We start from the raw sequence: 288,358 nt of genomic DNA, 5'->3' as shown, positions 1-288,358 counted from the left end.
ATGTTATATATCAATGATCAGTCTTTCACAGTACTTTATTCACACAGTTGTTTGATAAATGTTTTCTGTAATAAGATATTTGGATTTTTATTTAGTATATAATAAAAATGGTCTGTGCTAGAGTAAAAAAGATAATATTTAGGAGAGATAATTGTAATATCTTACAATGATTCAAAAAATCAACTTCAAAAATACAGGTTGGCAGAGGCATGGTTACATAGCAATTTGGCTGAAAAGATCTGGAGTGCATTTCCAGAGTGGGTGTAAATCAGCAATATGATGTGGCAATTAAGAAACCAATGCCATTTTGGGCTGTATTGAGAAACATAGCTTCTAAGCAGAAGCAGGGCATAGTCCCTCAGTATTCTGTTCTGCAATATTATCTGCAATATTATTTTCAATTTAGGGCACTATAGTTAAAGGATATAGAGAAGCTAACAATCAGTCAGAGAATGGCCATCAGTGTGAGGGAAACCCTTGCATCTGTGTCATATGAGAATCATTTGGAAAAATTGGGAGTATTTCATCTGGATAAGAGAATACTGAGGGATATTATCTTCAGGTATATGAATAACTGACAGGTGGAAGATAGTTTAGACTTGTTCTATTTGGAACAGAAGATAGAATCAAGAATAATGAGATTGAAATAAAAAAAAAAGAAAATAGTGATTTGATATCAGAAAAAGCTTCCAAATGAAAGTTATCCAAGGAATGGCCTCTCTTCCAGAGAGGCAGATGTCTCTCATTGGAAATTTTCAATCATCGACTGGGTAATCTCTAGTTACAATGTCCTTTTGGTTATGGTTGGACTACTGCAGTGCCTTACAATTTAAACCCTATAGTTCTATCAAGGGTTCTGTGACCACTAAGTGCAAGTATTCCAAAATCTCTGACCCAAGCACACCCATGAGAAGCAGGAAGGGCTTAAGCTTGTCAAGATGCAGCTGTTGCTTACCTTGTAATGTAGAGTCATCAATGCTCAGTCCTTTGAGGGTACTATATGTCTGAAACCTCAAGAAGATTGCAGCACAGCCCAATTTATGAGACTTTCCTCAGGGACACATACAATACAAGGGAATACATACAAAGACACATGGAAAGTCATTGAGGCAACCAGACTCACCTGAGTAACACTGATTTTCCATTAAAAAGGTCTCACCTGGAATGTTTGCCCTCCTTCTTGTCAACACATTCAGCTCTATAGCCACAATATAAGAGCCCATTTAAGGGACACCAACTTGGAGCTTTGGTTATTTTTGCTTTTACAAATTACAAGGCAATGTCAAAGAGGGGAAGAAATTGCTGTCTTCCTTGGGTTTAGTAGTTATTCTCACAAGTCACTTGCCCTGTTTTCCTGATTGTTATGTCATGTAATAAACATTTTAGTATCAATTATGTGCCAGAAAACCTCCTAATCTCTAGGGATGGAAAAAAAGACAAAAACAATCAGTCCTTGTCTTCAAGGAGCTCATAATCTAATGGAAGAAATAAGATGCAAACAACTAGATACAAACAAGCTACATACAATATAAATAGGAAATAATAAGATGAGAGAAAACTCTAACCTTCCATAACAGAATGATCTGGTTTCAAAAATCATCCTATTCTATAGTTCATACATTCATAGATACTTCAGGTTTCTTCCTTCAAACTGAGATTCCAAAGTACACAGAATATGGATTATGGAACGTCAGAATTGTAAGGGATCCTTGAAATTATCTAGTCCAATTTTTCTTTTACAGATTAAAAAACAGATTCTTAGAGGGAGAGTGATTTATACAAAGTCTCTCAGATAGTAAAAGAGAGGGAGACAGGCAGAACATTTATTGATAATTTAGTAGAGTAAATTAATAATTTATTAATAACTTAGTATTGTCATAGATACAAATACAAGTTAGCAAGACCATGCCTGCCTCCAAGAAGATAATGAAAAGGGGAGTGAAGAAAATGTGCCCTTTGTAGGGGTAATATGGTAGGTCCTCACCTTTTACTCAGAACAAGAATAGCAGAAAGAGTCCACATGTAAGCAAGGTGAAACTTTGCTGGGTGAGCAGATGGAATTTTGACCTTCCTAAACTGGTGGTCTTAGAGAGACTCACCAATAAGGAGAGAAGGATGGAGAATTTTCAGTATGATAATGCACCAGACATGGAGAGAGAAGATTCCAGAGAAAGTTCATATATGAGGGAGCTGGGATTCAAATTATAGCCTCTTGCTATATGGACTCAACACCTTATTTATTACTCCATGTGCTGTATGAGAAAGTGAAAATACTACTTAAAGTGAGAAAATTTTAGGTCACATGACCTGTGAAAACCTGAGCTATCTATAAGGTAGAAGCAGACTAGGACAAAGAACTTTAAGATATAAAATATACTATTCTCAACCAAATTGATATGTGCCTATATATCTTATAACATACCCATATCCCATGTATTCTCACAGAAAATCAATGGCAAGACTTCAGATGACATTTAATCCAATCCATCTGGGGTAGGAGAGAAGGGAAGCCAGTTCATTTTTTAAATTTTTATGAGAAATTAATTTGAGGTAGAAGCATTCCTTTCACTGGTATAACTCACCAAAAAGATGAAGTCAGAAAAATTGATTGGAATCTTAACAAAATTGTTAAAAGAAATCTATAATATGATACTTTCATAACACTTGAGAATTTTTTTCAAGATGTCTTAAAGACAATAATATTCTAAAAGATTAAAAATGATTATACTTGGTATTATTATGCCAGATGGAAATCATCCCTTTGTCAATTTGTAACCATGTTACCACTTTTTCACCTCTGTAATAATCTTTGTGGATATAGTCTATTCAAAACTATCCTTTGTCAAAATATGAGAAATGGATAGATGGACCTTTTTGGTTACTTCTTATATTAGTGCATCTTCACAGTCATACATTGGCTGATAGTTGTACAAGAGACCATTTTATCATTTGACAATTGTAAGAAGGGACCATCTTATATAGTTGATAAAGAACCAGTCTTAGTCAGTAATACTTAGTCTAAGAGAATTCCCAGAGAGGTTAAATAACTTAGTGAGAGTCACAATTCAGCATCTGTTAAGAGTCAGGATTGGAAACCAAGTCTTCTTATTCCGAGCCAAATTCTCTGTTCCCTATGTCATACAGCTACAAGATTTTCCAGATATTCCTATTTTAGATGACTTTCTCCTAGTATTGTTGAGTCTTTAAATACTTATACAACTTCTATAATAAAACCATAATCCCTCAATAAAGATCAGTCAAGCAATTCATACAAGAACTACATGTATAAAAATGCATAATGTCTTGATAATTATGTGCAATTGGGTAATCATTCCATTAAATTAAACATCAGTACAAATATCTTGGAAAGACACAAGTGGATGATTTAAGTGGTTTTGAATTGAATAGTAATACGAGAATTATCTGGATTATGTAGAAAAATTGTGCCATGCTTATTATGATTACAGATTGCCCAGAGTCACAAAATTCATCTTTTGAATGTAAATATTTTACTAGTAAAGCTAAATGTCTATTAATCCTGAATCATAATAATTTCAGGAGATGCAAAACTTCAGGTGACCCAAAAAGCAAGGGAAAAATATATAGTGGGCATAAGTAAGCTATGGCATATGTTTAAAAGTGATTTGAATGTGAGAAGTCTATGGCCAGAAAAGCAATTGGGCTGATCATACAGAGAGAGCAAGAGATAAAACCAAGCAACCTGAATGCTTTACTGCTATCCAGTTCTCCTTCCAGGGCATCAACTCAGTATATGGCCAACCCCCCAAAGTCACATACAGATCAGTAAAATCCCATAAAAAAAACCTATTGTAGACAAATTAAGAAAGAATTTGGTAATAGATTGGATTGGGGAATGAGGGAGCAGAGTCTAGGACAATTTTGAAGTTATGAACCTTTTTGACTGAGGATAGTGGCCCTCTCAACAAGAACAGAGTAGGGTGTGGTGGAAAGATAATGAGTTCATTTTGAGAAGTGATGAGTTTGAGATGTGTCAGAACTGCTATCTCACCTAAGGAGCAAACAGCTCTGTTGTGAGAAAATTTTGATTCTAACATCCAGGTGTTGAAGTGAATGTAATCAGCACCATGGCCAGAGCTCTCCCTAGAGTTTTGAATATTGGTTTTCTCTTTCTCTGTCTCTGTCTCTCCTTCATTTTCTTTCTCTTTCCTTTAGTCTTTCTCTTCCATCTCTTTCCCCCTCATTCCATTTTTCCATTTCCTCTCCTTTCCCACTCCATCTCTATCTTGTCATCCTCTTTTTTTGAGACTCTGGGTTTCATTCTTCATCTCTATCTGTAAGGGTTTGTCACTATGTTCAGAGGAATCATACTTTATTCCATCTAATATTTTTAAGGTTGATTTTTTGAACCCAAATGTAAAACTTTTTGTCTAAACATGAGTTATTTGATGTAAGAAACGTCTTGTGAGAAATGTAAATTACCACTGAAAATTAGCAGCTGGTGGAGGATAAAACATACCTATAGAATTCTTCTGATCTGAAAGTCTTTTAACTCTATCAAAATAAGAAAATTAAGTTAGTCTAGTGTGACTTGTTCTTCATGATGTGGTATCTTTGTAATCACTCTTCCTTTTTCTAGACATCTATTAATTATCCTTTTTTTAAAATAACTTTTTATTGACAGAACCCATGCCAGGGTAATTTTTTACAACATTATCCCTTGCATTCACTTCTGTTCCAATTTTTCCCCTCCTTCCCTCCATCCCATTCCCCAGATGGCAAGCATATTAACTATCCTTTTAATGATGTATTTAGATTCTCCCCAGAAATGTCGATCTTTTTGTTCTATAGACTAATAAAGTTCTCTGGAACATTGACTTGTCCATTATGGAGCAAAGACTGAAGTTCTCCTCTGAACTTCTCTATTGCTATGAAAGACATCACCAATCTCTAAGCCATCTAGACTCAAAAACTTAGTATTATCTTAAACTCCTTATTCTCACTTGCCCACTATATTCAATCCATTGCCAGTTTCTCATTTCTATCTTCATGACATTCCCTACAAACATCCCTTCTCTTCACTTACATAGCAACCAACTTAGTTTAGATCTTCATGATTTGGGCTACTACAATAACCTCTTGATTGATTTCCTGCCTCATGTGCCCTCATTCCAAAGCATTTTCTGTTCATCTGATAAAGTGGCTTTCCTCAAGTATAGGTCTACTCATATAATTCTGTCTCCTTTACTGCCCTCTATTCTATGAACTCCAATGGTTTCCAATTACCTCCAAGAAAAATAGAAAATTATCTGATATTTAAAGTTATTCATAACCAAGTTCCTTGCCACCTTTCCAGTATCTTTAGTTTACCTCCTCCTGTACACTCTACATTCTAACTTCACTGTCTCACTTGTTTCTTACCCCAAAATACTCAATCTTCTGTCTCTGCATTGTTTGCCATAATTGTAGCTATTTTCTACCTCACCCTTTTCTTTTAGTTCTCTGGCTTCCTTCAAGACTAAGCTCAAATCTTATCTTCTACAGCAAAGCTTCTTAAACTGTGGGTCATTATCCCATATGGAATCATATAACTGAATGTGGGGATCCTGAAAAATTTGGCAACAGTAAAAGTTATCAAATATTCTACCAAGATTTAATTTTTTATGTAAAATAAACAAGAACATCCATTTCATTAGTATGCAAATTTGCTTTTGTCTTTAACAAATGGTAAAATTATATATATATATATATATATATATATATATATATATATATATATATACATATACACATATATACACACACACACACACACACACACACACACACACACAACACACACATATATATATATATATATATATAGGGGTAGCTAGATAGTACAGTGGATAGAGCACCAGCCTTGAAGTCAGGAAGACCTTAGTTCAAATCCGGCCTCAAAAAATTTAAAACTTACTAGCAGTATGATTCTGGGCAAGTTACTTAACCCCATTGTCTCACCAAAAAGCAAACAAAAAACTTTTTTTAAAAATATGTGTATATCAAAGAATTGTTTTAAAATAAATTTCCTTATGATTTCTTATCAGCAAATGTTTGATTTGTATACCAATTTTATATACTTATATATCTATGGTTGTGTAAATTTTTCTTGGGTGAAAAAGGAATCATAAGTGGAAAAAATTTAAGAAGCCCTATTTTATAGTAGATTTTCTCTGAGTCCTCGCCAACACTTTCTCCTCCCTCGAGTTCTAATGTTCTGAGATTACCTTTCATATATTTAGTTATTTATGTATTGCCTGCTCCATTTAGAAAGTGAGTTCCTTGAAGACAAGGACTGTTTTTGTTCCTATCCCCATCACTTATCACAGGATCTGTCACTTAATAAATGTTTGTTGACTTACTAACTCAAGTGTTCTTGTATTTGAGGTTGGCTTTGTGAATGATATGCCAAGTTGCTTCTCAAAATTTTATATCTATTCGTATTAGATTTTATCTTATTAGATTTGCCTAAATATTCTTTTTGTATCCTCATTCTCACTGAATGTGTTAGCTATTTCTCTTAGCTCTATGTTACCTGAGAATTTTGTAAGCATATCATGTACGTCAACATTTAAGTCATTGTTAAAACTTTAACAACATAGGGCCAAATACAGGTTTATATTATACTTTTAAATTAAAATAAAACCATTGATCATTTATTTAGGTTTGTATTCAACTCTGAATTTAGCTAACTCTTGTATTATTGTTTAACCCATGTCTCCATCTTATTCACATGGATATCATGAGACACTTTATCTCTGCATTACTGAAACTCAGTATTCTATGTGTTATAGGTTAGAACTTGTAACTCTCTGAACCTCAGGGGAGATGCAAATGACTGACCTGCCAAAAGCAAGGAGTAAGAAAATAATGAATTTCTTTACCTCTCAGGATAAAGTTGTAACATACATACATATTGATAGTCTGGTTTAGGTTTGGGTCCTATTTATTTGAATTTTAATTTTTATGCCAAAACTTTCCTATATTTCCTTTTATCTATAAGGAAATTACTCCAATAGCAGCAAATGTGGCCCTTATAGAGTGAAAAATCTTTCAAGTCTGAAAAAGGGGAAAGCTGCCTTAGCAAATAATTTTATATGCTAACATAATTACCAGGTACCATGTCACTAATGCAAAGCCTTCTATTATTTGTGAAAAAAAAGAAACCTGAGTTCTCTAATTACCTATGTAGCAGATGCCACTGTCCATGAGCATCCCCCAATTTCCATGTGGCTTGTAATCCTAATTAGCTTAAAGCCTAGATCATTTGCTATTGAAATTCTCTCTATATCCATGGCATCCTGTTGATCTCTACATTTTGGCATTTAGCAGTTTTCGAGTTCCATTCTCTTACTCCTTTTGAAAACTGGGACATTTGCCTTCTTTATCCTTTATCACCTTTTCTGTTCTTCATAATCTTTCAAATATCATCGACTATGGCTCACCTATGGCACTCTTTACTCTGGAATGTACCTCTACAATGACATTCTTTAGATTGGGAGATAGCTCAACTGGACTGGTGATTTGAATTAATTAAAAGAGTTTTCTTAATATCTTCATACTTAACTTAGGTTTCAACTTCCTATTTTTAAATTATTTTGTGGTGTCCTCTTTAGTCCAAGGTTTATTATCTTTGGCAGATAAAATAGGGGGAAATAAAAATTTAAAATTCTTCCCCCCACCCCACATCATCAGTTATTAACATCCTGTTCACTCTGAGCAATAGTTCTTTCCTTTCTTCACTCCAAAGTAATTCCCTTCCCCTTTGTTGTCATTAGCATTCCTTTCTAATTTCAGTCCTTTTAGTTCTTCTGGCACTATATCTACTATACTGTACCATTCATTTGTATTAATCTGATTTCTGCCCTTGATAATATTATAAATTAATAATAAATATTAAGTTTTATTTATTAAGTACCTACTGTACTTTGCTAAGTACACAAATACAAATAAAAGCTAAGATAGTTCCTGTCTTTAAGAAACTTACAATCTATTGCAAGAAGATAATATGTGAAAGGAAGCTAGAAAATGGACTCAGGAGCAGAGAAGGTACCTGGCATAGGGATGTGATTTTGAATTTCAAGAAGTCCAAAAAGAGATGCAGAGGGTGGAAAATGAGGAGGAAAACTGTGCTAGTCCCCTTTTAAATGGAAGCTTTGGAGTCCATAACCCTGTCCTCCAGTCAGAGGATGCAGAGAGACGCAAAAGGTATTGAAAATATATATCAGGCAGAATAAATCTTTAGGGTAATGAAATTTCATGGGACAGCACAATGGATAGAGTTCTGGGACTGAAATCAGGAAAACTCATCTTCCTTTGTTCAAATTTGGCCAGAGACAATTACTAACTATGTGACCTTGGGCAAAACATTTAATGCTGTTTGTCTCAGTTTCCTCATCTGTAAAATGAGCTGGAAAAGGAAATGGTAACTCCTAGTGTCTTTGCCAAGAAAATGCCAAAAGGGATCATTATGAGTTAACACAGCAGAAACAATAGAACTGGGGAAGAAATGCATGATGGAAAGTCCCAAAGAAGTCCAAAATCCATGTAGTTGATAGAAAGTAAGGGGAGGAATTATACTTATCCCCTTCCCCAAATAAACAAACATCCTTGTATAGAGACAACTTTTTTCTTCTAATGAGAATCGTTTCTCTTTGTGTCTGTGGAAGTTTCATTTAACAAACTTTTATGCGCTTTTTTTCTGTCTTATAAAACAATCATTTCCCATTTTCCACAAGTAGCTCAGTATGGGACAGAAATTATAGGATGAGCTATCCCTTTGCCCTGGCTAATAAAAGGAAAACAACAGACTACTATTGTCTGTTCACATTTCAAAACAGCTGAAAGAGATCCTCCCCAAGGGACCATTAATAGCTTCCTTGAGTATAGGGTACATAGGGACCATATGTTCAACCATATAGGATGCGGACAGGTTAAGCCACGTGAACAAATTCCTCGGAGATAGCAGTTTCTTGATCTAAGAGACAGCAGTAGTCAGAGCAGTAATAGAATATCAAGTGTCTGGATCCAAGACTAGAGAGAAGATAGAAAAAGCATGACTCAATCATGTAATGGCTAGGAAGAGAAATGCATAGCCTTAATATTAAAATTTTTTTGAAACCCAAATTATTGAGTGTAATAAGAGTTCCTCCTCAAGTGCTACATCTTTGTCAATTTCCAAATTAGAAAATCCAAAAATTCAGCCTGTCAGGGAAGGCAGAAATCTTGGTAATTCCTGGTTATATCTAATCCTGTAATTTAGACTTCTTTCAGAGGAAAGTGATTTTGTGGTTAATGCTACCTCAGGAGTTGCTTCTTTAGCAACCCCAAGTTTGATAGTCGAGAAATTTATCTTCTATTAAAAAAATAGCTACTGGATACATTATTTTTGGAAAAGAAGGTGATTGCACACATAATCAGTCCAGTTTCGGAAAAGGAGTAATAAAGAACTAAAACCAAGAAATGGGATTTGGACTTTGTATTCTGACACTACTGTGAGTTATTTAGATGGAGTAGGTCTAATGGGGAAGGAATATGTTGGCAGCTTAACAGCTTTAGGTATATTTTAATTCCAGAGGACTCTGAGTTGATTACATATTGGATTACTTCAAATGTCTCTGAATGGCAAAAATGAGGCTCACTAAGTATTAGCAATCTAGATATCCCAAATTCCATTTCCTTTCTAGTGTAGTCCAACCACAAAGTAACACTGTGATTCTAGAATGCTTTAGAATTCTCTAGGAAGTGGGACTCATCAGATAAAGTGATTTGTGTTGATTATGGGTTATATAAGCCCTTTGAATGTCTAATTGCATTGTTGTAACTTATTATGAATCCTTATGTATTTTGCATTTGCTATGGGGATAGAATAAAAGCTGTGCTGCACTCAATATAGTTACCTAGAATCTTTGTCTGAAGTCAGGAAATAGTTTCCTGGTTTTCACATTTATCAACACCCAACTGAGCTCTATAGACAGCTCCAGTGAATAGATGCTGGACCTGGAATCAGGAAAACTCATCTTCCTGAGTTCAAATCTGACCTTAGACACTTACTAGCTATGTGACTCTGGGCAAGTCACTTAACCCTGTTTGTCTCTGTTTCCTTATCTACAGATAAATGATCTGGAAAGGGAAATGGCAAACCACTTCTGTATCTTTGCCAAGATAACCCTAACTGGGTCCACGAAGAGTCAGATATGACTGAAAAATAACTGAACAAGAATAGATAAGCTATATATGAAGATTTTCTCAAAACAAAAATTTCTTCTTCTGAAAGAAGAAATTTCAAGCCAAAGAGAGAATAATATTTTTGAGATTATCTCAAGGGCTGAACCTGGCATATGTAAGTAAGCTCAAAGCTCAGTGTTGGGTTAAGAATTACTCATGTTTCTCTGAATTCCTCATATTTTTCCTTTCATCCTTTGCAATTATTTCATCATTAAAATACTGTGATTCATTCATATCCTATTACTCTAGCTTACAAACCCCCTCCAGTGTCTTTTTCACTAATAATCAATCAATAAGCAAAATTAGCTCTTAGTAAATTTATGAGGATGGTATAGTAAGAATAGCTACAAAACATCTCCCTATGCCTTAAAACTTGAAGAATATTCTTTTTTTAATAACTTTTTATTGACAGTTGAAGAATATTCTCTCAAGAATACACACAGTCTCTTTAGGTAGAATAGACATAAACTTAGGGTATGATGGTGGTGAGGTATATATGAGAAGAGAACAAATGACAAAGTAGCTCATAACTCCACAATTTCAGGGCCTGAAAGTCCCTTTTCTCTTCCTAGAATCACTTCTGAAGCACAACTGTTCAGGGACAACTTTCTCCTGAGTCTATAGTTTACTCTCTTCTCTATTGCCAGGGTATCAAGCTCCTTAAAACAACTTCATTCATGAGTGATGGTTTTTCCCGTATCTTTGACTGAATCTGTGTGATTCCCTTTCAATGAGTGGCTCTCCACTCTTGGCTAGAACTAATGAGCTCTTGAACAGCAATTTGCCAATGTGGCAAAGTGAGGAAAGAGGAATCTTGTTCTCTTCTTCCTAATCTTCAGTTTTTTCTGCAAACTGCTTCTAAACCTTCACTCCTATGTACTCACACACTGTCTGTCTTTTAAAGGCCACCTAGAGGCCTGTCCAATGAAATTAGTAGCCTTTTGATTCACTCAGAGAAAGGCATTTTTATCTTATAAAAAGACCAGAGCATAGAGAAATTTTATAGTTAAGCATCTTGTTAACATCTTATTATTGCATTTTGAGTTTTCTGGGTCAGGAGCTTGGTCAAAGATCAAATACTACCACAAAAGTGATGCTATGAATGATTTGGTCTGTATGACATTTTTCTCCTCAATTCTTCAGGTTGTTAGGGGGGATTATTCCATTTTTGAGATTTTCTCAATACTGGTAAGCTTTTGTCCCATGAAAATATTAAACATGAGTTCTCACCTATTCTTTCTTTGGGGCCTTTTGAAATCTATTTCCCCCTAAAATTTAGGGAACATATCACACTATTTCTAGTTTTCTGTTTCTTAATCTTAAAATAGAAAGTTTTCTTCCCTCCAATGCATATTACTATCATTCTATTTCAGCCACCAGTTCCCATTTATAGGTAAGAATTGGATCCAAAATAACAGTCTCCCCTTCATTGGTTACTCCACTTTATGAAGGATAACAATATTATTAAGACAAGTCAAGAAAGACTTTCAAAGAATGGGAGAGATTTCTAGCAGCTGTAATATATAAGCTTCTTGAGGTTAAGGATTGTTTGACTTTTTACCTTTATATTCTCAGCTCAGTGTTTTTGCAGAGATTAAGTACTTAATGATTATTTGTTTAATTAAATTTTATTGACAAGGATACACACAACAAAGTTCTCCCCCATCCACAGAATTTCAAATCTGATTTCCCAGATACCAAAGGGGCAGTTTCCCTCAACTGCTTGACTCCCATCAATGTCTTCTCATAATCAGCTCATGTAGAAGAATATAGATAGATGCCCAAATACCTTTCTTTCTATGCTTACTTCAGGTGAGCATTACTTAGAAAAGTTAATGAGGAGGAAGAAGTTCTATTCTGAGACTTGAGGGAGGTTTTCAATAGGTAGAGATAAGATGGAATACATTAAAACAAAGGATAAAACTTTAAAAATTCAGGGAAATGAAATGGAATCAAAAAAGATTGAGTAACAACATAAGAGTCTGGGAAGATGAGTATAAAATAAAGCTGGCAATGTAAATGGGATTCAGATCATTGAGGGCTTTAAATATTCAATGTTTATACTTATGCTATTGGCAACAAGAGAGTGGAGAGTGACATGTTCAGATGTATGCTTTAGAAAGATCATTTTGGCAACTAAATGTGAGAGATAGATTGAAGGTGGAGTATCTTACCCCAAAATATGACTTTACTTTCCCTTATCTAACCTGATATACACTTTTCCTTTGTTAATGCATCTCATCAATTAATCAACAAAAATTTATTAAGCATACACTATGGCATCAGTCATTGTGAGAAGTTGATGGAGAGGCAAATACAAAGAGCTGAATAATTACTATCTGAATAATTACAGTCTAGAAAAATAGAAACTGAACCCAAATGATGAGTTGACTGAAGAGCAAATGGAAAGAGGGGATGAAGTGTCAAGCTAAGGCACCCTAGCAAATGAAACAATGACAATTGTAAGGACAGTAGTTGGAAACCAGGATGGTTAGAAATTGAAGTGTAGCAGGTCTTCAGTGTCATAGAGCCCAGTTAGTTCAGTGACCTGGCAGGTCTGAAGCTCCAATATTGTGGAAGCTTCAGAAGAGAAGACTAGGGATGGAGTAGGGCATGTGATCTTTGCCTAAAATGCATCTTGTTGCAATAAATTGGTACCATGGATAGCGCATAGGACTTGGAGTTAAAATCACCTAGATTCAAATTCCACTTCTGGTAACCTAATATCTGTGTGACTGCAAGGCAAGTCACTTAGTCTCTCTGAAATTTGTTTTCTTTATCCTTAAAATGGAAATAATATCTGTAGCACCTACTTCATAGGACACTGTACTAATCATTGGAGAGAAGCAAAACAAAGCAAAGTGGATCAACTCCCAAAATCCAGTCCCTGCTCTTAAGAAACTCACAATCCAAGTGGGAAACCAATAAGCTGTGTACAAGTATGTACATATAAATATAATATAAAATATGCATATATATGCATATGTGTATAAGACATGCACATCTAAACCCATATATCTATACTATATGCATGTGCATACATATATCCATATATCATGAGTATGCTTATATAAATGATATATTTGGAAATAATTTTAGAGGGATGGTACTAGCCTTAAAAGGAAATTAGAGTATCTTCTTGCAGTAAATGAGATTTTAGATAGAACTTAAAGAAGCCAGAGATAACAGGAGAGGAAGATGAGAGGGAGAGGATTCTAGTGATAGCCAGCTGTCATTGAATGGTAGAGTATGTGGAAAGGAATAAGATAAAAAAGACGGGAAAGATAGAAGATCACTGGGTTATGAAGTGTTTTTAAATAATCAATATTTGATACTGAAGGTTTCAGGAAGCTACTAGAGTTTATTAGAATAGGGATGTAAAATAGCTAGACCTTTGCTTTAGAAAGATTGATTTTAGAAAGATTAATTTGACAGCTGAGTAGAGAATGAACTGGAGTGGGGAGAGACTCTTGCATCATTGGATTTCTGGGTCATGTTATCCTCTGCAAAGATCTGTTCTACAACTTATATTCCTGGTTTTGAAAAAGCCACACCAAGAACCCTGGGCCACCTCAAGTAAAAATTAATTTCTCTTCCACTTGTGGTCCATAAACATATGGGAGGAAACATTCAATTGTTCTTTGGAGCTGGATCTTAGCTCCCATTTTACTACTCATTTATTCATTTTCTTTTATATTCTATAATGACTGTGTTCAGAGTTTTGAAGGTTACAGCATAATCAAATAATGCTTTGAGGCAGAAGCTGAATGAAGGAGTCATAAGATGAAGAATGAAGCAACACAAAAATGACCTGAAGAAAGAAACTGGCAACACAGACTGCTCCTTGCCACTTGAAGGAAGTAGAACAGAGAATTCAAAAACAAAAGAAGCTGTTTTGTGCTCAAGTTTTCTGTGGCACTCTCTATCTTACCTTCTCATCTAATGATCTTGCCTCACATACTTTGTTATGGGCCACAACTCTGAACTTGAAAGAAGGAGCTAAATCAGTGGAATTGATAGAGACAATAGTTATCTAATTTAGCATGGTTCAGTGTGATTGATTTAATCCTACAACAAATAATAGTTTCCTAGTGATATAATGATTGGTGTATACTCAGTGTGGAGCATATAAGCTAGGATCCTCAGCCAGGATTCAGTCGGGGAGATTCAAAAGCCAGAGAAGGTAGGTGGGAGCTCAAGCTCTCGGAACCAAGGAAAGGGATAGACCTCCAGAAAAACTAGCCAAGTCCCAAGTGAAGGAGACAATAAAGGATTTGGACTTTAATCCCTGGCTACTTGTGTGGTGATTACTGAACTGAAATGAAGGCTGCTCCCAGAGACCCTAAGAAAACCTCAACAGAGAACATTACATTTCAGAGAGAATATTACAATATTTCACCAAATAAAATTCACTGAGAGATTCTTTTCTCCTTTATCTTCTCTCATCACTAAAATGTCTTCCTTCACCATCTCTTCCATCCTTCTTTTATTTTAGCAAAGAAATCACTTTTCCCCCTAAAAGCTTTTTCGTATCCATATTGTCTTTCAACATATTGATCTCTCTGTCATCCCCCACACTCTACTAATTTTTAATCTCTCTTTCTCATTGACTGCTTTCCTGTTACCCACAAACACTTCACTCTTCCCACTCTCACTTAATCTAATTATTTTTGATAAGTACCATTTTATATTTCTTCTTTTTCTGGACAAACTGCTGAGAAAGCCATCTACAATTGGACCTTTACATTCTATCTTCTCACTCCTTGATAGTGTGGCTTCTGAATTTATCATTCAACTAAACTTATCTCCAAAGTTACCAATAATCTCTTAATTAACAAATCTAATAATGTTTTATCAGTCATTATTCTTCTAGTCCTCTTTACACCTTTAACACTTTCTTCTAGATACTTTCTTCTCTTGGATTTTGTGACACTTCTCCTAGATCTCCTCCTGTCTGACTACTTGTCATCCTTCTTGGCTAGCTTTTCCTCCAAGTTAAGTTCATTAACTAGGAGATATCCTCCAAGACTCTCCTAAATCCTCTTCTCTTTTTCCTCTATATCTCTTCATTTGATGATCTCATTGACTCCCAAAGGTTCAATTATCATCTCTGGTTAGATGATTTTCAGATTTGTTTAACTTGAACTAATCTCTTTCTTGACCTGTAGCCTCACATCATCAACTACCCAGTAGACATCTTGAACTAGTCTCATAGTTCTCTCAAACTCAAAATATCTAAAACAGAATTCTTTAACTTTCCTCTATCCCCAACCAAAACTTCTCATATTTGGAACTTTTCTAATTCTATTAAGTGCATCACCGTGTTTTCAGATGTGCAAGCTCCCAATCCTGATGTCATCTTTGCCTCTACATCCTAACTTACCACCACTATTTCTAAGTCCTGTGAATATTACCTTTGAAATATCTTTTGTATATCTTCCCTTCTCTCTACTTACACAGCCAACAGACTGTCTTATCCTAGTGCCTAGACTATTATTCAGGGAGGTCTAACACATCTGGTATGAGGGCTTGCTGTTCAGGGCTGTTCATTATCCTTTGTTATTTACCTCTCATTCAACTTTCACCTGTGGAACCAAGAAGCTGGAATATGCACAGGTGCCACAGCTAATATAACTCTCTTGACAGATGGACTTCTTATTACCAATATAGTAGGTTGAGGGGTTCTATCAGGTCTCAAAACCATTGGTGAGTTAGGAGGATGTCTACCTTAAATAAATGAAGACTTCCTTGGAGATGAGAAATGACAAATGAGAAAATGATGAGAAAAACTTGTTCCAATGACCATGCAGTCTATGGAATCAGGCACTGTGGAGCTTTGCCAGACCTCAAAGATGCCAGTTATCCCCTGTATCCTGGTACATCACCATGACTTTTGTCTTGCCACTAGATTTTGGTGACTAGAGGAGAAAGTAAGGTTGATGACTTTGCAAAACCCTGCTTCCCTTAAATCTAAGTCAGGCACAAATTAAGACATTGTTGATCATCCATTTTACCCCAAAATTGTGGTGTTATTAGTCCTTTTCAGAAATGAAAGATGAACAACAATCTGCTGGTTAGTTTCCCTGTTCTGAAATTCTCTCCACTGTGGTCCATTCGTCATTCAGGTACCAGGGTTATTTTCTTAAAGGACAGGTCAAATCATGTCATTCCTCTATTCAATAAACTCCAGTGGCTCCCTATTATCCTCAGGGTGAAATAAAAAAAAATCCTCTCTTGGTATTTAATGCCTTCACATTCTGACCTTTTATACCATTCCATTTTCTCATACTTTATCCCCCTCCACATACTCTACAATTCAGTGATATTGACCTTCTTATTGGTTCTCACATATGACACTCAATCTCTGGATGTGCCTTTTCACTGGCTATCTCCCCTGTTTGTCTATGCCTTATAAATCCCTTGTCATCCTTAAGGACTCAACTTAAACCCAGCCTTCTGCAAGAGGCTTTTCTAATTACTGTCTCTTCTCCTTCCCCACTGTTTTTAAGATTACCAATAATTTATACTGTATATATTCTATATGTATATAGCTATTTTCATATTTGTCTCCCCCATTAGACTGCGAGCTCCTTGGGGGCAGGCATATTTTTGCCTTTCTTTGTGTCTCCAATACTTATTACAATGACTTACATATAGGGAATATTTAATAAATATGTGTTCACTGACTGACTCTAGCTACTGTTCTTATTGGAGCAAAGGTAGCTAATTGGAGGAAAGTAAGATCCTCCTCCTCTGTGAAGAGCTGACTAGACTTATTTTGAGGGAAAATACCTCAGAGGCTTGCCTATGTTGCCCTTTATTGCCTCTTTGGCTTGAAAGGGAAAAAGGGGAATGAAGGAACATACTTTGCATCTGTTTTGATGTATGCATAGTCTTTACCACCAATTCACCAAGTCCTGTCATAGTTTTAAAGATATTTTACTGAAATGTCTCTCAAAAAGATCTGCAAAGTGATGGCAACTTGAAACCCACTATCTGGGACACTATTGTTCTCATCTTTGCCATTATTTCTACATGAGGATCTATGTGTCTAAATGGAGTAGGAATTTATGGTGAAATTAATGTGACTATTGGCCTGAATATGGAGTCCAGTACTTAGTATAGTAGTGCTTAGTAAATACTAGTTGACTAACTAGGGAAGACCTGAGGCTCCTCCCTTTCCACAAAGCCCACAGCAACTCTTGCCTCTACTGTCACCAGGAAAGAGAGAGGTCAGTTTGGCCAGTACAGAGTGCCCTTCACACTGACTTCTGTCTCAGCTGCCATTTCAAAGGCTTTCCTTCCTCATGCATTAAGTGAACAGGAAGCCTTCATAAAATATCAACATGTTCTGAGTTGGCCAGCTGAGTCCCTCCACCCTGAATCCTCACAAACTCCTAGAAGCAGCCTCACCAAACATCTCTGAGGATGCTGCCTATGTTCTCAGGTCTGGACCGTCATTGGTTGGTTCCTCTCCATGCTAGTCACATGTCAATCACTCTCTTTCTTTACTCTGTGGCATTGGTATTTTTGTGAAACCGAATAGATCTTGGGAAATTAGAAATGATGACATTGTCTCAAAGCTGGGAAGATAACAACAGCGCCAAAACAGCCACGTTCACAAACTTGAAAACATCCTTAAGCTCCCCTTAGCTCACTGATTCTTGTAATTACCAACTGTTGTCATATCAATATTTCTATGATATCCTTTATCTACTCACAGTCACCACCACCACAGCCCTTACTACCTCCCACTTAAAAGCCAGCTCTTAGATTATGTTAATAGTTTCTTAATTGGTATCCCTGCCTCAAGCCTTTCTCCTCTACAATCAATCCTATTCATATCTGCCAAAATAATACTCCCAAAGCACAAGTGTGGCCATATTACTCCAATGGCTCCCTATTGCCTCTAAGATCAAGCAAAAAACCCCATTGTTTGCCATTTAAAGGCTTATAGTCTGGCTCCTGACTCCTTTTTCAAGCATTTTTGTATATATTTTCCTTCATATATTCTATATTCCAGCCAAACTGACATATTTGCTGTTTCTTATAAACCTCATTCAATTTCCTTTCTTTGTTTCTTTCCACAAATTATTCTTTATACCAGAAATGCACTCTTTTTTACCTTTCAGAATCTTCTCTCAAAACTCAGTTAAATGAACTCCTTTAGACTTTTCCTCATGCCCTTTCTCCCCAACCCCCAATTAGCTATTCTTCACATAGAAATTAAGTTATATTTACTTTCTTTATATTTCAGATATATTTATATGTATACATTTCATTTCCTCTGAAAGAATATTAGCTCCTTTAGAACAAAGACTATTTCACTTTTGTTATTATTTGTGTCTCTTCATCCCCAGTGCATAGCATATTGCCTGCACATTCTTAATAATTGTTAAATAATTATTAAATAATTAAATGTTCTTCAAAAATGTTTTTAATTGATGAATTAAGGAAGTGGTCTAGGTTTCAGAATCTAACATCCTGATGTCAAGATTCTAGGTAACTCATTCACTAATCAAGAAAGAATAATAATTTGGTACCATCCTCGGAACTAAGTCTTCATTAGCTACCATTTAATTGTGACAGAGAGTTCCAATAATATGTTAACATGAGAAGTAAGAACAGTTTTTCCCATAAAGTATAGAAGTGAGACTTCTCAGTGGAACTTTTGTACCCAAGGATGCAAATGCACAACCTTATACTTTTCAAGAGTATTTGTGGCCACTTATTGGGAAGATGTGGATCAGACTATCACAATAGCTGAGGGAGGGATGTCAAAAAGCCATGTTAGAGTAGCAAAGCCAAGATGGTGGAGGAGGCACGCTCTTCTTTCTGGTTTCCCATGATCCTCAACTAATTAGCAAATCCAGCCTTTGAATTAACTCTGGACTGGCAGAACCCACAAATATTGGGAGTGCAGCAAATTACCAGCAGAAGATAACTTCAAAGATCGCCAGAAAAAATGGGGAAAGGAAAGGAAAACTTTGCAAGAGGATTTGGAAAAGGTGTATAACTCGTTACAAGATAGATTTGACAAAATGGAAAAAGAAAACAACTCCCTGGAAAACAGAATTTGTAAAATGGAAAAGGAAAATAACTCCTTAAAAAAACAGAATTTGTGAAATGGGAAAAAAATTCCATAGAACAAAACAACTCATTTAAAAACTCAGTTGAACAAATACAAAAAGAAGTAAAAAAAAAAAAAAAAAAGTAAATGAAGAAAATAATTCACTAAAAATCAGAACAGAACAAATGGAAATGAATGACTTGAAACATCAAGAATCAGTCAAGCAAAACCAAAAAGATGAAACAATAGAAAAAAATGCATAATACCTACTTGAGAAAACAACTGACTGGGAAAATAGATCAAGGAGAGACAATCTAAGGATTAATGGATTCCCTGAAAACCATGATGGAAAAAAAGAGCCTAGACACTATTTTTCAGGAAATCATCAAAGAGAACTGCCCTTATGCCCTAGAATCAGAAGGTAAAATAGCCATTGAAAGGATTCACCAAACACCTCCTGAAAGAGACCTCAAAATTAAAACTCCAAAGAATATTGTGGCTAAATTTCAGAACTATTGGACCAAGGAAAAAATATTACAAGCAGTCAGAAAAAAAAACAATTCAAATACCAAGGAGCCACAATAAGGATTACCCAGGATCTAGCAGCTTCCACTTTAAAGGATGGAAAGGCCTGGAATCTGATATTCCAAAAGGCAAAGGAACTTGGAATGTAGCCAAGAATAAACTAACCCGATAAATTGAGCATTTTCTTTCAGGGAAGAAGGTGGGCATTCAATGAAACAGGTAAATTCCATTTATTTCTGATGAAAACACCAGATCTAAACAAAAAATTTAACCTTCAAATATAGGACTCAAGAGAAGCATAAAGTAAAAAGAACTCTTGAGAACTATATTTCTGTTATGGGTATACATAGAGGATGCATGTATAATTCAATTTTACTGTTATAATATAAAAAAGGAGCTAGGTGGAATTACCAGAAAAAGGAAAAGTGGAGATAAAATGAGGAAAATTACATCTCACAAAGAGGTAATGGAAACCTATTATATTTGAGGGAAAGAAGAGAGGGGGTGAAGATTGTATGAATCTTACTCTCATTAGATTTGGTTCAAAGAGAAAATATTAGACATATTTAGTTTACATTGAAACTCCTCTCACCTTATTGAAAAGTGGGAGGGGAAAGGCAAAAAGGGAAGGAATAGGCTAAATAGAAGGGAAAACAGAAATAGTAAGGAAAAAGTATAAGAAAGGGGGAGGTTCTCTAAAAGGGAAAGGATTCTAAAGAGGGGACTGCTTGGGGCAAGTGGGGCTCATAAATTAAATAAGAGAGAGGAAGGAAATGGGAAAAGGAAAGAGAAAAACAAAATTTGGGTATAATAAGATGGCAGAAAATACAGAATTAGTAGTTTTAACCACAAATGTGAATGGGGTGAACTCTCCCATAAAGCAGAAGCAGGTAGCAGACTGAATCAAAAGTCAGAATCCTACAATATATTGTTTACAAGAAACATTGAAAGCAGAGTGATAGTTATAGAGTAAAGGCAAAAGGCTGAAGCAGAATCTATTATGCTTCAGGTGAAGTAAAAAAAAAAATAGGGGTAGCCTTCCTGATCTCAGATCAAGCAAAAGCAAAAATTAATCTAATTAAAAGAGATAAGAAAGAAAATTATATCTTGCTAAAGGATAGCATAGACAATGAAACAATATCAATACTAAACATATATTCACCAAGTGGTATAGCATGGAAATTCCTAAAGGAGAAGTTAAGAGAGCTGCAAGAAGAAATAGACACCAAAACTATAATAGTGAGAGATCTCAATGTTGCACTCTCAGAATTAGATAAACCAAATCACAAAACAAATAAGAAAAAAGTTAAAGAGGTAAATAGAATACTAGAAAAGTTAGGTATGATAGATCTTTGGAGAAAACTAAATGGAGACAGAAAGGAGTGCACTTTCTTCTCGGCAATTCATGGAACCTATAGAAAAATTGACTATATATTAGGACACAGAGACCTCAAAATTAAATGCAGAAAGGCAGAGATACTAAATGCATTTTTTTCAGATCACTATGCAATCAAAATTGCATTCAATAAAAAGCCAGGGGAAAATAGACCAAAAAGTTATTGGAAACTAAATAATTTCATCCTAAAGAATGAATGGGTAAAACAGCAAATCATAGACACAATTAATAATTTCATCCAAGAGAATGACAATAATGAAACAACATACCAAAATTTGTAGGATGAAACCAAAGTGATAATAAGGAGAAATTTTATATTTCTAGAAGCTTACTTGCATAAAATAGAAAAAGAGAAGATCAATGAATTGACCTTGCAACTAACAAAGCTATAAAAAGAGCAAATTAACCCCCCCAATCAAATACCAAACTTGAAATCCTAAAAATAAAAAGAGAGATTAATAAAATTGAAAGTAAAAAAAATTATTGAATTAATAAATAAAACTAAGAGTTGGCTTTATGAAAAAAACTGCAAAATAGATAAACCTTTAATAAATTTGATTTAAAAAAGGAAAGAGAAAAATCAAATTGCTAGTCTTATAAATGAAAAGAAAGAACTTTTACCAATGAAGAGGAAATTAGAGCAATAATTAAGTGTTACTTTGCCCAACTTTATGCCAATAAATTTGATAAACTAAGTGAAATGGAGGAATACCTACAAAAATATAGATTACCCAGATTAACAGAGGAGGAAATAAATTGCTTAAATAGTCCCATTTTAGAAAAGAAATAGAACAGGCTATTAATCAACTCCCTAAGAAAAAAATCCCCAGGACCAGATGGATTTACATGTGAATTCTACCAAACATTTAAAGAACAATTAACTCCAAAACTATATAAACTATTTGAAAAAATAGTGAATGAAGGACTCCTACCAAATTCCTTTTATGACAGACATGGTACTGCTATCTAAACCAGATAGGATAAAAACAGAGAAAGAAAATCATAAGCCAATCTCCCTAATGAATATTGATGCAAAAACATTAAATAAAACATTAGCAAAGAGATTACAGAAAATCATCCCTAGGATAATATACCATGACCAAGTAGGATTTATATCAGAAATGAGGGGCTGGTTCAATATTAGGAAAGCTATTAGCATAATTGACTATATCAGTAACCAAATTAACAAAACCATATGATTATCTCAATAGATGCAGAAAAAGCATTTGATAAACTCCAACACCCATTCCTATGAAAAACACTAGAGAGTATAGGAATAAATGGACTTTTCCTTAAAATAGTCAGTAGCATCTATTTAAAACCATTAGTAAGTATCATTTGTAATGGGGATAAACTGGAACCATTCCCAATAAGATCAGGGGTGAAACAGTGTTGCACACTATCATGATTACTATTCAATATTGTATTAGAAATGCTAGCTTTGACAATAAGGGATGAAAAAGAGATTAAAGGAATCAGAGTAGGTAATGAGGAAACTAAATTATCACCCTTTGCAGATTATATGATGGTATACATAGAGAACCCTAAAGAATGAACTAAAAGGCTATTAGAAATAATCCACAACTTTAGCAAAGTTGCAGGATATAAAATAAATCCACATAACTCATCAGCATTTTTATACATCACTAACAAAATCCAACAGCAAGAGATACAAAGAGCAATTACATTTAAAATAATTGTCAAAAGTATAAAATATTTGGGAATCTATCTGACAAGGGAAAGTCAGGAACTATATGAGCAAAACTACAAAACACTTTCCTCACAAATAAAGTCAGAGCTAAACAATTGGAAAAATATCAAGTGCTCTTGGATAGGTCGAGCAAATATAATAAAGATAACAATACTCCCTAAACTAATCTATTTATTTAGTGCTATGCCAATCAGACTCCCAAGAAACTATTTTAATGACCTAGAAAAAATAACAACAAAATTCTTCTGGAAGAACAAAAAGCCAAGAATTTCAAAGGAACTGATAAAAAAAAATCAAATGAAGGTGGCCTATCTGTACCAGATCTAAAACTATATTATAAAGCAGCAATCACCAAAACCATTTGGTATTGACTAATAAGTAGACTAGTTGATCAATGGAATAGGTTAGGTTCACAGAACAAAATAGTCAATAACTATCTCAATCTAGTGTTTGACAAACCCAAAGATCTCAACTTTTGGGATAAGAATTCAAAACTGCTGGGAAAATTGGAAATTAGTATGGCAGAAACTAGACATTGATCCACACTTAATACTAAACACCAAGATAAGATCAAAATGAGTTCATGATTTAGGCATAAAGAATGAGATTATTAAAAAATTAGGAGAACATAGGATAGTTTACCTCTCACACCTGTGGAAGAGGAAGGAATTTGTGACCATTATTGATCACAAAATAGAAAATTTTGATTATACTAAATTAAAAAGTTTTTGTATAAACAAAACTAATGCAGACAAGATTAGAAGGGAAGCAACAAACTGGGAAAACATTTTTACAGCTAAAGTTTCTGATAAAGGCCTCATTTCCAAAATATATAGAGAATTGACTCTAATTTATAAGAAATCAAGCCATTCTCCACTTGATAAATGGTCAAAAGATGTGAACAGGCAATTTTCAGATGATGAAATTGAAACTATTTCTACTCATATGAAAAGGTGTTCCAAATCATTATTGATCAGAGAAATGCAAATTAAGACAACTATGAGATACCACTATACACCTGTCAAATTGGCTAAGATGACAGGGAAGATAATGCGAAATGTTGGAGGGCATGTGGGAAAACTGGGACACTGATACGTTGTTTGTGGAGTTGTGAATGAATCCAACCATTCGGGAGAGCAATTTGGAACTATGCTCAAAAAGTTATCAAACTGTGCATACCCTTTGACCCAGCAGTGTTTCTACTGGGCTCATACCTCAAAGAGGTAAGATCTCAAAGAGATCTTAAAGAAGGGAAAGGGACCCACATGTGCAAAAATGTTTGTGGCAGCCCTTTTTGTAGTGGCAAGAAACTGGAAATTGAATGAATGCCCATCAATTGGAGAATGACTGAGTAAATTATGGTATATGAATGTTATGGAATATTATTGTTCTGTGAGAAATGACCAGCAGAATGAATACAGAGAGGCCTGGAGAGACTTACATGAACTGATGCTGAGTGAAATGAGCAGATCAGGAAATTATTATACACGGCAACAACAAGATCATATGATCAATTCTGATGGACATGGGTCTTTTCAACAGCGAGATGATAAGGACTAGTTCCAATGCTCTTGTGACAGAGAGAGCCATCTGCACCCAGAGAGAGGACTGTGGGAATTGAGTGTGGACCACAACATAGCATTTCCACTCTTTCTGTTTTTGTTTGCTTGCATTTTTGTTTTCCTTCTCAGGTTTTTTTTTCATTCTATATCTGATTTTTTTTAATGCAGTGAAATAACTATAAATATATATACATATATTGGATTTAACATATATCTTAACATATTTAACATGTATTGGACTATCTGCCATTTATGGAGGGAAGGAGGGGAAAAGTTGCAACAGAAATTTTTGCGAGGGTCAATTGTTGAAAAAATTACCTATGCATATGTTTTGTAAATAAAAAGCTATAATAATAATAAAAAAGCCATGTTACCCAAACTAGGCCATACTTTAAAACATCAAGGATCTGCACCAGTAATGTTCTAGAGCTAAGCCCATTGTTATTTATTTATTTTTGCTAAAGCAATTGGGATTTAGTGACTTGCTCAGGATCTCACTTAACTCAGTGTTAAGTGTCTGAGGCCAGATTTGAACCCAGGTCCTCCTGACTTTAGGGCTGGTGCTTTATCCACTGTACCACCTAGCTGCATCCCCCTCCATTGTTGAATTTTAAGTGTGACCATTTGTACCTTAGAAATCAGCAAAGGCTACGAGTCAGAAATTTATTTATTGTTTTGTTTATTGTCTAGGATAAAGAAAGTGAGAAAATGTTAATAATGCAGATTAAATTTAAAAGTTATCATGTATATGTCCCCACTCACCCTTATCCAATTGTTAAACATTTATCAGCACAACTCTCTCTGTGACTCAGGGACTGGATCCAGAGGTCTTGATTCAAGCCCTAGGTTTGATTTCTACTATTGATGTTTCTTTATGCAGGGAGTTTTTTCTTGGGTCTCAGTTTCCTCATCTGTAAAATGAAGTTAATAAGCCTTATACTACCAACTTCACTGACCTAGGGTAAGAAAAATGATTTATAAACATTAAAATAATTTAGAAGTAGGTTTGAAAATTATTATATACTTTAACACTTCAAAGATTATTGTGGTATATGAACGTTATGGAATATTATTGTTCTGTAAGGAATGACCAGCAGGATGAATACAGAGAGGACTGGCGAGACTTACATGAACTGATGCTAAGTGAAATGAGCAGGACTAGGAGATCATTATATACCTCAACAATGATACTGTTTGAGGATGTATTCTGATGGAAGTGGATCTCTTTGATAAAGAGAGCTAATTCAGTTTCAATTGATCAAAGATGGGCAGAAGCAGCTACACCCAAAGAAAGAACACTGGGAGATGAATATAAACTGCCTGCATTTTTGTTTTTCTTCCCAGATTATTTATACCTTCTGAATTCAATTCTCCCTGTGCAACAAGAAAACTGTTCGGTTCTGCACACATATATTGTATCCAGGATATACTGTAACCTATTCAACATGTAAAGGACTGCTTGCCATCTGGGGGAGGGGCTGGAGGGAGGGAGGGGAAAAATCGGAACAGAAGTGAATGCAAGGGATAATGCTGTAAAAAATTACTCTGGCATGGGTTCTATCAATAAAAAGTTATTATATATATAACACTTCAAAGATTGTGATTTCAATGGTGTAACTATTGTCTTCACCGATGATGATCACAGTGTCTCATGACATCATCTTAAATAGTCCCATGAAAAAACCCTCCTGCTCCATTGCCAGACCTGTATCCAAAATGCTATACTTAGTAGAATCTAGAAGACCTTGTGTTCCATTAATAAAATCTCAGAGATTCTTCTGTAATCAAAGTAAAATGTCATAGAATTTAGTGAAAAAAATTATACAAATTAAAATGAATAATAATTATTATATTAATTACAAATAATAACAATAATACAATTCATCTCAAACTGTATTATAAAGCAGTATTCATCAGAACTATCTGTTGCTAGTTCAGAAATAGGATGTCAGCAGAATAGATTAGGTACACAAGACTCAGTAGTGAATGACCATATATTCTAGTGTTTGATAAATCCAAAGAGCCCAGGTTTTGGAAAAAGAATTCACTAGTTGACAAAAACTTCGGGGAAAATGAAAACAGTGTGGCAGAAACTAGGTATTGACCAATATTTTAAACCATAAACCAAAATAAGATCAAAATAAGTGTATGATTTAATTATAAAGGATGATACCATAAGTAAATTAGAAGAGCAAGGAATAGTTTATTATCAGATCTATGGAAAAGGGAACAATTTATGACTAAACAAGAGATAAAGAACGTCATGAGATGCAAAATGGAGAATTTTGATTACATTAAATTTTTAAAAGGTTTTACACACATAAAATCAATGCAACAAAGATTAGAAAGGAAGCAGAAATCTGGAAAACAATTTTTACAGCAAGTATTTCCAATAAAACTCTCATTTCTCAAATATATAGAGAACTGAGTTAAATTTATAAGAATACAAGTCACTTGACAATTGCTAAATGGTCAAAAGATATGAACAGGCATTTTTTAGATGAAGAAATCTAAATTCTCTATAATTATATGAAAAATTGCTCTAAATAGTGATTGATTAGAGAAATGCTAATTAAAACCATTCTAAGGTACCACTTCATGCCTAACAGATTGGATCATGTGACAGAAAAGGAAAACAATAAATTTTGGAGGGAATGTGGAAAAATTGTGATACTAATATACTGTTGGTAGAGTTGTAAACAGATGCAATCATTCTGAAAAGCAATTTGGAACTGTGCTCAAAGAGCTATAAAACTGTGCATACCCTTTGATCCAGCAGTACCACTCCTAGATCTCTGTCACAAAGAGATTTTTTACAAGTGGAGGGAAGAACCCACTTGCACAAAAATATTAATAGCAGCTCTTTTTGTGGTGGCAAAGAACTGGAAATTGAAGAGTAATGTCCATCAACTGGGTAATGGCTAAACAATTTGTGATATATGATTGTACTGGAATATTACTGTCCTATAAGAAATGATGACCAGGCAGATTTCAGACTGGAAAGACATATACTGATGCAAAGTGAAGTGAGCAGAAACAGGAGACATTGTACATAGTAATAGCAATACTGTACAATGATTAATTGTGAATGATTTGGCTACTCTCAGCAAAACAATGATTTAATACAGTTCCAAAGGATTTATGATGAAAAATGCTGTCCATCTCCAGAGAAAGAACTGATGTAGTCTGAATGCAGATCAAGTATGCAATTTTTCATTTTCTGTATTTTTACCTGTTTTTTTTTCCTTTGAATCTGTGTCTTCTTTCACAACATGACTAATAGGGTAATATGTTTTGCATGATTGAATATGTATAACCTATATCAAGTTGCTTACTATCTCAGGGAATAAGGAAGTGAGGGAGAGGGAGAAGAAAATTTGGAACTCAATTTTTAAAAATGAATGTTAAAAATTATCTCTATATGTAACTGGAAAAAAGAAAATACTAAAAATAATAAAATTCTTTGAACATATTCTGAGACCCATGTTCATAAGCTCCAAAGCTTTTCCCCTTACAACTGACTCTTTTCCCTCAAATACAAGAAGAAACAATCAATGAACTCAAGACAGATTTCTCGGTACCTGGAAATGGGAAAATCAAGACTGCACCATGTCTATCATGATGCCTGTCTTTTTATACGTTTGGGCCACAGAAGTTCAGAGGAAGGACAGACACATCTTTGTCTTTTGGTCTGAGAACATTTTAGGAAAAAAGTAGATTGTGTCTAAAAGAGAGAAAGTAGCATGATGAAAGCTGGAGAACATGTCATAGAGATATCAACTGAAGAAACTGGGGATATTAGCATTGGGGAGCATTTTTTTGGAGGGAGGAAAATAATAAAGTGCCTTTAAGCTTTTGGATATATTCAGCTTGGCTCAAAAGGAAATTAATGAGGGAAACTTGCAAAAAGGAAAATTTACAATTAATCTAAGGAAAAACTTCTTAAGTGAGAGGGGTTAGGCTATAAACAGTTGGATTCTCTCTCTTTATAGGACTTCAAGAAAAGACTGAACTTGTTTGTGGTGGTGGTTGTTGAATAGGTAATATAATCCTTATTTTAGGGTTGACCTTAGAAATCTCTTCATGTGTATGACATTATGTGTATGTTTATTTTGTAGTGTGTAAGGCTATGTAATAAAGATTAAACTTCACTGGACACAGGCAGGTACTAGAGAACATTCAGAGTAAGAATGGAGGCTTTCTAAAAACCTTGATTGGGCTGTGACCTTCATGATGATTACAGTCATTGTCAAGAAAAAAATTGTCTCCAGTTATACTCAGTTCCCAAGCAGCTGATGGAGGATTTTTTGAATTATAAAAGATATCAGTCACTTTGCTACAGGTTGTACTGGATCAGCTTCCAACCTGTGTGTCAAGGTTTGGGGGGAGGGGGATGAGAAGTGCCTAATTCCCAGAGTTTAGTTTTCAGGTAGCATGGTCATGTACTCCTAACTCCAGACAGTGGAAGAGAACTCATTTACCATTCATCCTGTACTCTTTCTTGTCTCCAAAGGAGCTTCATCTCCCTTTCTCTCCTGTCCTTCCCTGAGGATAGGAATGAATGAACAAATGAAATAACAAGTATAAATAGGAAATTACAAGGGAAGAGACTTCCTTTTTCTGGGGGATCTTAGGAGACACAGTGAGGTCAAAAAGGCTGAGGAGCTGAAGGGCAGAGAGGCTGAGGGGGCCCGAGAGGGTGAAGAGGATCTGAGGAGCTGAAGAAGGCGAGGGGCTGACGTTGGGGAGGCTAAGGATTATGAGTAGCTGAGGGTCCTATTAAATGACTCAAAGCCAGAGGACAGTCCTCTGGGTCACAGCAGGCCAGAACTAATCTCTCCTAAGAAAGCCGAAGGAGAGATTGTCTGGCTAACTCTTCCTCTACCCAATCCTCTCATACACTCCCTGAAAAAGTCCTAGAACTTCTCAGTTTTTCACTTCTTCAGCTCCTTGCCCTAGCCTTAGCATCAGTCCCAGCCCTAATTCAAGCAGAACCTCAGCTCAGAGGGGGAAAATGAGAGATAGCCCTTCCATCCCCCACTTCCCCAAGTAGTCTTTCATTGGGAGGGTGAGTTTGGCAGGGTTCTTGTCCCGCCACCTGGGCTGCTTGTCAACTTGATGGGGGATGGAGATGGGAAGGGGGCAGCTGGAGCTCAGCCATTGTCACTGAGACAATAAGAAGGCCTGGGGTGGGAGCTTGGCCCCTCTGGGGGAGAGTTGCTCAGTCAGCCCAGATAAAAGGCTGCAGCTGATGATGTGGTACTGGGGGGCTGACCAGGCTGCAGGTGGCTCCTTATCTTATCTGAGGACAGGGAGTGTGGCTGGGCAGTGGCTTAATTGAGAGTCTGGCTGGTGTGTCAGGGAGGGGAAGGTCTGGAGATGGTTCTGGCTGTCATTCATTTCCTTCCCCTCCCCCCCACCCAGGTCTTCTGGGAGGCAGGGAAGGACCAGATCCCTGAGGTGGTGGATAGCGCCCGGCTGGGAGACAGCATACAAACTTAGACCACTGGAACAAATAAGAGAATTAGATAAATTATAGAGGGAGGAATTCAGGTAAGATGGGAAAAAAAATTCCTGACTCTGTGTGACACTGGAACAAGAGACAGAAAAGTAAGTAGTCATTCAATAAATGTGCCAGTAAGTGCTGGGAAAAACAGGGCACTCCAGAAAGTAGCATTGGGCAACAGAAAGGGCACTGGACTTGGATCGTAGAACCTGGGGTGGACTCCCAGCTCTGTCACCTGGGGGAACATCAGCAAATCACTGACCCTGCTGGGGCATGGTTTCCTTTATAAAATGAACATGTTGATCTACAAGGCTACTAAGTTCCCTTCTAACTCTAAAACTTGTGATTATGGAAGATTTGATTTTGTCAGGAGTGCCAAACATTCTATCAAAACAATATAAACTATTTTAATTTTTTTAATTAATTTTGTTGATAGTGTGCTAGTCCCAAAGTCAGGAAGGCTCATTTTCCTGAGTTCTAATTTTACTTCCTAGCTGTGTGACACTCCTGAGCAAATCACATAACCTTGTCTGCCTTATTTTTCTCATCTCTAAAATGAGATGGAGAAAGAAATTTCAAATCACTCCAATATCTTTGACCAAAAAAAACACCAAAAGGGGTCACAAAATCAGACATGATTGAAAACAACTAAACAGATCTCAGTGTTTGTAACTTTAAATTATAATTTCACATATGATCTTATTTGTTGCTCATAACTAGCTTACCACTTTTTATTAAAAAAAAAAAAAGTAAACTCCTTGACAGGATATTCAAGGCCTCCCAACATCCAGCAACACTCTGTTTTCCAGACTTATTGTTAACAGTTCAGTTGTTTCAGTCATGTCTGACTCTGTGTGACCCCTTTTGGGATTTTCTTGGCAAAGATATTAGAGTGGTTTGCAATTTCCTTCTCCAGCTCATTTTAGAGATGAGGAAACTGAGGCAGACAAGGTTAAATGACTTGCTCAGGGTCACACAGCTAGAAAGTGTCTGAGGTCAGATTTGAATTCAAGAAGATGAATCTTTCTGACATCATGCTCAGCCTTCTATCCACTGTGCCATCTAGCTGTCCTGTTCCTCCCAATTTTTTAAAGATCAATTCAAAAACATTTCCAGAAAGCCTTCCCTGATATGCTTAGTCAATATCTTTCTCCTTGGACCTGACCTTACCTTTGTCTGAATCCTTCTTGTGAATTTTCATGTAATATTGTGTATAACCTGGGTATTTGGCTTACGTTGCCACTATAATATTAAGTCCATGAGGGCAAAGAGCATGTGTGATATAAATTGAATACTATGCTTCACACATAGGACTTTTTTTATGTTTTCTTCATTTGATTTTAAAAAATAAAACAAAAACAGGCTTGAGACTCCCTGGGCACCACAAATTTGGGCTGGGGATAAGAGTATCTTATTTTTTTGTAACTGTCTTGGTTCCTCTACCAGTGACCAGAAGCTCAATTCTTAACAGCTGGATGACTTTATAGAAAAAGGCATATTCTTCAGAGATAGATTTAGGATCACATGGACTGGGTTTGTATTCTACTCTGTAATTCACTACCTGTGCATCTCTCAGGAAGTCATCTAACCTCCATGAACCTCACTTTTATCATCTGAAAAATGTTCAGAATGGGATCAAGTGATCCCTAAAGTCCCTTCCAGGACTAACTTTCTATGTTCTAAGGTCCTTCTGATTCTAATATTCTATGTTTTAAGATCCTTTCTTTCCCTGAAGCCACCACATTCTAGGTTCCAAAGTTCCTTTTGAATAGCTCACATTCTATGTTCTGATTTCCTTTATACTTCTAAGATTCTAGGTTCTAAGATTCCTTCTGGCTCTACTGCATTCTCTATTCTGATTCCCTTATATCTCTAACATTGTAAGTTGTAAGTTTCCTTCTAGCTTGCGCATTCTATGTTCTAAGGTCCTTTCTAGTTCTCACATTCTATGGTCCTTCTGGCTAACCACATTCTGTGTTCCGTTTTTGATTGTGGATTCTGAGTGGGTGGATGTTTCATCTGGGTTTGGGTGAGCCATTTAGGATCAACATTATTCAGGACTTTGTGCCATTCCTAACAGAATTGGATGAGAGTGGGGTGGCCCAGAGTGGGGAAGCTTGGTTTGCCCCTTCATCCTAGCAGCAGGGAAAATGTAGGGCGTTTTACTCCCTCTCCTATTAGATATTGATGGTTTGCCTATAAAAAGAAAAGTCACAATGATAAGATAGAAAAGTTTTTACAGGGTAACAAAAACACATATAAAATTTTATAGTGCAAATCAAGAGCAAGGAAGTATTGAGTTCCGCCAACACCTTTAAATTTTAAACAGTCCCCACTGCAAGGTCCCTGGAGTCAAACTTAAATAATGAATCAGAAAAAGGATAAATCTCATTGTCACTCCCCAGAGTGTGTGACATGATGGCTGGGGGGAGGACTGATCGACATAGCCCCTGTCCTGTTCTGCCCTACCCTGCCCTGTCCTGAATAGAGGGGGCAGGAAACAGAGAGGGAAGCCCAGGGTTGAGGCTGGGAGGGGTGCACTCAGAGAATGAGAGTGGGAAAGCAGGGGGGAAATGAAGGGGGAAGGTATGGAGGGAGAAAGGAAGGGGAGCAGAATGGGGAAATGGGGTTGGGGGGGCAAACAAACATTTACGAGGCAGCCACAGACTTGTCTTTATTGTGCTTATAAAATATACATGGCTTTTTATTGAATTGCCTGCTGTCGAAATCTGCAAGAACCTTATTGCTTTTTACTGTCCTGGAGAGGAGCGGAGGGAGCCGAACAGCAACATCTGGGTAATTTCATAAGATGCAGGAGCAATAAATCTAATTGTGCTGGATATGAGATCGATCGTAAAAATCCTGCATGAAAGGGGAATCAGTGATCATGGGACAGCCCTGGGGCAATGGCTGGGTCAGGCATCCCCCTCCTTCCTATCTTCCCCCCCCCTTACCCGCATCCCTTACCCTAGAGCAGGGGCCAGCCATGATGGGGGACAGGGGCAGGGGAGGATGAGGGACCTCTCTACCTCATGGAGATACTCAGTGGGATGAAGGGACCTCTAAACTGAAGACCTCCCTGCAAGGTCAGCACCTCTGTGTAGGTCAGGGTCTCTCCATGGTCCTTTCTCTGAAATCAAAAAATCTCAGAGCTCAGAATTTTTTGGTTCCTAGAAGGCATCTAATTCAACTCATATCTGTGGGCATCCAGCCTTTATTGAAGACTTCCAGTGAAAGAGAGGACACTATCTTCAGAGGAAACCCATTTCATTTGGGGTTAGCTCTTAATTGTTTAGTAAGTTTCCTTTTCATAATTGAGTCAAAATCTGTTCCTCTAAATTCCATTCCTTGATTCTAGTTCTGCTTTTGAGGGGATCGAGAAGACCTAATCCTGCTCCCATTTGACAAGTGATCACCTCTCTTCAGTCTTTTCTTCATTGGGCTAACCAGTCCTGGTTCCTTTATACATAATCTTCCTATAACGCGGTTCTTGTCTTTCTACCATTCTGGTTTTCCTTCTTTCTACCTTGTCAATGTCCTCCCTAAAATTTGGTATTTCAAACTAAACACAATATTCCAAGTGTGATCTAACCAGAGAACAGTGATTGCCACTTTATTCTAGATACTGTCTCTCTCTAATTCAGCTTAAGATTTTAGGGACTTTCTGTGGGGCAAGAATTCTCTCTTGGGGATCAAAGTTTCTCTTGTAGAAGAGGAGAGGAGATGGAGATAGAAAGAGATGGGCAAAGAGAGTGCCATTGGATAGAAGGCAAGATGGTGATGCTGAAAGGGGTACAGTGACCCACAAAGGGAGAGATATAGACTTCCCTCACACACATATATAGGAAAACAAACTGAATTTGGGAGGGGAGAGTTTGCTTGTCCATCCCAGACAGAAGGAGTGGCTCATGACCAGTCTCTTCCTTCCCCCTCTGGCCTGAGGCCCTCATTCTGTCATCGGGTGCCTCCTTCCCCCTCCTCTGACCTAAGCCTGGGGTACTGAGCCTCTTAGGCTCTCAATTCCACGTCTGATTCCTCAAGGCATTTGGGGGTGGGGTGGAAGGGCTGAAAAACCCTTCTGTTGGGCAACTGGGTGGGGAGCCCTGGGCGGGCCAGGGTCAGGTTAGTCTTATCTGGGGCCTCCAGTGCTGACAGACAGGCAGGGAAATGACAGAAAATTGGCCGTTTTGTCAATGTGTTCTCGGCAGCTTTGCAGCAGCGCGGGGTCCAGTTTCAGGCAGTTAAGGGGGCTCAGAGAGCCCCACAGTGACTGACAGACCTGCTATTATCGCCCATATTTTAGAGCATTGCCCCGAGCTGGTGCTAAATGATGGGGGCAGTGGCTGTGACATGTGAGATAATTCTAGCAAAGTTTCCCTTCTCTCCACCCCAAAGAAGCAGAAAGGACCAGCTGCAATTCCACTGTTCTCCCTCCCCCTCCTCGCCACCATTCTTACTCCCCAACTCCACCTCTCTCCCTGGCCCCCAACTCCCTTCCTCCTAACTTCCTCATCTTTCCCCTCTCCTTTTTCCACTCATTAATATTCTCTCTACCCTTTTTTGATGACCCAAAACTCTCTTCCCAACTCTTACCCTGCTTCAGGACACTGGGATATATTGTTTCTTCAAATTGAACTTATTGAGTCATCTTCCCTCTCTCTTTAACCCTCTAGGAGGTTTAGGAAAGGTTAGGAATGGGTAGTATAAAGTAGTGTGGAGTAGTGCAGAAATCTGATTCTGAAATCAGAGTTTGGGGGTTCACATTACTTGTGTGAACTTGGGTATGAAAGTTAACCTCCTCAGAATTGTTTCTTTCTTTTTTAAAAATAGCCTTTTATTTTTCCAAATACATGCAAAGATAGTTTTCAATATTCACTTTTGCAAAATTTTGTGTTCCAAATTTTTCTCTCTCCCTCTTCCCCCACCCTCTAGACAGCAAGCAATTTGATATAGGTTAAACATATTCCCTTCTTCTAAACATATTTCAATACTCATCATGCTATGCAAAAAAAAATCAGGTCAAAAGGAAAAAAACCCACGAGGAAGAAAAAAGACAAGTAAACAACAACAACAACAGAAAGATGAAAATATTATGCTTTGATCCGCATTCAATCCCACAGTTCTTTCTCTGGATGTGGATGGCTCTCTCTATCACAAGTCTATTGGAATTAACTTGAATCATCTCATAATTGAAAAGAGCCACATCCATCACATCTGGTTATCACATAATCTTGCTGTTACTGTGCACAATGTTTTCCTAGTTTTGCTCACTCAGAATCAGTTCATGTGAGTCTTTCCAGGCTTTTCTGAAATTATCCTGCTGGTCGTTTCTTTCAGAGCAATAATATTCCATTACATTCATATGTAATTGTGTAACCACAATTTATTCAGCCATTTTCCAACTGATGAGCATCCACTCAGTTTCCAGTTTCTAGCCACTACAAAGAGGGCTGCCACAAACATTTTTGCATATGTGGGTCCTTTTTCCTCTTTTATGATCTCTTTGAGATACAAACCCAATAGAGACACTGTTGAATAAAAGGATATGAACAGTTTGATAGCTTTGGGACATAAGAACTCAGTTTCTTTATCCATAAAGTGAAGGGTGAGATTACATGGCCTCTGAAGTCCATACAAGTTCTAGGTCTATGATCCTATGAAATCCGGGTTTGAATCCTGTAACTCACCAGATATACAGACTTCAGGAATGTCATTTAACTGGGTCTCAGCTTCCATATGTGTTAAATGAAGGGATTGGATTAGATGATCTCTAAGTGTCCAAGATCTCCAATTTTAACACTCTCAGACCCTGTGCATGGCTTTGCTCTGTGGGCCCTGAAGTGGGGACTTGTCCTTTCCCTACAGCTTTGGGGAATATGGGATTTGGAAGACTATTTTGTGTAATTAAGAGGGATGAGGGAAGGCTTCCTGTAGAAAGTAGGATTTTAGCTGGACCTTAAAAGAAGCTAGAGATATCAGTAGGTGGTAGATAGCCAGAGAAAATTCCCAAAGCCAAAAGGAAGTATTTTGTTTGTGGAATAGTCAGAAGACAAGAGCAGAAGTGGACAGGTTGTAGGGGGAGGTATCAGAAGTCTGGAAAGGTTGGAGAGGACTAAGTATGAAGGCCTTTGAATACCAAACCGAGAATTTTGTATTTGCTCCTAGTGGCAATTAGCTTCCTAGAACACCAGGGCTCCTCTGAGAGCCACTCAGGTTCTTTCTTCTTATCCTCCAGTCTAAAGTTCTTTTATCTCTATCTCACAATACAAAGTCCTAAGCTCTCGTGGGCTCCTTGTCCTTGAGATTACTTGTCTGGCTGAACTCCGATACTCAGTCCCTGATTACCCTTTTTCTGATATTATCACCATTTCTAAGAGTCTTTTCCTAGCCCTCTCTCCTTCCCCCTCCTTTCCCCAACTGCCTCTTCTGTTAGAGATTGGGGAACAATCACATTTCATTAGATGTTCTCTGAGACATTCACTTGCTAAACATCCAGTTTCCTTAAAGTGTTCTTTTCATTGATATTGTATTATGCATATGGTCCTATTGGATTTTTTCTGCAATTCAACCTTTTGTCAATTGATGGACACTTGTTCTCTGTCTAGTTCTTCACTACCACTAATAGGACTGCTTCAAATATTTTGATATGTTCTATCTTTGCCTATGTCCCTGTCTTTCCTAAGGCATGTGCCCAGTAGAGAGATTTCTCAGACAGCCTGATATTAAAAAGTTACAGATGGACTGCATTGGCAGAGGAAATTTCCACACCAGGAGTTTATTATGTGAAAGAATTCACAACCACAAGGAAATGGAAGTTGAGGAGAAGGATTGATGATATCCATGCTTATGGCCCAGGGAATGCTTATCCGGGCTAATACTTATGAAAGGGCTTAATACCATCTATTAGAGCCCACTGATCTTTTATACCCCCTCAGAAATGACCTCTCCTTAGGCTGTGTGACTTGGCCCATGGGGACCAGAAAAGCTAGAACTTGCCTCTGGACTGGTCTCATTGCTGTTCCCCATATCTTAGTTTCTCTCATTTCCATTTCCACATCCTACGAGGCAGAACCTAGAGATTGCTGTAGAAAAAAAAATACAAGTTTAGTACCCGAGTCCCTAACTTTTGCAAAATATTGCCAGCAGCATAGTGTGGTACCATCATCATCATCATCATCAACATCATTACTACTGTCATATATATATATAGAAGAATTGCATATGTTTAACATATATTGGATTACTTGCTGTCTAAGGGAAGGGATGGGGGAAAAGAGGGAGAAAAAATTTGGAGCACAATGTTTTGCAAGCGTGAATGTTGAAAACTATCTTTGCATGTATTGTGAAAATAAAAACATATTATTTTAAATAAAATAAAAACCAAAAAAAATAATTCCATCAAACTGTTCAACATAATAAAAGTTTTAGTACTTAAAAAACAACAAATCATAAAAACTATAACTTTAAAGTTTACAAATGCTTTCTTCACAATGCCCTATGTGAAGGTGGCACTGTTTTATATTGTTCATTTCATGGAAGAGAAAACTTGAGTTGAGGTACCTTGCTGAAGGTCACATAGACTTGAACTTGTCCAAAATGATGAAAAGTCTTTAATATGTTCTTTACATATTACTCTTTACTCTTTCTTTACTATATGTTCAGGGTAGTATAGGAGGCCCAGAAAACTGGCTTCTACTTCCTGATTCCTGAGATTCTAGGCCCCCCTTTGCCACTATGTTGCTGGAAGGCCTTGGATAAATCACATTCCATCTCTGGCCCACAATTTCCTCACCTTTAAATATGAAGGATTTGGATTAAATGATCCCTAAGAATCCTTCCAGCTCTGAAATTTCATTTTACTAACATTCTAGGTTCTAAGATCCCTTTTAACTTTAACATCACAGGTTCTAGGGTTTGGAATGAGAACTTTAGTTAATTAACTAACTGATATTTATAAAATATCTACTATATATCGTCCTGTGTTGGTCTCAATAGAGGTAAATAGGTGTCAGGACAAAGAGGTCCACAATCCTAGTGGGTGAGAAAAGCCCTATATATAAAACAGAAAAATAGGTAACAGTACAAGCAATGGCTAAGTGGTAAAGTGCAAACATAAATCTGTAGCAATGGAAGAAGGGAGAGATCGAGGTAGCTTAGCCAAGGAAGTCTTCCTAGAAGATGTGAGCCTTGAGATGGGCTTCAAGAATTTGGTAGACAGGAGAGGGATTTTATCTAGTTCTTTCTTGTTCTACAAGAATTCTTTTATAGTGTATGTTTGTACATTGATTGTATTCGCCCTGTTAGACCTAATGAAGCAATTATAATCTAGGATCTTTGAAATATCAGACTCTGAAGCCCTTTCCTACTTTTCCCAGGGTTAGTGTGTCTGTTTTGAGTAATCAATTATGCAAATTACAGGCTCAGTCCTGATCGAATTCAGCTTTATTACTAGACTATATAAGACTTATAAATTAATAACAAGCAGTTAATTGACCTAAGAAGATAACTAAAAGAAAATGTAATAATGGATTTATTTAGACTTGGGATGAAAAATGTCATCTGCATCTAGAGAAAGAATTATGAAGATTGGGTATGGATCAAAGCATAGTATTTTCACCTTTTTTATCGTTTGCTTTTTCTTTCTCATATTTGTTCCCCTTTGGCCTGATTTTTCTTGTACAATGTTACAAATATGAAAATAAGTTTAAAAATATTTAACATGTATAACCTATATCAGATTTGTTGTCTTGAGGAAGGGGAAGGAAAGGAGCAAAGGGAGAAAAAAAATTGGAACACAAAATCTTATAAAAATGAATATTGAAAACAATGTTTTATATGTATTTGAAAAATAAAATACTATTGTGGAAAGAAATAATTGATTTATTATCTATCCCAAAGAATCTCCTATACTTCTCCTGGTCATAGATGAGACAGAAACATAAGGGAAAAACATATGTGGAGACAAAGGAAAATGCTCCTCACTCAATAATTGCACAATTTGTCACCCATCCCTCTAAGCACACTCTCATTGACCAGCATGGAGATCTATAAACCTTTTTGGGGCAATCTAGCATCTTCTTCTTGGTGCTGGGGTCATCAGGATTCCACTCTGTCCTTCCCCTGCCCATGACTGTAGCCCTCAGTTTCCCTCTATTGCTTTGTCTTCTCTTGCAGGTCCCTTCATCATCCCCATCCTAATTTAGAGAGCCCAGACTCCCAGGAACTAGAATTAACGTAGGTTTCAGAATCTTATTACTGGAAGGGGCTTCAAAAGTTACCAAATCTAATCCCTGCATAGAAAACCCCTGGAAAATCCAATCTAGACTCTATTTGAGGACTTTCAAAGATGAGGAACTCATTACCACTGAAGGCAGCCAATTCCACTTTTGGACAGTTCCATGAGATAGAAAGTCTTTCTTTTCATTAAGACAAATGTGTTTTGACAGTTTCCCCCAATTGTCCTTAGTTCTGCCCTCTGGGACCAAATCTGACCTCTGTTGCACATGACAATCCTTCAAATATTTGAATACAGTGACTATTTCCCTCTTTTTCAAACCCTTTCTGGGACTTGTTTTCTCTAGGTCATCATTCTCAAACTTTTTGGTCTCAAAATCCCTTCACAGTCTTAAAACTTACTAAGGATACCAAAAACCTTTTATTTACATTGTTAAATCTATTGATATTTACCATATTCAAAATTAAAACTGTTTTTAAAATATTCACTAATTCATTTAAAAATAGCTAATAAATTCATTACATGTTAAAATAAATGACATAGTTTTAATGAAAAACAATTACATTTTCCAAAACAGAAAAAAATTAGTGAGAAAAGTGGCATTGTTTCACATTTTTGCCACTCTTCTTTAATGTCTAGCTTAATAGAAGACAGCTGGATTCTCATATCTGCTTCTGCATTCAATCTGTTGTGATATGTTGTTTTGGTTGAAGTATATGAAGAAAATCTGGCCTCAAAGTGATATGTAGTTGGAAAAGGGAAGAGTATTTTGATAGCATTTTCAGATAATTGTGGATATTCTTCTTTGATACTACACCAAAACTCGACAAGTGTTAATTTTTTAAAGGTTAGCTGCAATGTGAAAGCTGAAATCATATCAATGAACTCGTTGTTACATTAAAATCCATTAGTCTATTTTGTATTTTGAATGGATCTTTTACCCATGAATGATTTTTATAACATTATGCATTGGTCACTTGGAAAATATTGGTCCACTTATGCAGATCTTCCAAATGTTAACACATTTCATTATATAATATAAAAAACTCATTAACATCACCCCTGATCTCATCAGAAAAATCTTTTTTGGGGAACTGTCAAGCTCATAGTAGCAGATACATGTTTTCCTAAATTCCAATTTTCACTTGAAAGCTCAAATTTCTTTCATTGGCAACAAATACTGTCAGTTGTTCATGGAATGAAGAGACAGCCTCACTTGGTTCATTTTGGAGAAAATGCCTGCCAGATACCTTAGTCTAAGTAGCCATAGTTTGTCAGTTACAATGTTTTACGAAAAAAAAATGGCTAGTTAGTTCACAACTCAATTGTCCAAATGCTTTCCTTAAAGATGGCTAAAAACATTTTAGTATGAAATAGAAGTGATTTATGCATTCTTCCCAATTTGTTCCACAGAATATCAAAAAGTCATGTACTAGAGCATTAGAATTTAATAAAATTAATAATTTGTATCATTTCATCAAGGACATTCATAAATAAAACTGGAACTTTTCTTTTTTTAAACTGAAAATTAATGGCAGTGAAGACTATAATGACTAAAGTTACAGTTAGTACCACTAGCCTTGATCTGTGCTAGAGCATTAAGTTGTTTATCCATCATTGCTTTTGCATTATTAGAGTAGCTGTCGACACAGTTGTTCCAGCATAAGTGACAAGATTCCAAAAAAAATTATTCTTCACTTTATTTCAGCACTACTTGCCTTTGTTGCCAAGCATTCGCTTAAAAGATATTCAGTGATTTAGCTAGGGCTGATACTGGAGGAATTCAAGCAAAACATCAAGTCTAACCATGGCTGTCAATTCATCCATTCATAAAGTAAAAGCATAATTTTCCAGACAAGATATTAACTCAGTCTTCATTTTTTTTCAGCCAAATCTTTAATTTGAAAGTTATGTAGTTTCTGGAAAGTGCCATTGTATACTCATAAAAGAAGGGGAGTGAAAAAGATAAATAACATCTTAATATTATTACAAAAAATAGTTTTAACCTTGCAGCCTTTGGAGGGGTCTTGGGGACCTTCAAGAGTCTGAGGAACATACTTTGCAAACCACTGCTCTAGTCTAAACAGTGTTTAATACTTCAATGAGAGATGATGTATTGGATAGAATGCTGCACTTGGAGTTAGGAAGACCTGGCATAGAATCTCACATCAGATTTTTATAAACTGTGTCACTCAGAAAATCACTTCACCTCTCTGGATTTCAGTTTCTTCATCTGTAAAATGGGAATAATCCCATTACTGTTACTGTTATTGTGAGAATCAAATGTGATAGTGCATAGCAAGTTCTGTGAAAACTTTAAAGTGCTATATAAATTAAATGGGTACTAATTAGGTAGCTAGATAAATAGTTAGGCATATAATAAGTGTATAATAGAATGGAATAGAAGTTCCTGAGAGACTAGATTGATCAAAAGCATGGAAGAGTTTTCAATTCATGAAGGGTTTCTGAAACCAGCAGAATTTACACTTGACATAGTAGACAATGTGATCAGAATTATATTTGGGGGACCTGCTGTGGCAAGTGTGTACAGAATGGATTGGATGGAGCGATTTGATATAAAAGAATATTGCAATAGTTTAAGTACAGCTGAAAGACTGAAGCCAAATATGGACATTTGGGAGTTACTGACCTAGAAAAGTTACTAACTTAGAAAAGGGCATGGTTGACACTATGAGAATAAATGAGTTCTTGGCTATAGTGAGTATTACACCCTCCCCAAATTATTGTAGATTGTGCTATCATCCTCTGTTTGCTGTATATAAAAGTATTTCAAGGCTTCAGTGTATTTTTCCATTTGCTTTATTTATTTTTATTCTTAAATACTTTTTATTATTCCATATACATACAAAAATAGTTTTTTACATTCTCCCTTGCAAAACTTGGGTTCTAAAATTTTCTTCATCTACCCCTCTCCCCTTCCTTAGACACCAAATAATCCAATAAAGGTTTAAAATGTACAATTCTTCTAAACATATTTCCATATTTGTCATGCAGCACAAGAAAAATCAGGTTAAAAGAAGAAAAAACACAAGAAAGAAAAAAGTGAACCATAAGATCAAAAAAGTGAAAATACTATGCTTAGGTCCATATTTTGTCTCCATAGTTCTCTCCCTGGAGGTTCATAGATCTTTCCATCACAAGTCTATTAGAATTAAGACTTCAGAAAAAAATTAAAACAAAACAAAACAAACAAAAATAAAAAAGGAATGAAGACTTTAGCAAGGTAGTTGGCAAGCACCAGGGGAATCACAACCCTCTTATCTAATGTGACTCTCACCCATGAATAGCTTCTTGTTAATCTTGGTTGGGGGGTGATTTGGGCATCCATCCAACTTGTTATTAGCCTTCCTCTGGATCTCTTGACCAACAGAGTAACAATTTACCTGTTACCCCTCATACTATACACCATGATTGTCCGACCTATCCAACTCTACATGTTTCACAGTTTTAGAGATAAAGGGACTTTGAAGGTCATTTAGTCCAAATACCCATTTTTATTTTACTTTTTGCATCAGAGGAAATATATGTCCAAGCAGATTAAGTGATTTGCCTAAGGTCACACAGAAGCAGAGCTGTTATTTGAACCCAGGTCTTCTGACTCCAAGCCCAGTAATCTTGTCACTTCACCAGATGACCACTATGCAGCTACTATCGCTTTTCTTCTTTTTTTTCCAAGTCCAGGATTGCATTTTCTCAAATAATGTCTTTTATGGCATTTCTCCTATATGCTCTTTTGTTGGTAACTTGCTGCAATTGACTCACATCCACCATGTGTCTTCCTATTGCCTTTTGGGTGACCTGCAATTTTAATTCAATGGATACTGTGACATTCCATGTTTTGCAGCAACTGGAAGAAAACTAGTGTGAAAAAAGATGGGCCTTTGTTTCAGGGAGAAGCTTGGGGTCATTGAAAGTGCCGCACAATTTCCCAAATATGATCCAATCCATTTGTTTTCTCCTATTCAATTCTGGACCCAGATATATGTGCTAAAGAATCAGTCCTGTGGGCTGTCCATAAAACTGCATAGTATAGTTTGAACAATAGACTTGCTTTATCCACTGTTTTTTTTTTCTATGTGGATTAGTAGAGCAAGGATTTAGAAACGAAAGCTACAAACTAGTCCCATTCCTTCATTTTCTAGGTAAAGAAATTGTAACCTAAAGTCAGAAAAAGAAAGTAAACCAGAGATAAATTTGAATCCAGATTGTCTTACTCTTAATCCGTTGCTCTTTTTTAACTGTGTTATGCTAATTATGCCAACTTTTTTTGAGTGATGAGGGATGCCATTCAGGAGACTTTGTAATATTGGCAGGCTCAATGCAACCAGCACAATGTTATTAGTGAAAGGGGACATCTGACTCTTCTCCATCTAGAAGAAATCCCTCTTCCATTTAGACTCTGTTAGAATCCTTTATGATAATGCAAATAGCCTTATCAAACATTTATTGCCCTACTTAAACAGTGATAATCAGAAGGCTTCTAAAGAGTTACTTTTGCTATCACATCTTTTGAGGGATATTGTATGATCTTAACATATACATAGGAAACACTTCATTGGAGGAAAGTCTTTAAGAAAGTGTTTTACTCTACTAAATCAATTTTTAAAAACAATCAATGTGTGCTCGCTTCGGCAGCACATATACTAAAATTGGAACGATACAGAGAAGATTAGCATGGCCCCTGCGCAAGGATGACACGCAAATTCGTGAAGCGTTCCATATTTTTGAACTTAAGTGATTGCAAGGGATAATGTTGTGTAAAAATTATCCTGGCATGGATTCTGTCAATACAAAGTTATTATTAAATAAAATTAAATTTAATAAAAAAAAATAAAAACAATCAATGTGGCAGGACCAATATTTGTTTTACTCAATTTTTGCCATTCCTGTATTGACTTCTTTCATTGACCCCACTGGAAATGTGGGCTGTAGTGGGGACACTGAGGCAGCTTTTAGAAAGGATAAATAGCCTTCTATGCTTTAGGAAAGCATACTTACTACACTCCAGTGACCAGAGTCACTGTTGCTTTAAATCTTCATTCCCCATCATTCACTTTTTCCCTTACATGATATTAAATTTCCTTAGGAAACAGCAATAGTCTGTGTCAATAGTTTGAGTTTTTTTTTTTTGTCATTTCCTAATTTTCTGATTTCTATACCTCACTGAAATATGGAGTTTGGAGATGTTTTAATTACACCTTCCACATCAGAAAATATTGAAGATGACCTGGTGAAGGGATATGGGAAACTGGAAAGAGATTATTGAAGCTGGTTTTCCACCCTTCTACCACTACACTCCAACAGCTCAGGAAGCCACATAAGAATTTAAAATGTACTGACGTGGCCAGAAAGGGAGTAAATCAAATGATAATAGCAAGTTGGAAGGACAGCCACTTAGGAGGATTCACCCAAGCAGAGAGAAAGGAATCTATATTTGATTATATAACTCCTGAGTTGAAATTGAGTACACTGGAAGTGAGCCATTTTGGTGGGGAGTCAAAGACAGGACCCAGAAAGGAAGCTTTATTGTAATGGGCTGAGGCTTGAGTTGATGCACTGAGGTCCCCAGCACATGAGGCTAAATAGTAATTGGACCATACTCTATTAATATATAAGCTTGGAGAAAGAATGGCCCCCGCCCACTCTTTGTGCAAGTCCTGATGTGTTGTATAGGAAATGACGTTTTTGGTGGGTGGAGGCAGGGGAGTGGAAAAGGAAGGGGAAGGAGAGACTGCTTGCATTGCCATTGCAATGGATTTTCAGCTCAGGTCTCTCTCTGCTAGCTGGCTTCCTGTCGCAGCTGCCCATATTGCTATAGCAATCTTTCTTGCCCATATTGCTATCGCAATCCTTATTCACCTCTTCACTTCAATAAAGATTGAAGATTTTCCCTTAAACCTGAATTCCTAACTCAGGCTGATTTTAAATACACAGTCATTACACTCTATCTTTTTTTAATGGAAGCATTGGGGGAAAGGAATGCTCAATGAATACATAGGACAAAGTAGGCAGCCACCCAAGTGATTTATTTGGCTTGAGAATAATGGCAAGAATATTGTACTATGATCAAATGTGAATTACTTAGCTATTTTCAACAATATAAAGATCCAAGATAATTCTAAAAGACTAATGATAAAGTCTGAATGCAGATTGAAGCATACTCTTTTTATTTTATTTTTTCATGTGGTTTTTTGGATCCATGTTTTCTTTCATAACATGATTAATATAGAGATATATTTTGCATGACTATATATGTATAATCTATATTATATAACTTGCCATCTCAAGAGAAGGCGGGAGGAGTGAGAGAATTTAGAAAACAAAATTAAAAATTGTTTTTACTTGCAATTGGAAAAATGTTACACTTTTTTAAAAAAAATAATTAGCTTTTTATTTTCAAAGTATATGCAAATATAGTTTTCAACATTCATGCTTGCAAAACCTTGTGGTCGAAATTTTTCTCCTTTCCTTCCAGCCTCCTTCCCTAGATATCAAGTAATACAATATATGTTAAACATGTGCAATTCTTCTATACATATTTCCACAATTATGTTGGACAAGAAAAAATCAGATCAAAAAGGAAAAAATGAGAAAGAGGAAAAAAGAAAGCAAAAAACAACAAAAAATGTGAAAATACTATGTTATATTCCATATTCAATCCCCATAGTCCTTTTTCTGGATGTAAATGGCTTTCTCCATCACAAGTCTATTGACCTGAGTCATCTCAATGTTGAAGAGAGCCATATCCATCAGAACTGATCATTGCATAGTCTTCTTGTTGCCATGTATAATGATCTCCTGGCTCTATTCACTTCACTCAGCATCAGTTCATATAAGTCTTCCTGGGCCTCTCTGAAATCATCCTGTTGGTTGTTTCTTACAGAACACTAATATTCCATAACATTCATATACCATAACTTATTCAGCCATTCTCCAACTGATGGGCATCCACTCAGTTTCCAGTTACTTGCCACTATAAAAAAGCTGCTACAAAACATAAAATATTATTTTTAAAGAGAATAATAATGCCTTCTACTTAATGGTGTCTGAAAAATGTCAAAAATTCCTACCATTAGATTCACAAACATAACCTCACAGTATAATGCCTTTAATATTTTATCCATAACACAAATGAACTAGTTTGACTGAAATTGACAGATCTCTGAGATTTTTAACTTGGAGGGACAAAAATACCCTGTCCAGACAAATCTTGTCCATCAGTAAGCCCCTGAAGACCTATGTCCTTTGTAACTCAATAAGGTACAGGGCTACTTCTGAAACTTCTTGAATTTATACAGCTACCAAAATAATCTTCCTAATGCAGAACTCTGATGATAACACTCCCCTGCTCAACAAAATGCAGGAGATCATCATTGTCTATAACATAAAGAAGGAACTTCTTAAACTGGCATTCAAAGTTCTCCATAATTGGGATGCAATTTATCTTTCCAGGCCTGTCTCACTTTACTCATTTTCAGTCTATATTCTGTCCTAAAGGGAACATTAGCCTTATCCTGATCTTGTCTTATATGTCTGATGTGCTTTTAAGCTCGTAGATTCAGGACTGGAAAAGACCTTGGAGACTATTGAGTCTAACTCTCTCACTTTGCAGGTAAAGAAAAAGATACAGAGAAGTTAAGTGACCTGCCAAGGAACATGTCACCAGTACATGTGTAAGGTGGGACTTGAACTTAGGTCCTCCTGACCACCAGCATTCCATCAACTATTCCAGTAACTGTATTTTAACACACAAGCCCATATTCCTGGAATTTCCTCCCTCTTTGTCTTTCTCTGGAAAAAATTTCTTTCTTCAAGATCTATATCAACTTCTCCCTTCTGTACAAAGTCTTCCCAGATTCCCTCGACACTCATCCTTATTCCCTATCTGAAATTATTTCTTTCCTTCTCAAGTTCTTTGCCTTGATTTCTCCTTTGGGCATCCCTCCCATCATATTCCCATCATTCAGTTATTTTTCAGTCATGTCCAATTCTTTTTGAACTCATTTGGGGTTTTCTTGGCAAAATTACTGGAGTGATTTGCCATTTCCTTCTCCAGTTCATTTTTATAGATGAAGAAACTGGGGCAAACAGTGTTAAGTGACCTGTCCAGAGTCACATAGATAGTAAATATCTTCAACTTTATGTTGTAATACTGTACTTAATGCTATACAAATTTGTATATATCCCTAATTTCTCTATTACATTGAAAGCTCTTTGAGTTAAGATTAATTTTAATTTTAAATCCTCACTTTTGGTTACAAGGCTTTGCCTAGAATAGATATTTAATATTGCTATTTTTTATTTGATTTGGAGGGGTTTTTTGAGCGGCAATTGTGTTTGCCTAGGGTCACACAGTTAGTAAATGTTAATTGTCTGAGACCAGATTTGAACTCAGGTCGTTCTGATTCCAGGGCTAGTACTCTATCCACTTTGCCATCTAACTGCCCCTAATATCACTATTTTTGACATCATTTTTATTTACAAGTATACTCTCTTCCCTATCCACTACTCATAAAACCATCTCATATAACAAAAGGATAGAAGAGAATCCCCAAAAAAAAAACATTTTATTTTTTATTTTTTGGGGTTGGTCAGCTTTATATCTTGGTCAAAGAATATAGACATTTAAGTCTCTTAGCATAATTCTAAAAACTGCTTTCTAAAACAGTTGGGCCAATTCACAACTTTATAAACTGTATTTTGCTATACCTATATCTCTGCAGCTCTTCCCAGTCTTTGTCATCCTTGTCAATTTAGTTTGAAGTGAAACCTTAGAATTATTTTAATGTGCATTTCTCTTATTATTAATGATTTGGAACAATCTTTCATATGATGTTTGTCATTCTTTTGCACATTTTGGGGCCACCTAATTAGCACAATGAATAGAATGCCAGGCCCGAAGTTAGGAATACTCATTTTCTGAAGTTCAGATCTGGCCTCAGATACTTAATAAGCTGTATGAACCCAGGCAAATCACTTAATCCTGTTTTCCTCAGTTTCCGTATCTGTAGAAATGAGCTGAAGTGGGAAATGGCAAACCTTCAGCATCTTTACCAAGAAAATCCCCAAATAGGGCCACAAAGAATCAGACTTGAATGAAATGACTGAGTAACAAAAGATCACATCCTTGGACAACTTTCCCAATGGAGAAATGACTTTTGGCCTTATGCAGCTGTGTTAATTCCCCATATATCTTGAATATCACACTTTCATAAGAAATATTTGATGCAAAGATTTTTCCCTGGTAGATGCTTTCCCGGCTCATTTTAGCTGCACTGATTCCATGCATACAAAAATTTCCAATTTCATGTAAACAAAATTATATATTTTCTTCTGAATTTCCTCTCTTTGCTTTTTAGATAAGAATTCTCATCTCTTTCCCCTAACTGTAGCTGTGAAAGATACCTGATCTTGTTCTCAGGTAATTTTTTTCCAAGAGTGATCATTTATGTTCAGGTCACATATACTGTCTGAGTGTTTGTTGAATTTAATAAAATTGAAGTAGTGGTCCAGAATTTCTAGCTCAGATTACTAAGCTTTATTTTGGAAGAATTTGCCAGCCGGGCTCTATTCTTAAATAAAATTTGTAAAAAGGATTTCCCATTCTTGCAACCATGGAGCTAGATAGATTATCCCTGGAGAGTCCATCCTAGGGAAACACTGGCCCAGACATCACTGTCTAGTTCTGAGCCATCAGAAATAGTTTATAAACTAAGGATCCCTTAGGATTTCTATTTCTTCTCTTGACCTTCATCTTTCCTCTCTTCTATTTGTTACTTCTTCTCTCCTTCTTCACTTCCTTCTCTCCTCTTCTCCATTCACAGACTTCCAGAATCTATAAGGAGGAAAAAACCTCAGCAGGAATATTGTGCAACTGTACCTTACCAGGGATCTCCTCTAAAACCTCTATGACAATATCTAACTTCTGCTTGCAGACATCCAGGCAGAGAATACTTATTTCTTCTCTTTTCTCCTTGTTTCCCTTCCCATTTTTCCTTCCTATATTTTTTTCTGCTTGTCTTAGAGACAGTGAGGTAGCTCAATGGATAGAACACTGAGTCTGAAATCAGGAAGACCTGAGTTCAAATGTGTCCTTAGACACTTCTGCTATGTGTGACTCTGGCAAATCACTTACTTTCTCTCTGTCTTCATTTCCTCAACTGTAAAAATTGGGATCATAATAGCACTCATCTCCTAGGGTTGTGATGGTGATCAAATATGTGTGCTTAACAGAGTGCCTCGGATAGTAGTCACTTAAATGCTCTTTCCTTTCATCCTGTTTTCTATCTCATTCTCCCTCCCATTTCATTCACTTCCCAATCCCATGTTTGCCTCCACTCTTTCTCTCACCTTTCACACTTTGGACAACCACTTGTCAGGGATGTCATGAAAAGGATTTCTGGGGGAAAGCGTACTTTGAGGGATGGTTGTTTCTTCAGCCTAACTATTGGATGCTTTCATGTGCTCAACCTTTGGTGTTAATTGGCAACTAGAAAAAGGAAAAAGCAGTGAAGGAAGAGTGGGAGGTGAGGTGGGAAAGTGAAACATTTTTCCAGTGTAGTTTCCTAACAATCAGATCTACCTCTATTTATGGAGGTTTTTCCCGTAGTCTTTCCAGCATCTGTACCTTCCCATTTCTGTCAACTTTGTTGATCTGAGATCTGTGAGGAGGAATTTCAGAGTTGTTTTAATTTATACTTATCTAATTATTAATGTGGCTATGTGATTTGAGATTTTGGGTGGATTTGGGGTCTGTGACTGAAATAATTGATGACATAGACACTACTTGAATTCAATTAAGTATATTTTTAAACTGATAAACTTTTAAAATACTGTGTTGTTATTTGTTTCTTTATCTTCTGGCAATAGATTTTTATGGGAATTCAGAGACCCTGAAACTTCTATATTCTAACCTGATTTTCCCAGAGACTAGTTGGAGGGAAAAGAAAGACAGATAATAATATGTGCCATCATGGTAGAGTTGAAAGAGAAAGACCCTCAGAGGATCTGGGTTCAAATTCTGACTCTGTTATTTATTCTACATGTGATCTTGAATGACACATCTTTCTAACCTTAGCCCATTTCTCTCCTCCACAAAATGAGGAGATTGGGCTGAATGCTATAGCTAAGGTCTCTCTTAGATTCAAAGCTTCAAAGATCTTCCCTCAAGAAAGGATAGAATAACTCATAAGTTTGGGAATGATTGAATAAATTTTGAATATGATAGAACTCTAGTATGTTGTAAGAAATAAGGAAGTAGTTTCAAGATACTAGGAAAGACTTGTGTGAACTGATGCAGAATGAAATAAGCACAACCAGGAGTAGAATCTATACTAGAACATCAATATTATAAAAACAATTTTGAAGATTTTGGTAAACCAATGAAAAATTAATACACAGAACCAGTAGGATAATTTGTACAACAGTGACAATGTTGCAAAGACATACAACTTGGAAAGCTATAGGAATTTTGATTAGTGCAATGACCATCTATTTAGTCTTGAAAAGTGATGATGACATATGCTAGCCACCTATTGATGGAAAGGAGATGGATTGAAGATGTGGGATGAGACATATATTTCTGGACACATCAAATGATAAAATGTTTTGCTTGACTATGCATATTTGTTCTTTTCTTCCCAGGAGGGAGAGAAAATAGATTTATCTTCATTTAAAATAAAGTTAAAAGAAAATTGAAGCCTGAAATAGGTAAAGAAATAGAGATCCCTTAGTGATTTAAATGAATAATTGTTTCCTAGACTATATAATTTACACCTAAGGATGTGGACAGAAATGGTGAATGTGTTTGCTACTGTCACTAGGTATCTTTGAAATATTATAGAAAATGGGAGAAGTGTCAAAATAGGATAAAGATAAATATTCCTGTCTTTTGTTTTTTTAAGGGGAAAGGAAGATTCTTTAACTATAGGCCAGTGACTTTAATTCATGAAAAAATTCAAGAAAGTATTATTAAGGAGATGGTTTGTGAACATTTATAAATGGAAGAAATGGTGATCACTAAGAGCCATAATGGCTTCATAAAATGGCTTTGTGTGGCAATATTACCTAAATTAATCTACACATTTAACATGAATCCAATTAAAATAGCAATGGGATACTTCACAGAATTCATTTGAATAATAGCAATCTATATGGAAGAATAAATAAGCAAAAATATCAGGAAAAATAATTCCAGATCTTAAATTATATTATAAAGCAGTAATTATCAAACTATCTAGTGTACAATAAAAAACAGAAAAAATAGCTCAATAGAACAGATAGATAATCCAGAATTGGAACCAAGGGCATGTAATAAACAAGTGTTTGATAAATTTAATAGTACAGTAATATATTATCTAATAAAAGTTATTGGGAAAATTGGATAGTAGCATGATCAACTAAGAGTTAAAGCCATAGCTCATATCATACATTAAAATAAATTCTAAATAGATCATTGATTTAAATACTTTCATTTCCATAACAAATTATTAAAATGAAATGAATATGGAATGCTTCATGTATCACAGGGAGAACTGTCAGATTTTTAGTTATCTAGGGAAAAAAGAAATCATAGTAGACAAAATAGATAAATATCATTATATAAAGAGGAAAGAAAGAAGCTGTTTTTGCATAACAAAAATAATCTGCCTAAAATAAAAAGGAAATAAATAGATTGGAGAAAAATCTTTCAGATAAGTAATTTTGTTAAAAGTCTGATAACCAAAATCTATTAGAAATTGATGCTGTATTTTGAGAGTAAAACTCATGCCCCCCTAGGCAAGAGGTCAAAGGATAAGAGCAGGCAGTTTTCAAAAGCAAGAAATTATATTTACAAGTAACTGCATGAGAAAATATTTGAAGTCTTTTATAATTACATAAATACAAATCAAAACAACTCTGAAACATATCAGACTCAGGAAACTGACAAAAATATTTTTAAAAACCTACTGTTGGTTTGCTATGAGAAAACAGGCATGCAAATGCATAGTTGTTGTTTGGGAAAGTATATAATGTTATAGTTCTGAGTTACATAATTTTTTCATATGTTTTAGTCTAAGTACCCATTATTGAGAGTCAAATTATTGGCCAAAAAATATTCCTGTCACTCAGAATTGTAATAGAAAATAAATTGGTAGTAATCCATTTATTCAGTGGTTAAATAAACTATCATAAATGAATATAATTAAATATTACTGCACCCTGAGAAATAAATACAAAGACTATATGGAAACAGAATAACAGATGAAGTCATACAGATTGAAGAAATCAGAATAAAAATAATAATGTACATAGTGTTTATTTATGTGTGTGTGTATGCATAACAACAAAACTGGGAAAATATACTGAAAAAAGGAGGAAAAGAGAGCTGTGAAAATAAGATGAGTTTAATAATAGTCGAGGAAAGCTATCTTACATACTTTTTGTAGCATCTGAAGGCCTCCTTGCATACATACACACACACACACACACACACACACACACACACACACACACACACACACACCCTATGTTCCAGGTACTCTGTTGATAAGCATATATGTCATAATAGCTCAGAAACTGACATGTGAACTTTTACCATTCAAGAAAAAAATGCAATCGTTCAGAAGGAAGGAAAAATCAAGTATCAGCGAAAAGGTCATGAGAAAGGATTCCCTGGGGGATCTTTGGGACTTCCCATACATTCCAACACTGCTCTCGCCATTATGCGCAGAGAACGCACAGGGGGTTCCCATGGAGAGAACGTTTGTGACCAGAAACATGAGTGCATGCGCTGGCAAGGCCTGCAGCAGGGCCCCAGATGGAAAGCCGACATGTGGGGATGGGTGTGGTGCTGAGAACACATGTGGCCAGAAGACACGTGTGAAGAGCATGCACAGGAATGCATAAATCCCCTCTAGGACCCACGTGGCAGGACATGTTGTGGAAGATAGACCTCCCTGATTCGTGCTCGCAATGCACACAGGCCCGGAGCGGCCCTGGATTCCGGCCCTGCAGGATGCCCACGGCACCTGCTGATTTCTGCAAGGATCTGGGATCACCCTTCACCTTGTCACTGACTAGCCTTTCTATCTCCGTTGTTCTCTTCTGGGCCATAGCTGTTTAGCTTCTTTAAGTCTATGTAGTCTCGTCTCTGCTATTTCCTATGCTGTATGGGGACTAGAAGGTCTTGGTAGTTGAGTGAACAGACATGATCACTCACTTCAAGTGTGTGAAGCATTTTTGTGTCTGAGAAAAAATAAACTTATTTTGCTTAGCTCTAAGGGCAGAAGCAGTAGTAGGTGGAAGGTGGATTTTGAATGGATGCATGGGAATCCTTCCTAACAATTAGAGCTTTGCAAAACTGAAATAGGCTCCTCCTTAAGAGAGTCAGTGCCCCATTACTAGGAGTCTTCACCTGAAGGTCTATTTGTAAGATTGAGCATATTTTAGAGAAGATTCCCATTCAGAGATAACTTGGACTAGATAGATGAATACCTTTCAATTCTGAGATTCTTGGTTCTGACAGGTTCTGACAGGTGGGGGGGATGGATTAAATTACAATGAAATGGATTCTGGGTATGTAAGGACCTGAAGTCTCTTCAAGTTCAAAATCCTTTCATCCCATGGCTCCTAATGTATAGATTAATAGATTAATAGTGAGATTAACAGTGGTGTCCAGTGGTGTGACAAAAGATATATTAAAATATATTACCATTTTGTTAAACAGGAAAGAGCCTGTTTAACAAAATGGTAATATATTTTTCTATGCATTTATCATAAATGAAACTGCTGAATAGATGTGATTGAAGCTTTTTAATATGGCAACTTCTTTAAGATATCTAAGGACAAGAGCTATTGTAGCCAAAAAGAGACTAGGTCTACTTTACCTTGCTTCAAAGGTCAGCCTGGGGAGAGGGGGAAGTTCACACTAAGTAATAGAATGGGGTGGGCATGAGATCTGGAAGCAAAAGCCTCACTGGGTGGTCAGAGAGTTTGGGGCTATGTGGGAAATATGAAGCATCTGGGATGGGAATGAAAGAAATCATGAGAGGAAATCACTTCAGTGACTAAGGAAACTTAGAAAGAGGACCTAGATAGAGAGAAGAAGGAATAGCTGAGAAGTCCTTCATCTCACTGATGACAAGGACCCCTCCCACCCTCACAGGTGGTACCAGCCCCTTCCCTAAGAGGACACAGGGCTCTTTTCCCTCATGGGTGACTCAGACACTTCCTTCTCCCACAGGTGACAGGACCCACTTTCCCATAGAAGAGACAAATCACCCCTTAGAAGGGACACAGGCCAAATTCAGCATTTCATACGTTAGATACTGCATCTAACCCATATAACCTTCTCACAGGTTATATCTAGTGCTATGTCAGAAGGTCCCTTTTCTTCACAGGTGCCACAGCCCCTCTATTACAAGTGAAATTCATTTTATTCCCATGGGTGATACAGACACCTCCCCTTACAAGGGACAGAAGTTATTCCTTAAAAGTCATCTTTCCAATGTCTCCTTTGCATAAGGAAGGGCCTCTTCCTCCCTCCTCTTCATCCCAACCTTCCTCTCACCTTCTGAGAGACTTTCCTGCACATTGAACTAAGTAGAAAATCAAACAGGGATAATTTTTGGTGCAAATATTTCTCTTTCAAAGGAGCCCCTTTAATGAATTCTAAACAGGCTTGCTAACCCCCAGCTTGCTCTCCAGATTATTAATTTTTTTATTACAGATCTTGTTATTTTCAGAGCTCCCAGGGGACCCATTAGCAGGGAGTTTTATGAGGAAGACCAAGACTAGAGTGGTGGGAATCCCTACACCAAGCAAGTCTTCTGCCTGTAATAGAGACTGCAAAAAGCATTCAGCCTTGTTTTAATTTCTAAGCCACAGTTCAGACAGTTCATTGCATTTTATTCCTTTTTTCAAATTTGCTCAGCGTAAATTCAGGTGCCAGCAATATATAAATGCTAACCACTCCTCAGTCACCGCGTCTGGATGAAGGTCTCTGCTCCAGGAGAAAGTGGTGGCCATCACTGTCTGTCTATTTGCCTACTGCTTTGGTTCAACCTATTTCCCATCTTAAGATCTTATCTCATCCCTTACCCCTGTGTCTTTCTCAGAACACCCAATTACTTACTTTGTTTCTTTCCTTCCTCTACAAAAATGAGAATCACAAAATGTCTTTAGCAGGAAGAGACCTGGAAACACTCCTTAGAAAGGCTCCTTAGAAAATATTCGGTTAGAACTAGAAGATATTTTAAAGCGTAAAGGATGAGCTGAAAGGGCCCTTAAAATATAGAAAGCTAAAACATGGAGTATTAGAGCTAAGGAAACCTGAGAACAGAGAACACAGAATGTGGGGCAATGGAAAAAGAGCTGGAGCATCTGGCTTCAGCTACTAATTCTTAGTTACTAGTCATTCACCACCGTAGGCTTATTTTAGTGATCTGTGAAATGAAGCTTGGGTTATTTGGCCTCTGAGGACCTTTATAGTTCTTTATCTAAGATCCAGTGAACTTGGAATGTTAGAATGTAGCAACACATAAGGGCTTCAGGATCTAGAATTTTAGAGCTAGGAAAAAATCTTCCAGAGATGGAAGAATATAGAATTCTAGAAGATGTTAGAGTTAGAAAGGATCTCATGGCATAGAATTTTGTAGTTGGAACTGGAGGCGACCCCAGAACAGCATCTCAGAGCTAGAGGGAACTTTAAGGCATAGCATCTTAGAACCAGCAGGGAGACTAGAACAGAGAACATTAGAAGATGATACAACTGAAGAGGACTTTAAGAATCAACTAGTTCAACCCACTTATATCACAGAGTAGAAAGCCAAGTTCCAGAGAAGCTCTGGGATGTATCCGGAAGTGACACAGCTAATAATTAGAGTTTACTTTTGAAACCCATGCTTTGGACTTGAAATCCGGGGCTTTTTCCCCACATAGCACAACAAACCACTGCCTCTATTGGCTACTCCTTCTTCCTTTGTCTTTCCCATTCTAATCTAATCTTTACCTAGAATTTCCCAAGACCAAGGGCAAAAGATACCCAACTCTCCGAGAACACAGGATCAAGTGAGGAATGTTCTTTGGTAAAATTCTAGAGGGCCTGAAGACCAAGAATGGAATCTCTCAAAAGATAGTGGGGTCAGCATCCTGATGCTGTCCAGGCAAGAGAGAGCTCTATGGGGAAGCCTGAGGAGAAACCTGTTAACAAAACCTGTCCTGTCAGAACTATGTCCAAAGGGCTACAAAACTGTCCATAAGCTTTGATCCAGAAATATCACTGCTACATCTGTATCCAAAAAAAAAAATTGTTTTAAAAAGAAGTGGGAAGGAAAGGATCTATTTGTACAAAAATATTTATAGCAGCTCTTTTTGTGGTGTCTAAGAATTGGAAATCAAAAGAATGCTCATCACCCAGGGAATGGCTAAATAAACTGTAGTATATGGTTGTAATGGAATATTATTGTGCTACAAGAAATGATAAGTAGGATGATTTCAGGAAAAAATCTGGAAAGACTTCTATGAACTGGTGTAAAGTGGAGTGACTAAGTCATTCACAGTTCTTCATCAAATAATATTGTTGTTACTGTGTACAATGTTTTCCTGATTCTAATCACTTCACTTTGCATCAAGAAAGTGAGGTCTAGAGAGTAGAAGTGTCCCCTTCCCAGATCTTCCAAGCTTCTGCTACAGGAGCTGGAGAGGAGAGTGTTGAGTCCAGCCAAGGTTTATTTCCCACCTATTTCTCTCCTTTTGAAAACTGAAAAATCTCAGTATTGGAAAGAATATCAGAGCTTAAATAATCCAACACACACCTCAATGAGATTCCTCTCTATAACATTTCTGGTAAATAGCCTCCGGCCTTTGCCTGAAGATTTGCAGTGAGGAGAACTCCACTACACTCTAAGATAACAATTCCCACCTTTGGTTAGCTCTAATTTTTGGCAGTCTTTTCTTTACATTATCCCTAATCTGCTTCTCCATTAAGTTTTACCACTGGTTTTAGCTCTGACCTCTGGGACAAAGCAGAACAGATGTTCAACATGAAGGTCCTTCAAATATATAAAGTCAATGACCATAATGCCCTCAAGTCACTACTATCATAGTGCCTAGAGGCCTCAAGGTAGTAGAGAAACTAGAGCCCTGCCCCTGGAATCAGGAAGAACCATATTCTTGAGTTCAAATCTAGCCTCAGACATTCACTAGCTATGTGACTTAGGGCAAGTCAGTTAACGTCTGTTTGCCTCAGTTTCCTCAGCTGTAAAATAAGGGTAATAGCCCCTCCCTCCCAGGGTTGATTGGACAAAATGAGATACTATTTGGAAAATTCTTTGAAAATCTTAAAGCCTTATATTAGTAAAGCCCTGTATATTAAAGCTGGCTATTTAATCAATCTATTGTCCAGACTACACATGACTAATTCTTTCACTCTACCATCTTATTTGCTTTTCTTTGAATTCCTTTTAAGCTTATCAGTGTCCCCATAGTTTAAGACAGATGCTTAAGCTAGAGAGTGTCCAGATGGGGCAACTAAGATGGTAGGTGGTCTTGAGGCTATGCCATAGGATAATTGGTTGAAAGAACTAGGCATGAATGTTACTACTGGTCTTATATCCCAAAGAAAGCTTAAAGGAGGGAAAGAGGTGTGTATGCAAGAATGTTTGTAGCAGCCCTCTTTGTAGTGGCAAGAAACAGAAACTGAGTGGATGCCCATCAATTGGAGAATGGCTGGGTAAATTGTGATATATGAATGTTATGGAATATTATTGTTCTGTAAGAAATGACCAGCAGGGTGAACACAGAGAGGTTTGGAGAGACTTACATGAACTGATGCTGAGTGAAATGAACAGAACCAGGAGATCATTGTACACTTCAACAACAAGACTATACAATGATTAATTCTGATGGACGTGGCTCTCTTCAACAATGAAATGATTCAAACCATTTCTACTTGTTCAGTGATGAAGAGAGCTATCTACACCCAGAGAAAGGTCCGTGGGAAATGAGTGTGGACCACAACATAACATTTCCACTCTTTCTGTTATTGTTTGCTTGCATTTTTGTTTTCCTTCTCAGGTTTTTTTCTTTCTTTCTAGATCAGATTTTTTCCTGTACATCAAGGTAACTGTATAAATACATATACATATATTGGATTTAACATATAATTTAACATATTTAACATGTATTGGACTACCTGCCATCTAGGGGAGGGGGTGGGGGGAAGGAAAGGAAAATTTGGAAGAGAAGGTTTTGCAAGGGTCAGTGTTGAAAAATTATCCATGCATATGTTTTGTAAATAAAAAGCTATAATAATAAAACAAACAAAGAAAGAAAGAACTAGACATGGATAGCTTAAGAAGAACAGATTCAGGTGCAATGGTAACTTCTCTATAACTAATTGAAGAGCTGCTCATTTTTACAGGTGGAGAAACTGAGGCAAACAGGTTTCAAGCGATTTGCCCAGGATCACACAGCTAATAATATTTGAACTCAAGTCCTTCTGACTCCAGGGCTAGTGCTGCACCTACTGCACCACCTAGAAAATAGAGGGAGAAAAAGAGTGTCATCAGTTCAGATTAGTGAAATTTCTATATAGCTTTAATCCCACCATCGGATGAGTCCACATCTCCTCCACTATTTCTCAGGGCCCAAGATGCTGGACAGGCTCTCTGCAAACCAGCCATGGACTCTGCCCCCAGGCATCCTGATGGCTTACTCTCCAGCCCTTTTGAAACAAAAGGCCATTGCCACCTCTAATTTCCTTTACTTAAACTAGAAAAAGAATGCCAAGACAAAGACCCGAGGAGGCCCATGTTCAAGGGGCACCTGCTGGTCTTGGATGGGGAAGGCACAAGCTTTGTCTCCTTCCAACATTGTCTCTCTTCTCTCATCGAAATGCAGCTAAGAAGGACGCTGACAGAGGAAGGTGACTGACCCAAAAGAGTGGCTCTGGTGGATTAGTGCCTTTTGAAGGCTCCCCAGTTCAGGCTCTGAAGCCAAGTACAAAGGCTCTTCTTCAGCATGAAGTCTGGAACCAGTTTCAGAATATCTGCCCAAGCTCCTCATCCCTCCCAGGCATTTCTATGACACTTCATCATGTCTCTGCAGACTCCACAGCCTCTTCCATGTGGGGGAATTGCATCAGCCAAGCATGCTTGCTCACTAGTCCCTCATTGCACATATGAAACCACTATAATACAGTCTAATAGTTTACTTAACATGCTATAATACAACATATCAACATTATATTAAATGACATATTGGTATAATATGATATATAATCATTCATCAGGTCCCTGCAATGTCCTGTTTATCTGTATTTCCTTTGGAATGAAGTTGGTTCTTTGGCTCAGACACTCTTGCCTTAGACTACATGAACTGAGACTCATCTTCCAATCAATGAAAAGAACTCTGGCCACAGGATCAGAAATCTTGGGTCTATTACTCAAGAAGTACCACTGATAAGAGAACTATAAGTGAACAGGTGCTGCCCTAAAGAAATTTACATTCTAATGGTGGGGGGGAGACACAGTATGTGCATGAGAAGTATAAAATACCTAAGTTTGTAATATAATTACTATTATATAATTATGTATTATAATTATTAGATATAATATACACAAAATAAATTCAATGGCAACTAGGGAGAAGGGGAAAGCAATAAGGAAAGATTTCATGTTGGAAGGTGGTATAGGAGCTTTGTCTTGAAGAAAATCAAGAATTCTAAGACCAATGTGAGGAAGGAGTGAATTGCAGACTTGAAATAAACCAGAGTAATAATTCCAGACCAAAAGGAAACGTGTAGTTCTGTCTCTCTGAACTTGTAGAACTTCCCAGCTGGCTGATAATGTCTGGATACAACAACGGTCTACTGGAACTTCCAACCAGGGGCAAGTCAACAGGAATGTTACATGGACCCAAAACCAGTTCAGGAACTTGCAAAACTCAGACCAGCAGTGCAGTGTTCAAACTTTCCCCTGGATCAGACTACTCTGGGAACGTTGAAAGCTTATAAGTCTCTAACATGAGCTGTCCTTGTGATCCTGCAATATTCAACATCTTAAGAAAGAAGGACCCAAAAAGAAAAAAGTAGAGCCAAGAAAACAATATTTACAATAATAATAATGTAAGTGGAAAGAACAACCACATACCAAAAAAGAAAATCAAGTGAATATAATAACTTCATTATGGGGCTTATACCTCAAGGAAATTATCAGTAAAAAATCCCTCATATGTACTAAAATGTTTATAGCAGCAAAGATAGCAAAAAAAAAAAAAATTGTGAGAGGAAAGAATAAGAAACCAAGTAGATTCCCATTAAGTGAGGAATGGTTAAAGAGATAGTACTATGTGAATGTATTGAAATATTGATGTGCTGTAAGAATTGATAGTGTGATGAATACAGAGAAGTATGGAAAGATCGATATGAACTGATTTAGAGTAAAGTAAGTAGAACCAACTAAACAATGTCAATAACTACAACAATGTAAAGAACATTCAGGATATCAGAGACAATTCTGATGGTGTAAGAATGGAAGACATCAATAAAAACTTATAAAAATAAAAGCTATCAATAAAATTTCAAAAATAATGAGTGAAGACTGGAAAAGTGTACTTATACAGGTAAAAGAAGAACCAGGAGAGGGCAGTCTCATGAAAACCCAGAAAGGAGTTATTTAATAATAGCTCACATTTATATAGTTAAAGTTCACAAAGTGCCTTACTTGTATATTCTGTCAGTCACCATTTTGTTGACAGCATTATTACAATATATTATCTCATTTGAGCCTCACAATTCTGTGAAATAGGTACTATGGGTATTATGTCCATAAAGTTTTCCAGGGGAGTGGGGATGGGGAACGGGACAGAAGATAGCTAGCCAGCTGCTCACAGGGCCACTCATCTCCATTTTTCAGATGAGGAAATTGAGGCTTGGAGAACTCACATAACTAGAAAGGTTCCGAGGTGGGACTTGAGCCCTAGTGTTCTTGACTCCCTTCATGACACCATCTCGCCTCCCCTAGCTATGTAACGGGGGCAAATCATTCCTTCTCCTGAAGCCTCCTTTCTCACCAGTTCCCGAAGGCGTGCATGGATTGGTGATCTCTTTTCCAGGTGCGGCATTCATTCTATGTGCTGAATTCTCTCTCTTAAGGTCTTTTTTGAGCTCTAACATCCTATGTTGTGACGTTCCATGTTACAAAGTCTAGTGTTCCATATTAGAAAGTCTCTTAGAGCTCTGGTATTCTGTGAGCTAATATTTTATTATCTAAGGCCCTTCTAGTTCTAACACTGTTTTCTAAGGGCCCTTCTAGCTCTGTCACTGTATGGCTCTGGGAGGCCCGCGCTTCATGAAGCTTATGACCTCAGAACACTTGGGAGGCCATATATCCCACCATCAATCAGTGGGGGTGGCTCGGAGCTCAGAGCGGATATCATAGCATCACCCCAGCGCCCTGATCTTATCCTCTTCATTTCCTCCCCTTCCCAGAGATGTGCCTGCTCCCTGATGACTCCATCCATCATCCCTGCGCCGCCTGGAGCGGGGTGAGGGAGAGAGAACGGACAGTGGGGGAGGGGCCGTCTTCCTTCTCGGAGGGATATGGAGGTCCGGGGGGGAGAGCGGCTGTGGGGCTCCCGGGTCCTGAAAGTGCCTTAGAAGGGAGAGAAGGGCAGAAAGGGTGATTCCGGGGTTTCCCACTTGCCTTTGGGAGGATAGGTCAGGTTTCAGCTACTGGGCAATAACTGGGGGGCGGTGGGGAAGGAAGGCCGGATCTTCGCGTTCTGAGCTCTCTGCCTTCCCCCGGTGGGACTCGGGCTGTGGCCGGGGAGGTGCGCGGGAGTGGGGAGGAGGGCGGTGCCCAGAGGGGAAGCCTTATATCATTTCTCTGCAATGCTAGTTTGCTCTGGGAAGTTTCTCTTGCACGTCTTTAAATTTTACTGCCCTTGGCCGGCGGCCTGCGCCCGCCTCCTCCGCCAGGAAGCCGGCGGGCAGGCTGGGCTGAAAAGGGCTGCTGGGGTAGGGGAGGGAGGGAGAGACTACTGCTCTCAGAACCTTCTGGCGGGAGGCCTCGGTCCCTGGTCTGTCTGTTCCCCGGGGAGCACTGCCTTTAGGGGTCACTGGAAGGTGGGAGACGGCCGGCCCTCTGCCGTCTGTGCCTCCGGGTCCAGTGCCGGGCTGCGGGCTGGGATGGAAGGCAGTTGGCAGCGGTTAATTCTCACTGAGGTCCGAATTGTAGCCTCCTTAGCCAGGTCACATCCTTCTCTCTTCCCAGGCCTCCTCCGGACCCTCAGGCCTCCTCCGGGCCCTCAGGCCTCCTGCCCGGCCCTCAGGCCTCCTGCCGGGCCCTCAGGCCTCCTCCGGACCCTCAGGCCTCCTCCGGACCCTCAGGCCTCCTCCGGGCCCTCAGGCCTCCTGCCGGGCCCTCAGGCCTCCTCCGGGCCCTCAGGCCTCCTCCGGGCCCTCAGGCCTCCTCCGGGCCCTCAGGCCTCCTGCCGGACCCTCAGGCCTCCTGCCGGGCCCTCAGGCCTCCTGCCGGGCCCTCAGGCCTCCTCCGGGCCCTCAGGCCTCCTCCGGGCCCTCAGGCCTCCTCCCGGACCCTCAGGCCTCCTCCGGGCCCTCAGGCCTCCTCCCGGACCCTCAGGCCTCCTGCCCTCAGGCCTCCTCCCTTCTTTTACCCACTGGCCGCTCACCGCTTTCCGATCCCCACACGTATACACGGGTGCGTCGGCATGTGTGAGTGTGCTTCGCCCAAACCCCACTTTGTTGCTGTCCCAGGTCACTGGCCCTCCACGGGGTAACTCTCCCGGCCTTGGCCCACACCTTTCACCTTCCCCCGTTTAGTAGTGATTAATGGATTGGTGTCAGCCTGGATAAGGGGGTCTATTGGAGTGCCCCTAGTTGTCCTTGACCCTGACTGTTATTAGTCAATATTTACTTGTTCCGTTTGGCTGTTGAGGGCATTCCCAGGAGCAATGGACAAAAGTTACAGAAGCAGACTTCCTATCCTGAGGGTGAGGTCTCCAAACAGTCATGGGTGACATAAATGAGTTTCTTGTTCAGGTAAAGGGGGTTCCCAATAACTTTGCCTTGAAAAGAGCACAGAACTATTAAGTGTGTATTCCAAAAAAGTCAAAGACAGAGGGGGAAAAACCCACATGTACAAAAATATTTTGCAGCATTTCCTATTGTAGCAAAGGGTTGAAAACAAAATGAATGACCAACAATTGGGAAATGGATGACCAAACTGGTGTGAGCCAAATAAATAATATTGTGTCCTAGGCACACTAGAAGCAACTAGTGGGGGGAAAAATAAAGAGACAGAATTCTGAGCCTGGAGTCAGGAAAATCAATGTTCCAATCTTACCTCAGACATTAGCTGTGGCCCTAAAAGCCTAGTTAGTCACTAGCTCCCAAATTCTTTCGTTCCCACAGCAATTAGGTACCAATGTCATTTGCTTACTCAGCACTTAATTCAAACATTAGCTCACAACCTCTCCCAGTTTCTATGTCATTACCTAATATAATGATTCCCACATTCCCATTACCCCACCAAGAAAAGACTAGATATGTATGAACAGAAACCAGGGACACCCAAATCTCAGCTTTACTCTATCTCCCCAAGGAACCACAGAATTACAGAATCCAGACAGTGAAAGGGACCTTGGAGACCCTATAGTCCAAACTGTACTTGACTTAGAATATATTTTATAACATTTCTAAGAATCAGTGGACCAATCTAGCCCTAATCTCAACCCTACTTTACAGATTTTGTGCACATGTTCACACAACTATTAATTGTCACAGCCAATATTCTTACCAAGTTCTCCCAATTGAATTTAGTTCTGTCCCTAAATCACCTAGCCTCTGGCTAGAAAAACTTTATAATCTATGACCTAGAGTCATAGGATCTTAGAACTGAAAGGCACTTGGAGGATATCCAACCTGCCAACCAATGAAGAAATCTTCTTTTTTAAATCACCAATAGCCAGCCAGTCCTGGTTTAAACACCACCAATGATGGGTTACAGTTCTAATTTGTAGGAAATTCTTACTACCTGCGTAAAAATCAGTGTCCCTGTAATCCCACCCTGCTTCTACCCTGTCCCTGCTAGGCCTATGGCCCAACAAAATCCTCAAATATTTTTCAGAAAAACCATTGATCTTTGCCTCTAATATCTTTATCCTGAGTTTTCTATTTTTATCTGTTACATTTGATTTATTTAAATGCATCATATTGTTCTAATCTGCTGAGATCTACTTGGATTTAAATTCTGACATCTTGCATAATAAATTTCCTTCCCAGGTCAATGTCACATGTAAATTTGATAAATCTTCTATAGTGTGACAGGCCTCCTGCACAATTTTTGTTACTTCATGTGATAGAACAGGTCAGGAAACTGAAATTCAAATCCCAACTTAGACACTGAGTGTTTGAGTCAGAGAAACTTTCTCTTCCTGAGTCTCAGTTTCTTCATCTGTAAAATGTTAATGATAATACTTGCACTATTCACTCTCGCAGGATCACTGTGAGAAAAGTAGAAAGATAGTTTCTATTATATTATATATTATAAAAGCATTATAAAATGCTTTTATTATTCTATTTTACAGATGAACAAACTGAGACAAACAGAACTTAAGTGACTTGTCCAGGATCATACAGCTAGTCAGCATCTGAAGCTAGATTTAAACTTAGGATTTCATGATTCTGAGCCTATACTATCCACTATCCACATCTAGGTTGCTCAAGGTTTCAAGGGTAAAATCAGCATAGATGGAATTTGATACCGAGTTTCCTGGACAATTCTTTCTACCTTACCATGATTCCTCTGAAATGAGTAGGTGAGGATTGCCTTTATTCTAGTTCCTTCTTTGCTCCCCAATAATTTCATAGGAACTTCTTTGGGGGTATAGAGTAGGGAGGAGTCTAGATCAGTGACTTGACTAGTGTAAAAACCCCTGGTGATGAAATTTTTTCTATTGATACAGATTAGCACCTGCCTCTCAGGGCCCTAAAAGGCTAAGTGACTGAAGCCAAAGGGATTAGTCAGAGGCATTATTTGAATCAAGATCTGCTGGACTCCATCCATCCCCTATTTCCTGTGCCTCAAAGGGAGGCAAAATGTCAACATCCTAACTGAAAGAGCTTTGACCTCAAGAACACAAGAGGCTAGTCTGTCCTCTGACATTCCCTTTTGACCTTGGTTCATCCTCTATAAAAGGAGAATGTTTCAGCTCTGACATTCTGTGAGCCTAGGACATTCAGTAAGAGTTGAGTGAGTCTTGGGCTCCATCTCAGTTCAGTTTTAGCTTCAGTAAGATTTCCTGAACCTTCCTTTGTGACCTATAGGGGTCCCTCAGTTTCCTCCTTTGTAAAATCATGGAACTGGAATATATGGTTCCTAGTATCCCTTCCAGTTCTAACATGTTATCTTGAGCCTCAAAGCTCCTTTTCATCCCCAATAAAGGGTAAAATAAAGGGGTAAAGTGAGACCTAGTCCCAGACATCACAAGGAACTCTATTATTAAAAAGAATATGACATGTAAATAAATAATTATAAGATGAAACATAATATGGTGACTGCAAAAAAAAATTGAAAAAAGAAAGATATCTTTCATATTGGAGTGAGGATGGAGGAGTTTTGTGAGGGAGATTGTGTGCCAAAAAAAGTTTCCTGAAGAAGGTAGCACACAAGCCAAGGCTTAAAGAAAGGGAAAGACTTAGGGAAATAGTAATGATGGAACACAGGTCTGGAGATTAGAAATGACTTTCTGAGGGAGGAAATCACTTGATTTAGGCTTTGAAAGAAGAGAAGGAATTCCATTATTAATTTGTGCTTGGTTCTCAGCACTGGGACTTCGAAGAGAAGTCACACTGATAGTATGAGGAAATTATTAGACCAAATCAAAATACTTTGCTCAAATTCTGCTGTGGATAAGTCAATTCCTTGGCCAAAAGAAGCTCATCAGAGAAGATAAGCCTTCACAAGTTATGAGAAAAATGACCCCAAGCTCCTCCCCAACATAACAAATTTTAAAATAAAAATTATATTTTACCATAAACATTTTAAACAAATGTTTCCATAGTTCCTTCTCATTTCTCTATTTGTCTTTCATCTGCATTCGTGTAAAGTTGTGTTGTCATTGTTTGTTATTGTAATGACCAATGAACACGCTTTTCTAATTCTGTCTTCCTTTTTCATTGTTTTGTTTCCTTTTTTAAAAAGTCATTGAATTTAGCAATTAAAACATCATTGGTAACCTTGGTGAGAGCAATTTCAATCAGCTTATTGGTTGGGAAGCAAGATTGCAAAGAGTTGAAAAATAAGGTGAAGAGACAGAGGCAATGCCTTTTAAATGCTTGATAACTGGAATTTCTCAGTGAGTAGAAAAGAATTTCAGAGTATGATATTGTAGGTATTATTACCCCATTGTAGAGATAAAGGAGTACACCAAAATGGGAAATGGAGTGGAACAAGCATTTAAGTGCCTGGTATGTTCCAGGTACTATACTAAACTCTCCACAAATATTATCTCATTTGAGCCTCATAACAATCCTGTGAGGTAGGTGATATTATGGTAACAGGCTCAGAGAGAAGTGGTTTGGCCGTGGTCACCATGCTAGTTAAACTGGATTCAAATTCAATTAATTGTCTCTTGGCTCCAAGTCCGGTTCTCTTTCCATTGTACCATACTGTCTCTTGTAAAAGGTGTAGTGATGAGGGTTATGGTGATGATGATGATGATGGTGAGGACAATGGTGATGGTGGTTATGGTGATAATAATTACTCTGTTGTTTTATGTGCCTTGGAGGAGGACCTTTCATTCCCAAAGATTATACCCCCAGAGTCCAAACTTTGGTAAGTAATACCAGGCTGGAAACTGGCAAAGGAAATGGCAAACCACTCCAGTGTCTTTGCCAAGAAACCCCATGGCCAGTATTGGCGTGCTATGGTCCATTGAAGAGCTGGATGTGACTAATAGCTGGAAGGGCTTAGAGCAGAGGTTCTCAGAACTCCTGGGGATCCTGGAGACCTTTCAGGAGGTCTATAAGGTCAAAAGAATTTTCAAGTTCACATTAAAAGTACCACAAACACCAAAGCATGAAGGTAATGAGGGTGATTAGCAATACATTTACCTATTAAAGCATTCTCCCCATTTCCGAATGCATATCTGTATGAAGAGAGGTTTTCTTCATTAATTTTAACCAAAACAACTTGTCTCAATGAACTGAATACCCAAGCAGGTAAGAAAATCTAGTTGTCTTCTATTAAGTCATGTTAAAGAGATTTGCAAAAATATATTGAACATTGTCACATTTGCTAATTTTTTATTTTGAAAAATATATTTTTATTAAAACATTATTTAGTATGTAATGGCTTTGTTTTTAGTTTTAGTGAATTAGTAAATATATTTTAAGCTGTTTTAATTAATAATATGGTAAATATCAGTAGAAAGAGCCAATATAATCAAAAACTCTTTGGAATTCCTCAAAAATTTTTAAATATAAAGAGATCCTGAGACCATGTGAACGCTCCTGGCTCAAGATAAAACTCTGTATCTACTATCTGAGAATGAGCCTACCTAAAGAAAGATAGCTCCATTTTTATTTTGCTACAGCAACTTTTGGAGAAACATCTATAAGGCACTAAGCAGCTACAAGCTGCATTTGTTTAATATTGAGTTAAATGTACAGGACAAAGAAGAGAGAGTCCTTTTGTCCTCTGCTGTAGCCTGACCACATCTGGAAAAAAAAAAGTCCAGCTCTGTCTGCTACGTTTTAATAGGAGCTGACATTTATGCAGCACTTTAAATTTTGCAAAGTGCTTTATGTTCATGACTTACTTGATCCTTCCACCACAACTATGGTTATTAGCCCCATTTTATGAGTGAGGGAACTGAGGATGGACCTCAGATCCCATAGATGGGATTCCACTCCAACTCCTGCTGACTCCAAGCCCTACGTTTCTGTCACTTCCTCTCTTTAAGAGGGTTACTGACAAACTATAGACCCAAACAGGGCAGTTTGGGGGTACAGTGGATAGAGGGCTGGGCCTGGAGTCAGGAAGACTCATCCTCCTAAACTCAGATCTGATCTCAGATACTTCCTAGCGATGGCACGTTGGGCAAGTCCTCCTCCTGTTTGCTTCAGTTTTCTCATCTATAAAATGAGCTGGAGAAGAAAATGGTCAAACATTTTAGGATCTTTTACAAGAAAACCCCAAATGGGGTCATAAAAAGTTAGACATGACTGAAAAACAACTGAACAATAAAATAACTGACAAACTCTAGAAAGTACAGAGGAAGGGGGCCAGGATGCTTAGTCTGGAGTAGACAAAAGTCAAAGGTAACAAGGTTATTTACCTTTAAGCATCTGAAAAACTGTTATTATGCTGGGTCTCATGGGGAGAAGTAGAAACAAATTTCAGGCTCACATAGAAAAGGGTATTCCTAAATCGGGGCACAGTGGATAGAACACTGGCTGGGAATCAGAAAGACTCCTCTTCCTGAGTTCAAATCTGTCCTCAGACACTTCTTAGCTGTGTGATCCTGGGCTAGTCACTTAGTTTTGTTTGGTTCAGCTTCCTCCTCTGCAAAAATGAGCTGGAGAAGGAAATGGCAGCCACCCTAGTTCCTTTGCCCAAAAAAACCCCAAAACAACCAAAGAGGCTCATGAAGAGTTGAACTTCACTACCAGCAACAACAAAATGGCCATTTCAAAGTGGAAGGGGCTGCTTTGGGAAGAGTTGATGACCCTCCTTCAAAGGTCTTCAAGAAAAAGCAAGTTGACCATTTGTCAGGGTGTTATAGGAAAGATTCCTACTCAGGGAGGGAGGGTCCCATATTCTGGGCTTCTATGATTCTGAGACATACATTCTCCCAGGGATAAAACACCCTTCCCAGTGCTGGGCCCCTGCTGTGTCAGAATTTGGGTTATTCAGGACCAGGAGGACAGAGCTAAGGAAGAAAACTCTCTGCCCTGACCACAGACTAGGACCCAGGAATTTCTGCCCTCTCCACTAGTCTCTTCTTCTTATACTTTCCCTCCAGCATTCCCCCCCCACCTTAGCAATCACATATTCCAAGCAATGGAGATGATTTATATGTGGAATGAGAATTTAAGGTGCTGAAAATTATTCAAAGACACAGAATAAAAATTCAGGAACATTTGACTTAGCTCCTTCCTGTGACCTGAGGTTTGATCTGTTGTCATGGAAACCAGCCTGCTTGAAATAGTGACAGTACAAAGAAGCCAGGTTTATTTATTTATTTATTTTTGCACTTACAGATTTCTCTATATTTGGATTAGAATCTGTTCACAGGTTTTCTCATAAAACCAGACACACTTTTTGGAACTATGATTTTAATGGAGCATACAGAGACCCTGTAGCTTGCCTTGCTTCTTCCCTCCTTCCCTATAGCCATTTATGTCTTCCTCTTTGGGACCATTCTGTCCGTATGTTATGGGAAGCTGCAGAACAATGGAAAGAGTACTGACTTGGAGTCTGAAGACCCATGATGGAGCATTTTGCAAGCTGTGAAACACTGACCTATTCTAGAGGTTTCCTCTTGCTTCTCGGGTAAAATATGAATCCTTCAGTTTAGCTTTTAAAATTTGTTTTAAATTTTTTTCTCAATTATTTATAAACAAAAAATTACCTTTACAAAAAAACTTTTCCATATTCTCTCCCTTCTTGACTCTCCTGTCCGTTCCTTGAAAAAGCAAAGCAATTTGATATAGATTTAATATGTACAGTCATTCAAAACATTGTCATATTAGCCATGTTACAAAATAAAATTCAGGTTAAAAAAAACAAAATTACCAAAGAAAAATTTTAAAAGTATGTCTCAATCTATATTCAGATTTTATCAGTTCTTTCTATGGAGATGTACAACCTCAGTTTAGCTTTTGAAGCCCTACATAACACTGATCCAAGTTCTCTTTTCAGCTATATGATACAATGCAGTGCTCCCTTTCTTACTCTAGCTGTCCAACCAAACTGGCCTTTGCACTATTTCATTCCTCATATCTTGAATGTACTTCTACCTTTCTTCAATCAAAGAGGGATTCCCTCTTTTCCTTTAATATACATTAACAATCTTCTGCAGGAAGTCTTTCCTCATCCCCCAACAGCTGTCACCATCCCTTCAGACCTACCTTGTGTTTTGACTGCCTTTTATTTATTAACTTTATATTTATGTTGTATATGTGTGTATGACATATATAACATAAATATTATTTGCACTTGCTGTCTCTGTAATATAAGTTTATTTATCTAAATTGTCTTCCTATAATATAAGAATATAAGGAGGGATTGTTTCATTCTTTGTACTTATATCTTCAATGCCTAGAACAGTGCATGACACATAGTAGACACTAAATAAATACTTATTGATTGATTGTTGACTGAATAATTAGATCACATATTCAAATCTGGAAAGGGACCTTAGAGATTATTTTTGTCTAACCTCATTAATTTTTTTTGGGAATTTGATTTTTTTATTCCAAACATCACATAAATTAAATATGCATTTCCAATAAATATTACAAATATACATGAAGAGAATATTGCAGCATTTCAGTTTGTCTTTACTTATTCAACAAGAATGCCAAACACTGTTATAACAACATTAGCCTTATTTTTAAAGACATAAGTTCATAGATTTAGGACTAGAAGGATTCTTAAAATCACCTAATCCAACTTCTAATTTTACACTTGAGGAAACCAAAGTTAAAAATAACTTGTCATTTTAAAGGGAGGACACTGGGTCCCATTGACCAAGGTTGGATAGGTAGTGAATATTTAAGCCTGAGTCTGTTCTCTTTTTGCTACAGCATAGTGCCTCCCAGGGACTTTTCCAAGGTGATCTAGCTGTAAGGGTGGAGGGACCAAAGGCCTCTGGCTCCAAATTCTGAGCTCTTCCTCCTTCATCAAACTGCCTCCCGTGGCCCCCATTATTTATCTATAAAACAGACATACTGATAATTCCACCATGTACCTCATGTGGTTATTGGAAGGAAAATGTGTCATAAACACTACAGCACAAGGGTATTGGGGGTGAGGGATTACTACTACTGTTTGTTTGGCCAAAGCTCTTGCCAACCCTGATTCCCCCAGAGGTTAGGGCTATTGTTTGAGTTAGAGTTACAGGAAACTCCTTCAAGTTCTTTGGCATTGGGGATCAGCAACCACATCCCAGTTCCTGGCTCTTCTTCGTAGAGCACTGACAGTTTAACAAAATTCTATCGAGTAATTTAGCTTATCCAGGAACATTCCTTGGAGCCCCAACTTGGAACAGTTGTCCTTTTTCTAGGGAACCTAGTATTTTTCTCATATTAGCAGATGGGGCAAAGCTGCCATGGAAAATTAACATGTTGGATAATGAAACTGGGATGCAAAAAGATCTGGTCAGAATAGGATGATAAACGGAATTTAATAAACTGAAATTTAATTTAAGATAAATGTAAAGTCCTACCCTTGAATTCAAAATATTAGCATACAAGTAAAGGATGACAATGATTATGGTTGGACAAAAGAAATCTGTATGATTTAAAGGTGGCAGTAGTTAATGGACTCAAGTCAATATGATTTAACAGTGAAACATGACTGTCAAAAAGCTAATTATAACTTATACTTCATTAATAGAGAAATAGTATGCAGTATGTTATGGGTAACTGGAGGTGCAGTGGATAGAGAACAGAAACTAAAGTCAGCAAGATCTGATTTCAAATATGGCCTTAGGTACTTAATAGCTATGTGATCCTGGGCAAGTCACTTATCCCTGTTTGCCTCAGTTTCTGCATTTGTAAAATGAACTACAGAAGAAAATCACAAACTAAGAAAACTCCAAATGTGGTCAGGAAGAATAGGACACAATTGAACAACTGAACAACAACAAAAATACAAAATTTGGAAAGTTATCATCATGTGGTTCTCTGCCTTGATCAGACCATATTTTGGGTCATTGTTTTTATTTCTAGGTACCATGTCTAAGTAAAAACATTGGCAAACTGGAATCCAAAAACAATGAAAATGAATCTGTAAAAAGATTGGTTGGTGGGATTGTTCATCTACTTGTTCATTACGATTCAGTCAAACTGACTGCTTCTCATGAACAGCCAGTTAACTCTCCTTTGCCTATCTCTGTAATTTTGCACTCTTCCTCTGTTAAGTCCTCCTCATTTCCACTGACTAGAATCTGTAGGTTTTTTCCAAGACAGCTCAAATACCACCTTCAAGATGAATCTTTTCCTTACCAAACTATTAGTGCCTCTCCCTCCAAATCACCCTGTTATCTATTTTAAATATTCTTGGGGGAAGGGGTTAATCTCTTTTTAGCGATTAAAAAGCAGGTCCAGTTTCAATTCTTGTCTGTGTATCTGAAGCACCTAGCCCAGACCTTGGCACATAAGGTACTTAATAAAAATACTTGCCCATTGCCAGCTTGCATGGTTAGTTGGTTAGTTGAAGAGAAGACCTGGGAGGGAACGTGATTGTTTCAGCTTTAGAGATATTCCATTCCTCCTCTCCTTGTTGCCCTAGTTTCATCTCTTTATCTCAGATTATCAAAGCCTCATAAGGCAGAATCTGCAGTAGTTATTGAGTGTCCTTCACCAAAAAACTGGATCTGGAGAGAGTCTTTTTCACTAGTCCCTACCAGGTACATACAGCTCTGCCACTTGCAAAAATAGCAAAAAAGATTAGAGACAAAAGAAAACTTTGACTCCAAGTTGAAAAAGCCCAAAGGAAAATGAATAGTAAGTAATCAATTTCTCAGCCACATGGTGTAAATTATGCATGATAGAGCCTTTCCTTTTTTTATTTTGTGAAGAAGGCCCAGATATGATCTTCATAGTGGATGCTGATTCACAGTATGGAGTGAGATGTGTGCCAAAATTTCAGTTCTGTAAGATGGAAAAAGGTGGGTGAATTTTCTACAGCCAATATGGAAACGCATGAATCTACCATTAATGACTTGCAGTTATTCTGGGTCCTGTGAACAGTGTGAACAACTGTCAGCTGTCAAAAGGAGAGTTTCTAAGTTTTTCTATTTCCCTCCAAAGATCAAGTGTAATAAGAGTATGTATCCAAATAACATTTGACTGTAAGTGGCAATAAAATGTAAATTCTATCCTTTTGGGGAAAAAAACACAGTTTAGAGCTCTCCAAAAGTTAAATGGGTTGCCTCATGAGATAGTATATGTCTACTCACTTTAAGTGCTCACGCTGACTCGGAAGAGGATGCTGTAAGAGGGGATTTCTATTTAGTTAATTTGTTGGGATTGATCCCCAATTTCCCTTCTACTGCTAATATTCTCTGCTGCTATGACCCTGGCCCCAACTTGGGAGCCAAACTGGGGGAAACTGGAGAGATTAGTTCACATTATATAATGTGAGAGCCTATTTTTCTTGTTTTGAAGTCTAGAGTACTAAAAACATTATCATCTCTCTAACCAACTCTCACGGCTAAGGAAGGGTATTTTCCCCCCAAGGAGCCACAGCAGAAGCACAAGGATGATTCTAGGTTCCATGAGGAAAAAGTGGAGGATAAATCTGGAGAAGGGGTGGAAAGGGGCATAGGAAGGGGGTTCCTGCCAAGTCTTGGGGTTCTCACATCCAGGGCTAAGGTTTGGGGGCAATGTATTTTAAAAGGCTAAGAAAACTCCAGATTTTTGTTGACCAAACTCAGGATTGGGTCTAAGCTCTAGGTCCAGATGGAGTTTATTTAACTTACTCTATGGGCAAGACTATATAGAAGTAGGGCATTGGATATATTAAAAGAAGAGGAATATGAAAACCAAGATAAATATTGGATAGAGATCCAGACTTGGGAGTCAGGAGCATCAAGTTTGAAATCATGAAACACATATTCTACCTGTGTGCTTCTGCAACCTTATAGTATCCCCAAGAAAAATCTTGAAATCAGGGTTTCTGACCTTGGGGTCCATGAATTTTTAGTGGTATTTTATTTTTTCAAACACTTACAAAAATAGTTTTTAAAATTTACCTTTGCAAAACCTTGTGTTCAAAATTTCTCTCCCTCTCCTCATCCCCCCCTCCAAAGACAGCAAGCAATCTGATATAGGTTAACTATGTACAATTCAACATATTTCCATATTCATCATACTTCACAAAAAATATCGTATCAAAAGAGGAAAAACATGAGGAAAAAAGAAAAAACAAGCAAACAACAACAACAACAACAAAAAGGTGAAAACACTATGCTTTGATTTACCTTCAATCTCTATAGTACTCTCTCTGGATGTAGATGACACTTTCCATCACAAGTTTACTAGAATTGCCTTGAATTGCCACCTCATTTTGGAAAAAAGACTAATCTATCACAATTGGTCATTACATAATCTTGTTGTAACTGTGTACAATGTTCTCTTGGTTCTGCTCATTTCACTTAGCATCAGTTCATGTAAGTCTTTCCAGGATTTTCTGAAATAAACCTTCTGATCATTTCTTACAGAACAATAATATTCCATAACATTCATATATTATAACTTATTCAGCCATTCCCCAACTGAGGGACATCCACTCAATTTCCAGTTCCTTGCCACTGCCCATTAACTTAAAAAAATTAAATAACCTGTTTTTTATTCTGTGCAATTAAAATCATCATTCTGAGAATTGATCCATAGCCTTCATCAGACTGTAGTGGGGGTCCCTGACTCCCAAAAGAATAAGAAATTCTGGTCTACACTATAAATTACAGAATGAATTGCAGATATTCTTTTCTTAGGTAAGGGGTATTTTCTGGGAGCTCTTTACATGGGGAGGCACAGAAACAGACAAAGACAGATAGAAAGATAGAAAGACAAAGAGACTGAATCACAGAAACACAGACAGACACACAGAGAAAGAGACAGACACAAAGGCAGAGAAGAAGAGAGTCACAGAGAGCACAAACATAGATATAGTGATAAAGACACAGAGAGAGAGCACCCATCATAAAGCTTGAGCCATTAATGCTAGATAAACTACAAACAGTATACTGATCTGATTTGATGTAATTTCTGAGTCATCAACAGCAATTTGTTTAATCTTAGAGAATTATAGAGATAACAGTATTGGGAGAAGGACAAATGACTTGGCTTTCAAAAAAACATGAAACCTTCAAACCATGGGCCAGAGATACTGACTTTACTGGCAAAAATTCTAAAGCCTACTATTAAGAGGATTATTTGTGAACACTTGGAATTCAGTATGCTGATCATTTCAAACAAACCTCTTTACCTATTTTTACAGCCTGGGACATCAGGAGTATGTCATAAACATGATTAACTTAGATTTTTGAAAAAAATTTCTCATGCTATCCTTGCAGAGGAGGAGACATGTGAGCGTGACAAAAATGCAGTTAGGCAAATGGAAGATTGGTTCAATGGCCAAACCCAAATTATAGTTACTAATGAGCCAATGTCAGCTTCCAGGGAGCTCTGTAGTGGAGGGCTCCATCAAGCTCTCCTGGGCCCTGTGCTTTTCAACATTTTAATCAATGATTTCAATAAGGACAGAGATAGTTTACTTGTAAAATTTACAGATGACTGAAGCTGGGGAGGATTGGGTACCATCCAACACACTGGATGACACAGGCAGGATTAAAAAGGATATCAAGAGACTGGATCAATGGGTTGCATCTAATCAGGTTAAGTTTAATAGGAATAAATATAAACCCTACACCCAGGTTAAAAAAAAAACTGCACAAATACAAGTGGGAGAAAATATCTTGCTATTTGCCTGCCTTGCTGGAAAAGGCATGATAATTGACCGCCCTATCGTTTCACTCACAATCCCTATGCCTCTCCAGAACAAAACTCACTTCCTTAACTACCTTTTCCTTTTTAGTATTTTTTCCTTCAATTAGAATATAAAAACAAAACAAAAAAGCCTGTCTTTATTTGGTATGTGTATCCCTAGCACTTAATACAATGTATGATATATAGTAAGGCTTAAATACTTTATTCTTCACTCATTCATTCATTTATTGGTGATTTTTTAAATTAAAGATAGAACTAGTTCTCTATGTAACATGTATGGAGCTAGAGCACCACAAACTTGCCACATGGATGAGTGGATACCTGTTCACTTTCTAGGCTAGCTTGCCCTCATACTGTTGGGTCTAGGGTCTCGGAAAATAACTAATATCACACAATTAAACTGCCCTCTCCAAGTCCTAGGGGAAACCAGATTATGGGGAAATATACTCACTACTTTAAGGCAAGAGCCCAACTACTCACAATGATACTTTCAGGCTCTAAACATAGCCATTTACTTAGCTACAAGGCAAAAGAAATAGCAACAGCATCCCAGATCCTTATATATTAATGCAAACGCTGAAATAATAAATACATCACTATCTACCTAAACCTTAGTCATTCTCCCATGAGTATACTAAATATCTGTGGGAAGGAATGGGAATACACAGACATTTGGTGGGACATCTTATAAATAAAGAAAAACTCATATACTTGAAGTAACAAAACTCAGGAACTAAACCGTAGCAACCTCTTTCTTTTTCAGGAACTGTCCATAAAAACTGCTTTGTCAACATAGCATCCATGTTTAAGAGATGCTTCAATTCTAAATGAGCCGATCATTCCCTTTACACACAATGTCCCATCTGAATTAGTTATGCTGAGTGACTCCTATTCTCTGCTTCCAATTGGTTCTTCCATTCAGCTGATCTTATTCTTCAAGAGCAACTATTGTACTGGTCATTCTTTTATTCAAACTTAGCTGAGAAAGTTTTGCAATCTGTCCTTTCACTTTTCTCTCTTCTTTTATTTTCCTGGGTTCTCTCTTCAAATTATCCCAGCTTAATTTAAGGTTAGTAACCAAATCCTCATTTTCTGTTTATGATCAGGGTAAATTACATTCATTGTATATCATATGACAATTATTCTGTTGTCTGTATTGCTTCAGTTCACTATAATTATTCATATTTGAACAAAGCAATGACTATCTCAGAATTTTGAATCAGAGTACTCACTTCAGTAACAATCTCTCTTAGAATTCTGAGAAAATCTGTCATCAAACAAGTGATCTGTGAAAGAAGACTTAATTCAGGAATAACTTGTTTCATATGAAAAGACAGTACCTTAAAATGACATGAATTCACACTTATCAAAGAGTATATGTATGAAAATATCTTCCATTAAACTTACATCTTTATGACTCTGAAAGAGAGTTACCTAGTCATCCAAAGAAAAATAAAGTGGATGAAAGACACATATTGTATAGATTTATACTAACCCCTTGCTTTGCAGAGGGTCAATGAGCTACATAAAAATAAATAAGAGGATGGGATTAGGCTGGATTGAATTGGGAAGCTGTACAGCATTTCCAAGGATTCTGAAATGTTTGACTCTATAACAGCCTATCCCTGTCTCTAACACCAAGATGCTTCCATGTATTAAATAACCAAAACCAAAACCAAAACAAATAAAAATCCAAAAGTTAGTTATAAGATTTTAGTTATTTAGTTATATTTAGTTATTTTTTTATTTGTTATTTATTTAGTTATTTATAAATCCCCTTTAGGAGTGTGCCATATGCTCCCTATTAAACTTCAGATAGGTCTTCATCTACTGCATCCACAACTATCACTAGTCACTTTGACTTTGGTCTTGCTATTGATTTTGATGACTCTGCAAGAGGAACGACTCTATCTGGCTTACCTAAGTTCAATTCATAGGCAAGTCAAGACATTGCCCATGATGGCAATGGTGCACTTAGAAAATGAAGGATGAATAATAACTTTTCTCTCATGGTGATTGGCATTTTACAGGTGCTTAATAAATGCTTGTTGTTGATTTTTAATTTAAAATAATAAAAGTATTCCTGGACATACATTAGCATACTGTGATCCTCCTCGCATATTTAAAAAAAACAACCCTAGGCAGCTTCATTTCACCATATCATGGTAGTACTTATTGACTGGATGGATCCTGAAGACAGGGAGAGTATTCTAGACAAGAGAAAAAGGGCAAGCAAAGATCTACAGCTTAGAGATTGGTTGGGACCAAATTTATGGAGAAAAGGCAGAGGAAAGGATGCTAACTCTAGAATTAGTGGATTCATTTCCCACCTCTGAGGCTTTCTACTTGTGAGATCTCAGGCAAATCATTTAACTTCTCAGGACATTCATTTCCTTATCTGTAAGTTGTGGGAGTTGGGCTAAATGGCATCTAAGGTCTTCTAAAGCTGTAGATCTAGAAATCTAAAAAGGCATAAGGTGACTCCTCTCCTCTAGGGCAAGGGGGGGCTGTTATGGAAAGAATCCATGTTTCAGATAATGGAAACTCACTCAAACAAAAATTCTAGAATATCAGAATTGGAAGGAACTTTAGAAGTTTATCCCTGACCCCATACTCAAAGCAATCTACCTTCTGCAGCATTCCTTAAAAAATATCATCTGCCCATCCATCCATCTATTCTCCAATTCAAACACCTCCTATACCAAAAACGTTATATTCTATATCATTGTTCTGTAAGAAACGACCAACAGGATGATTTCAGGGAAGCCTGGAGAGACTTACATGAACTAATGCTGAGTGAAACGAGCAGAACCAGGAGATCATTGTACACAGCCACAGCAAGATTATACAATGATCAATTCTGATGGACATGGCTTTCCTCAACAATGAGATGATTCAGGCCAGTTTCAATTGCACAATGATGAAGAGAGCCATTTGTACCCAGAGAGAGAACTATGGGAACAGAAAGTGGACCACAGCATAGCTTTTTCACTCTTTCTGTTGTTGTTTGCTTGCATTTTGTTTTCTTTTTCATTTTTTTCCTTCTTGATCCGATTTTTCTTGTTCAGCAAAATAACTGTATAGATAGGTATACATATATTGGATTTAACATGTATTTCAACATATTTAATATATATTAGACTACCTGCTAGCTAGAGGAGGGGATGGGGGAAGGAGGAGATAATTTGGAACAGAAGGTTTTGCAAGAGTCAATGTTGAAAAATTACCCATACATATGCTTTGTATATAAAAAACTTTAATAAAAAAAAAAGAAAGAGCATTCTATTGGTAATCAGCTCTCATCATTAGAAAGATAGGGTTTGAACTGGATGATCTCTGAGTTCCCTTATAGTAGTTGGATGCTATGATAATGTGATTCATCATCTGATGAATGATGTTCTACTACTGAAAAGTACAAGTGAATTGGGCATTGGAAAGATATGATGATGAGGATGAGGATGGTGATAGCTAACATTTAATAAGTTTTAAGGTTTACAAGTAGTTTTACAAATGATACCTCATTTGATCCTTAAGCTTTAAGAAGACTCCAGTTCACAAATGGATTAATGGCTCCAACATTTACTAGTTGTGTGCCTTTCTGAGCTTCACTGAACTCATCTGTAAAAGGGGGAGTGCTGTTTCAAAGGACTATTGTGAAATTTTTATACTGTAAAACACTAGGGAAACATGAGCTGTGAATAGCCATGTGAGATTAGGGTTTATAGAAATATAGAGCTTCAATAGACCTCAGAGGGCATCTAATCTACGCCTTCATTCTATAGATGATAAAACTGCATCTAAAGAAGGTGAAATGACTTGACCAAAATCATGTAGTTAGTAAATGGAAGGGCAGGAATTCAGACTTAAAGCCTTTGATTCAAGTGACTGCATTCTAATGCGTTTTCTAGTATTCTCTAATAGAAAGTCATTGAAAGATGTCACTAGGTTTCTTTAAGCAAGTCAGAACCCTGGTCCAGGAAGAAATCAAGCAGAGGTTTTCAGAGGGATTCATAACTAGGAGAGAAAGACCAGCTTTCTGATATTTAGATTCAGACATAAAACTGGAACAGACCCCAGGAGAATATTAAGTTTAACTTTTTCCATTGACATTTTAAGAAACTGAGGCTCAGAGATGTCAAGGGGCTTGCCCAAAATCAAACAGCTGGTGAGTGTCAGTCTGCACTCGCCTCTGATTTTCAGACTCCAGTGTACCTAGGAATCTTTTAAGATATATATATTTGAGGAGACCAACACTCTTGGATGCTTCTCATGATCCATTCCCCACAAATATTTACATTTTATTTCTCTATTTTGTTAGTGTTTTCCATTCCTAGCCCAAACCATATTCTTAATCTTGGGTGCATGAATTTGTTTTTAATATAAACTATATCATTATTCTTGGTTACCTTTATAATTTTACACATTTCAATTTATGTATTTAAGACATTTCTCTGAGAAAAAAATTCATAAACTTCACCAGACTGCTAAAAGGGTCCATGACATATGCAAAAAAAAAAAAAAAAAAAAAAAAGTTAAGAATAACTGTCCTAAATAATCTAAATATCTGAACAAAATCAGCAATTTGACTTCTTGGTATATATTTGCCATCTGGTGGTCACAGTGGGTAGCTGCAGGTTTAATACTGCACCAAAATTGCATTGAGACAAACTCCTAAAGGTTATATTTGGAAGAAACTATACAGATCATCTGGTCCAAGCCCCTTATTATACAGAGAAATCGCTGTTAGCGGCAGTGATACGCCCCATGCCCTGGCACTGATTCGTGACACATTGCGACCACTCCAGCAGGTTTAGGACCTTACCTTTATGACCTCCAAGCCCACGAGACCCTTCTGCTTTGCTCTGAGATTCCAGGCTGTCGCCCTTTGTTCTCAAAGAGGACCAAAATGAATCATCGCTGTGTGAGAGGAGTTACAGTGTCTGAGTGGTCAGAGCAACACAGACTCAGAGTGCTCCACCCCAGGCCGGACACAAATAGTCCATGTGAACATTTGGGGTGACTTCTCTTACTTTGTGCCTTTCATGGTTCCTTTGAGCTAATGCAGTTTTGCTTTACTCACAGAGCCCTGCACCTTCTCAGATGAGGGCCCACCATGCTGGGTGGTCTGAGCCAGTGTTTCCCAGAAGTTCTTAAGAACTTTAGAATCCAGGAATCCTAGTGAAAATATTAATTTGATTCAATTCTATTATATTCAACAAACATTAATTAAGCACTAATATATATAGGGCCCTGTGGGAGGGATAGAAATCCCAAAATAGCTGCAACAGTGTCTGCTTTCAAGGAGCTTATAATCTAATGAAGAGGAGAGAATAAGAGGTGTATACAAATGACTAAGATGTAAGTCAGAATATAATAATAACAGTCTAAGAAGTCAACTAGAAAAACTTAAGAAATCTGGGGAGGCAGGGAGAATTTTGAGACAAAGCTAGTTTTTTGAAATAAGTGGAACTTGAGTTAGGTCTTAAAGAAAGAAGATTTCAGTGTGAGATGAGGGAGAGAGAACATATTCCAGACACGGGATAGGGACAGCCACTGAGAAACAGTAAAGAGTCCAGTTGGGCTAGAAAGCAGAATGTAGAAAGAGAAATAAAGTGTAGTAAAGCTGCGAAGGTAAGTTGGAGTCAGATTACAGACAAACTGGATAGGGAAAGAATGAAATCTGGAAGAATAATCAGGAAGATTATTACAAAAGTCCAGAGAAGAGTTCTAGGGACTCAATTATAAGGCAGTTGTTGTAGCAGATGATGGAGAGATATTGTGGAGATAAAGTTGACAGAATTTCATAACAATCTTGGCCATTGGGGATGGGGTAAAGAGAGAAGAGTCAAAGATAACTAAAGGCTTGAACCTTGGTGACTGGAGGGAAAATGATAATGTCCTCAACATAGGATCCTGGATCACAACTCTTGGACAGAAATACCTCAGAGGCCTTTTAGTTGTACCCTCATTTTATAGGTTGAGAGACTGAAACCAAAAGCGGGGGTATGTTTTGCTGAAAGTCATACATGTAGAGTCAGAGGCCAGGAATGCCGGAAAACGAGCAGGATTTGGGAAAAGAAGGCTCTGAGTTCAGCTTTGGTCTTTGGCCTGTAAAGTGAGACATTAGGATGACACCCAAATTAAGAGATCCTGCTGGCAGCGAGAGATCCACACCTGAAACTCTAGGGATCGATTGAGATATAAAATCGTACTGGGACAACATGGGCCTCTTCCAGGGGCTCAAGTTATTTACGATGGTCCTTGGCTGATGGTATGATCTTGGATAAGTCAGTGCCTTCGAGAGGCAGTCCTCTCAGAGTCCACACACTTACAGATAATCATTGGTAAAGGGCTCCCTGATGAGTAGTTCCCCAGTCTTCATGAATTCCAAGTAGGGCTCAGAAAAGAGACAAGAGCTCACTGGGAAGAAAGGCAATTAGCTCTGCTGTGATCTTGAGCAAAATCACCTGACCACTCAAGGCATCTGTTTTCTCACCTGCAAGTTAAAGGGACTGAATTGGATGATTTCTCAGGTTTTTTTCCCAACTGTGAATTCTATGATCAGTGGTGTGAGGAAATTGTGCAGCATTGGAGAGCCACCTCCAGGACTGGTCAAGTTCGAATAAAAGGGGGAAAGAAGCAGTGGGGAGAATTTAGAAACAGGAAAGGATAAGAATCCTTGATCATGACCACCCTTAGTCAGAGCTGAGGCGGAGGAGGGGGAGGGAGGACTGTCGCTGGTGGTAATAATTGTGGTTCTGGGGGTTTTCTGTAGCAGCCTCAGCTACCCCTGGCCCCAAACCCCAAAGCTTTTGATCTCCCTTGGTCAGAGCTACTAGTTATCGAGAGGGGGCGCCCAGATCCTGGGAATGACAGGCAGCCCCAAGGGCAGGCAGGACAGCCGCTCATCTCTCACTCTAGGAACACTTTTGCAATCTTATTGTTCCAGCCTTAGGATGTGGGAGCTCAGAGGATCAAAATTTGCCCACGTATACCAGGCATGTATCAGTACACACCAGCACATGCACATGCATGCACACAGACACAGGAAAATACAGCTGCGTCTACATATGAAATTACACATGGGTATGTCTGCAAGCCACACATGCCCCATGATGTAGCAGGAAAATTGCATCGCTTTTGAAGTCAGAGGATTTGAGTTCAAATCCCCCATTTTATCTCCTCCTTCGCTCATGGAACCTCATTTTCCTCACCTACAAAATGTGGAGGTTGGTGTCCCCCCAAACAATTTACTCCCTGGGAAAACTCGAAGAAGATGCACTGACTGCTCTGAGGGATATCAGACTTCCAACGATGAGTGTGGCAATAAAACAGCTTTCTAAATTTGCATGTGTAGGATAATGTGACCTTCAGGGAATAGAAAGGAAGGAAGGGAGGGGAGAAGAAGAGAAGTGATGACCTCTCATAACTGCCTCTGGAGTCCCTTAGCCTCTTATCTCTTTTTGAAAGTCCAATCAGTGTCACAGCTCTTCGTAATTTCACCAGGCTAGTAAATCTCAGGAAGAATAAATAGTCAACTCCTTGGCAAATGTTCAATCTATCAATTAACAAACGTTTATTATCCTACTGTATGCCCCAGGTACTTTGTAAGGTACCAGAAATTGAAAAAAAGAGATAACCATTAACCTCAAGGAATTCCACTGGGGAGATGTATATTCACAAATAAACAAAAGAGATATACATACATACATTACATATACATGCTTTTCTCAGTGTGTATGAAACAAAGGCGATAGGGCTTGAAGAGCTGGGGGATCATGACAGGATTCTTGAAGGAAGTGTCCCTAGGACAGAGGCTTGAGGGAAGCTAGTAGTTCCAAGAAATAGAGGAAAGAAGAGACATATGAAGGATTCAAAGACAACAGGGACTTTTTACAGTGATGGAGATGGTATAAGAGAGAATGTGTTCCTAAGTGTGAGAATGTGGGGAGTGGGAATGGGATTTGTATTTCTGTTCTTGATATATCTTTGAAGTAAATGTTCCTTTGTTTTAAAAAAAAATGTTATTTTTAGGCACAGAGATAGGAGATGGAATGCCATATATAGGAAACAGCAAATAAGACAGTTTGTGTGGAATGTGGAGTGTGTGTGGGGGAGTGATATGGAATGGGTCTGGAAAGATTACTGGATAGTCAAGAGTTTTAAATACCAAACAGTAAAGCCTATATTTTAATTTTTAATTATATTTTAATTTTAGAGGCAATAGGGAGCCAATGCAGATTTCTGAGCAGGGGAGTAGCAAGGTGAGACCTATGTTTTAGAAATACCAATGGGACAACTATGTGAAGGATGAATGCTTAGTGAGACTTGAGGCAAGTAGGACAATTAGAAGCTATTGAAACAATCTAGTAAAGAGGCTTGAAGTAGGGTCCAGAGAGAAGAAAAGAGAATGGATTTAATGTCCCCTAAAAAAGGTACAATTGCCAAGGTTCGGCACCTGATTTCATCTAGTGTTGAATATATGAAGAAGTCTCTGAGACTGAAAATCTTGGTGACAGTGAAGAATGATATTGCTCTCGAAATACAAAAGGAATCAGGAGGGTATGAATTTAGGGGAAAAGATAATGAGTTTCAGTTTGGACATGTTGAGTTTTAAGCAGCTACAGGACATTCAGTTTGAAATGTCCATCTAGTAGTTGTAGTCCAGACTAGAACTCAGGAAGAAGATAAGGGACAGATGAATAGATATGAGGGTCATCTACATAGAGATGATTGTTCAATCCACTAAATCCACAAAGGGCTGATGGGACCGCCAAGAGACAAAGTATAAATGAAAAAGCAGAGCCAGAACAGAGTCTACCCCACTCCCACCTGTGTATTAAGAGGAGACTTTGGATGATGATCTTGCTAAAAAAAGAAGTCTGTAAAGAATCAGTTCAAAAGCTAGGAAGAAACCCAGAAAAGAGAGAACCATGGAAACTCAGAATATACAGAAAGGGCAGGAAAATGTTCATCAGTGTTAAATGCTGCAAGAGGTCACAGAGGATGAGGACTGACAAGAGGCCATTAGGTCAAGTAATAAAAACGACTGTTAGTGACCTTGGAAGAGAGCAGTTTATGAGAACAGAACCCAGATTGTAAATGAGTGGTGATAAGATACCTACTAGTGTAGGTAGCAAGGCTTTTGAGAAAAGACATAGGGCTGAGAGAACTATTTTAGGGCTAAGTGGATTTGTTTGGGTTTTTTTTTAAGGATGGAGAGATTTGGGCATTTCCCACCCCCCTCCAGGTAATAGGAAAGAAGAAAAGATTAAAAAGAGCTTGAAAATTAGGGAGTTAAAGGGGACAACTGAAGGAGTACAAGTAGTGCAGATGGCATTCTCAAGAAATGGGTCAACTGACTCCAAGATGGGAAGGAGAAGATGAAAGAATGGAGAGATGGATGATATTGAGGTGATCTGAAGGAGAATTGAATCTGATATAATAATAATAAAATAAGAAGAAGAAGAAGAAGAAGAAGAAGAAGAAGAAGAAGAAGAAGAAGAAGAAGAAGAAGAAGAAGAAGAAGAAGAAGAAGAAGAAGAAGAGAAGAAGAAGAAGAAGAAGAAGAAGAAGAAGAAGAAGAAGAAGAAGAAGAAGAAGAAGAAGAAGAAGAAGAAGAAGAAGAAGAAGAAGAAGAAGAAGAAGAAGAAGTGAATTGAAGAGAGTGAGCTCTTGACTTATGGACTCAATTTGTTAAGAGAAATATGTGATAAGGCCCTTTGTTGAAAGGGAGGGGGGTATGGGTGGGTGTGATATAGTAGAAAGAACAGTGTCAGGGAACCAAGATACTAGACCAGGGTACTAATCCAACTCTGCCAATTCACAAATTTATGGCTCTGGTCTTAATGTTGATTCTAAATTCTAATCTCTTATCTCCAACTTTCTCTCAGCAAAGGTGTCAAATACATGAGCCGTAAGTCATGTGACAATCCTGTCCAATGTAACTTGAACCAGATGAAAATGTTATTAGGAAATATTTAACAAAATAAATAAAAATACAATAAAACAGAGATAATATTACATTTGAAAATGAAGTTGATTTGTAGGCCAAAGAGATCCTTATGTACAGATTAGTGGCCCCATTTTTATTTGAATTTGATATCACTGATATCTAAGGCATCTTTAGCCTCAGACTTGGGTATATGGTTTTTGGAAAGTGGTTATTTGTGTGAATTATGACAAGTCAATTTCCTCTTCCCTGAACTTCACCTTCTCAAGCTGAAAAATACAGGTACAGGATAAGATGATTTCTGTCTTCCAAGGTTTCTGCTAGCTCTAACATTCTGCAAGCTAGAATCCTTTTCAGCTGGGATAGTCTCAGAAAATTCCGTGACTCTGCTCAGACACTAACCAAACTTTTTATGTCTCTGGCTTAAAGATCTAGGTAAAGGCAAGGGGAGAAGGAATTTAGTTTTCTAAGTCCATCAGGCCAGATTTAAGCTAGTACTAGTTGACACTAATTCATAATGTCTCTCAGCTGCCTCAGGGTCATAAACCACCTTAAAGATCTAGGTTAATCTCCATATTTTACAGATGAGGAATCTAAGAACTACAGAGAGGTTGTGATTTGCCCCATATTATAAAGTGGTCAGTATTCACATCCAGGCCCTAAAACGTTTTACGAATAACACTCTTTTTAGTCCACCACATTACTTTCTCTATTTCTCCTCCCTATACCTCACACCCTTTCTCTCTGCTTGTCCCTCCCTCTTCCTCTCCCTGATACTGTTTCTTGCCTTTCCCTGTCCCCTTTGTTTGTGTATGCCTGTTTTTCAGTGTCTGTCTGTCTTTCTTTGTCTTTCTGACTGCTTTCCTCTGTCTCCCTGCCCCCTCTGTCTATCTTTGTCTCTGTCTCTCTGCCCCTCTCTGTGTCTGTCTCTCCCCCTTTGTCTCCCTCTCTGTCTCTGTCTCCCTGACTCTCTCTGTCTCCCTCTGTCTCTCTGTTTTTCTATTTCTCTGGCCATCTCTGTCTGTCTCTCTCTTTCTCCCCCTCTCTCTGTCTCTTTGTCTCTCCCTCTGTCTCTGTCTCTGTCTCACCCCTCTGTTTCCCTGTCTGTCTCTTTGTCTCTCCGTCTGTCTGTCCCTCTGTCTCTTTGTCTTTCCCTCTGTCTCTGTCTCTGTCTCACCCCTCTGTTTCCCTGTCTGTCTCTTTGTCTCTCCCTCTGTCTGTCTGTCCCTCTGTCTCTTTGTCTTTCCCTCTGTCTCTGTCTCTGTCTCACCCCTCTGTTTCCCTGTCTGTCTCTTTGTCTCTCCCTCTGTCTGTCTGTCCCTCTGTCTCTTTGTCTTTCCTCTGTCTCTGTCTCTGTCTCACCCCTCTGTTTCCCTGTCTGTCTCTTTGTCTCTCCTCTGTCTGTCTGTCCCTCTGTCTCTTTGTCTTTCCCTCTGTCTCTGTCTCTGTCTCACCCCTCTGTTTCCCTGTCTGTCTCTTTGTCTCTCCCTCTGTCTGTCTGTCCCTCTGTCTCTTTGTCTTTCCCTCTGTCTCTGTCTCTGTCTCACCCCTCTGTTTCCCTGTCTGTCTCTTTGTCTCCCCCTCTCTGTTTCTCTTCTCCACTCCCCACCCCTCTGCCCAATGCCTTGTCTCTCTCATTTGATCCCCGCGGAGCTGGCTGTGGGGGCGTCTCTCCTTCGGCGCAGACTACGGGGAATCGCGAGGGAAAGGACAGACAAGGACAGGCTCCCGCCCCCGCCCAGGCCAGCCCTTTGTCCCCAGGGGCGCCGGGATGTGCTTCGTTTTTCCCCTCTCGATTTTCTCCTAACAGTTTCCCGAGTAAGGCGAGGTCAGGCCAGGTCTCGCTTCCTGACCCTGCGGAGAAGCGAAGGAGCCGCCGCCGCCTGTTTGATGGGCCGCGGGGTCAGGAGTCGCCGCCGCTGCGCTCGGGTCCGCGGTGTCCGGGGCCCGGCTCTCCGCGGGGTCTGGAGCCTAGAACCCAGCCCAGCTGCCGCCCGAGAGACTGGCGTGGCTCGGAGTGCGGCCCGCCGCCCGGTGCTGCCTGGTGGTTAGGGAGAGCGGTGGCTGGGGAAGGTAGCAGTCCGGGTCTGGCTGGAGTGGGCCTGGGAAGCCTCCTGTTTGTGAGCATACAGCGGGGCGCGGAGAGCAGCGTAGGCCTTGGCTGGACCGAAGGCTCTGCAGGGAGAGGCGTGAGTCCTCACCCCCCCGGCGCGCCCAGCTCTCGGTGACCCCGCGGACCGCACCCCCTTACGGGTTTCTCGGCAGAGAGAGCGGTTGGCCCTTTCCTTCTCCGGGGAGGCACGATTAGGGAGCAGCGGGAGCCAAGGGGACGGCGCGGGGCTAGATCCGCGCCATGGCCAGTGGAAAAGACTGCAGCCATTGCAGTCCTCGAAGCGGTGAGTGCGCTGCCCTGGCCGGCCCGGCCCCGCACCCAGATCCAGCCCCGCTCCCGCCCGAGGGCAGCCCTCGGTAAAGCTGCGCCTGAGGAGGCGCCCCTCCTGGAGCTCCTGCGGGCTGAATGCAAACACCCACCAGTTCACTTCCACGGGGGCGCGGTCCGGGCCTGCCCGGCTTCTCCGCTTTCTCCCTGGCCAAGCTCATTTCCTCCTAAAGTGTCAGCTACCATCTCTATAGTTGCCAAATTTCTATCTCCAGCCCTCACCTCATTTTTTAAGCTCTGCGTCTCCTACGGCCTTCGGGAGGTCTCCAGCCGCACACTCAGCTCTCTGCAGTTCCAAAAGTAGTTGTTTCAGGTTCAGGTGTGGGAAAGGTGAGGGCAGAGGAAAGGTCACATTCAACCCACCCTATTATTTTCCCCAGAACTAGTTATTTTCCCTGCCCTTAGGCATGCAGGTGGAATAGGTGTTTCTGAAGAGATAAGAACTCTCTGCAAGTGACCTAGAGAAATTGTAAGGAGAAATATGCTACCCGGAGATCTTGCTACAGGAAAATGCAATGTGGAAGCATCTCAGAAAAGCTGAACCGAGCTGATACCTTCACTGTCTCCTCACCAGTTATTGTTAATAATAACTGATGTTTATCGATTGCTTTAAAATTTACAAGTACTTTACATAATCTCATTTCTTCCTTACAATAAATAAACATTGAGTTAAAGTTGAAGAGGTGTAAATTTCCATTTATAGAAGGAGCACCTTTCTAAAAATTAGAGCTGTCCAAAAGTGGAAGTGAACTGCTTCGTAGGGAGTTCTCCATTGCTAGAAGTGTTCAAGCCCAGGTTGCATGACAACGTGTAATATACGTACATACATATATATATGTGTGTGTGTGTGTGTATACATATATATGTATACACACACACACACATATATATATGTACACACACACACACACACACACACACACACAGAGTTATATAGATCCTTGTTCACATTGAGATTAAAATAAAGATCTCTTTAGAGTTGAAGTTTCTTCAACTCTAGCTGGTATAAATATCATCCCTATTTTTCAGACAAGGAAACTGAGGCTCAGCAAGATTAAATGACTGACTCTCAAATTACACAGCTATAAAATACAGATTAGAAAATAACATTCTAGAACCTGGAAACTGAGTAGATGCCCATCAGTTAGAGAATGGTTGAATAAGTTGTGGCATATGAATATTATGGAATATTATTGTTCTGTAAGAAATGACCAGCAGGAGGATTTCAGAAAGGCCTGAGAGACTTACATGAACTGATGCTGAGTGAAATGAGCAGAACCAGGAGATCGTTGTATACTTCAACAAGAAGACTATATGAGGATCAACTCTGATGGATGTGGCTCTCTTCAACGATGAGTTCCATTTCTTCAACAGTGAAGAGAACCAGCTACACCCAGGTAAAGAATTCTGGGAAATGAATATGAACCACAACATAGCATTTCCAATCCCTCTGGTTTTGTCTGCTTGCATTTTTTATTTCCTTCTCAGGTTATTTTTACCTATTTCTAAGTCTGATTTTTCTTATGCAGCAAAATAACTGTATGGATCTGTATACATATATTGTATTTAACATATACTTTAACATATTTAACATGTATTGGTCTACCTGCCATCTGGGGAGGTAGTGGAGGGAGGAGGGGAAAAGTTGAAAAAGAGGGTTTTGCAAGGGTCAATGCTGAAAAATTACCCATGCATATGTCATGTAAATAAAAAGCTATAATAAAAAATAATAATAATATGCTTCCTGATTCTTAAATTAGATCTTTTCCCATTATTAAACTGTATTACTAAGAATTCATGCCTAGGCAAAGATAAACTTTCAGGACTACTTTTCTGCTCTAGAAATAGCCAAGGCATCAGCTGACAAATTGGAACCTTCCTTGTGCTTAGAACCTCTCCCTGGCAATTTCCAATCTTTACTACTTCTAGACCTTGACATGGAAAGGCAGCTAGCTGATGATGGAGTGGACTTGTAGTCAGCAAGACTGATTAAAAATCATTTATTCTTCTGCAGTTTAGCTTTGTGACATCTCCATGACTTAGTTTCCTCATCTGCAAAACAAGAATATGGATAACAATCCTTTTTACAACCTACTTCTCAGGATTGAAAGAACTTCATAAAGTTGTTGGATCTTAGGTCCTGAACTAGCTAGAACCTAGTCCAACCCCCTCACTCACAGATGAAGAAACAGACCCATAAAGATTAAGTCACTTGTCACTCAGGTAGTGTATAGGGGTGTGTGTGTGTGTGTGTGTGTGTGTGTGTGTGTGTGTGTGTATAATCAGAGGTAGGATGTGAATTCAAATTCTCTGACTCAGAGCCAGTGCTAATCCCACTACCTCTCTCTACAATTGCTATAGAAATGAGTACTTTTAGTAGTGCCACAAATGAAACCTAACAGTTCTCCTACTCCCCTGGGCAAAGCTGGATTGTTCCAGGAAGTTAGCTGAGCCTTAGTCAGCAGGAACCAACACCCCCTGCAACTTGGCCTGACACCCAGCTGGGGAAAGGGCTCTAATTCTAATTTAGTTTTCCCTTTTCCCTTAACCAGGTGAGGTAGGAGCCTGCTGACCCCTTGGCAGGATTTTCTCCCTCAAATATTTGTCTTTTAACTTAGCCCACTGTGCAGCTGGAGCAGCATGATCAGGCAAAGCCCCAAGCCCTGGAGGTCGGGCAGTGGTCTTCTGTGGTCTGGTTGGAGGTGCTGCCTTGGTGGTCTGGCAGAGGTCATTGCAGATGGCCATCTGGAGGAGTTGGGGCTCCGGGCTGAGCTATTCCCTGGAATGGCTGCTGTAATGAAGCAGGATAAGCTGCAAAGTCTTAATGAATCTCCTGGAGTCGATTGCTGGAGGCCTGGGAGGAACAATTACTAGGAAGGAGTCCAGAGTGATAACCATTTAGAAGTTTGAAGACATTTTTGAACTTAATTTTATGAAAGAATTAGCCAGGGATGAAAAGAGATGGGGGAAACGATTCTGGCAGAAGCTTTGCTCTGCCAAGAGTATCCCCAGAGTTACCCTCATGGGGAAGATGGACATTCTTCAGCTGTGAAGTAGAAATGAATGGAGGGAAAGGTATCTCTGTAAGTTTTCTTGGGGTCTTGAAGTAATGGGGACCATGTTTGTGATATTCTTGATATATTGTTCTTTTTTTTCTATCCTGAGAAAAGGGGTAAATTTAAGTTTCTTGAGGGCAGGGACTGCTTACTCTTTTTCTTCCTTGTTTTTCCAGTACCTAGCAGAGTTCTTAGAATGTAGAAGTGACTTCTTGTTGTTCCATTGCAGCAGGGTCTCACTCTTTGTGTCCCCATTTTGGAGTTTTCTTGGCAAAGATAATTGAAGTGTTCTTATTTTCTTTCATTTTTTTTTTAAAGTGAAGCTAACAGCTATTTATTCTAGTCAAGGGAGACGGTGCAAGATGGACAGCTATCTATCTGAAGCATGAATAAATCTTCTTAAACAGAAACTTTTAGGACAGCATTCATAAGCTAAACATAATTCAAAGTAACATGTGACAACAAAGAAAAGAGAGATGGCTATTCACAAAACATAGGTAGCAATACAAAAAAATAGTATGCTTATTGGAGAAAAATGTACATTCTTAACTATAGGAAATAAATAAGGAATTTATCGTCTGAATATTGCTACTGGAGTACTTTTCTGTTTCCTTCTTCTACTCAGTTTACAGATGAGGAAACTGAAGCAAACAAAGTTAAGTGATTTGCTCAGGATCACACAGCTAGGAAGTACCTGCTAGATTTGTTTTTTTTTTTTTTTTATAATAAATTTTATTTTATTTAATAATAACTTCGCATTGACAGAATCCATGCCAGGATAATTTCTACACGACATTATCCCTTGCAATCACTTATGTTTCGTTTTTTCCCCCTCCCTCCCTCCTCCCCCCCCCAGGATGGCAGGCAGTCCTATATATGCTAAACATGTTGAGTACCTGCTAGATTTGAACACAAAAAGATGAGTCTTTCTGATTCCAGGCCTAATACTCTATCTACATTGCTACCTATCTGCCCAGAGTTGCTTAATTAATCCTTACTGAGTGAATGAATAAGTGATGATTCAGCTTATAAGTGCTCAAGTGGAATTGTAAGGGCAAAAAACAAATATCTGCTTGGCAGAATAGAAGGGCTACTATATTTAGGACTATAAAACCTTAGTTTGAGTATAGGATGTTGCATGAATATTAATAATAATGATTTCTAGCATTTATATAGTGCTTTAAGGTTTGGAAACAGTTGTACATGTTAACATTTTTGATCCTCTTAACTATTCTGAGAAGTAAATGCTATTATTGTTCCCATTTTACAGATAAAAAGACTAAAGCAGAAAGAATTATGAGATTTGCCCAGAGTAAAATGGCCAGAAAGTGTTTGCAGCTAGAATTTAGCAATAATACCATCTGTTATTTTATAGCAATTTAAGGTTTGCAGAGCACATCGTTTGCATTATGTTGAGGTAGCCATCACAAATATTTCCCCCATTTTACAAATGAGGAACTGAATCTCAGGTGAGTTAAGTGAGTTGCCTGTGGTCATAAAGCTATATGACAAGCCAAGTATTTACTTCAGGTCTTCCTGCCTTCATAGGCAGTTGGTAGCATAGCTGACTGAATGCTGGGCTTGGAGTCAGGAATATCTGAGTTCAGATCTGACCTGAATCACTTTCTATCTGTGTGACCCTGAGTAAGTCACTTAATCCTGATTGTCTCAATTTCCTCATCTGTAAAATGAGCTGGAGAAGGAAATGGCAAACCATTTGCTGAGAAAACACCAAATGGGTGACAGACTCAGACTCAAGTGAAAATGACTAAACTCAAGTCTTTTTGACATTCCCTCCAACACTCTATCCATTTTGTCATAACTCAAATTTGGCACATTGTATAAAGGAAGGTCTTTTTCCCTAAATGTGTTTATCTCGGTCACTCACTCTCCCATTGTTAAAGTGTTGGGGCCACATTTTCTTCTTCCTTGTCACTCATCTTTCTTTTTTTTTTTCCTTTTGAATATCTTATTTTCCCCATTCTTGTCTTTTCCCACTTAAAAACAATTTTTAACATTCTTTTATCAAATTTTGAGTTTCAAATTCTCCCCTTCTTCCCTTTTTCTTTCATTGAAAAGGCAAGCAATTTGATAAATCATTTCTCATCTATCTCATGAGTATCTTTTACATTCATCCCTTTCTTTTTCCATTGCTATTATTACTCCACTATAAGCACTCCTTATAACCATGGCAAAGCCTCCTGAGAGATTTCCTTGCCTGTTCTATTCATTTTCTTTTCAAGCCTAGTTTTCATATTACTGCCAAAATGATCTGTGTTGGCTCAGGGTAAGAAGCCCTGCGTTCAGATCTTCTTTTCCATCCTATATGTGTGACCTTGGGTAAGTAACAACTTCCCTTGGCTTCAATGAGGGCCCTTCCAGCTTTAATCTAATAACCCCTCTTATGCATGGATATGATCATGTCACCCTCTGCCTTTATAATTTGGGTCCCTACTGTTGAGTGAATCAAATTCAAATTACTCTGCCTAGAATTCAAGTCCTTCCACAGTCTGGTAACACCCTATTTTCCAGCCTTTAAATTCTTTCCTCTGAGCATGTAAGGTTCAAACCAAACTGGACAGCTTTTTGTCTCCCCGCATTCACCACTCTTTGCCAACTTTTTGAGGATCTAGTTTTCTCCACTCAGAATGTCCTCCCTATCTTGAAAATGCAAGGAAACTTAACTAGGTGATTTATGTTCCTTTGTAATTCATAATATGAAACTCCTTTTAAATGCTTCCTCTAGGAAGCATTTTCTGATTTCTTCAGTCTACAATGACCTTCCTTCTCTGGAGCTCACCGTAACATTTTATTTGCATTTCTTCAATGTACTTATCATGAAAATATTTGTGTTACAAGAGACAAAGTAGAAACTGGTCTCCTAATCTCTGCCTGCCTCAGTCTGTTCATCTATAAAAGGGGATAACAATAGTACTTACCTTCCAGAGATTTTGTGAAGATAAAATGCAATAATATTTGTAAAGTGCTTTGCAAATCTGCTCTATGACCCTCACAACTCTTTGAGACTTGAAGGTATATTCTGCTTTGATAGATGAAGTTTAACACTTGGAAAGCTCTGCAGTTGCAAAGTCACAAGTCTGGTATAAAAAACAACGATGTAAGTAAATAAATACATCTCTGTAGGTGCTTATCAGAAGGTAACTTCTTTAATGCAGGATCTTTACGACAATACTTTGTATTTCTCCTGGCATTAAGCACAGGACTTTTTACAGACTAGGTAAATATTGCAGGACAGCACAGTGAATTGCTTGTCTCATTGGTTCCTAGACGGATCCTAGGAAGAATGACTGGCCGCCTGGGAGGGACTGTGATCTTTTGGCTCAGATGTGAAAACAAGGGGGGAGTCTTGGTTTAACGATGGCCGGCTTGTCCCAAGCACAAACACCCCTGACAACTTCTCCTATCCACGATCTGTTGGGAGCCAGGCCTGTGGCGCTCCCCGTAAGCTCTCAGAGCGGGGAGGTCTCTTTACCCGGGAGATCATAGAACACTGTACTGTACAGAGTCACTGTTGAGGAGATCTAAGAACTTGAGTGTTGGAGCTGAAAGAAGCGAGAGAAACTGGGGCCCAGAGTGATAGAGGGGACGTGGGAGTTTCTGGGCTACGGGTTGGATGTCTGTCCAGAGTAACGGAGCTGACCCCCACCACCACCTTTGTATTAGACGTATCAGTTCTCCCTTGAAACGCATTTCCTTCGGTGGGAGGAGAGCATCATCCAAGTCAGGAAACCCGCGAGAGATTGGGGGCGGGAAGGGGGGGAGGGATAGGAGGCTGGGGGTGAAAGGAGCATGACCTAGGGGCTGTGGGAGGGGCAGACTGGGGAGAAGCCGAAGGAGGTGGGGGTGGGGAGGGACGAGGGCCAAAGGAGTTAGAGGTGGGTGGGAAGAGGTATCCCAGCCTCCCTCCCTGCGGCTGTACCGCGCTGTTTGTTAGCAAACACGCCCTAATCCAGCCGATTTCCTTGCTGCGGATGGAGGAAGGGCTGGAGCAACCTACCGAGCCTGGGGAGGGGGTGAAGGCTGCGGCTGAGGAAAAAGCCCGGGGTACATGGAGGGTTGTGGGCTGCGGCTGAGGCTGGGACCCGGGTGAGGGGTGGGACTGGGGTGCAGGCAGGGACCCGTGCCGGCTGTTGCTGGATGCTCCATCTTAGTGCCTAAGGGACTGGTCCCTTCTTGCCCACACCTTCAGGCCAGCGTGACGGACGGAAAGGAGCCAGGAGCCTCGGGGAGCTCCCAAGCTTGCTGGAGGAGAGGAGACGTGGGCACGAAGCCGGGTGGTGCCTTTTCCCCTTCGGCTACCAGTGACCGACAAAACCGAGCCGGTCGCAGCCCGGTCCTGCCCCACCGCCACCCCCTGTCCTCAACCCCGCCCTCTCCCCTGCTCTGCCCCCGCCGCCGCCCGCGAGCGGAAACTGTGAGAGTGCAGTCCCCTGGCCTCCAAAGCCCGGGCTCTGGCCCCTTGGAGCAATTACCCCGAGGCTCCCAGTGGCGGCAGAGGTTGGGAAATCGGCGGGAAAGGCCTCTACTCCCTCCGCGCTCCATCCAGGGAAGACCCTGGGCCACAGACGAGCCTTCAGTCTGCGCTTCCGGGGAGTGCGCCAGAAACGGCGGGCAGGTGCCCGGCGTCGGCCTTCCTTGCCCCGGGACGGGAGGCCCATAGCTAGGAGGGCCTCCCCCTCACACACATGCGCAGCCACACGCACGAGGCTCCCCGGGAGGGGGGAAGGCTTCCCTCCCCAGCAGAGCGGCCGGCCTCGTCTGCGGGATGCGGACAAGTCCTAACCCAAGGCCGCCGAGGTCGCCATGGCAATGGGACAGTCCATGGCTGCTCTCTTCGCTGGCGGGTGGCTCCTCCTAATCCTCATTTAGGAGGCCTGCTCTAAAAAGGAAAAACTTTCCCCAACATCATTCAGCGAGCTTTTAATATAGCTGAGCTAAAGGAAAGGGCGAAGAACTTGGAGTCAGGAGATGCTTTCAGATTCAAGTTCGGTGCCTCCCGAGCTGTGTAACCGCGTATCCATCACCCGTCTGATCTCTGAGGTGCAATTGCGTTATCTCTAAAATGGGAATAATCTGCGAACGACCTGTCTCGCGGCTTTCTGAGGGAAGGCTTACGGTGATAAGATCTTTCACAATGATAAGTGATAACACACAACTGGGAGAAATGAACCGGGGGGAAGGAGACTAGGGGCCAAGAATTCAGCTGGAATTTTAACGTGGATCAGGCGAATTCGTACTGGCCCCCTGGCAGGACGCGGTGGGCAAGGAGCGCAGCTGCCTACCAGGCTTCCTCAAAGATGGCAAAGCCTTCGCGGACCTTCCCGAGTCCGGACAAGAGCTGGGTCCCGGGTCTCAGAGCTGCTCCCGGGGTCTCTATTCACACACTCGTGGAGTTCAGTCTAGGACAAGGGCAGCAGCGAGTGACTAAACAGCAGGCACGTGTGCTGGCGAGAGGGGCGAGTCTCACTTAATCTGGGGTTTGGCAAAGGACTCCGAGAAGGGTGAGAAAAGGATTAACATCCTGCCCCCCTTCACACAGTTTCAAGGAACCCGGTACCCGCTCCCCTCCCCCACCTCGGGGCAGACACGCGAGAACTTGTCCCTTCAAAGGATTGGGGGATGCAGGAAGCGGGGAAGGAGTATTTAAGCCTCCTCAAGGGGAGTCCAAGCTTGAGCTTGCTGGGCGAGAAGGGGAGCTCGCCTCTGGACAGGGAGGAGAGGCTCCTCTCCCCACAGGGCTTCATAAAATGCTTAAGGGACAGCATATTGCTTAAGGTGCTGGTCACACAAGTAGTAAGTATTGATGGTGGGCTAGTCATTTAATTTCAAAACCTCAATTTCCTCCTCTGTAAAATGGTGAAAAATAATTCTGACAACAGTCTCTAGCTGATGGGATTGTGAGGAAAGTGCATTGTTTTAACCTTAAAAGGCTGGGGAAATGATACTCATTGTTATGCTGCGCATACAAATCATTTATCTGATTTCATCCTCTAGAAACTCCTACTCCTGTGAGAGGTGGGGGAAGGATTACCACAGTCATTTCCCTCAGGAAACTGAGGCTCACAGAGGACGAACCACTTGCCCAAGATCAAACAACTGACATGGCAAGACAGAGGCCCTCAGAAGGTCTGAGCCGCACAAGCTCACTCCATGCGGCTCCCAACCTGAGTCAGGACTGACCTCCAAATGCAGTGGGTGGGGGAAGCTAAGCCGGGGCTGCTTCCAGTGCACTCCTGCCGGCCTTAGTCTTCTCTCTTTGAAGTCTCTGAAGAAGCAATGTGAGGACTTGTCCAAAAGCACCTTCGGGGCACCTGAACTGGTTCTCCAGGATGCTGTGGGAGCCTTTTCCACAGGGCTTTCTGGAGGCTTAGGTGACTCCTTCAGACGGAGACAGCCGTCCTAAAAATTGGTCACAGACTCTTGGTCTTCTGCCTAGAAGGATTCAGAGGGAACTAAGAACCACCTCCTACAGGCTGCCAGAGGGTGGGTCAGCCAGCCTTTGCTGAGACACTCCCTTTCCTTTCATCTTGGTCCCCCACTGATGGAATCCTGATTCCAGCCCCAGCTCTCCAGCCGGGGAGAAATGCCCCCTCATTCATTCCCTCCTCCGTCCCTGGCCAGTGACACTCCTCCCCTTTTCCTTCTCTGTCCTCCTCCTTACTCACCCCCCTGCCTCCGCTGCCACATTTTTCAGTGACGGGAGCTCAAACCTTTTCCTGTCAGGAGTGGCGCCCCCGGCCCCCCAGCTGCTCCAGCCCCTCTGGCCCAGGCGAGGCAGGCGAGGAACATGGCTCAGGAATGCGGGGAGCGCTTTGAAGCAGGGCAGGGGGGTGGGGGTGGGTAGGGAACTAGGTCCACAGCCTAAATGCTCATAAGGCCTCCGGGCTAGGATGGGGGAAAAGAGTCCTTGGCCCCCAAGGTGATGAGTCTTCAGTAGTCTCCTTGTCATAATCGGTGGGAATTTATGCTGGGTATTAGATGTTTATACTAGATTCTTGGATCTATCCCCATAGGGCACCTAAATGACTACACTAGGTGACAGAGGATCTAAACTGGTTCCCAGATCTGCCTACCATTTGCATCCCAACATGTCTATGCTGAAGTGCTTCCATCCTTTCCCAAGTCATAAAAGCAGCCTCCACTCCCATGCCACTCCTTCGGGACCACGGGAGGAACCCACCTAGCCCCCAAGACCCCAGAAAGATTCCTTTATCTCCTCAGGCCCATCGGCCCACAGGGCAGCAGCCCTTCCCAAGGTCCCAAGGGCCACAGAAGGTGCGCTCTGGTCCTGCTTCCTAAAGCTGTCTGCCTGCTCCTGGCTCCCCGGGAGATCTTTGAGGAACAGGAATTGCTGCTCCAGTGCTCGAATGTGGCTCTACAGCTTACTTCTGACTTTTCTTTGGGATCCTAGATGAGGGGAAAACCTTGAGCCATAGTTTCTGCCCTACTAGGAGTGCGGATTTGTCCCTGCCTCTATCAATCCCCTTGCTCCCATATCTTCTCAAGATTGGTCAGAAGGGACTGGGAATATTTTACAACTCCAAAAGCTACAGTGAGCTTTTCTCCTCTGACACAATCTCCAGTTCTGTCCGTCTAAATGACCATCTTCATGTGGTTAAAAAGGAAAAAAATACTCATCTCATGCTCAACTTTGGTTATGGGACTTTCTACATGTACCTAGAATGAGCCTCAAAACCAGACATCTTATTGATGGACCTGATTAGAATTCTTTCCATGTTGGTAAGAGGGTCCAGAGCTGTTCTGGCTGAGGACCCTCTCCATGCCATGATAAGGCATCAGGAAGGGCAACAGACACGGGAAAAACCCAACCTCAATTCCTCTGGAGCTGGGATGCATAGAATGAAATAGCAGTTAAGTACCTAAGAAATTCTAAGAGTTCAAAGGCAGGCTTGGACTTACACATCTGGAGCTAGAAGAGAACAAGTGGTTTGTTGGACTTTGGCAAACCTAAGGTTTCCTAAAAGCCTTTTGCACCATTTCTTTCCTTTGCCTAAAGGAGGCCAGGAGATAGTGAGTGGAGGAAGGTATATTCAGTTGGAGTTAGCACTAGTTTATACAATGAACCAATGGCCCTCAGATCCAGTTTGCTGTGCTCCAGAAACTAGAAATAATGTTCTAGGAAACAGGAGTTTTTAACATAGGACACATGAGAAGATGGCATATTAAAATGATTGAATATTATTGTAATGTAAGAACGAATAAAAATGACATTCAAAGAAATTTGGCAAGATTTATGTGAATTGAAGGATGAAATTAGCAGAACTAAAAAAGAAAGGGAAAGAAACAAGCATTATCTATGATGTATCAGACCCTCTGCTATGTGCTTTTTACATGTATTATCTCATTTTTTTCTTCACAACAATGCTGCAAGGTAGATGCTTTATTATCCCTATTTTGCAGTTGAGAAAATGGAGGCTAAATGACTCAGTGTCATCCAGCTAGTCAGAATTTGAACTCAGACTCCAGGTCCTGGCACCCTACTAGTAATAGTTTACCACTATACTACTAGCTATTTTTTGAAAAAAACATTATTTTATAGCCACAATATGCAAAGGAAAATAACTTTGCAAAACCAAATTATTATTTTGTTTTTTATTATTATAAGGACCTATCATAACTTCACAAGAATGGTGCTGAAATATGCCTTCCATTTCTTGACAAAAATGGCCAGAAGGTGCAAGATAAGATATCTATTTTCAATGATGACCAATATATTAGAAAGGATAACTTCTATTTGAGGGTGGGATTTAATGAGTAGTGACAGAGAAACATACAAAGACAGAAGAGAAAATTAATAAAATATTTAGAAATGCACATAAGAAAACAAGAAGTTCCAAAAAAGAACATATATAGTGATTTTGTTTCTGCCTTGTTAAATATACAAGCTTTCAAAACAAACTATATAAGAAGTTCGTGTTTTCATATAGAGGCCATTTTTTTTCATTCTTCATATACTGAAAGATTCGTTTTAATTGCCTAGTTCATAATCAAAAAAATTTTAATGGATTATTAGAACTGGTCAGAATCTAAAATATATAGAATGTTAGACCAATCCAACCCTCTTATTTCTGTGCCCAATAAATGTAGAATGATTTGCTCAAGATCACATAGTAAAGAGCAGACTTGGGATTTGAATCCATGCCTTTAAACTCCTTTGCTTTAAAACAACAATAAAACAATTACAATGATGTGTTTCTGGAATTAACCCATGGAATCTACAGTCCCTAAATATGGTGCAGTCATTGGAAATTGGATTAGATTTTGGCCCCAGAGAATAGCACCATGACCAATTAATTGATAGACATCTAGGAAGGCAGATTTCCATTCTGTTAAAGGGAAAACTTCCTAACAAGTAGGGGGTGATTCTAGATATAGATGGTCTAGCTTTATTTTTATTTGCTTTCCAAAGTTATTGTTTTCTAGTTTGAAAACTCATTGTCATTTCCATTCTATCTCAATAGCAATAGTTCACATTTTTAGGCAATCATACCTGTCATTTGAGCCTTCATTTTTACATATTCATCTCTCATTCTGCATTGTTTAGGTGTGGGCAAAATCCCAAACTATATTAAAATGTAATTGAGTGACATTTAACAAAATAAACAAAATATCCTTGCAGTATACATAAAAATAAAAAAGTAGTTCCTGACCCATATCTGTGTTCCAATACAAGATCTTAGGTGGCTTTTACCCAAGAATTCTTTGATCCTCCCGAGAGAGTGGCAGTGATTCCAGGGTCCAGGAAAGATGAGAAAAACAGCAGTTGTGGCAGCAATGTTTCTATTGGGAATGGGAATGTTGAGGACAGTAATGATGAGAGAATAGCATTGTTTGAGGGAAGAGACAGGTGGGAAAAGGAATAGACAGCAAAAGAGAGAAAAATGCTATTTATTGTCTTCAGAAATGGCAAAATATTGTTATGTCTGTGGAAGAATGGAAACGTTATCTTTTTCAGTCATGTCCAACTCTTCATAACTTTTCTTTTGGGTTTTCTTTGCAAAGATACTGCAAAGAATGTTTGTCATTTCCTTCTCCAGCTCATTTTACAAATGAGGAAACAGAGGCAAATAGGGTTAAGTGACTTTCCCAGAGTCACACAGCTAGTAAGTGTCTGAGGTCATGTTTTAACTCGAGCAGATGAGACCTCCTGACTCCGGGCCTGGAGCTCTGTCCACTTTCCTAGATATGCCAGGTGTATAAATGCTCAAATATTGAAATGGTTCTGTGATCTCATTGATATATTTCTTTCAGTTAACCCAACTCATTCTCATTCAAAAGGAACAGAATAGGTAAAAGAGACTTTAGAGAATCATTGGGTATTAAGAAGCTGTAATTTGTAAATTTGTAATTTGTTTGAGCAAATCCAGCAACAGTCTGAGCAGGAAGCATGGTGAAGAGTGTTTAAGTAAGGATCAGCAGAAGGAAAAACATATCAGTGATATTATCATAGTAGATATAATCAGAAGTGTCAGAGTTGCATGCTGCTGGCAACAATCTCTAGTACAGGCAAAAATCCCAAACTATATTAAAATGTAATTGAGTGACATTTAACAAAATAAATAAAAAATAGAATATAACATAGATAACATCAATATGTGGTTATATATATTATATTTATATAGTTTAGTAGCTTCCATTTCTATTTGAGTTGGACTCCACTGGTACAGATCATCTGGCTGGAAGGAAGTATTAAACAAAAAATTGGGGGAAAAGTCTCCAAACTGGCATGGAGGTACAATATTTGAGAGATGAGAAGGTTCAGAAGTATCCAAACAGTTGCTGCAGTTTTATCTTCCCAAAATAAAGCAATTGATAAATTCTTGATTAGTGTAAAAGTATTTCTTTTAATGGAAGGTCCAGGTAGCTCAATTCATTCAGTCAGAAATACAAATTGCTCATGAATGAGTCCTTAATCAATGTGAGAAGAATAATGTGCTCAGGTCATTGAATCAAGAGAGATGAGATGACACAGGGAATATCTCATGATTTGCTAAAAGAGTTAAAAAAAAAAAAGAACCCAGAAAGCTAGAATGGAACTAGTGATGCAGTAAAGAAACAGACTTTTGAAGAGAAAAAGAGAGAAGTGAGCTTCTCTCCACCCCACTTCCCCAACCCTCATTGACTAATGAACTTTAGAAGGTCAGGAGAAGCAGAAGTTCCTCTTCTTTTAGTAACAGTGTCCACCAGAAGCAGTAGCAATGTTCTTGAAGTAGTAATAGCTGATGGCAGGATTTGTGTCATTAGCTGAGAGATACTGAGGACGACTAGAAACAAGAAAAAGGGGCAGCTTCAGCGCAAAAGCACTGAGATTTGGAGACCACTAGAGATTTATACCTAAGATGAATGTCCACATAGGAAGAAAAGAATTTCCAGCCAGAAGATACAAGTTGCACTTGATCCTCATTATTCACAGATTCTATGTTTGTAAATTCACTTACCCACTAAAATTCATTTGTAAGCCCCAGATCAGTACTTGAGGCTTTTTTGCAGTTGTTGACACCTACACACAGAGTGTCTAACACACATATAGTAACAAAAATTTTGAGTTGCCCAATGTACATGTTCCCAACTAAGATCTAACAAAGTGACGTTCTGCCTTCTTGTTTTAGCTTTCATATCATAAACAAGTATTCTATTTCCATCTATTTAGTGCCACATTTAACATAGATAGAGGCAGAAGGCATCTGAACAATAGATGAGGCTGAGAGAAGAGGGAGCCCATGACAAATGGCCTTTTTCTATAAAATATGAGGTATGGATCTCATTTTTAAAAATAGCTTTTTATTTACAAGTTATATGCATGGGTAATTTTACAGCATTGACAATTGCCAAACCTTTTGTTTATGGATCTCATTTGAGGGAGTGGAGTGAGAGAGTGACTTGGGAGGTTTGAGAAGGGATGAAATGATTTGGAAGCGGTACTGTGAAGAAAGGGATAGTGAGTTAATAAGAGAAATGTTGTAGGATTGCCTAGCTTCAGAGAGGGTCCGCTTGGATCTGTATAATGTAAATTTGCCTAGCTTGTGGGGGATTTTGCTATTTAAAATAGTCCTCAAGCATAGTGCGGAAGTGCTCTCTAGTATTCTTTAGCACAAGAAAGCTGTGATGTGCCTCGTAGAGAAAACACATTAGATGAGCTTTATATGATGCTATTGGCTGTGAGTTCAATATTAATCAATCAACAATTCCATTCCATTCATCCCATTTCCTCTAACAGATTCTTCCTCTCTGGCATCCTCACTCTTTCCTCTTTTTTCAGTTTCTCCATGTCTACTAACTCAGGTCTTCCTGTTTACAAACATTCTCATGTCTCCTCCATCCTGAAAAAAAATCCTTTGTTACTTGCATGCCCTCTAAATAGAATGCTGTATCTTTTCTGCCCTGGAACTAAACTCCTCCCAAAGGCCATGGACCGCTCAATCTCCTTCTGACATCCCTCAAAAGCTACTAGTGATCTCTTACTTGCTGACTGCAATGGCCTTGTCTCAATCCTCGTTTTCCTTGATCTCTCTGTGGCCTTTGACACTGCTGATCGCTGTCTTGATACTCACTTCTCCTTAGGTTCCAGGGACATCGCTGTTTGCTGGATCTCCTCCTACCTGCCTGACGGCTCCTTCTCTGTCTTCTTTCAGATTGCTTCCTCTATATTATTTCACATGGTGATCATGTCAACTTCCCTGGATTTAATTACCATCTCTGTGCTGATGATTCTCAGATTTAGCTATTCTTTCCTAACCTCTCTGCTGACCTCCAATCTTTCATTTCAGCTCCTTTCAGATTGAATATGCAGCAGACATTTTGAGCTTGAAATGCTCCTAAATCCTCCCCACTCCCTACCTTCTCCATTACTCTACAGGGCAACACCATCCTCCCCGCTCCTCAGGCTTACAAATAAGCATCATCTTTGATTCCTCCCTATTTCTCACTTCCCCACAGCCAATCCATTGCCAATATCTGTCCATTTCTCCTCTGCAGCATCTCTTGAATACAGCGCTTCTGTTCTCTGAGGATGTATAACTTTGGAGTGGGTCCTTTTTCTTAATTCTTGGGCTACTGCTGCTTGTCTCAAGTCTCTTCTCACTCCAATCCATTCTCCATTCAACCACCAGTGATTTTCCTGAAATGTAGGTCAAATCATGTCATTTCTCTACACCATAAACTCCAGAGGCTCCCTATTGCTTCTGGGATCAGATATAAAAGATACTATTCAGCGTTCAGTCGTTCATGACCTAGCTTCCTCCTACCCCCTTTCTTATGCCTTATGTACCTTAGTACATAGTTTACCTTATAGCTACTCTTCAGTTCACCAACTCTGATCTCTTTACTGTTCTATGAACAGAATACTCTCTTTCTCTGGCCATTTTCCACTAGACATGGTCACCATGTCTAGAATGGTCTTCCTCCTCGTCTCTCCCTACTGGGTTTCCTGACTTCCTAAAATCTTCATTTTCTACAGGAAGCCTTTCCCAACCTCTCTTCTGCTGGAGACTTCCCTCTTAACTAGTTCCTATTTATCTTTTATTGACTGGCTGGCAGAATGATTGCCTATATGCACTCCTCATTACCAGTTTGCTCTAAGTTTGAGTCCAGTCATCCCCAGAGACTTTGTGTATGTACATCTGAGGGGAGGAAGTAAATTGTTTCTGTGAAAATAGTCCTTGTTATCCTTGCTTAGAAACTATCATTTCTAGATGGTTTCAATAAAACTGAAAGCTGGAAAGACTGGTAGAGTAAAGTAAATAAAATAAGGAAAATAATTTATGACATCAGCACTGTAAAAAAAAAAAAAAAACCCAACCAGATAAGAATTTTGATCAATGAAATGACCAACCATGATTCCAGAGGACCAATGATAAAACATATCACCCATCTCCTAATAAAGATTATAGACCAGAATAGCGAATGGCTTTTTAAAAAATATGGATGACTTAGGAAGTCCTTTTGCTTAATTATGTATATTTGTTATAAAAGCTTTTTAAAAACTTTTTTCTATTGGGAGGAGGAAAGGAAGGAAGAGAAAATGTATTTTTGCTAACAAAATTGAAATTTGATTTTAAAAATAAGATACTCTTTGTATAATCTAATTAAATTTGGTTGATTATCATCAGGAAGCATCCTGGTGGGAATTCTGAGTGACAATACTGGAAAACCCCATAGCTCCTCAGTTGCCCCTAAAACCTTAGGGGAATCCACAAACTGTCAGTGAGAACTTGGGATAGGAGGATCTAGGATTCATTGCTACATATATGTAAATGATAATTTTATCTTCAAAAGATGGAAGGTTAGACAAGGGAATTTTTATTTTGAATCTCATTTATACCATCAAAGACAAACCTAGTTGTATAGAAATGATGGAAATTTGGAATTGGAATTGGAATTGATGGAAACTTTGTAAAATTTTCTTTATGGAATTTGAAATAAGTCAATAGAAAAGTTGGACATAAACTAGTGTGCTCCCTAGATTTTAGAAAAGAAAAATTCAAAACTTTCAGAGAGAAAATTAATTGAATTCATTAGTCTAATATTCTGTAAGAGAAGGTGATTGAGGTGAAATGGGAAATATTTAAGAATGGGATTCTAAAGGCATAAGCAAAAATTATTCTGAGGAGGAGGAAAAGGGTAGAGCTACCTAAAGAAATGGATATTACTGCCCTATGTTGATGAACCTATATTTCATAAATACAAGTATAAAAGAGGGAAGAAAGGACCATTAGCTAAGGATGAATATTGAAAACTATGCTAACAGTCAGTTCTATAACAAAAGTGTCAGGACCCGGAAAGCTCAGGAAGAGTAGAGGCAACCAATGCAAGTGAGGGTCAGAAGGCTGCTGCCTGGGATAGATGGTATAATATACAACTGGTGACGAGAAGAAAACTAGCTGTATTGCCAGCCTCCCATTTTGTTCCAGTTTTTTTCCGGTAATAAAATATTCTTTGAACTGGGAAAAAGAATAAGAGCATAGATTTAAATCTAGAAGGGAATTTAGAGGTGAATGTAGCTCACCATTCATTTTACAGATGAGGAAATTAAAGTGTGGGGAAATTAACTGATTTGTCCAAGAATAACACAGGTTAGGAAGTATCAGAGGTGGGATTTGAATTCAGGTCCTCTGACTCCCAAGACAGAGATCTTTCTGTTGTACCACTGGGCTTCAAAGATTAACAGAGTTAAAATTGAAGATAAATGAGATAATTAGAAATTGCTCTCAATGAATTCAAATTATCAGGCCCAGAGAAACTACACTCCAGGGTCCTGAAAGAATTGGAGGATGTGATTTGCAGGATATTATTGATGAATTTTGAAATCTTGGATATTGACAGAGATGTTACAGACCTGGAGCAAATATCCTGGTTTTAAACAACAAAAAGGAAGAAAATAGAGGTCTACAAATTATAGACCAATGAGTTTTGGTTTTAAATAGTTTTTAAAAACCATTATTTAAGGAATGGTTTGGGAGTATTTAGAAACGGTAGCAATGATCATGAAAAGCCACCATAGCTTTACAAAAGCTGGTCATTTGCCTTTTTGTATCAGAGTAATTAGATTGGTAGATCAGGGGAATGCTGAAGACAGTGTGTGCTGAAATTTCTGGAAAGCATTTGATAATCTCCCATGTTTTCCTTGAGAACAAGTTGACTTAATATTGACGTCTAGATATTATAGTAAGGATTTGGAACTGATTGGATCCGACTTAGAGAGTACTAATTGTTTGGCCACTTTTCAATTTCCTTTGCTGATTGATCAACCATCTTTTGTCCTCTAAAGCTATATCCTTTCTTCTATTTTCTTTCTATGAGCTTTCTCTTAGTCATCTCATCTCCAGTCCTATGAGTTTAATTATCATCTACCTCCCAATCTCCTTTTCCAGTCCTCTCCTTCCAAATTTCTGTTTGGATAATAGAATAATAATTCCAGAACTGAAAGAAATCTTGGAAGTTGTCTAAATCCATTTTCCTCATCTTAGACTTTTAAGAAACTGAGACCAAGAGAGGTGAGGTTAAGGGACTTGACCAGAGGTGTGAGTTGAACCCAAGTTTTCATTTTTTCTTCTCAAACCACTAGCACTTCACTTTAGATCCTTATCTCCCGTTCTCTCCCTCTCTCCAATCTCTGCTAGAAGCTGCTCCAATAACCTTGCCAAAGCTCAGTGACCACATCATTCACCCCTCTGCCCGGCAGTCCCTTCTTTTTTCTGGTATAGAATTCAATCCCCTTGACTTGGCATTCAGGCCTTTCACAGCCAGAGCCAGCCTGCCTTCTTTCCCGTTGCTCCCTTTCATACCCTCCGTGCTCCTAGCAGGTGAGACGCCTCTGCTGGTCCCTGAGCTTAGACACGCTGCATCTCCTGCTGCCGTTTTCTCCCAGGCTCTCCTCCACATGTCTGGAATACGGTCCCTTATCCCATCTATCTTCCATAATGCATATTATCTTTCAGGGTTCAACTCGGGGCTCCCTCCACCATGAAGTCCTCTCTGATTCCCCAGTTAAAAATGTTCTCTTCCTCTTCAAATCTCCCTTCACACATTCTCTCTGGGTCTTCCCTTCCTCCTCTTTGTTTCCCTGCCTCTTATTCTCGAAGTGAAAAGGCTTGTTTATAATAGCCATTTAATGCATGGCTTTTGATTGCTCTGAAGCTGCAGGATGGAAGACTGGCATTTGGGGAGGAGTGAAGGGATCTGTGTCAGCTCCCCCCGTGCCAGGTGTCTTAGGGTAGGGATTCTTTTTGTGTATGGACTGGAGCGGGCGGCATTGAGATCCCTTCCGGCTCTCACATTCTGTAAGTCTATGGTCATTGTTCTGTCCCGCCCCACGATGGAGAGTTATTTTCTCTCCTCCAGTGTCTGAGTTATGGTCTTTCCCCCTGCTATGACAGTCCTTCTATCCTCCTCCAAATCTTCCTAGTGAAGAAGTTAGGTCGGTCCCTCGTGACTGGGAGCTGTTCTTCCTTTCTTTGCTCCCCCTCCAGCCCAGAACCTGTTTTATTCTGTTTATTCTCTCCCCCATCCCAGAATAGTTGTCCCATCCCTCCTCCCTCACCCATGCTGGCTGTTTCCTTCTTTTACCACATCCCCATGATGAGATGTTCTGTCCTGGCACCCTCAGAAATGGTTCTGGCAGCTCCCACCCGTTCCACAGTGGGGTTGTTCTCTCCATCCTCATCGCTCCCCAGCCTGTCACAGAGCCGTTCATCTCCCACAGTGGGAAGTTGTTCTGTCCTTCTCTCACCCCCAAATATTATGGAAAAGTGTCCTGTCCTCCTCCAGAACAGGGAGCTTATGCCCTCTTCTCCAGAGGGAGAACTTCTCCGGTTCTCTCATCTTCTGCAGCTTCCCTGCCGGAAAGTCGCTCTGCTCACTTCCTTCATCTGTGATGGAGAACTCTCCGACTTCTCCACATCCTCACTCCCAACACCATTTTGGAGATTTCTTTTTCTTTTTCTTTTAACAGCGTGGTTTCTCCTACTCATTTTGGGTGTTTTTCTTTCGTTTCCCTTGAAAGCACACTCACACACTCTCACACACACACACTCTCACACATATACACACACCTCAACTACTTCTACACTTCAGCGGCCTATTCTGAGGCAATAGGTGGGACAAGGAAAGGAAAGGGAGGAGGAGAGGGGAGGAAGAAACGGGCTGGGGGTCTCACAACTTCTGGGGGTCCAGAAGCAGAGCTGCCTGGGGGGGGCAGAAGCAGGACTGCCCAGGGGGCCCAATGCTGCAATGTGACCAATGCAGGTCACAGGTGATGGTGCCATAAGCAGCCAGGGAAGTTCCTGAGTGCTCCTGTCACGAAGGGAGGAGTGCTCTGGGTCTGGTTCGGAAAAACTAGGCCGGCGGAGGGTCGCTTCCCCAGAGCCCTCGGCACTGCTTCAGGAGCCCACCCACCTTCAATAGTAGCCGTGGACGCTACGGGAGAAGCTGCCGTGTTACTTGTTCTTCTTGTGATGATGGAAACCTTAGTGAGCAGCCCCTGTCAGGCAGTGGATCACAGGTGACCCTGCCAGGGGAAGGAGTAGGAGCCCACTTGTAATGGAGATCCTGGGAAGACCCTCCATACCCTTGGGAAATGGGAGATTCTTTGAGCTTTGGAGATTTTTGATTTTTCATGATGAAGGCCTGCTCTATTCTCTCTCCCACCCCCACCCCACAACACAATGATAGAGAATTCTGGTCTTCCTGACTGAGACACTCTTTTTGTCGGCCCCCACCCCGACTTCCCAATCAGAAGAGCAAGATGCGTGTACAGGTTGGTTTATTTACAAATATACTGAAGTGTTGTCTTTTTTCCATTTTCTTTTTTTCTTTTTGTGGGGAGAAGCGAGAGGTTATGAGCTTGAGGGCCAGGAGGCCCAGACACTGTTACCCGGCTGGACTGGGAGGACCAGGGGTTGGAATGGGAGAAGGAAGGGGACATGGAGGGAGAGAGTGGCAAAAGGACGTTGTAAACGCTAATAAATAACTTAACAATGACGAGTTATTAAATAAAAATGTCAGCCTATGCACACCAGAGAGGGGAATGGGGAGCAAGGCTTTAGGGTAGGGGGTTTGGGCAGTGAGATTCTGTACAAGTTAAACAACAGCGTCACCTCAGCTACAAGGTTCACAGGAACACCTGAGACACAGAGACAGAAGGACAGAAGGATAAAGGAACAGATGGCTATGAGAGAAAGAGTGACAGAGATGGAGACAGGCGCAGAAAAAAGGAAAGAGAAAAATGAGAGCCAAGGAGAAGGGAAAAGATGGGCACAGCCACAGGACACAGCAAGGCGGCCTCCCGAAAATCAGAGTTCCCGAAGTCCTAGGTAACTGAGCCCCTTTGCAGTCACTGACTAAGCCCTGTCTGTGAGTCCGTCTGTGCATGGGAAGGGGCGTGTGTGATGTTGTTTAAGCATGGGCATGTGTGCTCGTGGATGGGTATTCCTGCCCTCACAGCCATGGTGTGTCTGTCCCTCCTCCAGGAGTCTCAGACCGCCGCCCCAGGCAGTGAGGCTGCTCCCCTTTCCCTGGGCCTGGGAGGAGAGGTGGGCAGAACCGTGGTGGGGGGTGGTCAGGGAGGTACTGAGAGGGGCCTGGGTCTGAGCATCAGAGGCAAGGGGGGCATGAGGTGGGTCAAGTGAGAAGCAAGGCAAGAGGGCGCAGTCGCTCCAACTTCCCTTCCCCTTCCTCCCTAGGAACACGACGGACACTGGCCACCCCAGTCTCCACCGGGCAGGGCTCGATGACCAGCTACTCGGGGCCTCAGGAGGTGTCAGTTAGTGAAAGTACAAAGTAGATCCCTAAGGCACCAGCGGCCTTCTGGAGGTGTGGGAGCCGCTTCCAGAGCCACTACCCTACCGTCCTTCCTAAAGTTCCCGCTCCTCCATGGGGACACGGGAGGAGGAAGAAACAGCAAGTGGCTTTCCCCACCTAGTCCCAGGTCTGTGTCAAGGTGCTAGAGACGGACAAAATGAGGTCCAGGCTCCACTCCCCCTCCGCTCCCTCTGCCACCCCTCCTCAGTGCAGACGCCCGACTTCCCCAGTGCCCCCCACACTGGCCAGGTGCATTTCTCTCTGTGCCCCCCAGTCCCCTCTGCACCCCACCTGTCCTAACTCCCCTGCTCTCAAGGCCTACTAAATCCCACCTCCCCGTCCCCACAAAGTCTTCCCTGACCTTCCCTGACCACTCCCGTCCTCTCCTCATCGCACAGCTCACCAAGACTCCCCATCTTGTAATCCTTTCCTAGAGGGTGGTCTTGCTTTCCCAACTAGGCCATGCACCTGTAAGGGCAAAAACCTGACTCTCCATCCCCTGAAATAGCCATGGAAATGCTGAGCCTATATTAGGTGATCATTAGACACCATAATGATGGGTGGAAAAGGCACTGGAGTTTGAGGCGGGAGACATGGGTCTACTTACTACCAACTAGGTATCTGATCTTGGGCAAATTCTCAGCATCTTCCTCAGTAAATGGGGAATGCTGAGCCAGGAGGCTGAGGGAGCTCTTCTTCTGACCACACTTTGATTCTCATCCATGGATGAGGGGAGCAGGACTGAGCCCAAATTTGGGCAAGAGTGAGACCCTTAGCTGTCCCCCTCTCCCATGGACTCTGAGATTACTTGTGGGCTGTGCCCCTGAGCAGAGGCTGAAGAGAAGGTAAGGTGCCCTTGCCCAGGTCACAGGCTGCCTGCTCATTGGTAAAGTGAGGGAGTTGGACCACTTAACCCCTAAAGTCCTAAATGTTATCTCAGGGAGCATTCTGATGTCCTTGCCGAGTTTCCTCTAGTTTATATTCCAAAAATATAAAAGTGACTCCAGGCTCCAGAACAGATTTGATCTGGCAAACCCTCGAGGCAGGGTGAGTAGCTAACAAAGAAAGCTAAGATACTTTGAAGACAAAAATTATTTCAATGAGGGAGAAAAGAAGAAATCATCCAGAGACCAATGTGGATGAATAGGGAATTCATACACTACCTTACATTAAAAAAAATCTGTATAGGAGATAGAAGTGTGATACTCTTAATAGTTTGGTGCTGAGAACGAAGGCAAAAGCGTAACACTGTTGGGTAGGAACAGGATCCCAAGCCTTAAAGCCCCAAATGAGCTGAAGCTGCTGGCGAAAGCAGAGGAGAACAGAAAAAGAGTAAGGGCTTTCTAAAAAGCTGTATTGGGAGCATGAAGATTCGGGATGGGATGGGAACCAAGTCTGCTCAGGAAAGAATGATGGGGACAGATGACAAAGACAGAGCAGAGCTTGCCTTACTGCTTTTTTCTCACCAAGAATAATGACCTAGAGTTTGACAAAAATGGTTATCAGGGAGTTGGAACTGAAGAAAAGCATGCTGGTCAGACTCCTTAGCTATAAAATGAAATTGCAAAAACAGTGCAATTATGGGGGCCAAACTTAGCTCTAGAAAAACAAATGCACTTTCTCTCCTTAGCTGAACTGGGAAGATTATGGAAGAAACAAGCATTTATTAAGCACCTATTATGTGCCAGGAGCTGTGCTAAGTTAGATAATATAAATATTTCATTTGTCCTAAAGACAGCCCTGAGAGGTAGGTGCTGTAATACCCATTTTATAGTAGAGGCAGACAGGGGTGAGAAGTGGCTTGCTCAAGACCACACAGTTAAATATTTGTGGCTAGATTTGAACTCAAGTTTTCCAGATTCCAGGCTCAGCTACAGTAAATACTGTTAGAATAGGTTGATAAATTAATTAGTTCTAGAGAATTGCTTTTTCCCTTCTCTCTTTTATTCCTTGTTTCAAAGCCTGGCTTATTGTGTAAGGAAGTAAGGAAGGACATATTCAGAAATGAAGGTGATATAAAACCAAAGATAACACTAATTTTTAAAAAGAATTATCTTGCTGCTCTCCTTGGGTTCAAATTATGAGACCCAGAAGATCTACATTTTAGGATTCTTGGAGATAGAATTATTGAGTCATTGTTGATTTTTTAAAAATCTTGATGAGAAAGCTACACAGGCCTGGAAATAAGCAAATATTTCCCTTTTTTAGGGAAAAGGTTAGGATCTGTTTAATTCTAGGGCAGTAATCTTAAATTTAATTGCTGGCCAAATTTTAGAATATATTACTAAAAAATTGGTCCACGAGCCACTAAAAAAATTAAGTACTATGAAGGCAAGAACTGTTTCTTTCTTTCTTTGTATCCCCAATGCTTAGGATAATATACTATAGGTGCATAATGCTTGAATTGAGCTTTTAGAAAAGGAATCAGCAAGGACTTATCAAAAATAGATCATATCTGACTCACTTCACTTTCTTTTCTTTGTTTTACAGGGATAGTAGATGGGTGGATCAAGAAAATGCTACAGGTATACTGTACTTGGATTTCCCCCAAAACATTTGATAAAAGATTGGATGCTAGTAAACTGGTTGAATAACAAAACCCAAAGAATCCTCACTAATGGATGTCAGCCTGAAGAGAGGTCCCTAGTCGAATATTCTTGAGCTCTGTCCTTGGTCCCATGCCATTTGCTGTTTTTATCAATGATCTGAATCAGTCAATAGAAAAGAAAGCTGCCATAACTGGGAGGGAGAGGTAAGCCTGTAACCCAGAATCAATATCCAAAAAATAAAAAATAAAAAATTCAAAAACCTAGAACATTGAGTCAAATCTAATAAAATTAAATTTAATAGAAATGTAAAGTTCTTTTTGGGGGTAAAAAAAAATCCAAGTGGCTGTGTGTGTGTGTGTGTGTGTGTGTGTGTAAAAATGGTGGGGTTTGGTTTATTGGACTCTTGGACAATATGGCTAAATTCATTCTGAGGCTGCATATAGAGAAGCCCATTGGTTGAAAAAAGAGGGAGGAGGCCATAGCCTCTGCTGTGGCCAGACTGGACACGGGCATTGGGTCTGGTTCAGAATGCCCTCTTTTAGGAGAGTCACTGACAAGCAAATTTAGAGAACAGTGCACAGGATGCTGAGGGGCTGGAGGTCATGCCAGGTAAGGGTCCACTCAGAGAACAGGTGATATTTAGTCTGAAGAAGGCTTGGGGAAGGGGAAGAAGAAGGGAATACAATTGCCATTTTCAAGTACTTGGAGTGCTCTCACTGGAAGAGGAATTAGATTCTCCTGTTTGGCAATAGAACTAAGAGCAATGGGCAGAAATTGCAAAGAGGAAAATTTAAAGAAAAAATTCCTAATTAGGAGGTAGTGAAGTGGGGAATTCCGAAAGGAGTTGGACTAGAGGTCCTTTGACGTCCCTCCCAGTTCTGAGGTTCTGTGTCCCAGACCTCTCCCTGTCCCCCGGGTTTCTCCCTAAAGAACGTGCCCCTTTCTTTGTCCTGGCTCATTCTTCTCTGCCCACGTTGGGTAGGCTAGAATACCCAAGCCACAGGATTTACTCCTTCCTTCTCTAGCACTCTCTCCCGCCAGGCTGGAAGAATTCAGTGAAAAAAGTGACTGCTACTGCCTCGAGAGCCCCGGACCGGCCCTCCCTGGCCCAGATCAGACAGACAGAGAGGCTGATGGGAGCGCGCTGTGTCTGAGCCCTGAGAGGCCCTTCGCACTGCCGGGAGTCCCGGATTCCCCTCCCTGCTGGGGGGAGAAAGGTGGGCTGTGAGGGTGAGGTCATGGTTCTCTCTTTGCAGCTCCCAGGTCCTTCCCAGCTGGGATACTCCTCCCCAGGGGCCCGGAGCCTGGTTGCAGGTTTGTACACTGGGGAAGCGGGGGCAGGACCGAGGAAAAGAAGGAGGACTGCAGGGAGAAGGGAAGTTGGAGGAAAAGCTCCCTTTGGAGGGAGCCGTCCAGGCCCTCCATCCCCTCGGCCCGGCCTCAGGTAGCCTCGGCCACTCCTGCCTCCTGCATCCTGTCCTGCAGCTCTGCCCATACACGGACAAGTCCCCGGGACCCCTACCCCCTCCCTAACCCCGGGGGGTTGAGGAGGGGGTGCCAGGAAAGTCTAGGCCCCAGGGACCACTCCCCCCCAAATGGCCGTGTTGCTGCTCATGTCTGGGCCCGGTTCCTCCTCTGTAAGAAGGCACCGGCCGGACTAGGTTCCTTAGCTTTGTTCTAACACTCTAGCCCTGGTGCAGAGGCGTGCCAGTGCCTAAGGCACACGCTGTCCCCTCGGGAAACGAGGCCGGCTTCTTCAAGGGGGGAAGGGGAGGGGAGGGGAGGGAAATGCACCTGGGAAATGCCCCTCTCCCAGCTCCGTCCTGCCCCCGAGGGGCAGCTTTACAGGACCCAGAGCCAGAGGGTCTCGAAGGGAAACCCAGAGCCAGGGGAGGGGTCGCCGAAGGGAAACCCAGATCCAGGGGGTCTCGAAGGGAAACCCAGAGCCAGGGGGTCTCGAAGGGAAACCCTGAGCCAGGGGGTCTCGAAGGGAAACCCTGAGCCAGGGGGTCTCGAAGGGAAACCCAGAGCCAGACTCCTCGGGCCCAGCGCCCACCTCCGTCCTGGCCAGGCCTGACCCCGGCAGGGGAGGCGAGGAGGAAGGAGAGAGGGGAAAGCGAGCCGCGGCACAGAGACGGTCACTTCTCACAGGCTGACTGGCAACTTGTCCACAAGGAAGAGTTCTGGGGCATGCAGTGAGGGGCGGGGCCTCTGCCGGGGAAGGGGTGCTCCGGGGGCAGGGCCCTTGCTGGGGGGCAGGGCCGCGGCGGGTGTCGTTCATGAGGGGAGGGGGTTTAAAAAAATATATCGAATTTAAGCTTCCAAAAAAAGACTGGGAACAGGAGGACGAGGACGACCGGGAGGAGGAAGAGGAAGCCCCCTGGGAGGGGCAGAGGGGAGTGTTGTGGGGAGGCAGAGGGGCGGGAGGCCAGGCTGTCCAAGTGCCCTGCCGGGGTTCCTTGGGGTGGTAGGTCTCCATCAGCAACAAAAGCCCCGGGCCCAGGCTTCTGCGGGCATGTGTTCGGGCGCCCGCTGGGAGCCGCGGGAGTCGGGCTGCACCGCGGGCCTCCTGGGCTGGGCCAGGAGCTGCCGGAGCCACAGCGGCTGGGAGGGGCCCGGCCAGGACAGCGGGGAGGGCGGGCACCGTATGGCTGTGAGTCCGACTGGGCAGCGCGGCTGGCCTGCCCACCTCCTCGACCCTCCGGCCAGCCCTGGGGCTCCGTTCTCTCTCAGGAGGCGAAGTAGGAACTCTGCATGGAGTAGAGCCTGTCGATGGGGTTTCCTACTCGCGCCTGGAGGGAGCCCACGTCGGAGGAGCCCAGGAAACAGTCGCTCAGACTCGTTAAGGAGGTATCACTGTCAATGTCGTGGAAAATGGAGTCGTTTCCTGAGGAGCAGACACTGGGTCAGAGCCCTGGCCCTTGGCCCGGGGCCCCTCCCCAGCAAGCACAGAACCACAGGACCCGGCACCCCCTCTGCGCCGAGGTGGGGAAAAGGAGGGGCCGGGGCTGCCCCCAGGCTCCGACCCCGCGGGCCTGCAGCTGCCTGGCACAGGTGCTCACACCCCTCTCACCCCCACGAACCCCTCTTGTATCTCCTCCTGGCCTCTGGCCTCTGAAATGGCCTGTCCCGCCTCCCAACAAGGGTCCCCCCCAAGACGCCTCCCAAGAGCCGGGTTCAAGCCTCCAGCCCCGAGGAAGCCCCCAAAGCCTGGTGCCGGGAAGGCCCGCGCAGGGCACAGGATGATGGGGGGCAGGGCCAGGCCGCATTTGCCACCCTCAGGAGGAGACTGGGGCAGGGATAAAGGGGGCCGGTCCCCTGGCACTTCCTGACTCTTGCCCCACCCCAGGGGGTGGGAGAAGTACGGGGTGGCCCCGGGGTCCTTTTCCTGAGCCCAGCCACAGAGCGCTTCAGGATGCTGCACCGGCTGCAAGCCCCCAAACCCTTCTCTTCCAAAGATCTAGAGAGCGGCTGGAGACTCGAGCAGAAGGGCCAAAAGGGAGGATTTCGGGGCCCAGAACCCTAAGGTTTTAGGGTATAAGGCACAAAGAAAGGGGTGGGGGAGGGCCCTGATGGGGAAATGAAGGCACTAGGGGCGGGTGGTCTCTGGGGACCCCCGGAGAAGGAGGACAAGGGGCCTGGGGCCCTGTGGGGGCTGGGGTACCCTGGGGCCATGGGGCAGTGGGGCTGGTGGCTTACCATAGGGGTTCATGTGGTCACCTGGCATTTGAGGAGGTGTAAGGCCCTGCTGGAAAGGGTCGCTGCTACCGTAGGTGTTCTGTTCCATGGCGACGATGGGCTGTTGGGGTGGGGCCAGTGGTGTGTACGACGCCATCATTCCTTCCATTCGATTAGACAGGACCTCTGTAGGGACAGGAGAAGGTCCTTCACTGCCCTCCCCCATCCCCAGACATCCCCAGGGCTGGGCAAGAAGCAACTCACTGTCAGCAAGAAGCCAGGGGAGAATGCTGAGGCATTTAAACAGCGCCCGCTCCCTGGGGGCACGGAGGGTCTGACTTCCCACGTCCAGCATCCAGGCGCTTCTTATTTGGGGGGCCCTCTCCAGGGGCGCAATTCAGGGAGGACAGAGAGGGGAGATGGCCATCTCCCGAGAGCAGCCCCACCCTCTCCCCGAGGACAAGAGCTTCGGCTCCTTTCTCAGAACTGTGTGACAAGGAAGTTTCCCTGACCCTGGGGACGGGAATCTCAGAGGTGGAAGGCACCTCGGGTCCCATCTTTACTTAAGCAGCGCGCCTCTGCGACCCCTCGGAGAAGCATCTGTCTGGCCTCCGCTGGCCCGGAGAGCTCCCAGGGACGGGGTTCCCTTTGGCCCAGGGAACTCTGCTTGGTGATTTCCCTTATTTGGAGCTAAATCCCTCACAACTACTGCCCCCGGCCTAGTTCTACTTTCTGGGACCAAGAAGTCTAATCTCTCTTGGGAAAGCCCTTCAGCTCCTCGAAGCTGCTTGTAATGCCCCTTATAAATCTAACTGATTCTCAGTTGGCCGTCTCCAGTCCTGGCAGCCTCTTCTGGACGGGCCCCGGCCTGCCAATGTTTCTTCTAAAACGGGACCCGGCGCGGAGCACAGCACTCCAGCTAGGGCCTAACCGGGCAGAAGGCTTTCCTTTCCCTCCTTCTGGATGCCACCGGCCCCCCACCCCCATTTTTATTAAGGTAGCCTGTCACAGAAGCTTCCTCAGATGCTGCATTATATTATTGACTTACAGTAATTTTGCAGTCTATTAAAACTCCCAGATCTTTTTCAAGGAAAATATTGTCCATCTAGGTCTTCCTTGCCCACTCCATCCCATCCTTAGGTGGTTTATTACTTGGATCCAAGTGTAGGATTTTACATTTATCCTGATTAAATTCACCTTATCATATTTAGCCATCCTTCAAGTCCGGATAGTGTGGACCACTTTACAAGCCTCTCCCTGCTCCCCCCCAGGGAACATCAAAATATCCCCCCTCAGCTCTGAATATCACCGAACCAATCAGGAAAGGAAAGGACAAAGAGCATTGAGTTTGGACTCTCTGGGGTCAGGGCTTGAATTCTAGCTTTGCTACTTGCTAGCTATGGATCCAGGAAGGTTTTTTCCTTCTCTGGGTCCCATTTTCTTCAAAAATAAAATAGATCACTGGAGTTTAATGAGATCATGGATTCTCAACCTTTTTAATATGATTCCTCCTTTAACAATCTCATGAAACCCTTCCAATAATGTTTTTAAATGCACAGGATTTTTTAAAATTATACTGAAATCATTTTTTAAAAATTTAAAACAAATTCATAAACCTTGGGTTAAGAGGCACTGGATTATATGATTTCTAGCATTCCTTCCAACATTAAGTCCTTAAATCTTATGTTCACTTCTGAGTTTGGGGCTGGGTCCCAAACACCCTTAATACTTTTTAAAAGACAGCTACTGTGGATCCTATTCAGGAGCCTTATCTTTTTAAGCTCCCTAATATTCTCAGTGCATACCTCCTTTCAGGAGAGGGGCTGCCGAGCAGACTCTAAGCTGGACAGAAGTGACCTGCAATTTATCTTCTTGTTTCTAGGGACTGAGGTTCAGGGAAACAGGGCCCTTGATAAATGTATTCATTCTGATTGTGTCACCCCCAGCCTCCATTTTTTCCCAACAGAAGAAGCTGCTGCTTAGCTCGGTATGACCTCACACTGTGGTCCCCTTGCCCCTGAAGCCCTGGGAGACCCCCTCCCCGCTCCCAACACACACACACACACACACACACACACACACACACACACACACACACACACCTTGCCCCAGCCGCTGTGAATTCTGCTGTTCCTGCTGCTGCTGGTGCCTTCTTGCCAGCTTCTTCATCTGCACAAAAGGAAGACAAGCTGCGTCAGTGGAGGTCCGGCTCCCACCTATCTCCCTGGGCCTGGCTGCTGGAGGAGAAGCAGGGGGAACCAGAGGGAAGAGCTAGGAGGGAGATGGGCGGTTAAAATGAAATGTTCCCTTACTCACCTTGGCTCTCTGGTTCTGGAACCAGACCTGGACCACGCGGACACTGAGCCCTGTCTCGGCAGCGAGCGTCTCTCTGACCTGCTCAGGGAGAGAGGAAGTGCCGGTCAGCTCCCTCTGCCCCCCCCCCCCAGCCATCTTTTACCTTCCACAATGGCCCCAAGCTAACTCAGCCTCTCTCACTAGAAATAAACCTTCCCCTGGAAAGTGCCAGGAAGAGATCTAGAAATATGGCCCCGGGCGGGCAGGATTTCAGTCTTCCTATCAGGTGGTATATTCCCCTAATTGGAGGGATGCATCTCTTGAATGCTTCCTAAGACCTACAAATACCAGCTTTCATTGTCCTTTTTGAACAGCTCTAATTGACAGGAAGTATCTCCACAGCTCTAACCTAAATCTGCCTCCCTTTAATTCTAGCTCTGCCCTCTTAGGATGAACAAAGCAAGTCTAACCCATCTTCTCCATAACAATCCTTCATCTATTGCAAGGCAAAGATCTCCTCTTCCTTCTTTAGACCCCCAGACCCTTTCTCGGGGGGCTTCTCCTTCAATCCACACCTCTATAGGAATCTACAGCCTCTGTCTAAGAATCTCCAGGCTTGGAGAAGCCATTCCTACCTCAGGCAGCCTTTTCTATTTTTGGACTTGCCTAATTCAGGATTCAAACCCAGTTCTCCTGGTCTCCTCTGCAAGACCCCCTGACCTTGGTGAGTTAGCAAGAGAGAGCCAACCTCCAGGACACGGAGATTGCTTGAGGGTCACTTGGCGAGGGAGCCTGGTCAGGCTGGAAGGGGATATGACTAGGAAGGAAGAGGTGATCTCTGCTCCTGGCCAGGGTCCACAAGAGAACTCACCTTTCGACAGGGCTTAGAGGAAACTTCAAAGGAGGCCTTGAACGCCCTCCTCTGCTGTGTGGTGAGGATGGTCCGGGGTCGCTTCGGCCGCCGAGGGTCCTTGCCATCGTCGCTGCCTTTGCCCTGGCCACCCTGGCCTTTGGCTGGCTTCACGTCTCCATCCTCCTCGTCACTTTTCACTGTGGACAACACATTGGGGACATAGTAAGGGGCCTTTGAAGGCATCTGGGACTAGGAAAAGACAGATACAGAGCCCCTTCTTCTAGCCTCCACAGCCCTAGATGTCACTTCAGAGCTGGCTGGCCGGTCCCCTTAGCCAGCAGCTCCCATTGGTCAGTCTGCTTCTCCTCTTTGAGCTTATTCCTCCATCTCAGGTGGGGAGTGGGGGAAAGTACTAATAACTCTAACTCCCATTTCTCCGGGGCTTCACAAAACACTACTCACAACCTACGGGGAAGAGAGTAGCACAAACATTCTTTTCCACATTCCGAGATTCTAAGAGAAGTAGTCTGCCCATAGTCCCACGGTTACCCAAGGCTCTTCCCAGCATACCAATCTTTCTTGGCCCCCCTTTCCCCCAAGGGTTTAGCCTAGTCCCTCCCCGCCATTCAGGGTCAGAGACCAAGAAGAAGCCACAAGGGCATGTGTGAAGGTTCTAGAGGAAGAGATGATTGTGCAGCTGTTTCAGTCACGTCCAACTCTTTGTGACCCAATTTGGGGTTTTCTCGGCAAAGACACTGGCGTGTTTTGCCATTTTCTTCTCCGGCTCATTTTACAGATGAGGAAACTGAGGTAAACAGGATTAAGTGACTTGTCCAGAGTCACTAGGGCCCAAAGTCAGCTAGTATGACTCTGAGGCCATAGTTGAACAACTCAGGTCTTTCTAACTCCAGGCTCTGTGCTCTAGCTGTCCCGCCTGGCACATAATATTTAATATTTTTGATTGACTATCCATCACATATATTTTATATATTATATATATATATTATACACAGATATAAACACACATTAATACAGAAATCCACATATATACTCATAAGATAAATTTGCGCTGAGCATATTAGAGCAGGTTTCAATCAATAAACATTTATTAAGCACTTACTACATGTCAGGCACTGTGCTAAGCTCTATATTTTATGGAGAAAAGCACATTTAAGCTGTTATGTTGAAGGGGAGATAGGATGGACACAGAGGAAGAAATGTGAGCTAAATCAAGAATGCTGGAAAATGAGGGGGGCCAACCCACAGTCAGTGGCTGGAGCAGAGAGTGTGTGGAGGCAAGACTAATAAAGTAGATTAGGGGCAAATTATGAAGGATTCTAAATGTCATTGAGGAGTTTGCATTTTATTCTCTGATGGAAAGGGTACTGAACTAGGATCTGAGTTTTAAGTTCTGTCATCTACTACTTGTGTGACCATGGGCACCTTTCTCTGGACCTTAGGCTCCTCGAATGAGGGGGTTGGACAAGATGAGCTCTAAGGTTTCTCCTAGCTCTAGATAGCTGTGATCCTAATAGGGAACCTCAGAATGTATGTGAACAGAAGAGAGATGTGCTGGGTCAGTCCAACAAGAAAATGGATCTGTAGGTGAACTGGAAGGAGAGACTAGAAGTTGGGCTGCCAGTTAGGGATGAAGTCCAGTAACTCAGAGGCAGGGGAGGAGGGCCTTAACTAGGGTAGTCCAAGTATGAGGTGAGATAAAGGGACTCATGTTATTGTGGCAGAACTGAAAAGAACAGACAAGAGAGGGGTGATGGAGAAGGAATTGGGTGGAAGGTCCCAGGCTTCTGAGCATGTTATTGGGTTGGTAGTGATGCTCTCAACTGGAATAGGGAAGTTGACATGTTTATTTTATACATAGGAAGAGGGAAGAACATCTCTAGGGTCAATTTCCACCATATGTGGATAGGACTAGCTTAAAAAAAGAAAATGAATATAACCTGATAAAGGAGATACAATGGGGGAATGGAGAAGAAATTGAAGTGAATTGAGAAATGTGGGCAAAAACTCACTTTAAAACATATGTCCTTAATCTCTGCTCTCCTATCATATGCAATTAAACTAATATTTATTAAACTTGCTGGATACTAGAATACAAAAATAAAAACAATTCAATAATTCTTGCCTTAAGGATTATGCATTCTCTTGAGAGTTGTGGTGAAAGGAGGGGGCACTTAGCTACAATATCAATTGCATTCCTGGAATGGGGGAATTCTGAGTTGGGAAATATTGAGGCCATTTTGAAAGCAACATAGAATGTGTGAGGGAGAATAATATGAAATGATCTGGAGAGGGAAGCAGGAGTCAGATTGTGGAGGGCTTTACATGTCAAGATGAAGATTTTATATTTTATCCTACAAGTCACTAAAGACTTTTGAGCAGAATAATTAGGAAATTATTTTGTCAACTGTGTTTCAGTGCATTTGGAGAAGGAGTGAGGAGGCAGAGAGACCAATTAGAATATTGCTATAATATTTCAGGCAAGAGGTGACAAGAGTCTGGGATAGGGTAGTGTCTGTGTAGCAGGTGACAATGCCAGACAATGTAACAGGTAATTGGCAGATACAGGGGTCTGTGTTTCTTCAAAGGGAAAAATAGTGGAGATGAGAGACTTTTTTTTAGCCATTTAGAGTCACAGTCTAGAAGAAAGCCATTCATACACATGCACTGATGACATGGACACAGATATTGTATGTTTTTTCCAAATCAGCTTTAGTCAATAGAACACTAGGCTTCTCAGAGCCAGAACACATGGGTTTGGGTCTTGGCTCCAACCCTTCCTGGTGGAATGACTACTGACAAGCCACAAGCCCTTGGGAAGCTTGATAGCCCCTCCTGTAAGAGAAGCGCTGCCTGTCTCGCAGGGTTGGGAGGAAAGTGCTCTGAAAACCTTAGAGAAAGAGAACCATTATTGATTGTCGATGGTCCCATATAAAAACCAAAACCCTGATGGAGCACAGGCCTAGACTTTACACTATGGGAACGAGAAGGAGGGGCTGAATCAGCATATCTGTTTCCTGCCTTCCATCTGGGGACTAGCAGTAGTAATGGCCTGTCCTGGCCAGGTTCTGGAACCAGGGATTAATATGATCAATAAAACAATGATCATTTATATCTATATAGCACGTTACCATCTACAAAGCACTTCACATCCATGACCTCACGTGATCTTCATGGCAACTCTGGGAGTCTGGCAGGGAAAATTTATTGTCCCATTTTTACAGAGTAAACCGAGGCTTAAGCACCTTAAGTTCCTTAATTGAAGTCACACAGATAGTAAAGAGTACATCTGAGACTTGAACTGGGTCTTGGGTTTCATTGCAAAGTGAACTTGGAGGTCATACCGGCAGCTAGGTGGTGTACTGGATAGCTCGCTGGGTCTGGAGCCAGAAAGACTCTACATCAGAGTTCAAATCTGGCCTCAGAGACTTACTAGCTGTAGGACTCTGGGCAAGTCACTTAACCCTGCCTGCCTCGGTTTCCTCATCTGTAAAATAAGCTGGAGAAGGAAACAGCCAACCTCTCAAGAATTTTTGCCAAGAAAGCCCCAAATGGGTTCACAAAGAGTTGGACATGAGTGAACAATAACAATTTTAAAAAAGATATAATTCTGTATAAATCTGTCAGAGTAAGTCCCGGTGCTGGATTGTAAGCCAAAACTCTTCCTCTTCTGAGTAGAAGCTCAGGCAGCTTCTGCCCCCCTCCCCTTTTTTACATAGAATTGGTCTCTGAGATTTGGCTCAGGATTTCTCCTATTCCCCATCTTCACACTGTCCACCTATGAACCTCTGGTGCTCATAGAGGGCAGCCTTCTTTCTACAACTGCTGCATTATAAGGTTCAACTGATTTAAAGCAAAGCTAGAGGCCCCCCTCTCTGAGGAAGTCTTAGATTGGCCCTGCCATGGTCACTCCTTTACATACTCAAGCTCCTGGAGAACTGGGACAACCAGTGAGTCTTATGTCCTCCCCCATGTTCCCTTGTGCTGTGGGTCCCCTCCACTAGTCTCAGACTTTCACCGGCTCCAAAGGGCCTCTTATCCTGTTCCCCTTCAACCCCCCTCCCCCAACCAATACAGGTGCCCTCTTTTGTGCCATTGAAACAAAATGCAAAGATCTTTGTTGATAGGGAGCTCACTATTACCAATAAAACCAGGTTTAATGTCAGGCAGCTTTCGTTAGAATGTTCTTAATGTGAAGTGAAATCTTTCTCCTTTTAGAGAAGCTAATTTCCTTGACTATTTCAAGAACACTTAAAATCATGTTCCTCCTAAATTTCTCTCTACCTGGGCAAAACATTCCCAGTTCTTTCAACCATTGAGAGGCTGGAGCAACCACATCCTGACTCTGCATCAGTTTGTTGGTGCTCTTCCAAAAATGTTTTACCCCAAATGAACATGACAGCCAAATGTGATCTGACTAGGGTAGAAGTCAGGGGGACTGGCCTTGGAGGCCGTCAGCTTTCTGCTGTCCCAGGGCCAGCGGCAGGCCCGGAATGGCTGGGAGGGAGGAGAGGCAAGTCCCCCTTCTCTCCCAAGGCCATCATCAGCTCCACAGTGGGGATGGATGCGGAGAGGGAAACGGCAGACCTATAGTATCTTTGCCAAAAAACCACGCAGACAGTACTGGCGGGCTAGAGTCCTCAGGGTCCTGAGGAGTCAGAGTGAGTGACTAAACAATAAGCGGGGACCAATCCCTGGGCCACTGAGTGCGAGGCTGTATCGAGGGACCTGTTACTGAGGTCATGAAGTGAGGGCTCTGACAGGGGTCATAGGGAGAAAGAAATCTCGTTATGTCATGGAAGGCAGGTCCTGGCGATCTGAAAGGGCTGGCTCAGCCTCCATCCCGGTGTTTCTGTCAGGAACGTGGCCTGTGAACAGACTGTGTCACTGGGGGTGGGTCATGGAAGAGCAAGCTCGGAGACGGGGAAGTGGAAGGCCAGCAGCTGGCTATGGCAGGCACTGAGGTGCCCCAGGCCCTGGTAGGCCCTTGTAGGCCCCGGTAGGCCCTGATAGGCCCCATTAGGCCCCGGTAGCCCCGGTAGGCCCCGATAGGCCCCGGTAGGCCCTGATAGGCCCCATTAGGCCCCGGTAGCCCCGGTAGGCCCCGGTAGGCCCTGGTAGGCCCCAGTAGCCCCATTAGGCCCCAGTAGCCCTGGTAGGCCCCAGTAGGCCCCGGTAGGTCCTGGTAGGCCCCAGTAGGCCCCTGTAGGCCCCAGTCTGCCAAGGCTGGTGCTCCCCCTGCCCCTGCTCCTCCCCACCCGCGCAGCCCTCAGCTCCTCCCATTGGTAGAACGGGGACTCACCAGAATCGGACTCGTCAGGGCTCACAGAACTGAGCAGGTCCTTCTCCTTCTCGTAGTCGCTCTTGCAGAGCAGCTGGCCCTCCTTGAGCACGAACTCATCACCCTTCCGGAGCTGCCTCTCGCACACGCAGCAGCAGAAGCAGCTGAGGTGGTAGACGCACTCGAGGGCCCGCATCACAAACTCCGTGGGCGCGATCTTCTCCATGCAGCCGCTGCACTTGGCCGCAAACAGTCTGTGGGGGAGGGAGGGGGAACAGGGAGACTTCAGATACAGGGTGGATCTCTCCACCCTGTTAAGTGGGACAGAGCCCTTGGCTGCAGTGCTTGGGGAAGGTTTGGCCCCCCAAACCCTGCCCTACCGAGGCTACCCCTCCATCCGGAGCCCTGGAGCCCTGTCCGCTCAAATGAGATAATATCTGTAAAGTCCTTACCAAGTGCCTGGCACACAGTAGGTGCATACTAAATGTTCATTCCCTTCCCCTTGCCTCTCTGAAGAAAGGGACCTAGATACACATACATAAAGTACATATTTGTATTGGGGATAGGAAAAGTCTGCTCCATGGGCCTCCTGATCCTACCTGATCCAAAGTAGGAGGGTCTTTGTTCCCTGAACTATGGCCTCCTCCCCTAATATCAGAGCTGGAAGGAACCTTAGAGATCATCGGCTCCAAACCTCTCATTAACAGGTAAGGAAACTAGACCCAAGAATGGCAATGGTTACCCGCCTAGGAAGCAGGATTCAGCCAGAACGCTGGCTCTCCTTCTATGGTTCTGTTCACTAGATGTGGGGCCCATTTGCCTCGGGGCCATCCTGAACTGAGAGATCAAGTGAGAAGGCTTTCCTGCCCCGAAACCTCTGAGGCATCAGGAGTGGGCAAACTCCCCTGCCCTAGCATCATGAGGGAGCTAGGAGGGCCGATGGAAGGACCAAGGAAACAACAAGGATGCTCGTGGCCCAGGGAGAAGTTATTTCTGCTTCCCCCTTCCTAGAAAAGAGACTGCTGAGGCAGAATGGGGCGTAGAGTGAAGTTATTGTGGGAGGGTTTGTCTTTGTTACAAGGGGAAGACAGTGGTCAAATTTTGAGAACAAGAGAGAGCAAAGATTTCTGGAAACGAGTGTAATATGAAACACAAAAGGCATGAATTAACAAAGGTTATTTTTAAAGTTTTCTGTGATTTCAAGCTCATTTGGGACTATTTCATTACATTTGGGACAGGCATGGACCTGGCCCAAGGCCAGGGGGGCCTCTTAACCCAGGGCCTGGAAAAATCTCCCCCCAGTCCCAATACCCTATCCACACATACGATGGAGCACTGAGCCTGGAGTTAGGGACACTGAGTTCAAATCTAATCTCACACATTTACAATGTCTGGCCCTGGGCAAGCCATTTAACCTCTGCCTGAGCTACTTCAACTGCAAAGCAGGGGGTGATAACAGCACCTACCTCCCAGGATCGTGGTGAAGGTTATGATAATATTTGTAAAAAGCATTTAGCACAGCGCCTGGCACATAGTAGGAACTATTGGCAGCCAGTAAACATTTATTAAATATTTCCTGTACGCCAAATACTCTGCTAAGTGATGGGGATATAAAAAGGCAGTCCTTCCTCTAAAGAAGCTCACTAGCTAATAGGGGAGACAATGTGCACAAATCCATTCAAAACAAGCTCTATCAGGGTAAATAGTAATAAAAAGAGGGAAAGCATTGGAATTAAGAGGGGTTAGGGAAGGCTTCCTGGAGAAAGCGGGCTTTTAGTTAGACTTAGAGGAATTCAAGGAGTTCGGTAGTCTGAGTGGAGAATGGAGAGAGTTCCAGACATGGAGGACAGCCAGAGAAAACGCCGGGAGCTGACAGATGGAGTGTCTTGTTTGTGGAACAGCCAGGAAGCTGCATGGAAGCGTGCATGTTGGGGAGGAAAGTGTAAGAAGACTGGAAAGATAGGAGAGGGCTAGGAAATGCCAAACACAGCACTCTGTATTTCTTCCCGGAGGTGATAGGGAACCACTGAGGTTTATCCAGTATGGAGGAAAGGGGTATGACATGATCGTGTGTTTTAGGAAAATCACTTCAGTGACTGAATGAAGCATGGGTTGGAGTGGAGAGAAACTAAGGCTAGTAGACCCACTAATAAGCTGTGGTAATGATCCAGACATGAGGTGAATAGCACCCACCAAAGTGGGGACAGGTCAAGGAGAGAGAGAGAGAGAGAGAGAGAGAGAGAGAGAGAGAGAGAGAGAGAGAGAGAGGGAGAGAGAGAGAGAGAGAAAGAGAGAGAAAGAGAAAGAGAGAGAGAGAAGTGGTCTATCTAAAAAAGAATCCTCTGGAACACTACAGTTTGGGGGCTTGATCTGTAAGAGGATTTATCAAAGTCGACCCAGGTGGTACTGAAATAGGTAAGCAGAGAACCAGGGGAGAGTGTCAGGCTGAAAACCTAGAGAAAAAAAGGTTATCAAGAAGAAGAGAGGGATCAATAGTGTCAAAGGTTGCAGAGAGGTCAAGAAGAAAGAAGATTGCAAAAAGGCCATTAGATTTGTCAATTAAGAGATAATTGGTGACTTTGGAAAGAGTAATTTCAGCAGAATGAGGTCAGAAGCCAGATCATAAGGGGTTAAGAAATGAGTGTGAGCAAAGTGGAGGCCCCTGTTGGAGATGTGGCCTTTTCTGCCACAAATGGCAGAAGAGATATAAGGGGTGGAAGGGGTGAATGAGGATTTTTTTTGTGATGGGGGTCACATGGACGTGTTTGTAGGAAGTCGGGAAGGAGCGGGTAGATTGGGAGATAAGTGATAGGGTGAGGATGATGGAGGGAGCAAAAGAACGGGATCGCTTATGCAGGTAGAGGTATTTAGTCTTGTAAGGAGTAAGGTCACTTCATCATGGGAGAAAGGGGTGAAAAAAGAAAGATAAAAAAGAGAGATTTGAGCGATGAGAGGAGAAAGAGGGGAGCAGAGCGAGCTCATGACGAATGGTCTCATTTTTTTCTGAAAAATATGAGACGAGTTTCTCTGCTGAGAAAATAGGAGGGGGAGTTGTGGGAATTTTGAGAAGGGATGAAAGTGAATTGATAAATGTGATGTAAATGCAGTGCTGAGGACCCAGGCCAAGTTGGGTGGCACAAAATTGTAGTGGGCTCAGCCAGAATAGTTGGGGGATTTTCTCCATCTTCATTCAGCAGCGTGTGTGTGTGTGTGTGTGTGTGTGTGTGTGTGTGCGCGTGTGAACAAAGGCAGCTGGTGAGTAGGTAGGCATTCATAAAACTCAAAAAAGGGCCAATGCTGCAGGAAGCTCAGGTCAGCTTGAATTGAATTGAACCAGCTGAATTGAATTAAATTCAGAGGTTGGGAAGGATTAAAAACAATTTAAGAAAAAAAGGGACTGGGGCAGCTTGGTGGTACACTGCTTAGAGGACCAGCCCTGGTTCAAATCTGACCTCAGACACTTAACATTTCCTGGCTGTGTGATCCTGGGCAAGTCACTTAACCCCCATTGCCTCAGTGGGGGGAAAAAAGAAGAGTAAAAGGGGTCTTGGAAATTATCTGATCCTACTCCTTCATTTTGCAGATAAAGAAACCGGTCCAGAGAAGGTGGAATAATTTGTGCCCACGGTTGTACTACTATAGTGTCAGGATTAGCACCCTGATCTCCTAGTTCTCCGAATTGCACATCCAGGGTCCTCCTTGGCCTGTTCTGCGGTGCAGATTTAGCAAGGGCTGAATGAGAATTCAGAGCATCCAGCATAGAGGTGGGCCCCCATCCTGAAGGGTCCTGAAGCCCAAGGACCAGGGAGGCAGATCCTGAACTCTGCTGGACATTGGCCTTGACCAGTGGAGGTGAAAAATTAGCCCTGCACTTGAAATCCCCCTCTCTGTTCTTGGAAACAATTCCGTTTCTGAGAAGGAAGGCCTGGGAATACAGACGGTACAGGATTTAAAATCAGATTTTTCAAGGCTGAAGCTTGACGGGTGTAATCACTAGTATGAGAAGGGGGGCCAAGAACTCAAGAAAGGAAGGCAGTGTGGAGATGAACTGGTTTACCAAAGGGTCAAAAAACGGAAAAGTGGCAAGAAAACATGGCCTGGGAGAGGACTATCAAGAGATAGAAGAGGAGACAAAGATCAGAGTTTGAGGAAGGAAGGCAGAGGGAGCCGTGGAAAACCAGAAGGTTATGGGGGAATGGGGAATTCCAGGCCCCTCGAAGGTGGAGGAGGTGCACTTGTGGGTGATGGCAGGGCCGGGGCCGGACCATCTTTCTGTGGGGCTGAGGTGGGGAATAAGCTGGGGAACGGAGAGTGACGGTCTCTGAGGGAGAGTCACCAGTGAGTAGGCTGAAGTCCTCGAGGATGGAGACAGAAAAACTGAGCCACGTGTGGGCTTGTTGAGATAGGAAGGGAGTGACCTGGAGGCCACTAAGCTTTTGAGTGAGTGGTAGATAGGAATACCACCAGGTCAAAGGGAGAAGGGCTAGTGATGGCTGTAGGAAGGGGAGCGAAAAGTATTCTCATTTTCCTGCTGCAACAAATGAGCAGAGGGGGCATGGAGAGAGCGACAGGGAGTTGGGCATTCAGGAGAGAAGCCAGTGGGTGACTCCTAGAAAATGCCCCTGCAGGGGCTGCCAGCCTGCCCCAGAGGCGACCCCCTCATTAACTCTGAGGCTGCAGCCCCAGGACAGCTCCCAGCCCAGCTCCTGGGGAGGGCCCCAGCGACAGGCCAAACGGCTGTTTGTTTGGAGCCCCGCTTCTTCTGACCCCGCCAGCCTCCTGCTTCCAGAGGGCCCTCCACTTCCGCCCCTTTGTGGGCAAACAGTTTGTAATTGTTTTATTACAACTAATTTATTACGAGCTGGAAGCGCCCAACCCGCCTCTGAGAAGTTTGCTGTTTGAGTTAAGTTCGGTTCAGGGGGTTTGCTCAACAGGCTAGCTCTGAGGAGAGCGGCCGGTCCCGGTGGGATGTTTACCCAAGGCTTGTCTCGGGGCAGGCAGCGAGAGGCCGGGTGCCCTGCTTAAAGCGTGCCGGGTGACAGAGACCGCCTGTTTGCCAACGGGCCCTGGGAGCTCTGCAGCTCTCACCTGTCCGGCCAGTCCTCAGTCAGCCCCGGGACCGCCTCCCTTCTCCAGGGGGGCCGTTCCCCAGTTACTGTGGGACTATTTCTCGGGGTTATCAGCACCTCTATTCCAGGGGTTATCAGAGGGAAGAAGGAGCAGATGGAGGTGCACAGAGACAAGGCTGGAAGGGAAAGGGGGCTCTCCTATTTCCTGGGACTTGGGAGGGAAAGCCCCTTTCCTCCAGATCCAAGCCCCCCACCCCAGGCTGGCAAAGCTAGCCCCTGCCCACCAGCTGCCCAGCTGCCCACTCAGTTATATATGTCGTGTCTACCCTGTCCTCTGAGGGTCCTCAGAGACCTCCCCCTGAGAGAATCTGTTAATCTCAAGGCCAGATCAAGGGAGAAACATTCATAAAACTCAGAGGACCAAAGCTCAGCACATGGAGCTGAATTAAGTTTAGAAGGATTGAAAAATTTATAAGGGAAGGGCCTTTGGACATTATTTGGCCCATCTCCCACATTTTACAGATGAGGAAACTAAGGCTCAGAAAAGGTGGAACGACTTGTGGCCAGGGGTATGCTTTAAAAAGTGTCCGAGTCGGGATTAGTGCTCTGATCTCCCAGTTGCAGATCCAGGGTTCTTTCTTGACTTGAGGATCCCCCGCTGCTGTGAGGACTTAGCAAGAGGCTGCATGTGAGTTCAGAGCATCTAGCCTGAAGGTGGGCTCCCACCCTGCAAGCCCAGGGACCAGGGAGGCAGTCCTGACCCTGCTGGACACAGGCCTTGCCTAGTGGAGGTGAGAAGCTAGCCCTGAACTTGAAACCTCTGTTCTTGGAGATAATCCCATTTCTAAGAATGAAGGCCTGGGAATATGGAAAGAACGGGAGATCTTGGAATGAATCCTGGTTCTGCTGCTACCTATGTGGTCCGCAAAGGCAGTTCTCTCCTTGGGGTTTGTTTCCTCTTCTGTTAAGCGAGGGGGGCTGAACCAGATGAACCCGGAGGTCTCCTCCCGCTGGTAACAATCCCTCCCAAGCTCCCTCCCGGCTCTAAGTCTCATGCACCGTAACCCAGGGAAGGCTGGCCGCCGCTGGCATCTCCAAGCTGTGGGACCCCAGCCCTCCGCCCCCTCCCCGCCTCTCCTGACCCCCCTTCCGCTGACCACTCTGCTCCCCTATCTTTTATCACTGTCACACGTCTGCGTTTTTACAGCCGCTCTTCCTCACCACACTTTGATGGAAAAATTTATGAAGAATCAAATTATTGCTGCTAGGAGAGAATTAAAACAATTTTTCATTTACCAAGTCCCTGGCACTGCTCGGCGGTGCGCCACCTTTGGGAACGCCATCGCTCTTCCCTCCCCGCTCCCATCCCTCTTTATGGCCCCGCAATTGTGCGGCACAGATTACGGCTGTAATTTTCCCCTAATCTGTTCTGGAGCCCAGAAACTGTCATCAAAGAGAAGTGCTCCAATGGCATTCATAATGGCAGGGTCGTAATTGGAGCCGCAGCCGCGTGGCTGGGCCCAGGCCGGTCATGGGGCCAGGGGGTAAGGCCCTGCAAGCCTGGGACCCGGCGCCCTCCCTGAGTAGGGAGGGATGGAAGGATGTGTGTATGTGTCTGACTGGGGAGGTGGTAAAGCTGGGGACGAGGGTCTCCTAAACATGGGGAAGCGATCGCCTGGGGCTCAAGGAACAGGTCAAGGAAGACATGGAGACAGATGGTGGACATTGGATGCACACAGTTTGGAAGGGCTCTCAGTGACTAAATCCTAGGATGGGAGCTGATAGGGATTTTAGAGATTAATCTAATCTAATTCCTTCGTTTTATAACTAAGGAAACTGAAACCAGAAAAAAAAAAAAAAAAAAAAGAAAAGAAATTTCTTAGCAAATGGCAGAGCTGGGATTTGAACACAGGTCTCTGATTTCCAAATCCAAGATTCTTTCTATTACAGAAAATAGAGTGGAAAGGGAAAAGCCTCCTTAGGGGGTCAGTTCATCTACCTTTGCTCTTGCAGAATCATTCACAAATCTCCCCAGGAAGGCCTCTTTCTACTTCTTTCTCTCAGCATCTGTTCCTCTCCTTATTTTTCCCTCTCCCTATTGCTTCCTACCCCTTCAGATCAGGGTTCCCGGACTCCCAGAAGATAGATTTCAAGGCATCTTGAAATGGATGCTAGGGGGGAAATTATATCTCGATTTTCACACATAAATTCATCATTTTATTCAGTTATTTAAAAACGTTATTCTGAGAAGGGGTCAATAGGCTTCATCAAAATGCCAAAGACACAAAAAAGGTTGAACCCCCTACTTTAGATACTTTTCTTTTCTTCCTGTCTTTGTCCCCTTTCCAGAATCTGCTCAGGTCCAAGAGAAAGTCACGGGGTTACATACAGTATTTCTCAATTTCCTTTGGAATCAAACTAACTTCTGTTGCCATGATCAAGGGTCTTGAAACCCCTGGAATCTAAGGGCAGGGAGAGCCTAGAATATGCTGTGATAACCCCTTTGCTCAGTTTCCTTTTCTGTAAAAAGCAAAGGGCTGAGCTGGAATGACTATTAGGTATTTCCCAGATCTAATCTGCTATATTCTCTGTGTGAAAATTCTGTATTCCAAAGTCCTTCCTTAACACTCTAGATTTTAAAAGCACTTCATTCTTTGCCTGCATGCTTTCAGGTTGAAAAAAATAAATTAAATTCTCCCTTGCTGTCCAGACTGTATGCACTTTTCTCCCTTTCTCCCCATCCTAGTGCGTTCTTACAGTAATTGCTATATGTCTCTTGGATTCAGGCTGAATTAATTCTCCTTGGGCAAGAGTTCATTGGCTAGGTCTATCTGTCCTGGGTCACCAAGCCCATCTTGCTGGGGGGAAAGGGGGAGGAGGAAAGAGGGAGGGGCTTATTTAGGCCTGATATAAAGCCCTGTACATACAGCCTTTGCCTGTTCAGGGGTGGGGGCTGAGACAATTGTGGCCAACCCATCAGTGCAGCCAATTTAACAACTGATTTGCAAAGGAAGCTCTGTTAGGCGTGTGGTGCTAATGTCCTTGCAGTGGGGGGTCTATTGCTACTTTCTCCAAACTCATCAACACAATCTATTATTAATACTTCTCGAAAGGCTCTGCTGGGTTATTGCTGCACAGTGGCAGATACTCGGGGTGTCATCTGTTATCTATATTGCAAAAACATGGGGAATAAAACAAAATGGGGAGACTTTATAAACAAAATGTGTCATTGGTTTGGTCTCCGAGCATCTCCCATGTATAACACAGCAGGGGGTAGGGGAGGGTTCTGGGAAGGGGAGCTCGGAGGAAGGCAATGAACTATTGTCTGAAGTTAGGGGGTTGCCTTTTGTCTGCTGGTACCACGGTGTGGTGGGAAGAATTGGGAGGTGGAAACGAGGACCTGGACCGAACCCTAGCTTTGGTACTCGACATCTGTATGACCTTCCCCTCCCTGGACCTCAAGATGCACCTTTGCAAAAGGAGATAATCACGTTTGTATTACCTACCTCAGAGCTTTACTTTAAACCGATAAAAAAGTGGGGGTTATTTTCCCCCCTTCTAGATTGTAAACCCTATGAGGGGAGGGGCCTTATCTAATCTAAACTTTGCATATCAGAAATCTGTGGAGGAGTCACTCAATAAATGCTTGTTGACTTGACAATGTTTGTTGAATTAAATTGAGCAAGGAGTCACCCAAAGACGAGGCTGTCCTCCCAAACTCTGGCCTTCCGTCCCAACCCCCTCATGGCCTTTTGTTAATTGAAAATAAACCATCTCTTGAGCCCCTCCTTCTCATTCTCTCTCTGTTTCCTCCCTTGGTCACTGGGCATTATTTAGGAGACTGTAACTCCTATTTGTTCCTGGGTGCATCTTCCTGTCTCCCTTTGTGGGCTGGATTAATCCCCGATTTTCCTTTCCAAGGGGCCTATTCTCCATGGGGTGGGAGGGAATGTGCAGGCCTGACTCCCTGCTATAGCAACGGGCCCTCCCCAGGGTGGCCCCACAATCTCCTCCGGCCAGCCGGACGCCGCTCCCAAGTGGAGCTGCCCCCAGTAAATCCTCCTTCAAGAAACAAGGCGGATTATTGGGACGCTCGCTGCAGACTGAGCTCCGGCCCTCCTCTCTATAGAGTCTCACTCACTCAGAACCCTGCTGCTGCAAACAATGAAAGGCCACTCACCGCCGCCCCGGAGGACACAAGAGCCGGATTGTGCAGGGGGCTAATTCCACTTTAATACCTTTCCAAGTGCGCAGGCACTCTGAGATGGCAATTTAACCCCCGAGACCCCGCCAGAGCCCTGCCACAGAGTCAGTGAGAGCATCTTTAAAGCGGGGACCGTTAGGGCAGGGGGATGGCTTAGGGACTGTGGGGCTGGATCCTCCCCCACCCCACATTCTGCAGGGGAAGGAGAAGCTCGGAAACGTTGGAGCGGGGGTCTGACTCCCAGGATTTTCTCTGTACCACACAGCTTTTCCATGGCTCCGCTCCAAGCCCAAGTTGGGAGGGATAGGGCCCACACTTCCAGCCTCGGCCTCCGCTTTGCTAGTCTGCAGGTGACTTTGGGTAAGCCCTGCTTGTGCAAGCCCCTGCTGCTCCAGGCTACAGGGCCAGGCTGGCTGGTTAAGGAGCTTCCATTCAAGGATTCCTTGAATGTTGGAGCTGGAAGGACCTTAGAACATAAAATATTAGCACTGGAAGGGACCCAAAAAGGTCATCCGGTTAATTTCCTTGTTTGACAGGTGAGAAGGAAGGCCCCAAGGAGGAAGTGACTTGGCTAAGGTCCTACAAGTGGGTAATGATGGAGCTGGAGGAATTCTGGTCTCCTGACTTTGAGGTCTTCGCTGTTTCCCCTCTATCATACTACTTCAGATACTCACACCCTTGTTTTTAATAATAATGGGTATCCCACACACATGAGTGTACCTGGGGAAGCCTGGGTCTGAGAGCAAAACTGCCTACTGAGGCCCTATCCCAGGTCCTGAGAACTCAAAAAGGGACCCCCCACACACATCCTTACTTAAAAACTCCAGCAATCCCTTCCTTGTCCAATCACTGAATACTCTGAGATACTCTCACAGATGCTTCAAGATCCTCTAATTGACTCTGAAATATCTGTCCCCTGCCCCCCCCCAGATTTCTCACTACCTTCTCAAGATCTCTCCTATGATTCTTCATTGACCCACCATGAGAATTTTCCTCTCCAATCTTTCAAGAGCCCCTCACTGCCCCCCCAAAGCTCTCATCACTAATCTCCCTGAGGTTTCTTTTCAGATTCCTAATATCCTCCTCCCCACCTCCACCCCTATTCAACAAGCTCCAATCAACAATATTCATCTGCTTTGGGGGCAGAAATCTCTTTATTTGGATCTTGTTAAACATTTTCATATGCACTAAAGAAAGTATAACTAGACTGAAGAAACTGCTTATTTAATCCAGATACCTTAACTTCTTCACTTCAATGCTTCCTCTCACCTCTCCTGGGAATAAACATAGTTAAAATGCTGCTGCAAAAACTTGTGGTTTTTGTCTCTGGAGAAAAGGCTACCCTATTCGGTCAATATAGCCCCATTTCTAATGCACTGTAAGGTTTACCTCACAACAACCCTACAAGGCAACTAATACAGGAATTTTCACTCCCATTTTACAGATGAGCAAACTAAGATTTAGAGAATTCAAGTGACTTAGGTGCATAGGATTTGGTGGTAGATGGGACATTAGTGATCACCTCAATCCAACCCCATTATTTTACAGATGGGGAAACTGAGGGGGTGATTTGTCAGGGATCACACAAATTCTAAATAGCAGGATTCACACCTAGTTCCTCTGAAATTCAGTATTTTCACCACCCATATTTTATCCATCAGGATTCAACCCTAAATGATTTTTGGCTGGCTTTTAAAATCATCCTGGAAGATCAGTCATTCCCACAGATGAGAATAGTTAGAATGGCTAGAATAGGCTGACTCTAATAGGAGTCAGAATGGCTCAGAAAACCATTCCTCGGAAGAATGTTGAGGAATGTTGCAGCAATATTAAAAGGATCAGACCTCCGAAGGGGATCCTGTTGAAGACTGTAGTGCTCATTGGGATGGCTCTGGTCCACAGACTGGAAAAAACAATTACATTATAACTCAACAGATGGGGCAGGTAAGGAAAGAGGGGGGATCCTATCGGAGAGGCTCTTTCTGGAAAGAAAGTCTGCTTCAGGCAATTACAAAAGGGAGTTTTTGCTTAAGGGGAAGGATTGTTTCAAAATACTCTAGAAAGAGAATACGGTTATGAAACTCAAACACAACACAGAGCCAAAGCACGTCAGGTCTTGAGCTCTTATAAGGCTTGGCAGCTGGGTGATGCAGTGGATAGAGTACTAAATCTGAAGTCAGGAAGATGGAGTTCAAATATGCCCTTCTATCATCCCCCACCTCCCAGGGCTGTTGTTAGAATCGAGTGAGATAATATCTGCAAAGCATTCAGCACAGTAGGTACTTAACAAACATTTGCTTCTTTCCCTTCCTTAAGCAGAGCAATGAGGCCCTGTTGACTTGGAATGATCCTAGAACTAAAGATTCTCCATCTCAAAAGTCAGTTAGTTCAACCTGTACCTGAGCTGGAATTTTCTTCTATAATATCCTTGCAAATTAACTTCACCTAGACATCACCAATGACTTGGAACTAGAGCCATCTTACTAATCAGCCCCTTCCATGGCTGAACAAATCCGATTGCTAGGAGGTGCTTCCTTCTATTGAACTGAAGCCTGTCTTCTGGGATCTCTTCCTCATTGCTCCAAACATGTCTCTGAGGCAAGGAATAATAAGTCTTCTCCCACAGGATGGCACTCCAGATATCTGGAGACAGCCCAAATGACCCCCTCCCAGCCCAAGTCTGCTCCTCTCAGGGATAAATATTCCCATTTCTTCTAAGTGACTCCCCTACCTTGTTGGCCCTTTCTGGAACATGCTTCAGTTTTCAATGTCCTTCCTAAAGTGCGCTGCCCATGATGTGAAATCAGCTGAGTTAAAATCAGTAATCAAAGTAAAGTTGGTATAAGCAAAACCAAAGGGAAAAGCAGGTTTCTGGTACTTAATTTTTGCCTCTGCCTCCATCCTATTGTGGCCTCCTCTCCTTTTTTTAGTCACTAGTCACTATGCCCAAAGAGCTATAAAACTGTGCGTATTCTTTCACCCATCAATACCACTATTGGGACTGTATCCCAAAGAGATTTTTTTAGGGAAAAAGACCTATTTGTACAAAAATATTATAGCAGCTCCTTTTTTTGGTGACAAAAAAATGGAAATTGAAAATGCCTATCAATTGGGAATGGTCAAATAATTTGTTGGATATGATTGTGATGAAATATTATTGAGCTATGATATGAGAATATGAGATATGAGAAATGATGACCAGGATGCTTTCAGAAAATCCTGGGAAGACTTACATGACCTATTGCAATGTGAATGAGCAGAACCAAGAAAATATTTTACATAATAAGAGCAATAGTCTACTACTGTAATTACAATATTATAGCCAATGTTAACAAAGTTGATGATAGCCATTCTTAGCAATACAATGATCTAAGACCATCCTGATAAAAAATGCTATCCAGCTCTGAGAAAAAAAAAATTGATGATTTGTATACAGATTGTAGTATTTTTTTAACTTCTTTTATTATTTTAATTTTGTTTGGACTGAGTTTTCTTTTGCATCACAGTTAACCTGAAAATATTTTCTGTGATTGCACATGTATAAGCTATATTGAATAGCTTTCTGTGTCAGGAAGGGGGAGGAAGGGAAGAGTGGGGCAGAGAAGGTGGAACTTAGCATTTAAAAAAAAGAATATTAAAAAATGAAAGAAAAAACAAATAAAAATTAAATAGTCATTAGTAACTAGCTATGTGTGCAGAGCACAAATTCTATCGGGTCCTATCAGGCTTTGAAAATCTTTCAAAGAAATTTAGAAAAAAAAATGTGAGCTTACTATTTATTGTAGCTAAGCTCAGGGAGACCCATTATCAGAGAGTTAGAACATAGGGCATGAAAGTCTTTTTTGGCAACGACATTTCAATCAATACGTGCTTATGAAATACTTGCTATATGTTAGATGCTGGGGACAAGGACATTCAAATAAAATAAACTCTGCTCTCAAGGAGCTTACATTTTATTGGAAGAAGTCACAAAATCATTTACTGAAGCATGGAAGGGTTGGTACCAGGTTGTTTAGAACTGTCATACCAATGAGCATACAGGTGTAATCATGGATCTCTAGGTTTATAAAGAGTATTCTTAATTTTTGTCTAATATTGTCTATAATTGACTATATGACTTCACAAGCAAATACCAAATAGTAAATACAGGGGAAAATAGCATCTGGTGATCTCTGGATTTAAATATTCTGAATGGTGACTGGAGGTACCAATTGTAAGCATACCCTGGGGATCCTCCCCAGTCCCATTCCATCCTGCTCCCAGCAGCTGCCAGTGATCCTTAAGGGTCTAGAAGAAATAGGATATGAGGGACCCCTTGCCCTCTTGTTTCCCATTTCCCAGTTCTCACAAACTCAATGATGACTCTATCCAGCCTCTTTATACCCCTCCCCATCTGAGGTAATCGAGAGCTCTGTTATACTCTGATTCTCAAGAACATTTTCCTCTTTCCAACAGTCATTGGTCTGGGACAAGGAATCAATAGTCTCTCTGGAAAAGGTAGTCATTGAGCATGCTCAATATTGCTCCCTAAAGTCTACTGGACTTTACTATCAGTCTCATCACTAAAACTGGGCTCCTTCTGAACATTGCCATCCAACTTGTCCTTTCAATCCAAAGGTCCCTGGTCTTTGCCATTTGCTTCTAAATTGTAAGCTCCATTGGGCCTTTTCATCAGCCCTATAAGTGAAAACTCCTATATGTTGTCTTCTATAATTAAAATCAATTAAAAAGCATTTATCAAGGGAATAGTGGATTCTAGGCATTGTATTGGATGCTGGGTATGCAAATAAAATAAATGAAACCATCTCTAATTTCAAATTTTGAAAATTACATTCTAATGGGCAGATTGTGAAGGACTTTAAAAGCAAAATGGAGAATTTGTTTTATTCTAGGGGAAACACGAGTCACTGGGTTTATTGAACAGGAGAATGGTATGGTCAAATCAATGTTTAAAAAAACCATTATGGAAGCTCTGTAGAGGGTAGAGTGAAGTAGGAAAAGGCTTGGGGCAGAGAGACTAATTAAGGTTCTGCTGTAACAATACATGATGAGGTGGTGAGGGCCTGAATTTGGGTGGTGGCTGTGTGAGGAGAGAGAAGTCGGATGTGGGCGACATTGTGGAAGTAGAAATGGCAAAATCTCATTCCTGACTGAGTATTTGGAGTGAGGGACACCTAGGAGCCAAGGACAGGGCTAAGGGTACTGGCAGAACATGAGCTCTTCCCAAGTGGAGCTGTCTCACTTTTCTGTCTGGATCCCTGGAAGTTAGCAAGGTGCTCAGGATGTAGTAAATGCTTGGAGGAGCTAGCATCTACCTTCGCACTTTCCCCAGCTTTCCACCCAGGCCAGGGGGATCCCACCCTCACATGGGAGAGATCCAGCTCCTCCCTGTCCTTCTTGGTTCCCTCCCTGTAGCCCTTCCTCGCTTCCCTTTTCAGAACTCACCCCCTTCTTATGTCTGTCATTCAGAGCATGGGCCAGGACTACTGGATGACACTGGACCTTGGTATACTGTCCTCCAGGTTCCCAAGCAGAGAGCCAGCTCTGGGCCCAGCCCTGACCTTCAGCCAATCCTTAACCCATCAGAGGGCCTCAGGGATGGAGACTGGGGGGGAAAGGCTAGAATTAGGGTGAGATACTTCAGGATTTAGGGAGAGCTGGGGCAGGCCAGGGAAGCCAGACCAGGCAGGGAAGGAGCCAGACTAGAATGGAGAAAACTGGGCTTGGATTTAAGGGATCTGGGCTCGGATTGGGAGGACTGGACTGCAATTAGGGCAGCTGGGCTGAATTGATGGTCGTGGGTTCTGAAGGGGACAGATGGGCTAGGCTGGACAGGTCAAGGTGGGAACTGACAAAGCCAAGTGTGGATTGGGAAGACACAGTCAGGACTGAAGGTTGGGCTGCCATAGGAGGGAGGAAGCTAGGACTGGGGGAAAGATGGGGTAATATCAAGAGAGGAAACCAAGCCAGGACTGAGGAGAGAAAGTAGACTGGGCTGTGACAGACTTGGGGAGAAACTAGTGTAAGACTGGAGGAGTTGGGCTGTTGGCAGAGCTGGTATATTCCTTAGCTAACACTCCATTCCTCAAAGTCAAATTGCCAGGACTGGACTAATATTTTACTTATTGAGGTCCTTTCTAGCTTGAAGATACTAGGTCGATAGCCCCTACTCCAATTCTGGACATTATATGTTCTAGAATATCAAACAGTGCTGATTCTCTGGTAGTACTTCTGGCTCTCTGACTCCGTTTACCCATCTGTAAAGCAATGGGTCTAAATAACTGCAAAGTCCCTTCTTCCTCTAGAGCTATATTCCTATGGTCTCCCTTCCGAACCTTAATTTCTTTAGCTATAAAATGAGCTGCCTTTCTCCAGATGATTTCCAAGATTCATCCAAATTAGAACATTCTATGCTCTAAGAGGACTACCAGCTCGACCTACCAGCATAAATTCTAGGAATTTATGAGACTAAGGTGCTTTGTAGACCATCAGGTGCTACATTATATGTTAGGTGCTTCACAGATGTCCTGTTCACAAGATAACAAACATCCCAACAAGACCTCCCAAGGTTCTGATCATTGTTCCTATACCTCACAGCTGCCCTGGATCACCCACTCACAATTTTAAAATATTAGAGAAAACACCAGTGTCCATTCCAATTCTAGGCTCTGCATTAAAAAAATAAACAAATAAGTGATTACTAATTATGTTATACTGGGCAAGACATATCAGCAGGTCCAGCATCATTTTTCTCCTCTGAAAAATGAAGAATTAGCCTGAGGTCCATTCCAGCCCCAGATTCATGACCAGGTAGGAAGAAAGAAAAGAAGCCAGGTGGCATATGGGACAGAACACTTGGGCTAGAGTCAGGAAGACCTGAATTCAAAACTAGCCTCAGACACTAGCTATGAGATCCTCAGTTTCTCATCTGTAAAGTGAACCAGAGAAGGAAATGGCAAATTAGTATCCTGGTCAAGAAAACCTCAAATGGAGTCACTGAACAAGAAGAGGGTGAGAGAGGGGGGATTATCATCACCATTTGACAAAAAAAGGAAAGTGAGTTGCAGGGAAGGAATTTGCTAAGGGTCACACCAATGGTAGGGTCCAGAGTTGGGATATGAACCAAGTTTCCTGACAAAGCACATTTTTAAAAATACTTTGTCCCCTTTTTGAGAGAAACCGCCTCTGACTACTGGAAATTAGGGGAAAGGAAAGGGCCCATATATTTATATTTGAAGGCTATTTTTTATTGGTTTGGGTTAATTTTTAGCACTTAGGGAAACAAATTATATAGTATAATCCATTGTGTTGCAAAAAGTCCTAAAGTGGTAATCAGAAGACCTGGTTTTGAATCCTCATTGATCTATCTTTCTTTCCTTAAACATTTCTAGAGAACTGTTCTGGATTTCTCCTTTGCTCCCATCATTCCCTAGATTGTGGTATACTTGTCTGTGTATACATCACTACTATCTCTTCATCTAGATCTGTAACCATAAAGTACCAGAGGAATATGAGCCATTATTATTTATGCAAATTTGGACACATCACTGCCTCTCTATAATTACCCTTACACTTACAAAATGTGGATAAAAACATCTGAGCTCCCTACTTTACAGTCATTGTGAGGAAAGTACTTTGCAAACCTTTAATTGCCATGGGAATGGCAGTTGGTGGTGCAGTTTTGCAGATCCTTGGGCCTGGAGTTCAAATCCAGCCTCACACACTCACTAGCTACCTGACCCTGGCATTTAACTTCTGTCTTTCTCATCTAGAAAATGGAAATAATAATAATACCCACCTCCCAGGGTTGTGGGTTGTGAAAATACAAAGAGACAGTATTTATAAAATGTCTCATATACTACCTGGCACACAGTTGATGCTTTCCTACGGATATTATTATTATTCATCTGAAGGCCAGGGAAAGGACTGTGAGCAATGAAAAAAAAAGAGGGAACCGTATCTTTTTCGAATGCCCCTAAAATAACACTGGGTGTATTTTGGGGAAAGAACAAGGAAGCCTCCATTAGGGCTGGCGTGGGGTCTGGCCAGGAGGATCATCCTTCTTTCTGGGGACAGCTCTGTTCTGTCAAGTTCCCCAGATTAAGACTGAGGGCCCAGGGCCCCATTGAGTCCTTGGCTGATATTCATGGACAGATGTGTAGCAGAACAAAAAATGGACTAGACCTGGTGTCAGAAGGCCAAGTTTCAATTCACATCCTGGCTCTAACTCATACTTGGTAAATGGTTGTATAAGCAGGAAACAGGCCCTCCCTCAGGAAGGTGCTTTGTAAACTTCAAAGTACTACAAAAAAAAAAAAAGGAGCTGTTGTTTATATTATTATTATTATTTGCTGTATGACCAAAGAGACAATTTACTTCCCCTTTTCTGGGTCTCAGTTTTCTAAACTATAAAATGGGAATAATAATCAATACTAATCAAGTTATTGGAGGAAAGTGCTTTGTAAAACTAAACTGTATCATTATTGCACATTGTCTGGGATGAGAAGAGGGCAGAATTAATGGAGAGAGAGACTCAGAATCTCAATCAGGAAAACCTTCTGAAACAAATTTGCCCTGTGATCCTGGGAAACCTCTTAGCATCTTAGGCAATTATCTAAGACTAGAAGTAACAGGACTTGGGTAGAGAGTTTCCTCATCTGGGAACTGTATATACCAATGACATTTTAAGTCCAAAATTTAAAAGTGGAATTCCAGGGGGAATCACAGCGTTGTAGGACGGCCTACCCACCAGCATCTGTGGGAGCTCCAGGAGCTTGGGCTCTTGGAGTGACAGGCTGGCACCAGAAGCATGTTACCTGTCACAGACTAAAACTATGGGGGCTTAGGGTGGCGTGGGGAAAGCTCCCCCACCTGCAGCCACCAGGACCCTCTCACGCAGGGGGACAATGAGCTGCGGAAGGAAATGAGTGCTTGGCTGTAGATTCCACAGGCCTGAGTTCAGGCCCGCCATCACTACTCCTTCTGTGGCTATGAAGAGACCTCTCAGTTTGCTCCCTTGTAAGCAGGAGAGAGTTGACCGGGGGAGGCCTGAGAACTCTTCCCGCTGGAGATCCTGTACCTTCCTGCGACCTTTGGGGGCCAAGTTCTCCCCTGCAAGGGGAGGGGGGTAAGATGAACCTTCCTCTGAATTCTCCGAGGATGCACTGACAGGCACAAAGTTTCCCCCCGAGGGGGCCGGCTGCCTGCCAGGCCCACAGCCTTTGCTGACATCTTCCTTCCACAGGGAGAGGAATCCTTATCATTCTGGGCTTAAGCTGGTTTTTATTTTGAGACAAAAAGAAGACTGTTTATTGGGACCCAACTCAAACCAGCTGTAAACAGCTGCTTTGAAGGGGCTCCGGCGGGTGCCTGCAGGCACGGCCCTCCCCAGGCTTGGCTGTCAATCAGGTTGGCAGGAATGCAAGGTGTGCAAGGGGTCAGGGCCTGCGGCCCGGCCAGGGGACACTTGAAAAGCTCCCGGATCCTTGGAGGAGCCGCGGGCCTGAGAGGAGCCCACTGCAGGGGGAGGGGGGCAGCTGCTGGTGGCGGGGAGGCCCGGGCCTGGCTGGAGCCTCACTGGCAGGGGCTCGGTCACCAGCAGCCTCCGGCCGACTCCAGGAGGACTCTGGCTACCCAGCAGGGGCTGACCCTGTCACTTCCTTCGGACGCCAGGAACACAGATGTCCAGGAGGTTCACGGGGGCCCCATATCCACCACCGTCCCCAGCCATGATTTCTGCTCCCTTTGATCCCAGCCTGAGGAGGGGGCAGAGGGTGGGGGCAGGGAGAGAGGCCTTACAAGGTTGGGTCTGAGGGTGATGATGAGCCAGCATGTGGAAAGAGAGGCCTGATGAGTTAAGACTTTATCACAGAGCCAATCAGAAGCTAGAGAAATCCTCCCTTCTTCTTCATGGACCGCCCATTGTCTCCCACTCCCCCACCCATCTCCTCTATCTCAGAGTTTTCAACCAGCACTATTAAGCGCCTACTATGGCCTTTGTGTTGTGCTGGGATATAAAAAAAAAAGGCAAGTAGTTCCTGCCATCAAGGAGTTGCTATGTCTATATCCTAGCCCTCTTATGAGTATGTGTATCTGTCTGTAAACAGGCTGTCTCCCCCAGTAGAATACATGTTCCTTGAGAGATTATCTGACTTCTGCATTTGTAATTCCAATGTCTAGCCTAGCACCTGGAACACAGTAGGAGCATAATAAATGCTTGTTGATGGATACCTTAGCAGTATCTCTCATGTCTATCTTCTCACTACTCTATTTCAAATCCCAGTCACCTTTCACCATCACAATACTTTAAAATCCACTCTGTACAGACTGCTAGATTACCTTCTTAATGCATCCTCCAACCAAAAACTTTCAATGGATTTCCTTATTTATAGGATTAAATCACTTGGGGTTGCATTCAAGGCTCTTTTCAATATGGCCCCAATCTCCATCTGCAATCTTATTTTATACTACTCCTCTACACAAAAATGCCATGCTCAATCCATCTATGTCCCTTTGCTGGTACCCTTCTGTCAGTCTAGGATGCCCTGCTTCCTCTTGTTTACTCCACCAACAATTTATATTCCCCAACCTTTATCTAAACAAGATCCATCTCTACAACATTCTACACAACGAGCCTTGTTGATCTCTAACTCTGAGATCTCCAGAATCCCAGGGTGGCCCATTTCACCTTCATTATTAGGAAGCACTTCTTGACGGCAAGCCTGATGGGGACTCTTGCAACATCTGCCCATTGCCCTGCTCTCTGCCGCTAAAAAGAGTAAATCAAATCCATCTACACGAGAGTCCTGAATATTTGAAGATAAGTATCATGGGCTCTCCCTGCCACCCCCTTCCTCAATCTTCCTCTCTTTCAGACTAAATACTCTTGATTCCTTCAACCAGTCTTTATAGAGCATCATCTTGAGGTCTGATCTCAAGGCAACATGAATGGAAAATGGATTGGACTTAAAGTCAGACCCTGGGCTAGAATCTTGAAACTTATCTGGATTCCATTTTTATTATTTGTAAGAAAAAAGAGTTGAACTCTTTTCATGCAAAATCCATGCTCCTTCCCCTGGGTACTCTAATTTATGAATGCTATTCCTAAAATGTGCCCCCCCCCCCAGAATACCAATTCTCATTTATGGTCTGAGGACAAAAAGCAGAGGGACTACCAGCTCCCTGGTCCTCAGAACTATCCCTTCCCTAATCCTATCTAAGATTGAATTAGTTTTGGTGGTTGAATGGAGTAATTACTCTTAACCCAGTCTGAACTTGCAATCCATTAAAACTCTTAATATTTTTTCCCCAAATAAACTGATTAGCCAAACCTCCCTATGTTGTATTGAAAGGTTGATTTTTTGAATCCAAATTCAAAACTTTATATTTAAGACTATTAAATTTCATCTTAGATTGAAAGCCAACTTTTTAGCCTATCAAGATCTTTTAAAATTCTCATTCAAATGTTAGCTCTCCCATTTGGCTTTGTGCCATCCGCAAATTCAACAAACATGACATTATCCAAATCACTGATAAAAATATTACATCGCTTGGAACTAAGCACAGGTCTCTTGGGCCCTTTAGTAGAGACCTTTTTACAGTGGAGATCCAGTCATTCATAACTACTCTTTGGATCCCACTTTTGGTCCATTTCCTAATCCACCTCATTATTGTGTCATCTAGGATACCTACTGTACTAGCTTGCATCCTCCCCAAAAGAAAAGCACCAGAGACTGTGGAAAATATGCTAACACCCAGGTAATCCATGGCTCCAGTGTTATGATGTACCAGTCTAGTAACTGTTATCAAAATTGAATAGATCTGGTAAGACCTGTTCTTCATGGGGCCATGCTAGCTCTTGATGATTATCACTTTTTCCCCCCAAGTAGTTTCACTACCTATCCCTTCAAAAACATATCCTGGAATTTTGCCAGGAATCAAATTTAAAGTCACTGACCTATGGCTTTCAGACTCTTTTCTTAATCTCTTGATTTTTCTAACCTCATCCCACTCCTCCCCATTCCCCCCACCTTTTTAAAAAAAAATGAGGTATTCCTCCTTTTATCCTAAACTTTCAGTAATTTTCCTGTTTTGATGATCCCATGATTTTTCAAAGACAATTTATGGATGGCTCAGCAATGACACTTCCCTGTTATCTCAGGATCTTAGAATGTATCTCTTCTGAATCTCATGAATGGGGCTCAACAAGGGAAGAAAGGGGCTTCCTTCTTGGCTCCTGACTTCTCTGAGTTCTTATCTGACTTCAGACACTTACTACCTTTATGATCCTGGGAATATCATTTAACCTGCTTGTCCCAATTTTTCTAATCTGTAAAATGGGAATGAATTATTGTGAGGATATAATGAGATAATAATTGTAAAGCACTTAGCATGGTGCTTGGCATATAGTAAACTCTGTAGAAATCTTAGCTAGTGTTATTATTATTATCTTGGATAATGACTTCCTGTAAACCATTTTTTGCTCAGTCTACTCTATTTAAAGATCATTCTCCTTGCCAAAGGAATTCCCCTTGAAAAGATTTCCTTGACCATTCAGACCAAAGGCATTTATCTCCAACTGACCATCTCCATGGAATTTATTTGTGTCATTCATTTGCCAATTAATTGTGCACGGCTCTGAGGCATTTCACTTATGTTATATTGCATTATTTTAATTTTTACCCATTTTCTATAAGTAAAATTTTATGTTTTATTTTTCCAATTACATGTAAAAATATTTAACATATTTTTGTTTTTTTAGAACTTTTTTGTTAAATAATAACAGTTTCCATTTCTTCAACATTTTGGGTTTTTTTTTTACAAAGACCTTCTCTTCCTTCCCCTTCTGAAGTAGGTGGTTCACAGATTACAGTAGCGTTTTACAGATGAGGTAATTGAGACATAGAAAGAGGATGTGACTTGATTGTAATTCGGCACAGTAAGTGGGAAGCGAGAGGAACTCCAGACTCCTAATTCTAAGTTCAGCGTTCCTTCTACATCCCCATACAGCCTGTGGTTAATGAAGAATTGGCGTATCCCAGGGGAAGGGGAAACCAGAATAAATCCCAGTTTGAGCGCCGAAGAAGACCTTGCTTCCCAAAGAATTCTGGGATTCCCAACGAAGGAAGAATAATAGGGCAGGGGGGGGGGGCGGGAAGGGGGGCGCAGGAGTATGATACGTTCTCAGTTTTCTCCATTAAAAAGGCAGGTATCACACTCAGGGTCATAGCGGGTATGTCCGGACAGACACTTGTCTGCGTGGTTGCCTGTGCTCGTCTTCATGCTCACATGTGCCTGCCGCCGCATTTGGGCCCCAGTGGACACGTGAGTGGTTGCGTGTTGGGCACGTGAGTGATTGCGTAATGGACACGTGAGTGGTTGCGTAGTGGACACGTGAGTGGTTGGGTGTTAGACACGTGAGTGGTTGCGTGTTGGGCACGTGAGTGATTGCGTAATGGACACGTGAGTGGTTGCGTAGTGAACACGTGAGTGGTTGCGTGTTGGACACGTGAATGATTGCGTAGTGGACACGTGAGTGGTTGCGTGTTGGACACGTGAGTGGTTGCGTGTTGGGCACGTGAGTGGTTGCGTGTTGGACACGTGAGTGATTGCGTGTTGGACACGTGAGTGGTTGCGTGTTGGGCACGTGAGTGGTTGGGTGTTGTACGCGTGAGTGGTTGGGTGTTGGACACGTGAGTGGTTGCGTGTTGGGCACGTGAATGATTGCGTGTTGGGCACATGAGTGGTTGGGTGTTGTACGCGTGAGTGGTTGCGTAGTGGACACGTGAGTGGTTGCGTGTTGGACACGTGAGTGATTGCGTGTTGGACACGTGAGTGGTTGCGTGTTTCCCTCTGAATGGGTGCGAGAACCCGTATGAATGACTGCGTAAGCAGCGCTGGTCCGTGGTTACTCAACCCGTGAAAAAGGCCTGTCCACTCTGCTGCACATACACGCGAGTCTACAAGATTTCTCTCCTCCCCCACTTCATCCCCCAGGCCAGGCAGCTGTTCCTACACCTCAGAAAGGGGATGGGGGCAGATAATCAGATAATCATCTGCGCTGATCCGGTAATGAGAGGGTCAGGACTAGTTGAGAGCTCCGTGGTCAGGGAACCCCTCGGGGCCTTGGAGATCATAGAATCGTGGAGAAGACAAGATTGGTGGATCAAAGGGATGTACCTGTGGCAAAAAGGCCTGGATTTGGAAGCAGGCCCATCCTTTCACATCTTCCAGTACGGCGATTAAGCAAGTCCCTTCACCGCTCTGAGATCTACTTTCCTCATCTGTAAAATGGGATTATTACCCCCAGCTTTATGTACTTTGAGAAGAGTGGAGAAGATATTAAAGTTCTCCGCCTCTGACACCTCCTGGCTGTGTGACACACAACTGAGCCACTCTCCAAAACAACCCGTTAGAGAGAATCTGCATTGGATTAGGAAACGTTCTCGCTAAGGAGCTCGGTCCCCACTCCTGAAATCTCGGGTCTGGGCTCCATCGCATTATCTACCTCACAGCTAGTTATGATCGAATGATAAAAATGCCTTTGAAATCGTAAACGACACAAATAAGTGGTAACGATTATTATCCAACTCGGACTTTATCAGAGACTAGTGTGGTCCGACAGCCAGCACCGGATTCTGCCTGAGACTTGCTAGTGCTAGCTCTCCACCATGAAACAAGGGCCTCGGCCCTGCCTTCCAGTCCAAACACGATCTAGGCCCCAATGGGCCTCAGTTTCCCCAGCTGTATAAAGGGGATATTGGACGAATTGATCTCTAATGTCCTTTCCGGCCCTGCCAATGTTCTAACATTCTATCTCTTCTAGTCCTTCAGGCTTCACATTCTAGGATCCCTTCCCGCTCTAAAATTCGGGGTTCCAGGTGGAAGCTACCACGTTTAGAGTCATCCCACCCCAGGCCAGGCCGGGAGCGTCACGAAGGCTTTTTAAGCAGTAGATGCGGGTTACGGGCGGCGCCACCCCCTCGCCCCCGGCCTTCAGTCCCGCCCCTTCTCCTCCTCTTTTTCCCGCTCCCCGCCCCCAGCCCCTCTTTCTGTGGGGACAACAGACCCTTTTCTATTTAACAGCTTCTTGGGCCAAGGCGGGCAGGGCGCTCACGGCAATAAAGACTCCGCACATTTCAAATCTAAATTAAAAAAAAAAAAAAGTTCTGCTTCTCAATAATGCCCGGCCCCGTTTTTTCATTACGCTTTAATAGCCGCATCCCCATTTAGTTTGTAAATAATTGGAGCCACCTAATGAAGCCTCGCCCCTCCCCAGAGCCAGCCGCACACTCGGAGCCACGGCTGCCGCCCGCCCGGCCGCGCCGAATTAGCATAGTAATGGGCTTTAAATTGAGCCTCTTTGTTTTTTAATTAAGCTCCCAGCAGGTAAAAATAAAACAGATTATTGAGGAAGCTGCCAACGCTAATCGCCCGCAGTCATTTGACAATTAAAAAGAGCCCGGCTTTAACCCTTTAAAACCCCCACTTAACAATTAGCTGCTTGGCTGGGCCGGATTTGGCCCCAGCCCACCGAGAGCTTCCGCCCCAGGCCCAGGGTGGGCTCGGAGCAGTAATCGGGAGAAGGGAAAGTGATGGGGAAGAAAGAAGAGAGAGGGGGGAGTAAGAAGTAGGAGGGGAAAGAAGGGAGGGGGAAGGGGAAGGCAGGAGAGAAAGGAGGAGAGAGGGAGAGAAAAGAGGGAGAGGAGAGGAAAGAGCAAGAGAATGGCGGGCTAGGGGAGAGAAAGGGGACAGAAGAAAGAGAAAAGGGAGACCGAGAGAGGGAGATTGAGGGAGAAGGAATGATAGGGAGGGAGGGGAAAGGCAGAGGAGGAAAAGGAAATAAGAGGGGAAGAAATAGTGGAGAGGACAGGATGGGGGAAGGAAGGAAAGAAAGGGAGGGAGAGGAAGAGGAAAGAATGAATAAAAGAGAGGGAAAGAGGGACAGTGACCCAAATAATTTTTCTAAATCTGACCACACCCCTACTTTGTTCAGCAACTTTCTGTGGCTCCCAGTAACTGAGATTGAAATTTCTCAGGTTCCTGCCATTCAAATCTCTCTCACAATCTGATGCAGACCCACTTTCCTCTCATACTTCATATTACTACCTTTATGCACTCTAATTTCCCACAAATTGGTTTACTAGTTGATCCCATACTCAACATATCATCCCCCATTTCAGTGTATTTGCACAAGTTGCCCCCTGTCCCCACTTCCACTTCCCCATGCCTAAAATGTCCTCTTGTTCTTTGCCTTTTAGGGAAGTCCTTATCTTCCTCCAAGGCTTAGCTGAAGTGACACTTCCTGGGTGAAACCTTCTCTGATTCCCTAATTGCTAATATACTCTCAAAAATTACCCTGTGCTAACTTATGTAAATTTAAGCTATTCGTAGGCAAGGATTGTTTCCAAAATAAAGCAAATCATTTTGAATCCTCAGTGACCAACACTGTGCTTTGCACATAGGTGTTTAATAAATATTTCATACTTTTGAACTGTGGAGAGAAATAAAGAATGAATGAAAATGGGAAAAGAAAGGTGAGAGAAAAGAGAAAGGGAATGGAGAAAAGAGGAGAAGGATGAAGAAGAAAAGAAAGTGAACTTGGAGAATGGACTTGGAAATTGTTTCATAAGTCATCTAATGCATCAAGACATACACACCCTTGAGGGCAAACCCTTGGTGAGGTCCTCATGGGTGGGACTGGCTTTTGCCTTTCTGAGTATCCCCAGCGTTTAGCACAGGGCCTGACATGTAATAAATGTTTATATGTTTATTGACTGACTTACACATGTAGCAGGCCTAAGGCCCTCTCGAGGGTGAGGGTTTTGCACATTATTACACATGACTTGGTTTGCAGGATTTAAATACTTGGAGCTAAGAACCAAGAAGCAGCAGCCCCCGAAAGCCTCTTTCCTTGGTTCAGAAGTCATCAGAAGACATGCTCATGGTGGGATGGCAAGGGGTGGGGTGAGGGTGAGGAAGAGATCCTTCTTAGGGCTCAGAACATTCTGTCTCTTTTCTGTATGTGAGCTGAGACCCCGAGCCTCCCCCTCAGAGAGGAACCTTGGTGGGTGGGACAAAGAAAGTCGGGGTGGGGATGTGCTATAGGAAGGGAGAAAGCAAAGGAGTCTCATAGTCTGGGACCACCCCCAGAGAAAAGAGCAGGGAGCAGGTTTCAGAAGGAACTGAAATTTCCACCAAGTCTGGAATGGGTTGGGAGGGGAGGAGAAGAGGGCTTCAGCTTGGAGGCTCTCATACCCAGTGTAGAGACAGAGGATTCCTGTGCGACATCACTCTCCACTTTTGTCCTACTGACCTCTAGGTCTCTGGGAAAATGCCCTCTGGAAGCTTCAGGCTGGCAGACTTGTCTAAGGGAGGGACAGGAGGCCTCCTTTGGGAATTAGAGTGTAGATAGATAGATAGATAGATAGATAGATAGATAGATAGATAGATAGATAATAGAGATAGAGAGACAGAAAGACAGATATATATAGATATATATATATATATAGATATATAGATATATATCTATATATATATCTATATATATATATATATATATATATATATAGAGAGAGAGAGAGAGAGAGAGAGAGAGAGAGAGAGAGAGAGAGAGAGAGAGAGAGAGAGAGAGAGAAAACACTTAAAGGAAAGGCAGTGCTTAATGACACTGCTGATGAGCCAAGGAGCTGTTGGGCCTGGGCTAAAAATTGCCTCTCAAAGATATATCTGGAGGTTTTAGAAGCTGGAGCCCCCTTACAGGATTAAGATACTCCCAGGGCCCTTTCACCAATGCTGGTCCCCATCCCCTCTCTCCCATTTCTCACTGGAGCCTCACTGCAAGCAAGGGCTATATAAGTGTTTAACACAAAGGGTATAATGCATACAGTGAAGATTATGGTAGGTGACCTTTGAAGTTCCTATTAACTCTGACGCTCCATGAGCCTATGAGAGCCCATGCCCTTTCCAGCTCGGGGCCCCTCGGACCTCCCCCACCTCAGCACCCTGCACCCCACTAGTAATAATTAACATCCCTCCAACACTTTGGTTTACAGTTTTCTCACACCATCCCTGAAAGGTAAGCATCGCAAGTACGAACACCTCCATTTAACAGAAAAGCAAGCTAAGGCTCAGAGGCTGGAAATGACTTGTCAAAGTGCTGACAAGTCCTAAGGAACCAACCAAGCAGAAGGTGAGAATACACTGGAAGTCTTCCTCACCACCTAGCTGTCTGAGAAGGCAGAATGTGCTGCCATCCCCAAGTACTTCAGGGCATTTCCTATAGTGGGAAACCCTTAGTGGGGAGAATAAGAAGGGGGTGGAGGAGGAACCAGGGCAAAGAGTTCCTCCTCCTTAGGAAGATGATTGTTTATTCCCCTCTCCAAGCCTTTGTCCCAACCCCTACACACACTCACACATCCCACCGCTACCCCCACCACGTGGAGCCCTGTTTATAGAGAAGGGAGGAAACCGAGCAAGTTAATTTTTTAAATAAAACGATTAGGAACGGCCTCCAGGTGAGGGATTTCTCATTCCAAGCTTCTTCCTGCCTGGCTCATCACCTCACCCACCTCACAAAGCATCATATGAAAAGCATCAGACCCAGAGCATCATATGAAAAAGGAGCAAGGTTTGGTATGAGAAAAACCGGGTTCAAATCAAATCAAAGCTCTGATACTTGCAGGCTGGGTGAACTTGAGTGTTTCTGGGTCTGTTTTTCTTTCTGTAAAACCCTACTGGACACTTCTCTGGCTAATGTCTAGCTATCATAGAACATAGAACAAGAGGCGAGATCTTCTCTGAAGTCTCTTCTAGCTACAGGGGCCAAAAGGCCAATCTCTGTCTCTATGTCCTGTAAGCAATTTCAGCCTAATATTTGCCTCAGGAGCCTCTGCAGTTGGGATAATATAAAAGTGTGGGGAGAATCTTTGAATTTTCCCCTTTATTACACTTTCCAAATTGTGCCTTAGGCAAAAGCATCCCCCAGAAGCACCATCCTAGAGGGATAAACCAGGATCTTAGATTTGGGGTCAGAAGGGACCTAGCTCTTTTTCGATTATGATAGGGATTTATTGTTGTTGTTGCTAATTTCCATTTCACAAATGTGTTCACTCTCTATCTCCTAAGTAGAACTAGAAAGCTGCCTCCAGAGTGTCCAGAAGATCAGGAAGTGGATAGGGGTGGTATTCTGAGTCTCCAGGGACTTGCTCCTCTCTCTGCTCATCCCCCCACGTGAATCACCAGCAGGGCAGGTTCCTCTTCACCTTTCCCCTTTCCCCACCAAGCTCATCACTATTCCTGGTGTAGATTATGAGATCATAAGATCCTGGAAGATGTAGAGTTGAAAAGGAATTTTAAAGGCCAACTAACCCAACTCTGAGGCCCAAAGAAATTATCTTGCCCAAGGTCACATTAGGTAAATCACTCCCTGCTTATGGGGAGCCTGTATCTCTGGCTGTGACTCCCACCTGCCTATAGATGTGAACATAGATCTCTGAAATCTGGGCCTCTAGGAGGTGAAAGGGAAGAATCATCTGGGGTGCTGGAGGGGAGTTAAGAGAGAAAAAGGGGTCACCTGATGCTCCAATTAATCCCTCAGAAATTCTGTCTACCAGTTTGCTTGAGGACTAAGGCATAAACCTAATAGTAATTACTATAATAACAATAGCAATCATTTTCATACAACTCTCCAAACTGATTGGTGCAAGGATTACTCTTCCCACTTAACAGCTAGAGAAACAAAGGCTTCTGAAGGTTGCACAGCTATTGAGGGACAAAGATAATAACAACTTCCAGGTTATAGAGTTGAAAGTTTACAAAGTATTTTTCTTACAACAGATAAAAGAAGTAGGTAATACAGGTGTCATTATCTCCATTTTTAAACATTGGAAAATGAGATTCAGAGAAATTAAATAGTTTGCCCAACGTCACACAGCTAGAAAGCACTGGGGTTAGGCTAGACACCCAACTCTTGCTACCTTCAAGATGAAATATCCTTCTACCACCTCTCTAGCTTTGCCCTTCCCCTTGCATCCCCGAAGTAGCTTTTACACTAACCTAACTCCACTGATCCCTTTAGATAATAAGCTGCAAAACATTAATTAGTAGTATTATTAATAATAATTAGTAGTGGCAATACATTATTATTATATTTACATATACATACACATTAATATGTGTATTAAATATTATATAAGTAATACATTAATGAGAGACAGCAGGGCATAGTGGATGGAGAGCTGGCTTCGGAATCACAAAGTCATGGCCATAGTCACTGGCTTCTGGTCTGATTACGATACATATGTAGGTGACAGTGAGTCCAGACAGCTCTCTGAGGCTGTAACTGGAAAAGAAGGTGCCGGCTGGCCCGGGGAAACGGAGTTGCTCTGACCCATGAAGGCCTGACTGACTTCTTGTCTCAGCAGTGCTTTCTTCCCCTCTGTAATTATTTCTAATGTGTCTGGATATGTCTTGTTTGTACTTAGGTGTTTTTGTGCTGGGTCCCTTACTTGGGTGTGAGCTCCTTAAGAGGAAGAACTAGATTTTTTGCCTTTCACTGAAGCTCCATCACTCAGCCTGGAAGATAGGAGGCGCTTAATAAAAGCTTGTTGACTTAAAATAATTAGATATATATGTATAATTAAACATATAAGATTAAATATATGTATACATTACATATGATAAAATATGTGTATGTATGAAATACACATGTATGTGTACATCTATATATCTATATCTATGTATGTCTCTATACATGTTTCTATGACATTTTTAAGTCAACAGCTTCCTTTCCCCACAACAAATCTGGATTGTAGATGTATAACTATTAGCTTCCTTTTGAGATGAGAATGCTAAGGCTCAAAGAGATTCCACGGCTTCTCCACGGCCCAGCCCAGGCTGACAGGGCCACTTTGGTCTCTCGGCCTCTCCAGCTTGGGGGAGGTGGCCAGGCTCAGAGAAAGGAGGGAAGTGTTATTCTGAGGGTCCGGGGGGCGGAAGAGAAGAACAAGGCAGGCAAGAGGTAATGAGACCCCTCCCCAGCTGACAGTGTGAACTTGGGGACCCCCAGAGAGATAGGTTCAGAATCCTGGGACTGGAAGCTGGAAGGCCCTTTTAGAAGTCACCTAGTGCAATCCTCTCATTTTCACAGGTAGGAAAAAAATGAGTCCCGAAGAAAGGAAGTTATTTCCTTGGCATGGAATGCCAGGGCTGGGACTTGGACCCGGGTTCTCTAATTCCATAGCCATGCCCTTCCTCGTACCCCCGGCACCGCCACGGGAGGCCCAGCCGGCCCCGGAGCCGATGCATCCCTGGCCAGAGAGCAGGGAGAGAGGATGGGAGCTCCTGAGGGAAATGCCTGGGAGAGGCCTTCAGGCCTCCCCGCCTCCGCTGGGCCCCGGCTCAGGCACCGAGGGGTTAATGCCCACCCCCCAGGCCCAGAAGCCGCTCAGGCTGAGGCGCCCTGCCCCCATCCATCAGCTGGCATCTCCCAAACAGACAGACAGAGCAGGCAGCTGTCCAAACAGGGCTGTGTACCTGGGCCGGAGAGATGGGGGGAGGAGGCCTTGTTTACTCTGTCCCCTTCCCCCCCCCACTCACCCCGGCTGTCCCATACAACCTTTCTTCCCATCCTCCCTCCCTAGCTCCCCCCTCCCCCTCCCAAGCTCCTCAATCCCAGGAAAACTCGGGCCTGGGCTGGTTTCCAAAGCCAGCCCCAGCGCCCGCACACCGCTTCTTTCATGGGATGGGTCAGCCCAGAGCCGTGTAGCAGGGCTGGGGGGGAGCCGCTGGTCCGGGGGCACGGCTGTCCATGGAGTTTTCCCCTTTGACTTGATGGAGTGGGGAGGTTGTGGAAGGAAGTGTGGGAGAGGCAGTCATGGACAGGACAAAGGAATGGTGGAGGGGCTCCCTGGGGGAGAGGTGTGGGGGTGCTGGGGGAGGGCTGGGGGAGGGGGAGGGGGAGTGGGGAGGAGTCAGGTGTGTAATTATGTAGATTAAACACACACATATATAAATGTGGGCCGTAGCAGGTCGTAGCGGGTATTGGGGCCCTGTGTGTGCCCTGTGTGAGATGTTCACGTGAGAGCTCTGGGCACAGAAATGTGTGAGTGCATCTGTGCGGGCCAGGGCAGGGGGTGTATGACTATAGACAGGCCCCCATAATGGTTGCGGGGTTGGGCACAGGTATCTAGGGCCTGTGGAGGAATAGGCCCAGAGAATGGCTACGGGGCAAAGGGGGGCGGGGCTGGGCAGACTTCCCTTGTGCCAGCACCGGGGCGGCCCCAGGATCCCAGGGCCCAGAGCGGCACAGCTGACGGGTCCGAAAGGCCTTCCACGCATCTTTTTCTCTTACAGATGGGAGCGGAGCTTTCTCGGGGTCCCAAAGCTAGGAGGCAGGAGGTTTGTGGGAGCCGAACCTGGTCGCTCTCTCCCCGTCGGGCCCCTGTGGTTCCCCCTCCTTGCTGATCCTTCCCACCAATAACCAAGTGGCCCGGGTGACAAAGTCCAGCTGACTTGTCAGTGGCGTTTGGAGCTGGGCACTGGGCAGCGCTGCCCCTCAGCCAGGACGGAGGGGAAGATGGCGGTCCCTGAGAGCCCCCGGTGGGAACTTTCTCCAAATGAACCGTAGCCCGAGGCTGCCATGGCCCAGGGGTCACCCCTTAGCGCCCAGCCTGCTGGGAATGAGCCGCTGTGTGTGCCGAGCTAGGCCGCAAACACCTGCCCTTGCCAGAGCACCTGCCGGGGCCTGGGATCTATCCATCGTGGGCTCAATGACCCAAGTGCACCTTGTTTGTAGGAGGTTTAGGGTTGGAGTCGTACAATAACATTTTTTAAATTCCCCACACGCCATGGTTGGAAGAGCCCTGAACTGTGGACTCTGGAGCAGAAAGGGACAGAAAGGATCTAGTACAGTCCCTCTATTTTACAGTTGGAGAAACTGAGGCTCAGATGGGTGACGTACCTTCCTTCCACAAATCTCCCTGTGTTTATTCTGTACATGTATGTCCCTGCCAGCAAGACGGTGAGCAACTAGGGGGCAGAGACTGTTTTATTTTCTCCTCTGTATCCTTAGCCCCTACACACTGGGCCTGGCACACAGAAGGTGCTTAATGTTTGCTGATTGATTGGATGGTCGTAGCCAATAAATAGGAGGGTTGGGATTCAGACCCAGGTCCTCTAATTTTAGATCTAGTGCTACTTCAACTTCACAGTCTTTGAATAGGGTGCTAAACAAAACTATTCTTCACCCCTAAGGTGAATAATCATCATCACCTTATTAACATGATGTCTAAGACCCCCTTTAACTTTGAACACTTTCTGATTCTTTCGATCCAGCAATACCACTGATAGATCTGTATCCCAAAGAGATGGGGGAAAGGAAAAGAAATCTTTGTACAAATGTGGGGGCTAAGAATTGGGAATTTTATCTATTTATTAGTTTTCAACAATTTCTTTTGTAAGATTTCTGATCACAGAGGATTGAAGGACCCGACTTCTCTGGCTTGCTCACTCATTCACGTTCCTTCCTGACTCCCAGTGTCCTGTAGGGAAGGCACAGCCCCCCAAAGGGCTGAGAATGGTGTTCCATGTTACGTGGGCAAACTAGGAACAACGCTGGTCTTGTCTTTATGCTCTGAGTTACTCACTCACCTTTCAATAGGAAAGATATGCTTGTTGTGAGCCACTTCCAATCCTTCCTGTCCAAAGCATGAGGAAAAATCTCCTTAGCCCGGCATTCAAAGCCCTGTATCTTATGATTCTTATTTCTCTCTCCAGTTCCATCCTCTCAGTTTATTCTCTTATCCTTTTCTCCACTCCCCCAACCATACCTTTCTCTCAAGTCCTCATACCTCCTGACATGAGAAATAATAATCAAATCATCTATAAACATATATAAATAATAAATAATTAACAAATATAAACAATAAAGCAACAATAGTAAAACAGTATATGAGGTAAAGTGGAAGGAAAGCTGGCTTCAGGGTCAGTAGGACCTGAGTCCAAGATCCATCTCTGACAGATACAAGCTCTGTGACCCTGGACAAGGGAGCTCTCACCACCACCCCCTCCCCCAGAACATCTAAAACTCTAAATGGCAGAGAAGGTGCCAGGGGGCATTTTAAGCTGGGATTCTGCACCAGGAACCTTGGACACCAGTGAAATCACACATCCCTGCCCGTCCGGACACTCACTGGCTAGATTTTATACAAATTTGGATTAAGACCTAGATAATTAGAAAAATGAAGTTCCCCGATTCTATTTGACACTGAATGGGCTGACAGTGAATATTTGACACAGAGCCTCCCCGCTAAGTCTGTAAGGAAATCCCCGGCTTACAAAGGACACAGTTTTCACACAGCTCATATTTCAGGGTAAGGGAAGGGAAAGATAAGGACAAAAATAGATAAACGCAATATGTAGCAGGACGAAAGTCACCGTCAGAGAAGGCTTTCTGAAGGAGACGTTTAGGCTTTATGGAATAGTCAGGGATTGAATAGGGGAGAGACAGCTTCCAGGCATAAGACTCAGCAAGCAAAGACAGGACAGTAAAGGTTGTGGGTAGGGGCTGTTTAATAGTCCAGCCTGATGGAAGTACAGATCCCACAAAGAGGAGGAGAGGGAAACATCTGGGAAGGTAGAGAGGCAGGAGACCCGAGGAGGAGGGAAAGAGCCTCCCCTAATTCCGTCAATCCCCAAGTATTCTTTAGGTGCTCCCCACGTGCAGAAAGTACAAAGACAAAAATGAGCCCCTGCCCTCAGGAAGTGCTCCTTCTTCGGGGCCACATGTGCACAGACAATGTACACTAACAAAAACAAAAGATGAGCTTTTCCTTTTGGAGGAGAGATGCTACACAGTGAGTAAGGGCAGGAACTGAAAGCAGAACCCAGAACTTCTGTTGTTTGGGACTGACACAACTTTCTGGCCAAGCCTTTTTTAAAACTTTCTTATCTGGGCCTGGCACCAGAAGGTCTTCCCACTGGCTAGAGAAGAGCAGATGTGGTGACCTGTGCTTACTGAGTGTGGAGTCCTGGGGGAGAGGGATATTGGGGTGCAAAAACAGTGGGTGACACTGACTGGTCCCACAGGCCCTGCTCCTAGCTACCGACAGCACACCTTTGGGTCGCTTTCAGGGGTTTGATCCCACCTCTTCTTCCTTGTCACTTTGCCACACATGGGGGTCATCTCCCAGGGTTTCCTCACAGGTGGAAACAGTGGTGGGAACCAAACCACTCACAAGGCGCTTGTGTCCCCAAGGGAACAGAAAAGGCAGCCAAAGGGGCAGATAGTACGGATTGTTTGTTCACTGAGGAATTGAAGGCAGGCTGAGTAAACATGGTTAGTGTGGAAATGTCTGAAAGAGAAAGAGAAAAGGGGGTGGGAGGGAGATAGAGAGAAGGGAGAAGAGAGACAGAGAAGAAAGAAGGGAGATGACAGTGACAAAAAAGGAAGAAGGGAGATGAGAGACAGTGACAGAGAGAAAAGGAAGAAGGGAGATGAGAGACAGTGACAGAGAGAAAAGGAAGAAGGGAGATGAGAGAAAGAGAAAAGGAAGAAGGGAGATGAGAGAAAGAGAGAAAAGGAAGAGGGAGATGAGAGAAAGAGAGAAAAGGAAGAGGGAGATGAGAGAAAGAGAGAAAAGAAAGGAGGGAGATGAGAGAGAGAGAGAAAAGGAAGATGGGAGATGAGAGAAAGAGAGAAAAGAAAGGAGGGAGATGAGAGACAGAGACAGAGAAAAAGGAAGAAGAGAGATGAGAGACAATGATAGAAAAGGAAGAAGGGAGATGAGAGACAGTGAGAGAAAAGAAAGAAGGGAGATGAGAAGGAGAGAGAGGGAGAGACAGACACAAGTAGAGAGAGAGAGAGAGAAAAGGAAAGACAGAGAAAGCATAGACTCAAGCACAGGACTGCCTGGGCAAATGCATACACAAAGTTGAGTATTTGCATCACAGAAAAGAAGAGAAACCCAGCTCACAATACTGGCAAACTAGAACAATGAATGGAGTTAGGAAACCTACAACCCAGTCAAAAAGGCACAGTTAATGGAACAGTCAGCAAAAACAGAAGGGGGGGGGGCAGGGAACAAATGCCCAGTTACTAAGACCCATTGGGTCAGAATTGATCAGAACCATGGGAACATGGCCAGGACACTAAGTGGTAAAGAATCTGGGAGGAAGGGAGGGAGGGAGGGAGAGAGTGAAGGAAGGAAGGAAAGAAGGAAGGAAGGAAGGAAGGAAGGAAGGAAGGAAGGAAGGAAGGAAGGAAGGAAAGAAGGAATGGAGGGAGGGAAGAAAAAAGGAAGGGAAGGAGAGAGAGAGAGCAAGAAAAGAGGGAGGGATAAAGGAAGGAAGGAAGGGAAAAAAGGAAGAAAAGAAGGAAGGAAGGAAGGAAGGAAGGAAGGAAGGAAGGAAGGAAGGAAGGAAGGAAGGAAGGAAGGAAAGAAGGAAAGGAAAGAAAGAAGGATGGAAGGAGAGAAGGGAAGGAAGGAAGGGAGGAAGGATTAAGGCGGAAGGAAGCAAGGAATGGAGGGAGGGAAGGAAAAAGGAAGGGAAGGAGAGAGAGAGCAAGAGAAGAGGGAGGGATAAAGGAAGGAAGGAAGGAAAGAAGGAAGGAAGGAAGGAAGGAAGGAAGGAAGGCAGGAAGGAAAGCAAAGAAAGAAGGAAGGAAGGAAGGAAAGGAAAGAAGGAAGGAAGGAGAGAAGGGAAGGAAGGAAGGAGGGAGGGAGGGAAAGAAAGATAAAAGAGAAATTCTAAAAGGAAGAGAGACTAACTAAAATTCCTCCTCCACAAGAGTTGAGATAGAAATCTCACTAAGAGATTTGTCTGCCCATGTGACAGAAGACTCGTGGAATTTGCTAGTAATTTCTGAGAAGCCCTCAGAACAGTGGGGAATGAATAGGAGAGGTCCATTTTCCTACAGCTGCCTATCTTGTGGTTAGCTGGCACCACCTCAAAGGAAGGGGAGTAACCTCAAAAATTAAAATCACAGAATGTCAAAACTGAAGAAGAGTTTAGAGATAATCTACTCTAATCCCTTCATTTTAGAGATGGGAAAATAGAAGCTCAAAGAGTTGATGTAATTTTGAATTATAACATCTTCGAGCTGGCAGGGAGCTTAGGGTCATCTAGCTCAGACTCTCCCTAAATTCAAACCCCCTCACCAGGACATAGGATGGTCATCCAGAATTTTCCTGAGGACCTTCTATGTCAAGGAATTTCTTACCTTGAAGGCAGCTCATTCCACTTTTAGGCAGTTCTTATTGTGGGGAAGTTTTTATACTGAGGTGAAATTTGCCTTTATAATTTCTTAGTTGTATTTTGATCAAGGTCACAAAGCTAGCAAAACAGGAGCTGTTTATTGGATATTTAATTAGAACTTAGAATTTTTTTTGGAAGGAAGATGCTGGCAATAAATAACCCTATGAAGATTTATGAAGGTCTAAAGCCTAGTATAATAGAAGATTGCATTGACTAGCTGTAGAAAAGGGAAGTAGATGATTTAGAAGTGGAAAGCCTTCTTCTTTTCTTGTTAACTTTTTCCTGGGGTTCCAAGGCAGAGCTATCAACTAATATAGCCCCTAGACATATTTGTAGCAACTTGGAAGATTCATGTCTTACAGGGCAGGGTTGGCGGGTGGAGATGAAATGTTCAGATATTAGAGCAGAAGGAAGCCTTAAAGACCAAGAAGCAAAGAAGTCTCAATCCTCATGCTAAGAAATGGAAAAAAGGGGGGGGGGAATAATAGCTCAAGAAGTGATAGCCTGTGGGTTGCAAGTATGGGTATTCTTAATGAATCCGGAAAGATATTTATTATTCTTTGTTTGAAAGGGCAGGAACTAGATTCCAGTGTTCAGCAAGAAGGTACTTTTACGAAATGTTCACTGCGTCTTCCCCTCTAAATTTTTGTGTATCTATTTTGTACACATCTTATATATACCAATATATGTGCAGTTTCTTCCCTGTTTGAATATAAACTCCTCGAGGGCAGGTGCTATTTCCCGTCTTTGTATCTTCAGAAATTAGTGCATTCTCTCCTCTCTCTCTTATTCTCTCTTTCTCATCTTTCCTTCCTTCCTCTCTTTCTCCCTCCCTCTCTTTTTCCTCTCTGTTTGTCTCTGTCTCTCTCCCTCTCTCTCTCATTCCTCTATTTTGTACCTTTTTAGGGTTGAATCTCCTTGGTTCAGCATTAAAGGAAAGGAAAAGAGGAGGAAAAAGGAGAAAGGATATGGAAAAAAGATAAGGGAAAGAAAGTATGGAAGAAGGCAGCACAAAAGATAAAAAGAAATGGGGAAGCAGAGGGAGGAGAGGCTAAAGGGGGAAAAGGAAGAAACTGAGGGAAGGAAAGGAATGAATAGAAAACAAGAAGAGGAAGACAGAAGAATATATTTCTCTTGCATCAACCACCAAAGAACTAAGAGACTAGAAATAAGTCAGTTATACCCAGCTATTTGTTAGACCAGTGGCTTAGACATAATTTTGAGAAAAGAGGGAGAAAGCCTCTGTAGGAGCCAGTTTAGTCAAAGGTCTCTTGTGGTCTGTGCCAAAAAACATTTTGACAGACTGGAACAATAGGTCAAAACTAATAAGATGAAAATCTAAGAGGGATAAATGTAAACTCATACTCTTGGGTTTAAAAAAAATTAACTGCATAAATCCACAACAAAAACCCTACCCAGCCATAACCTTTGACCTGGTAATCCTGCTACTGGCAATACATGCCAAGGAAATAACTTCTTCGATCCTTTAAGAACGGGGTGGGTGTTCTCCCAGGCTCGCTAGGTCCCGACAGAAAGTCTTCCCAAGCAGCCCAAATCCCTTGTGGCTAAAGCCTGAGGACAAGGCCCTGTGGATGATCCTCAGCCATCTCTGAACTTCCCCAGGATCTGGGGTAGGATCTGCCCCAGCTTGTACTCCACCTGCAAAGCCACAAAAGCCCAGGGCCCCCTCCGGTGAGAGGTGCTCTAAGAGGCTGCAGAGCAGGGGGCTGCGATCCCGAGTCCGTGCTGATGCAGGCCCTTGTGGCTGTGTGATGCTGGGCAAGTCACTTTACCTCAGTCTCCTCAGTTGCTTAGAATTGGAGGGGATCAGACTTAATGATTTGCAAGCTCCTTTTCAGCTGTAAGTCCATGACCCTTTGAGAATAATACCAGTGATGGAAGGAAATAATATAAAAGGGGAAAGGACCTATTTTTACAGACATGCTCAAAATAGCTTTACAGAATAACAAACAAAATAAATCTGGAGACCAATCCGCATACCCAGTGGCCAAGGGATTGCTGGGCAAATTGGGGTCCAGGAATCCATCTCCACCGAAAATGATGAATACAAGGTCAATTCTACAACATGAAAAGATCATATGAAATAATATAGAGCGTATCAAGTATCCACACAGTGTCTAGATGCTGATTACAGCTGCCAGATGGGAAAAGTGTGTGCAGAACCAAAGAGACCAAAAAAAGCACGTTAAAGTTGCAGATGATTCCATGGCTAAGTTGATTTTTTCCCTTGGTTCAAGTTGATTAAATATAAAATCTTAGCTACTTAGGTACCAGATGGACATGTGTTGCTAGACAACAGTTCATGTGTAAAGGTTCTGGGGGAGCAGCCTTAGTGGGCTGCAAGCTCAGAAGGCTTCAGTAAGATGTGGTGTGTCAGGACACTAACTCCATCTTAGGCTGCATTGTATCCCCAAGAAGGAAGGGGACGGTTGTTCCAGAGAGATCTTATTTTGTTCAGGTCTGCATTTTAGGAAGGGCATCGATAGAGCAGCATGTGCAATGACCTTGGTCCATTTATTTAACCTCTTGCTCTCAGTTTCCTCATTTATAAAAAATGAGGGGGATGAATTAATTGATAGCTGAAATCCCTTCCTGGTAAAAACAATTTTGTCACTCTATGATCCTTAGGAAGTTAAGGAAATGTGTCATTGTATGGGAATAAAAAGTGAATCTGAAGCCAGAAGTCCTGGGTTTGAATTGCAATTCTGCATCACTTTGATCAGTGAATGAATGAATAAGTAAATGAATTTTTTAAAAAGTGACACTTATTAAGTACTTAATATTTGCAAACTCTTTTGCATTGTTGTGGGCTTAGCATTCCTAACTTAAAAAGAGGAGTTGGTCTAGCCTAGTGGTTCTCAAAGCATGGTCCAGGGACACCTGGGGTCAAAACCAATTTGTATTAAATTATACTACTTATACATTTTAATTTCTAATGCAGTATCAATGGATATAACCCATATAAACCAAAGTTCTCTGAGATGCTCAATAGTTTTCATTAGTATGCAAGGGATCCTTAGAGCAAAAGGTTTAGGAGCCACAGTACTATACAATCTTTGAAGCTTTTTCTAGCTCTCAAGCATATGATTCTGTGATTGGAATCATACCGCGTACAAATATTTATTTAAAGAACTAGGAATCTTTATCCTAGAAAATAGGAGGCTTATAGGGCATGATAAGTATCTGAAAGGTTGTTGCGTAGAAAACAGATCAAACTTACTCTGCCTTGTTCCAGAAAGAAAATGAGAACAATGGTTAGAAGTTATAGAGGCAGATTTGTAATTCTTGGAATTCTCTGAGGATAAAAAGAGCTTCCTTCAGAGGAAGTGAGCACCCCAGCACCAGAAGTATTAAAACAGAGACTAGATAGCCATTTTTCAGTGATGTCTCATTGAGTAAAGGGTGGAAGGTCCTGTCTCATTCTGTTGTTCTATGAGTCGATTTCCCACTAATCCCTCTTACATACAAAGGAGATGACTCTGCTTTTAGGTTTCTCTGATAGTTGTCCAGTCCTATCCCAATTCCCAAACCCTTCCATTTGGATAAAGATTCAGTTGGAGAATTACTGGGGCGGGGGAGAGAAATGGCAGAACAAACTTTAAGCCATCAGCTATGCTAGTCAGTGGTTCTCAAAGTATGATCTAGAGAATCCTGGGGATCTCTGAAATCCTTTTTAGAAGGTCTACAAATTCAAAAATAGTTTTTATTTCCAATATGGTAAATGTCTATAAATGTAATCCAGATAAACAAAAACGCTTTGGAGAAATCCTCAATAATTTTTAATAGGATAAAGATACTGAAAACAAAAGTTTGAGAACCACTGTGCTAGATGGTGTGGCAGAAAGAGCACTGGATTTTGAGTCAAGATTCTTGATTAATAATAAATGATAAAAATAAATCTTGATTTGTTTACTACCTTGTGTGACATTAAGTCACTTAATCTCTCTCAGCCTCAGTTTCCTTAGCCGTAAAATAAGGATAATAATAGCATCTCCTTCAAAGGACTATGTGAGGATTAATATATTGTAATATATAATGTGATGTGATATAATAATATCTTTGTCAACAGGAAGATTAGGAGAGATTTTTCCAGAAATGGCTATTTTCATGATTGTTCAACAGTACAGAAATCATGTCTAAGAAGAAGCAGCCCGTGTAGACATCACAGGCCAATGCTTGAGACTCCCAAACTTGGAGAGAGAGGAGGACAATCATGGAAAGCTGGCCAGGGAATCAGGCCAAGTGGCCTGTGGATGACAAAGGTTTTTAAGTCCTTGCATCCTGGTACATTGGTTATCTGTAGTGGCCAGCTCCCTTCTCCTTTCCCTTTCCCTTCTTCTCTGATCTCCCTTGTACTTATCATTCTCTCTGCTCCCTTCTTTCCTTCAGACTTTTACTTATCTCTTTTCTCTTCTTACCTCTCTTCTTCCTTCCCTGTCCCCCTTTCTTTTCCTTTTTTCTGTTTATCTTTCCTTAGTTCTTAGTTCTCCCTTTTTTTACTTTGTTTATTTTCCTTTCCCCATCTCTCCTTTCTTCCCTTTTCCCAGCTTTTTCTCCTTCTACTTTGCTATTTATCTTTCCTTTCTCCTTCCCTTCCTTTTTCTCCCTTCCCTCCTCCTATTCCACTCTGGGACACAAAGCTATTGCTTCTAGCTGCGGTGCTGACAGGACCTGGGGAATCTCTGGGCCTGGGCTGTATTCATCATAACCAAAGGCAAAACCTCTTAGCTTCAAGAGGGGGTTGGGCCTGGACAGGCCAAAAGGCCTGGGGAGTCCGGAGCTCAAACAGCTATGTTTGCCCCCATGTCACTTTACATCAACCCTCCCCTGCTTTCACAATACACTCTCAATTATCCCTGTTGGCTCTGGATTGAGTAGGCAGGAATGCCCAAGAGCCCTCAGGCACTAATGATGCAGCAAGCCATTGGGTGAGACATGGTTCTTGGTTTTTGTTTTTTTTCCCACAGCCCTGTAACTTAACACTGTTTGTAAGAAACATCCTAAACTTGTCCCCTGCTGTCAGTGTGACATCTTTACAGCACATGCTTAGTGAAGGAGTGCACTGGAGGGAGAAGGGGAGGCAGGATACCTCTCATATAACGGATTGTAAATTCCTGGGTACCAGTTTTATATTCTTAATAACTTACTAGTGAAGGTTTAGCGTTGTCTGCCCCATCAAAGTCAATATACATGAAGTGGACCAGACCCAGGGCATAAAGTGTTTCATACTCAGGGAGATAGGGTTAACCATTGTTTCTTTAAGAAAAATCTAATCACAGCTCAGTATAATCACTCTCACATGTGGAAACTTCCTTGATGGAAGCTTTAGGAAAGAGTAGGGTACAGTGAAAAGAACTCTCAGTTGGAGGAGGAAGATCCAGGTTCCAATCCTGGTTCTCTCCTTGTATCCCATACATGTGGTCTTGTGCAAGAAATGGGGGGGGGGGGGAACTAGACGATCTCTAAAGTTCTTTCAGTCTTTATATTCCGCGTTCTAAAGTCTTCCTGTCTAACAATCTACAAGCTATGTCCTAAAAGTCAAGGACACTAGGATTTACTGTCCATAGGATGATGAGTTAACAATTACCCCACACTCCCCTCCATCCCACCACCGCCTGTCCTTCAAAGCAGACATGTCTTTGAGGGTAGCTGTGGCGGGTATCATTCGGTGCTCCTCGTATCTTCAAGATCATTTAATGATTAGATTCTCATTTTATAGATGTAGAAATCGAGGCTCAAGAGAGGCAAAGTTTCAAAGTAAATAGCAGAGCTAGATTCTAGGTCCTTCTGGTCTTTGTTCTGTAGTCTAAGATCTGAGCTCTGTACTCCTTCAATGCTCTAACTCCCATCAATCCTGAAATTCTTCAGATACAACCAGGAGAGATGATTGGGAGGGATTATCTCCTTGCAGCCAGGCTTAGGAGCTCCCAGCTGCATCACCCCAAGTTTGCTGTCACTATCAGTCATCAAGCAGAGAGAGAGCCTTACCCCTGGAGGAGCACAGCTGTGGCCCTGCACGAGGCCAGTCAACACCCCAGTGGTGAATTTTGTTTTTAATACACAAGATGAATTTATGTATAAATCAAGAAAGCCTGATATTCTCTGTGTTAAAGCAAAGAGAGAGGGCCAGCCAGAAAATAAGAACTGTGGCTCCCTGTCAATAAATTTTGGAGTCCTTTTCCAGCAACAATCGTGTGTAAGGAGGAATATATGTATCCTGGTCCTAATTTTATATATAAGAAAACAAGGCCTCTGGGTCCTACAGTTCATAAGCATTTAGAGCTGGGAGGATCTTAGAAATCACTGAATCAAACTCCTTTGTTGTATAATTGAGAAAATTCAGGGAAGAGCTGGGATTTGAACCCAGGGGTCCTCACTCTGGGACCACTGCTCTTTCTACTGTGCCATGTTTCCTTTTTATTGTGTGATCCTTTCTCTCTTAATCAATTGGAAATGGAGGTGGGGTCCTCTACAGAAGAATCAGTCTGCGTGTGTGTGTGTGTGTGTGTGTGTTGGGGAGGGGCGTCTGGTAGCTCCTCAGATAGGGGGTGGCAGTGGCCCCTGGGGAGAGGGCTGATCCTGTCTGAGGGCTGGTCCCCTTCTGTGCAGAAGGGCTGCCCCAGGGGCTCCCTGGGCCCTGTAAGCTACAGGATATTGCAGTAGCTTTTGTGTGGCGGGCGACCCAGATGCTCATTAATGAAAAATTCCACTACTTGATGCTAAGGGCAAGAACAGTGACCCCCTCATCCTTAGGACGTTACTATCTTTCAAAAGATACAGGATTAAAGGGCCGGACGAAATCTGGAGCAAAGCTCTGTCTGGGGCTTGGTGTTTTCCTTGCCCCTCGGTATATTGGCCTGGAGCGAGATGTTGGCGCAGGATTTAATTAGCTGGAATCAGGCTGAGATTATTGCAGACTATTTACTCAGCAAATCTCCGTCTGGGCCTGTGCTCAGAATGAGGCTGAATACAAAGATGTGTGAGGGACCAGCCTTATTTCTCAGATGAAATAATGGGCCCAAAATGAGCAGAAGCGGTAAAAATAGAAACGAAAGAAAAGCCAGCCAAACCCATTCACAGCCCAGCAAACAGCATTAATTATTAGTGGGCTTGGGTCATTATCCCAGCTCGTTGCGGCAATATTTGTGGGTTTTAGGAAGCAAAAACATCTACTTGGGGCTTTTAAAAAATTAAAATATCTCAAGAAATTTATAGCCAATTTCCGAACCCTCTATCCCCTCTTCTCCTCACCCCCCCTCTCAGCTTTGCACCCAATAGAAAAATGATATTTGCTCGGATGGAATTGGATTCCATTTGGCCTAGTGAGGCTTCCATGGTGTACCAAGATGACAAAGAATGGCAAGCTGAGAATTTGGAGCATCGGATGGCTTCCTCTTCCTCTTTGGGGCAGTCAGAGACAGCATTTCTCCGGGTCTCTTGTTTTGTAGGATTTAGAGCTAAGTTACCTAATCAACCCTCATTTACAATAGAAACAAACCAGAGATAGGGACGAACTGAAGTCACCCAGATGTAAGGAAAAGAGCAGGATTAGAACTGTGCACTTCTATTTCCATCGTCCGGGCTATTTTCTACTCCTTTGGAAATCTTAATACCATGCATTTTGAGTTAGATAACTTTATATAACTATAAAGACCTAGAGCTAGTTCAAGCGGTTCATTTTACAGATGACAAAACTGAGGTCCAAGGAGATAAATTATTTGTTCAGGGTCATACAGATAAGCAAGAGACAGAGCTGGGTAAGGGTTTGGCATTTTCCCCCCAGGTTCTGCTCTAGGCAACTCCTCTCAGTGGCTCTGGTTTCACAAAGAGAGATCTTGTTACCAGAGCTCAAAAGCAATTAGCTAGCTGCTGCAAATTAAGCAAGTCGATTGATCAGCTGGAACCTCCCTTCTTCATCTTTAAATTAAGGGGCTTACCCTGGACAGGCTGAGAGGCTTTTTTCCAGCTTTGATAATCTGTGATTGTGTGACTGGGTTAAAGAGATATTATTCTCACACTCCATCTCCCCTATTCCTAGATTCCTCAAAATCGAGTCTCCTTTAAGTCCTTTGTACTTAACTTTAACAAGTCACAATTTGAACTTAAGAGTGTGAAAACATGGATTTGAATTCCATATACTAGCAATGTGACATTGGGCTAAACTGCTTCCCTCTCTGAACTTAAGCTTTCCCGTCTGGAAAGGGAGTATGATGATACTTGTAATATGTTAGAGAAAGATCTTTTATTAACACATTAACAAGTGAATAAATCTTGAAAATGGGTATAATAATATCTATATTAGTTGCCTTGTGTGATCATTGTGAATAAAATGTGCAAACCTTAAGGTTCAGAATCTCAGAGCTGGAAGGAACCTTGAATCAAGCAAGCAAGCATTTATTAAGTTGTTATAAATGTTTTCTCTCATGTACACCCACCTCTTTTGTTAAGAGGCAGCAGAGGCTAGTTAGAAACACATCAGGAAACCTTAGTGGGAAGTTTGACTCAAACATCAAGTAGCTCCATGACTGATATTCCAAATTCTCATTGCCATTTTTTGTCATCTTGCTACCCCATAGAAGTCACTGAAATCCAATTCCACCTGAGCAAATATGATTTTCTATTGGTTGTGAAGTTGAGGGGAGGAAAGGATAGAGGCCTCAGAAATCGGCTATAAAATTCTTGAGATATTTTCATTTTTTTCTCTCAATAGTATTTTATTTTTCCAAAAATATGTAAAGGTACTTTTTGTTTGGTTGGTTTTTTTGTTTTTGTTTTTGTTTTTTTTGTACTGAGGCAAGTGGGGTTAAGTGACTTGCCCAGGGGACACAGAGTTAGGAAGTTTTAAGTGTCTGAAATTAAATTTGAACTCAGGTCCTCCTACCTTCAGGACTGGTGCTCTATCCACTGCGCCACCTAGCTGCCCCTAAAGATAGAACATTCTTTTCTGTAAGATTTTGTGTTCCAGATTTTTTCCTCCTTCTCTCCCTTACCTCCTCCATCCCCAAGACAGCAAGCAATCTGATATAGATTAAACATCTACAATCCTTCTGAACAAATTTCCATAGATGAAAATACTATTCTTTGATCCACATTTCACTCTCCAAATATTTTAATTTTTAAAAAGCCCCAAGTAGAGGTTTTTGTCTGCACTAGGCAATGTACTGAGTGCTGGAGATACAAAGAAAGGCAAAATTAGTACCTGCCCTCAAGGAGCTCCCATTCTAAATAATCGATTCCCTATTTCTCCACCTCAGTTTTATTCAGTATAAAAACAGAAGAGTGACATTTACATTACCATTCTCACAGAACTGTTTTAAGGAAAGTTTTGTAAATCTCGAAGTACTAAAAAAAAACCTCAAAATCCACAAGTTATTAGTATTTCAGGCAATTAGGTGATACAGTGGTCTTGGAATCAAAAAGATCTGAGCTCAAATCTACTTAGATACTAGCAAGTTAATGTGACTCTAAATATCTCACGTAATTAGTAGTCCCTTTCAGCCCCAGCCCCAGTTTCCTCATTTGTAAAGTAAGAATAACATAAGTGTTTACCTTTCAGGGCTGTTGTACAGATGAGTTGAGAGAATGATGTGAACCATAAAGAACTTAACTAAAGAATCATCATCATCATCATCCTCTCTCTAGGTAGCACTCTTATTCTTCCCCCTCTGGGGGACCTGTGCACAACCCCTCCTCCAGCGCATCTTTCTAGGATTCTTCTCCCATTGGGGCTGGTGTTGCACACCCTATTCTACCTAGGCTCCTTACCAGGGTATATGTATACACATGCACTCAGGCTGAGTTGAATATGGTAGCTGCTTTGGGGGAAATGACCCAAATCCCCAGGCTGTAGTCCTTCTTAGCCGTGAGGCATCAGGAACTCAATCCAATCAGTTCTCTTTGGAGTGATCCAATTGTTGAATTAAATTTTTCCAGCTCCCTTTTGTTTATCTTCCCTATTTAGAATATGTGCTCCTTGAGAACAGAGATCTCTCTTTTTACTTGTATTTGCATTCTCATGCCTACTACAGTGTCTGGCATATAGAAAACACCTCATAAAAGCTTGTTTCCTTACTTAATTACCCCTTGCCAGAGCTACAAAAGAATAATTTCTAAGGATAATAATAGCTGATCCTACTTCTATGGTGTTTTAATGTTTACAGACCCTACTCCCGGAGCTGAGGCAGTTAACATATATGGTTCAGTGGGTAGAGCTCTGGGTCTGGAGTCAGAAACACCCGAGTTCAAATTCAGCTTCTGACACTGACCTGGGCATTTGGAGAAGGAAAGGACAAATCACAAATCGGACATGACGGAACAACAGTTCCCAGAAGAGCCCTGTCAGGCGGGGTTTGTATTTTGCCCATTTTACAGATGAGGAGAGAGGTTCGGAGCAGAGAAAGGACTTGCCCAGTACATCCTCAGGAGTAAGCACTGGAAGATGTGGACTTGGCAAATGTGGAATTGAAGCAAAAGGCATTGGGTGGACACATGGGCCATTTCACTCAGCAGTAATTGAGCTGTCTCTGTTCTTTATTTAAGTATACTGTTACTTAGTGCACTGAATCCTTGCGCTTTTAATCTCTCCCTTGGACACTGATGTACTGGAAAGATCACTGAATTCGTAATGGAAGGTCTATTTATTATCTATATGACAAGTCACCTAACTTTATAAGCCTCAGTTTTCTGATCTGCAAAATGGGAGAGTTGAGCTCATCTTTGAGCCTCTAAAGCACTTTTAGAACTCAAATGCAATAATTAACTATGACCTACAGTGAGTGAGGCTGCTGAAAATTAATCTAGTCAGTTGATTAGCTGGAACCTCTCTTCTCCATAGTTAAAATAAGGGACTTACCCTGTACTTACTCAGAGGTTTCTTCCTAATAATCTAAGATTGTATGACTGGGTTAGGGAGACACTAACCTTCTCAGACACCTTCTCTGCTACTCCAAGATTCCTCAAAGACCAGGAAGCAGCATGTCTCCTTTGGTTTGTACTTAACATTAGCAATTCACAATTTGGACTTAGAGTGTAAAGAATTGAGTTCAAATTTCACATGCTAGCTGTATGACTGAGCCAATCACTTCCCGCTCTGAGCTTTACCTTTTCATTTGGAAAGGGGAAGATGATAATATTTGTATTCCCTCGATTACTGTATCAAGGTCTACCATTAATAAATTGATGAATGCTTGTTCACTGAATGAATCTGAAAAAATGGGGTACAATAATACCTATATGAGCCACCTTAAATGGTCATGAGTAAAGTGCTTCATCAACTTTAGGGTTCAGAATCTCAAAGCTGGAAGGAATCTTAAATCAAACAGCCAGGCATTTATGAAGTCCCTACTATGCGCCAGGCACTGGGGGTACACAAATATAAAGAATGATGCAATCCCTACAGTGTCTAGCTCAGTCTTTGCCTGAGTAGAAATTCTATTTTTTAATAATAGATCCTTGGATCCACTAGTCTGCCCCAGAAAACAACATCTACAGGAGAGCCTTCTGCTGTGGAGGAGAGTGAGAATTCCTCCTCTCTCCCTGCTCCATGACTTACTGCCCTGTTCGGGGAAACTTTCGAGTTCTCCAGGCCCCCAGATTTAACAATGACAACATTGAAAGGATGACCTTTTTTTTTCCTTTAGCTCACACAAGATAAAAGTTGGACTTTTCAGAGAGGATGTCCTTAGTAACTAAGGGGGAAAGACAAAAGCAAATGATTCACAGAGGACGGAGCTAATGAGTTACAGAATGGAAATCTGCAAGACATCTCCAAGTTACTGCTTTGAGGGAGACGCCTGTTCCTGCTGAATCTCACCCACTGAGGCTATGGATTTTTGTCCTTTGGAAACAGTCAACTGGGAGAATGGTTATTTCAGCTCTGAAAAAGAACCCGAGTCTACCCTTAGGAGGGCTAGGCCATCAGAGAAGTGGCTTGATGTTGGGAAGAGCTTGACTCAGAAGGGACAGGCGAAGGGAGAGGAACAGGCTCTGAGCTGGAAGTCAGGAAACTTGAGTCTGAGTCTCCCCCTGGCCACTGACTGATTAGCTGTGGGCCTCTGTAAAATGAGGGAGATGGATAATCTCTAACCTTTGGAAGGTATATTTTGGCTCTGACAGTTGTTCTCGGCAGAGTCTCTAGCAAAGTGGAGGATGCTGCATCCAGCATAGTGGATAGATCTTGGAGTCAAGAAGACTTATATTCTTGACTTCAAATCCTTCCTTACACAATTGTGTAACTATTAGTAAAATTTCAGAGATGATCTGGTCCAACCATCTTACTACTAGCCAGAATTTATACAGTGCTTTAAAATGTGCAAAGAACTTTAAAAACATTATCACACAGGACTCTCATAGCAACCTTGAAAGGTAGGAAGTTAGTGCAATGTGGTGGGAAGCACACTCATTCTTTGATTCAGAAAAAAAAAACTCAGCTCCCCCACTTAATATTTGCATGGTTTCAGCTAAGCCAGTTTTCTCTGGGCTCAGTTTCCTCTGGGGTAGCATGAAACCCTTGTGCTACCGATCTGGGTATGAGAACAGCGTTTTAGAAAGTGCTCTGCTGTGGATGGCTATCAGCTGGGGAATGGCTGCATAAGTTATGGTAAATGAATGTTATGGAATATTATTGTTTTCTAAGAAACGATCAGCAGGAGGATTTCAGAGAGGCCTGGAGACTTAACATGAACTCAAGTGAGTAGAACCAAGATTATATTGTACACAACAACAAGATTATGTGATGATCAACTGTGATGGACTTGGCTCTTTTCAACAATGAGGTGATTATATGATGATCAACTGTGATAGACTTGGCTCTTTTCAACAATGAGGTGACTCAAGGCAATTCCAATAGACTTGTGATGGAAAGAGCCATCTGCATCCAGGGAGAGAACTACAGAGACTGAATGTGGATCACAGAAAGTATTTTCACCTTTGTTATTGTTTGTTTGTTTTCTTGCTTGTTTTTTCTTACTCATTTTTCTCCCTTTTGATCTGATTTTTCTTGAACAGCATGACAAATGTGGAAATATATTTAGAAGAATTTGCACATGTTTAACCTATATTGGATTACTTTCTGTCTAGGGGAGGAGGGAGGAAGGAGAAAAATTGTAACAATGTTTTGCAAAGGAAACTATCTTTGCATGTCTTTTGGAAAAATAAAAATCTACTATTATTATTTTAAAAAGAAAGTACTCTGTTAATATTGTAATGAAGCTATAATCTCATTCATGGGGCTAAAAACATCATAGAATTACAGATTAAAGGAACATCCTTAGTACATTAGGGGGCAAATCAGGGGATTCGTTATGTTAAGAGGGAAAAATCAATAAATAGTCTCTACCAGAACCTCAGGACATCTCCATCAGCCCCCTTTCTAAAACACTGCTGATTTTATTTCACAGACAAGAAAACTGAGGTCCTTCTACTTTTATGGTAAACATCAGTGCAAAGGATACCCCCTCCCCCATTCTTCTTTTCCTTGGCAATGTAATCTTTCCAGAATTACATTCAGATTACACAGTAATCTCCCTCTCCCTCCAAGGCTATATCACAAACCTATCCATGCCTTCTCATTCTTAGTGACTCTTGTTCAAGTTTTCCCCTAATCTTCCACTCATGTCCTCTCAATACACTGGGACCCTTCCCTAGGTCCCTTAACACTAAGGGGAGGTCAGTGCAGTGTGTGGATTATTTTTTAGTCATCTCTCAATCATGTTCCATGACCAGTTCAGGTCCTTTTCTTTTCTTTTTTAATGATTTCTCTCATGCTACTTCTGTTGTAAAATTAATTTTTGATCATATGTGATGGTCCTTTCCTATCCAACCCATGCGTCTCCATATGTATTGAATGGTTATTGCAACAATGAATTGGACTCAGAACTGGATAGGAGGAAAAAAGAATGATGAGATGTATTTGGGAAATGGTGAGATGCTTTGCACAGCCTCTCCCTGAAACAAACAAAAAAATCCATCTTTTAAACACTCAAATTTTTCCACTGATGCTAAAATGGCTGTGAATCATAGAATGCGGCAATCTCTAAAGAATTACCATTTCTGGTCCCCTGGAGGGAAACGGGCTGTAGAATGGGGGCAAAGTGCTCTAGTTACCTGAAAACACACATCATGTACTTAGAAGAGAAAATCTTTTTGGCAGAAATACTGCTACTACCCAAACCTTCAGGCAAGCCCTTTCTTTTGTCTGGCCTCTGTAACACTGGATAATCTAAGGTCCCAATCAGCTTTAAAAGTCTTCAGCTTTCCTCTAAGTTCTGGCTTTATACTTTCTCCAAACAGGCTCTCCAGTATAGTGAGTAAGGAGAGTGAGGCATGTGGACTTAGGAAAGCCTGGGTTCAAGTCCTGTCTAAGACACTTACTATATAATCTGTATGAAAGGGACTGGTAGAAATGTCCTGAAGTTCTGGTAGAGGCTACTTTTCATTTCTCCTTCTTAATGAACCCCCTAACTTTCCCCCTAAAGTACAAAGAATGTTCCTTTAATCTGTCATGCTATGATTTCTTTAGCAGTCAAGAATTCTTACAAAAGCCATTAAAAATAGTCTCCCATTGAAAATCCAGGTCCCTGAATTAACGAGTTGGAGATTGAGATTTAGAAGGGATGTACAGACTATTTAGTGTGATTTCTTTGTTTTTCAGAGAAGGAAACCAAGTCCCAAGATTGCAAAGTATAAGATATTCAGTCAGAAGTAGGAGGCCAGATGCTAGTTGGGCATTTAGAACCTATTCTTGGCCAAAATGTCTAAGTCCTAGTAGCTCACTATGATATCTCTCTTCTGGGCTATACCTTCTAGGTATTCCCCCTGCTCCAAAAGCTCCCTCTCTGAAATAAAATGAATGAGTCTTTTTTTGCCTTCCAGAGATACACTCCATCTTCCTCCAAATGTCAGCCTCTCCGAGGGCTGTCTGAAGCTGCTGATTCTCCTTTGGACCTCCACCTTAGAAGATTTAGTCTAAATCTCCCTTCCCCCAGAAGTATCAGGTAGGGAGACTCCCTCAGCACCAAGAACCAGACCTTCTTTCTTCCTCCTTCCCTACTCCCACAGCTCATTCCTTAAGCAGACTGGTACAGAAAATAAAACATTAAGACTGGAAGCCAAGAAAAGGTGGGAATTCATAAAGTCATGGAGTCACAGTTTTAGAGTCAGAGTTCATCTATCCCAATTGCTTCATTTTAACAGATGGGAAAGTTGAGGCAAAGAAATTTTGGTGTGACCTGCCCAAGATCAAATAAGCCTCTGATTCTAGATCATCGCTCTTTTATACCATACCAAGAGATCCCAATTCAGCTCCAACTTCCTTCTTTCTCTCTAACTGTGGGCAAGTCATTTTATTTCTCTGAAACTCAGTGTCTCATCTAACAAATAAGTATGATAACACACAATCGTGGAGCAAGTATTTTGTAAACTTTAAAATACTGCAGAAATGTGAGTTGTTAATTGGAAGGCTTGTCACTGATTCCAACTCAGCTTATCTAGGACCAAACCTTGAGTTCCTCATCTCTTTCACTAGCAATCCCATTCCTCCAGTTGCTCAGACTCACAATTTTATTTTTATTTAAAATATATTTAAATGTAGTAAATTTTTAAAAAATTAATTTTTTAAAATATTAAATTTTTATTTGGTGTTTCATTTAAATTTTTTCCTCATTATCCTCCATCCAACCACCACCAAGGCATTCAACAAGTATTTATGAAGCCCTTTTGTGGTTGCTATTCAGTCATTTCAGTTGTTGTGTCAAATTCTTTGTGACCCTATTTGGGGTCGTTTGCCACCTTTTCCAGCTAAGTTTAGTGATGGGGAAACTGAGGTAAACTGGATTAAATGACTAATTCAGGGTGACACAGCTTGTCTGAGGTTTGGAACTCAGATTTTCCGTAGTCCCAGGCAGAGCTCTATCTACAGTACCACCTGTCTCCCTTGTACATAGCACTCACTATGTACCAGACACTTCTGCTTGCTGGAAAGACTAAGACAAAAACAGTCCTGCCCTCAGGGAGTTTAGAGTCTAATGGGGGGAGGGAGAGAGATATCATCAAATGACCTAAGGGAGGCGATCATTTGCTACATCCTCTAGATTCTCCTCCCTCAGATCTTTTCCCATCCACCGTTTCTTCCTCTCCACTCATTTTCCCACCCACTTCCCTTACATTTCTGTACTGGCTCCTAATGATCTCCCAACTGATCTCCACTTCTGCACACATCCTATGTTCCACACCTTTGCCAAATTAATCTTCCAAGGGATTATTTTAATCACTACCCTGCATGAGAACTTTCCGTACCTCCCTGACTGCTGAATAAAGACCAGACCCCTTCACTTGAACTCTACTGCTCCGGCCCCAAGTTACATTTCCAGATTTCACCCTGCTATTCCCTTATTAATATGCTCCAACCAAACTAGATTGATCTCATTCTCTAAACTAATGTTCTATTTGAAATCAGGACACTTGGATTCAAAGCCTGCTACACACTAATTGTGTCAACGTGGATAAATCATTTAACCATTCTAACCCTTAGTTTGCTCATTTTAAAAACAAGAAATAACATTGGCCCTACCTACTTCAGAGCAGTGGTAAGAAGATTACAAAGCACTATAGAAATGCAATTTATTTTATCACTATTATTATTATTTCCCTGCCTCCTTGCCTTTATTCTGTCTACTCTTGTTGCAATGAATTCTGTGCATCTTTCAGATCTGATGCCATCTCCTTCATAAAGTCTTCAGCTTCAAACCCCTTCCCCAAGACCCTAATGTCCTTCCTCCTTTCCCTTCCCTGTCCACCTGTATCACACACTGCCTTTCCTTACTGTTCTTTGCATATTTGTCTTGACTTCTCTACTCTTGAAGTTACTAAAAAGTTCTCTAAGCCTCTTGAAGGTAGAGGTCCCCTCCTGTGGCTATAGTTAGTATAGTAAAAAGGATGGGGCTGAAATTTGGAATTAAATTACTTTGGTCTGAATTCCACTTCTGTGTCCTGCTGCAGGATGACCTTGAGACAGCCGTTTAATTTTGGGCTTCGGCTTTCTCATCTGCAACGTAATCTGACTGTCTCAAAGATAACTTACAGTTCTAAATTTATGAATCTCTTCCTCCATGGGGCCTCCACATAGGCACCCATAAAATATCATATACTCATGGAATAGCAGACCCTGAAACCACTTGAGAAGTTAAAATATAAATTTTGGAAGAGATCTGAAAGCTAACAAACCCTCTCATTTTACAAATGGGAAACTGAGGTTGAAAAAGGGAAAGTGATTTGATTTGCCCAAGTTTTTGAATGGACAGACAGAAGAAGGAAAGAAGGAAGAAAGAATGAATACAATCAATGGGTTCTGAAAGTGCAAACCCCATCATAGGTTTAGTAGTTACTTAATGGGCTGGGGGAGGGGGCTTGGAAGAAGGTTGTCAACAAGGGAAAATTCGCTTTCTATTGGGAAGGAGAAAGGAGCAGGGTTTCCAGGTCCCTCTTGGGCTCCTTGCCCTTGATGTCCTGGGAGGGAGGGGGCCTGTGTGGAGCAGCAGCACAGCTGAGGAACAGGGGGGACCCCTGGGCCAGCCCTTGCAGGTGCTGTTGTGTACCCAGAGGGCTGGGAAGGGTGTTGCCCAGCTGGGGTCCTTTATGCTCCAAATCACAGCAATTCTCCATGGGCTGGAGAGGGATGTGGGGGGGGGGGAGAAGTGGAGAAGACCAGCTTCCCCTCTCAACTGCCCTCCTCCCCCCCTACCTCCCCCTGCCTTTCAGACTGTCAGGAGACACATTCTCTCTCCTGAAAATCAGACCACACAGAAATCAGGGGAGGCTGATGTTTTATATCGGAGACACGTGGGTCTCTCCCCTGCAATATTGTATGGCTTCTTTGTTTCTCTGGAAATTAAATAAGCATCTTAAGGAGAATGGAGAGGGAGGGAGTCCCCAGACCTGGGCTCTGGTGTTCAGGCCCCCTCCCCCAGCTTTCTGTCAGAGAAACCTGGGGGAGGGGAGAGGAGGCTCTTTGGGGGCCCTGCTTGGGGTGCCTCTGGACCTTTGGAACCCTTCAAACCCACCGCCCGCCTGGCAGGAAACCCAGCCAGACGGGGGAGGCTGCAAGAGTCACTATGGAGCAGCCTGCGCCACGAGCTAAGAGAGTTCCCATTTTCTCCCACACTCAGTAAATACTAAATACTGCATTAAAGCAATAAATAGTCATTTTAAGGAAAACCAAGACTCAATTTAGCTGCCTGAGTCATAAATGGCAGTTAGCTGCTGTGTAATGTCACAGGCCCCGGCCCGCCAAGCGGTTCCCAGCACCGTCACTGAGGTAGAGTCAAAACAAACCAGGGCATTGATTTCTCCCACCAAAGCAGGTCATAGCTCGATCCCAGGGGTCCCCTTCTCCACCCCCCCACTTCTGAGGTGCTCCCCTGGGGCAGATAAGAGGAGGAAAGGGGCTGAGAAGGTGTGGGAAGAGAGAAAGGGGAAAGGGAAAGGAAGAGAGGGCAGGGCGTCATAGGATCACAGGTTTTAGAACCTGGAGGAACTTTAGGCCCTGAAAGATAGAATTTCAGAATTTGAAAGTACCTTAGAAGGTCAGGAGCTTAGAACACAGTAGGTTCAAACATAGAATGCTAGAGCTAGCAGGGACCTTAAAGGTCACCTAACTCAAGCCTCTCATTTTACAGATGATGTGGAGGGGGTCAGGACTAAAAGGGAAGAGACAAAGGGATGGAAGAAGACAAGGGAGAGAAAAAAGGAAAAGCTCACATTTCTATGTACTTTGTTAAACATGTTATAAAATTTGAACCTTATGGAAACCCTGCTAGGAAAGAGGGCAAGTTTCTGGTTTACAGAGGAAGTACAGACTGAGAGAAGATATTTAATCCAACCAGCATTTAGTTAGCTAGCACCTATTATTTATTCTTTGCAATAGGATCTAGGAACTAACTAGGAACACAAAGACAAGATGGAAGAGTCCCTGTCCTCAAGAAGCTTCCATTCTATTGTTTGACATATCTGATCTAAAGACAGCCAGGAAATAAATGAGGTTTAACTGTGGATCAGACTCTAAATCATGGCCTGTTTCCATTGCATCCCAGCTAAGAAAATTTCTCACAGCTAAAGAGTTTTTATACCAGGAGTTCCCCACACAAATGAAATCACAATCTCAGACCCTGCACCCCAAAAGGGAGGGATTGCAGTATCCTGCCTCCCCACAATTACCCCATATTTACTTTATTTTGTGCTTTTATACAAAGCACCTTGCCTCAGTTGATGAACTCCTTATTTTTCTTCACATTTCCTAGTATTGTGCCTAGCACATAGTAGGCATTTAATTTTCTGACTAAGTGATTCATTGGTGACTAACAAGGTCCCTTACATCTTTAAATCTGGCATCCTAATAGAGGAGAAGAAAGGTAGGGATGCAAAACTTGGGAAAGAATGGGAAGAAAAGCAGGTAGAAAGGAAGGAATTCCTGAAATCAGTTCTGGAGGCGGGGAAGAGACTTATTCCCCAGGCTCAGCCTGTGGGGGGCTGAATCCAGACCCCACCACTAAAGCCCTGCCTCCCTCCCACCCCCGATGTATGGAGCCATTATAAGACTTAGGAGGAGGGGGTGGGGAAGACTTCGTAGCAATAGGGCACTGTTCTTACCAAGAGGTCACAGATGCCGGCTCCCTCCTCCGGAACGGGGAGAAGAGAAGCAAGGTTTTTATCAAACCGGCTGGCGCAGCCTCGCTTTTACAGACCCGAAGACTGAGAAAGCTCTGGGCTCCCAGTTACAGTCTAGCTGTACCCCCCCCCAAGGGCAGAGTTCAGAAGCAGGATCCGTTAATAACCACACTAATGACACATTTATGACATGCTTTCCTTACAGTGATCCTGGGAGGGACAGAGTACAAAACATATTACATCTCCACTTACACAGGAGGAAACTGAGGCTCAAAGAGATTAAAAAAAAGATTTGTCCGCAGCTCATAAATGTCTTCTGTGTGTGTGAGCCAGGCGGGGCCGGCCTGGGCAGGTTGTGTCCTGGGAGCCCACCCTCCCCGGGATTCCCGGGCTGGGGAGGCCTGTTCAGGTTCCTGCGCCAGGGCCTAGTGACAGCCCGGCCCGGTCGGGGGCTGTCTGAGTGTGGCTGAGATTAACATGCAGCTATGTCGCCGAGAGGGGGAGGGGAAGGGGGGCTTCAAAGGCCCCTAAGGACATGTAACTTTGTGCTACAAAGTTATGCTGGCAAAACAAATATGCCTTTCTCTTTGAAGAGCAGGAGGAATTCGTGGTCATCACCATGGAAACCCCACAGGCTCTTCAGCGGTGGACAGCGGCTGGCTCGAGAGGTGGGCCTGGTCCAGGCTGAAGATGGGGGACAGGGGCTCGATCCCAAGGCTCATGTACCTCCCTTCTCCCTCCCTACCCCAGTATCTCTGATGGAGAACGCAAAATTGCTGTCGCTCCCGTTTGTACAGCACGATCAGGCCTACAAGGCATTGTCTGCATTCATTTGTTGCACACAACCACCCTGAAAGGGGGGTGCTGTTACCCCAATTCTATAAGTAAGGAAATTTAGGTTGAGAGAAATGCAACGGCAACTATTCAGGTCACACAGCTAGTTAAGTGTCTGAGGCAAATTCAAAGCCAGGACTTTCTGACTGGGGTCAAAACCCCAGTGCTTGATTTAAAGACCAGGGAATCTAGATCCAGGCCCAGATTATATTCTTTATACATTGAGATGTGCCCTTTTTGTGTCTCCCCGAATGCAGCCCCCCTGGGAGCAGAGACTGTACAATCAGAGGTGCCTGGGACTCAGCAAGAAAAGCTCACTGATTTGGGTCCCTGGAGGCTTAGCCTGCCTAAGGAAGGAGGCTGTGTTCTCCAAGGGAGGTTCTAGGTCTAGGTGCCGCCCCCAGGAGTCTGGGAGGTGTGATGGAGGAAAGGACCGCCACCCAGTCCCAAGTTTGCCACTTACTTTGAGCCAGCCATTTCCTTAAGGCTCCAGTTTTCTCCTTCAGAAAAGGAGAGGGCTAGATTATGCTCTGAAGGTGTCGCCCATAGTGCCTCTTGGATTAGACAAGATTGCTTCATTTGTGAAATTTGCCTTGCCAGGCTTCAAGGTCTGCTCTACTCCATCCCGCCCCGGAATACCCTCATAGGATGGGGCTCTGAGTCAGCATGTTTGTCAAATGCCGGAATCCGAGCAAGGGAAGGAGACCTGGGGCTCTGTGGAGGGACCAGAAGGCAGAGCAGCAGCTCTGGGTGAAGCTCCGGGGGGAAGTTGTCTAGCATTTACCTGGAAGAGCAAACAGGACTAGCAGAATATTAACTCATTAATTTGAACCGACCTCTATGCAATTCCAGGAACTCAGTCTTTCAACTCGGGACCTTTCCACAAACTCCCAGACCTCTCTGTATGAAGTGCATTCTCTCCTCACCCTCACCTTTTATTCCAGAGGACGGAGCCTGGAGTCAGGAAGAGCTGAGTTCAAATCTATACGCTATGTCATTTAACTTCAGGTTCTTCCATCTAAACCAATGTAATCACAAAAAACTTTGGATAGAAAACATCATCTGCATTCAGAGAGAGAATTCTGGAGATTAAATGGAAATCAACATGCTCTATGTTCATTTTTTTATGGTTTTTTCTCTCATGGAGTTTCCCTTTTGTTCTGATTTTTCTCTCCCAACATGATTCATAAAGAAATGTGTAATAAAAAGTATGAGCAGAAAAAAATAAAACGAAATATTAAAAAGTTTCTTCCAGCTAAGTGGGCTTAGCACAGTGCCCGACACACAGAAGGTACCACACAAGCGATTATTTCCTTCCTTACCCTTTCCTGGAAATCAAGTTTCTAGAAGACAGAGACTGTCTGGCTTCCCACACTGTATCCCCACAGCTAACATTCTATTACCTGCCCTGTGACCATGACTGGGGCAGCTAGGTGGCGCTGTAGACAGAGCTCCTGGCTTCAAGTGAGAGACAATTTCAAATCTGTCTTAGAGCCGTCTGGCTGTGTGACCCTGGCCAAGTCCCTTAACCCGGTGTGCCTCAGTTTCCTCATCTGTAAAATGAGCTGGGGAAGAAGATGTCAAACTGCTCTAATAGTGACCCTGGCCAAGTCCCTTAACCCGGTGTGCCTCAGTTTCCTCATCTGTAAAATGAGCTGGGGAAGAAGATGTCAAACTGCTCTAATAGTGGCCTTGGCCAAGTCCCTTAACCCGGTGTGCCTCAGTTTCCTCATCTGTAAAATGAGCTGGGGAAGAAGATGTCAAACTGCTCTAATAGTGACCCTGGCCAAGTCCCTTAACCCGGTGTGCCTCAGTTTCCTCATCTGTAAAATGAGCTGGAGAAGAAGATGTCAAACTGCTCTAATAGTGACCCTGGCCAAGTCTCTTAACCCGGTGTGCCTCAGTTTCCTCATCTGTAAAATGAGCTGGAGAAGAAGATGTCAAACTGCTCTAATAGTGACCCTGGCCAAGTCCCTTAACCCGGTGTGCCTCAGTTTCCTCATCTGTAAAATGAGCTGGAGAAGAAAATGGCAAATCGATCTAACAGTTCGCCCAGAAAACCCCAAAAGGGGTCACAAAGTGTCTGACAGGATTGAAGACGACAAAAACAACTATACGATGTGACCGCTTTAAGTCATGAAAGTCGTATTTTCTCCATTTTCGGACGAGGCCCAGAACAGTTAACCCAGCTAGTAGCCGGTACTTCCAAGATTCAGCACTTGGACCTCTAGCGCTCTTTCCACCACCTGGGACACGGGCCCAGGCTTCCCACTGAGGGGGCCTGAGGTCCTGCCCTGCCCTTCCTCCCGCTGTCTGCATCCGCTAGGTCGGCACGGAGCTCCAATTAGTAGCTGGCACCTGGAGAATTGACCTAAAACCTACTGGGCGTGCTATCAGTCAGTTCTATAAATATGCGGAGATAAGAGGAGATAGCGCCTATTCCTGCCCTAAGTCAATATGGATTGAGAAGACAGGAAGGAACTATAAATAGCCCAGATGTGGATGTGTTTGGGAAGCCTGGAAAGGAGGGGGTTTCCCCATTCAGACTCCCCTGGCTGCAGCTGGCTGGCCCCACCCACCAGTTCACCGACTGACTGATAATCCGGCTGCCGTGAAAGCTGCACTCAGACACTGCTGCTCCCCCGCGCCCCCCAAACTCCCCACAATGGCGGGGCATTCCCCACAAGGGAGGGAAACTGAGGTTCGACGAGGCTGCGGATCATTGCCGAGGCCGGGGTTAAAGATGGCGGCCGGGAGCGCGCTTCCCTGGCGGCCAGGTGGCCCATTTGGGGAGCACTCGGAGAGGGGGAGCTTTCCCCGACCCCTGGAAGTAAATCTACCTGGGAGAGCCCGAGGCTAGCCCGGGCATGAGTCAGCCCTTCCAGGCAGCTCGGATCCCAGCTCTTCGTGGATTCCTGGGCTTTTCCCCCTTTCTGTTTGCTTTTCGAGCCACCTGTATGCCCTGCCTTTGCCTGCCCCCCTTATCTGACATGGCTATCTGTCCCAAACCTCAGGCTGGCTCTGCCCGCCGCTCCTCCCGTGCCACTCCTCCCGAGGCTCCCCTTCCTCGGGGTCCCTGCCGGGCCACTCTGGGTCCGTGGGCCCTCCGTGCTCTGGGTCCGTGGGCCCTCCGTGCTCTAGGCCGGGCCTCTCCTAGCTCCCAGGCCTGTGTTTCACGCTTTGTTCTAAGCTCTCTCCCAGTTCCACGGGTTCGCTGGTGGGAAGCCCTTCCCGCTCCGCCGCTCGCACTTGTGCGCCCGCAGGACGCCCGGTCTGGGGGAGGGCCCCCAGCTTTGCTTTCTCCCGGACCACGGAGGGCAGCGGCTCCGTCTGGCTTCAGGGGAAGCCCCGGGGCGTCCCCGGCCAGCGCCGTTTGGGTGTGCGTGGGTGGGGTGGGGGCGGAGTGTCCTGGGCGGGGTCGGGCCAAGGCTGAAGCTCCTTGGCTTTGGTGCAGAGAGAGGGCACCCTGTCTAGACGCTTATATAATGGAGCGCCTGCACCCCGGCAAGGGCTGTACCAACAATGGGGGCTCTGTCTTCTGACTCTGGGAGACCTGCTTAAACACGCTGCCTCCCCCCAGCCCAGCCCCCATCCCCAAGGCCCTGCCTTGCAGCCACACAAACTTCCATCCGGGCCAGGCCCCTCCCCCCAGCCCAGCCTGATGCCCAGCCCTATTCTGCCAGGAGGCAATGTGCCCTCTGGGCGTCTGGCAGCAGCGGGGCCTGCTGTCCTCCCAGTTGGATGCCTATGAAAAGAGTCACAGTATTAAGCCCAGGAACTGGTTCTGCTGAATTCCCTGGGGAGCCAGGCTATGACAAGAAGGGATAGGGAAAGGGAAAGAGAGAGAGAGGAGGGGGAGGGGGACCTAAAAGGAAGGAGGCAGAAGGAAAGAGGAAGAGAAAAGGAGACCGAGGCAATGGCAGGGAGGAAGGAGGGAAAGGGAGAAAATGGTAGCATTTAGACTTGGCAAGGCCCTCTGAGATCATCTAGCCCATCTGCACCCCAACCCCCATTTTCTAAGGAGGGGAAAACTGAAGATCAGAGAGGGAAAACAGCTCCCCCACACAGTGAAGGCAGAGACAGGACTGGAATCCAGGTGTCCTGATTACAAATTCAGGGCTCAGGTGAGGGAAAGATCGGAGAGGAAGAAGGAACCTGGGCTTGGAGATCCCACCTGAACAGGTTTCTTGCTCAAGCTTGCTCTTCACCTTACAAACTGCAGCACCCAGTGACACGGGCCTCCCGGCCCTCCCTCACACAGCATCCATCTCCAGACTTCCCATTTTCCCTGGCTGGCCCCCCACTCCTGTTACTCTTTCCCGTCTCATTGCTTCCTTCAGGGCCTGCCTCAAGCTCCCCCTTCTATGCCAAGCCCTTGAGCCCCCCCCCCAGTGCCAGCACCATTACTCTGAGGATTACCCCCCCCATTTATCCTGATATAGCTTGTTTATCTTTCCTTGTTGGAGACAACAAGCATCTGGGTGGTGGACGGAGCCTCGCCTCGGAATGCTAGCTGTGATCCTGGGCCCTCACTTAGGCCTTGATCCACCGAGCAGGCGATGGCCCAACAACGCGGCCGACTGCCGAGAGACCCTCACACAGGGTCACAGCACAGTCCTTAGCTGGGATTGGCACCCCCGCAACATGGGCCGGACCCCTTCGGAGCCGGACTGCCTTATGCCTTTCTTCATATTCCCAGCGCTAGCACAGGAGATGCTCGATAAATGGTGACCCACGGGCTGACTTTCTGAGCCGCCTCTCAATCCCGGGCCACAGAGCTGTTCCTCAGGCCTCGGAGGCTTCCAGGCCAAACGGCTCGAACCCCTCCTCTTCCCGTCCCCCGAGCCCTGGCTGACTGGAAGGAGGAATGGCCCGGGGGTCCCCCCAGGCCCGGCTTGGGGAGCAGAGGGAGTGGCGCTCCCATGCCCAGGCCCTGACCTTTCGGGGAAGGCCTGAGAGAGGTGGAGGAGAGGACGAGGAAGGCGGGGATGGGCCAGGGAGGAGGGGCAGGGTGTTTCCAGCCCGGAGGGTGTCCCCCCAGCTCTCAGACGGGGGTCAAGCTTCTGAAAGCTTTAATTTATCAGCCGTTCTGGCTCCACAATGGGCTTATTGTTGATTCATTAGGTAATTTCCCTGGAAGACCAGCTGTTTGGAGGGTGGCGGGATGAATGATGATGCAGCGAGTGTGCTTTGGGGGCACAGAGCAGAGGCAGCGGCCCACTGCCTGCCCGGGGCCCTGCCTGGAGCTGGGGGCTAAAGGTCGGGAGTGCTCCCACCGCTCCCTCCCTCTTCTCCCCTCGGCTCCCAGGAGGGCTGGCCAGGTGTCAGAGGACCAGCCGCTGCCTGTCACACCTCCCAAAGCCCCGCTCGGCCTGTCACCTTCCATTGGGCTGAGCCTCCCTCCCACCAGCCGGGTCCCCAGGTGTCTGCTGAATGCTGGGCCACAGGCGCTCAGCCCCGGGCCAGCCAACGGAGCCGGTTTGCAGAAGTGCCTGTGGGGGAGGGCTTGGGCTTTCAGCAGGGGCAGGCCGTTCTGCTCCTCCTCCTCTACCTCTTACCTCCCCCTTCCTCCTCCTCGTCCTCCTTTCTTCTCGGAGGATAGCGCCTCAGAGGGCCATTACAATTAAACAGAGCTTCACCAACGAGGACGCTGGACTGTTCCTCTCCTCCCTGCTAGCCCCCCACCCTCGGTTACCTGCCTGGTCCTGGGGCAAACACTAAGCCACGCGGCGGCACACTGGCAAACGCTTCCCCTCAGTGCCCTCGACCCCTTTCTCCAAAACGAGCAGCTTAAGGGAGCCGGCTTCCCAGTCAGAACACCTGGGTTCTCGGATGTGATGTGGCCAAATGCTGAAGGGGTGGCCTCCTCCCTCCTCCTCCACATCACTCGCAAGTTGCATGAATCAGCCAATCCAGAAGTATTTAGGAAGCACTTACTACGTCCCTACTAGGTGCTAAGCTCAGAATTCAGGTTCTTGCAACTGTCCATCCCAGATGGAAGGGTCACAGATCTGCACCGGAGAAAGGGAATTCCCTCCCCAGAACAACCCTACTGATGATCTGGGACCCCATCCTCGAGCCCAAGGCCCCCGCCTGCCCACCAGAGGAAAGCACAGTCCTGGGGGGGGGTGTGAAAGCGGGTCCAGAGGCCCTGCCCGCCCAGGGGTGTCTGCAGCACGGTCCTCTGGGTGACTGCATTATACTCATGTCCTTCCTTACCTCCAAGCATTCCCACAAAGCTTCCCTAGGCCTGGAAGGCATTCCCTCCCCCTTCCAAAATCCTCCCCTTCTTTCTTCAATACTCTTCCAGGGATTTTGAGCATTTTAGTGGCACTTTTAAGGTCTGCAGAGTGTGTTTGAGCCTCACAACAACCCCGGGAGGTAAATACTGTTAATATTCCCATTTCACAGATGAGGAAACAGCGGTAGACAGAGACTTGCCCTGTCTGGGGGCGGCGGTAGATAACATATTTGAACTCAGGTCTGTCGGTCTCCACCCAGATGGATCCCTGCCTTGCCTTGGCAGAGGCTTGTGTAACTCAATGAAACTATGAGCTGTTCCACACAAGATTATCCAAGACAGACGGTGACGGTGAAAATTCTGACAAAGCTGAGGCACTGGAGAAAGGAACGGCAACGCGCCAGTGTCTTTGCCAGCGCCGGGGACAGTCTGGAGGGAGGCCCGAGGGGCCGGCCTGATGGGATACCCGAAGTCGGACAGGGCCCAACTTCCAGATGCCAGCTCCTGCAGGCTCTCCACGTGTCGTCCAGGACGCTGATCCCCCCAGGTGTTAACCCCTCTCTCTGTTGTGGGACACACTTTGATCTCTCCTTTGTGGATCCTTACAAAACACCATCTCCTCAGGTCAGGGACCTTGATTTTTTTGTCTTTGTAACCCGATAACTTAGGCCAGGGACTGGCCCACTCAGCAATTAATACATTTGGAACAGTTTGGTCATTAATAAATGTTCGTTGGAGTGACTTAAAGGAGGTCGTGGTGTGGGATAGGGAGAGGAATGCTGAATTCAGAGTTTGAGGATCTGGGATCTGAAAGAACTAGAAAAGGCTTTCTCTTCATCATTGTTGATACATAGATCACAGGGAGGTTGCATGTCCTAGTCCAGGCTCAGACACCTCATTCAATCTGAAGCCCTCAGTTTTCTAATTTGTAAAATAAAGAAAATGGATAAGACAACATCCAAGGTTCCTGCCAGCTCCTAACCTATGATCCTAAGAAAGATCTGCTTTCTAAGAAAGAGTGCTTAACTATATAACCTTAGGACCCTGAGCCTGTTTGCTTGTGAGAAATAGGGCCAATCACAATTAGACTACCTACCTCACAGTGTGTTATGGGGGTCCGTTTCAAAACTTTAAAGTCCATTATAAATGGGACTGTCTCATATTTTTAGTGATACACATGCCCCAGAGAGTCCACACGGACACCATGATATCTATATTGGGCCCAGGCATTATAGTGGAGAACAGGTTAGTCTCAGAGTCAGGAGTTCTGGATCGGACTCTGGGCTTTAATATCCACCATCCGTATAACTTTGGACCAGTATGAACTTCAGTTTCAACGTCTGCAAAATGGAAATAACACATATCCTCTTTAGTGAAGAAAGTTTTTTTGGTAAAAAAATAAAAGTTCCAGAAAATGTGTATTATCCTTATTATTACTATTATTACTACGACACTGGCCCCAGGGAGGTTACACAATCCCAGGAGTGTCCTGACTGTCAAAGTCAGCACATTTTTGGCTAAGGTCCCAGAGAATGTGGTGTTAACTTACTAGCTGAGTTCAGAGGAAAATGGATTTGAATTGGAAAAGGTGGAGATGTTCTTCCCTAGGCCCTGGGAACTGTGGGAGCCAGAGACCCCATGGCTATTACGTGACCTCCCTGGAAAGGGGGCAAGCCCACAGGGCAGCGTGGCCAGGCCAGGCGGGCTTGTCAGTGGTCAGTCTAATCTGCCCAGCTGGGGAGCCGGGCCCCTGACCTGCCCTCTCCGAGAGAAGGCATGAAATTCTCGTTTCATCTTAGCTGAAAAGAACAAGAAGAAAGGCAGGTCCCCAGAGCCCTCGGGCAGAGCCATGGGAGGCTGGGGAGTCGGGCAGCCCCTCTCCCTCCCCCTTCCCTTGCCCGGGCTACCTCCAGGAAGGGGGGAAGAGCTCCCTTCTGGGGGACGGTGAGAAGGAACTTTTCTGGATAGACTGGAGATGCAAGAACGACCCGGATGGCTGAAGACCCTCAGGGATTCAGTTTCAAGAGATGGAAGAGTTCAACCTCATTTTAGGTGATTCAAACCAAGTCAGACAGTGATCTCTGAACCCAAGGCCTCCGATGTTGGATCCCATCACACAGATCTCCACCTCCATCTCTCTTCTAGGGAAGCCGTTTCTCTGGCCGCCATGAGACTCTGGGCTACTCCTGGAGCCTCCCCTACTGCTTCTCCCCGACAGGGCCTAGCGGAGGAATCTGGGCCCGTCCCATCAGGGCTGCCGTGGTTCCCAGTTTAAAGATCACTAATCAATGTTCAGTGTGTGAGGCCACATTTGAAGTCAGTCCTGGCGACCCACTAGCCACCCAGCTGCCCCTCGTTCTATTCCCGGGCCGGGAGATCTGCTCTTGGCTTATTGTCCCAGGGCTAGACCCCGGCCACTCCTGATGTCACAGGAAGAAGAATGCAGTGGGAGCTTGAGGGCCTCGGTTCAAATTCTGCCTCTCCTACACCATCAATTCAGTGAATTTATTCAGTTACTGCTTTTCAATCCTTAAATCTCTTCCTTTATCTGAGATTAGTTTATCTTTAAAAGATTAGGACTAGGTGAGGTCTATGCTTCCATAAGCAAGGGCGGATAATAATAATAATAAAAACAAATCACATTCTTGTGTTTTACATCTATTACTTAATTTGATTACCATGATGAAAACTTTTCTCATCCACGAAAGGGAATAACAACACCTTCACAGCCCTGTAACCCACGCTTGCCCGCCACATGCACTCTCCCATCTCGGGCCAACGGGCCAGGATGTCCCCAGCAACGGGGCCTTCCCTCTCCGCACCCCCCTTTGGGGATCCCCCCGAGGATCAGCCACCTCAGAGCAGTGCGCCCCGTCAGCACGCCCCCTCCCCAAAGGCTGAGTTTCCGTTTGTGTCGATTTTCACTTCTCCGAGTCTGCATTTCCCTCCAAGAGAAGGTGGGCTCTCTGAGGGCAGGGATTGCAGCACTCCCCGGGGCTCGGAGATGGCTTCATAAAAGCTAGCTGGGCTCTGCCCTGCTTGCCCGGGGGAAATAACCGAGGCCCACAGAGGTGGAGCCCCTGCCCCAACACTCGGCAAGTCGCTGGCACGCAGTGAGCCCTCAGAAAGTGCTCATGGCCTTGCCAGGCCCCCACCGTCGTGAACAGCAGAAGGGGAATCATTATTCAAACCCGGTTCTTCCTGCTGCCATCATAGCCCGACCAGGAACCCGGGCTCGGGGCCCCTCTCCTCTCACCAAACTACCCCCTCGCACTGGGTGCTGTTTCCTCAAGCTAATAATAGGTTTATAGCTCCCTCAGGAAAATGGAGTGAAGAGTTCCCAATCTCATCTGGGTCTTCCCCATTCCTCCCCAATTCTGGTGCGGTTCACAATTAATGCAAATGATTTCCAAGGTGTTGGCTTCCTAATTGGGTTATTTGTTGAGCATTTATCTTAAGCAAAGTGGCTGACAAATGACTACAAACTAATGTGATAAAAACCATTTATAATGCAGCTCATTCCAGGGCCTTCTCCCCTAACTAGTTATGACAAGGCAATAATGCTGTTGTATGCATCCGCCTGACTTTAAATTGGTTACTTAAAGCCATGATGGATGAGGGGAGAGATCACCTTATTCTGAAGAGCAGCTCTTGATTTCTGATCTCATTTTTGCAGATAATGAATTATATCTAATTAGTAGATCCCAAATCGAATCAGGAGATTGGAATTTTGACCAGGGAGAGCTGGCAGCCTAGCAGGGTGTGAGCCAAGGCAAGGAGGGAGTGGAGGAGGGAGGGGTTGTGGGTCAGGAGGGGACGCCTGGCTGAATGCCTCGGGACCCCCGGGGGATGAGGCTGACTGGGTGGACAGCTGGTCTTGGTGATGCACCTGGCTCGTGACTGGTTTCCATTGGTGGATCTGAAGGGTGCCCCCCCAAGTTTATTCTTCATGGTGTCACTTGTGGTTACCCACCCCTCTTCCCTGATTTCCACCCGATTTGAGGGAGGGGAGAAAGACAATTCCTGGACTCCTTACCAAAAAAAAGAGCAGTTTCCAGTGGACGACACCCCAGTTGTTTTCCAGCTCTGGAGCAGGGCTTTGTGAGCTTTCTTTTGGGGAAGGGGCAAATTGGGAAGAAGAACCTGAGGAATATGACCTCAGGTATCCTGAGGTCATAGATCATTACATCCAACGCCTTCATGGAAGATGAGGAAACTGGTGCACCAAGTAGTGCTCCCAGACATGGAGCTGGAAAATTGTTTACTTCTTCCTGACGCTTAGCCCACTGCTCTCTCCAGTGTTTAGCACGGTTATTGACTATTCGTGACAAGTATAAAAGCACTGGGTTTGGGTTCAGATCCTAATTGCCAATATTTAAGAGTAAGTCACTTCCTCTCTGGCTCTCACCTACTTCTGACACATGAGGGGCTGGGCTAGGTCATCTCCCTTCAGAGACTTTCTGGGAACCTGAGCGGACTCCGGGGGAGGGGGGGGGGTCCTCGGGATGAAACACAAACTCCTTACCCTGGCATCGGGACCTCTGTAATCCCCCTCCCACATACTTCCCAGCATTGTCTGACACTTCCTCCCTCCAAGGAATCTAATTCTAGTTAAACGGGTTCACTGACTCTTCCTTATCTTGTCCTGCGCTCTGCCACCTCCCTCCCTGCCCTGGGCCTGTTTCTTCTGCCAAGAGATAGAAAGATAGATCGATAGATTGATCTCTTGGCATGGGATTTGTGTAGTTCTCTATTCTCTCTCTCTATGTTTATACCTTGGCAAAGGACATCGTCTTTGTGCAAGTAGAGAGGTGGGAGAAGGCAGGATATATGCATATGGACGTATTGTGTGTGCTTGTAGGCCCAGGATAATACAAACATATACATTTGTGTTTATATCTTTATATATAATGTATGTATGTATGTATGTGTATGTGTTTCCTTGAAGAGCTAAATTCTAGGATACAAAGGGGAGTATATGTATGAGTGGGGGTGAATAATAATAAACACAACCCACATTTCTATTGTTTATATCTATTATCTAATTTGATCCTCATGATAAAAATCTGTGACATATTTGTATACATATATAATACACATATACATATATAGTCCCATTTTTATCTGCTGAAATTCTTCTGTCCCTTCAAGGACCCGGCTCCAATGCCACCTCCTCCATAAAGCCTTCCCTGATACCTAAAGCTAAAAGTGCTCCTCCTTTTCAATTATTTTCCCTGAGCATCTTGACTGGAATTTTTATTTTTTATTTATTTTTTTTGCTTCTTATCACATTCTATTCCTATTCTATTTATTTATGCATATGCAAGTAGCATCTCCACAAACACCTTCAGGGTGGGGATTCCTTTTTTCAGTTGTAACTACAGCACCAGATATAATGTTTGACACATACTAACTATTAAATATATATGTTTAAATAATACCAAGTATTAAGGCATTGATGAATTGAACTGAATTGTAGCGTTGAATGGTATACACAAATATACCAGAGAGAGGCTGGTTCACTTCTCTTTCTCTCCCTTTCTCTCTTTGTTTTATCTTGGCCCTCCCTTACTATGGGAAGCTATTCAATCCCCACATGGTTATCCCAGAGCTCCACTCATGAGTGCTGAGCTAAACCTAGATAATATTACTAGTGGGATCAATAGCACACATTTTTATAGCCCCTTCAATCCTCACCATCGCCCAGTGAGGTAGGTAGTAAATGGATGTACATTGTCCAGAGAGGGAAACTAAGATTTAGAGAGAGCCAGTGACTTGACCAGAGTCACACAGCTCAAAAGGAGCAGACCCGGGAATTCAAATCCACATCCCCTGACTCCAGCTCCAGTGCTCTTTCCACTATAGTTGGTTTATCACAGTCAATACTTTCCTTTCTCTTTTCAGTCTCCCCTTGGGGGCCATTACTTCCTCCTCCCCATCCTCCAAACCACGGGATGACAGCAATGAAAAGCTACCTTGTGAATTATTAATAATAATCGGTCACATTTCCATAAAACTTTAAAGTTTACAAAGCACGTTTTCCCACCATCTCATCCCTCAGAGGTAGAAAGTGCAAGGATTTATCATCCTCATCTTACAGATGAGGAAACTGAGGCTCCAAACACTGATGGAATCGATTGAAGCTCGCGCAGCCAGCCCAATCAGCCGTGGACTTAAGTGATGTCCACTGATTGTTTCTGGCACTTAAAACCCTTGGCACCCACTAGCCCTTCCAGCCTTCCTTCACACTCCTCCCTTCCTGACCAAATGGGACTTCAGCCATCCTTCCAAACTCCAGCCTTCTCCAGGCCCACCAGCTCTGAATGGATTGACTTCTCTGTCCAGTAGCAGGCTGAGATCCTGTCTTTGGTCCCAGGGAGATCAGATCTCCCCATGTCCTGGAACACCCAGGATCTGGGGGCCCAGCAATGGCTATGAACAGTCCCGAAGGATTCAGCCTCCTCTTCCTCTCTTCTCTACTTCCTCTTCTTCCCCCCTAATTTTCTCTGCTTCTTCTAGCATCCTATTCTTTTCCTCTCTGCCCTCTTGTTTCCCCCATTTCAGGTGGTCTTCTCTTGTCATGTTCTCTTTCTCTCCTTTTATTCCATCCCCTCTTTCTTCTTCTGCTTTGTCCCCTCTCCTTCCCTTTCCTCTTTCTTCCTCCCTTTAGGCTCAGTTTTTCTCTGGGTTGGACCTCTATTATCAGGGATGGCCTGACTGGCGATTGGTGGTGACCCACCCCCCCCCCCACGTACATTCCCCGGGCCATCCTGTACCCTCAGTGTGCTTTTGTTGCCTCACAGGAAGGGCTAAGCCAAAGCAGAGGAAGCCACACACCTACTGATTTATCCACCTATCCACCCACGTATCCATCCTCCCAGCCACCCGCCCATTCCACACCCAATTTCCTATCTTTCCATCAATCTATCCAACCATCCATCCATCCATCCATCTTTCTAACGACCTACCTGTCCACCTACTCACTCATCTCCCCACTTATCCATTTACCTACCCACCCATTCACCCACCTATCTATTTATTTATTCATTCATGGAACAAACTAGAGCTTATTATGTAGGTAGTAGTCAGATAGAGTAGTAGACTTAAAGTCAGTAAGGTCAGGGTTCAAATTCAACCTACCATGAACATAGTCAGATAATTTTATCTCATTCAGCTTTAGTTTTCCCATCAGTAAAATGGGGAAAATAATACCCATAGTGCCTACTCTACAGAGTTATACTGGGGTTCAACTGAAACAATGTTTTAAAAATATTTTTATATAATCTCAGTTTTTATTATTATTACTAGATTGACACGTCATTGTGTTGAGAGAAAAACCAAAGACGAATAAGATGTGGATTTATTTTTTTTCACAGAACTTATATCTTAGTAGATCTATTCATCCCCATCCCACTCATCTACCCTTCATGGGGCTAGGTGTCTATTTGACTCTGTGAGAATACTAGCTAGTATTTTTATAGCACTTTCAAGTTTACAAAGCATCTCACATAAATATAACATCATTTGATCTTCCCAGCAACCCTGGAATGTAGGTATGATTATTATCCCCATTTTACAGATGGGAAGATAGTGGTAGACAGAAATTAAGTGACCTGCTTTGAGTTCACACCAATGTAACTGTCTGAAGCTAGACTTGAACTCACTTCCTCCTGACTCCAGGTTCAGACATCTTTCTATAAATGAGTAAATAAATGAAAGAATGAGTGAGGAAGGGAGTGAGAAAAAGAAAATCACTTATTAAATAAGTATTGCTGGGTTCCCAGTGTACCTAACAAATGCTTCACAAACCTCACACTGAATTATGAGAGGGGCAGGGTTGTGTAGCACAATCTATACTGCAATTGGTAGCCACAATGCCTGTATTAAAAATCCTGTCTCAGACACATACTAGCTGTGTGATCTTGGGGAACTCATTTAACCTCTATGAAGCTCTGTGTCTTTATAAGAAAAATGGATAGAATAATCCTCAAACTATCTGTCTCACAAAGTTGTCATGAGAAAAGTTCTTTTTTAAACCTTAAACACGTTCCCCCCCCCCCTTTTGGTCTGAGAAATATGGAAATATGTTTGGAAGGATTGCACCTATTTAACCCATAGCGGGTTGCTTGCTGTCTTGGGGAGAGGGGAGGGGAGGGAGGGAGAAAAATTTGGAATACAAAGTTTTACAAAACTGAATGTTGAAAACTATCTTTACATGTGTTTGGGAAAGTGAAATATTATTGAGAAAAAAAGGATTTTAAGACTACTATTATCATCACCTCAGGACAAAGGACTGCCCTCTCTCCTCCCCATTCCCAGGCCTTGGCTAGGGAGAGAAGAAAGGCTGGGGAGGCCTTTGCAGGGAGGTCGAGTGGCCTATTGGGGGGCAGTGTGGGTGTGGGGGAGAGGCAGGTGTGGGTAGGAGATTAGGGGGCTGAATTTCCCCTTCCGGTGGCGATCACAGGGACTCGGATTTAGGGCCTTAATGAACGCTTGTGGGGTTGAAATAGAAGCAAATGAAATTCACAATCAGCATTCTAGTCCATGATTGTCAACTCGCCCACAAACACGTATTAAGCACCTGCTGCATACTAGGCTCCACGCGACAACACACACCGCACAGCTGTGGCAAAGGGACCGGAAAAGGGATGGAGGCTGGAGGCTCCCTTTCAGGGGCGGCGGAGGCCCCAAAGGGCACCTACCCAACGCTTCCATGCCAAAGACGGAAACGGAGCCCTGGGAAGAAGCGACTAAGAATGATCCAAGAGGCAGGACTTGTGAGACTCTCACAGAGGTCTCCCCAGTAAGATGAGCAAGTCGCTGGGAGAGAGACAGGGGAAAGCCATCTTGCTCAGCATGGAGTGTCAGAGGCAGGCTCTGGGCCCGGGAGTCGAAGCCGCTTTCTCTGCTCCCAGCTGGGAGGGCTTCTTGGAGGAGGAAGCACCTGCTCCAGCCTTTGATGGAGAGGAAGATTTCTCCAGGGGGAGGCGGGGCGGGACGCATTCCGGGCTCGGGGGCCGGCCTCCCACCAAGGATTCCTCGGATTTTTGCTCCAGACTCTGTATCCCCACCCCCCTTCCTCCCGCCCCCCTGATTTGGCCCAGGATGTTACAACAGACAGCAACGGGTACAACCTGGGTGGCACCCACCCCGGGGCAGGCGCAGAGGAGGGATGGGGAAGGTGCTTGGAGAGAGCCCAGTTTCCTGTTGGGTCCCCACTGCAGGGGAGACCAGGGCCCACCCAGAGGCCGGCTGAGTTGGGGCTTGTACGGGAGCCCCTGGCCTTCCCCCTCCGCAGAAGGGACTAGAGAAGGAACAAGGGCAGTCCCCAGAACGAGAGGGCTCTGGTTGCAGGTAATGGCTCCTGTGCAACCTGCTCTGATCTGGGTCCTGCCTCCCCCATGTCTTAACAAGCAAAAGGGGGGGATGGGAGATCCTTGCACCAGGTGTTGGGTTATCAAACCCCAAACAAATGGGGGGGGGGGGAGAGAAATCCTGCCACTGATAAGCAGCCTTTGAAATGCCTGATTCCCACCCGGATTCTGCCTAACCCTTCCCTACTGAGCAGATAAGCCAGATAAGGAAGGGGGAGGGGCTGGAGAAAATACCCACCAGAAGGAGGGATTTTTTCTTGCTCCTTGAGGCAGCCAAAGGCCAGCCCCTCGGTAGGGGAGTTCAGATGGAGTCAGAACACCACAGGACTCTCCCTTTCCCTCCCTCCCCCCAAATCCTCTCTCATCAGCTCCCCTTCCTGAGCTCCCCATCCATCCATCTTTCCCAGAATTCTCCCCTCTCTCTCCTCCTCCTCCTCCACCTCCCTCCCTCCCAGAGTCCTCCCTACCCACATACCTCCTCTTTCTCCCCTTCTCTTGTGACTTCCAATTTTTTCTCATATTTTTGCTATCTTTCCTTCCTTTGTAAGTCATAATGGGGTCAGTTGAAAAGAATCTCAGAGGCCTTTGGTTTAACCCCTATTTACAGATGAAACTGAGGCCCCCTAAAGTTACATGACTTGGCCAAAGTCCCACACGTAATCAGCTTCAGAGGTAGAATTTAAACTCAGATCCCCTGATCTCAGAACCAATGGCTTATTTCTATCGGTCATTTGCCCTCTCTAAGTCTTAGTTTCTTCATCTGTTTAAAAAATAAAAAGTTAAATTGCCTTTCAACTCCCATATCTTATACTTTTACCTTCTAACAGGATTTCCTATTTCTACTTCCCAGCCCTCTAATCTTTCTTCCTTTCTTGCTTCCTTGCTTCCCTTCTTCCTTCCTTCCTTCCTTCCTCCCTTCTTTCCCTTCTTCCTTCTTTCATTCCTTCCTTCTTTCCCTTCTTCCTTCCTTCTTTCTTTCCTTCCTTCCTTCTTTCTCCCTCCTTCCCCTTCTCTCTTTTCTTTTTCTTTCTTTCTTCCCTTCTTTCTTTCCTCTGTCCCTTCCTCCTTTCTTTTTCTTTCTTCTTTCTTTCTTTCTTTCTTTCTTCCTTCCTTCCTTCCTTCCTTCCTTCCTTCCTTCCTTCCTTCCTTCCTTCTTTCTTCCTTCCTTCCTTCCTCCTTCCTTCTTCCCTCCCTCCCCCTTTCTCTTTTCTTTTTCTTTCTTCCCTTCTTTCTTTCCTCTGTCCCTTCCTTCCTTCCTTCCTTCCTTCTTTCTTTCTTTCTTTTCTTTCTTTCTTTTTCTTTCTTTCTTTCTTTCTTTTCTTTCTTTCTTTCTTTCTTTCTTTCTTTCTTTCTTTCTTTCTTTCTCTCTTTTCTTTCTCTTTTCTTTCTTTCTTTCTTGCTCATAGATCTTGTCATGTCAATCTTCTGTTCAAAACCTTCCAAGAGTTTCCAATCACCTACCCTGTTAAGTCCAACTTATCCTGCCTCACACTCAGAGTGCTCCGTTACCTTTTTAGATTTATATCATATTACTTTTCCCTAGGCCCTCCATGCAGTAGCCAATCTGGAGCCAACCTCTCTGCCCTGCATGAAGCACAGCCTCTGTTCTTCCTCCATGGCCTGTAGCTTATTGTTCCCAAGCAGTGGAATGTCCTCCTGCCCTGTTTTTGCCTGCTGGATTCCTAACCATACTCTAAAGACTAACTCAAATGCCAAGTCCTCCAGGAAGCCGCCTTTGATCCCTTGCTCCACCTTCCATCCCTCAAATAATAACCTCTTCCTTCAAGCCTCCCTTCATACCTTTCAAATTCATTTATTGTAGAATATTGTGTTAACACAATAGTTATCTGTGTTGTGTCTTATGCCCTTACTAGATTACAAACTCCACAGAGCAGAGATTATGTCTCCTCTAAGCTTTGTTATTTCCCATGGCAAACATGATGCTTTGTACTCAGTAGGTATATAATAAATGTTAGTTGAATGAATTCTCTCTAAGAGATTATTCTGCTAGGAGGGTTGTTGAATTGGAGGGGAGGAAAGGGGAGAGAGGCAGACAGGAGTGGGAAGAGAAAGCAGGAGAGAGATAGAGATACAAACACATACACACAGAGGCAGAGGCAGACAGGGAAACAGATAGACACAGACAGAGAGAGATAGAGAGAGACAGAAACAAAGAGAAAGAAGGGAGGGAGGGAGGAAGAAAGAGAGAGACAGAGAGACAGGTCAGAGAGAAACAGAAATACACACATACACACAGACGCAGAGACAGAGAAACAGAGAGAGAGACAGAGAGAAAGAGACAAAAACAGAAATAGGAGAGAGAGAGAGAGAGATAAAGAAGGAGGGAAAGAAGGAGGGAGGGAGAAAGAGGGGAGAAAGAGGGAGAGAGAAGGGGGAGACAGAGACAAAGAGAGAGAGAAGAGAGAGAGAGAGAGAGAGAGAGAAGAGAAGAGAAGAGAAGAGAAGAGAAGAGAAGAGAAGAGAAGAGAAGAGAAGAGACAGAGATGAAGAAAGTGTTCTAAAAATAGCATTCTTTAGCATGGAAGCTTTTGCTTCCAGTCATTATGAAACAAAATGACTCCCTTTTATTTAAACTTCACAAAGTACAAAACATCAAAAGGTCTCCTCCCCTTCAGACTCCAGAGAGAAGAGAGAAAATGGGAGAGAAAATGGGGAGAAAGGACTCAGGAGAGAAGAGATGGGGAAAGAAGGGGACATACTTTTTTAAAATTCATCTTACTGATGTTTTGTTTTTGTAATCCTGTCATCTCTGGATACACAACCCCTCCTCATTCCACATCCCCCACACATACACAGCTGAACCTTGCTGAACTGTCCCTTGTAACAAAGGAAACACAAAAGCGAGAACAACAAATGTAGTGACTCGGGGTGACGACGTCAGGGGTATTCTGCCGTGGGGGGAGTTCTTCGCGGCAGACAGAAGAGTTAGCCCTGTTGTAGCTACAGACAGAACCCAAGGAGCCGGGGTCCCAGCTCCCATCTTGGGCTCTGCCCTGTGTCAGGAAGGCTTCCAGGGAGTCAGGGGCAGGCCCCGTCGCCCGTATTTGCTGGGCGTCTCCTGCCCGTGCAGCGGAGGCTCGGGGAGGGGGCTGGATTGCCCCCAGAGCCCCTTAGGAGGCCTGCTCCAGGGCTTCATCTCACCTCAGGATGGGCTGAGGTTTCCCGGGCCTAGCCCGCCACATACTAATGGGCCAGAGAAGAGGCGGTGTGAACCAGCGGTGAGGCGAGCTGCTGCACAAGTCCTGGCTAGCCCGGGCGGACGCGTACCCTTCCCTGCTGCCTAGGCCGCGTCGGAGGGGGCTGGGGGAAAGGAGGTCCCGAGGCTTCCTTGGCCGACATCTTTGAAAATAGTGGTCTGGGGGTTGTCTCCGTCCTCTTCTCCCTGTGGTCTTCTCCCCTTTCCTGGGCTCCAGCAGCTCAGCTGACTAAACAGGAAACCCCATTATTTATTTATGGCCCCAGCTACCCTGTTGCCGGGGCTCGTGACCTACCAGCCCAGCCTCCCCCACTCGTCAGAGGCACCTGCCCAGGTGCCCCCTCGGAGTCTCCTGGAGAGAGAAGGAAGGCTTGCACAGGGCAGAACGCCCCCTGGCCTGGCACCCAGAGGCCCCTTCTCTGCCTGCTCTCCAGGTGCCCCAACTACTGCCCTCCTCTCTGTCATTTGGGCCTTTCCAGCTCCAATTACTTATAATAAACAATTCCGTTTATCTTTATCAGAATCATTATCTAAATTGGCTACATGACACATACTGTTTCCCTAACTGCGCCCCGGGGAAGCTGTGCTGTAGAATCTCTAAGTCTGTACTTTGTAATTATCCCTCTATGGGCTATAAAGCATTACACTGGTGTTTAAAATAGGTATAGCTAGCACTTTCCCCAGCACGGCGAGCGCTCCGAAATGCCGCAGAATTGGGGCCGCAATAACAGCTTCCACGGCGCGGTGCCCCGAGCCCCCGACGGGGCCCTGTCTGTAATGGGGACCCCAGGTTCTGGAGGCGAGGAATGGGGAGACCCTGCCCCCAACAGAGAAACGATGTGTCAACAGCCCCGCAGAGGCCTTCTCCTCCTCCTCCTCTGCCTGCCATAATTAATTTTCCCTGTCCAGAAGCCTCCCCCATTCTGCCCCTTTCCCCCGGCTGCTGACTTGGGTCTTCCGCGCTGTTTGGAAAGGGCCTCCCCCTCGCGCCGGTCCCCCGGGAGGCCAACACCAGTGGCTCAGCAATGATTAAAACAAAACACTGCGGGCTCTCCCCATCCTGCCCCGCTCCTCCGGGCTCGCACAGCCCACGGGTCACCGGCCCGAGTTTTAGCTGACTCTGCTGGCCAGGTGCCCTCGCCGGAGTTCAGGCACGGGGCACGGGGGCGCCCGGCCGGTCCTGAGAGCGGGGAGGGTCCCTGCGGAACAAGGGGGAGAGACAGAGTCCCCCCAGGGTGCAGCTCCCCGAACTATTCTTCCTCTCCTGCCACCCACCCGAATTAAACGAGATAGTCCTTTTGCCTCTAGCTTTCCCCTGCCTTCTGACCTAAGCACTAAGCACAAGGAGTAGTAAAACCTGACAGAGATGCCCGAGATACAGACAGGTCGCTCGTCACATCTCCCACAGGGCTCCACCATGGGCCAGACATCGGGGAAATGCTCCAGCCTGGGGGGATGTCCGAGGACAAGAGGCGGAGGTCTGAGTGGGGAAGCGCAGGGGGGACCCTAAGGGGTGAGAGCCAGAGAGAGCCGACCAAAGGCCAGTAAGAAATCTGGCTAGGAGTATTCGAGAAATGTCTGTCTGTCTGATGCAGTCTGACTCCTAAAGTCACCTCTGACTGAGGCGGGAAGCATCCTTCAAGCCCGAGGTAGCTCTTTGGGGCACACCGCGGCGTGCTGGGAGCTGTGTGACCTGCGGAGCAGAGCCCTGAAGTCAGGTCACAGAGAACTGAGCCACTGCCAATTGCTTCCTGCCGGGGACTGTGGATGGGCCATTCTCAGTTGCCTCTGACTCTTCATGACCCCACTTGGGGTTCTCTTGGCAGAGATACCGGAGCGCTTTGCCATCTCCTTCTCAGCTCATTCTACAGATGAGGAAACCGAGGCAAAAAGGGGCACACCACCAGTCAGTGTCTGAGGCTGGATTTGAATTCCCAAAGATGGGCCTTCTTGACTTCAGGGCTGGCACTTTAGCCCTGCTCCTAGTCCCTGCTACTCATGGGACGAGATTAAGCACTCTAAGTTGCAGGTTCTTTATCTACAAGTCAGATCCCTGGACTAATACTAGATGATCTCTAGTTTCCACCCTAAATCCTCTGGACGGGGTTTCTGTCATACTCCTATGATCACTCCTTTCCCCATAATGTTAATGCCTTTACAGAAAGAGGTGCTGGTCAGGCAGAACAGGCTGGAAGCACCAGGCTTCTCCCAAAAGGCAGCTGAAACCCTCAGGACACCAGTGAGCTAAGAGTCCCAAGCAGCCCTGCCTCAGGGCCTGACCTTCTAAAGGATTCTCGGGCTCAGACCGAAGGGCCCTGCCTTTGACCCGCTGACTGGTTTGGCTGTGGCCTTCACTGGCCTGCTTTGAGAATGCCCCGTGTCTGTGGCCGCTAACCTGGGCCTGTCTGCCCGGCCTTCCTGGCCGCAGGCCCAGAGCTCTGGACCAGAAGAGAATAAGAGCAAATGCAGTTGGGTGAGGGTGGGGCTGGAGGTCAAAGGGACATGTAGTTGTAGGGACCCATGGGCTATGACTTATATGAATGATCTGTTCTAAAACTGTTAAGCCTATTATCAAATCTTTGCCTCTCTTATGCCTTCTTCCCCTGCTCTAATATGCTGTCAAAATAAGCTTTTTAATGCGCAAATCAGGCGTGTCACTTTTTGTTTTTACTCTTTCAACTGCTCCCTATTGGGTATAATGGAAAACTGTACTTGGAGTCAAAAAAACCAGAGTACAAATCCTGCCTCAGACACCTACTAGCTGTGTGAGCCTGAGCAAGTCACTGTTTCCTTCTCTGTAAAAGGAGACTTCCTTCACCAGTGCTCATTCACTTCCTCTCTCTCTCTCTTTCTTTCTTTCTCTCTCTCTCTCCCCTTTTTTCCATCTATCTACCTATCCATTCTTCTCTCTCCATTTCATCCATCCATATATTTACTCATCCATCTATTCCTCTATCCACCTCTTCATCCACCTATTCACCCATCTATCCCTCTATCTATCATCTGTCTAATTATCTGTCTATGGTACAACCATTAAAATTTAATCTCTTATCTGGTATTCGAGGCTCTTCACAACTTGAAACCCTACTATCCCAGAATTATCTGCTATTACTTCCCTCTCCCAATTCTGTGCCCCAGGCAAGCCGGGCTCCTCTCTTTCCCCCAAACCCCCAGCCTGGAATTTCCCGTCCCCTGCCTTTATTCCTGCATGCTTCCTATGCTTGGGATGTTCTTCTTCTCTTAGAGAGCTGAGTTCCTGTCCATCTGCATGGCCCAGTGGAAATGCCCACTTCTCCAGGCACTCTTGCCTTATTTCTCAAGCAGAAAATGATCTTCATCACTTTTTGTCTCCTACCTACCTGTCTGAAGCACTTATTGTTAAGTATCATAATCACTCGTGTATTCTTATTCTGCCCTCAGACTGTAAGTTCCAGGAACACAACTCAGCGATTGCCAGACTTCTGCCCCTTGCAACACTCTGTGCAGGACTGTACACATAAAAGACCCTTCAATATTGAACTGATCAAAGGCTCAGTTCAGCTCAGGGCACAAGACCTCATAAAAGAGTGCTTACCCACATGGCTATGTTGTGTAAGGCCCTGCCTTCATTATGGAGCCTTGGGAAAGTGAAAAAAAATCTGCTCCTTAGATACTGTTGTTTTGTTTTGTTTTAAACCTATGACTCAGCTCTCTCCTGAAGTCCTCCCCAAGTGCTCACTGAGGCACGGAGCTGACCCCGGGCTCTCTGGGACAGTGGGACCAGTCTGGCAAGCCCTGCCAATAACAGCTCCCATTGGTCCAGGAAGCACGAGGTGCCCCCCCACAATACCCCCCCCCATTTTAAAGATGAAGGAGGGGAGGTTCTAAGAAGTTCGGTGTCCTAGCCATTATTATTTAGCTAATAAACATCTGGGCCGGGATTTGTACCTGGATTTCCCGACTCCGAGCCCAGCGTTCCTTCTCCCGCACCTTTCTGTATCTCCACCAAGCTCTAACGGGGGTGAGGAGGAGCCCAGGATCTTTCAGCCAAGGACTGGCTTAGCTGAGTAGGACTGTTGACGGAAGAGCAACTACCAGGAGCTGAAAATTGTTTTGGGCCAAAATAACCCAGAAGGATGATATCCTGGCAGGGGTCCTCAAACTTTTTAAATAGGGGGCCAGTTCACTGTCCCTCAGACTGTTGGAGGGCCGGACTACAGTAAAAACAAAAACTTTGTTTTGGGGCCTTTAAATAAAGAAACTTCAGAGCTCTGGACGAGGGGGATAATGGTCCTCAGCTGTCGCATCTGGCCTGCGGGCCGGAGTTTGAAGACCCCTGTCCTAAGTTATCTCTATGGCTAAAATATCTGTGGGGGGAGGCAGGAAAGCGAGACCCATGCCGAAGAAATCAGGAGTTTGGGGAGCATTGGAATACCCTCCTCCTCCTCATCTCTCCCTCCTCCCCCTCCTCCTCATCTCTACAAGGACTTCTCCCAAAACACTGTTGTACTGGGGGGTAGCCCCGGCCTCTCTAAGGTTCCACCTAGAAGTCCCAGGGCTTGTACCCAGCTGGCGCGGTCTCCGAGTATAGGGCGGTGAAACAGAGCCGGGCATTTCAGCTCGGGTCACTTCCCCTTGTTAAGGGGCACTTTCACTCATTGAGGGTTTTACCCTGTGAGGGGCCGTTGGTCCTGGAGTAAAAGGGCCAGTCTTGCCCCTGTCCCCCATCCCCGGCACGACTTCCCCTGTACAGAGAGGCCGTCAGCCAAGCCAGGAAGCGCCCCCCGATAACCCTTGCTCCTGGGGAGGTGAGGCTGGGGGGCTCGGGGAGAGAGAGTCACCTCCTGTCTGGGCTGGGCCCGGCAGCAACAAAGTGAGGAAGCGGAGGGAAGGGTGCCCCGGGGCGCAGCGGGAGGGACTGAGAGCCAGATCAGAACCAGACCAAGGCTTCCACCAGCAGCGGCCGTGGGCCTGGGTCCGGGGCTTGGGCAAGAAAGGGAGGCCCAGCCTCATCCCTACATAGAGAGAGGGACGGAGGATAAGATACAGAAAAGATGGGTGAATAAAATAGAATACAGTATTAAAAAATAATCCGATAGGGCTGAGCTCCGAGATTCCTTTAAGCTCCAATTCATGGTCCAATAAGGGGGTTGAACCCTTCCAGAGATAAATCTTATGTTTACCAGGTGACTGATAGATTTATTTTTTTTAAACCACACAAACCCATGATTACCAAGACCTTTTTCACTAGAGAATGAAGTTTTTAACATACACAGCGGGGAAGACAGTCACATGATAAGGTCATGTATCTTTGAAGAATAAGCGGGAAGGGCTGCCCTTGAAGCCCAGCAGCCCCCCCGTGGCAGCGGCAGTAAGGGCCCGGGGGTCCGTAGGTGTGGGGTGGCCGTGGGTGAGGAGGACCAGACCTCCGTGGCAGGACAGGGAAGGGCAGGGGTCTGCGCCCGGGCCTCCTGAGGGGGCCCGGAACCCACCCTCTCCTTCCCGCCATGCCAGTCCCCAGGGCAGAGCTGGGCCGAGGCTACAACACATCCCTCCGAACCAGCAATCTGTTTCCATATTGTTACCGACGCAGCCTGCAGGCCACAGAGCCTCATTTTTCTTCTTTCCCAGGATTTTTTTACATCCGTACAGTAAGGAAGTCATTACTGGGTAATATGAATTTCGCAACGTGCTGAAAAATGAAAATGAATACCTCATGAAGCCACACCACATGCGAGCAGGCTGGCTTCCCCCTTCTCTGGGGCTGGGACAGACAAGAAAGGGGTGCCCCCACCCGCGCCCACACTCTCCCGGCCCATCCGGCCAAGTGACCCTCCCTCAGTCAGCCTCAGTTTCTCCGTGAAGAACACCCGAAGCACCCGCTTCTCTGTGTGGATGGCCCGGAGCAAGGACAGAAATGGAGACTGTGCACTGGCACCTGGGGTCTCCTAGAGGAAGAAATCCCCCTACCCGTGCAGGCCGGCGCCTTCCCCGCAGTGGGGACTGAGCCCCTGGGCCAGCGCAGGGCTGGAGCCCCCAGGCCAGCTCCCCACCCGCCGCGGCCCCTGCTGCCCCATTCCATCCCACCGTGACTGCGCCGCGGACCCCAAAGGGCCTGTTTCGGGGCGCGCAGGTGGGATCTAAGGCAGAACTTGCACCTCCATCCTCCAAGCTCCGAGCCAGCGCTCTTGCCGCTCTGCTGGGCTGGTTACAGGACTACAGGAGGAGCCAATGAGTTAGTGGATATAAAGTGCTTTAAGTACCAGTCGCTATTTTTATTAGTTGTGTGATGCTGGATAAATCACTATAAGCCGTCTGTCAGATGGAAATAATAAAGCTTGTACTCATAGAGCTTCTGAGCGGAAAGTGTTTTGAAAATAAAGTACCATAGCAGTGTGAACTATTAGTGCTCTCATCATTGTCATCATATAATGATGATGATGATATATATTATATTGTATTATTACTCTTCCTTTTTGGCAGGAGAAAACGTGGAGGGCGCCTTTGTTTGGGTCGCACTTTCCTGGCTGCCTCATCACCAACGTACAACAGGCTGAGCTGAGCGCCGCGGACCCCTTAAGAGCTTCCCTGACCATCTGCTAATCTGCTACCCTTAGACCTCCTAAAGAGACTGACAACTGAGGATCCCGAGGAGGAGGAAAGGAAAGTTCCAGCTTCCTCGGTTCCCCGAACCCTAACCCAAGCATGGCCAGGGAGTCCTCTCCCCTGCGTTCAGGGCTGCAGATAGGTATTCCAATGTTGTCTGGGTTGGAGGCAAAGGTATGGTCAGGGGGACCCTGCGCTGGCTCTTTCTGACTGGGAGACGCCTCCAGAGAGGAGCATAAAGGGACGGTCATGTTACTGACTTTGATGCCATTTTAAAAACACTTATCAAGCGGCAAGCTCAGATCCATGGTCATCAGATCTGGAACTGGAAGGGACCTCAGAGCTTGCCTAGGTTAGCACCCTGAGCTAAGGTACAGAGAAGAAAAAATAACTTATTTGATAAGTATCAGGCTGGAATTTGATCTAAGTTCTCTCACCCTAAATCCACTTGTCCTAGATCTAGATCTGGTGTGTACTTAACAGCATTAATAAGAATTAATCCTCCGAGGATCTGTGGTTTTTTATCAGTATAGACACGGCCTGATCTGGAGCTGAAAAGGATTTGAGAGCTCATCTTGCTCTGCCCTTCTCACTTTGTAAATGTTCTTTCCCTTCACTTAGCCTCTTGGAATCCCAACCTCCATTTAAGATTCAGCTCAAGACTCCCTCCTAAATGAGTCCTTCCCTGATCTTCCCAGGTTCTAGGGCTTCCCACCAAACTTCTGTGTATACGTTGTTTTCTCTACTGAAATGTAAGCTTCTTGAGAGTAGAAATTATTTTTGTCTCTTGATACCCCCTAAGACCTGGACCACCATAGAGACTTAAATAATTGCTTATTCATTTGAATTGAATGAGAAAGAGAGGTTCAGAGAAGTGAAAGAATGAGCAGAATCTAACTTCTGATTCTAATCTTGAGCTTTCCCAACCACTCCATGATGCCCCTCATTCAGCTTTGAATTGGAAAACTCAGGTGCTTTCCAATTCTATTTTTTACGTCCACCTTTAAGATTTAGCTCTATTCCATATTCAGAGACCTGACCTTCCATTTATCAGTAACTGGGTACAATGTTTATTTATTCCAGATATACCAATACATTTGGAAAAGAATCACCTCTATTTATCATTAAAATAAAGTTTTAAAAGCAAAATAAAGTTTTATTATATATAAGAAACTTTGCCAGGAAAGATAATGGAGATCACTTCCATGTAACTGGGTTAGTCAGAACTTTTTGTGGGAAACAGCTACTTTAAAACTTCCTTGGTACCCTTTGATCCAGCAGTGTTTCTACTGGGCTTATACCCCAAAGAGATACTAAAGAAGGGAAAGGGACCTGTATGTGCCAAAATGTTTGTGGCAGCCCTGTTTGTAGTGGCTAGAAGCTGGAAAATGAAAGGATGCCCATCAACTGGAGAATGGTTGAGTAAATTGTGGTATATGAATGTTATGGAATATTATTGTTCTGTAAGGAATGACCAGCAGGATGAATACAGAGAGGACTGGCGAGACTTACATGAACTGATGCTGAGTGAAATGAGCAGAACCAGGAGATCATTATATACCTCACAACGATACTGTTTGAGGACGTGTTCTGATGGAAGTGGATCTCTTTGATAAAGAGAGCCTTAATTGATCAAAGATGGACAGAAGCAGCTACACCCAGAGAAAGAACACTGGGAGATGAATATAAATTGCTTGCATTTTTGTTTTTCTTCCCGGGTTATTTATACCTTCTGAATCCAATTCTCCCTGTGCAACAAGAAAACTGTTCGGTTCTGCACACATATATTGTATCCAGGATATACTGTAACCTATTCAACATGTAAAGGACTGTTTGCCATCTGGGGGAGGGGGTGGAGGGAGGGAGGAGAAAAATCAGAACAGAAGTGAATGCAAGGGATAATGCTGTAAAAAATTACCCTGGCATGTGTTCTATCAATAAAAAGATATTAAAATAAAAAAAACTTCCTTGGTAATGAAATGAATAGGGTATGATTTCTAAGTGAAATCCTTGGTAGGCAACAATCTCTGTGAAAACCCTCTGCAATTTAGATGGTCAATGAAAGTTGTTGTGGCTTAAGAATTTATGATTCGGTAGTCTCTCTAGATTAGTCTAGAGTATGGTTGGTCCTCAGATAGCTGGCACAGTGGGCCATGTTTGGCAGAGCCTGTCTGAATTTCATATAGATCAGTACAGACTTGAGAGCATTGGAGCTGTGTGAGACATTGTAAAACTTTAATTATGACTAAATGATGTTGATGATGATGATGGCAAGTAACATGGCCTGGTGGATATAACTCCAACCAGGCTGAAGCCCAAACAACTGGCCAAAGTGACCCTGGACTGGTTAGTTAACTTCTTCGCACCTCTTTTGTTCATTTCTAAAATGAAAGCATGAGATTGTAGGGTCCAAAATCTTATGATCAGTGATATAGCAGCTGGTCTCATAGGACTGTTAGATTTTCCTGATTTGTCTCTTGGTAAAGGGAAGGGAAGGAAGTTAGCTAAGTGATGAGTGGAATTCTCCTCAACATTTGTTTGGTGGAGAATGACAGTGAGCTGGGTACAGAAAGACTAGGTAGATGAATCTTAAATGAATAAGGCCAGTGTTGAGAAGTTGGGGCTTTTCTGCATCTGTGACCCCCAAGCTTAGCTCAAGGGAATGTCCAAGGACTTCAGGATGACCAGTGAGTTCGGAAGAATTTTCTTAGAGATCAGCTTAGAAAGTTCAGATTTTAAGGCTATGGAGTTCCTGTATTTCCCATTGTTAGTACATCCTCCTTTCACAAATCACCTTATATTTTTTCATTTGCTTATATTTTTGTATCCCTCAAAAGAATGTAAGCTCAGTGAAGACAAGGATTCTTTTGTCTTCTTGAATTTCTGGTGCCTAGAACAGTGCTTTGCATACAAAAGATAATTAATAAATGTTTGTTAACTTGAGTTAAATTATGTCTGTCTCATAATACTAGCCTTCTGAATTATTATTTTTTTCCTTGTGAATGAACTCTTTTTTAAAAAGGGCTTATATTCTCAAGTATGTAGAAACAGGTGGGAAGACAAAGCAGAGGGACAGGTGTGCTAAGAAATAACACCTGGAAGGAGCAGAAGTGGTGGGGAAAGTATAATAATAATTAGCATTTCTGTAACACTTTTAAGATTTGCAAAATGCTTTATATATGTTCTATCATTTGATCCTCATAATAACCTTGGGAAGTAGGAGTTATTGAGTCAAACAGTGGCTAAATGATTTGCCTAGTGTCACAGCTAATAAGAGTCTAAGGCTGTAGCTGAACTGAGATCTTCCTAACTCAAAACCCAGAGCTCTATCTACTGTGGGAAAAGTGAATCAATGTACATCTACCTGTGACCACAGCTAAACAAGAGGGGGAAAACCCAGTCCAACAGTTATCTCCTTCCTGGAAAGCCAGCCAGACCATTTCTTTTGTGTCCTTTGGGGAAGCTGAAACTTAGTCACTTCATCCTATTCTGGGCCAGGCTCACCATGACTCTTCCCAGAATCTTAGATTGGAAGAGACCCTCTAGAACACTCAGTCTGATCTAGGGTGAATAAGAATTCCTTGTACCGCGTTCCTGAAAAGTGGCTTTCACTCATATGCCTCTGATGAGGAGAACTCACTGAATTCTGAGGCCGTGCATGCACAGCTGTAAAGATATTTCAAGAATAGGAATCATAGTGGAGGGTTAAGAGAATGGGAAAGTCCAGATTGAGTATGGAGGAGCAAATAATGGCTCAGTTCGTCTGGAGTATAGAATATTGGCTGGGAGATATGTCATAGAAGATCATGTTGGAGAATTAGGATGCCAAATTGTGGAGGGCCCTGAATGCCAAGCAAAGGAAGATAAGATATATTGGGAAGGCCCCAAGGAGCCATTGAAAAGTTTTGTAAAGAGAAGTGACATGATCAGATTTGTGCATAAGGAATATTATTTTGACAGGATGCATAGGATGGGGAGGAAGGAGGGAATTGGAGAGTTGAGAGTGGAGAAAACAAGCTGTTCTAGAACAGACGGGGTCCTCCAAATTATGCCCTGAGAGCCACTGTCCCCCCATTTCTCTTAATTTTGTCTCCTGGGCCCAATCAGAACCCTTTCCCACATGACAGCCTCCCAAATACTTGAATGTGGCTGTAATTTTCTCACTAAGTCTTTCCAGGTTAAATATTCCCATATTTAATGGGAACCTCCCACAAATCTGTCTATGAACTGGTTTCCAGTCCATTTGTCAATGTGCTTCCTAAAAGGTGATGTCCAGAGATGGTATGGACATCCTAGATGTGGTGTAAGAGAACAAAGGGTCCACCCCTACACCCGCTGCTGCTGAGGGGGTCAGACAGGCCAGGAGGAGGGAGGCAATCTGTCCAGAGTCCCAGAGGGGGTCAGTGACACTACCACGGGGCACTGGCTATCTGGCAGCCTCTAAACCTCAAGGTCATCCCAATCCTCCTCTTCATCTCATCCATTTTATATATGTTGTCTTTTTGATCCTTGCAGAAAACTGAGGCCCAGAGACAATGGGAGCCAGCAGTCCATGCTGGTTCATGCCCCCAGGGGCATTTTAAGCTCCTGGAGTTCCTCCAACTCAAGTCCAGTAAGCTTCCCACTGTGTTTAGGGAGGGGGGCTGTTAAGCTTATCTATTTTTGCCTGATAGTGTTCACTGTGTTAACATAGTGCCTGCCACATAGTAGGGGCTTAATTTATTGATTGATTGAAAAAGTCCAAGATTTGGCTATATTTTTAAAAATTGTTACAATCTGAGAGATTTTAAGAAAGGACTTGAAGAGAGGCTCTTAGAAGACAAAACACAAAATCAGACAACTTGGAAAAAATGAAAATAAGTCTTTGGAAACAAATAATATAAACCAGATTTGAACGCAAGAATATGAACCTCCAGAGATAAGGCAATTATATTGTAGTGGAAAATCCCCAGCCTTTAGACACAGGGGACCTGGGTTCAAGACTCTACACTGTCATATAATCTTAAATAAACCACTTTCTCCTTGTAGGTCTCAGTTTCCCCCCCTGTCCTAGGGAAGTGACAAGGCTTTCCTCCTCACACTCCCAGGGCTGGTGAATGTTTATAGAGTGCCATGTAAATATGAGTTGTTATCATTACTATTGTTGTTGTCAGATGGAGAAAAATGAACCCATCACACAGGTCTGTCTGGATGATGAGTGACAGTACCAGGGAAATCGGCCTAAGGCACCTCTCACTGCTCTGCTGCCTCCTCCACCTTGCCAGGCCCAGGTCCTGAGGGATGCTGGCCTACTACTAGGGACCAATGAAATTCAGGGCAGAGGCTGAGGCTAGACAGACCTGGTTTGCCCTACATGTAGGATTAATAGAACTGGAAGACTACTTCTAATGTCATCTCCCCACCCATTTTTACAGAGGAGAAACTGAGGTAGGAGGACCTGGATTCGCTTTAGGTTTTCTGATCCTAAAGTCAGAATTGCTGCCACTACATCCTCACCTAGTCAGCTCTTAAACGGTGGTAGAACTGCAGTAAATCAAAGCTGAATGAAACCTCCCTCTACCAAGAAACCGTCTGGGGAAAGGAAGATCCATATTGACCAACTTTTCCCAAAGGAAGTCCACAGAGCAGATGGGGCGCTGCAGGAGGGGCTGATGGGGAAGACACAAAGACCCTCATCAAAACAGGGCCACATACTGGGGAAGGCATCCTGACAGAGGGGTGGCTGAGGGGCAGGCCCTGACTGCGGCCAAAGGACCTTGGGAAATACGGAGGAATGAGGCCGATTGGCCTCGGGGGAAGAGGGGGAGGCTCTGGGTCAGCTTTTCCTGTCTCCAATTTCCATGATTGATCCTGTGATCTACCCTCAGCTGTTTAGTGTAAACGATGACTTTGCAAGGAGACATTCCAGTCGATCAATAGCTTACCAAACAAACAGGTTTTTCTAAACCACAGTTTATGGATTTCTCTCTTCATCTCATCTCTTTCATCTTGACAGCTACTGAACTAACCCAAGAGAGACATTTCATCCTTGGAAACAAACAAACAAACAAAAAATCAAGATAGCCCTTGTGATGGGAGAAGAGACCCCCATTAGACTGGGAACAATGGGGACACAATGGAAAGGAGCGGCATTATTTGGGCAGCACAATTTAGTAGGAGTATTGGGCTTTAAAATCAAAGGATTTGGATTCAAGAATGCTATCTCTACCACTGTGTGACCACAGGGAATTCCCTTTTCCTCTCTGAACCTTAGTTTCCCTCTCTGTAAAAATAGGCCATAGTAATTCTTGCCCTATCACGTCATGGAATGGTTCTAAAGGAGAAGTTTTGTAAACTTCAGGATGGAATAGAAACTTAACAATTGTTAGGTCCCCTTGTGACCTTGGATAAACCACTTCTCAGCCCTCAATTTGCTTCTCTGTAAAATTCTGGGGTTGGACTCGAAAATTTCAAGTGTTCTTTCCAGTTCCAAAAATATAAATGATACTCATGAACTCTTCCCAACCACCTTGTTATGTTTTCAGGGAGAATTAGCTCCCACCTGCTTCTTTTCATAGGTATGAATTCTGAGTCTTGGTCTAGTTATTCAGCTTCCGGTGTTCCAAATGGTCTTTGTTCTCTGATTGACAGATCTTCCTTCAAAATCTTGAGTAAAAAGTCCCTTTTGGATCAACTCCCCAATGGACCAACTTATCAGATAATCACCTTATGATTGCAAGAATATTAACCATAAGGGTCCAGCCCACAACCCAAAGAAGGCCTTCCCATAATAGCACTCCTTCTCCAGTTTCTCATGGTGGAACAGATAGATTCTTGAACTCTAGAAGACTATACCACTGAATCACAGAGTTACAAGGTTGCAGAGGACCTTAGTGGCTGTCTAATCCAACCTCTACATGAATGAAAAGCAACATATGGAAGAAATCTCCACTCCTACCTAAACAACTATGGATTATCCATATTCAATTTGAAGACTTCCAGTAGGGAGAACTTGCTATGCCCTGAAGCAGTGCATTCCACTTACACATAGTGTTAGAAATAAACAGAGCACCCCTGAAAACATAAGTGCATTCTAAGAGTCTGAATCTTACTGGTATGACTAAATGTTTTTGCTTTTTCTGAACTTAGGCAATTCTCACTCACACATGTTGCAAAAATCTGACAATCATCCCAGAGGAATATTTAAGTTCTGGTATTCTAATATTAACTGTCCCATATGCAGTGTTGCCCTCTAAGAAAGTATTTCTCAGGATAGTTGTAAATGCAGTGCCAGTAAGGAGTAAGATCTGGCATGTCCTTTCTTTTGGGAAAGGCTTTGAGCAAAGAGCCAGACACACTAAAAACTGAAAGGTTCTGACTGTCTGCTACTTGATATTGGAGAGGTAGGATTTGTGTAGGTTGGACCCATTCGGGTTAAATCTCAGCTCCATAAAGGGTTGGAGCAAATAACAAGTCACGTTTACATAGCACTTTAAAGGCCACAAAACCCAGGGAATACACATTATAGCATTTTTCTCTTCACACTACCTCGGCAGTAGAAGTATTATTATGGCTTTTTTTTTTTAAGAGTAAACTGAGGTACAGAAAGTGGAAATGACTTATCCAGCGACACAAAGACATTAAGTTAAATAACTAGGCTCACAACAGTCACCAAACCCAAAGCTCCTTCCGGGATAATGCCCTTCCTATCTTGTTTTTGGGGGAAGGCAGCCAACCCAGGATCTCCATTTAGAGACTTGGTCTATCTCCCCTCCTCCATTGACACAAGAGGCCTCCTTGGGAGCCAGTGACACTGGTCAGGGGTCCAAACCTGCAGGACAGTCCGGCCCTTGTCCCCCCCTCTCCTGACGGGTTCACTCATCTGCTCTTTGGAAAGTAGAGAAGGGGGTCAGAAAGGGATGGTAGACTCCAGCAATTCAACATTCCCAAGCTACCATCTTCGTTTCCCTAATGCACACCTAACCTCATCACGCTCCAACTCAAAAACACCGAGTGCTTCCTTATTCCCCATAAGATAGAACGCAAATTCCCCAGGCAAGCCTTCCAGCCACCTGCCCTCACTCCAAGGGGGCATTTGGCAATCTGCTCTCTTATCCCCCACTCTTCCTCTCACAAGCTCCGGCTTCCAGCCACACTGCAGTACACCCTGCTTCTCACACTTGACTTCTCCTACTGCAGGGCATCCCACACACTGGAAGGCGCTCCCTCCCCCTGTCCTCCTAAAGAAATCTCTTTCCTTTCAATGTTTAGCTCATTGGACTGTCGGTCAACAAGCATTTATAGAATGCGTATTATGGACGCTAATTGCTCGGGATACAGAGGCAAAAAACTAATCCCTGCCCTCAAGAAGCTCTGATGGGGAAGTCAACAGACAGACAACTGTGTACATACGAGATGCGCTCAGGGCAAACTGGAGAAGCGAATCCAACAGATGCCATCTTCTCCAGGGCCTTGCGCGACTCCGGGGGATGAAGGGGATCTCTCCCTCTCCGTGTTTCCTTAGCGCATTCACCCCTGTCTCCCCTTTGCCTCTGTGTACAGGCCACATTCCCCCGTTAGACTGCAGGCCCCCAAGAGCAGGATTGTGTCATTTTTTATCTCCCACACCATCGCTCCTCAGTAGGGGCTTCATAAATGTTTAACACCTGAGATTCAGAGGCTGCCAGCCCTTGGAGGGGCCTTAGAGAATATCTAACCTAGTGCTCGTTTTGCAAGTGAGGAAACTGAGGTTCGGGGGGGAGGAGCTCACACGGTGGCGCTAGAAACATCTGAGACAAGAGGTCAGGACAGTGTCCGAGGTTCCTTTAAGTTCTAGATCTATCCCACGATGCCCTTCTTCACACAGTTGCTTTGTTCAGGGTCGAACAGCAGTATCCTGCCCCTTACCCCCAACCCCAGCTTCATGGAAAGAACATGGAGAAGCGTACCAAAACTGGAGCTAAATTGCCATTAACCAAGTCACTTTTCTACAAGCCTCGACTTCCTCATCTGTGAAATGGGGATGTTAACCTTTGTCCTCCCTTCGTCACAGGGATGTTGTGAGGCGAGTGCTTTGTATACCTTGTAGCATGATGGAAAGGAAAGCGATTGTTATTATCTCTGGGCTTGCGGCTTCTTGCTCGGCTAGCCCCTCTGGCTTTTGTAGGGAGGAACACGAAGCAGTTTGCCTGGTCCCAGCTGCGTGATGCTGGGAAGTCTCTGGAGCTCAGTTTCCTCAGTTCTAAAATGAGGGGTGGGCCCCAGACTAGGGGACTTGTGGTTTCAGGAAGACCCTCTGGTGGAACGCTGAGTGAAACAGGAAGAGGGGACGGAGGCAGGAGTGAGACTCCGTGAGGGGGGGATGCTGTTTGTGGTTACACAGCTGCACACACAACTGGGCATTAGTGATGATAATGAGCTGTGAAGATTTGTATCGGGCTCCCAGAGAGAGCTCCTTGGGTCGCCGCCCCCCAGCCTCGTCCGAGGTGGTCACAATTGTGTTTTCTTTCCTAAGTGGAACATCAGATTACCCAGGTCTGGTTTCGCCGCTGATTGGGGCGTCCACTTAACATCTTGACACGCAGCAAGCCTGGTGGCAGCGAGGGCCGCTTGCCCATCGATCATACATTAACAGATCACCAGCAGGGCCAGCCCTTGATGTCATTAGTGGGCCCCTTCCAGAACTTGGTGGCTTCCCTAACTCCGGCTAACTAGGTTTCTGTCCAATTTCCCCCTTCTCTCTGGACAGACCGCAAAGCCTCCCTCTGTGACAATACTCGGGAACGTCAGCCCTCCCCACTCCCCCTCTCTGCTCCTAAATTGCGAAAGCTAGAAAAGGCCTCGGAGAATGTCTAGTCCGTCCCTGCACTCTCACAGGAGGGGTACCGAGGCTGGGACTGAATGCCACCCGAGTGACTCATGTCGGGGCCTGGGCGGCTCCTGGTACGACCCCCCCCCACATGTGACAGAAGAGGGGAGAGGCTGAAGGGGCTAAGGGAGCCCCCCAGACTCCCCGGGGGCAGTGAGCCGCAGGACCGGAATTCCTGACCCCAATCCAGCTCTCTGCGCTCCGGGTGACCCCTTGGTGGGGCAGGAGAACGAGCCTGCGCAGTCAAGGCCCAGAAAGTTTGGCTCGGAGCCTCCCCCCCTGCCCCTTGAAGAGCTCCCACAGCCGATAACGGGCCTCCACTAGCCATTCCTGGACCGGTCCTGCCCGGAGACAGAGGGAACAGGAATGGGGCTGGACTCAGCGGCAGAAGCAGGAGGATGCAGGCCTCTCGGCTGGCCCTGGTCCCACTGAGCGACAGCAGCCAAGGCCCCTGCAAGCGCGAGCTGCTCGGAGCAGAGTACATCTGGAGTCTGGGCCCGGCCCTGGCCAGCACCTACAGAGGGGGGCCGCGAGGGCTGAAGAGGAGGCGGCTCTCCTGGGAGGGCTCAGCTGTGCACAGAGCCAGAACTCAGGGCACCTACCTGATCCACCCTGGCCAGGCTGTGTCTGCAAGGAACTCCTTCCCAGGAAAGACAAGGGTCAGACCCTCCACGATTGTATGGAGGGGAAACTGAGGCTAGGATAGGGAAAGTGACTTGCAAATGCAATTAGGGAGTGGTCAGAGCGTTTAACCCAGAATCAAGGAGTTATTGTCACGCTGTGTCACCCGTTTGGGGCTTTCTTGGAGTGGTTTGCCATTTCCTTCTACAACTCATTTTACAGATTAGGAAACTGAGGCAAACAGGGTTAAGTATCTTGCCCAGTCACTTATCCCGAGTTCAAATCAGCCTCAGACCTTTCCTAGCTATATGTTCCTTATCTGTAAGCGAATAATGGCCTCTATCTTCTAGGGTTGTTGAAATACAACAAACCCAGAATCTCTTTCATGTGGAAGTCCTTCAAATACTTGAAAACATCTATCTAGTTCTCTCCAAGTCTTCTCCACCTCAGGTTCATCCTTGTGGCAGGGTTTCGAGTCCCCCATCATTCTGATGACTGTGCTTTAGATTTGCTTGAATTTGTCAATGTTTTTCCTGATATGGAAGGTGGGTTTCTCTCTCTCTCTCTTACAGGAACCTAGATTCCAGACAAAGTCGGATAGGTGCTGATACTTGGGACACCAGGAGAATTGCTGCTCCTTTGGTTTTCCCAAACTACCTGAACAGAGAAAGCTTTAAGGTTATTAAAGAAGACTCCTGTAGAAATCCTGTAGGTGCTACATCTTGTAGGCACTCATCTTGCCAACTCCACAGACTTCTTGGAGTAGTAAATGCCCAGAACCCTTTCTTAAGGGCCTTAAGGTGATGGGATTTCATTTGAAAAATCTTCAGTAATGAAGTTCCCCTTCTCACTACCTTGGATGAACTCTCCCAAAGGACCAGTTTATTCAGAGGTCTGCTCTATAGAAACTGTGAAGTTCCAGAATATTAACGATGTAATGATAGGAGTTGAGGGGGACAGGATGGAGTGGGAATTTGATTCTTGCTCAGGAAGGAGGAGAAAGAGGAAATGGAGGAAGAAAAAGAACAAAAAATAAAGGAAAAAAAGAAGAAAGGAAGCAAAAAAAGAAAAGATAATTATTGTCCTATATTTGTCCCAATCATTTTGTTCACCAGTAAACATAAAAGAATATTAGTAGGACAAGTCCAGGACCATCTTTAGCTGAACTCCATTGAATACGAAAATAAAAATAAAATAAAACATTAACGACAAAAATACCTATTCTGACAGCTTCTTCTGATACCTGATAATGGCAGTGGGGGTGATGGTAACTCAGCTCTAGAATACTTCCAATTACTTGAAAATTGACAGATCCCATCAATCTGAAAAAGTTTGGACCAGGTGATACACAAAATTAGTCTAAGTTGAAAGACTATCACCAATGGCACTGACCAGCAAGGTATGAATATTATAGGCAAAGCCACTAAAAAATACTGTCTACAAAACATTGAGGGGCTGAGATCTGTGCAGCTAGAACAAACACATGCATAGAAAAAGTCAATACTGTTTGAGATACTGAAATATAAAATAACAGTTCCTTTGTCATTGCACGATAAGCTGTACCGAATACTTCACATTCCCTATTAAGTAGATGATGCAAACTTATCACTGGCCCTGTCCCCTTTCCCCACTGCTTTTCTCTGTTGTTGCCCTTGAAGTCAGGGAGCACTCCTCCATTTATTAATGGAGTCTTTGTGTGGTGTCTGGCACTTGTTTGTTGGATTGGCTTGTACCCTGATTTTACAGATGAGAACACTGAGGCTCCAAGTGACTTCCCAGAATCACCCAGGGACTAAATGGGGAGCTGGAGCTGGAGCCCCGGTCCTCTGGGTTTTTACTCAGCCACACAAGCTCTGCCAGCCAATCCCAGGCCCTGAGCCTGGTTGGTTACCTGAATAAACAGCCAAATAACCGAGGTCCATCTCTACACGGTCATGCACATGTATGTAAAACATACATGTGTGCACACATGTATTTCCCCTTTAAATAGCTCAGTGTTAGATTTGGAGAATCTTTAGATTATCTTAATCTAAAAACAAATTTCAAAAAAGCCAGGGCGAATACTGACAGGTTCGATTGAGCCATCCGGCCCTAAGCGATGGGCTGATTCTTGGGCTCCTTCCCTCCTCCCTGCCTCTTTCTGCCAGGCTCTGCTGTAGCCAGAGGACAGGGAGGGAAGGAAAGGGAGAGAAGGGAGGGGGAAAGGGGGGGATATGGAAAATAAGAGAGGAGGAGGAAGGAAAGAAGGGGAGGAAGAGGAAGGGGAAGGGGGAAGGAAGGAAGAGGGAAGGAGGAGAGGGAGGGATCTGGCCGGGCTGCCTCTGGAAGCCTCCTTTTTGTCAGCTCGCCTACTTTACTAGAGGAAACAAGGGAGTTCCCCTTAGCTCCGACGAAGGTGGCTGAACTCGGCAACCGCAAGGAATGCGCCGTTGCTGGTGTTGGGAAAGATTTATCACCGCCCGGGCCTGGGAGCTCTGCCCAGCCTGGCTGGCCCCTCTGCTCAGGCTCTCCTCTGCTGAAAGATGGGAGGAAATTCTTTGCCCTCCAAGGATGGGGAATCTCTTCTTGCTCACAGGATGCCCCCCCACTCATTCCCTGGCAGTTCCCTGGTCCCTTGGGCAGCTGTAGGAGGAGGCTTCTTCCCACCACTGTCTGCCCAACTCAAAAGCTACCCTGCCCCAGCTCAGAGGAGCTGGAGTCCAGAAGACCCCAGCCTCCTCCTCTGCTGGCCAGGCAGTGCTCTCTGAACACACCCAGGCCCAGGCAGGAGGCTGCAGAGGAGGAGGAAGGGAAAGAAACAGGCTGGAAGAGGAAGAGAGAGGAAAGAGGAGGGGGGAAGGCAGAGGGAAAGGAGGAAGAGGAAAGGAGAGGAGGATGAGGAAGGGAGAGGAGGAAGAGGAAGGGAAAGGAGGAGGAGCTTGCTGGCTCTCGTCCAAACATGCCCAATTAAAACATTAAATATAAGAGATCTAAGTCTATAAACCCATCAGGGCTTTCCAGTGTTCTTGTTCGGAAGGAAGGAAGGAAGAAAGGAAGGAAGGAAGGAAGAAAGGAGGGAAGGAAGGAAGAAGGAAGGAAGGGACAGAGAGAAAGAGGGAGGAAAGAGGGAAGGACCAGAGGAAAGGGGAGAATGGAAGAGATCCTAGCCTCCTAAATGCTAATAGATCACACTTAACCCATACTCTGCTACATATAGCCAGACCTGATGTAGTTTATGAGAGAGCCTAAGGAGGTTAAATTGTTTCTAACTAGGTGACTAATTAAAGGATTTATTTTGCAATGGCAGAGGCCCTATAACTCCTGAGTTACTACACAATAAATGGGCTGGAGGGGTGTAAGATAGCCCCCAGCCTCATAGGCCCAAAGGTTCTACCTAGAATCCAGTGAACATTTGCCTCAGGTCAGCCTCCAACAGATCAGGAATTGAATAAAAATGAGGAATTTTCTTTATAATCATAATAACAAATGCATCATATAGCTTTACAGCTTACAGTTTTTTTAAAATCATAAAACCTTGTGTGAAATAAGTATTATTACTCCTAGTTTGAAAATGGAGATAATTAAGATGTCAAAGGGACTTTGGGTATTATCTAATCCAACTCTAGATATCAAAGGGACTTTGGGCATCATCTAGTCCAACCTCCTCATTTTAAGGATGAGATCACTGAGAAACTGGAAAGTGAAATAATAACCCAATGTCATGCATTACCCATAATATGGACAGTGAAAACTATCTTTACATGTAAGTGAAAAAATACTATTAATTAAAAATAAAGTTGAATAATATTTTTAAAAATCTAAATAAAGTATAGAAAGAAATACCAAAAAAGGCATCAAAAGAAGGTTTTGAATCTACTTTGTAGACTCTGGAGCAAGTTCACTAGGAGGCTTTCATGTCCAGAAGGACTCTTGGAGATAATCTTGTCTGACTCCCTCATTTTTCAGATTGAGGAAATAAAGTTTCAGAGTAGATGAGCAATTTTTTAAAGGCCACATAATTGCAAAGTGGCACAACTGGGATTAGAATTTGGTTCTCTTGACTTCAGTCATCTTTCCTCTTTATCTAAAAACAAAACACATTTCCATAGAGGTTTAAGGTAACTTTATGAGATGAGATCAGTCGGTACAAATACTATTATCCAAGTTTTATAGATGAGAAAATTAGGAAGGCCATAAACTAGTCAACTCAGGCTGGATTTGAACCCAGATTCTTGGTCTTTTGATCCTAAACATGGTCCTTTTCTCATTTATAAGGATAGGGAGGGGGACTGGAACTGTCCTTTTATTGGTTTAGGGAAGTCAGGGTAAGGAAACTCTCTACCAACACTTCTTCTGCAAGTTATAATCGAGAGAGTTTCAATTGTAGCATGTTGCAAACACTCTGTGTAAGCTGCTTCCCAGGACCATGGGCAATACCTAGATAAAGTCTCAAAGCTGGAGAACCACCGCCTGTTTCTGGCAAGGGTGGAAGGGAAAGTCTCAGCAAATTCAATTTTCCTTTTCGACTGAATCCCTGAAGGCTTTGGACCCACTTGAGACTTAAGAGTTGGTATCATTGTACACTCATTATTAACTCAAAGCTCTCCAGTGCTTCCAGGAATGTGGGGTAGGAAAAAATGAGGAAGCACCTACATAGTTTACCCCCACACAGAATCACAGGATTTAGAGCTGAAAAGCACCTAAAACACAGTATTAGAGCATGTAGAAGGCACTTCAGAAGAGAGATGATTAGCATTTAAAGGCACTTTAGGACAGAGAATGTCAGAGCTGGAAGGGACATTAGGACATAGCTTGTGAGAGATGAGGGGGACCTTGGAGATTATTCAGTCCCCTTTCTTCATTTGATAGATCAGGACATGAAAGCTCAGGGTGGAGAAATGACATGCCCACGATCACATAGCTATAAAAATCAAAGCTAATATTTGAACTCAGGTCTTCTGACTGCATTCAATATTCTTCCCACTTTACTCTCCTAAAGTATATATGTATATAAAAATAAATGAGAGGACTTTTTTTTTCTTTCTATACATTTGGTTCTAAAATCCCAGCCACCCGCATTAACAATGTTAGGAAGAATTATAAAAAGAAATCAAATTTTCCATAGCATTTGAACGCCATTAAAATGCCAAACAATAAACTACCAGACTGCAAATTAGATCAGTGGAAATATCAAACACGTTGAGGTATAAAATCCATAATTGCATTTAACGCAGGGCCTCCCCGGGGAAAGGCTGCTAAAGATCATCACCACCCCACATATGAGAAGCTATTGACAGAACGATAAAAATCGACAGGCTAACCAAATAAACACGGCAGGCTTCATTAAATATTCAGCAACGGAAATTTGACTATCCCGGGCCTCTCCCCACCCCTCCCCTCTCCGGGGCCTCCCCCACTCCCCTCCCTTTTTCTCCCTTCCAGCTGCAGCCTCAGCATTGTGAGGGTGACAGCAATAAAGCCACCTCATCTCGTCCCCCCCAACACACACACGGGCCTCCGTCAGCCACCACACCAAGAGGAGGACAGAGCTGCTGGGAGGGGCAGAGAAGAGAAAGAGGGAAGCAGGCGGGCAGGGAGGGAGGAGGAAAGGATGAAAAAAGGCAGGCAGGCAGGGAGGAAATAAAGGAAGTGGAGGAGAGAGGAAAGGGTGGAGAAAAGGAGCAGGAGGAGGAGGGAGGGGGGAGGGAAGGGCTAGAAAGGCATTGAGGGAAGAAAGGAAAGAGAAAAGGAGGAAGGGAAGAAAGGAGGGTCTGAGGGAAAGGAAGGAGGAAAGAAAGGAAGAGAGAAAGGGGAGCAAGGACAAGGGAAGGTGAAAAGGATGTTGAAAAAGAGAGGAAAAAAGGAAGAGAAGGAAAGAAGGGGAGAAAGGAAGAAGGGAGAAAAGGAGGCATGTCCAGGTTCTGTCAAGCACAGAAAGCATCAATACATATCCAGGCCCTCAAACAGGATTATTATTGTTCTGCATATATTATTAGCCTTTGCCCCAGGAATATTTGACTTTGAAGTCTTTAATTAGGTCATTAAAGGGTAATTTCCACTGTAGTTTTAACTCCTCTGAAGCTGAAAGGGTTGAGTTTTGTGTCTTTGCAGCCTCATTGAAAGAGTAAAGAAGGTGCCATTATTTCAAACATTTAAGAACTAGAAGAACCCTTAGAAATCACCTGGTCCATTTTCCCTCCTTTCACAGAAGGGAAATTTAAGAAAGGAAATGATTTGCCCAAGATCACACAGAGTGTAACTAGCAATGGTGGGATTGAAAGCTAGGTACTCTGACTCCAAGACCAGTGCTCTTTTCTCTACACTACATCTTTAAAACAAAACAAAACAAACAGATAGGAAGCCTCCCTTCCTTCGCTCCAAGATGAAGAGAGGTGTGAGAATACTGCTTCCGCTCTCTGACCAGGAGACATGGGCAGCCATCCTGGAGACAAGAAGCTTCCCCAGCCCTGCTTTTCCCCTTACCACGCTCTCTCCCACCCCATCACTTCAGGTGCCCTGAGTTTGAGTAGAAATGCTGTCCTGAGCAGACCGGATTGTGAGGGGGAGCTCTGGGTTGTACTCCTGGCAGAAGAAGGTTTACCTGACACCAGAAAATGTGTGCCGACTTGAAAGTGTCCCTGTAGGAGATGGATACTCTCCTCTCCACTTCCCCTTGACCTCTCAACCTGAGGCTCACCCACTGCTGCCGCATCTTTGTTCCTTTATCTGGGCCCTTGTCAGACACAACCTCTCAGAACCAGGGGGCAGTGAGTGAATGCAGAGGGGAGAGCCCTGCATTCGGGGCCTCCGAGATCCTATTTTGAATCCTAACTCTGGGTGACAAGAAAGGGACTTCCTATCTCGGGGCCTTAATTTCCTCCCCTACAGAGTGAGGTGTTTGTGAGGAGACCAGGTGGGGCCACAGTGACCTTTCAGATCTTATTCTATCCTGTCCTATCTGGCTAGGTCCCAACTCTCACCACTGACCTGGAGACTCTTGCTGTACTCAGGCTGTGCTGGAGCCAGCTCAGGGAGGAGTATTGATATCTCAGAAATCAACAAAAGCTCAAAATCGGGGCTTGATTTATGGTTTTCTTGATTATCTAAAACTAAGAAAGTGGTAATGTGAAGGCTGAAGATTAAACATAAAAGTATGTCCCGTGAACTTTTTTTTTCAGAGAGCTGGTTGTTAAATATTTATCCGCAGACTTCTGAAGGGAGTTTAGAGATGATAGAGTGGAATCCCTGTACTTTTGGAGAGGAGGGAACAAAGCTGAGAGGAAGTGCCTTGCCCAAGGATACAGTTAGGGCACTTTACATATGTTAAGTTATTTGATTTTCACGGCATTAAGAGATAGGTAGGGGTGATAGGATTTTCCTCAATTTGTCGTCGTTTACTTGATTAATGATGTCTGGCCTCACGACACCCTTTGCAGTTTTCTTGGCAAAGATGCTTTCCCAGCTCATTCTACATGAGGAGACCGAGGCAGACGGGGTTAAGCTATCTCCGGGATCACACACCTAGTCAATGTCTGAGGCCACATTTGAACTCAGGTCCTCCTGATTCTATCCTCTGTGTCACCCCCATTTTACAGATATGCAAACTGAGCCTCCGGAAAGGGAAAGTGGCTTGTGCAAGTTCCTCATAGCTATGAAGTGAGTTAGGATTAGAACGCAGGGCTTCTTAACTCCCGGAGCCTAACACGTCAGAGCTGGACACACAGACGCACCCTTTTAACTCACGTACCCACGTGCAAACACTCCCCCTCCCCGGACCCGGGAGCCCTGACGGTTCGCCCTCGGAGGGAGCCCCTCGGCCTGCCCCCGGGGACCCGCGCGGCTCTTCCGCCTCCAGGACTCGGCGCGCGGACGCTGGGGCCCCTTCCCCTGCCAGAGTCCCGAGGCGCTCCGCGGGCCCGCCCCCAGCCCGCTCGGGCCCAGGTGTCCCCGTGGCCGCCAGCCGCGGCGGCGGCGGGTGCCCGGGCGGCGTTGGCGCTGCCAAGCCGGCCAAGGACCAAGCCCGGCTCCCCGCTCCCTCTCTGTACCTACAGGCTGCAGTGGGAAATTAAGAAGGAAGACAATGTATAATGCATGCTGTGGAAGCACCCAATAGGATTAGCCACCTCATCGGCTCTTCATGGAGAGAAAGTTTATGTAAATGACTGATGACAGTATTATTGTGTGAGGAATATCAATGGAGTAATTACAGTTACAGAGCCGCTGCTTCTCTGCTGCTCTCCGCCGGTGTTAATTTTTCACAGCGCTCCCCTGGGATACATCTCAGTGTTCTCCGAAGAGCAGAGCTAATAATCGGAGCTCAGAGCCACTGCTGTTGAAACTCGCCCTGAGGTCTTTCTGAGCAGACTGCTAAACACTGGCTGTCTCCCCGGAGAGGAGAGAACAGAGATAAAATGATTAAAAACTGCCAAATTGGCCTGGCAATCACTTGGCTCTACTGTCAGCAAAGACAAGACAAATATCGGTGATTTTTCTCTTCAATGCCTCCCCCCAGCCCCCCACCTCGCCATCCCCTTTCCTTTTGTGAGCTGGAGAGCAGGGATGTGCAGGAGGCCAGGGCCGCCTTGGGGAGGAGGCGGGGAGGGGGCCGGCCCTTAGACAGCAGGGCCCCGGGGCCAGGAGCCGAGCTGGCCCCGGCTTAAGCAGGGATTCCCGAGGCTCCTAACCCTCCTCTTACAAACAAACTCGACCTCTGGAGCTGGGGAGAGCCGGGTCTGTGTGCTCAAGCACTCCGACTCCTCCAGCTGTAGGGAGGCCCGGCTCCACTGAGCTCAAAGCCATCCGTCCCCTGCTGGGAGGGAGAAAGCCTGGCTCCCAACGGCCCTCCAAACGCTCCTTTTAGTGCACCCAGTCTGCCCGAGATCCCCTCACTGTTCTGCTCCGGGAATCCCTTATGGGAGGCAGCCTCTCAAGCAGCACGGAAGCAGAGAGTGTCAGAACACAGATTTGAGCAAGAAGAAAGCTTAGGACATAGCCCAAGTGTGTCAGAAAGTGGCTTGTAAAATGACAAAAAGAGCCCAGAATGTCAGATGGAAAGGACCTTTGAGATCATTCAATTCCCCTGTTGCCTCAGTTTCACTAAGGGGGAAATTGAGGTCCAGAGAGAAGTAACCGCCAAAGTCCCAAACCTCTGACCTCTCTTTTCCCTCCCCACCACGAATATCGCCAAGGTACTCTGAGGGGAGGCTTCTGTTGGGTTGAAATATGAAGAACAAAAGGAACATATTCTGTCTTTTTTTCCTTCTTGGAGGTTAGGAAGGAGGAAAGGAGCACTTGAGGGCAGAGTCCTTGTCATACATGTCTCATCTCTCCTCAGTCAGGCTGTGGCCCCATGGCAAGGAGGTCAGTGCTGCTGGGCACAGAGCAGGTGCCCTCCTGAGTCCGCCTCCAGTCGCTCTTGGCCCCCAAGGGCTCTGGCCATGGAGCAGCAGAAGTGCCCAGAGGAAGGTCAGTCGGCCTAAAGCTGATGGCTGACCACCTCCTCTGAGCCTTATATGGAAATGTCCTGTCTCCGCTGCTACTGACTGAACTCTGGGCTTCGGGCCTCCTCGTCTGTAAAGTAAGGGAGGTTGGACCATGTGATCTGTAAGAGACCTTCCACCCACGACGAGAAACCTGGGAGTCCTGGGAGAAGCTGTGGCCCTGGGGTGTCTGGAAGTAGGAGGGAAGGGATGGCAAAGAGGGTAGGAGGGGGTTCATTCGGAGGAAACACTCCCTCCTCCATGTCAGTGCAAAAGGTGGGACTCGTCTGTGCTCTGTGGGGGTCCTAGTATCAAGCTGGAGGAGACAACATGGCCCCCCATGGAATACTGCACTGATTGAGGCCACTTCTGCCTGTGACCTCACGGCTCTCAAAGCTACAGGAGAGATTTCCACCTGTCCCTCCTCCTCCCCTCCCCCTCCACTCCTCCGGGCCATCCCTCAGCCCCCTCCCTACTCCCAAGCCCCGCTTGGGGGAGGACCAGAGAGCAGTCAATTGCTATCCACCTCAGGGGATGACAGCAGATCATGTCATCCATCAGCAGGCCCTGCCTGCCCATAATGGAAATACAAAGAGGAAACCCCGACTAAACCCAGAGGTTGGCTTCCAGGGCGGGGGCTGGCTTCAGGGAATGTATGTCAAGTAGACAGTTTGTGTAACACCAGCCCCTCCGTCCCGCCCGCCCCCTGCACACGAGCCCACCCCCCACACACCTGGCGCAGCCTGTGGGGCTGGGCCAAGAGCCCGCCCAGGAGCTGTTGTCTGAGGGCCTCCATTGGGGTCCCCCTCGGCCCACTGGGCTGTGGAGCCACCTCTGACGAGGCGCTTCCCCCAGGCCCGTTTTCCTTGTCTGCAGAGCAGGGATTCTCCTCGCCCCAGCCCAGGATGGTGATGGTGTGAGAACCCGGGAGGGAAGCGTCCTCTCTGTTAGTCCCCGGGACTGGGCTAGACTCATTCCCCTGAAGTTTTCCCGACGGTTTGGGGGGTGGCCACGGTTGGGGCGTCCCACTCTCTCCCACTAGCCGTGGGGTCCTGAGCAGACCCCTTCTTCCCTGTAGGTTTTGTTCCCTCTCGGGTACCCCGAGGGGGCTGGTTTAGGACTCCCCGGCCCCTCCTGGCTCCAGATTCTCAGGAACACAGAGGGGATGTACTGGAGCGAGGCTGGATGGGGCCAACCCGAGCTCTGACTTCTGCCCTCCTTGTAACTGAGCTAAGTCATAGTTTGCTTTTTCACATGCAAAATGGCTGAATCAGGCCCCGCAGAAATATGAATTATTGTTGGGCGTTGTTTCCGTAGAGAAGCGGGCAGTCTGGGGCCTGCCCCTAGGGAGTCGGCGTCCTTCCTCCCTGGAGAACGGCGGGGACGGGCCGGCCTGTTGCCACTGGAGAGCGGTGCTCCCGTCTCTTTGCTGAGGAGGGAGCCCTGGTGCTCTGCCCCGGGCTCCCTGGGTCTGTGTCCCCAGCACAGAGTGTCCCCAGAAGATCGAGGAGAGGAGCACAGCCCCGGGGGGAAGGAGTCAGCGCGGCCATTCATCATCTCCCTCACACCTGGCAGCAAGGGTGCTTTGTAGACACTTTGTAACTGTCAGAGCCCTTTGCCCATCCATTATGAGGGAGGCAACAGCGTGTGGGGGAGGGAATGGGGCCGGGGGCCGGGTTTGGACTCGGGATTCTGACTCCAGCTCCGAGAACCATTAGCTGGGGGCCTTCTTTATGCTCTCCCACTCCCCTTGGCTCAGCTTAAAATGAGTTGTAAAACGCCTAGGTGATAGGAAGATCTTCCCAATTCCAAATCCCCGGGGCAGGGAGGGACCCTAACTGTGCACATTGGGCAGATAAGGGAAGGAAGGCAAGGGAGAAAGCCAGGGGAGGCAACTTCCCTCGTTCTGATTGGTGCCGGAGGCAGAACTGGTACTCGGGCTCCTGGTCCTAGTTTCTGACCCAGGGCTCTTACGCGGCAATGGATTTTTGCTCCCTAAAAGCCTGGGAGATAGCCTCAGCATACACATGTGTTGATTCCCATGCAAGTTGGTGCACACAGCCTGAGGCATTCATACATACCCATGCCCACATGGGTCGAACCACACGCAGGAAACCCGGGCCTCCCAGCCCCCTCGCATTTGCTCTTTCTTCCCACTCAGGACACGGACCTCCTCAAGGGCCTCCAGAGACCTCTCCGCCCCTCAGCTTCAGGTCTGTCCCGGATTAAGTTGCCCGCTCCTGGGTGCGTGAGGGAAAATGCCATAAGCCGCTGATTGGCAGGCCTGGCCCATGTGCCCTGCCACGGCTTCAATGCCATCCCCTTGCCTCGGCCCTCAGAAGAGCAGCCGTTTCCACGCGTCCGGCACAACCAGGACGCGCAGTGCCACGTTTGTGCAGACACACTGCCCACACGTGCCCATGAGTCATAATGTCACCTGACAGGTGCTGATTCAGAGTCCTGGGCACGGAGGAACTGACGCACATGTGTAAATGCCTCCGCACCAGAGGGCCCAGCCTGGAGTCCGGAGTTCCCATCCCGCCTCAGATCCTTACCAGCTGGGACGCTGGGCAAGTCTGCTTTTACTGTTTAGTTTCTTGTGGCCAATTCTTCCTGACCCTTTTAAGGGGAGAGACACTAGTCTGACATTTCCTTCTCCAGCTCATTTTACAGATAAGGAAACAGGAAGACTGGGTTAAGTGACTTGCCCAGGGTCACCCAGCCAGGAAGTGTCTGTCAGGACCAGTTTCTACTCCTTTGTCACCTAATTGTCCCCAAGCAAGTCAATCGATTTGCTTCGGTCCAACTGTAAAACAGAGGTGCTGGTGAAACCTACATCCCGGGGCCGTTGTCAAGGTGCAGCGTGTGTCGTGTACTGCCAGCGCACACCTGAACCTCCCAGTTCGCCTGTTCACCCAGCATCCCCTCCCTGATGTCATGGTGCTCTCCCAGGAGGAGGACGAACAACAAGCTCGCACTGGCTCCCGAGCGCACGAGCGGGCAGAGACGGTCTGGATCTGCCCTCCCCCGGCCTGGGCTGGCCTTCCCTTGCCCACAGGCCTCACCGTGATTAAGAAGAGCAGGTAGGACACCATTGTGACTCTGGGGAGGGACGATTTACGACCGCAATAACCCCCTGCCATCTCCCCTGGCTGAAGCTAAGCAGAGGCCGAGCAGATGTTCCCCAGGGGCAGCGGCAGGTGGGCAGGTAAGCCAGGGAGCAGGCCTGCGGGCAGAGGGACAGCCTCCTGCCAGGCCCAGGCTCTACCAGCTCAGGCAGATGCATCTCCTCTTGGGCTGGGGGGCTTCTGCTGAGAATTTACCATCTTATTTCTTTTTACCCTGCTTTCCTCACCAGTCTTCTGCAGCCCCTGACTTCGGATATGTCACAGGGCCTGCATCTTCCTCTGTAAAATGAATGGGTTGCACTAAATGGTTTTCGAGGTCCTTTGCACCTCTAAATCCTGTTTCTAGGAATGGTCTTTAGGTCCTTTAAGGCACAATTCAGCCGTGCTGCTGAGGCCACTGGACTCATCGAATAATAATGATTCCTGTTGCTGTTTTATCCTCCTGGATAAAATATAAACTCCTCTGCTTAGCTTCGAGAGCCCTTTTACAACCTGGCCCCAAGCTACTTTTCCAGCCTCATTAGACATCACTTCCCACTCTGTATCCTGGCCTTTTTCTCTCTGAGGCCCCCATGCTGCAGTCTATCTCCCATCTCCATGCCTTTTTGGGGCTGTCCCACCTGCCTGGGATATACTCCCGCATTCCTTCCAGCTCACGAAGCCCCATCTTCTTTTAAGATAGAGTTCGAATACCATCTTCTCCATGAAAATTTTCTTCATTTCCCCTTCCTCCTTTCCCCCTTCCTTTCTTCCCCAATTATTGGTGGCCTCCTTCCAGGAGCATTCTGGGCCCAAGAACCAACTAACCATGAAACTGGCCCCATGTGAGTCACTTCCCTTGCTTTACCTTTCTGGGTCTCCATTTCTTTATCTGCCAATTTTTTCCTTTTCTGCTAAATTTTCAGTGTGAGTATATCTACCTTGGAAATTGGCAGATGCCATGAATCAGGGCTTGATTTACAATTTAGTTGATTGTTTAGAGTTAAGAAATTGACAGAGAAAATGTTAATGGTGAAAATTAAACTTAAAAGTGTATTGTGCACGTAGCATTTTCACTCTTTTTGTTGTTGTTTGCTCGCATTTTATTTTCTTTCTCATTTTTTTCTGGTTTGATTTGATTTTTCTTGTGCAGCAAGATAATTGTATGAACATCTATGCAAATATTGGATTTAACATATTTTCCTACCATGTTTAACACATATTGGACTATTTGCCATCTAGGAGAGGGGAGGAAGGGGGGAGAATTGGGACACAAGGTTTTGCAAGGGTTAATGTTGAAGAATTATCCATGCATGTATTTTGAAAAATTAAAAAGCTTTAATAAAGAAAAAAAGTGTACTGTATTTTTTTTTTCCCCAGGGAGGTAAACTGTTAAATGTTTTCTACCATACCTTTGCTTCCCTTCCAAATTATTAAGTATAAATTCATATTTATTAATTTTATGTTTATGCTTGTATATTTTCACATGTGTTTGCCATCTCCCCATTAAGAAAATAAAGACAGCTTCATTCTTTGCCATTATGTCCTTAATAAGCACATTGTAGGTGCTTAATAAATACTTGTTGAATGACTAACTTCCACAGGGCTAAACATATTGTCTTCACAACACCCCTGAGAGGCTTGGTGTGTTAGGATTACTATCACTATCACTTCACAGAAAAGGAAACTGAGACTCAAAGTAAGTGATTTCTTCAATATCACACACAATCAGTGTTGGAGCTCAGACCTGATTTTTATTCCAAGCCCTGCTCTCCTGTACACAAAGCTGCTAATCTAGAATCCTCTGATAAGTGCCTCAGTCAGTTAAAGGAGGACAGGCACCAGGGTCAAGTTAATCTCTGTTAAGGGGGGGGGGGGGCAGCAACACATCATCCTTATTTTTTTTCCTTTTTTTGGAAGCAATTGGGATTAAGTGACTTGCTCAGGATCACACAGCTAGCAAAAGTCTGAGGTGAGATTTGTGCTCAGGCTGACTCCAGGACTGGTGCTCTATCCACTGTGCTGCCTAGTTGCTCTCACTATCACCCTTATTTAATAGTTGGTTATAATAATTCAAACTTAATAAAGTTCTTTTCTGATTATTCATATTTTACAGATGGGGAAACTGAGGCTGAGACAAATGACTTATTCAAGATCACACAGCTATTATCTGCCATAGTAGAGACCTGAACCAAGGATTTAGCATCCAGCTATTTCCCCCTGTATTAGATAGAAATTTAAGATAAATGCCATTTTCTTCAATGAGGCTTGGAGAAGGAGCTGACAGAGGGCTCCTTGGAGAAGGGAGCTGCACTCCTTGGCCAAGTCCAGACCCTGGGGACCCATTCAGAGCCAAGAGCCAGATGGCTCCTGTTTTGGGTGCCATGGGTGGGTCCTGATAGAAAACATGGAGTCCAAGAGGACCAGACTTGGCATTAACCCGACCTGGACTCACACCCCGCCCCAATTAGTAATCCTGGGACCTTAGCTAAGTCACTGAACTCTAGGCCTCAGTTTCCCTGGCCATGAAATGGAGGTTTGGAGGTTTTATAGGGTAACTTTCAGCTCCACATCTGCACTCTGATGGAAGCGGGGCGCAGGCGCTAAGGGGCCAAGTGCTGAGCAGACCAGGCTGTCAGAGTTCTCCCTGCAGTTGGGGCCTCCAGTTGGGGCAGAGAGGAAGGAGGAGGGCTTCGCACCCTCCCCAGGACTGGTGGGCGGAGATGGGCCTCTAATCCTGCCGGGCCCACTGTATTAAAGGGGATGCCTCGGCTGGGACAAAGCAGGGCTAATCCCAGGGAACGCCTCCCAGTCACTGAGCTCTTCCCAGACCCCGCAGGCCCGCTGACTGCCCCCCCCCCCGAGCCCGGCCTGATGCCCTCCTGCCCTCTCTTTATCTGGTCCCTCCTAAGCTTTGCGCCCCATTTTCTGCTTCCCCCCAACAAGAGTAGTGAAGGGGCAGTGCTGGCAGGAGGTTCGACACCGAGATAAGATGCGGTCCTTGGTCTCATGAAGCACACTTTGTCTAATACTACTTAGCCTTTTAACAGATTCGATTACATTACTAATTGGCTAGTGAGTGCAGAGCCCTCCGCTAGGTGTGTGTGGGGCGGCTACAGAGTTTGGGATCCGGCAGATCCCCTTCATCAAGGACCTCCTGAGTGATAACTACCATGTTTGGTTTTACTAGCAATAGTCTTCTCAAGATTCCGTGATCAATGCCCTAGAAAGGGTAGGAAAAGGGCTCTGTGCCGCGCCAGGGAATTAATTGTGGAGGGGAGTAAAATCAGGATGGGCTTCCCAAAGAGACAGCGCTTGTGCCTAGAAAGAATGGGCAGCGTCTTGGCAGAGGCACGGGGGGAGGTGGGTACCTGAAGAAAAAGACAAGGGCTGGAAACAGAACACAGGCCACAAATGCAGGGTTTTGCCCAGTTTGGGCAGTGTATACAGCACGTGGCACGAAATAATTTGAGATAGACCTGGTGCCAGATTATGGAGGGCCTTGAATGCAAGCAAGAGAGTTTAATTTAACAAGGATTCAAAATGAAGATTTTTAAGCAAGGGAGAGACTTAAGCTGACCTAGGAAGTATTTGGAGAATGGCTTTATCTTGCCAGGGAAGTCCATTCCCTGCTTCTCTGAAGAAACCTTCAATTTCTTCCTTTCTTGAGCTTCAGATAAGATACTTGCTAATTTGGAGTCTGAAGCATCATGTTTTAAAGCAAACTAGCCTTTTGGAAGTCTTCAGACACTAAGCAAAATTCTGTATTATTATTCCCTTTCCCATGAATGCATCAGAGACTCCTGACCCTCCTCACTCTGTGTGGGGTGGGTAGCCCTGGGATTTTGAGGGAGAAGGGCTTCTTACTAACTTAAGACTGTCTCCCAGGAGAGTCCCTCCATGCTTTCAGATTAGGAGAATGGCCTACCTAAAAGAGCCCATAGCTGGAGATTTTGGGAAGAACAGACCCTGCTCTATCCTGAGTTTCTTGCCTTCTGGAAAGAAATGATGCTTCCTGCAAACTTTAAAAACTGCAGGTATAGAATGCTAGAGCATAGGAAAATGTACGTGTAAAATAAAGGGGTTGTACCACATGATCTTTAAGGTTCTTACCAGCTCTCCTTACATAACTATGGGGCAGTGCAGGTGGTGTTCCTTGGGAATAGGAAAGGAGAAATGGAGTCAAATGACTGGTGATATTCAAATGAATCCATGACCGCACTGATGTGTATATTCCCTCCAACAATCTCAACCCTTCTGTGTGACATCTGTGTAAGACTGTGTCGTGGAAAAGACTCCATGTCTCTCCTAAGCTCTCCCTGGGAATCTACTTAAATTACTGGGAGCCTTTCTTGTTTTCTTTTGGCCTTGGAAGAATTCCAATGGAACAGCAGAGGTATTCATTGGCTATTCCTCATTCTCATTCTGACTTATTTTTCAGTTATACATTTCTTTGATATCTTTTATACCCCAAATCATGAAACTGGAAGTAATACTTTCTTTAAAAAGAGATGACTGACATCTATAAGTTTTTGATAATCCTCTATGTGAATGAGAGTTTTTTGGTCCACATAAGCTGGAAAATTATGGTCCCTAATGGAAAATCAATCAATTAATCAATAGGCAACTATTAAGCATCTATTATATATATGCCAAGAACTATGTTAGATACTCTGAATACAAATAGGAGAAGAGAAGGGAATAAGCATTTATATAGCACCTACTATGTTCTAGGACCTGTGATAAGTGTTTTACAAATATTATCTCACTTGATCTTCACAACAACCCCAGGATGGAAGTGCTATTATTAATTATCCCCATTTTACAGATGAGAAAAGTGGGACAAACAGAAACTAAATAATTTGCAAAAGTCAGGGAGCCGGTAAGTGTCTGAGGCTAGATTTGAATTATTTTCTTGACTCCAGGCCAGTGTTCTATCTACTGTACCTTCTGATTAGAAACAATATCTGCCACTAAGGAGTCTGTATTCTAATAGAGGATAAAAGGAGCTAACATTTACACAGCACCTACTATGTGCTAAGTGCATTACAATTATTATCTTATTTCATTCCCATTCAACTCTGGAAGTCATGTGCTATGGCCTCTATTTTAATAGAAAATAAGGCAGACAGGATAAATGATCTGCCCAGGATTATATAGCTAATAAGTAAGTGTCTGAGGCCAGTTTTTAACTCAAGTCTTGCTGATTCTGAGCCCGGACCACTTCAACACTTAGCTCACCCTAGACAATAAGAACACATATGCAACAGGCAAATAAGATGAATAAATACAAATATATGCAAAGTATTTAAGTAGAAGGCAGTTTTGGAGGGAGGATACTAGTAGTTGAGTGGAAGTTGTCCATAGAAGGTGGTGCTGGAATTATATCTTAAAGAAAACAAAAGGAATTCTAGGAGGCAAAGATAAGGAAGAAGGACATTCCAGATATGTGGAATGGTCACTGCAAAGGCATGGTGATGAGAGAAAGCCTGATTTTGGGAGAAAAGGGAGAGAAAGCCGGTTTGACCAGATGACCAAGTGTAGGAATTGGGGAATATCCAACCAAGCTAGAAGGAGAGGTTGGAGTTGTGAGACTATAAGTCTAGACTTGTGGCTGATGGCATTTCTGTTCCTTAGGGGAGGGAAGAAAGGAGAGAAAAGAAGGGGAGAAGAGAAAGAGAAGGTGATAAAGAAGAAGGGGAGGAGGTTGTAAGAGTAATAAATGGTCTTGGGCTTCACAAATAGACCAGAGAAAATAATCAGAGATCTGTAACTGGAAGGTTACATCTAGATATCATCTAGCTCATCTAGATAATCCCTGTACAGAGAGATCTGAGCCCCAAGGACTTGAAGCTGAACTGGCTGACGGCATGATTGAGAATGAAGTGGCGTCAGAGGTGTACACTTCTGGGGACAGGATTCCAGGAGAGTTTGGGACAATTGTAGTCTATCAGCATGGGAAGGAGCCTCAGTCATGAGACTTCCTCCACATTCTCAACAAATGGTAATCCCCTCTCTGCTTGAATATTTGGATTTAGGATACTTGATTGCAAATCCTTGGAAAGGTTTTTAACTTCCCTGTATCTTAGTTTCCTTCACTACAAATTAAAGGAATTGAACTGAAGAATCCCTAGTGTCCCTTTCCAACTCATACTCTTATGAATTTGGTTGCAGTGACAGCAAATTGTGGAGGCAGTTGATAGCATAGTCCATTTAGGTAAATATTATTCCTATTTCCTTATAACTTCCCTAGAACATAGGGTTATAGGTTCTATATTCCTTAGACCCCAAAATCTAGAGCTTGAAGAGATTTCAGAGGTCATTTAGACCAAGCCAATGGCAGAGGGAAGATTCTAAGGTCCTCACCTCCAGAACTTGGCCCAAATGCCCTGTAGCTACCAGGGCATGTCAACACCAGCCAGGTTAGGAAAGAGATGAATTCTCCAATTTTTCTTTCTTTATTGTGGAGGTTGTTCATGAGTGGAATGCTCTCTCTCAAGCCTTTACCTCTTAGAACTTCTTTATGTTGTCATTTTTTTTCAGTCATATCAATTATAACTGACTGCATTTGGGGTTTTCTTAGCAAAGATATTGGAGTAGCTTGTCATTTCCTCCTCCAACTCATTTTACAAATGAGGAAACAAAGGCAGACAACGATATGTGACTTGGCTAGGTTCACACACCTAGTATGTACCTGAGGCTGGATTTGAATTAAGGAAGTGGAGTCTTCCTGATTCTCAGCCCTGAGAGCCCCATCCCCCAAACTCCTAGATCCTGGAGCTCCCTTTAAGACTCAAATTCTACCTCCTCCAGGAAGCTTTTCCAAGGTTACCTTGTACCGCTTTTAAAGGACTCTGAAATTCTGCCTCTGATGCTTACTACTCATGAAACATTAGGTAAATCAATTGTCTTTTCATCTGTAAAATTATATGATTGGAGTAGATAGTATCTGAGTTCCTTTCAAACTCTCAATATAGGTGATTTTATCTTGTATATTCCCATTTATGAACATGTTATCTTCTCCACTATTTTCCTTCAAGGTAGAAAGACAGTTTTTTTATATTTATTTTTCTTTATATCCCCAGCACTTAGCTCAGAGCCTGGTACATAGATAGCACTTAATAAATGTTTGTTGATTGATTGAACTCACTAGTGGGACATTACTGAGCCAAACTCCACAAATCCCCCATGTTGAACATCACTAAACTGCTGGGTTGCTCCAGAATGAAGGAGCTTAATAAATAAATACTTCCCCTTTCCTCTGGTATTTTCTATTTTCACAGCTCCACTGCCCAGTCAGATGACCAGGAGCAAGGAAAGGGGAAGAAAGATGAAGTCCTTTATAGATGAAGGAAAGACTTCAGAATTTCTCTGGCAAGCCCCAGAGGACCCCTCTCTCCTGATGAAATGGAGATTGATCAAGTGACCTGCAGATTGTTGTTGTTTGTCCTTTGTTCTTGAAGAGGACCAGGACATCAGGGAGGGAATGCCGTGACATGCAAGTGAATTGGATGTAGGTGAGGGAGGGCTGGGCAAAGTCACCTGCCTCAATTTCTCCTCCAGAGCCATCTGGGTCCAGTAGCAAGATTTGAGATGGCCCTGGATGCTATGGGAGGCCTTGACCTTTTTAAGCTAAGATCTTCCACAGGTCTCAGTTTGACTGAGACTACACCTCAGTGTGTGATTAATCAGTAATTAAAGATGGGTAGCAATTCAGATACCCAGGAAAAAGCCATTGACTTCTGGCTTCTGGGATATATACATTCATTAGAGAAGGAAAGAAAGGAGAGGAAAGAAGGGCAGAGGAGGGAAGAGAAAGTAAGGGAGAAGAGGAAGAGGAACATTAGAGAATAATAAACAGTCTTGGGCTTCATAAATGGGTGGAGAAAAGAATTGTGATTTGTAGCTAGAGGTATCTTAGAGGGACTCTAGATCATCTAGACCCCCACTTCTTAAACTGTGGTTTGAAACCTCAAAATGGGCCTCGTATCTGAATGTGGAGATCGTGAAATTATGATTTATTATCAGTAAATGTTTGATTTGTATTTTATATAGTTATATACCCAGGGTTGGGTAAAAATTTCTTGGGCAAAAAGAGGTAACAAGAGCAAAACCTTTAAGAAGTTCTGATCTAGATAATCTTCTTGTTTTACAAATGGAGAAATAGAGAAGTTTCAAGAAATGAATTTTCCAGAGTCATATTAGAGACAGGGACTGAGTAAGATTCAATGGCTCTATTTTGGAGAGCAATTTAGAACTATGCCCAAAGGGCTATGAAACTGTGCACACCCTTTGAGCCAGCAGTATTTCCACTAGGCCTGTATCCCAGAGATTATAAAAAAGGGAAAAGGACCCACATGCGCATGTTTATTACAGCCCTTTTTGTAGTGGCAAGAAACTGGAAACTGAGTGGATGCCCATCATTTGGAGGATATATACTGAATAAGTTGTGGTATATGAATGTTATGGAATATTATTGTTCTGTAAAAAATGACCAGCAGCATGATTTCAGAGAGGCCTGAAGAGACTTACATGAACTGATGCTAAGTGAAATAAGTAGAACCAGGAGATCATTATACACGGCAACAAGAAGACTAATGATCAATTCTGATGGACGTAGCTCTTTCCAACAATGAGATGATTGATACCAGTTCCAATAATCTTGTGAAGAAGAGAGCCATCTACACCCAGACAGAGGACTGTGAAATGGATCACAACATAGCATTTTCACTCTTTCTGTTGTTGTTTGCTTTTATTTTGTTTTCTTTCTCATTTTTTCCTTTTTTGATCTGATTTTTCTTGTGCAGCATGATAATTGTAGGAATTGCACATATTTAACATACATCGTATCACTTGCTGACTGAGGGAGGGAGTGGGGGGAAAGGAGGGAAAAAATTAGAAGACAGGATTTTGCAGGAGTAAATGTCATATATTATCCATGTATATATATTGAAAAAATAAAGCTTTAATTAAAAAAAAAGACTCAATGACTCTAGAGCCAGCTCCTTCCATCGTACCAAATTGGAGAGGAGAGCATAGGACAAGACAGAGAACAGGAGAGGTGAGAAGAGGACAGGATAGGACAAGGTATGACGAGAAAAGAAGAAAACAAGACTGATGAGGAGAGGAGAGCAAAATAAGGGAGGGAAGAGAAGGGAATGTAGAAAAAAGGAGGGAAGAAAGAATGGGGAAGAGAAGAAATGAAGGGAGATGAGGGTAGAAGAGAGGCAAGGGAAAAAAGGAAGGCAAGAAAGAGACAAGAGAATCTGATGGAGTGGGGAGATCAGTTGTGCAAAGCAGAGCTGAGCTCAGCCTCCTCCATCCTTCTCCCTCACCATGGCAACACAAGGCCTGCTGGTACTTCTCAGCCTCCAATCCCCTGGCAGGCCCATTCAGGATTCCTGGAAGGCTTCTTCCAAGCTGGGCCTAGAAGGCCCCCAGTACAGTATAGAAGCAACAAGGAGATGATTCGAAATGCTAGGGATGCTCCTTCTTTTTCTCTGTGTCAAGACAGGCAAGTCACCAGGGCTACTATCCTCCAGCGGCAGATTTAGCCATGTAACAGGGCATCGATTTCCCCATGGCCTCGCTGGGATCACTCACTCTTTCATCAGTTTATTTAGAAAGGATTTAACAAGACCGAGCCTGGTTATCTATCCCCTGGCCCAGAAAGGGGAGCATCAAAGAAGCCCTCAAAGATATGAACTCCAGTTACCCCCTTAGCTTATGGAGTGCTGGGACCTGGTGCTCCAAATGCTCGACAGATCCAGTGAAATCAGTCTTTGTTACATCTGTTCTGTCCTAGCTGCCTTCATACAGTGGGTGGGGGCTGTCAATCCTGTGTCCCTCCCTCTCTCAAGAAACTGAACTCTAACATTAGACCCAGTTTACTTCTTCCCAAATTCCCTTTCCTGGACCCTCTTCTCTTGTAACTTAGATCTAGAAAGGACTGAAAAATCTTAAAGCGCATCTAATTATATCCCTTGTTATTTTATGGAGGGAAACTGAGGTACAAAGATACTCATCCAGGATCAAAGAGAATGGACAGGATTGGTACTCAGTGCCACCAATTTACATTAAGTTCTTTTGCCACTTCCCCCACTTCCCTAGACATTAAGAAAAACCAGCCTACCTTCATGTGAGGGATAGATCTTAGTGGGGCGACCTGTCACCTGACAAAGGAGAGACCTTAGGGTTCCCCAGAAGCTATCAGCTCTTCTTACTGAGTGATAGAACAAAGAGGAGTGAATTCACCATAAATTAATCAGATGGGGTGTATCAAACACTGACTCTTGGGAAAAGATCCCTACCAGGAAGGAGTATCTCATGGCAGAATCCTCAGGAAGAATCAAAAGCATTCTAGTACCCGTTCTGATATTTACTCTTTGGACAGGAGCAACCCACTCAATTTTCCTAATCCTCCATTTCCTCTTCTACAAAATGCAAGGCCTCTAGAAGGGGTCTAGGCCTTGGGCTAGATTTTACAAATCAAAAAACTGAAACCCATTGAGTGAAAGTGATTTTCCCAAGGCTTAGGAGGAGAAATACTGGAGCCTTTACTAAGCGTGCTAGTGAGTTTCTATAGGCACTAGGATTTTCTATAAGGTCCTTCTCAACTCAACTGTCTGATGAATTTAAAACATCTCACCTCCTGCTTCTGTCCAGAATAAGCGTGGGACAGATTCTACTCTCACATTACAGCCATGGGAATCCGGATGCCCTCCAGCATCCTGTTGAAGTCTAAAGAGTTTGAATTCTCAACTTTCTTTAAACAAGTAAATAAAAAAAAAAAATCTAACTTGCAAGCCAAAGTTCTAAGAGCAATTGAGCAAAAACTTCACTTCCCCCTCAAATTAGATGACCCTGCCAGCTCTTGCTCCATTAAAACAACCACAAATGTTAATTATAGCTATTAAAAGCCACCCAGTATTTATATTTAATTGCATCGATTTCCCTATGGCCTCACTGGGATCACTCACAGTTCAGTCTCTTTTATCAGCTTATTTACAAAGGATGATAACAAATTTGTGATTATGTGAAGAAAGTGACTTAAAAGTCCAGATCCTTTGATTCTGAGACTTCCCTGCTAGGCACATACTCCAGAGATATCAAAGACAAGGGGGAATAAAGGTTCCATGTATCCATAAACATCAAAATCTTCATAACTCCTATCTCTCAGAGTTGTTGTTAGGATCAAAGATAATAATTGTAAAGGATATAGCAAAGTGCCTGGCATATAATAAATGCTATATAAATGTTAATTATTATTATTATTTTAGCAGCACTTTCCATGGCTACAAAGAACTAGAAATCAAATTCATGTCCATCAGTTAGAGAATAGCTCAATACAATTTGGTTCATGAATATAATGGAATATTACTGTGCCATGAGAAATGGTGAATATTAGGAATTCATAGAAGCATGAGAAAATTTATATGAACTGATAAAAAATAAAGTAAGCAGAACGAGAAAAACAATACATATAATGATTACAACAATGTAATTGGAAACAGCAAACAAACAAACAATTTTTTGTGTAATTTTAAAGATTAAGCTTGTCCCTGAAGCACAGGTGAGAAAATACATCTTCTCTTCTTTACAAGTGGGAGTTTATGGTCATGGAATATTACAAATGATGTTAGATTCATTTGATATGTTGTCTTGCTGAACTGTTTTTTCTTTTTCTTCTCTTCTCTTTCTTCTTTCTTTCTTTCTTTCTTTCTTTTTTTTTTTTTTGCCATAAAAGATAGCTCTATAGTTGGGATGTTGGAAGAAACATATTTGAAAATGAAGGTTCTAGAAAGAAAGGAAAAAAGAAAGGGAAAAAGGGAGAAAGAGAGAAATAGGAAGGAAGGAAGGAAGGAAGGAAAGAAGGAAGGAAGGAAGGAAGGGAAGAAAAGTTGTGGCCATAGCAGTGAATGCCATCAAACTTAAACTCTTGCCTCCAGCCAGGGTCCCAGGTAGTGAAAGAGGGCTCAAAGATATATCTCTAGCTACTTCCCTTCCCTTTCTGAACCTAATAAAGCTCATCCTAATAACTTTCAAATACAAATACATCCTATTACACCAGGAAAAGGAGAGGGAATCCCATTGGTTTGGAACTGAGGAGGAACCAAGATGAGCCAGAGTCACTGGGTCTTCATATCTGCTTTTGACTACCCATGCAACCTTATAGAGGAAATCATAATTGGAGAGCTGGAGGAGACTTTAGAGATTCATTTTACAGATGAGGAAACTGAAAGCCCTAGAAAAAATGTAACGTGTCCAAACTTACACAGGGGCTAAGAAGCATATACAGGATTCCAATCAAAATCCAAATCTCTGACTTCAAATTCAGTGCTCATCTGTGCCAGGTATTGGACTCAATGACCCCCGAGATCCCTTCCAGTCCTACATCCTATGATCTTGCGCTTCTGTGACCTTCCCCCGTGTTCCTGTGATTTCTTGGCTATTAAGAAAGAAAGCTGAGCTCAGGTAAAGGTTTAGGACAATGACCTTCTTATCTTCTAGGAGGAGGCAAGCACACCCCATTCCAGCCTTCACACCCTTTTAGAAGTCTCTTCACACTCAGATGCGTATCATTCTTCTGTTCAGCCATCTTTAGTCACTCCCTAAAAGCTCCCATCCTGCTGGAGATCCTCCCCACCCACCCTCACCTTCCTCCCCTCCCCACTTTCTGTGTCGCAGCTGGAACACAAACCTCTGCCCTGGAGTTTCCTCTCTCTCCTCCCTTTGCCCAGACTTTCTGTATTTCTGCTTTTTTTTCTTTGTCTGCTGAATTCCTACTCACACTTTAAAGCCCAATCAAAGCCACTTTCTCTAAGAAGGCTTTCTTTATCTCCCTTGCTTAAAATTATTTTCCCTTTGGGACTTTACATAGAGGGTTCCTTTTGTATCTTCACATTGGAGTGGAGTAGAGTAAACATTGATTTGAGAGGCAGAAGATCTGGATTCAATAGCTGGCTCAGCTATTTCTTTTTTTTTTTTTTTTTTTTTTTGCTGAGGCAATTGGGATTAAGTGACTTGCCCACAATCATACAGCCAGGAAATGTTAAGTGTCTGAGAACAGATTTGAACTTGGGTCCTCCTGACTTCAGGGTTGAGGCTCTCTCCAGTGCACCACCTAGCTGCCTCTATGGCTCAGCTATTTCCCACCTCTTGTGGCAATAGAAACGGCATGAAGGACTCAGTTTTCACTGTATCATTAGATGATTTCTGAAGCATTTTCACACTCCTATGATTCCTATGTACTTCCTATGTTATAATGCATATTGTGGGTTTCTGTGTAGGTCTTATCCTCCATGAGGGCAGAGCTGTGGCTTAAACTTCATCTCCCCCAATGACTGAATTTAGAGTCATAAACACTGAAGATGTTCAGTAACGCTTGTTGAGTTTATTATGCAATTTTATGGCTTCCTAACCCCCCCCCCCCACCACTCCCCAGCAGCTGCTCAGAGAAGGTGTCTATAAAGAGAATTGGACTATTCTGGTGGGCTTTGGATTGCTTTGGGGATGCCAGTTACAACTGCAGACACAAAGACAGCATGGTATACTGGGCCAAAGCTAAGATCTGAAGTCAGGAGAAACTTGGGTCCAAATCTTGCCCTTTAACTTTAATCTTTGTGTGTTACTGAGCAAGCCCCTCCACTTCTCTGGGCTTCAGATTCTATATCCACAAAATGGGTATAATATATATGGCCTGCATATCTCATCGTGGTGCTTTGAGGAAAGTGCTTTGTAAGTCTTAAAGCACTATAGAAATATGAGCCAACACTCATCAGTTACTGTTTAAAAGGGATGTCTTTCACATATGAACTGGATCAGATGGCCACTCAAATTCTGTGGTTCCATGCTCTTGGTTAAATTACAGAACCCCAGAGGAAGAAGGGGACTTGCTCAAGATAAGGATATAGTGGCTGAGAATGGGGGAATATGTGAGCAGAGGAGCAAGGATATGTAGGAGAAGGAGAGCTGGACTTAGATGGAGAAAGACCTGTATTAGAATTCTGCCTCAAACATTACTACAGCTAGTGACTAGTTAGGTAGTGCCAGGCACTGTGCTAAGCACTTTTTACAAATGTTGTCTCATTTGACTCCTGCAACAATCCTGAGAGGAAGATCCAATTACTGCCCCCACTTTACAGGTGAGGAAACTGAGTCAAGCAGTGCTAAGTGACTTGCCCAGGGTCACATAGTTCCTAAATATCAGAGGCTGGATTTGAACTCCAGGCCCAGTGCTCCATCTGTTATATCATCTCATTTCCTGTATTAGCTGTGTGACCCTGGACAAGTCACTAAAAACTTAGTTTCCTTAGGTATAAAAGGAGTGGCTAGATGATCTCTGAGACCCCTTCCAGCTTGAAATTGGTAATTTGATCCTTCAGTTGACCAAAGGGGGTCTTTTAAATAAACTAAAAACAATAAGCTTAAAACCCAGTAACTCAGAAGCTAATCACAGTCAATCTAGTACAGAGGCTATTGGGAAAAAGAAATGCCATTCCTAGAATAGTCATCCCAGAGAGAGCTGAGTTTTTGCTTTTTTTTTTTTCCCGTCCAATTAAGCTGTCCTCAAAGTGTCAGAAAGTTTCCAGAAACAGCTAGATGGTGCAGTAAGTAGATTGAGTACCTGCTCTGGAATCAAGAGGGCCTGCGTTCATATCCTACTCCAAACACTTGATACTTCCTAGTTGTGTGACTCTGTGTGACCTAACTGCCTTGAGGAGGGGGAAGAAAAAACGGCACCTTTTGTCCCTTCTGGAACTCACAAAGGAAGTGCTCTGAATGTTTCTTTCACCTTTTCATTAAGCTCTTCTACTGATACTTAGTTGTCCCTCCTCTCCTGGAGACCATTGTAATAGATTCCTAAATAGTGTTCCCTTTGCCATCATATATTCTTCTTGTCTCTATCCTCCACACAATGATGTATGACCTTGTCACTCCCCGATCCAAAAACGTCCCATCTCCATTCCTCATTGCTCAGGGGAGACAACAGGAATTCTCTGGCTTGGTATTCAAGGCTTTCTATAGCATGGCCCCAGTATGTACTTCCAGCTTCCTCGAGTCCTGTTTCTCCACTGGAGCTCTGCACGAGGCACACTTTATTTGTCATCTCACTCTTCCTCTGCTTCTCTTTCCCTATTTCCCTCCCTTGCATGGATTGTCCCTCCTCTTATCAGATTTCTACTCATCCTTCAATGCTAAAGAGCTACTTCCTCCTGGAGGCCTTTTCTAACTATCTCAGCCTATGAGGGGATCTCCTTCGCTAGCTGAAATAGTTAGCTACAGATAAATAGGAGATATAGATCTAGATAAGGATAGATGCATTTATAAAGAGAGGAGGAGGAAAGAGAAGAATGAAGGAGAGGAGAGAGATAGACAATTACAGAGACACAGAGGCAGGAAGACAGAACAGAGGAGGAGGAGGAGAGGAGAGAAGGAGGAGGAGGAGGAAAGGAAGAAGGAGGAAGAGGAAGAAAAGAAGGAGGAAAAATGGAGGAGGAGGATATTGAGGAGAAGGAAATGGAGGAGAAAGATGGAGAAATGGAGGAGAAGAGAGAAAAGGAGGAAGAGGACGAAGAAATGAAGGAGAAGGGGGAAAAGAGGAGGAAGGGGAGGAGGAAAAGGAAGGGAGAGACCGAGAAGGGAAACAGGGGGAAGAAGAGAGAGGGAGAGGGAGAGAAAGGGGGAGAGGGAGAAGATTCGGGATCATGGATGTCTTGGTACATCCCACCCTGAGGGATGTACAGCTAAATGAGGTCGGCTGGGAATCAGACATCAGAGCACACACTCATATTCTCTGAAGTGGAAGGGACCCCCAGGGGTTATCTAGTTCAGCACTTGAATTGTGAGCCCGCTGTCTGCCCCAGTACTTCCTCTCCTTGCTAGTCTCAAACCGCTGCTCCATCGCTTGCGCTTCTCCCTTCATCTCTTCTCCGTCCAGTCACGGCTGCCCCCTCCCCCTGTGCCTGTCACATTTCAGCCCCTCGGCTCCCTTCCCTCTACCTGTCAGAAGCTCCTCCCCTCCCCCGTCACCGAGACTTCGGGTCCCCGCCCGCCCGCGCGCACTGCCCCGGCCCCTTCTCCCCGCCTCGGCTACCTGCCCCTTTGGGGCCGTCCCCGCCTGTCCCGGCTGCCACAGGCCCGACTCCCCCTCAGAACTCGGGCCTCGGAGCCGCCGGCGGGCGGCCCTCTGCGCTCAGAGCCTGCCAGAACTGCGGGACCCCCCACCCCCACCCCCCCGGCGCTGAGTGGCCGAAGGCTCCTGTTACCTAGCTTCGGGGGTGGGTGAGGAGAGACCTGGTAGTACCATTATTACTGGTGAGGATGAGCCCGCTCAGAGGGATGCCCCTCGTTGGGGTACGTCTAGCCCTTTTCCTCTACACGAGATCCGCGGACAGAGCCTATCCGAGCAGGGGCGCTGTAGATTTGTCGGCGGTTTTGCCGTCTTCAGAAGCCCCTCGGTGATTTTCTGCTCTGTAAGTCAACGCCCCGGAGATCCCTCACCCCAGAGACAGTAACAAGGTTTCCTCCTCCTCGGCCCTCTCTGTTTTTCCTCTCAGAAGCCTGCCCTGTGGTGAGGGGCTTGCCTCTCGGCCTCCGCTTGCCAAAGGCCTCTCTGGGGATCCGCGCTCGGAGGATGTGTCTCTAGGAGAGAAGCCCCGAGTGGCGGGCCTGAACTTTCTACCGGGAATGACAAAGCGAGCTTCGGGCCGGGCCCCCAGCGCTTGATCCCCCGGGGGAGCCGTCCCCTCACTTATCAGCCTGACATCTCACCGGGGGCCGTCGGGCAGGACCTGCCCTGACTCACACTCTGGCTCGGGGGGCCTGCCGGCTGGAACCAGATCTCAGAGGGGGAGGGCTGGGCCCAGTGGCCGTCTCCACAGGCTGGCCTCCCCCTCGGTTGCAGTTCAAAGTGGCGCGCTTCAGACAGCCCTCTGCTCCCAGATCTCTTCAAAGAGCAGACAGCTCCATGCCCCAGTCGCCCCGGGGGAGGCCAGAAGGTTGGGGAAGGGTCTGAATAAAGAAAATACTGTTCCCCACTTCAGACTGTTCGGGCCTTTGGTGTGCTAGGTATGGTCTCTAGCTCGCTCTGGGGCCCAGCTGGCTCTCAGCTCCCTGACAAATGATTCTTCTTCTCACATGGCCTCAGAGCCTCGTCTCCCATCCTCCCCCGCTGCCGAATGACACAAAGAAGAAAATAACAATGATAAAAATGAAATAGCCAGCACTTCCATGGAGCCCACTACATGCCGAAGCCATGCAAAGTCTCATGTATTGCTCTGGTCCGGGAGTGCCATTATTATCCTATTTTACAGTTGAGAAAAGTGAGGCTAATTAGTGCCCCTGAGATCACAGAGCTTGTAAGTGTCTAAGTTGGGATCTGAACTCAGGTTTTCCTGACTCCATGCTCATCAATCTAGTCTAACCAAGGTTTCAGTAGGAGGAGAAAAGTGGGATGGAGTGAGCATAGGATCACAGGATTGTAGAACTGGGAATGACTTTGGAACAGAGAATACTAGAGCTGCAAAGGAGCTCAGAATACTAGACTATGTCAGGGGTGACAAGGATCTTAGAGGATAAAGGAGCCGTCTAAATCCAATGTTCTCATTTTATTGAAGAACTGAGGCATGGCGAGGGAAAGGGACAAGCAGCTGGGTGATGCAGTGGATAGAGCACTGGGCTTGGAGGCAGGAAAATCTGAGTTCAAATTCAGCCTCAAAGATTAGCTGTGTCACTTAATGCTATTTGCCTCAATTTCCTCATCTGTAAAATTAGCTGGATGCTCTGTATCTTTGCCAAGAAAATGAAGAGTCGGACATAAGATTTACTCAAAATTACACAGCTAACAGGCAAATAAATGGCTATATGGAACCTGAACCCAGGTTTTGTTGTTGTTTTATTCTAAATTCTTGCAACTGCCTTTCCAATGTCATAATGAAGGACTTTGAAATCTGGCAAAAAAAAAAAAAAAGATTCCCTCCTCAGTCCTAAACCACAAAAGAAGTTTTTTCTCTCTCTGGAGAAGGGATTTGAGTTTCTTTGTTAGCACAAAATTTCACTGCTGGAAAATACCAGTTTGTGTCCATTAAATCTATTCTCACCATCATCTCAATTTTTGTGGTTCAATTTTTTTTCAGTTATTTCTGACTCTTCATGATGCCATTTGAGGTTTTTTTTGGCAGAGATGCTGGAGTGGTTTGCCATTTTCTTCTCCAATTCATTTTACAGATGAGGAAACTGAGGTGGGTCTGTATGCCCAGAGTCATACAGCTTGTAAGCGTCTGAGGCCAGATTTGAACTCAAGGAGATGAGTCCTTCTCACTCTAGGTCCAAGGGTCTATCCACTGGAATGCCCTCTATCCTCATTTTATACAAAATAAAACTGACTTTGTAGTAAAAATAACTTACCCTGGATGAAACAACAAATTACTTGTAACTGAAACACAGAGTGTCTCACTTGCACTTCAGTACCCTCCATCACTAACTCACTTGTTCATCCTTAAATCTTTATTAAGCTGTACTGGGCAAAGAGCACCATACTTGGTTCTGGAGGAAGGTGCAGAGTTCAGCATAGCCCCTGCACTCAGGAAGCTCACAATGCTGGAATGGAGTCAGCCACCAATTCAAATAACTATGATATGACAGTAATTAATATATGAGAAATGTATTAGCCTGCAAACCATAGAATCCATAAAATAATTACAATGTTCTGGACCCAGAAGCTTCTTGGCTTTCCCTGAGTTAGTGCTGGGTCCAATTCTCCCACCCCATCCAGACCAGAGCAAGTGTAAGCAACTCAGCCACTAAAGCCAAGATGGGCATGACTCCAAACTGACCCAATATTATATAGAATTTTTGGGGGGAGGAGGGGGAAAGACCAATAAACTTCTTTCCCAGAAACAATTTCACCCTATAGGACAAAAGGATAAGGAAAGTGGGAGGGGGTAACTACACAGGATCTGCCAGAACAAGGCTCAGCAGAAACCCTTTCCTAATTCTTTGTTCTTATGAAAGTGTTTGCCTCAATTTTTTTTTTTCAAGAAGACATTGGAATAATCCTTTTGAGAACCTCCCCCATTGGAATGTAAACCCCTTGAGAGCCAGGATTGTGTCTTTTACCTCTTCTTCTACACTCAGTTCTTAGCACAGTGCCTAGGACATAGATATTTGATAAATATTTATTTGTTGATTGGTCTAGAGCTGGAAGGGAAGTCAGAGGCAATTCTATAGGTGAGGAAATTGAGTCACAAAGATTATATTAGTATTAGAGGTGGGATTCAAGCTTATATTCTCTCCCTCCAGAAATATTTTTAGATTTAAGCATGGATCTTTTTGCCTCCAGTGATTATTGATTTGCTGTAGAAAGATCCCTGCTCTTAAAGTCTGATCAGAGTCATGCTTTGACACTATTGATACACCCCTGGGCAAACTCCATTAAGTTATGCAGGGCTCAGAGTACTGTGCTTGCTTATATGAGCTTCTGTTTTCTCAACTGTAAAATGGGGACAATAATCCTTGTACTGCCTGCCTCATGGAGCTTTTAGGAAGAAAGCACTTTGTAAACATCAAGGTATTAAATAATTAGTCTCTATGATGTTTATTTTCATCCCCTGTTCTGTCATTTCTGAAGGATCCCAGAAAGGGCTAGGTCTGGATGCCATTCTGCTTAACATGAGTGTTTGGAGACATTTTCATTAGCATATTCATCCCACTCGAACTTCAATAAAACATTACAAACTTTTATTAATTTCCTCATCTAATATATTACTTGCCTGCTCAATGAACGGAAGAGGGACTGAAGGGAAGGAGGGAATTTGGAACTCAAAATTTAAAATAAAGAATGTTTAAAAAATAAACAATAACTTGAAAAAATTAATTTCCTCTTGTGTGTAGAGCACTGTGGGTCACTGGGGGAAACATGAAGTTTTATCAAGATATGATCCCTACCTTCATAGGGCTAACAGTCTAGAAGTGACTTAAGACACAAACACAGTGTCATACAAGTGTATTAGAGCATCACAAAATGAAATGAGGATATTGGACTAAATAGTCTCTGAGGTTTTTTCCATCTCTAAATCATATGATCTCCCTAGGGAAGTTCACCAAAGGCGGCAGGGAAGAGTCTCCGCCATCATGACTAATCAGTTTTTTACTCAGACCTTCCGGGGAGTCGAGCGCGGGATTTCTCATCTCTTAGACGACTAACAAGAAGAACCAGCAATCATGCATTATTGGGTTTATCAATTGCTTTCTGTGCATTATCTAATTTGAGTTCGGAAGGACCTTAGAAGTGACCTCCCATTTCACAGATGAGGGCACCGAGGCCCAGAAGAGTCCCTTGCCCCAGTTAGCCAGACACGCCGGGAGGGTTTCACCTTGACCTGTTGTCAAGCTCCAAGCTTCACATCCTATGAAACCATTTGTTATCATCTTCAACGCGGAGTTACAGGAAGTCGCAGCTCTGCGCTGAGGGAGGGGGAGGGGGCTCGCTGCCAGTCGGGAAACTGGCCCAGACTCGGAGGGGGGACGAGGCGGGAGCGAAGACCTCGGGTCTGTTTGTCTAGCAGTTGGAAGGCTTACTTGGAAAAGCACCCTTCGTGCCGCGGCGGTTACACTGAAGAAGGGCTTGACTAGAACCAGGTTTCGCCCATAATTCTGCGGTCATAACAACTATTTTCTTTACATACCGCTAGAGAAAAGGGACCCTTCTCAAACTTAATTGAAGACACTTATCAAGAGTAAATATGCCGGGCCTTTTAATAAAAACATGATGGGGAAGCCATTCAAAGTGAGATCAGCGGGAGCAATTTGTGTCTGTGAACAGAGATGTGTCATCGGCGCCCCCCCTCCCCACCCCCTTCCCCCCCAGCCACCCTCCCGTCCCGGCCGGGGCGGGAGCCGCTTGGGCTGGGAGCTGGTGGCCAACTTTAAGCCGGCGGAGGCGAGGAGCCCGCGCACGGCGCTGGAAAGAAGAACCAGATGCCGTAAAGTGCGGTGCAAAAGTCATATTTCATGCATGACTTTGGAGAATGTTAATAAGGATTAGAGCCGACTCTGACAGAGAATCTATCAGTCAAAGCAGTGTAATTAATTTTGCTTCAGATCTCTGTGAGGGGGCGGGAGGGAAAAGAAGGGAGGGGGGAGAGAAGGAGGGAGAGAAGGAAGGAGGGCGGGAGAGAGGGACAGAGGGAGGGAGAGAGGGAGAGAGAAGGTGGGGAGGGAGGGAGAGAAAGAGGCAGAGAGAGAGAGATACAGAGAGAGGGGGGGGGGGGAGGGAGGGAGGGAAGGAGAGAGGGAGAGAGAGAAGGTGGGGAGGGAGGGAGAGAAAGAGGCAGAGAGAGAGAGATACAGAGAGAGGGGGGAGGGAGGGAGGGAAGGAGAGAGGGAGAGAGAAGGTGGGGAGGGAGGGAGAGAAAGAGGCAGAGAGAGAGAGATACAGAGAGAGGGGGGAGGGAGGGAGGGAAGGAGAGAGGAGAGAGAGAGAGAGAAGGTGGGGAGGGAGGGAGAGAAAGAGGCAGAGAGAGAGAGATACAGAGAGAGGGGGGAGGGAGGGAGGGAAGGAGAGAGGGAAGGAAGGAGGGCTAGAGAGAGAGGGAGGGAGGGAGAGAGGGAAAGAGAGAGAGGACACACAGAGAGAAGGGGAGAAGGAGGGAGGGAGAGAGAGAGAAAGAGAGAGAAGGTGGGGAGGGAGGGAGAGAAAGAGATAGAGACACACACAGAGAGAGAAGGGGGGAAGGATGGAGGGAGGGAGAGAAAGAGACGGAGAGAGACACAGAGAGAGAAGGGGAGAAGGAGGGAGGGAGGGAGAGAGGGAGAGAAAGAGACAGACAGAGACACAAAGAGACACAGAGAGAGAAAGAAGAAAAAGAAGAGAGACAGGGAGACAGACAGAGAGACAGAAAGAGAGAGAAACACAGAGAGAGAAAGAGAATGAGAGAGAGAGAGACAGAGACAGAGACAGAGACAGAGACAAAGACAGAGGAGAGAGAGACGGGGGGGGGGAGACAGACAGAAAGAGAGAAACAGAGAAAGAGAATGAGAGAGAGAGACAGACAGAGACAGAGACAGAGGAGAGAGAGACGGGGGGGGGGAGACAGACAGAAAGAGAGAAACAGAGAAAGAGAATGAGAGAGAGAGACAGACAGAGACAGAGACAGAGGAGAGAGAGACAGAGGCGGGGAGGAGACAGACAGAAAGAGAGAAACAGAGAGAAAGAGAATGAGAGAGAGACAGAGACAGAGACAGTGGAGAGAGAGACAGAGGCGGGGAGGAGACAGACAGAAAGAGAGAAACAGAGAGAAAGAGAATGAGAGAGAGAGAGAGACAGAGAGACAGAGACAGAGGAGAGAGAAACGGGGGGGGGGAGACAGAAAGAGAGAAACAGAGAGAAAGAGAATGAGAGAGACAGAGACAGAGGAGAGAGAAACAGGGGGGGGAGAGACAGACAGAAAGAGAGAAACAGAGAGAAAGAAAATGAGAAAGACAGAGAGAGACAGAGACAGAGACAAAGACAGAGAAGAGAGAGACGGGGGGGGGGAGACAGACAGAAAGAGAGAAACAGAGAAAGAGAATGAGAGAGACAGAGAGAGACAGAGACAGAGATAGAGACAAAGACAGAGGAGAGAGAGACAGAGGGGGGGGAAGACAGAAAGAGAGAAAGAATGAGAGAGACAGAGGAGAGAAACAGAGAGAGAAGAGAATGAGAGAGACAGAGAGAGACAGACAGACAGAGAGACAGAAAGAGAGAGAAAGAGACAGACAGAGACACAGAGAGAGAAAGAGAATGAGAGAGACAGAGAGAGACAGACAGACAGACAGACAGACAGAGAAGGAAGAGACAGAAAGAGAAACAGAGAGAGAAAGAGAATGAGAGAGACAGAGGAGAGAGAGAAAGAGACAGAGAGAGAGAGAGAGGGAAAGACAGAGAGAAACACAGAGAGAAAGAGAATGAGAGAGAGGGAGAGAGGCAGAGACAGACAGAAAAAGAGAAACAGAGAGAGAAAGAGAATGAGAGAGACAGAGGAGAGAGACAGAGACAGAGACACAGAGAGAGACAGAGGAAAGAGAGACAGAAAGAAACAGAGAGAGAAAGAGAATGAGAGAGAGAGAGAGACAGGAGAGAGAGACACACACACACACAGAGAAGGGAGTGAGAAGGAAGAGACAGAGAAAGAGAGAAATATATATATAGAGAGAGAATGAGAGAGACAGAGTGGAGAGAGAGAGACAGACAGAGAAGGGAGGGGAGAGACAGAGACAGAGAGGCAGAGACAAAGAGAAGGAGAGACAGACACAGAGACAGAGAGACAGAGATAGAGACAGACAGAAAGACGAGAGAGAGGGAAGAGAGGGCCGAGGGAGGGAGAGAGGAGAGAGAGAGGGAAAGAGGAAGAAAGAAAGAAGGAGGAAGGGGAGAGAGGGAGGAAGGGAGGGAGACAGACAGACAGAGACAATGCAGAGAGACAGAGACAAAAAGCAGAGAAAATCAGGGAGAGACAGAGAGAATATGGGAAGAAAAAGGAAGCGAAAGACTGAGAAAAGAAAGAAGGGAGGGAGAAAGGGACACAGAGAAAAGGAGAGGGAGGGAGAGGGAAAAAAAAGAAAGAAAGCAGGAGGGGAGAGGGAGAGGGAAAGAGACAGAGACAGAAAGAGAGGCTAAGAGAGAGACAAGAGAAGAGACACAGAGAGAGACAATCAGAAAGAGAATATGAGAAGAAGAAAAAGAAAGAAAAGAAGGGAGGGAGAAGGAGACACAGAGAGACAGGCAGAGAGAAAGTGAGAAGAAAAAAGAAAGAAAAGAAGGGAGTGGGGAAGGAGAAGGAGTGAGGGAGGGAGAGGGGAGGAAAACTGAGAGACAGAGAAAGAGATAAAGAGAAACAGAGAGATGAGCATACAGCTCTCAAGCTTCTAGGCACATATTCTAGCCATAAATTTAACTTCTCGTTAAAGCGTTTGGGGATATTTTCAGATTTGTTGCAATAGAAAATTATCCTTCATGATGGACTGATCATTGGCATCAAAGATCAAAAAATTGGAAAGAACCTCAGAAGTCTAGTTGTACAGATGCAGAAACTTGGGCAGAGAGGGTCTTTCCAGTCCCACAGGGAGTAAGCAGTCCTCTGAGTCCAGAACAAACATGAGAACATCTCCTCCTATCCCAACAAAATGATGGGGGCAGATGCGTTCCTCCTGCAGAGTGACCCTGCCAACTAGCTGGTGCTCTCAGGGTGGGCATCCTGTAGAGAAGCCATCAGTCAAAGTCTGGGCACTCAGGTCTCTTGGGAAATGTGGAGTTAAAAGCCAGAGTTCTGGACCTTAAGGCAGAGGACCTGGAATCCAATACCCACTCTGCTATGTGCTGACTTGCATGACATCAGGTAAGTCATGTGCTCTTCTGGGTCCAATGAGGTTAGAAGATCCCCAATAGTCCTTCCTTCTCCAAGCACTATAACCCTATTCACTCTGACCTGAAAGAACATCCTTCTGTGCTCCCTGCCTCCCTCCCATGCCTAGAGCAAAAGCTGTCCCTCTTGATCTCCTGGCACACAGGGAGAGCTAGATGGATAATGGAATGCTCTATTCAGTGAATATCAGTATACAACTCCTACTGCTCTAGAGTTTTGGAACTCAGTAAAATGGATTTAGGACTCATAGGTTCAGACACCGGATCTTACTACTATATGACCTCAGACAAAGTCATTGAATCGAATTTAAATTTCCTTCTCTATAAAATGAGAGGGTTGAACCACTGGGATCATATGATTTTATATGATAAATGTAGTGAAAAGAATATATAATTTTTTTTAAAATAGGTTCAAATCCTGGCTCTGCTATTTATAAGTTGTGAGCATGTCATCTGACATCTGTGAGCCCCGGTTTTCTCATTTGTAAAATGAAGGGGATGGCTCACATGGCCTCTTCTGCTCCTGTGAGAACAACGGAAAGGTGCCACATGGAAGATTTGAAAAGGTCAGAGCCACAGAGTGGGGCAAGGACTTGGGATCAGGAAGAATCTAGTTTACTCATCTGTAAAATGGTCTCCCTATCTCAGAAGGTCCTTGTATAGAAAACCCTTTGCAAATCTTAAAGTATTGCAAAAATATGAGCTTTCATTATTTGTGGTGCTGAATGACAAAGGCAAGACTAATCATCTTTTCTGTGAACCCTGCTGTTGCTTTAAATCTTTTCTTCATCAGAGCATGTGACCTCACATTCTTATTGTGGACAGATCCAGAAGAGCTCCAAGTCTAAAGTCACAAGGTATAGTAAAATGGGAGTATGGAGACTCCCATCCTATCGGGGTCTGTCACTGACTAGGCTAGTAATTTGCTCTCTCCCTGGGACTCAGTTTCCACATATATAAAATGAAGGAGTTGGACTAGAAGATCTCTAGAGTCTATTCAAATTTCACCATTTTTTTGTTTTGTTATATAATTAATGATAACAGCTCCCTGGACTCAGCTTCCCAAAGAAAGATCATTGAGTTTCTAGGTGGCTGCCCTGAAGTCAGGAAGACCTGAATTCAAATTTAGCCTCGGACACTTAATGCTTCCTAACTGTGTGACCCTGGGCAAGTCACTGAACCCCAATTGCTTCCCAAAAGAAAAAAAAAAGAAAGGAAAAAGAAAAATCTGCCTGGAGTATTTGGTCCAAAGATGTTCTCACCACAACCTCCTCACTCCACTATGCACATGTATATTCACATACATATATTTGCAAAAACATGTTGAAAGATGTGGTATAGTGTTAAAATTAAAAACGATTGGGAGTCAGGAGATCTTAGCTTAAGGCTATGCTTTGCCACTATACAGATGAATGATCTTGGATTAGTCACTTCATTTCTGTCTTTCAATTTCTCCATCTGTAAAATGGAGATGAATTAGATAATCTTTAGGAGGCCTCCTTATACTAACATTCTATGGTTCTAAATTTATGACAATTTATGTTCTAAGGTACTTTCTGGCTTTGATGTTTGATGTTTTACACCACTGGGCACCGATCATTTCTGGCTCTTATATTCCAGTTTCTAAGGACCTCCAAATCCTAATAGTCTATGTTCTCAGTTCCCTCCCAGCTTAAACATTTGGTGTTCTAAGGGCTCTTTCCATTTTATTCAAAGCTCTTCCAGCTTTACCATTCTATGTTCTAAGGTACCTCCCAGCTTTGATGTACTATATTCTAACATCATATATTCAAAAGGTTTTTCTGCTCTAAAAGTATGATTTTATGATACAGAAGCACAGAATCCCGGAGCTGAGACTCCAGAGGCCTTCCTGCCCCATCTGGGCATAAGCAATGCCCATAGTCACCCAAAGGCAGGAGAAAATACACAGAGACCTCCCGGCCACTCCCGGGAATCCCACCAGGAGTTCCTGAGGGAGGGGCTAAGTCATGTTTCCTCACTGTTCCCAGGGTCCTCACTAAAAGGGAATGAATGGGAGGAGGCAAAAGGCTTTTCTCTTGGGTGGCAGCTACAGGGGGAGAGGGAGGCAGCTGGTGTGGGAGACAGTCCTTGAAGACCCGGCTTCTCCAGGTGAGAGAGGAGGGGTTCCATCTGAGAGAAAGTGAACTGTCCCTTCTCTCACCTTAGCGGACAAGGAGAGGGACCATTCCCTGCTGTCACACAGTCGGAGAGTGGGGTGTGGGAGTGGCAGAGGGCGTCAAGGAGCCCAGGGAGCCCCATTCTAATGCTCGCTTGTGGGGCGGCCAATACCTGTTTCTTCCCTATGGTCTGACCCTAGGCATTAGCTAGGTTCCAAAATGAGTGGAAAGGGGCGGCCAACGTGACTGCTGCTCTTGGAGCCTGGTTCAGTTAGGATCCCCCTGCAGGATGGGGGCCACTCAGCCATTTGGGGGCATTGTCTCTTTGCTTCTTTCTTGTCTACCCCTTTCTTTCCTCCCACCCGCTATTTTTTTTTTCCCCACCCGCTACCTTTTGAGCCTCGTCTCTGGGACTGAACGCTTTCAGAGGTTTCCTTTCCTTGAAATTCACTTTCCAAAAAGCTGCGAGAACTGGTTCTTGTCCAAACGGTTTCCCTTTTTTCCTTTTGTAAGAGGAAGAGGTTGGGAGAGGGAGGGGGCTGTGCCTGAAGAAATAAGAGGAAAAGAAGGAAGGAAAGGAAGAGGAAGAAGAGGGAAAATGAAAATAGGAAAAAGGTGAGAAGGAAGGGAAGAGGAAAAAAAGGAGGAAGAGAAGGAGGAAAATCTTATTTGTTGACCTCAGGTTCTGGATGCTGAAGGAGAAACGTGTATCATCTCACTTTCCTGGCTGGCAGAATTTATTTTTTTATTTTTTAAATTTCAGCTTCAAAATTATGGCGGTTCTAGCAAAACGCGGGAGGCCTTTTCGCCGCCGAAAGAGCCCGGCGCCCCCGCGGCAGATCGGGGCTGCGCCCTCAGCCACGCTGGTTCTAAGCCTCGGAATACTCTGAGCACCCTCCCCCGGGCACCCGCTGCCGCGAGGCCGCAAGTCTAAGCTCCTTCCGAGGCCCAGACTGTCGCCCAGCCGCACGGCACCCACCGAGCACGCAGCCTCGCAGGTACACAAAGGCGCAGTGTCCTTCCGCACGCTGCAGCACAAAGACGTGAGAACTCCCCCACCGGGGGAAGGACCCTTTGGTGCACACTCCTCCCACACCCACACACACCCTCCCCCAGGGGGTGCATCGGTCTGCTTGGAGGTACACAGGTACCGCCTCTCCTGTCCGCACACAGCCAGCCCTGGGCCGCGGGGGAGGCTGAAGGGCGCTCCAGACGGAGTTTTCCCGGCCCCCCTCTCCTCTTCCTCCCCCTTACCCCACGTCTCTCCGGGAGGGCACAACCCCCAGGGCCTCGGTAACCGGAGGAGGGACCGGCTCCTGCACCCAACCCTGCCCCACTCAACCCCAGGCTGCCCTCAGTCCGCGTTCGGGGCGAGCCGCTCATTCTTCCTTCTGCTTCGGGCCCCCGAAGGTCCTGGCACCCCGACTCTGAATCGGTTGCGGCAGGGCCCTACTCTGCAGCTTGCCCACCCGCCCCCTCGGGCCGCCTCCCGAATTAGTATTTCGTGCGGGTCCCTAATCGATTTTCTGCTCTCCGAGCTGGGTTTGTTCCCCCCCCCCCCGCCCCCCACCGCGGTTGCAGCACACCGGGCTCCAAACTCGCCCGTGGTGGTGAGCACTAATCCAGGACGGGACAACGTTTAGCTGCCCTGATTCCTGAAGAAAACGACATCTCCCCTCCAAAAAAGGCGCATAAAAATCCACGTTTCCTGTGTTTTCAGTCCGCTGATCACAGCGTTTGGGGCTGCAAGGAGTCTTCGAACACACAACGCTGAAGATCCTGTACTCCAGCCCCCTTATTTTCGTTATTAGGAAACGGGGCCGCAGTAGGGAGGTGACTCGCCCAAGGTCAAACAGGCGGTCGGAAAGTGGCAGAGCCGAAACGGACACCTCTGGCCCTCTGGGACTCCAAATCGCTTGCTACGTCATTGCGCCCCCCCCCCTCCCCGCTGAGCCCCACGGCTGGGACAGGGGTGACCCTTCCAAACTCCTCCACACAAGGGCGATCCACCCCCAGAACTCGGGGACCCACCGGAGGGGAGGAAAAGGCAGGAGGGGGCGCATCTCATATTCAGACGTCTAACTCCTGGTATGTTGTGACCCGAGCGGGGAACATGGAAGGAGAAGGGAATTAAAACAGATGAGCCAAGTAGCCATATCTCTGCCACAGCACTTTCTTGTCATCACCAGGGCCTTCCTGATCTGAAACATCTGCATTGTCTTCCGCAGGCCATCTCTGCCCACTGTCCCTCTGAACTCTAAATGTTTCCCTGCAATTCTTTTTGATGCCTTGCTGGGTCACAGACCCTTGCTCACAAATCATTTCAGTTTGGGTGGGGGGTTGGGATAGACTCACTGAAATTTAATCCTGAAAGTTTTTTTTTTCTTGCTCTCTCTCCTTTTTCTGTCTCTCTTTTCCCCTTCCCCCCTCTCCAAACAAGAGTTATTTTCCTTGCCAAAAAAACAAAGTTGGTATCAAGTGTTCCTAGGGGGGAAAGTCTCTCTCTCTCCCCTCACCCATGTAATGCTCTGTATTTACTAAGTGTCTTGTTTGCAGAAGGGCAGATGGGGAGAGAGAATTTGGCTAGATGGGGCTACAGTGTAGAAATCTTTGGTTTGTCCCCTGGGTCTAAATTCTGGTTGCCTTTGATAGATGCAGAACACACTGCATCATCTAGTTTCTAATAAAACAGACCTGTTAGTTTTTATTATGTGACATCCTGCTCACAGTCCCCTTTTCCCATGAATTACTGCCTCTCCATCAGAAAGGGGGGACAGCAGAGAGCAGAGAAGTTTCAAATGTCAAATACTAGTTTTAAGGAGGAGGAACAGCCAAGCTTGAGTGTCTCCCTAAAGGAACCCAGCCTGAAAGACTCAAAGCTTCTTGTTCTTTTAAAACCATGAGCAAATAAACTGATGGGATGAAATATCCCCTGTACTGACTGCTAGGCCATTGGGTTGAATATCCCAGACTTTTATAGAGCTGGGACTGCAGTTAAAAAAACAACAACAACAGTAAAATAAATTTTTAAGTCATCCTTTATGTATTAGGGCATTGGGTGGAAACATTGAAATCTGATAAAATTAAGTTTGTGAGATCCTCTGCAGTACTGATCTAGGAGCCATGGGACATGCATGGAAAGAGCAGCTCCACTACCATTAGTTTAGTGACCCATTGGACAGTCAACTTTATCTCTGGGAATTTCAATCCCCTCAACTGCAAAATAGGGATTGTGATACTTGCTGTGACCCTAACAATTTTCTCCTGGCAAGTTTCTTCATCTATAAAATAGGGATGATCGTAAGGAGAATAAGTTGTAAACCTTTCAGTGCATCATTAGCATTGAGCAACCAGTAGTCAACTATTCACAAATGATGTGTTTCAAAATATAAAGTGGCATCCTGAAACCAGTCATTTAAAAGTTAACATTAGGAAAGAAACTAAAGGAACCATCTACAATTCCTTTAATGCAAGAACTTAGGAATGCAAGTTATCATTATGGTTATTATTATTATTAGTGATAATAATAATATATAGTCAAAGTCAAGAGCCCACACAGGATATTTTATTCAAAAGTTTTCCAATAATTTCCAACATGCTACTGAATCTTTTTTTTTTTTTTTTTAATCACATTCAACCTCCCTTTAGGTCTTTCCATCTAAGCCACAGAAACCATGAATGGAAGGAGGCTTGTTAGCTTTGATTTTTATTTAGAAATGCTTTCTTAAGTTGCAAACATCAACTAAAATCTATTTGGAGTTTAATAAAAATATCATTTTAAAAAAAAGGGAGATGATTTACTTCGATCTTTTGTCTATACACACTTTAAAAAAAATTAAGGACACTATACTGATATGTCAATGGGGAAGAGTAGCTTTTCAAATACTTGTGTCTTCTCACATTTTCTAAGTAAAAAAAAACAAAACAAAACAAAAAGATTTAGACTTGCTCAAGATCTATTGGAGGGGTGAAACTTCCTCTATGTCCCACCTGCTCCCCGTGCATTAGTTCTAGATGAAGAGTAGTCAATAAAGAGAGAAGAATTTGCAAGGGCTGGTTCAAGTAATAAGATTTGTTTCAGTGCATCTGATCTTTAGACTAACAGACTTCCAAATAGTTGAACAAGTAAATAAATCGCCCCAGGGAAGCACTAGTTGGAAAGGGTTACCACAGGGATCTGCACAAAGGAATTCAGGCTACTTAGAAAGGGACTGGAGCTAGGAAAGCAGAGGACCCACGACTGGGATGAATTGGTGACTTCCATGATGCTAGTCTTAAAATCTACAGAGAGCTATTCTTTTAACTCCACATGTGAGAGTCCACCTTTTAATCTCTGAAATGAATAAAACCACTAATAATTACAGCAAACTCTGTATTGGTAGAGTATTCTTCCTCTATATCCCCACTTACCCCACCCATCCAAACGAATTTGTCAAATCCATTTAATGTGGGAACTTAAGGAGCTGTAAGCTCTCCAGAGCTGGCTCTCCCAGAAAATGGTTCTCTGGGAATCAAAGGGAAGGATCAAATATGGGGGTTGGGAGGAGGAGAACAAGGAAGTGAGAAGGAATTGGGCTATTGGGGATACTCTGTCTTTGTTTACCCTACTTTCTCCCTTCTAAACAAATACAACCGAACTCGAAGGTGTCGGGGACAACTTTCAGAGGATTCTCAAGCTCTTGCTCTAAATCTTCAGTTGGGAAGAAGAGCCCTTGCCCCAGACTGAGTCTCATTCAGATCCAGGAACACATCCATCAGAGGAACCTGGTGAGACTTGTAGGCATTTCAGGGTGTCAGCCGACTTAAAAACGTTTGTTGTCTTAATAGTAACAATAAATTACTCAGATTTCTACAGTGCTTTGAGGTTTGCAACGTTTTTCTTCCCAGCAAACCTATAAAGAAGGAAGAATAAGTATTATTTCCATCAGGGGAAACCCATTTGTTTAGTGAGTGTATATGGTGTAATGGGCAGTTACGGGTTGCAATGAACAAAGAGCTGGACCCGGAGTCAGAATCCTGAGTTCAAATGTGACCTCAGATGCTTTCTGGGCAAGTCACTTCACCCTGTTTGCCTCAGTTTCCTCACCTGTAAAATGAGCTGGAGAAGGAAATGGCAAACTACTCTAGTATCTTTACCAAGAAAACTCCAAACGGAGTCATGAAGTCAGACACAGCTGAATACACTCCACAACAACAATATACAGGGAAAGATTTGAGATCGGAGGACCTGGGTTCAAATCCTAAGCAACTCTGCTAGTTACTAGTGACTAGATAGTGACTAGATAGAATCTGAAGTTCCTTCTGCTTTTAGATCTATGATCCTGTGACCCTTAAACAAGCATTTTCTTCTCTGTGCCTGTTTCCCCATGTACAGCACGAGAGGATTGGAGCAGATGATCTTTAAGGTTCTTTTACAGTTATTTTATACCCTGCGATTGGCCTAAGGATAAACAGTGAAAAAAATTCCATTTCTATGTTTGAAGGTGTATAAATAGCAATGCAACCTTTGTGAGGTGGGTAATACCAGAATTGTCATCCCCATTTTTAAGGTAGCTGAAACACAGGCAGGTGATCTGCCTATATTTTATATAATTAGTAATAAGTATCTTGAAATATGTGTATATATATATTTTTATGTAATTATAAAGCAAAGTTAATTTACCTATATACTTTTATGTAATTATAAAGCAAAGTTAATTTACCTACTAATATAACAATCCACATATTATGGCTCTTTTCAACAATGAGGTGATTCCAGCCAGCCAGTTGTGATGAAGAGAGCCATCTATACCCAGAGAGAGGACTGTAGGAACTGACTGTGGTTCACAACGTAGTATTTTTACTTTTTTTTATTGTTGTTTGCTTGCCTTTTGTTTTCTTTCTCATTTTTCCCTTTTTTGATCTGATTTTTCTTGTGCAGCATGATAATTGTGGAAATATGTATAGAAGAATTGCACATGTTTAACATATATTGGATTACTTGCCATCTTGGGGAGGGTTGGGGGAAGGGAAGGAAAAAAATTTGGAACACAAGATTTCGCAAGGGTGAATGTTGAAAATTATGCATGGGTTTTGAAAATAAAAAGCTTTAATAAAAAATTTCACATATTAACCAAAAAAGAATAGTGACCTATGTTAGTACTAGTTTCTATCTGAACTTTATCAGAGGTGAGAGACAAGTTAACATGATCAGCTTCCCTTTCTATTTGTTGTTTTCATTGTTCAGTCATTTCTGATTCTTTGTGATCCCATTTGGAACTTTCTTAGCAAAAATGCTGGAAGTTTGCCATTTCTTTCTCCATTTTATTTTTACAGACAAGGAAACTTGAGTAAAACAGGGTTGAGTGACTTGCATAAGATCACACAGCTAGTAAGAGTCTGAGGACAGATTTAAACTCAGGAAAATGTGTCTTCCTTTTTCCCATACTAGTTAGCTACCCAAACCTTTTGTATACCACTTCCCAAAGTGCTTTTTGTTCATAAGATAGTTAGTTCTAACATGACCCATTTTATAGATGAAGAAACTGAGACCCACAGAGATGAAGCAACTGATTAACCAAGCTAGTCTTAGGCTTGAAGGTCTAAGGGGTCTGATTCCAAGACTTTCGGCGGCCTCCTCTGCGCCCTGCCCACCAGTGCCTATCCCCCGTGGCTGGCTCCCAGGCCCAGGCTCCGGCTTGGCCATGCCCCAGATGCACAAGATGTCCATTGTAGCGGAGTCTCCGAGGGGTGGAGGGGACCCTGTTGTAAGGTACCATCTAAGCAGGACTTCTTTTCTATGCTTGACATGAATAAGGGGATTAGGATGGCAAGTTTCCGTCAGTTCACTCTATTGGACAAAAGACCCCAAGGTTTTAGTGTCACAGTGGCTGATGAAAGTACAGGAGCCTGTCAGTCAGCATGCTTCTAGGTACTTGTGTTCCTGACATAATCTTATTAGAAGATAAAACCAGCAAAAATCCTTTGGATAATGAAAAGTTACATTTAATTGCCCAACACTATTCTTCTCCTCCCCCTTTCTTCTGCCCATTTAACTCTGTTGCTGTTGGATAAGGCTGAAGTTTAAGAGGCATTTAAGCACCAACTAGTGGATAGAAACAGGTTTTAGGGCTTTTTTAATCCCTCTAAACTGTCTTTGTTAGAATCTTCACACATACAAGTCTGTTAAGAATATTACAATGATGGAATGTTACTGTGATATAAAAAATGATGAGCGGTTTGATTTTAGAAAAACATGGAAACACTTGCATGAAATAACAAAGGATGAAATGAACAGAACCAAGAGAATATTGGATATAATAACCTCAATATTGTTCAAAGAATAACTGTGAAACACTAAGCTATTCTGAGTATTATAAATATCCAAATCAACTACAAAGCTTCTATGAAGTAAAATGCTATCCTCCTCCAGAGGGAAAAAAATCGATAAATAAAAATGTGTAGAGTATGGTTTTATACATATGTGTGTATGTATACATGTGTAGGAATTCTACCAATTCCTGTCTTTTTAATTTTAAGCAAGTCACTCTCAGGGCTTCTTTCCATCTCTATAAATGGAAGTGGTTAAGCTAGATCAAGAATTCTTAACTTGGGTCCAGAAGCTGCAAAATTTAGATAATGGGGAAAAAAATACATGTTTATTTTCAATAAATTTTACCTGGAATCTAGCATTTCTTTCCATTAAAAAAAAGTTAAAGATAAGTTGGATTGTACAGCTCCTTTTAGTTCAAAAAATTCTATATTCTAAAGACTTGACAAGCTCTGACATTGTCTTTTCTAAGATCCCTTTCAGATTCAACATTGGGTTCTAAAGTCCTACTCAGATCCTACTCTCTGGGTTCTAAGATTCTTTCCAACTCTCATATTTTGTTCTGGCCTTGCATGTTCTGAGATTTCCTTCCTTTTCTAGTAGTCTATGTTATGCAATCCTTTCCAGCCTTAGCAATCTGTGAGATTCTCCATGCATCACAGATTTGCTACTCACAGGATTCTGTCAAGGATTCCAGCTCAAGTCCCCATCTTCTGTTTGCCTAATAATCAAACCTCAGCTTACATTCCACTTTGTGAAATGACCTGGAAATATGAACCATCTGAATGTTGACCAGGGTTTAGTGTTAGTTTGCTCAGATCCTGAATTAAAATGCTAATCTCGCTGTGGAGACACAGTATCCCTTTGCATGCTGACCTAATAAATGCATTAGAAAAAATTGACTACAATTTGGGGAGGAGGAGAGAGAGGGGAGCAGCTGAATAAAATGAACAATCAAAGGATCTTCTGAGATTCTTTTATAGCCAGGATACTGGAGTGAGAGCAGACCAGAGTCGGGGGAGTGAATTGAAATAAGTGGACATTTTGCAGAATATGAAAGTAAGTCATAGTTTAGAGAAAAGGATTTAGGCTTGGGAAGGAACCTGAGAGGTCACTGAGTATCCCCTTCATTCTTCAAAGAAAGGTACTGAGATCTAGAAAGAAAAGATAATTAATTGCCTAAGGTCCCAGCAGTGCCCAAGCTGGAATCCCTAGAATCACAAGCTTCAGAACCGGAAGATCTACTTTCTTTGTATTTATTTATATTTATTCTCTTTGTATTTATTCTGGACATATGTACGACCTTGTTGTCTACCCTGTTAGAATATAAGATCCTTGTGAATAGAAATTGTTTCATTTTTTATATTTGTAACCTCAGTGCCTGACTCATAGTAGGCCCTTGTTGATTGATTGATTGATGAGAGGTAATGTAGTCTAAGCCCCTTCAAGGAATGCAGATGTCTTGTGCAGGTTTATATAACTAGTAAGAGAGCCAAAATTTGAATCCACGTCTTTTGATTCCAAGCCCAGTGCCTGTTCTTCAACATCCCGATGCCTGTGATGGTAATCAATCCTTTAATGAAATTAAATTCTGAATGAAAAGCTCACAGTGAAGAAAAGATTAGAGACCATATGACTGCATCTGAATTTGAGGTCTCAAAATGGGAGACAAAGACTTCCATCAACACCAACAAAAATCCCTGAGAATCCTAATGTTGGTCAAAAGCTACAGGAGTTCGGAAGGTGAGCCAAGAGAACCCGGCCTTCAATATTCACCTGAATCACATCTGAGTTTGTTGAAACTCTAAACCTGAGCTGGGAATCCAGACAGAAAGGAAAGAAAAGGAGGAAGAAAGGAGGGCATGTGTGCATGTGGAGAGGGGGCTGGTGTGTGCTAACAGAAGAGGCAGGAGCAGGCAGGGAGGGAGGAAGGGAAAAGGAGGTCTTAGCAAAGGGAAGGGGGAGGATGGGAAGAAATGGGGCCTTGTGGCTGCCCCATTAGCAGCAGGATTCTGGCCTTCTGCTCTGATCCCCAGCACAGGAAGCACTAGTTCCCCAGGGGGGCAGAAGTTATTCTAACCTTTTCACATCTCCCCAAAGGTCCTATCCCCAATGAAGGGGCACTTTAAAGGACAGAGGTTGATTCTTAGCAGTGGTCCGGGCTCCCTTTCTGTCTGCCACAGTTTTTCTAAAGCAGTTTCTCTCGAGGGAGCACAGTGCTAACTTTCAGGCTTCCTCAACCACGCCATCTTCCCCACCCCACCCTCCACTGCCAGGTGCCTCTTTCCTGAACTGGTGGGCAAACTCAGCAGGTGCTGGCCCTGCTTTCTCACTTACCTGCTGCTCTATAGCTAGAACTTCAAGGCAATCAAGTTAAAACTCACTACTCACTGGGTACCCTCTTCATTAGGGTACTGCTTTCAGGTAACACTGAAACAGGCCAGGAAAGTAAAATGAGACCAAAAAATATACATTCCCAGATCTGATCAGCATCCCTGCAACTTTCATTGCTTAGATTCCCAGAAAGAACAACATGTTCCATGACAACATCAGTCTCTCTCTCTCTCTCTCTCTGTCTCTTCATATATATATATGTGTGTGTGTGTGTGTGTGTGTGTGTGTGTGTGTATGTATGTATGTATGTATTAAAGTACTTACTAAATGGTTGATGAATGGATTAGTGAGTGAGTGAGCACTATCCAGAATTGTAATATTTAGATCTGTTAGAATTTTTAAGGAATTGAGTGTGGTTAAAGTATACTTGTTCTTGAAGCATTTTGCTTCTGCATTGGACAGGCCATATTGCACAGCTTCCTTCTTTACAAAATGAGATATTAGAATAGTTCATATCTAGAGTTCCTTCCAGCCCTAGCATGTTATGATCTAAGTCAGTGGTCCTCAAAGTGTAGTCCAAAGAATTGTTGGGGTCTCTGAAACCCTTTCAGGGGGTCTACACATTCAAAACTATTTTTTATTTCTAATATAGTAAATAGCTATAAATATAACCCATGTGAACAAAAACTCTTTGAACGGATCCTCGATGGTTTTTTAACAACATAAAAATGCTGAGAACAAAAGTTTGAGAACCACTGATTTCTAAAATTCGATGTTCTCTTTTAACATTCTACATTCTGAGTCTTAGCCATCCATGTTCTCTAGTCACTTCTGACTCTTTAACACTTTATGTGCTTAGGTCTCCCCCACTGCTATTATTCCATATTGTGACAGTCCACGGTCTAAAGCCCTTTCCAGCTCTAAAATTCTATGGATCAATGTGTCCCTAAACAATTGTTTTCTTTCTTTCAGAAAAGCCAGGCAATCTTTCCTCCCCTCTCCCCCCAAAGCCGCTTATGGGGTTGGGAGTGAGCTCCTTCCTGCATCTACAAGGCCTCTCTCGACTCCCAGAGCATTTATGCCCTGGCCAGAGTAACTATGGCAATCACTGAATCACGTGACAGCCCTAGAGTCACAGCTGAAATACTGTGTAGGGAGGGGAAAGCTGCAACACCCAGCAACATGTCCTGTGAGAGCCCCTGCTCCTCCTCCTTCCCCTCACCCACTCCCCGTCACTGCAAGGACTGCAATCTTGTGAGAAATTCAGTCTGACTATCGATTTTCAAGGCAAAAGCCTGTAAAGGCGGGAAAGGCCTGGCCCATGTTGGGGCCAAACTGCAGCAAACTGCAGCCTGAGCACAAAGTCAGCAGAGCGGTGGACTGTGATTACCAGGGGGGCGGCACTGCTTAGCGGCTCATCACCTCTGCTCTCAGCATCTCCCAAGTACCTCCACAAACCCTCATTGTTGGAATGGTCAAATGTCACTGTTGTTTCAGGAGGCCAAATTCCAGACATCCGACTTTCCTTTCAGAAACACCTTTCTGAAAATTAATTGTTCCTCTGGTCCTAGTGCAGGCCAAGGGACTCTTCATATAAGCATTAGCATAAAGCACATTAAAAATCCAGAGCAAGGTCTGTCCAGGAGCAATTCTGTCACAACTGGCTCTGAGAGCTTAGACAAATCCTTTTCTCTCTTTGGGATTCTGTTGCCTTCCTTATAAAATGAAAGGGTTAGGTTGGGCTGGATGATTGCTTTCAGTCCTGAAATTCAATGATCTATGTTTTGATTCCAGCTCTGACCTTCAATCTCCTATGATCTAAGATTCCAGATTTTTAATTCCCTTCTAAAGCTAACAATTTATTTTTAAAGGTCCCTTCCAGCTCTAACATTTTGTGTATTATGTAATATTCCACGAGATAAGTTTTCTTTCAGTTTTCTAAAAGTCTATTCTACATTCTAACATCTTTTGTCATAAGGTTCTGACTGACTCACGTTTCAGGTTCTAAGGCTCTTTCCAGTTCTTATATTTTACATGCTATAATAGTATATTCTATGACCTAAAATTCTTTTAAGCTCCGGCATTCTGTGCTCTTTGTTCTGACCAAATTTGTCCTGACTTAACATCCTATATGTCTATTATTCTGTGATTCTTTGTTTTCAATTTATGGGGTATAAATTTAGAAAAAAAATTCAATCCCAATTCTTGATCATCATGAAAATCCCAGTGTTGGTCCATACTGCTGCCCTTCTTGGCTAAAGACCTGGGGCTAATAAACAGAGAATTATTGTAAAATCAGGAAGCGCAATAGAAACTGATACAATATTTCGAAAGGAAGGACCAAAGGAAGAGCCAGCACAAAAATTTATTTTTACTGATCAGAACTAGCAAATGTAAAGAACCCTGAGGAAGTGCTGTCAACCAGGTTTGAAATCTAAGAAAGTCGCTATTCACAGCACAGTGGGCCCTTATAAACAGCTAATCCACGCAGCTGCAGTAGTTAAAGCAAACACAGGGCCCTTCACTGTCCCATCAATTACACCTCCTCCTAAAAAATTACACAAACTTTGAAAGATTTTTCTGGGGAAGATGGATGCTTCAAGAGACTTGAGGTCAAGACTGGGCTGTTTAAAGTATATTATTAACAAATAAACATTTACTGCAAAAAAAAAAAAACCATATAGGCCACAGGGGAACAAAATCATGTTGGTTTTGGCATCAAATGACACAAGACATTTATGACAGGAATGGAGATCACCAACTGGCTGATGAGATGGCAAATGTCTACCACTTAACTTCCTCTATTTCCTGAATAAACTTTTTAAAACATTTTTTTCCTACTAAAATGGCCATAAAATATATGTAATTTAGGTTTTTCTCCTTGTCGATGTTATTTCCATCTGTAACTGGAATGGGCTCTAACATTGTATATTTGTGTACCCTAACTTTGTTTTTTTTTTTCCTGTGGTACCTTTCAGTTCTAACACACAATATTTAAGATTCTAATAATCTCTGATCACTATTTTAGAATGGAGAATTCTGTATTCTAAGGTTTCTTCCAGCTCTAAGATTGGCCTGGCAGGCTTATGAGCAACACCACTGTCATGTGATCCTTTTGTATGTTCTTGTCTGAGTGACAACTTACAATTGGCTCTTAAATGGCTTGGCCATCACTCTTCTATGCACCCTCCAAAAACTGAGGTCTCGTTGTGGCATCCTATAAATTGAAAGTTATAGCTCCTGTCATTGAATGTGTCCTCCCAACCCTCAGACTAACAACTAAGGTCTAAAGAAGGCTTGAATTTTTCAAAGCCCCCAAACCCCAAGCCACAATTGGAGCTAAGTTATATTTGCCCTTTCACTTACTGAACAGGATGGGCCAGAGCCACAAGAGGACTGGCCCAGCTTGACACAATACTTGGGTTAGGGAGGCAGTGGTGGTTGGAAAGTCATTTCCTACCTCGGGCAACAGCTGACAAAGCTGCTGGACAGCTATAGATTCCTTTGGACTTCCCTATTAAACTCACCTTTCCATGGTACTTATTAATGCGCTCTCCTCATTATGACCATCTGAAGAAAGCTGCGTATCCTTATCCCAACTTTTACAGATAAAGAAGCTGAAGTCCAGTCAGAGGGGATACCTGTGCTCCATAGCTGACTTTTTGGACGTTTTTCCTGAGCATGGGTGGGCCATGGTTATCTGTCTGTCTGTCTTTTATTTTCATAGCACTTGAAGGTTTATAACTTGCCTTCCTCACAATAACTTGTGAGCAAAATACAAGTCTCATAGTCCCTATTCTATCAATGAGGAATAAGCAAGCTCAGGAAGGAGAAAGAGCAGGGATTTGTCTCAAATCATCCAGTTAGCAAGTGGAAGAGTAAAGCAAAACTCCAAATCTAGACTGAAAAATGCCATGATGTTTTTCAGCTAGTTTGGACACCCTGAACTATGGGAAAGTGAATGAGACACATTAAGGCTTTTCAAGGAAAATTCCATAGATGGTCCCTCATGAAAGACCAGAAGAAGCATATAAATATAAATGTATTCAGAGGAAGTGTGTGTGTGTGTGTGTGTGTGTGTGTGTGTGTGTGTGTGTGTGTGTGTGTGTGTGGAGAGAGAGAGAGAGAGAGAAAGAGAGAGAGAGAGAGAGAGAGAGAGAGAGAGAGAGAGAGAGAGAGAGAGAGAGAGAGAGAGAGAGAGATTTATATATACACAAGAGACCTATGTACATGTGTGTAGATAGATAGGTAGGTAGGTAGGTAGATAGATGGATGGATAGATAGATAATGTTCTTCCACAGGGCAATTAAACAGTGTTTGAGGAAGTGATAATGCAGAATTATTGCATATCCAGTCATTGAAATGAGGGTATGTATTCAACATCAGGAATGCCTTTAGTCACTAACAGGCCCTCAAGGTGTTGGGGGTTAGAGGAATGTTGATTCTGGAAGGTTCCTGAAAGTCAGTTATCATCTAGGGATCCAGAAGAAGCTTGTTTCTGGATTTCTTTCAGGTTAAGGAATCTGCCTGGCCCAAGGTAGGAGGAGCCCAGCGGTGTCCCTGGCTTGAGCCTCACATCCTTCTGGCACTCACTTTGCTGCAAGCCCTGACTTCTCAGCGTGATTCCCACAAAACCAAACACAGCCACCTCTCCTGAGAGAGGACTGTGATACCGGGCCACCGGTGACCTGCATTCCTCCACTTCGCCCAATTTCTGCCTGTTTGAGGAGCCAGAACTTTGACCCTGGGAGGGCCCGGATTGGGCTCTGAACTAAAGCCAAAAAACGCAGCCACCAGGGCCTGGAGGTGGGGATGAGTTGTAGAGGAAGAGATCGATACTGGTGAAATTCTCAGTCAGGCCAGTGCCGGTAACCGTCCCTGGAGTCTGCAGTCAGGAGGCGGGTGCAGGCGGCCAGGGAGCGCTGCCCCTGCAGGGGCAGCCTGTGTGGGACCAGGGCCTGCCAGTCCCCGGCTCTGTGATCCTTAGCGAGTCACTGGGCATCTCAGAGGGGACTAGAAGCTATGCCGCTGGGGGCTGCTTGCAGGGACTGGGAACGTTTGGCCTCGGAAAGAGAAAAAAAAGCAGGTCACTCCCTCCCCAAACCGAAAGGCTGTGTCCTTGGACAGACGGCAGAAAAGGCGCTACTGGGAGGAGAGTGTTCTGCAGAGGCCGTCTGCCGGTCTGTGAGAGGAAACTTCTGACAGCCCCAGCCGCCCAAAGGGGAAGGGACTGTTTCATTGGGCAGGGAGCTCCGCATCACAGGAGGTTTCCGAGCAGGGGCTGGGTGGACACTTGACATTGCCGAGGGCTATTCCTCCGAAGCTGGGGGTGGGAGGGTGGGGGTGGGCGTGGGAGGGGAGGAGCTGCCCTTCTGCCTCAGATTCGGTGACTGGATTCTAGAGTGCAGCGTCCCAGAACAGACCTGCGGTTGGGATCCCAGAACCTAGGTTTGAATCCTGGCTCTGCCGCCTACTGTGTTACTTAGAGCAGATCATTTGGTCCCTCTGGGGCTCCCGTTTCCTTGTCGGTAAAATAAGGGGTGGGGAAGGATGGCCAAGGATCGTCTGGAAGGTCCCCATCTATTCCAAAGTCCTGGGAAATTTCTACCATAAACCTCCTCGGCTAAATCGGGGACGGAATCTTTACATTCCCTCTCTTCTGAGGAAGCCATGAAGAAACACGTTGTAAAATCTCAACGTGCTTAGTTAGAAACGGAGATGCTGTAATGACCATCTTCATCATCCCGCAAATGGGAGACAAAAGTCACGCTCCCGCTCTCACTTTTTTTTAATGTGGGATTCAGCCCTCCTAAGCGCCCACGCCGGGTCCTGCTGGTCTCCCCCGCGGAGGGGAAAGCGTCGGCGTCCCTCTCTTCCCAGCCCTTGGTGCCAGCCCACAAGGCTCAGTTTTAATTAGTATCTAAGGTGTTTTAACCTTACAAAAGAAACCGGCGGCCATGGAGCCCAGAGTAGGAGCGGCTGGGGGGAGGTGCGGTGGGGGACGCGGGGAGGAAAGCTTTCCATGTACTAATCACTTCCATGGAAAGGAATGTGCCGCTAAACGCCCCCGAGAATGTGTGACTTCAAATCACCTTCATCATTCTAGAGCCACAATAAGGCGGCAGCCACAGAGGGGAGGCAGCCCGGCGGCCAGGCCAGGCAATCTGGAAAAAATTCACCCTACGACTAGAACCACTTTTTTTTTTTTTCACCTTAAAAAAAGAAAATCAAAGCGCCCGACATTCCCTCCAGCCTTCCCCAGCGACAGTGGTGGGTGCATCTTACCTGGGCAAAATGGCCGTGAGGCCGGGGCTGCGGGCGGGGGGTGGGGGAAACTGTGCACAGAAATATTGACTAGGCTCAATTAACCCTTTCCTGACAACTCCGCTTTTAGCCCTTGACCAGAAAGGAAGTGGGGCTCCTTCCCGCCAACTAGGGCAGGCATGCCGGCATTTCTTAGAATGCTGGCTTTAGGAAAGAAGCGGCTAATTCATTGCATACATATAATCATATTAATATTAATAATGATAATAAATCTCAGAACCTTAAGTATAAAATGGTAAAAGAGTAACAGAAAGATAGACTTGTCCCAGGACCGTTTCTCAAGAACCCCAGCGGTAGAATAATAGTAATAATAATATTAACAAAAATTATAATAGCTGACATTTCTTTAAGAACCTTAGAGTTTACAAAGTGCTTTCCTTACACAACTCTGTGAGTAGGCTATCTGTGCTATTTTCATTTTATGCAGAAGGAAACTGAGGCTCAGAGAAACTACACGACCTTTTCCTGTGTTAGCAGACAAATAGGGGTAAATGGAGCCAGAATTTGAACTAGTCTTCTGACTTTCAATCTCTTCTGTCTATTACACCCAGAGATCACAAACATTTCTGTACATATAGATACCAAAGGTACAATACGCACTCACACTAGAAGCGCACACTTTCCCATGTCGCAGGTCCCAAGACCTTGGGGCTGTAATACAAGCGATTATACTCTGTTTTGTGACAGCTTGTTGGAACCTCCACCTACACTTCTTCCCCCAAGACTCCTCCAGGAATTCGCCACCTCCTCAGGATAAAAATCCTTTCCAGACGACAGACAAGGCTGCAATGGAAGGAGAATTACATAATTCTCCTTGCCATAAGCTCTGAAGAAAAGGGGGAATTTGTTTCCCCTGAATATGCCCCTTTGGTGTGGAGTGGATATTAACGCACCCCTCATTTTGACTGACTGAAGTGGGGTCCTCCCGTCCTTCGTTCCTTCCTCCCTCCCCTTCCTTTTTTTTTTCTTTTTGATTTTCTTTCTCTCTTCCCAGATTTTCTTTCTCTTACTTTCTCTTTTTATTTCACTCTCTTGTTCTTTCCTTCTGTTTCTTATGGCTTTTCTGATCCCCCCACCCCTTTTCTCTTTCTCTTTTTCTCTTATTCGCTTGTTGTCTCTAGCTCTTTTCTTCTGTCTTTTTTTTTTTTTCTTTTATTCTCTTTCCTTCCCCTTCCTTTCCCTGTATCTCTAGTGGAAAAGCGGCTTGCGTTTGATGAATGACTAGCCCCTCCGGACACAAGAAGAGAAAGAACCTCTCCTTGCTTTACTTACAGGGGGATAGACCTCTGAATGACAGAAGGAAGCCTGTCCTGTTAGGGTCAAGCGTGAAAATGCCCAAACACTGCTAAGTCAGCCTCTCTACTTTTAGGCATTTCTGGGATGCACCGACGAATTTTCTTCAACGGCAAAAAAATGTTAGTGTGACTTCGGCAGCTCACACCAGTCGAGCAAGAAAGAACTTATTCTTAGATGTGGGGGGAATGGCTCTCTTCCTTCAAAAGGACATAATTTGACCCAGGGACAAATAAATGCTAACATGGAATAACAATTCCTTTTAAGGACAGACTGGGACACCTCCCAGACACTAGGAAACGTGTGGGTAAAGATTTTTAAAACGTTCTCCCTCTCACCCGGGAATGCTGAGAGGAAAGCGTTCTTTGGTTATAGAAGCACTATAGAAATGAGAGCGACTATTACAAAAGATTCCCTGTCGCTCCTCAGAGATACTAGTCACAGCTTTCTCCTCCAATTCTTAAACAACGGAAAGGCGACGACTAAAGAGAAGCAGTACGTTTTGCTTCTGCCTTCTGGAAAATGACAACAATACTAATAATGATAATGCGCAAAATAAAAATTTCTCCGATCGTGCGTGAGAGCCTGCTGGGTTCTCTCCCTCCTTTCCTCCTATGCGCTGCTGCAGAACATCTGGGGGCATCTGTCCCCAGGGATTGTCTTTGTTGGAAGCAAGGTAATCACGCCAGCTCCCTAGCCCGGTCTCCCTGCCTTCAAACCCGCTAGCCAAGCATTTCGTTCATTCCTTCCGTAGTCTGTCTTTCTCTCCATCCCTCCCTTCCGTGCAGATAACCCACCTAGTAGCATTAAGAAAAAGGAAAAGGAAACCGCCATGAGCCGGGACAATGCAAATACTTAGAATTATAAAATCATTGTAGAACCAAATGTCTAGAAGAAACCCTAGAGATTCCGGCTCCACCAAATCCATACAAATAAATATTAAACCTGCTCTGGAAAACTAAGAAGAGACGAGTTATTTATCAAATAAAGTAAAACGTTTTTCCCCTCTGGACATCGAAGTAAAAAAAAAATTTTCCCCATAACCATCAAGTGAAAGATTCTGAGAGCCCCCCTTTTCCTTCATTCCTCGATGTGACGCGTCCCCCCAAAAAACCCAAACTATGCTATTTGGGTTCCCTATCTTAACCAACTGTTTTAGGCTGAAAATTCACAACCTAACTCCATTCGGAAAGCCAAAAGGGATTTAGACATTTGTCTTTGAATTTCTAAAAATTTCATACACGCTTGCGCGCACACACACATTCATCAAATAAAACATAGATTTCCCCCATTCTATTGCCTCTTTACCCAAGGTGAGCTCCCTCGAACGCACTGATCTGGGGGCTGGTTTAATTATTTTCCCCAAGAATGAGCTAGCCAATTCCTCAGGTTAGTGATACAGCTTGAGGCCTCCATTTACGTCCTGAAAATTTCATGCTAAGAACCCCAGTGGTGCGGTGGCGGCGGCTTTCGGCGTCCTCCTCCTCCGGCCACCGCTCAGGTACACCCACTCTGGCAGGCTCAGCAGCAGGGGGAGAGGCCTGCCTCTTCCATCCGCACTCAGCCTTTTTGCTTTTGTGTGGAGGTTTTCGCGCAGAGCTTTTCTTTGCAATAAAATATATTTATTTCTTCCAGAAACTTGTCTCCTGGAATCACCCTCTCACCTCCATCCCATACACCCTTCAATTTATTGCAAAGCCCCTTTTCACAAGTTGGTCCATTGGTAGCACTTGGTGAAGGGATGGAGGGATGAATTTAGATCAACACCGGACAAGTTTGCCGAGGCTCGAAAATTCAAAAGCGATTTCTAATTCGGGCACGGTCAGCAGCGGTGTGTCATCTGGCTAAGCTGATTTTTTTTTCTAAAGGAAACCCAAAAACCGAGACAAATTCGAGTCCTCCTTTATTGTGGCTTTTCTTGTCTTTTAAATACTTCTCCCCGCTAAATAATGTGCCAAATCCCCTCCAGGGACCCCCAGCAGCCACACTGCTAACATCCACTCTCCACCCCCACCTCCTATCATTGTCAGGATCCTGGGATTTTTCGAGTTGGAAGAGATTTGGAAGATTATCTAGTCCAACGCCCGCTTTTTACAGATGTGGATACGTTTCCATTGTAACGGCTGGAAGTTTGAGAAAGAGCTTGGTACTGTAACATCCCATGCATACAGATTCCCATCTCTTTCGTGCTCAAGCCAATAATAAGGTTCGTCTGTGCAAGGGCTCAGACACTCGGCCAATATTACAAAGTTAATTACTGCCTTCTAGCTCCCGATGGCTTGGAATGCTGAGATCTGACCGGGATCTATTCCATCTTAATCCACCGCACCAAGAGGGCCCTCCTGACAGAGAGCTCACGGAATAAATAAATCACTGGGCCTCACAATTCAGATCTGAGTCAGGGCTGGGCTTTCTCTGTTGCAATACTGCTCAGGCAACCTCCTCATTTAACCCCCTGATCCATTTTAAGTTTTGTCTCAGAGGCTGCCCTTCCCACCCAAGTGAGACAGAAAAGAACCGAATTTTTGTCATGTTATTCTCCCTCCCCGCCCCGCCCCCCAACCCATGCTGGCCATTGTTGATCAGCCGGTACACCTAGATCTAGCATCCGGCTTTCCAAATTGCTTCTACAAGTAAGGAGAGACTTGGACCTTGTAATTTTTTTCTTAAGGCAAACACGCTCTGTGCTATTTTAAATAAGGGTTACAAGCAATATCTGATGTCGCTATTTAATGAATAAGATCTTTAAGAAAGGCACGAAGTTTACAGGCTCCACTAAAATAGCATAGTATTTGGAGAAAAGGGGAGGGGGAAGGACACAATTACGACCAAAGTCAGGTTGTATACAAATCTATAATCTGATAAAAAAGAGAAGTGGGAGCAAGTTTTGAAATAGGAATTCAATTAGTGCAAGGAAAAGACATTTAGCAAGGAATCAGAAATTTTAAATATAGTTAATCCTAGCCAACTGGCTCACATATAAATATATGATTATTTATTTTACATCATCTTCCTCTTCCCTCCTCCCCCCAGTTCATTTACCTAAATTATCCCTCTGCTAAAGGATCCAGTAGTAACAAAAGAGTTTGTGTCCCTTTCTGTCCAGTCAATGAGCTCTCTCAAAATCATAGACACACTGTTCCTAAGCAGGCCTTAAGAGGAAGGAGGAAGCTAGAGCCATGGTCTCCCATAACATTTATTCTCTGGTGATCAGTCTACCCAATACTCTCCAAGCCCCTCCAAGCCCAAAGACAATTTTTCTCTCATTTTGCTTTTAGAGATAGGATTCTCCCCCAAATGACCAGTGAATTATAAGGAGCCTGAAACCACAAGCCAATGAGGAAGCATACAAAATACATTCATGTTAGCAACTCCAGCAGCACCATGCCTAGCCCTGTCTGGTTTATAAGGTCCATGGTCGCACAACTCAACTCCTGCCCACAGAGACTAACTAGAGACTCCAGCGGACCTTCATACTCTGAGGACTAACTGGACTGTCTCATTCTGGAGAGGAACCAGTTCTCCTGACTTGCTCATATGCCAGCCTGCCTCAACTTAGCCCATAAATGATGAGAACAGTCAGGAGGGTCGAACAAAGATTGTATTCCTCTGCAAAAGTCCCTTTGGTAAAGAGAGAAGATGGAGGTGGGCAGCTGGCTTTCACCCAATCTGGGTCCCAGTGGCTGAAGTATTTTGGTTCTGCTTTAGTAAATCAAAGGGAAGCTTCCCTCCCCTGCCCTGCTCAGGCTCCATCTCCACAACTCATGAAGACTGTAGATACCCAGATCCCAGGGTAAACAGAGAGTCCATCAAACCTCAGTATCATAATCCGAGGGCCAGGGATTAAAACACACATATACACACACACATACACACACACGACAGAGGAGCAGGGATTTACTCTGTGTGTAATATGGGTTTGGGTGTGCATTGGTGCATGTGTAGACCACAGCCAGAGAGGATCAGGGCTTTACATGTACATACAAAGTACCACATTCAAAAAGGCAGAGATTCACACACACGAGTTCATACTTTGTACCACAGACAAAGGAGCAGAGGGACTTACACTTTTCACAAAGGAATATGCATGTAAGAATAGACATACACAGAGGCGTGCAAATCACATATCTATATATTATACCAACAGAGAGGCAGAAATTCACACATACACAAACACAAATATGTATTTATATACCTACATACACATAGCCATACACAGGATATAATACAGATGGGTTGAAGCTCACACATACAATACTACAGGGAGGTTCCAAGACAAAGCTTTTTTTGTTTTGTTTTGTTTTGTTTTAATGTTTTTATTTCCTGGTGGAATACCACCATCACACAAGGTCCGAAATGCAAACACTTTGCTGACTCTACTTCAGTGAATTCAGTGAGAGGAGCAAACAAACAACAAGCATTTCTCAATAGAAAGCCCAAATGCCAGTAACAGTACCAGATTACATTCCAAAAATCTGCTCTATAATCTCTCTTCAGCAAATGACAATGGCCCTCCATATTTTACATGCTTCTGGTCTCTCAACAAAATTCATATGTGCATCTGGATGGAGCCATATGACAAAAACAGGCACACACAGCTCAACCAAACCCTTCAGGCTTTTCCTCCACAGACAAATAAAGCAAATTAATAAAGAACAATTGTGAACCAGCACATGATCTTGGTTGACCAAAGAGGGCCTGAGAACGTTTGTCAACTGGAGGACAATGGAAGGAAGTTCTGATCAGGTACAGTTTGGGAGTAAGAAAATGTTGCCTTATCCAGTCTTGTCTACCTACAGCTGGATTGCTTCAAGAGAAATTTTAAAATGTAAAAACGCAAATGAAACTTGAGATATATTAGACTGTGCAATATTCTATATGCTAATCATGCCTTTCTAAAATCTATATTAATGAATTTGCATAAAAAGTACACACTGTGCTCTTAGCATTTAATCTTTTTTAAAATCACCATTTCCTTTATTTTATAACTGAAAATCATTTTTTTATTGTCCAGCTTCTTCTCTCCCCCTTTCCTTAATTCTTTTCTTTCCTATTCTTTTCCTCTTTTGCCTGTTTCCTTTTTCCTCCCCTCCTTTCCCTTTTTCTATTATCTCTCCTCTTCCTCCTTTCTCTTTTCCCTTTCTTCTTTCTTTTCCTTTCCCCCTTTTCCCCTTTCTTTCTTTTTTCATTCCTTTTTCTCCCTCTTTCCCTTCCTCCTCTCTCCCTTTCAATTGAAGCACTTTCCCTGGGTTGAACTGCCAAGAAACCAAATTATTAAACGAACAAACAGTTCAAACCCGGATCCTAAAAAGTTCCCTGCCTGCCCCTCAGTTTTGCTGGGCCAGGTTCCTGCGTGTGCAGTTGGAAAGGAGCAAGTCGGTATTCGGGGAAGATTTCTGTCGTTTCAAATTTGCTTTTGAAAAGAGCTGTTTGGAGTAAGCGAATTATCTGCCCCTAGAGGGATGCCTCGCCTGTCTGCCCTCAAGGCGGTTTTTCTGCTCGGTCTGTGGCCACCGACAGAAACTCCCTGCCCTCTCCCGGAAAAAGAAAAGGCCCCGCATGGCACAAACGGTTCCCGACCAGATGCCAAAACACGGATGCTCCTTTCTCTACACCCCTTGTCTCCTCGGTCCCAGTCTGATCGGTTCCTTGCCCCTCGGCAAAGTTAGTGAAAGCGAAATAATGAGAAAGCCCGGCCTGGATTTAGAGGAGACTCCGAGGCCGTAGCAGTTTAGGGCACGGAGGTAAAAAATGTCGTAACCGGGAGATGGAGAGAAAAAACTTCTCCCGCAAAACTAAGGCACAAAAACTGGGGCCCAGGCTGGTGCCCTATTTAAAGAGGTGTCTGGGATCTTGGACGAAGGATTCTTCCACCCAGGTTGCTCCCCCCCAGCACTGCCCAAGTCAGGACCTGGGCCAAGAGCCAAGCTGGACAGGGATACAGTGCAGTAAGAAGACAACACTCCATGAAATGGAGCAATCACAACCTCAGCGCCCAAGCCCTCCTTGCCCTGGCTACTGCCTGTCCTGGACTCCGGTTCCTTCAGTCCCTAGAATCTGAATTTCGACTAAGAAACAGGTTTCAGGGGAGAGAGCTCCTTGGAAGCAAGGGAAAATGATCCACAGGAGCATCCACTGTCCTGGGACCTTGAGTCTGGGGACTCTCGGAAACGGTCACGGGAGCCAGCAGCTCATGGGTTTTGAACTGAACCCCTGGGTTCAGTTACCGGACCTGGATCCTGTTTATTTATTAATTTTATTATTAATATTATTTGTTTATTTCATATGAAAGAATTTTTTTTAAAAGGATTAAGGGCAGCCCCCGAAAGCCTAGCGGAAATGCTCAACCCCTACCCCCCTTCTTCAGGAACGCAGGGCCAGGGTCCTATCCACTTTCAGGTCCAGAGCAAGAGGAAGCCTCCCACGGCCAGTGCTTGGGCACTGCAGTCCTTGGTCCGGAGCCCCTGGCCCGTCCCCATGGAGACCGGCCTAGCCACTGTAGCTATGAGCAAACCCGGCTCGGAAAAGGGCGGGCGGGCGGCGGCGGCCCCTGAAGCCGAGGGACAAAAGGGGCCGAACCGCCCTTCCCTTTGTCTCGGGCCGGGCCGGGGGCAGCTCTGAGTTAGGGAAGGAGGAGGAGGGAAACAAGATCCCAGGTCGGTGCGGGGGCGGCCGGCTGCCTCCTTGCTTCGAAGGGCTCCAGGTCTTTAGGAAACCCAACCAAAGTGAAGCAAAGACTTTCTGAGAGCCAGAGAATCAAGAAAATAGGGCAGCTGGGCCTCTGCAAAGGGTGGGCCCAGTACCGGTATTTGTAGGTTCATGTTCTGAGGAAATAACCAAGGGGCTCCGAGGGGCCACCGGGGAACCCGGCAATGGACAAAGAACCGCCTGAACATCCTCTCCAGAGGTGCAGGGCTTGTTGTGCCCTGGACCAGCACATTAGTTTTGGACACCCACAGTAGCCGGGCCAGGTGAGCTCCTTGTTAGAAGGAGGCCCAGGGTTAACCGTTCCTCAACACCCAAGGTTGCACGGGAGGGAGAGGGAGATCTGCGAGAGTGCGGACTGTGGGACTAACTTGGAGAAGCCGTCTGGTTGCTGTCGGAATTAGGGCGAGGGAGCCCACAATTCTCTGGAAACCAACCTAAGGCGAGGGACAAGGGGCTATCAAACGCTTGCTGCCCAGCGAGAGGGCCCCTCAGGCTGGGCCGCCGTATTCAAACCTGAGCCCCGGCGGGGTGGGCCGGAGAGGTTGGGACTCTGGGTTAGAAGGCGAGAAGAGCTGGTGTGCCTGCACTGCCCCCACGGGGGCTGAGGGCACTTCCCTCTGTGCCCTGCGCTGGGCTCCAGGCTCTGGGCTCCGGGACGCTGACCCTAGCGTGTTCTGTCCCTGCATGCTCTCGGCACTGGTGTTAGCAAATGGGAGAAGAAAAGGAGGAGAGGAGGAGGAAGAAGGATAAAAAGAGAGAGGGGAGAGGAGGAGAAGCTCTTACTGTTGGTAGTCCTGTTTGCAGTAGAGTTTCCGATCCCGGAAGTAGCAGCTGGTGGTGAGAGCTTGCTGACACGCAGCGCACTGCAAACACTCCTCGTGCCAGGACGACTCGTTCACTCGCATCAGGAAACGATCCGAGATGGGCCGCTGGCAGCCCTCGCAGACGGCGGGATGCGGGCAGTCCGAGCCTGAGAAAGGGAGACAAGAATGGGGGAGGGGGAGGAGGTTCCATGAGCAAGGACTGCAGGAGGGGAGGCGCGGCCAGAGCCGGCCTTCCCGGGGTAGTCAGCGGGTGCCAGACTCGGGGCTCAGGGAGCTTCCCGGCTGGAGCAGAGCCGGGCAGCACCGGCTTGAGGGACCAGGGCCACGGGGAATTCTGCAGGGCTGTCCTCTCCCCTGACCCCCTGTGCTCTTGGCCCAGCAGGCTCTAGCCCCTAGTCATCATGAAGAGGAGGTGTGTGCACATTAAAAGGGTCAAAATCCCACAGTCCCACTTATTCAGAAGAAATGTCTTTTTTTAGGGGTGGGAATGGGAAAAATCTCATTCTGAAGAAGAAATGAACAAGTAGCATGAAGCATTAGAACTATAATTAAATGTTAGGAGACCTGGATTCTAATACCAGCTTTGTCACTAACTTGCTGAGTGACTCTAGGCAAGTCAGTTGCCCTCTCTGGACCTCGGTTTCTCCGACTACACAATCAGAAGATTGAACAAGATGAGTCTTTAAGGTTCCTTCATCTCTAATAATCTATTCCTATAAACTCCAACACTAGGATCAGTGTTATCAGTCGGATCCCTCTCCGGCAGCGGCTCAGAGTAGGGCTTATTCGGCTTTCAGTCTCCAGTCAATGACATGAAACTTTGGGGGCCGCCCCTACCGCCCGCCCCCTTTCCTTGCAGCTAGGGACAACTTTCAGTTCCAGAGCCCCGGTTTCAACCCGTGTGGATGTTAGGAGAAAACTGGGCAAGGAACAGCCCAACTATCGCTGCGGCTGTGGGATGCCCCTCTCCATCCTCTGCCCTCATTTCGCCCCCTCCCTCCGCACTCACCCAGGAGCACCCCCAAGGTGGCGGGCCCGGGGCGCAGGGCGTGTTCTTCCATCTTGATGCCGTCCAGCATCTTGGTGCAGTCAGTCTGTCCACGGGGGAAGCACCTCTCCAGAGACTCGGGACCTGTTGCTATATCCATGGGGCGCCGACACGGGGCTAGCTGTGGACTCGGGGGTCCAGGAAGCTTGATGGTCTGCTTCTCTATTCCCCGCGACCAGGAGACAACGCGCGAACCCCGGCGGGGCTCGGGCCAGACTCCCCCGGAGGATGGAGATCAATTTATTTTCTTTCTTTTTTAAGCCTTTAAAAACGTTTCGCAGGACCCCAGAGAAGAGGCGAGAAGAGCGGCTTATTCCTCTGGGTTCTGGCCGTGGTTCCGGGACGCGGGATCTGTCCGGTGTATGTACACACACGCACACACCCACACGCACGCGCGCGCGCGCACACTGATACACATGCACATACACACACACATGCACACACTCCCGTCTCTTCTGTCACCTGTTTGTCAGCAAAGGCTCTCTGGCTGCGGCGATGGCAGCAGCAGCAAGAGGAGGCGGCGAGAAAGCAGAGGAGGAAAAGAGGTTGAGAAGGAGGCGAGCGAGGGGGCCCCACACAGCTGGCCCCCGAGGGCTGAAAGTGGGGGATGCCAGGCTGTGCCGGGCTGTGCTGGGCAGGACCCGCAGTCGGGTCCTGGGCGGAGCTGGGGTGCTGGGCTCCTGGGCGCGCTCTGCACACTATTAATGTGCCATGGTGCGCCCGAGGAGCCGCTCAGTTTAGAGCTGGAGCTGGAGGCGGAGGGATACTCCCGGCCCGGGAGCCGCCTCACCCCTCCCTCAAACTTCCTGACATTTGAACTCCATTGGTGCGTCTCGTATCCCTACGCTAGGATGAGCCGTCTTCTCCACGTCAAATAGTGCCGTAGCTGGGCGCCCCCCCAAGGGCTTGTAGGGCCTCAAGAGCGCAGCCTGCACCGTCTAGGGTCCCGGGTCCTAGAATTGCTGGTTCAAACCAGCGTGGACGCTCAGGGAAAACGAGAGCAAACTCTTTTTAAAAGTTTCTTACTGTCTGTGTTTAAAAATTCCTCTTTCCTTCTCTGATCTAGCCCCACCCTCTTGGAAAATTTGGATGGGGGGAGAAGAGATTGATAAAAGTTTTTTTTTCTTCTTTCCTTCTTTCTTCCTTCCTCTTTCTTTTTCTTTCTTCCTCTCTCTCTTTCTTTCTATCTTTTTCTTCTTCTTTTTTTAATAAGAGGGAGGGAAGAGATATGTGACTCCGAGAAAGCTCAGCGCTGGAGATCTGCAGGGAACGAGGAGTGTGGCTCCTCTGGTTCCAGAGAAGGGGACAGTGCCAGGCAGAAGCCGCAATGTCGGGGCCAGTCGCTGGGAGGGGACCTGGGGCAGGGTAGGTAGGTGGAGATTTTACATTCTAGCTGAGTCTTAGGGTCAAACGGAGGAGGGGAGAAGGGAGAAGGACCAAAGTGGCGTTGGGGTCGAGAGTGTAGGTGGGATTGAAAAGGGTAGGGTCGGAAGAGACTTGATCGAAGCTTGTCTTCGGACTCCCTAACTTGTTTCAGAAATCACTGTCCCGAATTTCTCCAGGGAAAAAGATTAATCTCTCTCCTCTCCCGAGCAGCTCGGACTCCGAGGGCGCAGAGGTCCCGGTATCTGATGCTGGACGTGGGATGCTGCCCTGGGATCTAGGGGTTGGAGAGAAGGAATTTCCTCATAGTTCTGCTCCACCACTAGAGAGAGTGGGGAAAGCGCCGGAGGGAGGTAATGGAGAGAGAATATGGGGGAGGCAAAGAAAGGAGAAGGTTAGACACATAGGGAGAGAGAGAAGGAAAGGGGAAAAGGGATAACAGATCAGTCCTGAGCTGTGGCTGCGCGTGTAGAGCCACCCCGAGAACGTCACTGTGGGACTTAGTTAAGGCTGAGAATTAAAAACCTGACCCAGGTTGATGGCAATCGGGCCTCGATTTTTTTTTTTTTTTCCCGAGCTCAGTTCCCCGTTCACGGTGCTAGCTTCAAGCCCTTAGAGCACTGACTGGAGAGCAAAATTCAGATTCTGCTGATCCGTTCCCCTGGAACGAAGAGTCCAGTCCTAAATTCTCGGGGTTAAACTAGTTGGATTTTTCAGTGGATCTCAAAGTCCCGGCAACCAAAAAATAATGCTTGCAACAATACTGGTCCTTGACCTCTTTGATCCATTCTTGGAGGACCCAGAAATTGCCGGGTCTGAAAGCTCTCACTGGGCCTCCTAACCTGGACTTTGAAAAACCCTAAAGAGTGGTTCGATCGCGGGCACTGCTAGGGTGCGGGAGACCTGCCTCTCCCTTACTGGTCTCAATGCATTAGTCTTAGAGATTTAGGGTAAAGCCGCCAGCACTCCAGGGACGTGGGGTGAAGAGTTAGGAGAATGGCACTCCGAACACACAGCCCAGGCCCCACGGTTGTGTGAGGAGCCTTGAGCCTGCTTCCTCGGTCTGAGTCTTGTGGGTGCCCGCTAAAGGTTGACTGCAAATAGACTCCGGGCCGAAGGAGGGAAAGGAAGAGGCGTATTTCTGACCCCAAGGAAGGCCAGAGGGACGGATTTTAATTTGGATTCTGGCTCAACCTTGGTCAGATTCATTTCCTAAAAGCTGGGAGGTCTCCAAGGAGGAGCGGGTGGGGATGGGGGAAGTGCGGAACCCCTACCCCTTGCAGAGACCGAGCAACTCCCTACGAACATATCTGGGGAGACTGTCTAAACGGTGAGTTGGTTCTCAGGAGCCTCGGCTCTTCGAGGTCTAGGGTAACCCAGGGAGTCGTTCTCGCCGGGCAGAGGAAAAGAAAAGTATAAATGAAGGCGGGGGCGCTGGTAGTCCTCTGCGGGACACCTAGTCTGAGGGGACAGCGGGATACAGGCCACCTCTGCGGGCGGCTTCGGCAGGTCACGGAGCGTGGGTCCCGCTGGGTCGTGTTGGCGCTGCCCTCTGCTGGCCCAGGAGCTTTCCTACACCTGCCCTCCTGGGCAGCAGTCCCGGGAGTCCAAGGACAGGTGCTGCGTATTCTGCCCTTTCCTCCGGCCTGGAGCAGCGGTGAAAGAAGGTCCGGGAGTATGACTGCCCGGAGGCGGGCCATTTCCCAGAGAGGTTTCCCCAGTGAACAACCCAGGAGAAATTCGGGAAAGCAGACGGAGAGGAGCGGGGATAATCTCCTCCATGTGAGGGTGTGGGTGGAAGAAGCCGGGTTATGCTGGAGCCTCAGACCCGTGCCCCAGCAGTTGTCCGGGTGGACCCCGTCCTCCCTGGGGTTCTGGTTTCAGTTCCCTGACTTCTTCGGGTCGGGTCAACCGGTCGCAGTCCAAAGCCCATCCTTCATTCCCGCTGGGATGGAGGTATTGGCAAAAGGAGCCCCTTAAGAAAAGGTGTCGCTTTTCTTTTTGAAGGCATCTCCAAAGGTTAGATCCGGCTCCAAACACCCTCGAATCCCTTAATAACCCGTTGTGGAGCTGCCATTCAGGAATTTCTCGATACTCCACTGGAACCTATTTATGTTTCCAGCCCTCCCCCCAACCCACCCCCGCTGGGATAAGGCCTTTCCCTAGGCCCTTGCTGTGCCCCTTTCGGCTTTTAAGGAGGGGAGGAGTAGGAGGAAAAGAACGCTTATTTCTAATGGTGTTAGGATTTGGGCAACACTCTCCTAGCTTTTTTTTTTTTTAATTTCATATCAACTTCCTTTTTCTCTTTTCTGCTTTCAACTTTCCAGGATGAAGAGGCCTTACTTTTCAGACTATCCTTCATTCAGCTCTTGGTTATTTAGTCTGCCCTAAGGTATGGACCTCTAGACCTACCTGCCTACAGGATTCCTGGTGCGTATTGATTCTTTGAGCCGACATTGACAGTAGATGGGGGCCCTTCAGCCTTTTCACAATCAGGTCATCCACTACAACTATCGTGTTCACCCCTTCACACTTCCTTTACGCAGCACTGCCCCGACATGTCTGCACGCCGTAGGTAGAGCAAGCGTTTTCTGTAGCCCTCTCGGAAAAGAAGGGACGTTTATGCCTCTGGGTCTATTCAAATTGATTTAAAAAAAAAATTCTTTTCCAAGATGGTTGGTAGCTGTCAAGCTGATCGCTCAGCCTGGGGCAGAACCTCAGTGCCGGAGACCCACGGGGAGACTATAGTCTTACTCAGTTTACCCTTCAAACCCACATCTCTTCCTAGAGTCTTGAAGGCGAGGCCGCTGTCAACTCTCGGGTTTTCGTTTGTGAGTCTCAGAGAAAGCAGCCCGGAGTCCCTCGGGAATACGGCGGGCGCAGGGCAGGGCGGGGCCCGGTGGCTAGCAGTTCTGTCCGACTGGAGCCCTTAAGCGGGGTGGGGCGGTTGGCTGGGAGAGCACCTCTGCCCAGCTGAGCACTGCATCCCTGAGGGAGGAGCCCAGAAGGTCCGCTGTGACCCCAAACAGTCCGATACAGGAGTCCTCCTTTGTCCTCCGAGGCGCTTAATCTCCAGGGTGGAGACTCCCTTTCTGAGCTGTCCTGGGACTGTTTCGAGAACGCAGAACTTCCATCCTTAGATGGCTGCCCAATCGGTTCTTTCTCCCCTATCCCACTGGCTGGTGAATGTTCTTTGGAAAAGACCCCTCTGGACAGCGAAATGATCCCTCCAATTCCCTCTCTTGCCTCCACTGCCAACAAAATTCTAAGCAATTGTTACACGCCGAGGTGCGGACGCAGGCTGGAGTAGCTGCGAGCTGCTTAGGGCTCCGCCACAGAGAAGGTGTGGAGGGGAGAGGTGGCGGGGTATAGTGCACCAACTTTCAGTCCCCACTATCTCCGTATTGCCTCCCCAGTACCCATTCCCTGAGAAGGTCTTGAGCTTACCCTGGAGCCCTGGGCTGGAAGGATGAGAGAGTGCGGGCACATTCTTCGAAGGTTCACTTTAACTACCTATTCCGGTGGAGGGGTGGGAGGTGGAGTTCTGACCCGAGCTTCTCGTTCGAAGCGGGAGCATCTAGCTTTTTGGTTCAGTGTTCCTGGACGTCTTATAGCAGAGTCCTCAC

General features: G+C 43.9%; 1 protein-coding gene, 1 long non-coding RNA gene and 1 other non-coding gene across 5 annotated transcripts; 2 read left to right on the top strand and 1 right to left on the bottom strand.

Moving 5' to 3' along the window:
• The first annotated feature begins 43,890 nt into the window (after window positions 1-43,890).
• LOC127552735 (U6 spliceosomal RNA) lies at window positions 43,891-43,997 on the top strand. The gene has a single exon (XR_007951570.1). It is a non-coding gene; the product is annotated as a U6 spliceosomal RNA (small nuclear RNA).
• Window positions 43,998-97,494: 53,497 nt separating this feature from the next.
• LOC127547048 (uncharacterized) lies at window positions 97,495-99,726 on the top strand. Its single transcript, XR_007950056.1, has 2 exons — window positions 97,495-97,968; window positions 98,499-99,726. It is a non-coding gene; the product is annotated as an uncharacterized LOC127547048 (long non-coding RNA).
• An 11,427-nt stretch (window positions 99,727-111,153) lies between these two features.
• Window positions 111,154-284,113, bottom strand: LMX1B (LIM homeobox transcription factor 1 beta). 3 transcript variants are annotated; one of them, XM_051979660.1, is made up of 8 exons: window positions 283,311-284,113; window positions 282,261-282,447; window positions 125,498-125,730; window positions 120,196-120,374; window positions 119,346-119,423; window positions 119,128-119,198; window positions 117,072-117,241; window positions 111,154-116,238 (listed from the first exon to the last, which is right to left on the bottom strand). In XM_051979660.1, exons 1-8 carry the CDS (start codon window positions 283,447-283,449, stop codon window positions 116,081-116,083), a joined length of 1,215 nt encoding a protein of 404 aa, XP_051835620.1. In that variant the 5' UTR covers window positions 283,450-284,113; the 3' UTR covers window positions 111,154-116,080. The 3 variants fall into 3 exon arrangements, with proteins under 3 accessions (XP_051835620.1, XP_051835621.1, XP_051835622.1); XM_051979661.1 differs by having other exon boundaries at window positions 117,051-117,215; window positions 119,132-119,198; XM_051979662.1 differs by having other exon boundaries at window positions 117,072-117,215; window positions 119,132-119,198.
• Between the last annotated feature and the right edge of the window lie 4,245 nt (window positions 284,114-288,358).

The sequence above is a fragment of the Antechinus flavipes genome, chromosome 2 (assembly GCF_016432865.1).
Source record: "Antechinus flavipes isolate AdamAnt ecotype Samford, QLD, Australia chromosome 2, AdamAnt_v2, whole genome shotgun sequence".
NCBI classification, from domain to species: Eukaryota; Metazoa; Chordata; class Mammalia; order Dasyuromorphia; family Dasyuridae; genus Antechinus; species Antechinus flavipes.
Note: the sequence above shows the minus strand (reverse complement) of the source record. Positions and strands in the feature narration are given on the sequence as shown.

What these genes read in the sequence shown, in the direction of transcription:
- LMX1B (XM_051979660.1), bottom strand. Translation starts at nt 283,449, where the DNA reads ATGGATATAGCAACAGGTCCCGAGTCTCTGGAGAGGTGCTTCCCCCGT. An exon ending in CCCTGACGAGTCCGATTCTG is followed by an intron (nt 120,375 to 125,497) that starts GTGAGTCCCCGT and finishes TGTTGTCCACAG; the next exon opens with TGAAAAGTGACGAGGAGGAT. An exon ending in TACACCTCCTCAAATGCCAG is followed by an intron (nt 116,239 to 117,071) that starts GTGACCACATGA and finishes TCTGCTCCTCAG; the next exon opens with GAAACGACTCCATTTTCCAC.